We start from the raw sequence: 288,358 nt of genomic DNA, 5'->3' as shown, positions 1-288,358 counted from the left end.
CACATATCGGATGAAATTGACGCAAAAAGCTCTGATTTTTCATGTATGGTGGTAGACGTATGTACGCTTACAATGTCAGTATGTTTATTTTAAAGTTATAGCATGTGTTAGATCAGAGGCCCTCATTATTCATTCCCCTGTTGACTTAAGGTAGGGATTAGGAGTGGTAGAGGCCATTGGTTAGTTGGTGGCTTTCTGGTCTTACATTTTTCTTTGTTCTCTAGTTTGCTTTACGGACACACTGAATAAACAGCAATGTCAATGGCTGAAAACATTCAATTTAAGCTAAGAACTTTGGAATGTTTAACCGTGAAATGGTACATGCATGCTACATATCAAGTCACTATGCATCATACAAATATCTACCCCCCAAAAACATAAACAGCTGTGCTTGTTTATAACAAAGCATTGATTTGTACCTCACAGCAATTAAATTGGCCTTTGTCTTCCTCTTATCTCTCTGTTGCAATGTTTTATCTTGAGTAAACAAGAATCAGGAGACGTGTTATAAGGTTTTATACAGGACTGCATTCGCACCCTCCAAGAAAGAAGTAAAAGCTACCACAGAAGAGAAATTATTTTTTGGGGGGGAACTTGCATAAATGTATCACAGAAACAAGAATTGTTCATCATCCAATCTAGTCTGCCTATTGTAGCAAACATGAGCAAAATTAAGAAAAAAAAATTATAAACACGTTTCCATGTTCTCTGCTCAATGTAGTCAAATTCAAATACAGTCATTCTATTTGCCTTGGGTTACAACTAGTATCTTGCAAGCTAAGCTCTCATAGTCAACCCATCCCACATTCCTGACACACCAAGGTAAAAATATAGAGCTTTAAGAATCATATTAAAAATCTAAAGGATTCCATGATCCAGCTATCCAATACATTTGTACTGGTGTCACAAAATGGCCTTTCATGCAGACTGTATGATCATAATCTAACTTTAAACTCTTTTTCCTTATCATCTGGCCCCACTCTGATCTGCAATACGTTTTGAAGCATCCCATCCATATGAAACACACTTCAACATATTACGAAGCTTCATCCCCTACTGACATTTCTTTAAAAATGCTCTAAAAACTATACTTGTGCAAAAAGACAATTAACATCCAACTGTTTCCTGCCCTTTCTGTTGGGAGGAAATTCAGAGGGCCTTTTTCTATTTGGAAATTAAATTAATCACCCTTATTTACTCTTATGCTTTCTCACACTCTCATTCAATATCTCCTATCTTCTCTGCCAACCGCTTCCATGTCCCCATCTCCAGCTCCACTCCTTCCCTTGCCTCTTCATGTTTTTCCGTCATCTTTCTTTGGCCGTTTCTCCCCATGTCTTCTTTCTTTGTGCGCTTCTCTGTGAATCTTGCCTCTCAGTAAACATCTGCAAAGGGGCAGAGCCTCTGGACACATTCATCCCGCGTTTCTCCAATCGGGGTGAAGGTGTGCCAGGAGGATTTTTGTGAAAAAGGAGAACCTCTTTCTAAATGAATCTATCTGCATGTTCCTGGCCTCCTGGCGCACTTCTGTAAGACAGTAGAGAAGACAGGGAGGCATTGAGAGTATAAGAAAGAGCTTGAGTGAGTGTGAACGAGAGTGGAAAACATTTTTGTTGGAGGTCCCTCCATGTTTTCAGACATTCATGTGAATTGGTAAATTTTATTAACATTTAAATTCGCACAAATTCCAATGCACAAGTCTACTAAAAACTCACTTCCTCAACATAAATGTACAATGCATTTAAACATGAACTATAAATCCAAGGCATTATCATTCTTTAGCTTTTAAGCTGTCCTTTACATCCTATAGACTGTAAACTTGTGAGTAAGGCCCTATTTAACTTGACTTTATATTCTTGGCACCTTCCTAAAGCCAGCCTTACATATTCTTGTTTTTTAAATCAAACCATACATATAAAGGTCTATTGCATAATGGAAGATTGTGTTAGAAAACAAAAAGCCTTCTGTACCAATTAAAGTATAAAACGGCACATGCTTCTTTTGAAGGGCAACTCAACTGCAAAGTTTTAAAAGTGGTCTCGTTCTCCCTCAACTTCTAATATATTGTAAGCTCATAAGAGCAGGGCCTTCTTATCCTTCCGTACCAGTACGGCTTAGGTGTGGTATTCTTCGTTATTTTAATAGTATGGTGGACTTTGTCTGCACTTATAAATAAAATGTTATGCTAATAATGATAGTAACGAAGGAACACAGATCAAAACACACACATAATCTTCCATGTAAATTATAAAACAATTTTTTTTTGGCCAGAAAATTCTTGTACCTTGTGACATTAGTTTGCTCATGGTGTGCAACTGATGTTTATGGAATTAATGTGGTTCCTGTTTTGGAAAATGTATTGGCTTTCATTTGGTGCATTATGCGTCAAAAATAATAGAGAAAAAAAGGATATCAAAATCTGACTCAACTACAAATCCTTGATTATTACAATAATATTAAGATTTAAAAATATAAAAGTAGTGTGTTAAGCTTCTGTACTTTGTTTATGTTAGTGATAATGTAAAGGGGAATGAAATTCTACGTTTTACACCAAATAAACCTAATGATGTTTACATAATAGTATATATGTTACTGTATCTAGTCCCTCACACGCTGATTATGCTGCTGAAGTGTTACTGTATCCAGTCCCTCACACACACGGACTGTGCTGTTGGAGTGTTACTGTTTCCAGTCCCTCACACACACGGACTGTGCTGTTGAAGTGTTACTGTATCCAGTCCCTCACACACTGACCGTGCTGCTGAAGTGTTACTGTATCCAGTCCCTCACACACTGACTGTGCTGCTGAAGTGTTACTGTATTGAGTCCCTCACACACTGACCGTGCTGCTGAAGTGTTACTGTATCCAGTCCCTCACACACTGACTGTGCTGGTTCATCGTACCGCCCTTACCTGTGCATTAAGGGAGTGGCCGCTCTCTATGCTAAGAAAGCGGAAGGAACAGTAAGACAATACGCTCCCATAGTCATTGGAAAGCAGAGTGTTGAGAGAGGGAGAGAGATGTCAGTGTGAGACTAGACTGCAGCAGTTAGCAGATCCCCTAGAAGGCCCCTCAATCTCCAGCTCACCAGAGAAGCTGGACTGTTACCTTAAAAGTACAGGGCATGGACAAGCCCCTTCTGTGAACTTTATTTACCCTGCACGCTGTGGAAAAGCACGAAACTGCCTTCTAGATGGGGTCGGGCAGCAAGCCTCTGTGGCTGATCTGGTTCGCAGCTGAAGGTAAGATGGTGATCTTACCTCATCCCACCTGCTCTCTACTGGAAACCTTTTAAAAACGGGAGATCCCAGCCCGGAGCTTCCATGTCAGCGGTAATCAGGGGCACTAGAGATCACAGCACTAAATATAGCTGTGGGAGCAGACATATCCGGAAGTGTGCAGGCTGCCTCCAATGCGGGAGTGATGGGATCGGACAGGGCTCTGTGGATCCCCACATTGTACCTGTCACTTTATGGGGGAAGGGTGATCACTAATGTCTGGGGGTATAGCAGGGAAGAGGCACGTGTGATTCTATTAAATGTTCGTATTTCATAGGATACACATGTTAATAGAAGGTTTTCTTGTTATCTGTGAGGTTGGCGTTCATACAAAAACTTTCCCATTTCTTTTGATTTTCTAAGACTGTAACATTTCATAAGACTTCCCCACATTTAACCCCCTTGTCTGAGTAAATTAGGAGGTATTACTATTCCTGACACTGGTTATTATGTGGGATTTATTAAGTCATAATAGTCATGGTAATGTTTTCGTTATTGCCTAAGCTGCTCTTTTATCCTGATGTATCCTCTTTTAAAATGTGCATTGCTTGTTTGATTCCTTAATTTATATCTGTGACCTTGTTGACGAATGAATCTCTCCCTGCAAATAATTCTTCATCTCCAGATTGCATCTACTCTATTGTTGTTCCATAGATGTTTGGAGCATTAAATGGTCAGCCAAAAGTTGCTTATCCATGTCCACTGAATTTAGAATAACCCACTTTAATTTGGGGCTTTAGAACACGATTCTGACTGTGTATAGTTTACAGAAAGGATTACCGAATATTCAGAGTTCTTAAAAAATATTTTATAAATAGTTAAAGTGTCTCTGCCACATCTGGATCTGCAGGATTTATGAGAATTTTTTGGTGGAGCAGTGTTTATCCCTTCTCTGTAACAGGAAGGGTATTAGTTATATGATGCTGACCAAACATCCAAGGCAATACCCAGATTTAGAAGTTAGAATGGGAAGGTTGGAAAAACAGGAAGTTTCCAATTGTAGCTTTTCCAAGTTTTCCAATTGTAGCTTCAAGTGCCATCTTAACTCGTAAAACAGCATTCCACTTAAAAATGAAACTACCTTAAAACAATTCTATTCATAAAATGTACAACTGTAACCAAGCTTTTGTGGAAAGTGTCAACAAGTGTCAAAAGCATTAGTCACATGTGAAAGTAACAGTCTCATTTTATCAATAGATTGCCCTCACTTTGTGTTAGGAATGGCGCTGTCACTCGACCACCATGTTTTTGGTGGTTTATGAGCATTAAAGAAGCGTTCGACCCGTAGTTTCATATTACATGTTATAAAATTAAATTATTTAATATTGGAGTCCTTTTGCATGGACCTCAGTACATTTTAGTACATTCAAACAGGTGCAGGTATTCTTTAGTTATTGGAGTTCTTTTGTCTCACTTAACAACTGTTCTTCCAGCTACCTCTACTGCTCAGTTTTGATAGTATATTCACATTTACCTTCTGCTTCTGGGAAAAGAAGGAAGGAAAAGGATCTTTTTGAACTCCATAATGGAACAATGCATGGTTCAATTTGCATGCAGTAAAATGCTAAATTGATTCCAGCATGCATTTTCCTTGAAAATAACATAGGATAAGGTGGTGGACATCTCGCTAAAATTGTGAGCTGCTCTCACTCTGTTCATTTTATAAAAACTTGATTATGGGATGGTATATTTTAACAAAAAGGTTGCTGACTGCTAACTTGTCAATGAGTGATCACTTGATCAACACATCCTTGTTCTTAAGTGGGCTCATGGGGGCTTGATGTCATGGTCTGTTTTTCTTAACCACTTACCAGAAGTCTTCGATGAAATGCAAACTATGTTAAAGTAGTTCTGGAGCACATGACCCACCATACAAACAATGTCATACCAAGGCCCCGAAACTGATTAATGCTACAGTTAAAAACTACTATATATATATATATATGCACGATTGTAAACTTGCAAGAGTACCTATTTTACTGGTTTGTTATTGTGTGTGATTTTAAAATAATCTGACTCTCTTGCAACAGCGCTATGGAATCTGCATTGACTTAACTCACTTACTGCAAGCCTTCCAACATCTGTGAGTTGATTTGCACACATTTTTATTTGTATGCTGTAAAATGAAGTATAACTTGTTGTAGGAAAAATCTATTTTTGTGTGTACGAGTACTATTCATTTCTATTTGTATATAAACATTTAAGATTTTAATTACGAAGATGAATACTTATGTATTTTTAAATAGAAATCCCAGCCAATAGGAAGCTAAAATTTGGAAAAAGCATGTTCTGGAGTTCTCCTAAATACTGCTTATCACTAATATTTGGAGCAGCTACTTTATTAAATATATAAAAAACTAAGATAGAAGCAATTCTCTTTTCCTACCTCAGCACCCTCCAGTACTGTGGGTTTTCTTAAGGATCATCTCATAGGAGCCTAAGTTGGTTTTTTATTTGAACAGGTGGCTTTATCACGGTAAGTAAGCCACAATTGGACCCTCCTTTTGTATACAAGGATTTATTGAAAATGTATGTGGTTGTGAAATCCTTGTGTTTCAATTTAAAAGTCACCAAGTTGCAGGGAGAAGATATCTTTCATTTCTGTCACCTGTCATGTGTACAAAAGCACATGGTTGCTAGAGCAGAAATGCCATGGATGATGTCAGCAGGCCTTCAAAGACCATAGGGGGCTGAGGACACACATTTTGGATGCCACGAGAAGATATTTAATCCAACCAAAAGCCTTTATATGGTGCTCCGTTGGTCCTGTAGCCATGGTTGTAGTTTCAGCAATTTCTTAGTGCCCTGTGGTAGCTCTCTACACCCTGTTCTGTTCCTTGGGTATAACCAGGATTTTCCCTCATTCTGTCGCTGTCTACTCTTCTTCTGGCTTTATGCCTCCTTGCTTCCCAATGTGACCCTTGGCCGGTTCTTGGCCCTTAGCTACTGATTTAGAATACCATACACCGTGATTCTTCATTTTGACCCTTGGCAAGTTACTCACCTGACCCCTGGCTGCTGATTTTTAAATGTATACAACACTCTGATTGTTTAGCTCTGACCCTTGGTTTGCATAATTTGCATGTTGCTGTAATTAATAGTACAGAGTACTACATCCCAGCTTCTAAGCTCCAATTCCAAACCTTGCACAACCCCTATGTGTAGAAAACCTTTGCAATATTATCCCTGGAACTCGTATAACATTATAAATATTTGTTTTTTTTCTCATTGTTCATCATTGTAATCTTAATGCAAAATGGAAAATTAATTTACAGTTCTATTGTTAAAATAACTTTATGGAAGCGATTCTTTCTCATGCAAATTTTGCACACCCATGTGTAGTCCTGTTCTGTGCTGGTAGTGGATCAGTCATCAATCAGTCAGTCCAATTCTTTGTAGGGATTATTGTACTACCTTTACAGTTTTGCAACAGAATTGCTGTTTGTACAAAGCCATGATTTGTGTTGATGAATCAACTGACATAACTGTGTTTTTACTTTACCAAGAGGGTGGTAGATAAAGGGAACATCCTTCCATCAGAAGTCATAGAGGCTAACAGGCATGGGGTAAACATAAAGCTACCATGAATCTAAAGCAGAATCAACTTTGATGAGCTAACTTGATGGGCCGAAGGGTTTTTGCTCTGCCATTAGATTTTATGTTTCCATATATCTGTGTGACCCCTCTCAATAGGACCTTCATCCAATTTCATGTTTATGTCTTGCAGCATCTTTAGCAATTTTACTTGGGGAGGTGGACGAACAAATAGTGATACCTTGCTATGCTCTGGCGCCTAACTCAACAAGAACCGTGTGGGTTAAAGACACCCTCACACAACCACTACTTACCTGTAATAGTGACAGTTCATCAGAAGGACGGTTTAAGAGAATAAACGGGACTTCCCTTGAAATATCAAATCTACAGATCCAGGATGAAGGAAACTACACGTGTATTGAATGTTTGCACGATACAGATGAAAAACATCACACAAAGCTACGTATATCAAGTAAGTTATTTTTCGAACACAAACAGCATACCTCCCAACAATTCAAAATGTGAAAGAGGGACACTTTATTTATTTATTTAATTTTTAAATCTCGCGGCACTCCACAATACAAGCAATTGCACTTTAAAATGTTGCGCTTGCATCGCCACTTAAAACGCGCTTCATTTTTGTCCACACAGTCATGCATGTTAAAAATAACCAACACGTTGAATTGAATTCCCATAAGGCTCAGCCAGGCATACTACTTCCATGATGCTGGCTGAGCATCATGGGAAGTGCAGCAACAGTAAAGCTGCAGATGCTAGCTGTGAACTTCCTATGATTCCCTAGGTAAAACATAATTTTGCCGCCCCTGACTCCACCCCCACAAGCCACTACCCCTTTGTCACACTTATACCCCACCTTTTTTTAATGCTTGTTACCTCAGCACTTTTTATGCATAAATTAACAGATGTTTTTGTCACAAATTTAGGCGGGTGCCTACTTTGCCTATAGGTGGCGCCTGCCCTGTTCACTCCCACTCCTCCCCATAGTGACTGCGAGCCGCAGCCACGCTTACTGAAAGACCGCGGCCGGTGGCTCGCGGCTGCCTGCCTCCCATCAAGTGACCGCGAGCCGCGGCCGCGCTTCTAATGAATAACCGCGCCCGGCGGTTCACGGCTGCAGGCCGGACTGGGACTGAAAAGTAGCCCTGGAAACATTTGGAGACCAGCCCCATATAGTTTATCTCGCGGTCGAGCTCTTGTACCCACACGTACCCCTTATACATACCCAGTCACACTATTTGCCATACAAATAACATTCTTTTTATCACATTATTTGTATTAAAATGCCAGAAAGCAAAAGTGTTAAAAGGCCCTAATAAATTAAATACATTAGACATAATGGAATCAAAACATTTGCTACTGCAAACGTTTTTAGATGAAAAAGTTCCATTTTATTCAGTGAAACAAAACAGTGATCACATTATTCTTCACGATATTCTTGCAAGAAACTTTAATTTCTTTATTAATTCATGTAAACTCTTTTTTTCATATTTAATAAAAGCTATGGGGCCTCCAGAGGCAGAGTGGCATATAGGGGTTAAACGGCATATTATGGGGCACTCTGCCTTCAGAAAAGCCTTATGCCCCCCATATAACGCCCACCCCGACTTACAATGGTTTCTGACTCCCTGGTGTCTGGTGGGGCAGCGGGTGGAGGCTGGTGTTCATGAAATAGCTGTGCCTCAGCTCTTCGTCCCAGCCCTTTTAAGACGTAGGACAAAGTGCTGATGCACGGCCATTGGGCGGTGTGGTTCGTGCACGCCAGCCCATTTAATTTAATTAGGTGCCGGCGGCCGGAGGAGGCTTTCAATCCCGCTCGCAGCCGCTCAGCGGCTGTTTTGAATGTTGGTCTGCCGGCCCACCGGGAAATTTCCCGGTATCCCGGTGGGCCAGTCCAGTCCTGGCCTCACCCTTCCTCTGCCCCTGCAAAGCGGGACAGAGGAAGGGATAGACGGGACAGAGACCCAAAATCGGGACTGTGACACCTAAATCGGGGCAGTTGGGGGGCATGAAACAGCAGTGTATACTGTTTTAAACGTAACATGATAAGAAAAAAGGCATCATAGGCCTTTGTCTATGTGAACTTTGCAGAATGTTGGGAGACTGCATGGAAACAGAGGCGTATATAGGGTATGGCACGTGCCATGGGCGCCATCTCAAGGGGGCGCCGGTGAGCGGCTTTTAAATGCCGCTCACCGGCATTTTTTTTTTTTTTTTGATGCGGAGGAGAGAGAGGGGCGCCTAGCAACCGCTCGGCGCCCCTCATTATCCTCCACGAGCCCTCTACCCCCGTCCCGGGTACATAATAGTGTGCAAAGACTTTGGGATATAAAATCTAGAAATAGATTGAAAATGTTAAAGCGTAAGAGGAAATCTTTTTTTCTAGAGTACCTGCACCAGACTTACCTTTTGAAGCTGGTAAGGTATGTACTGCCTAACCAAAAGGATGGTTCATCCATTAATTGACCACCCATGAGATTCAAAGTGTCTGAACAGCTTTAAACCACTCTCAAAATGTCTTCTCATGAGATCATGGGCTAACTTATTTTTCCAAGCAGCTCTTATCTGCTGTCATTAGCCAGGTTTCTATGATCACAGGTCAAGGCTTTCTTTATCAACAGACTGAAGTATCATTTAAAGTGAGACAGCAACAGGCACAGGGGCGTAACTAGAAGCCTCAGGGCCCCGGCGCGAGAATCTGTTAAGGGCCCCCCCCAACCCAATCTACCCTCCTCTCACACCATCTACCCCTTCTCCCCCCTTCTCCCATCACTCTGCGGCCATCAGATTGCTGGGAATGTAATCTAAACGGCCGATGCCTGCTGATGCCGCCGGCCGGAGCTACTTTAACACTTTTTTTTATGTAATATGGCAAGCTGGATCGGCTTGCCATATAAAGTAAAAAAAAAAAAGTATTAAAGCAGAACCGGCCAGCGCCATCAGCACGCATCGGCCGTTTAGATTACATTCCCAGCAATCTGATGGCCGCATAGTGATGGGAGCAGCGTGAGGGGTGAAAGGTCCGTGCAAGGGGGCGGAGCTTTCACCCTTCACGCTGCTCCCATCACTAGGCGGCCATCGCACACGGCTGCTGGGTGCTGATGCCGCCGGCCGGCGCTGCTTTAATACAAATTTAAAATTTAATATGGCAAGCCGGACCAGCTTGCCATATTAAATTAAAAAAACAAGTATTATAGTAGCGCCGGCCGGCCGCATCAGCACCCAGCGGCCGCTTAGATTAGATTTCGGGTAGCCTGGGGGGCAATTGTCCCCCTGCCCAGCCCGCCCCTGGCGCCGGAGGCGGCTTCCAATCCCGCTCCGCTGGCCGAATCTGCGGGCCCACCGGGAAATTTCCCGGTATCCCGGTGGGCCAGTCCGGCCCTGCTTGGGCCCCCTTAAGTGGGAGAACTCCAGGGCCCGGTCGCAGTCGCGACCCCTGCGACCCCGGTAGTTCCGCCACTGAACAGGCATACATGAATAAAACACCAGCACCTTTTAATTTGTCACTTTTTATATTGGTCTTTTACTTTTATATTTTTGATTATATCTCACAATATTTGTTAGGATAGGTATTCTTTGGGGAGAAACATTAAAGCTGTATAATAGCAACAATTTATTATCAAAATGTATTGTACCTGCTTGATTACTGTAAGTACCTATTGATCTACTTTTTCCAGGTGGCCCACACAATTTGTCTGCCAACATATATCCAACACAGACATTACCAAATGGCACTCTTTATACTTCCCACGGTTCTGACTTGATTTTCAACTGCTCTTGTCAATCCCACCCTGAACCAATAATGGATTGGACTTTTAGCACATATTTTGGGAATCCTGAATTGTTCCATGAAGGAGATGGATTCCTTCTGAACTTCACTTTGCTCCAGGTGGCTTCTAATTACATGGGTAACTTCTCCTGCTCAGCAAAAAACTCACTTAGTGGAAGGAAAGAGTCTACCACTTTGGAACTTCTGGTTTATCGTAAGTAGGATATTATGGATAACATTTCTCAATATTATATCCATGAGTCATGTTCATTTTTGTTTGTTTTTTGTAACAAATTTCATTTTTTGTCAATGGTTATCGTTAGAACTAGGCAAGGGCATGTAAGTTAAGTCCAATGGCAAGCTTGTCGGCATGTCAGCATGACTAAAACTGACATATGCTGGGAAATATGCTTCATTTAGCATTGTCAAATAACTACAAAAGATATTGAAAACAATAGAGAAAATGTTACATATGGTTATTTTTTTCTTTTCTTATAGATCCACCTGCTTATCCTATGGCATGCTATGCAAATAACTCAGATGATCTATCTCAGTTACTGCTTCATTGCTATTGGCCAGGAGGTTACCCATTTCCATCACTGCAGTGGAAACAAGATGATGAAGCCTTATCCAACCTGACTTCTGCTAGCAATGACTCAGACAGCTTGGTGATATCGTTAAATTCTTCCCAGCTGGTTGTCGGTCAAAAGTTTCAATGCTATGGGAGGCATCTGATTAAAGAAGAACGCATTTGTCATGTTAAAATAGGTAAGTGAGAGTTTTCCTTCTTTATTTAATTCTACAATGCAACTTAGAAAGCTGGCTATGTTTCTTAATCAGCTAACAAATAAGACATGCCACAGAAAGCTTATGTTGTGCAAATTATGTTTGTGTTTAGAAAAATAACATACACAGAAAGCTTGTGCAAATATAAATCCGAAATTGTTTCAAGACAATTTTTGGCACAGCCTCTTGTAGCCAATAAAACTGCATTGCCATGTTTCAATATGATAAAAATATAAACGCAATCTGTGAAGTAACATATCTAGTTAAGATTTTATTCAATACTTTGACGTTTGAATTACAAGGTTGTTGTTCGTTAAAATAAAACATCAAGGAAAGTTTCCCCAATGTCCATCAATTTGTGTAAATATTTAAGTGTAATGCATTAGTGTGTGAGTGTACAGTAAATGTATGGTGTTAGAGTGGCTGCATGCATTGATGGTTATGTTTAAAAGGGACTCACACAAAATGTTGCAAACTTATTGCTTTAGCAGCCAATGGATAGTCCAGTCAGAAGGGACATTCAATGGTAATTAGACTACTTTTAAACTTGATTAACATTGGATTTCTCAGTATATTTACCCACTTTAAGATGCAGCAGGGTACTTTACCTGGTGCTTTTTGAATGTAATATCCTGTAATATCCTTGTTAGATATATATATTTTCCTTTTTCTTATTATAAGTAAAAACATGAGTAGGATTGCTGTCATAAAAATAAATGTTTCCAAAACCTTACTATCAGGATCCAAAATTGGCTTCCAAGACCACCCTGTCTTTTTAAACCAAAAAAGCCATGCCAAACAAACAAATCAAAAAAATCCTTTGAGTAATGGAGAATCAACTTGTCAATATTCTTAGAGATCCTTAAGGAGTTAAGCTTAAATAATGTGTTAAAAGTAGGCCTGTCCCTCATGAAGACCTCTACAGACTATAGCCTTTGAGATACTGTGCAGTACATTCTCAGCTGTATGATTCTAGATCAGTGGGGCACAGTTTCTCTGAAAGTTATTTGTAATTAACCTGAGTCCCTCAAATGACATGTTATGTCTTGTACAATGGGTCCTGTGTGATATTTACACTGCATGTATCAAGTGGGCTGATAACAGTAATAGCTAAGCCCTGCTGTTCTAGCTTCAGTGGGTGGTAGACATTCACTGTAAATCTCTTATCACTAAAGAAACTGCAGCATTCTTTAAATCCAAGGCCCTTAATGGAATGTACATGCGAGAAAGACCCAAGATAATAACAAGCATCTTTTCCTTAGCAGGTCTACGAATTAGGTAAATACAACAACACGTGGCATATTACACAGTACCATGGTTTTCAGCAACTATAAAGCCAAAATGGAGAAGCCATGTGTGAAAAAAACTTACGTCCTTACTGCTTCTATAGTAATTACGTAGTAGACAGGCTGTTTGAGGGCAATGATGGCACTGATGAGCTTCTTCGGGCAAAAGGTATTCACAAGCTGTTTAGGCCAAATGTGGCAGTGTGGGTCATTTTGCTTGGTGAAGTTAGGGAGGCCCTGGGGCAATTTTCGCACCAGGGCCCTGTGGTTTCTAGTTACTGTCAAAGATGGTGGTGGAGGGGGGATAATTTGGGCTTGTTTTGAAGGAACCGGGCCTGGGAACCCTGCAGTCATTGAGTAGACCATGAGCACATCTGTATACCACATAATTCTAGAGTCAGATGTGAGGCCATGAGACCGGACAATGATCCCAAGCACACCAACAAATCTGCTACAGAATGGCTGTAAAAGAAAAGAACCAAGATGTTCCAATGGCCCAGTCAGAGTCCAGACTTCAACCCGATTGAAATGCTGTGATGAATTTTTGGCCCACTCTTCTTTACAATGATGTGAGAGACTGATAAAGTCATACGGAAAAATTAGTTCCAGTTATTACATCTAAAAGTGGTTCTACAAGCTATTAAATCATAAGGTGTACTTCCACACATGGCTTCTCCATTTTGGCTTTATTTTTGCTGAATAAATATGAGAATGTGTAATATGTAATATGATGTTGTTCATTTGAGGTTGTATTAATCTAGACCTGCTAAAGAAAGAATACATGATTGTTGTTATGTCCTGACATGTAAAACCATAATATTTAGTGAGGGGTGTACTATTTTTTTCCCACATGATTGTGTATATAGAAGCCTTGTATAGGTCCAACATTGGGAAATTTCACTGAATGCTTTATAGATGGACAGGTTTTTTATTAAAAATACAGCCAAAGGTTTCTAGAAAAAAAAAAAAAAACATTGAGTATTTGCTCCGGCATTATTTATTTTGATCATCAATCATACCTCTGTTGAACCAGAACACAATGTCATGAGCTGTGCTATCAGAACCAATATAAACAAAATTTACACAATGCAAGATTAGCATAGGCAAATAGCTAATTTTGTCTGGACTCTGTTCTCATGGCTCTAGGATAAAAAGTTATGCGTCAATAAGTAAAACATTATTCTCTATGGAAAACCAGCCTGCCTGTCTGAGTCTCACACATTCCCCCTTTGAGAACAGGTTTTAAGCCAACATGTCACAGCTCATTCCAGTTTTGCTTTTATCATTAGTAATTTACCTATCTAAGTATTTATGTGACAGAGTAAGACTTCTATAAGAAGAAATTGTTTACATAATTTAGTTTGTAAATGTTTTCTTATAAACAATATTGTAACTTTTAGGGTTATGGAACACCATGATAAACTCTTAACTGGCACATATTCTTACCTCATATGAAAGCGGGACACATGTATTTGAATCCCGAAGAGGGAATGCCCCTCCCAGATTTTGGGGAGTAATTTTCTGCTAACAACCTATGATCTGCATATACAAACGTGTTAGTAACCTGGCAAGATAATAAACTTCCCTCTTATCCCAATATGCAGTGTCTTTGGAATCTCATTCATTTATGTTAGAAGGTATCTATGTATGGACACCATTAGTTAACTGTGTTCTTTCTTCCAGACCTTCCTGACTTGAAATCACAGCCCATTCGGACCTGTTTGGTGGGAGCGAATGTAACCCTGTCCTGTACTGTGTCAGGTGCCAATCCCAGTGCAGCAATTACATGGCTGCGTAATTTAAGTAACCCAGAGGTGGAAATCCAACCAGGGAAAAAATATTCCATCTACCAGAGCGGCTTAACCTCCTACCTCACTATCAACAACTGCACTGATGATGATGATGGATACTATGTCTGCAAAGCAGCGAATGTCCTAGGAATAAAAGAGATCAACATATGGCTGACAGTCAGTAGTAAGTGGTGTATACACGGATGATCTTCTCAGTTCAGGAAGTAATTATTTATGTCCACGTTAAAAGGTTGCTGGTTGGGTTATTCCAAACCTATATAAAGCATATGTTTCCCAATCTGATCATTGTATTTAACTTGTATGTATGCTCCTGCAGTGTTATTTCTGCAACTTCACTTCAGGACCTACCTCAGGAACCCCACTTGTGTCATGTGTCCTCTGAGCACTGGGACTTGATGTTATATTTGGCCACTATACAAATCAAATAGATAAGTGGCACTTCTGTCCTCAAATAGTCAGGTCAATTAATGCCAGAAAGGCAGTAAAAATCTTATTTATTCATGTACTGTATAAACATACAAATCTTAGAGCTGGCCACGCTTAACGCGTTCCCCACATGCTTAATCACAGCGAACATTTCTAAGATAAGTATAGAAAAACATCAAAATATATATGTTTCAGTTTACCAGCGTGTAAAAGTATATTAGTCTGTAACTCGTAGACGAGTGTGCTTTTGTTTTGCATCTTAACCCTGTATGCTTAAGGCTTCCACATATTTTTGTGCACCAGAAAGACATGAAAAGTTTTTTTACTTGATAAGCATAAGATAAGGTTATGAACAGTAAAATTAATTTATTTTACACAGGGGAGTGGGTGGGAAACTAAAAATACAATCTGTGATACCAATTATTATTGATATAGTTCTTTGTCGTTACCTTTTAGAGCCGCACAATATTGTTGGACTGATGGCAACAGTCCTTATCCTCTTTCTGTTGGCAGTGGCCATAATCACAGGCACCATTTTCTACTGTGATCCTCAAGTCTATCTGAAAGGTATGGGGCATACCAATATGTGGGCAGGAATCTGTGGCTTTATTGGCTATATGTAGTTTAGCAAAATATAAATGCGTGTGTGTATATTACATAAATATACCTTTTATAGTATGTTCATATGCAGGGGCGTAATTAGAAACCATTGGGCCCTGGTGCAAAAAAATTGCCCTGGGCCCTCCAACAGCTAGTCTGTGCCATCATTGCCCCACACATATTTAAACACACTTACACAAATGACACACATTTACTCATACTCAATAACACACACTCCATCTCACCCCATTTACACAAGTACACATGCATGCTCACACACAAGTACACATGCATGCTCGAACACACGTACACATGCATGCTCGAACACACGTACACATGCATGCTCGAACACAATTACACATGCATGCTCTCACTCACACACACAGAGACACAAGTACACATGGATGCTCACACACAAACAGACTCAAGTACACATGCATGCTCACACACACACAGACACAAGTACATATGCATGCTCACACACGTACGCATGCATGCTCACACACACACACACACTGTCATGAACCGGGGGAGCAGGTCTGATAGGAGCCCAGGTGCAGGGGATACGAGGGGCTCTGTCTGTACCCAACGATGCATGATGGCTTGGGGTTGGTACAGACAGGCGCAGGAAATAACTCAAAGACAGAAGATGCGGATTAAGAGTTGTATTGCATATGATGGTACTACAATAAATATACAAAGAAAGTCACTTGGCAGGAAGCCCTCTGGTTGGGGCACACACGGCAGGAAGCCCTCTGGTTGGGGCACACACGGCAGGAAGCCCTCTGGTTGGGGCACACACGGCAGGAAGCCCTCTGGTTGGGGCACACACGGCAGGAAGCCCACTTGCAGGGCACACGGCAGGTTGCCCACTTGCAGGGCACTCGACTTGGGAGTCCACTTAGTGGGGCGCTGGCCGCAACTCAGGAACAAATCAGGAACCAAAGCAGGAACAGATCAGGAACCAAAGCAGGTAGTCCTCAAACGTTAATATCAAGGCCCAGACTGCAGGGCTGGGCAGGTTTATAAAGGCTGTCTTGATCATGAAATCAACTGCAGCTGGACCTGATAAACAGTCAGAGTGGTTCTGAGTGGCAAGGGCGGCCACTAGTGGCTGGAAACATAAAATGAATAGCGCCAAGTTTCAACAAGTCCATACAGCGAAGGGTGAACGTTATGCTCACACACACACACACAAGTACACATGCATGCTCACACACAAGTGCACATGCACGTTCACACACAAACACACACAAGTACACATGCATGCTCACACACACATGCATGCTCACACACATATGCATGCTCACACACACAAGTACACATGCATATATATATATATATATATATATATATATATATATATATATATATATATATATATATATACATATATATATATATGTATACATATATATGTATATCGCACTTCCCGCCCCTGCTTACATCTCACCGCTCCTGCAGCAATCTGCATCACGTGCCCCCTATACATTCCTGTCTCTGCGTGCCAGTTCAATATAGTTTCGAAAGGGCCCTTCTGACCTGGATTGGTTCGGTCCAGGTCGAAAGGGCCCTTTCTACACAATTTTTAACTGGTACAAGGAGACATGAAGAAGAGGTCGCACCGGGCCCCCTAGAGGTACGGGCCCAGTCCCAGCTGCGACAACATAGTACCACCAGTGTTCACATGTATATTGGTATGTCAAAGTCATATTTTGTATGCTCACTGGCAGTAAAATTTGGCTTTATTCAGTAGCTTGCAGTAGTTCAAACATAATACATTACCTTTCTAAAATACACCATTTTATAATACTGTATCCTATAATTATTTAGATTATTTTTTGTATAACGTAGCATAAGTAAACATGTTTAAGTGAGAAATATGCAACTTTTCCCTAACTCACTACAATTTCTTATTTTTCTGCTTCCTGATTGTCATTGGACTATGGCAGCACATTTTTTACGGTGAGTAGTAGAATGCATTTTTAAAGTGTCTCCTTCCGTTTCTCGTACCTTTGACTCAATAGTGACATCAGCAATTAGTTTGACCCATACCTTCAACTTGCTAGATTTCACCTGGAGTCTCCAGGTGAAGCACTGCTTCTGCAGGGCTCCAGGTTAGTGTCTTCAATCTCTGAGCAGTGGAGCAGGATTCGGTCACTCCCACTCCCAGGTCTTGCCCACTTCTCCATAGTTTGACTATGGCTAACCTCACTCCCTTACCATAGCCACAGCACAAGGAAGGGGGAGCTCCTGGCAGCAGTTTATCACTGTTTGGAAGTAACATCTGAAGCCAACGCAATAAGAAAATCTTGTCACAACAGAATCCACAATAGCAGACTGTATAATATTTGAACACTTTCTCAGGCTTAGCAAATATTTGTTTATGTTTACTACTAGTAGTCTCATAATGAAAGCCAATCAGTCTCCACAGTCCATCCTGAAATATTTTTTTTCCGGTCCCTGATTTTCCATATTTCAGAGTATTTTCCTACTCAGCATTCAAGTGCTGGCTATTCTAGTGATTGGGGCTCCTGTTAGCAGTGTGTGTATCCTGCATTCTTGCTCTGATTAAATTAGTTGATTTTCATCAGGCTCACCCTTGTGAAAAGCTGGCTCCCTAAGTGCCACCTGGGGGTTACAGTTGAAGAACCTTATTGTCTTTTCCTGTAACATAGCAGAAGTTTCATACTGGGAACTTTAGAAAATATATTACCATAGTAATGTTTTCTTGACAAATTAAATTACGTAACAATTATTATTTCATGTAATTTATAATCTGTGTCAAGCTAAATGACAGGGACTGCAGTGTTGGTGACTTTATTCAAGGATGGTGGCATGATGCACCTTTCTTATTCCACTGATCACTGCAGGTCACGAGGTACTGAAGTCATGGTCTTGGTTGATGAGGAGGAAGAGGAAGAGATGGAAGAAGTCATACAATCTACTGAGAGTACCAGTCCAATTGGCACAGCCATCTCTGATCATTACGTAGTGAATGGGAACATAAGCAAACATCAAGTCTTGTTCCATCAACCTCCTGATAGTAAGTTGTGCTCAATAAGACAGCATGCATGCACAAAACATGTTTATATATTGCTGTTATGCTCATGAAGCAATAGCAAAATGACCATAACAGTTATGAGGAACTATCATATTTCTGTGGTGTCTACGTTAATCCAAGCAATGCTTTTCCATCTAACCTTCCTAGTCCTTAGAGAGATTGGTGGACATCATTATCCAAACATTATCCGATCCAAAGCAGCTTCACAAGTCCACATCATAGCTATTAAAAAGTTGTTGTAGCTACACTGTGAAGAACGTTTTATTTCTGTATTCATTTAATTTTCGCATTAACTGTTGTGATCAGTCCCTCTGATTAGGTTGTATTACAGAGCACCCACACACTTAAGGTTGTGGCCTAATGACATGGGTAAAACGTGGATATTCAACACATTGATTTTTTTTTTACATTCATTTAGAGCATATGTCTTCTTATTTTTCATTGCAGACATCAATCCTGCACTCATTACTGAAGTCTCAGAAGACAAAGAAGATTTGTGATGACTATTGATATTTAACTTCACCTGTTCTTCTCCTCTTTGTGCCAGGGGACAGTTAGCACAATTCCATTGCTGGTTCCTTGTCTGAAGGTTTACTCCTCTGGGGCTGGTGTTGTTTCATTGTAGAAACACTGATGCTTTAGCAACATTTTTATTAGTTCTAATCCCCCTTTAATTGCTTTGTGCTTTTGTTCCTGTCATTGCTAAGGTTTGCTCTTTATTTCCTCCTAAGGAGGACTTTTTCCCTGTGATCTAAAGGGCTGCATCTCGGAATGTTATTGAATGTGTGGACTTGGTGCTCCGTTATGTGCACTTATAATGGGACAAATAAACCCAATTGTGCTCAAAATATGAGCCACTGGTATGTACACTTTGTAATACAAAATATGTTTTGGGGCTCCCCTGTGCTGCTGGGGCTGCAGGGGCCTGTGTTATGTCTCTACAACAAAACCATATAAATAGTATGTGCTTTATTCACTACAGAGGGAATTGACAAGAGAGTTGTTGTTTCAACTCCCTGGCTTCACTACACATGATAAACACCTATGCCCAATAAGCTTCTGTCACAGGAAGAGCCCTATATAATGTACAGTAAAATCAATGAGATTTCTTCAGTTTCCTCACACATATTAAATTCTGCATTACGCAGGGTTGGCTAGAAACATACCAGTGTTGGCCCTTCATAATGTATTATGAAGTGTGGAAATTTAAGGGAAATGTTTTGTCCGCACTGAGAAGAGAAATAGTTTTTGGATTTGTTTGTTACTCTTGTATGATTGTGAATGCTGTTAAGGTCTCTCTGTCTCCATCACTGAGTTCCAAGCCTTTGCTGAGATGTTCCTAATTTGTTACATGTTGGAAATCAAAGACTGCTTCACGCTGATACCTTTTGAATTGTTCAAAATAGAAAAAGGTGTCACATAAGCCGGCAGGGCCTCAGAGGTCTCTTCTTCCACCTGAATGAGAATGATTAAGCTTAATGGTTACTGAATGTAGAATTGATAGTGATAGTCAGTGGACATACATCCCAGGAGAAAATAACTGAGAGGAGCACACTGTCTGTGATTGACTTGGTAACTCTGATCTTTGTACTACCACCTTGTCATTCTACTTGCAAAGTTCTGCTGCTTAAATGTTTGACTCACTGTAACACTGTTAGTAAAAAATACAAAAGGATGTTAGAAAATGGATGAAACTTGAACAGGGTTATCAGAAACCCTCCTCCCATTGAGGGAAGTGGGGACCTACGCCAACCAATAATTGTAAGAAATACACTGGTTTCAAAAACTAAGAAACTGACTGTGAAATTAGAAGAACGGACAGAACTGTTGGTATATTCTATAGGTCCCTTGGCTAGCATATTAGTTGACTCCAATGGAACCGTGTCAGACCAGCCAGTTACAATTGTGGCAACTCGTTTCTATCTATTCAGTGCAGAAAAGGAAGTGGCAACTATTACAATAAGACTGATTGATAGATAGTCCATAAGAGGCGGCCAAGCGAATACCATCTTGCAATGGTATTAGATTCACCAGAACATTTAGCCAATGTGTTGGAAGCCCTCAGCATATTGTTGGGAGCGGGTGAGACTTATTGACCTAATATCCTAGAATTTACCCCTCATTCTGTCTCCTTTCCCTTCAAGCTCACAATGACAGGACCCCTTTGTTATGTCTTAATGTGTAAATGTTATTGTCAATTTTCAGCTTTAATGATTTTTTTAAGTACTTTTTGTAACAGAGCTACAGAATCTGCTGGCGCTCTATAAACACAATTAATAATTAGTAATTTGCACTACTAAAACAATAACGCTCAAAGCAAAAGCCATGTCTGCTTGGTGGGAAATCCTGTCTACATAGGAAAGTGGTGTTTTATTTTAAAGGTGCTCTTCCACCTTCTCAGCATTAGAAAAGTAGTTCTTAGTACCGCTGAATGCCCATATCCTTCCCAGATAATAAATAATTATTTAATCACTTAAAACTTACCTTATTTGTAATTTGTAAAATGTAATTGTCATATGACACAAAAGCAGACACTGATACGTTCTTGCTGTATAAGCTGGAAAACTTTCAAAAACATGTTTTGTTTTGTGTTTCTGTTTTGTGTTTATTGAATCGCCATTTTGGAGAAAAAAGTAAAATGACAGATCTGGTAAGGATTATTTGCTTGGCACACTAGTACAATTAATGCTTTGTGGAACAGCACATTTAACACAACGATAATGTTATTGCATTTTAATTTTGTGTTTTGATTACAAACTTATGTCTGGAATTGCAGTATGAATAATTACAATCTGTTTGCTAAATTCTCCAATGTTGTTAGTGATAGAATAGCTTAACCCATATTGTTATAATCAAGTGTTATCATTACCATGTATAACTGTGAAATATTTTTTATTATAATTATTTAATTTGAGGAATTTGTTGTAGTGATTGGTTATTACTTACTAGAGTAAAAAGTGAGCTTTTGAGGTTTATTCTTGAATATTGGGTATTCGTGGCAAAGCTTCCACACCTTTCTGTCTGAAGGAGGAATTTATAATAGCATACATGGGAACTTCCCAGAGTTGGCTGCCTGAAGGTCCACCTCTCCTGTCCCAGCAATGGGCAGTATATAACATCACATCAACAGAAACAAAATAGATATGCTTACAATAACATGAAACAACGACATGTAATTTCACATACATATTGATGCACAGTTAGACTTAAAATAAAAGAAATAATCCGAGAATAAGCAGGATTGGTTTTGGCCAAATGCTGCTCCCCTGCTTGGATGCTGAAAATACCAGACTTGTACACATGGGCCAGAAATGATTCACGCGTTTGTTAGCCTGTTTTGGAATAACAAATTTAGTTTTCTGACCTTCTTTGTTGGGATGAAATTGAGAGGGCTTTTTTGAGTCAGAAACGAAATTAGCTGTCACTCACTCACATTCACAATCTCTCAATGTCTCCGTACCTTATCCTACCCTGCACCTCCTTTTCTTGTTCTGTTCTTACTCTCCTTCCACTCCTGCCTTTTACTTGCATTAACCTGGCATCTTCCGTGTACTTCCACAACACGGCAGGGCCTCAGCTCACACTCTGTGGTACGCGCGGAGGCTCTGTCCTGTTGTAGAAGAACACCAAGAGGCCAGAATAATGCAGATGGATTCTCGGAGAAAAAGAAGTACAGAAAATGTACAGAAAAGTTCGTATGAATCTGAATGCACATGTCTAGAAAATACTAACTTGCTCAAAACCTGGCAAGTTCCTAGGTACGCTAACAATGAAAAACATCCACAAAAGCTGGTCAGTTTTTTAGGAATTGGGCACATATGATTTATAGATCTGAATGAACTTGTATAGCATAGAACACATTACTTAAAATGTGAATTTAGCTTTGTATTTACTTTCTTAGCTTGTGTTAATTCTGTCAATTCAATTTACATTCCTTATTTTTATATCACATGGTACATTAGCTCACTGTTGTTTGAGCAATATCATATGTTTACTAAACAATTTATTTTTTAGTTTATCCAATCAGGACACTATATAATCAAACATAAATGCTGATTTTCATGTTTTTAAGGCATTATCATCAGCATCATCCATCTCTACAAAAAAAAAACAAGTGGAATCCAGAAGGAGTTGCTATAAAATTACATGAAAAAAGTCTCATTAATAGTTTTGTAAATAAGAGGGAAATTAGTATATGCAGTGCACAGGTATGTTATGCAGTGCATTTTTTTCATCATAAATATACATACTGATATTTCTCACCTCAAAAAAGCGATTTGATTTTCTTAGTGAGGGAAAAAGGAGCCGCGCCCAATAATTCTGCTAAATTAATACAGTGCAGGTTTATAGCAACCTGAAGGAGTTTGCAGGTATTTTCTTAAGATCTTAATTAGTATAATCTCCTCAGATGAACCCCTAGGTATATTATTACAATCAAACATATTTATATAGATCCAAGGCAAAATAACATTTTGCATTGTACTAACAGAAACCACTTTTTAACCAATACGGCAGAGATGATTTTTCCCAGCAACACCAAACACAAATGAGTTTTCTAATACAGCAATTCAATTAATTTTAGAAAATGTGAAACCGGTAAGGAACCCAAAAAACTAAACAGCACTACATAAGTTTGTTCATCTTAAATAAAATTATCATGTATATTGATTACCTACCTGTGACTCTCTGGCAGCCAGATCTCCAAAGACTATCTGGGAATCATGAAACCTATAGCTTGGCAACATCTATGAGGTCAATTGTAGGCTACGTAGCTATAGTTTCTACCTGCCAATATTCAATTGAATTGTTACAGTTGGATAGTATATGCTAGTATACTGCTAACCATACATGCAGCCACTCAGCTACAGTTAGACTATATACACAATCATTCTTAGTCATACAATAATTAAAGTATTATAGGATTTTACATGGTATTTTCTTTTATTAGCCAATGAACTTAGAGTAAAAAGATTAAGCACTGTATGAGTGTTTTGTTTAAGACACTTGATTTTTGAAATGAGCGCCTAACAGGGTACATTCACTTTTTAGTTATCTTTCTGTTTTAACACATTATATCAGAATCCGACACGCGATCACTACAGGTTAAAAGCTTTAATCCATTCTTCTGGTACCAGTTTTATGGCATCTTGTTGAATTAGTGTATAAAATTGTGAATGTGGATTTTTTTTCTATGTACCATGTGTCTAATTGTGTCTTTGTTATTGCTTTGTAATAAATGTTTACAAGAAAATATTCCTTTAAATTTTTGTATTTTGTTTAAATCCGTTTCACATTGTATTTTCATGTTGTATATACATAGATCAGGCATAACATTAGGACCATCTGCCTAATATTGTGTAGGTCGCCCTATTTCCTCCATGACAGCTGTGACCTGTCGAGTCATGGACTCCACTAGACCTCTGAATGTGTGGGGGGTATCCACATATGGTAAATTGATTCCTTCTGCTATCATCATCATCATTTTAGTCCTCTAGTATAAATGAATATGTGCAGTAAATCTTAAACTGTCAGCAAAGTTTTTCATCCTAACACTAAGAAAGATGTCATATGCCTTGTAGCTCAGTATTTTGGAATGGAGTGAACAGACAACTGTTGTCAAAGGAACAACATTTTTTTGTAACTTCAACATATTGTTGAAAATAACAGGTCGCACACCCCAAAGGCCGGCCCTGGATCTGAGTTGTAGATTTTTGCTACCACAAGTTTTACAAAGCTAGTTGTGTTTAAATCACATACACCACTTTATGTTTTGTAGAAGTCATGGTGCTGTGGGACACTTGGTGAAATGTTTGCTACATATCCAGTTGCTGTATATAACATTTTTATATGAGTCCTAAAATTAGCGCTATATCTTCACAAAAAAATTCACATGGAAGGGTTAAAATATTTGCATTTTAAATGCCCATGGGGTGCCTAGTTTTTTTAAAAATGTATGATTTGATGGGGTGAATCAAATTGGCTGGCTTCAAAGATGTCCCAAAAATAGGACATGGGCACAGACTGACCAGATGTCCAAAATATCTCAAAGGTGGCCTTTTACTTCCCAAATAACCCAACAAACCCACGGATGGGGTATCACTGTGACCAGGAGATGTTACAGAATACATATTAGGGTGTTGTTTGACAGTGGAATATACCAGGAGTGGTAAATTCATACCTGAGGTAAAATGTGTGTGAAACCCCCCTAAAAATAACTACCGTATTTGCTCGATTATAAGACGAGGTTTTTTTCAGAGCAAATGCTCTGAAAAATACCCCTCGTCTTATAATCGGGGTCGTCTTCTAATCAGACCTCAAATAGAGGTCTGATTAGGAGACTAAGATCCAGATCCCCCGCACCGCTGCAGGGGACCTGGATCCTCCTATCGTCGCCCCCCCCCCGCACGCACGCACGCACGCACGCACTTACCGGTGCTTCCGGAGGTGAAGTTGGCAGCGGGGGTTTGTATGCGTCCGTCGCAAATACCTTCCCCGACTGTCAGAGATCAGAGTTCCAGAGTTCCTGATCGCTGACAGCCGGGGAAGGTATTTGCGACGGACGCATACAAACCCCCGCTGCCAACTCCACCTCCTCCCGGCTGCCGCGGAATGAGACGTCAACCCGCTGCCCCGGCAATACAGCAGGAAATTGGAAGCACCGGTAAGTAAGTGTGTGTGTGTGTGTGTGTGTGTGTGTGTAGGGCATTTCTGGAATGCCTTACACCCCTATATGCCACTCTGGCACTTAGGGGGTTAAAAGGCATATTATGGGGCAGAGTGGCATATAGGGAGGTATAAGGCATTTCAGGAGGCAGAGTGGCGTTAAGGGGGCATTTAATAGAGCACTCTGCCTCCTGAAATGCCTTATACCTCCCTATATGCCACTCTGCCCCATAATATGCCTTTTAACCCCCTAAATGCCAGAGTGGCATATAGGGGTATAAGGCATTTCTGGAGGCAGAGTGCTCTATATAATGCCTTTTAACTCCCTTAATGCCACTCTGCCTCCTGGAATGCCTTATACCTCCCTATATGCCACTCTGCCCCATAATATGCATTTTAACCCCCTAAATGCCAGAATGGGATATAGGGGTATAAGGCATTTCTGGAGGCAGAGTGGCACATAGGGGGTCAAAAGGCATACCATGGGGCACAGTGGCATATAGAGGGTTAAAAGGCATATCATGGGCCACAGTGCCATATTGGTGTGGCAAGCCTGGGGGCAGATGTGCGTAACTGGGGGCAGGTTGGAAAATACAAGGAAATAAAAACAAAAAAAATATTTTTCTCAATCATAGCTTTTATTAAAAAAAATAGTTTACATGAATTAACATTTACTGGTAAAACTTTTTTCCTTTAGGGTCGTCTTATATTCAGGCTTTTTCTTTTTTTCCTAAGTTAATATTCAGATTTTGGGGGGTCGTCTTATAATCAGGGTCGTCTTATAATCGAGCAAATACGGTATAATCCATTTTGACAGGGTCTTGTGGTAGAATTAGTGCATGGAAAGAGTTGAAATACCCTGGGACTCAAACATATATGGTTTGATGGGGTAAATTGAAGTGGCCGGCTTCACCAATCTCCCAAATAGGAAATGGGCATGCAAAAAAACTTAAAAAAACATTGGGTATTTCTAAACACAGGATAAATGTTAGAATCTGTTTAGCAGTTTCATTAGCTTTTGCAGATGAGTAAAAGATTTTTCAAATGAAAGTGAGAGTACTTTGAAAAAATATCAAATATGGTGGGTTTTTTAAAATCATAAATTCGATATGATAAAAAATAATGGTATCTAAAGAACGTCCTGGGAAAAACAATATATAATGTGTGTGGGTGCACTAAATGAGAAGAAAATTACAGCTAAACACCAACACTGTAAAATGTTAAAACAGCCTTTGTCCCAACGTGTAAAAAACGTCTTGTCATTAAGGGGTTAAATGTAAACTTGGATTAGTGAACAGGATAAAATCAGCCTTTTTGAGCTGCAATTGCTAGAGAAAGAGAGACATTATAATCTTTGTATTGTTTATAACGTAATTACATTGTATTTGAGAAAAAACCCTTTTATTTGTCTTGCATGTTGTTATATGCAACGCACTTGCTAGTCTGACAGGCGTGAATAAAATCAGTTATAACAATGTAGATTGTGTGCAAGCAAATCTTTGATTAGCACAATGTAAAGAAAGAAATATTTAAAGTTTATAGACATGAGCAGACATGATCCTATACAAGAAACGGACATAATGAGCATGCGCTGCTCTGTGACTGCCCATTAACAAAGGAAAACAAGTATGGAATGTCGACTCTGACCGCACTACCCACAAACAAACACTAGATGCCGCTCGTATAGCGATCCGTTCTCTACCATGAATCTGGTAATACCTGCTGGTCATATGACCGGAAGCAGCTGCGATCATCGGTTTTCACGTCTCCCTGTACCTTTCCCATGGGAACTGTGAGTTCACTATGTGCCACGAACCCTCCCCAATTAATGGGATCCTGCTATCGGTGAGCTGAGGCGACCGTGAAGAACGCTCTGTGTGGAGATTCGCGTACAGCAGCCTTTACCGTATGAGCTGTTCCCCTAGCACGTCCATCACACACACACACACCCACTCACTGCAATATGAGTCACCCGTCTCAGCGCAGGGACCTCACACCCCACATTTCAATTGCAACATTCAGTCTGACCCCAGCCTACCTTCCAGCCATGGGGGATATAAGTGCACCTTATATATTGTAACCCCCCTGACAATCACACCGACCTAAGCCCAGCTCTCACATCCCCTGGATCTTCTTTGCAGGCTGCACCTTCTATTGCTTTGTCTGTATTCCTGGGTGAGTAATTGGACATGGAAAACATTCTCATTTGGGTTTTTCATAAATCCAGTTGCTGATCTGTTGTGTTTTATGTATTTTGCAGATCTGACCTACAGGACACCATGGAAGGTGAGAATGTCAAATATTACAAATAACCCTTGTCTGAGCTGTCTGTATTTAAAAGTCTACGCTATCACTTTTTTGTAAATAAATGCAGCTTTTGGTACATATTGACTTTTCCCCAAAATTGTTTATAAATTGCATTTTTGTGGTTTATTGGATACACTTATTTTTAATGAGACACAGAAGCGGCCACTGATAGGTTGTTGCCATAGAAACCTATAAAACATCTTAATGGTGTCTGATTTTTTTTATGTGATTATAGATCTAAGGCTTGTTTGATTAGCATACTAGAGAGTGCAATTATTATTTTGTAAGTGGAACATCACCTTAAACCAAGATACAAGAGCGCTGACATGGATGTATATGATTTTACTCATTATGCCATTTGAATGCAATTCTTGTTCGTTTTAACAAACCTTTGTAGAAAGAAAAAAAGTATAACATACACGTTTTAGCTGATCATACTGTTTAAAAAATATAAAAGTTTGGTATATTGTTTTACATGTTAAACTGAAAGATGCTTTTCTCACTAATATATTATTATTATTATTATTATTACTAATATAGAAATATTTAGAAGAGACAGGGCTCAGGATCACGATCCAGTGGTCTCATATTATTTGCTGGAATGATGTTCCAACGATGCTTCTGCTGAACCCAATAAATTGCCAGAACCTTGTAATGTAATCTTAGAACGTTGTATATTTTCTACTGTGGTTTGCGGGCTGGCACGTAAATCATTTAAATGCAGTGCCTACGACGTGACTTTTATTATATTTTTGTAGGTGAGGAACATTTCACATAATATTACCAGAAAATAAAAATTGAACCGCTAATTAAAGGTGTAGTCTTTCCATTTTCTAATACCACTCCTTACATTTTAGAAGTGGTGAAGGGAAATGATTGACACTTTCCTATTTCGCCTTTTGCCATATATGTCTTACGTCCAACTTCTGACAGATTGACGGATTGGTTATGTTTGAGCTTCATTAGCAGGTTAACTAAACATACCGGTTGTGGCACGGATTGTACACCATTCTGAACTTGTCATCTTGCAGTAATTATATGCAGCGCCTGATACTCCAGGAGAGGTTATTGTTGGGTACATCTGTAGAGGAATAGGGGCTCTCTTAGGGAAATGGGGGCTCTTTTAGGCAATGTCTGGGACAGCTATTCCTTTCACTTCTAAATAAAAAATATGTCCGACATAAGTCTGTTCTTCTGTCAAATATTGGACAAATATGTAACAAAATACTAGTAAAATAGCGAGCATTGTTATCCTAGATGGACCCCGGGTGTTTATGGGATCATGACTTATGCGCACTGCGTGCTTCTTAGATGTGTAAGGTTGGTGTTGTAGTTGTATCTGCCGTCGGTCTATAAACTGCAAAGATTCATGTGCCTTTCAATGGGATTTATTGGTGATCAGCTACTTGCTTGATACATTTCAATGTGATCTGGTGAGCAAAGAGATTTTTTCAGCTTCCTCTCTAAATTATAATATACTTTCAAACTGTCCTTAGTTCTCGGAGACAGTCCCTGATAAGAAAAATGGATGTAGACTTATTAGACCAAGAGAAAACTGAATCCTTAGTCAAAGTTGATACATCTTTTTCTATTCTGGCCCACTAAAAAGGTAACATTACATAAGCTTCCAGTACCTCAGAGGTTTCTTTCTCAGTCCTATTACAATTTTTGACCTATGTTTTAACCCTATATAATGCTTTAGAGTTTTTGCAGGCAGTAGTTCTGAGGCTGCTGCTTGGGGTGCACTACACACAATCCTCTACTGCCCCCAAGTGTGAGTGGGGCATCATACTAGCATATTGCAGGTGCTACTCAATGAATGGATACAGACAAGTAACCATCATGTCTCTTTTTATATGGATTTCACACTCTTGTAGGTGGAAAACAACACTTCAGTATACATACAAATACAAATGTATATACACTATGTGACCAAAAGTATGTGGCCACTGGCCAGCCCTCCTAATTATTGGGTTTGTGTTTCGACACATTCATTGCTATAAAATCTAGCACATAGGCAGCCATCTCCATAGATAAACATTGGCAGTAGAATAGAATGTACCAAAGAACTCAGTGACATTAACCCCTTAATGACAAGCCTGTTTCTTGTAGTACACTTTGGAACAAAGGCTCTTTTAACATTTTTCAGTGTTGCTAAATAGATTCAACTATTTGTCCTGAGTTTAGAAATACCCAAAGTTTTTGTGTTTCGGCTTTTTTGCCTTTTTTCTGCGAGTTATTGGGCAATAATTACAAGTAGCGTTTTGCTAATTCAGAACCATTTCCCCCCCCAAATCTGGTCATTCTGCCTCATGTGGTATTTGAAACATCTTTGGAGCTGGGCAATGCAATTTACCATATATTTTTGACACCCCAGGGTATTTCAAATGCTAGTATTTTAACCCTTTCCATGCACTTATTCTTCCATCAGCCTTTGTCAAATTTTATGGTAGTAATTTTTTTCTTGTATTTTTTTCACACACATTGTATTTAAGGTATTAATTTACCGCTCCTGGTATATGTCACTGTCACACAACATGTACAGGCTTTGTCATGAATGCATTGCATCGTGAGCCTGTATATGTACGCGCTTTGTCGTGAAAGGGGTTAAACATGGCACAGTCTTAGGATGCAACCCTTTGCTACAAGTGAGTTTGTGAAATTCCTGCCCTGCTAGATCTGCCCCACTCCACTGTAAGTGATATTATTGTGAAGTTGAAGCATCTAGGAGTAACAACATGAAGCTGTAGACCAAGAGTGAAATGTGTAAAAATTACACTACATAGTTTCAAACTGCCTCTGGAAGCAACATCAGCACAAGCCGAAGATCACTATGACCAATGCCAAAATGTTCGAATCCTTTAAGTTACATTTCTGTCCCGCCAAGTTTACTGACTTTGAGCTAGTTGGCTGTATTGACATAGACTGCAAATTGATTGTAGTGCAAGTGTTTTTCTAATTCTTCTGCCTTCTTCTATTTCTTCTTGAAAAGGCTTTCTGGCTAGGATTTCTGTAATTGGAATAAATGAGAAAATCAAACCTTTCCTTTCAAAAGGTTATATGTCTTCTTTTTTATTATTCAATGTGGATATATTTTGAAGAGGAGCCGCTGATGTTCTGTGTTCTTTACATGGGCTACTGCCAGCAGAGTGTTTATCTTTAATTTGCTGATCACCGATGATTGTAAAACAGATGATACACTATAAAAGTAGCAGTGTGGGTAGTTTTTATAGGTTTTGCATGGGAGTGGGCTGATGCTATCAGTCGTCAGAAGAAAGTGACCTGGCTGTGGGGTGAGCTCTCTTGTCCTTCATTGATATGGTGAGAACGTTTTATCGGATTTCCTTCCTCCAGAGGACGGGAGAAATTCTGTCTCTGGGTTTCACTTTCATTAAGCGAGTTGGCAGCACTTTCCTCTTTGAGGGGGTGAGAGGAATGTACTGTTTAAATCTTCTCCTGTGAACTGTGATATTACATATATAATACAGTCACATGTCTGGAATGTCCTTACTCAACCCACGCATTTCAGATGATTTCAGGTTTGGCTCATGAACAAAGCAAATATGCTTCTTGGGCAGCTTATAGCTGCATGTATTGCTGTCTTGTGGGCAAAGAACTTTAACAGTAGTTCCAACAGCTGTACAGGTTGCTGTGTTTACGATAGGATCAATGCACAAATACTGTTAGCTTTTTGATGGACAAAAAAAAAAAGGTAGCTTTAAATAATCTTTTTATTTATGTTAAATGCTGTGGCAGCAACAGTTTCGCTTCAAAGTATGGTCTAGTTTTCTCATATGTGGTGGCACATCAGAGTCCCTTGTAGCATGAACACCCTTTCTGTGGTTTAGTGGAGGCTGCAGAACATGTGCTGAGCCAACCAGCCATCATGTTACCTGCTCCAGGCAGAAGACTTCCATGTTTAACCGTACGCACAAGACTGTAGATCAGTCATAGACTGGTCAACAATTTCTTTAGGCATAAAAAAAACAACAAAAAAAGTTCTGATTACTACTATCTACTACACATCTAACTATGTTTTGAGACTCAACTCATTGTTATGTGTGCCTTAACAGCATATTGTGTCTGGTCACCTACACAGGCTGCATGTGCAATCTAAATGTATGCGCAACCACATCTATCGGACACATTTATTAAGAAGATTAAGGAGTTTTTTTTAGCACCATTATATCGTGATGGAATGCGCAGTTTGAATAGTCTGACTTTTTCCTGGGGATAAGATGTCAGAAAGTGGGCCTCTTGTCCTGGTATCCTCTGTCCTATAGCCTGTGGTGTTCATGTGCCCTGTTTAGTACCGTATTGGCTCGAATATAGGCCGCACTTTTTTCCCCCACTTTAAAGTGGTGGTGCGGCCTGTATTCGGGGTCTAGCGCCCGACGCCCGGGACATGCAGTCCCGGGCGCCGGGCAGGCAGCGGGGTTAGGATACAGATCCCCCGCAGCGGTGCAGGGGACCTGTATCCTACTGTCTGATACGCTCAGACAGCCTCCCCTGCCGGCACTTTCCACGGGGGGGGGGGGGGGTGCCGGCACGGGAGGTTGTCTAAGCGCATCGTGCGGATGCGTTTTACCTCTGCACCCCCCCCAGACTTACCGGAGCAGACTCCCGGGTGTCTTGCGGGGTCGGCGGGGGACGTCTACGCAATACAACTTGTTGCGGCCTATATACGGGGGCGGCCTATATCCGAGCCAATACGGTATATAGTTGCATATTTGTCTAAATTATTAGAAACATATGAATTGAGATCTTAGCACCTTAGAATAAACAGTTTGTAGTGCTTGCATTTAGCAGACATGTGGTACTGAAATGATTATCTGTCGTTTTCTCCCCATTATATTCTCCAGGTGTCACTGTACTGTTGGCAGAGTTACGTCCTGGTAGGGAACAGCCATATGACTGGAAGTCTAGTTGCGAGACATGGAGCGTTGCATTTTCTCGAGACGGTGCTTGGTTTGCCTGGTCTCAAGGACATGGCATCGTCAAGCTTATTCCATGGCCACTGGAAGAGGACCAACTGTATGTATTTCCAATAAGCAGATTTTATACCGTGGGTAGCATGCAATTAATCTGTTTTACTGCTTCCTTTGAGGAAACATTAATCTTTTTTATGTATATTTTGCATTAAAGTATATGAACTACTTTATATACATTAATAGAGTAGAAATAGTGTCTGGGTGATGCAAAAAGTCCTGATGTTGAGGAATTAATAGGGGGTTTTAGGGGAAGGTTCCAGTTCTTCGTTATATTCGGTAGTGAAGTGAAAAAACAAGTAAATGTGACAAAGTTCAGTCTTATGACATCATTGCTGGTGTCACTTGCAGTCTGTCCCAGACTCTACCATATCTGTGTTGTACTGTTAAAACTTTGCTGTCATTGTTAGATAGGTGTCTGCAGCACCTTTTTTTCTCATCTCAGACGACCACAAGCCTTCAGACCAAAGAATCAGTGCTACAAAGAGCTCAGAGGACAAGGCAGCTCAAAGGAAAAGACTTTAAACTGTGGTCAGATAGTTTGGAGCTTGGCTTTTGGCTGTTCACCTGCGCCTGCGGGCTGGAGGTTGTGGCCACGCACTGTGAACCAAGAAGTGGGACCCCGTGAGACGTTGGTGCTTTTGGCAGCAGGTCTTAGTGATGGTCATGTCAAAGTCTGGAATGTACATACAGGTAAGCCTAAACTAAACTTAACTGCTGATGTGCTATTTTAAAGCAGTGCCTGATAAGGTTGTGCAGGATATAGGAGTCCGGCATCTTTAATGTAGGAGCCGGGGAATACTCAATATTAGGTTTTGGTAGTAACAGTTTTAGAAGCCATGGTGCATTAGATCATAGGATTTCTCAATTGCACTTTTCAGCCTAAGGTATCTTACATTCTATCAAGAAAGTGTTTCATATTATATGTTAAACAAAGTTAAATTAAAAACAGTACACATCCATACATAGAAGTTGTTCAAAATAGGAAAATTTTGATTAATATATACTGAAATAAAACGTTGGTATAATTGAAATTTTTTATAAATGTTGCTCTAGGGTTAAATATCTGAGATGGAGTACAAAATGAATCATAAGGATATATAGGGTCTTTCTAGCAGATCTGCTTCTTGAAGTGTTTAATTTGGTTTCAGATTCGTTATGAGAAGGTCTCAGTGGGAGAGGTACGTTATCACTAGTTCTTGTTGAACTTTTAATTTTGACACAGGCCGTCTTCTCTTCAGTCTCTCTGGTCACCAAGATGTTGTGAGAGATTTGAGCTTCTGCACTAATGGCAGCCTGACACTGGTCACCGCATCTCGGGACAAGACCCTACGTGTATGGGATTTGAAAAAAGATGGTAAGACCTCCAGCATTGCTTACGTTTTCCTTTGGAAGTGTACATTAATGTAGAATATCTTATGGAAACAGAAACCTATGCATTTCATTATATAGTAGTATAGGAACGCAATGTAATAACCGGCATTCAAACATCAATATCTTGAGAAACATACTGATACTTAAAAATAAATAAATAAATAAAACGTACCCTAGATACATATATGGTAAGTTAAAATTTGCCACCTCAGTCTGAGAATGAGAGCCTTATCAAGATTTCAATCAAGACATTGCTCTGAAAAGGGATGTGTTTGATGTTTGACCTATGTGTAATGAATACAAATTCCAAAGGAAGGCTTGGCGCTTGCTTTCATTTTTATAAATTGACTCTACTGTCCTAGTCGCATACTGATTTTGCCCTGGCAGTGCTTGTGGATGAGCATTGTTTTGCAATGGTTAATTGTATGGATCATTGCATTTGACTATGATTTGATGTCTACTAATCCAATAAAAAGTGCTCACATTGCTTGGTGTTTTAACTCCTGCCAGGTTCTTTTTATCTACCACTGGTGCTAAATCAGTGGGGTTTATCGTCTAAAGGGAGATTTGTGTGTCCAACTACCTTACTACACTACATAGTATGATGGTTCCTCTGGCTGAGCTGGCCCTGTATAATGCATAATTCAGTGGGAGAGGAGACTTCAAAGAAATCTAACCGATTGAACTGTATATTATCGGGGCCAGACAAACTCTTCTTATCCCAAATGCTCACTGAAGTCGAAGTCAAAGAGCTGAAACCCTACTCTCCATTAAGTGAATATATTCTCGCATGGTACCCGACAGGCCTCTCTGTAGTCTACAGCCATATGGAAACCGTGAAACAGGCTAAGCTCTGCCACATTCGAAGTGGAGCAATATAAGGTCTCTGCATGGTGTTTCTTTAAACAACTGCATGGATAAATGTAAGGCTTCAATTACAGTATCAATAAAATCTAACATGAGTTCATTTAGGGCAGCATAAAGTAAATGTTTTAACTGTGGCTTGTAAATAATTCCAGGAAGGGATGTGTCTATAAACACACCTAACAGACACATGGACTATTTTAGATCAGAAGTCACATAGTAATTGTTTGCCGTTCAGGGTGTAGTTAGCATGAATGACTCAAATAGTTCTGAATTCTGCAGCCATGTTTTAAGAAAGTCCACTCCCTGTTGTCATGTAGACGATAAGCTGCACTTAAGGTATCTTAAACATACAGGAACGCTTCTTGAAGCTCCATTATTTTTACTAAAGCAGTACAATAGCTCTGTGATTCATTAGCTGCCCTCGGAAGCAAATGCATTGAGTAATGTGATGTGGCTGCAAATGCTTCCTTCGCCTTCAAACATGTTAAGAGAACCTGTCATTTTAGCAAAAAACAAATAATTCCTGTTTGTTAATGAAAAACATAATCAATAGGGTAAAATATCAGAGAATCAATTCCTGATGCATGCCAAAAGAGTGCAGTAACCGTAAGTTTGCAGTTAAGGCTTAGTTCAGAGACTTCACTCTGTATTATTAAAGAGCGAACCCCAGGGAGCTTTGAGCTGGCCCTGTATAATGCATAGTTAAATCAGGGAGATGGTTCTTAAGAAATTGCTTGATGTTCCAGCTCAGTCCTTCATGCTGGCCATTTATAATCTACAGCAAAGCCAAGGAGTTAAAATGATCAACTAATCTAATAAATACATTCCAAAGTTAATCAAGATAAAATGCCTCAGGTAATTCCATGTTTTATTTTTAGTTTTTTATTGATGGGCTATGTTAAACAAAAAATCCTCAAACCTTTTTAAAATTGTCCTACTCAAGTCCTATAAAATTAAGTTAAGTAGTTAAGGACTAGGGAACCTGTCTCCTCGTGCCCATTGATGCCTTTAGTACATTGTTGGAACAGCCACAAAGAAGAGTTCCACTTTAACACTTTATTGCAACATTTGTTTACTTTTGTTGACAATTTACAGTTTTAACCAGGTTGTTAAAGTCGGGTATCGCTGCTAATACACATTGGAGTGAAGCGGTATAGTAGTTGTATATTATAATGACACCTCAGTTCCTATGGATCAGTCATTATATTACATTGTCTTGTAGAATATTACTGCATTGCACAGCAGAACACGGTAAATGGATTATTGATCATCCGTTTGCAGTCTGAATTGAATGCCTTGTTTTTATTCATAAAGCATAAAACAGGCATTTGCCAGTAGCCAGTGAAAGGTTTAATGTAAGCATTTGATATTTATTTGTATGAGTGCCATTTTTTATTTAGTACTTTGGACTTTGCACATTGTATTTTTTTTAATGCAAATAATGTGTACTGCCTGCTTACTCTGTATCCTATAGGTAAAGTGATCCAGGTTCTTACTGGGCATAACCAGTGGGTGTACTGCTGTTCCATCTCCCCAGACTGCAGCATGTTGTGTTCTGCTGCAGGAGAGACCTCGGTAAGACACTAAACCGGGATCTTCATATGTTACATGCTGCAGTTCCCAATCCTCCAAACAGCCCCCACCTGGCTGCATTTTCCAACAGCCTTAAATCATCAGAGTTTATATATGGCATCATGTATAACATTGTTTGGTTATTCTTTTGAAAACTGGAATCAATTGAAACTACCTTTCAAAACCAAATAACAAGGCTCTTTGAGCTGTTCACATTCCTAGCTAATGTTTCTTCTCCTCTTGCTAACGTCTAGGTCCTGCTATGGAGCATGCGTTCTTACACTTTAATTCGGAAGTTAGAGGGTCACCAAAACAGTGTAGTATCGTGTGACTTCTCTCCGGATTCTGCACTTCTAGTCACAGCCTCCTATGACACTACATTGATTATGTGGGACCCCTATACTGGAGAGAAGCTGAGAGAGTTCCTGTAAGTAATTGGTTGTGATTTTGAAGTATGCCTTATATCGATGTATTTAGTTTAAATGACGTCAAATACCGTTCAAAGTTGAGGTGCAAATCTTGGTTTTCTTCTTTAGGCATGTTTCTCTACAACCTGATCTGGATTATGGTACCACAGAGCCACAGCTTAGTTCTCTGAGATCTGTCTGCTTTTCCCCAGAAGGGTTATACTTGGCTAGCTTGGCAGATGACAGGTAAGAAGTAGCTCTGCTGTGAAGCTTATATTTCACTAAGCAATTGTTTAGGTTGTTACTGCATTAGCCACATGTATACTTCGAGTAATATTATGTTGGTTGTTTTATATTTTGTATGTATAAACTCATTTTATATAAGAACATAATAAATCCTATTATATGCATTAAGGTTTCTGCGAATATGGTCTCTAGAATTACCAGATCCAGTGTCTGTTGCGCCAGTTACAAATGGACTGTGCTGTGCCTTTTTCCCACATGGGGGGATCCTTGCTACAGGGTAAGTACATCAAAATCTAGGGCTGCAAAAGATTCTGCTATACAGCAAAAGAGCAGATGATCAGTCCATAGTGTATGTAGGCAGGCACTTGGTGGAGACTTTTGTCTATAGCGCAGCATCCTTTAGACAAAGGATGGATTATTGTTGCAAAATTTAATGGGAAAGTGCTGCCCCTTCAGCTTTTAGTCTTTTTGTTTGTCAATTATGATTGTTTCGGTGTTTCGTTCTAAATTTCTCTGCATGGCAGCCCGTGACACAGTGAATAGTATCTAACCAGTTTTCTGTTTCTTTAAGATGGTGTTTTTCATTGTATATTTATAAGGTTATTTTTTAATGTGTAAATGATGCTTACATTTATCTGTAAACAACATCACATGGGTTTATTTAGCATCCGTTAACAAAAAAAAGTAGTACGTATCATATGTCTGTTCTTGTGATTTTTTTTGTTAATACTTTTTCTGCCTTCCAGTAACAGAGATGGTCATGTACAGTTCTGGACATCGCCTCGAGTCCTTTCCTCGCTCCGCCACTTATGTCGCAAAACGCTCCGCTGCTTTCTCACCACTTATCAGGTCCTTGCACTGCCCATTCCTGGAAAAATGAAGGATTTTCTTACCTACAGGACTCATTTTTAGCTCTTTGGTGTAGGAATGAGTATAGGAGCTGAAAATTAGTTTACCCCGTTCTATCACCAAGAGCTGAAGAATACACTACTAATAAACCTGATTTGTCACTAGAAATTGCTATTGCTTTTGCGAGGATAAAAGCAATTCTCATCCATCGGGTTTTGGAGTTGCAATGAAAGACATTTTACATGAATATTTGAAACACATTTGATCAACGGAAGGAGAAAGGGGACACATTTGCTATCTGTGCCACAGCTTGTTTTGCACATTTAGCATAACAGACATAACAATAATGAACAGTGCATATAAATGGTTAGTTTGATCATTTAAAAAAAAAAAAGTAAACTTATGATCATCATTCAGGCATACATTGTTTAACCCAGACAAATCCATTACGTATCTCTGTTATATCTCTATGGGAAATTGCCATATCCTTTTTGCACACCATTTATTAGTACCCACGTGAGCTGCCTGTCTTAACGATTGACATTGGTAATAGATAAAGGGCAGCTAAGTTGACTATTTCTAAGGAGGTAGTACAGTGCACACAATGATTTTCATCCAAAGCAAGTACAAGCAGCTGTAAAGTGACTGCACCATGAAAAGTACATCAAACCAGCATCTCCACAACCGGCTGAAGCAGGGATATCCTACCCCAGTATAAATGTTTAGCATGGGCCAAACAATATACATTTCACAGCTGAAGACTAGAAATCCAGCCCGTTTGGATTTTCTTGCATGAAATGCTAACTCCACCCTGTGTAAAACCTAGTTAAATATGGTGCAGGAAATAGTCAACTCGCTTATTCAGCAGAGGAATGCGATCTTATCAGGTTTAAAGTTGTGTGGAAGTGGATTCATTTCCCAGCAGGACAATGATCATAAACACACGTTGAATAGGTTAAAGGAAAAGCAAGGCATGCAAAGTTGTACAACTTTCCCATTCCAATCACCAGACCTCAGCCCCATTGAACATCTTTAAGAAAGGTGTTGCAAAGGAAAGATGAACACCAACTCTCTGATATAGCTATGCGTTATGAAAGACCAATCCTAGTAAGCGTCTATTGCAAGATGTGCTGGGCTGGTCCAGCATTAATGCAGGTCTCATTAAGTATGCAGCATTGCATTGTCAATAAATAACGCAGTTATATGAGGACTCTGAATTGGTGACCTCTCCTATACACACGCCTGCGTTTGTGAATACACTCGTGTGATCTTTTATTGAAAATCAAGTTTAAGAAAGCATGTTCTCGGTCTCCTACAAGGCAAGGGTCTGATAGGATGCTGGCATGTGCTACTTAACTATTAAATATACAAAGTCACTCAGTCACCCTTTTAGTGCAAACTAATAATTTTCTCATCTCTAAACTCAAACTAGTGTTGCAGTTTTACAAAAGGGGGACCATAAAGCTTGCCACTAAAAGTGAACCAGTCAGGAAGCTATTCCTACACTGCTAAATTCTGGTAAGTTATACATTGACATATTTTAAACCAGTTTGCTAATGAATATAGCATTTACAAAGCTGTAGGTAACTTCATCCATTTCATTGTGTGCAATACATAGAGCAAACATTATGAAGGAGACTGAGCAGTTCTTTGCTGCAGGGTTTTTTCCCCCCTAAGCTGACACGATTTAAGATGGTGGCGTTTTTGAAAGTGACTACATTCCCCAGGATGGCACAATGGGAAATAATCAGCATATGAGTTATTTAAGGAAATGTGCGACAAACTACAGTCCCGTTCCAAAAGGTTCCACTTTCTGTCTCAAGACATGACTGTCGGTAGTAAAACAAACAATATTGTAATAAAAAAAATATTTAAAGACCTTGCTTATTAAAGTCAACTTCTGTATGTATTTATTTACAACAACAAAAAAAACACAAATCCAGCTGTCCATAATTGTGATTTGGAGTAAGCACCCTTCAATTGTAACTCCTTTTGCTTGCACTATTTTTTTTCTTTGTAGTATATAAAGTATATATACTTTTCTGAAAGCTGCATAGTAATGTTTATGCTTCAGCAACAATCATGTCTCGAGTGACTTGGAAAGCAGCTATCAGGGAGCTAAGCTGAATCTTCTCGCTAGTTCCCAAAGCCAATCTGTATCTGTGATTAAAAAAAAAAAGAACAGTGTGGTGAGATCAGAAAATTTCCCCCCAAAAAAAGGACTGTGTTAGATAAAAAGACATGTACAATATGTATCAATTCAGTAGATTAATTGCAGTTATTTTTTAGCTAAACAAATATAAATCACAAGGTGCGAACACCAATAATGCATTATCTGTATTTGGTAACAGGATAATGTATTTGTAGATCACTATTATAGCTTAGTTTTGCGTACATTTTATTTTTACCCTTCACACAGGGCAGACAATGCTTTTTGCTTTAACAGCTTTATAGCCTCTGTCAAGGGTGTTTTTATTTAGTGCAAAGTATCCCTAGCATTAATTTTGACGCACCTACTGGGATTCTGGTATATTAGATAATCGGCATTTGTTAATTAACACACTGCTTACTGAATTAAAATTACAAGAGCAGGAATGAGCCTAAACTTGTGCATGAATCCAACGCATTCTCCCCTAGCAGCCAGTTTTGGATTTGATCTGGCCAGGATGATGGCACTCCAATCTTAATGGGCCATCAAGCAGAAAAGGCCACAGTTTAGGCTCCCTGTCGTGTTTCATTCACAGGGGATAACTAGATTACAAAATAAATGTGGTCATTGCGTGTGTGTGTGTGTGTGGGGGGGGGGGTGTCCTTAATTTAAGATTTAGTTGGGCTCACACACACACAATAGATTCTACAGCAAATATATATTACCATTAACCTGCATTTAAGTTACTTACTCTATATCAGCCATCTTAACTAACAAGTGCATTCGAATGGAGGATGGAAAGTCCACTGCAGGAAGAAAATAGCATAGTTATACATAGCCCTTTTTCAACCCATGCTGGTTCAAATAAGTGTTTTCAGCCTTCACTATATACATACAATTAAAGCAATTCACAAACATGTTTTCTGCGTTGTTATACTCTTTTTCACTCTTTATGCCCTGCTTGCCTCCTGGCATGAAACTGACTATTTCTGGATGGTCCATACTTAAGAGTATCAGTCCGTGCCTTCACTGCAGCACACCTCTAAACACAGTTATTCCACCAGAACACAGAGTTGCTGCATGTCATAGTGTATCCTTGTGTTCAGCTATATATTTCAGTGCTTCACAGCAGCCCATGCCAGAGAAGGCACATACATCGCTAAACACATTCTGCAGGTGAGTATGCGGTATGAAGAGCCAACACCTGCAAACCTTTGCGGTACAGATTCAGGGAATATATGTTAAAGGCAACTTGCAGTGGGCCAATGCTGACAGAGAAATATGAATAATCACAAGCTTAGAACCTCAGGAGGTCCCTTCAGATGTTGACAGAACATTATTGGCACTTGCACCAATGCTTTCTTAATAAGGGAAGATTTCACTACAGTCATGTCAGTGATCAAAACTAGACATGAGAAATCCCTTCAACTGTTTTCAAAATACATTAAGTTACTTATTCCTAAAAAAAAAAGTTTGTAATTTGTACAAATCTAATGCTTAAGATACTTAAGGCTGGTCATCCGCAAAAAAAAGTATACCATGCAAGTGAGTGAGCTCCCCCTGCTGGTCAAACAGTATGTGCAGGCAGATAATTAACTTCATGTAGTTGCTGTGGGAACCATGCAGTGAGATGGGAAGAATCACCAAAGAAACCTGCCACAAACAGATGGTACTTGGCTCAGGACAAGGTTCCCACTGCGTATTCCCACTCCTCAAAACAGCACAACAAGGATATCAGGTATGCTTTTTTACACCAGCTGGAGTCGGGAGAGACTGCACAGACGTCAATCCCTGGCTCAAGGGAACAGGAGGGGGGAGAAGGAAAAAAGAAAAAAACACATCTAAAAAGGAAATCCTCCAAGAGAAAGTTACATGACAATAGGCACATACGCCAAAATGCCAGCAATTTGGTATATCCTGTGACCATGTTAAACTAACAAAACACTGGAATAGGTTCACTAACCAGGGCTAATCTATGTATCGCCCTCAATGCAAACGTTTTTGTATGCCCAATTCACACACCAGGCATGCAAAAGTTGGGACATTTCTGGCAACAATTGAGTCATAGGTCAGTTTAGGACGGTTGGTATGTAATCATGAAAATATTGTATTTTTTGTTGTACTAAAAAAGCAGCAGGTGAGGAAAAAGTGAAATACACATTAATTTACCTCTATGTACGTAAAGATGAACTTCTGTCAGAATATCATGGAGTGCTAGCCCCTTCAAGGTTTTCAGTTCCATTATGTCTACAAGTAATATCTTAAGGAACATTAATATTCAATGGAAAATAAAAATCATATTTCTTTGAGAAGTGAAAACAGACAAACACTGGACTTCAACACTGTGTGTGTGATACTAATTGTATCAAAGGTAGAAACGAGATGTCAAGCTACGTAGCTGAAGTGAAACGATTATCTGCTGTGTTCTTCCTGTGTTAAAAGGCTAGTGTGGCATTTAAGTGAAATGCGTAGCAGAATCAGACATCTCTCTGGAGCTCCACACCACAAGTGTAGCTAAATTACATCATCAAATACCATTTACTAACAATAGAAACCCATAAAGGGACAAAGGATACTCTTATAGGCAGTACTGAAGTCCTTATTGAACATCCAGTCAAGAATATTGGCTATATCAGACCTCAGTGGGTGTCCAGTACAAGTGTACACGGTATCCTCGGTCACAGTTCCATAAGCCATGTTTGTACTCTGCAAGGCAATTTTCAGACGTTTATTTTCCCCCCGTGTTATAAGAATGTCTTTTGTATTTGATTAAATACGTTTGGGAAATATTGGCTGGGTGGATTTCATTTTTACCCAACATTAAATACATTCATTTGGCACAATGGTTCATTTAAAAGTAGACATACAGTCACTATAAAACCAATCAATTGCCAGATTAAAGGAATCCAGTGTAATTCATCATTAAAATGTTGAATTGCCCGTTATCAAAATCAGCAAACCATAACACTTTTATATTTTGTCTCATGTGTGAATCATCACCTGTAGTATATTGAGTGCTCTACGCATGTCTCCATTGGACAGCGTCACCAAGGCCTTCATGCCATCTGGGCTAATGTCCACACTGGGTTAAAAAAACACAAGCAGACAGAAATTATAAACTTGGTCATCGCAGGCGATTCATCACAAGCCGTATTCAAAATACCGCAAAGGTACCATTGCTTTTTCTAGGCTTATTGTTAAACGCAGACTCCAAACGTTGCCAACATTTCAAACAGTTGAGACAGAGTGCGCCATTGTTGATTTACCTTTGCTATTGAAAGTTAGCAAGCTTGAACTTAACTGGCATCCTGAAAATCAGAATCGTGGCTTAGCCCCTACTCCAGTAATATCTGTTCTCGGTAAATACTAGAAAAAAGGAGGACTGACTTATCTATGTCCTTGATTAAAAAAAATCCTTACAGGAAGGGTCTATGAATGGAAATACAGGTTGAGTATCCCTTTTCCTAAATGCTTGGGACCAGAAGTATTTCGGATCCTCTTCTCACCTGTGTTTACTCCGGTCCGAAAAAAGGAGCGAAAGCCTGAACAATGGACCCAAAGCACTCTGGGACTGCAGGGAGTAGCCTGAAACGTCATGACTTTAAACGGGTGTAGAAAGCGATCTACGAGATCGGCATCAGGGGCTATGTCAGGCCCCTCCCCGGGCCGTTGATGTCCACCATACATTGATGCCCGTTTTAAAAGAGCTTAGGAGGCTTAGGACCGCTCTGCAAGATGGCAGCGTCCTTTAAAAAAAATAAACGTTTCCAAGAGGGTCTCTCTTGAGCCTCCTGAGAAATCTGGCTCCCCTTGCAGGTTGAATACAGGTATTGCATTCATCCATGCAAGTCAATGGAGCCCAGCTTTCTAATCACACCGTGATTAGTAAAATAAATTTAAAAAAAGGGGGGGGGATGGTAGCATGCAAAAATAATTCTCCACTGATTTTACAAAAAAAAAAAATGTACAAAAAAAATAAATGTACATGTCCAAATTGTGGCCTTTTAGCCCCCAAACAGCCCAACAAACCCATGCATAGGAGGTATCACTGTACACACATTACCACAAAGTTTGACAAAGACTGGTAGTAGAATTTCTGCATGGGAAGATTTAAAATACTAGCATTTGAAATACCCAGGGGTGTCTACTCTTCAAAAATATATGGTTTTATTAGGCACATTGAATTGGCCAAGCTCAAAGATATACCAAATAGTGCACGGGCACAGGATCACCAAATGTCAAAGTTCAACATTGAAAACTGTGCATGCCCCAAATAGCGAGGCAAACCCATGAATGGATGGTATCACTGTACTCGGGAGATGTTGCTGAACACATATTGGGGTGTTGTGTGACAGTGGCATATACCAGGAGCTGTAAAGTTCACACCTGACGTAAAATGTGTGTGGGGGGAAAAAAGGCAAAAAAAATTACTACCACAAAGTCTGACAAAGACTGGTAGAATTAGTGCATGGAAAGAGTTAAAATACTAGCATTTGAAATACCCTAGGGTGTCTAGTCTTCAAAAACATATGGTATGATGGGGTTAATTGCACTGGCCGGCTTCAAAAATGTTCCAAATAGCACACGCAGAACAGCAGAATTACCAGATTTGGAAAAAACGGTTTTGAAAGAGCAAAACATTACTTGTACTTATTACCTTCATAACGTGCAGAAAAAAAGCATTGGGTGTTTCTAAACTCAGGACAAATAGTAGAATTTATTAAGCTGGTTTTCATTTGCTTTTATAGATGAGTAAAAGATTTTTCAAGTAAAAGTCAGAAAAAGACCTTTTTTCTCAATTTTTCACCATATTTTATACTAAATGATATGATACAATCAAAATAATGACATCTAAAGCCTTTCTTGTCCTGAAAAAAACAATATATTGTATTTGCTCGATTATAAGACGACCCCCCAAAATCTGAAATAAATTTAGGAAAAAAGAAAAAGCCTGACTATAAAACGACCCTATAGGAATTTTTTTTTTACTAGTAAATGTTAATGTAAACTACTTTTTTCAATAAAAGCTATGATTGAGAAAAATATTTGTTTTTATTTCCTTTTATTTTCCAACCTGCCCCCCAGTTATGCACATCGGCCCCAGAAATGCCTTATACCCTATATGCCACTGTGCCCCATGATATGCCTTTTGACCACCTATGTGTCATTCTTCCTCCAGAAATGCCTTATACCCCTATATGCCACTCTGGCATTTAGGGGGTTAAAAGGCATATCATGGGGCACAGTGGCGTATAGAGGGTTATAGAGGGTTTCTGGAGGCAGAGTGGCATAAAGGGGGTTAAACCGCATATCTGGAGGCAGAGTGGCATTAAGGGGGTTAAAAGGCATATCATAGAGCACTCTGCCTACAGAAATGCCTTATGCCCCCATTTAACACCCCCCCCAACTCACCGGTGCTTCTGACTCCCTGGCGTGTAGTCGGGGCAGCGGGTAGACGTCCAGAAGGAGGTGCCGTTAGCAGCGAGGGTTGTCTGCGTCCATTGCGCATACACCCTCCGGCTCTAAGAGAGAATTCCCTGCACCACTGCTGGGAATTCTCTCTGACAGCCGGGGAAGGCCTGCGAGATGGACGCAGACCTCGCCTTATAATGAAGCAAATACGGTAATCAGGCAAAAACTTGTGTGCATTCAGTAAATGGGAAAGAAAAAAGGGACAGCTAAACACGAGCACCACAAAAAGGTTAAAACAGCCATTGTCATGAAGGGTACAAAAATGAAGTCACGAAGGGGCTAAAGGAATAATTTCAGTTTAAAATGTTATTATTATAGTGCCAGACAAGTTGAATGTACAACTAAAAATAAGGAATGCTCCTTTGTTTATATTCAGTCCAACATAAAATGTTTAAATATTGTATCTATAGTCACCTTTCCTGTTCCACTACATGTTCCAGCCTGGGAACCATCATTTCTGAACTCAGTGGGCCAAAGCGGAACCTTGTACATCTTGACTGCAGAGCCGGGATTATTTTCGACAGGTAGTTGCAGATGAGGCAGAAACGTGTATTTTCTGTGAACTTTTCAATCACTACAGTGAAAACCCAAACAATATTGTTATGATCTCTAGAGTGGTAGCAATTAGCTACCATCATCCACAAGATGCAACCATAAGGAGCACTCCTTTTTAGGATACTGGCTGAGGATAATAGGGGACCCATGATCCCAAATGTTTTACACCACCAATGTAATAATCAAAGCTGGTAAAACAAAGGATGCGTTCCATATAATATATTTAGCAAGGACAGAGTGATGGAGTAAATTGCAATGCAGTTCAGGTCATCATTTTCCAGAAACATAAATGCAATAAATTAATATGATCATTGCTAAATTAAGGAAGCACTTTGACATGTTGCTTAGAAATAAAAAGATAAACAACTGACATGTGGAAGGTGATGACCTAAAATGCTCTAATCCATAGATACTGTCCCTTCCACAGCACTGTTGAAGAAACAAATAAGAAGCAGCGCATTTCATGAAATACAACAAACTCCAGGTGTATGAATATTTAAAGGATTATGGAGTCAATATTTATTAGATCCACCAGTTCACGGTACGACAAAGAGGTTTGCTGACTTCATGAATATAGTTTAGCAGCAAAAAGAAACGGCAGATTGTTACGTCTATCTCAGGATTTTAGACGAAGACCTGACAACTTTCGTAGGTTTTGCAGCCATATGGTACAGAATCTGTAAGCAAATTTACCTCGTCTCAAAGCGTTCTGAGCATCCTGAGTCATTGCATCTGCTTCATCTAAGATCACAAGCTTGAAGCCTTTTCTGTTAGGACAAAATAGACACATCAGATGGACGCAAACTAGTAATTTTCAAAATATGAGAGGTAACGTTAATGCGTTGCAATCAAAAGGTCTTAACATTTTGACATTGTGTCACTGTACATTATAAATCAACAACCCAAGCGAGTATCTTATGTATAGTATATAGTAAAACAATTGAGATGGCACTCAAGAAGCGTCATACATTTAATGACGTTTGAGCAGGGTTAACCTAACAAGCTGAAATGTTTCAGCACTCCTAAGTCTGTGTTCCCCGCCATTGCTAAATGGACATGTAAGGATTTAGCAATGTGGGCTACATGAAAGGAACACAGGTTCATTAAATTAAATCAAGCACTTATTGAAATGCCATACGTATATAAAAAACAAAGATGCATTGGTAAAAATCATTAGTTGGTTAATGGTGTTGAGGCACTCAGCAAATGGCCAGCCATAACACGTTCCATGATTACAAACGTCCTCCTCTGATTTTTAGCGTATATAAAAACGGTATGCCATTTGACAGTTTCCATATATACAACTTACTTGAAAATGGTTCTTGTGCTGGCAAAACTTAATATAGGTCCTCTGACAATATCTATCCCCCTGTCATCTGAAGCATTCAACTACAATACATTAAGAAACAAAACAAGCCTTAGAGCAGATTTAAGACATGTAGATAAATGCAGAGTTGGGCTGAATATGCAGTGAATCCTGTCTAACCCCCTCCCTCAACCATGTGTAGCACCAATGAGTTATTGACTCATTCACTGATGGATGTCTCAATGTTTTGAGATGCACAAGTACACTTTTTAGCAGTTATTAATGCAAAATTGTATTACAAACCCTCAGATTGCTGTGTAAGAGAATTATCAGAATGAATACCTCTAAAACCATGGAATTGAACTCTCTGTCTTTGTACAGCTGTTTTGCACAGGCTAGAATTGTGGAGGTTTTCCCAGTCCCAGGGGGTCCATACAGTAAAAGATGAGGCAGCTTGTCTTCACTGATAAACTTATGAACTAAAAGGTGGATAAAGCAAAGTTTGCGAAATTGGTATTCATCTGAAAAACATGCCTAACGCGTGATACGCCATAACTGAGTGTATCAACAAAACAAAAACTATCATAAAATATATTTTCCCAATTGGCAAAACCATTTTTGTACCTCGGATGTGCCATGATTATGTGGATTACATCTTAAATTTACATTTGTGAAATTACCCAATAACCATGTAGGCATCCTAAAAACACAGCCAAACCATTTTCTCCGAGAATAAACATCAATGTGCTTTTTAGATTATAACAAGCGTAATATATACTATAGAGAACCTTCCAAAGGTGAATTCTATCAAAATGTGAAACTGTAAAATGACATAACTTGTCATACAAAAACCTAAAAGTTGAAATAGACATTTAACCTTAAAATGAATTGGCAGGAAAAATAGTGGACGCTACTTACTTGTGCTTAAGATGTCTTGGTGGGAAATCAGATCATCCAGTGTCTGGGGTCGATATTTTTCCACCCTGTAAGGAATCAGCAGGACTACAAGTTGTTTTCTCTTAATCTACAGTTGATATCAGGTTGAATCAAATTAAAGGTGGAGATCATGTAAGGAGCTAGAGTTTCTTCTGACCTTGCAGAAGAGGCCAACATCATATAGTTCGATAATACATACAGAATTCTTGAGACTTCTTTAGCGCATAAACCCCTCAGATTTTATCTATTCCGTTCACGCTTTTTCAGAAGGCTGCGCTCATACCATAAGGGTTCTAGTTTCAGAACGATGGAGAACATGCCTACCTATAGCAGTTCTAAATTCTAAGCAGTTTACAATCACACCCTTTTAGGTCGTCACATACAACATCAGCTCTAACAAGGGTCTTAACATTAGGACATTAGGGCATTAGGGGCAGCTGCAGGAAGCTGGGGGCCAATTGCTTGAGCTGTCAGACCCCTGACTGTGCCCCACGCACCAAGAGTCCTAGTTATGACATTGCTTATTATTTATTATCAGACATGCTGAAGATGTTTGTGACCATATCACCATTTTATTGCTATGCAACTTGCACACAAGCATCGCACAATGACATTTGGAGAGACAATTGAGAGCCACAGTAGGGTTCATACATGGGGATAGAGCCTCTCATCACACCTTGTTAGAGCATCACCACCATTTGTATTCCAAAAAACGCTATATGTTGGTCTATCATCCTACTCACACTTGTTGCTGTTTCTACCAAAGCAACGTAATGAAATGCAAACAGCAGCAACAGCAAACAAGGGGGAAAGCCTTTGGGTCAGCAACACAACCGTAATAGTAATTACGGTAACTACCGTAACCTGAAACGTAAACAACATTCATAACAACATGCGTTTGGCAGCGAGTACCAGGAAAAGTGCCGGGCACACCCTGTACACGCACACATATCTCATACCATGGCAAGTTCCTGCTTTGCCCGGGCTGCCCCTTTGTCTCTGATACCATAATGGACGTGCCGCTAATGATAACACCGAACACAAGAGTAACGCCGTGTACAACTCAAACAACACACCGTCTTCAGCGCGCGATGTCATAAGGCGGAGCTCAGAATTGGCGCCACCCGCCCCGTCTCGCGAGAATCCCCTGACGGGACTTTCTGCTGCTCAGTAGTTTTCAGACGGTGGCGCTCGTTTGTAAGCATAGTGTGTTCCGGTCTATAAAGCAATGAACACGGGATATCATGCGATTTCACCGGTTAAGGGTCATTTTCGGTTGGGCGACCCAGGCAGGCCGTCATGTATTGTGCTTGCCGCCTAGAAACAGATCGCGTCGTGTATTTTTGCTTGATAGGGACCAAATGAGGGGGTTCTCACTTAGACCTTGTGTTAGAAAGGCATGGCTCTTATAAAGGAACATGTGGTCTAGCTGTGCGATCTATGTTTTTCATAAATACCTTCCAACATTACGAATGGCAATAGGGCACTTTTGTTTAGGAGGGGAGGGGTTTCCTGAGACCTGTTATGTGGTTTTGTGAGCTGTTTGGTTATTACGGAAGTACAGTAAGGAGCATATTCAATTTTTAGAGCTTGACATTTATGTAGAAAACAATGAAGAAAAAAAACCATTTCAAAATAGTTTGATGAAAAAGTTAATAGCCCTGAATGAAGATTGGGGTTAACGCGTTACCAAACTGCTACCAAAGTGGGTTCCACTGCTATCAAATCTAGCCCGGGATCTGTCGGAGACCTAGCAGTGCCTTTGGCACCAACTACTTACAGGGAAAGAAAGCTGCCACAAATAAAGTGCCTCCACAATTGATGGCCCGGGCATGTAATGCAAAAACATTGAGTTAACAATTGATGTGCCAGGACCATCATGGCTTTAAACGGGTGTAGAAAGCAATCTACATTACCTTTCTTCACCGAAACCCTCATTCAGCAACACCGAGATCGGCATCAGGGGATATGTCTGGCGGACGCCCATTTTAAAAGTTTAGGAAGGCGATCAACAAAAAAAATATATACATATTAAAAATATATAATTTTATGAGCAAGTCCTAAAATTAGAGATATGTATATTGTGACAGGGAACCCGGCATGGTGGTGGTTGGCATATATATTTCTCATAAAATACTGCAGCGCAATGTGTTATCTGATAACCCAAGGGAGAATGTTTTGTTACCGACAAAATAATGGAAGTTCCGTAGTTAAGTTTGGGTCCCTGGGGTGGAGAATTTGGAGAGAAGGGAGGGCCAGTGCTCCACTCCGCAGTTTACTTGCTGTAGGGAATGAACCCAAATAGTCACCTGTTAGGAATGAGCAGAAGGGGGCTGCTACAAAAATTTCCCTGTGAGGGATTCAGGTGAGAAAGACACAAGCAGTTAGACTGCATTTCTCTCCAAAAGAGTCTGCTGAATGATTCCTAAAGAAGGAAAAAGGTCTGTGCTAAATAATGTTTTTGTTGGCAGCGGGTAAGCCGTCCAACAATAGTTGCAATTGTTAGTCAGTGCTCAGACAGCAAGGCTTTTCTTTTTGTTTGTTTTATATTTATGTTTGTGTGGTATTCTAAACCTTAAGACTGTGTGGTTACATGATCCCAGCTCACATATGGTGGATAAAGTGGGCCCCGAATACACAAAATAATGATCTGGGCTTGAGCAGGTAAGGGTCATGCCTGACCTATGGTAGGGAGCTAGGGAATTAGGCGGCATTATAAGGAAGGCTAGGTGTCATGGCCTTCCTTTAGACTTAAAAGACCAGTGAAGCATTCCAAAAAAAAAAAAAAAAAGTCTGTTTTTCGCTTACCTGCTTGCCATGGAGGATCTGATGTCTCGTGTGCGGGATTCAGCCCTTCAATCTGGGACGGCTTGGTTGGAGGAGCAGCTGGCAGGGGAATCAACCCACCAGACAGCAGAGGGCTCCCAGGGCGCGGACGACTTGTCCACCAGAGTGGTGGAGCTCTGAGATGTCGGCAGGTCCGGGCAGACGGAGGAGAACCCGTTCATCTGCGTTGAACACGAGTGGTGCGCTGCTTTCCCATCCAGCGTGCAGTACTGCTGCAGAGTTGCAGTCAGAGGGATGGCGCGGTGTCAGTGAATCGGAGGGGAAGAGGGACGGGCAGAGACGGCGTCTGTCTACATCGCCGGCGGCAGGATCCAGCAGGAGCAGGCCGCAAGAGTCGGCGTCTGAGAGCAGGAGAGGGAGTGTCCAGCATCGGGGAGATATGTGACGGCGGTCTCCATCCCCATCGGCTACTCCAGCTATTTTTGCCCCACCTGCTGTGGGAGATGTGAGGGAGTCTGGGACAGTCGGGTATAGATCATAGGGCCCGCGTGGTGAGTCTTCAGGGGATACTGGTCCCGCAGGGATGTCTCGGGCTGCTTCTTTTCCTAATATTGCTGGGCTGGCTGGCCAGGGCTCTTTTGTTCCGCATGGGTATTGGGAAATACCCTGATACAGCAAAAGGGAAAGTATATGTTTGTTTTCAGGGTCCATTAGGGGCCCGTTTGAAACAAGATGTAAAGGAAAAAATTTGGAAGGGGGAGTATGTTGACATCTTCACCCTGCTTCCCTTGGAACGTTTTAATTTGGATAAGAAAACGGAGGATGAGGAATGGCGGAGGTTCCGGTTGATTCCTAGAACCTTTCGGAACTGGCTCCAGGCGTTTGCCATTTTGGTAAGTGTTATTGGAGAGAAGGCGTCGGATCAATGCTCGCAGCTGTTTTGCTACATGGACAGTATCGGTGAGGCGCATAGCATATATGGCGGTCTTGCTTGGCTTCAGTATGACGAGCAGTTCTGTCAGCGCAAAGCTGTGCGCTCGTCTGTTCGCTGGGACCACAAGGACATTACCTTGTGGCTCAAGGTGACGGCTCCAGTACGTCAGCCCTTTCAGGGCCTGCCAGCGGACCCAGTAGCTTGCCGTCGACAGGTCGCAAAAAGGGCTATTGTTGACAATTTAACGAGTGGCAGTATAAGTGGGTGTCTATTTGCAGATTTAAACACGAATGTTCGGGATGTACTGGTTCCTACCCACTGTCCAGGTGTTTTAAAAAGGCCAAGGAGGGTAGAGGATTTGGTTCTGGGTTTAAAGGGGTCGACTCCAGTGAAAATAGATGAGATGGCTCCGTGGCTAACACGGTACCCTGATAGGCCGGCTGCTCAGTTCATTCTGATGGGTTCTACATACCTTTTCAGGAAGTGGAGGTCGTGGATGCTAATAAGAACTTAAACTCAGCTTTGTTGTTTCCGGAGGTAGTGGGGTACAAGTTAGCCAGAGAGGTTGCTTTGGGGCGGATAGCAGGGAATTTTAGCGACCCCAGTTTTGACAACTTGGTTTCCCCTTTGGGCATGGTGCCCAAAAAGGAACCTGGTAAATATCACTTGATCCATCACCTTTCCTTTCCAAAGGGGGATTGGTTAATGATGGCATTGTTAAAGAGTTGTGCAGAGTTTCTTATGCCTTCTTTGACTCTGCTTTATATTGCATTCGGCACTATGGGCAGGGTGCCCTGTTGGCAAAAACCGATGTTGATGCGGACTTTCGGCTGTTGCCGGTTCACCCAAATTGTTTCCACCTTTTGGGATGTGGTGGGAGGGGGGATTCTTTGTGGTGGTCAGGGAAGAATCCGGGGTTTCATCAGTCATACGTTACTTGGACAATTTTTTTGTGCATCTGTTGGCTATGGCATCTGAGGGTGTGCGATCGGCGCATCATTTTATTTGGATTAAAACGGCTTTGCGGGAGGATCTCTCAGTTTGGGATGTTTCGAGCGAGTATAGTGGGAAGGCTGTTTGAATGGACAAGGCAGTGGCTAGCGCCGATATGGAGTTCTGCATGGACACTGCCTGGTAGTGAGGGTTACGGGGTTTTCTTGCAGGTTCAGTGGAGTGGGGCTTGTTGGCCGGTTGCATGGCAGAATTGGGGGCTCTGCAAGAATTTAGTTTTTCTGGAACTCTTCCCGGTGGTGATGGCACTTGAACTGTGGGGGGAGTTGCTACGCAACAAGAGGGTTAGGTTGCATTGTGTCAACATGGGTGTGGTATTGGCTATTAATAATGTCTTGTCCTCCCTGGCCTCGGTTTTGCGATTATTGCGACATCTCGTGTTGTGTTGTTTGCGGTTGAATATGTTCCTGACGGCAGCACATATCCCAGGTGTGGATAATGCCATAGCGAATGCTCTATCTCGACAGCACTGGTCACGATTCCGGCAGCTGGCTACAGGAGCATGGCAGGCGGGTCTGTCTTGTCCACCATGGCTTTGAACCATGGGGGACGAAGCGCGTTAACATTGCTATGGCGGTCCTTGGCTCCCTGTACTTGGACGGCCTACCAGAGGGCATGGACGGTTTGGGATGTGTTCCTGGTGCTGGCTATGCTACGGTACTTGGGTGAGGCTTTTGAAAACGGTGTGTCGGTGTCAAAAGTTAACCAACTTATGGCTGCAGTGGCATTCAGGTGTAAGTTGGGGGGTAAGGTGGATTTTAGTAAAGAATTCCTTGTTGAGCAAGCTCTGAAAGGCTTCCGAAAAGGTTTTCAGACTAAGGATTCGTGTAGGCCGGTGACCTTTGTTATCAGCTGTTGTTGGTCTGTATGGATCCCTACGAAAGTGTCCTTTTCCGTGCGGCTTTTGTTGTGGCTTTTTTTCAGAGCTATGTGAATTAGTGAACTGGTCAGCCCGTCTCTGGTGCTGAATGGGGGTTTACACCTTGAGGTTAGAATAGTTATCAGAAGGTCTAAGACAGATCAGTCTGGTAGGGGTTTTACTATGGTCTTGCATAGTTTGGCCAGTTCTAATCTTTGCCCGATCGAGTGTGTGTCCCGTTTCTCGCAGTTTTGTTCACGGCTTCCGGGGCAGTTTCTTGTTCATGCGGATGACTCGGCTTGGGACTGGCGCCCGGGGAATTTGCTTCGCATTCCTTTCGGATTGGGGCTGCTACGGAGACTGCTAGGTGGGGTCTCGTTCCTATGATCGGCCTTCTCTGGTTTAGTTTTGTTTTTTGTTTTCTCAATTTTCGCTTGCAAATTCTGAGTGCTGTTGGGTCTTGATTTTTGGGCACTCCTTTGTCTACTGGGCCGAAAGGAGGGCAGCGCTGAGGGCTCTCAGCTTGGTCTCTCGGTCGGTGAGGCACCGGTTAGATGGTTTGGGTTTAGGGGTAAATCTTGGGTTGAGGTCCTATCTGAATTTTACGATCAGATTGGTGTTACACAGTGAGGGTAATGATCTTTGTGTAGTTCCTTTATGGGTTTTGGTTAGGAATATTAAGTGTGATTTGCTTCGTTTGTAGAGTAGTTTCCCTGGTTTATTGGTGGTGTGGTCGCATATCATGCCTCGGCTATTTTGGAGGGGAGCTAAGTCTTTTCAGGGGGTTAATAGGGCCAGGGTGAAAGTTAAAGCAGTTTCTCACTTTGTGTCACATTTTGGGGGCATTGTGGTGCCTCACTTGGACCTTGAGGGCGACACTGCGGGTTTGTTTTGGAAGGATGGGTTGCATCTGACCGAGATTGGATCTGATATTTGGTTGCTGGATGTTCGGCAAGGTGTAGAAAAGGCAGTGGCTGTGTGGCGGAGCCAAGGCATTCAAGTGGGGTCAAATGCTTTGGCAGGGAACTGAGGTTCCGGTTTGGTGTTTTATGAAAATGTATTCCTGGTACTTGAATGAAGTTTTGGTCGTTTTTCATCTGAGGTATGAAAACCAAGGTTGTGTGGGTTTTCTCCCACGGGCGCGGTCCCAAGGGAGCGATGAGGTCGTCGTACCCATGCCACCTGCTAGTGCAGATTACAGCTCGCGGTAGGGGTACGCGGCTAAATGCTTGGTTCAGTTCCCGGAGGGAGATGGAACTGTTGGTGAATAAGTTGTTGTAAAAGGGTGTGGTTGTAACCTCCATGGGATGAAGTATGGTAATCAGGGTAGAGGGACCCTAAGTCATGGAGGTTACAGAGGTTCACTTTTATATGTGTGATGTTTAATAAAGATTTTGCATGTCACACTGCGTTGTTCTTAAATAAAGCTGTGGCCTTTTACAAATCCAGTCAGTTATCTGTGTTTTATTTATATATATAGCTAATGCAGGACCCACAAGCTGTCAAGTGCTTGGATCATGCGGGGTATCACATTGATAGTCTGGTAAAGGAAACAATACCACAAAAAATAAACATGGAGGATGTTGTTAAGGCTTTACTACAGGCAGCAGCCACACAGCAACAAGCTACAACTGCCCAGCAAATAGCTACAACTGTCCAGGAAGAAAACAGTCCTGCAGCAACTGGTGCTTGCACAGGAAGAGGAGCAACAAAATGTTACTCGTGCCATGCAGCAGGAGATCCAGGGCCTATCTGAGAGGCTGGCCAGGTATACTGCAGAAGTGCCACATAGTTCTAAGACTCTGAGAGTGAGTAACTATTTGCAAAAGATGGTGGCTACAGATGATGTAGAGGCTTACCTGATGGTTTTTGAAAGGACAGCTGAAAGAGAATGTTGAATGGGCAAGCCTTTTAGCACCGTTCCTGAGTGGAGAGCCTAAAAAGGCATATTGTGGTTTGGAGCCTGCATAAGCCTGTGACTACGGTAAACTGAAAGCAGAACCACGTGGTTCGGGCCCAGAGATTTCACTCCTGGACTTATAGTCAAGACAAAGCGGTATAGTCACAAATGTTTGATTTAATACATCTGGCCAGGAAATGGTTACAGCCAGAGGGTAACTCATCTAGCCACATCGTGGAACAGCTTTTGATGAACCGGTTCCTGAGAGGATTGCCTGTTTCTCTAATGCGGTGGGTCAGCCAAAGCGATCCTAAAACTGCTGATGAACTAGTTGCCTTGGTGGAACGGTATGTGACAACTGGAGAATTTTGCAACTCCCTAACCAGGAGAGACTTAGGACCCCGAAGATCCAGAGTCCCAGTAAATTGGTTAAAACTGATCCAGGAAAAAGGGTGTCTCGGGAGGAGCAGATTGGTTTTTACAACCCAATGGACACTACAGCAAAAGGTAGGAATTTTGTGAGGCTGGAAGAGACCACATCATCCTCAAGAATAATGCCTAATTATACAGTTAAGTGTTTTCAATGCAAGGAATATGGACATATTGCAAAAGACTGTCCTGAGAATGTTGTTGCAATGGAATGTAATGGTGATCAGTGGGGGTACTTTTTCTCTTGCTCCGTATGTTCGGTTACACAAAATGAGTGTCTGAAGGGCCATCCCTGGTGTACACTCCAATAGATGACTCCCAGAATCTAGAGGTTGCCTGTATACATGGGGACATACATCAGTACCGCACTGCTGAGGTGATTATTGAAACGCAAAGAGTTGGTCTAGTGAACAAATTAGTCCATGAAATGATAGTTGGCAGGAATTTTCCCTATTTTCTTTACTTTATGGACTGCTGAATGGGTTAACTCTGTACCATTAGAGGGTGCTGTTAGTGACTTTCCCTTTTCAGATTTATTGGGGGATGACTTGGACAGAGAAGCTGCTGCTAAGAACAAACAGGCAGGTCCTTTTAATATCACGGAGCCTGATGTAGAATTGACTGACCTAGAAGGTAACCCGAGTAACTTCAGAGCTGCACAGTGGGAGGACCCCACTTTATCTGGGGCTAGAAACCAGATCGCTATGAGAAAAAAACCCTTACTTACTTATACTCCATATTTTGAGGTGGAAAATGGTTTACTGCATAATACTGACAGACCAGGGAACTCCATTCATGCCCCGAGTTACAAAAGAATGATGTAATCTCCATTGATAAAGATGGGAAAACTGGGATTGCCTTTTGCCTTATTTAATGTTTGCTATTAGAGAAGTCCCTCAAGCCTCTACTGGGTTTTCTCAGTTTGAACTCTTGTATGGTAGACACGCTAGAGGATTGCTAGATATAGCCAAAGAGACTTGGGAACATGAGTGTACACCACACAAGAGCATCATAGAGCATGTAAATCAGATGCAGGAAGGGATGACAGCTCTTATGCCCATTGTTAGAGAACACATGGCGAATGCTCAACAACGTCGGCAGAATGGCTACAATAAAAATGCCAGGGTCTGCACGTCTAAACCAGGAGATGGAGTGCTAGTTTTGGTTCCTACTGTAGAGAACAAATTCCTAGCAACGTGGCATGGACCTTATGAAGTAATTGAGAAAGTGGGAGTAGTGAATTATAAAGTAAGACAGCCTGGAAGACGTAAGGAGGTACAAATGTATCACGTGAATCTACTTAAGCCATGGAAAGAAAGAGAAGTGCTTGTGACCATAGAAGCATCAAACCTCCCTCCAAAGGATAATGACCCCGTTGTCATTATATATCGGAAACCCTGACTGTCAATCAGAAGAGGGAGGTAAAAGACTTTATTAGATTAAATAAAGATGTTTTCTCCACAGTTCCAGGGAGAACTGCTGTAATAAAGCATGATGTTGTCACTGAGCCGGGGAAAGTGATCCATTTTAAGCCGTATAGAATACCAGAAGCTCGTAGAGAAGCAATCAAAGCAGAGGTCAAGAAAATGTTAAACCTTGGGGTAACTGAAGAATCCCAGAGTGACTGGTGTAGCCCAATTGTGCTTGTTCCAAAGCCTGATGGTACCATCAGATTTTGCAATGACTACCGGAAACTTAATACAATATCCAAATTTGATGCATATCTCATGCCGAGGGTTGACGAACTTGTGGAAACACTTGGGAAATCGCTGGATCTAACCAAAGGCTATTGGCAAGTGTCCCTCACAGACCGGGCAAAGGAAAATAACTGCTTTTTCTACTCCAGATGGACTTTTTCAATACAAAGTATTACCCTTTGGTTTACATGGGGCTCCAGCAACATTTTAAAGAATGATGGACCGAATCCTAAAACCATATACCCTTTACACAGCGGCTTACTTAGATGATGTGGTTATACACAGTGAAGATTGGGAGTCTCGCTTACCAAAAGTGGAGGCCGTCCTTAATTCCATATGAAATGCTGGCCTGACAGCAAACCCTAGTAAGTGTACTATTGGCCTAGAGGAAGCTCTAAGTATCTAGGGTATTCCATTGGGAGAGGGTTAGGCAAGCCGCAACTTGCTAAATTTGAAGCCATGCGGAATTGGCCATGACCATTGACTAAGAAACAGGTGAGAACATTCCTTGGTCTTATTGGCTATTACAGGAGATTTATTTCCAACTTTGCTACTATAGCTGGTCCCTTAACTGATCTCACAAAGGCCCCTGTCATGGTGAAGTGGTCCCCCGAAGCTGAACAAGCATTTCAAAGTCTCAAGGAAGCTATTTGCATTCAACCTGTACTGGTCACACCGAATTTCTCGAAGGAATTCATCCTACAAACTAATGCATCTGATGTAGGATTGGGAGCAGTACTTTTACAGGTAACTCCAGATGAAGAGCACCCAATCTTATACCTAAGTAGGAAACTTCAACCTAGAGAAAATAATTATTTAATAGTGGATAAGGAATCTTTAGCTATTAAATGGGCTGTTGAAACTCTGAAATACTATTTGTTGGGCAGAAGGTTTAAGCTAGTGACCAATCACGCACCACTAACTTGGATGAGGGGATAAATAGCAGAGTTACATGCTGGTTTCTTAGTTTACAACCCTATCATTTCTCATTAGAGCACAGGGCAGACACTAAACAGGGGTAATGCTGATGGTCTTTCACGTAAACATTCACTTATGACCGTGGTCACTCACCCCACTAGGTTTGAGCTGGGGGGGGAGGATGTGTGACAGGGAACCGGGCATTGTGGCAGATTACATATATATTTCTCAGAAAATACTGCAGTGCAGTGTGTTATCCGATAACCCCAGGGAGAATGTTTTGTTACCGACAAAATAATGAAAGTTCTGTAGTTAAGTTTGGGTCCCTGGGGGTGGAGCATTTGGAGAGAAGGGAGGGTCAGTGTTCCACTCCGCTTGCAACAGGTGATGAAGCCAGTCCAGGAGTTCTGGATCACCTGTTAGCAATAAGCAGAAGGGGGCTGCTACAAAATTGCCCTGTGAGGGATTCAGGTGAGAAAGACACAAGCAGTGAGTGAGACTGCATTTCTCTCCAAAAGAGTCTGAACGATTCCTAAAGCAGGAAGGTCTGTGCTAAATGTTTTTGTTGGCAGTGGGTAAGCCGTCCAACGATAGTTGCAATTGTTAGTCAGTGCTCAGAGAGCAAGGCTTTTCTTTTTGTTTGTTTTATATTTATGTTTGTTTACCAGACCTAAAGTAAAAGGACTATAAGTTTTCAAAGGAATTCAACCTTGTGTGGTATTCTAAACCTTAAGAGTGTGTGGTTACATGATCCCAGCTCACAATATTCAAACAAGTTAAAATAATGGCATGTTAAGTGCCCACGGGCTGTCTGCTTTTTAACAATCTATGATTTGATGGGGTAAATTGAATTGGCCGGGTTCAACAATGTCCTAATCAACACAGGGGGCAGGATAAATAAATTTCCAATTTGAAAAATGCACACGTCCCAAATGTGGCCTTTTAGCATACAAACAACCCGGCAAGAGCTGCAAATTCATACCTAAAGTATGTGTGTGGGAAAAATACACATGAAAAAATACAACTGCAAACTGACAAAAGCTGGTGGTAAAATGTGTGAATGGAAAGAGTTTAAATAACATTTGAAATACCCTGGGGTGTCTAGTTTTCAAAAATATATGGTTTTATTGGGCACATTGAATTGGCCAGGCTCAAAGATGTACCAAATAGGGCATGGGCACAGGATCACCAATTGTCAAAGTCTCAACATTGAAAAATGTGTGTGCCCCAAATGTGGCCCTTTTTGCCCCCAAACAGCCAGGCAAACCCATGCATGGGTGGTATTACTGTACTCAGGAGATGCTACTCCACATGTATTGGGGTTTTGTGTGACGGTGACACATACCAGGACCTGTTATACCTGAAGTAAAGTGTGTGGGAGAAAAAAAACAAATGACTACCACAAAGTTTGACAAAGACTGGTAGTAGAATTAGTGTACGGAAAGAGTTAAAATACAAGCATTTGAAATACTCTCGGATGTCTAGCCTTCAAAAATATATGGTTTGATGGGGTAAATTACATTGGCCGACATCAAAGATACCCAAAATAGCACATGGGGGCAGAATTACCAGATTTGGAAAAAACAGATTTGAAATAGCAAAACGCTACTTGTACTTCTTGCTAAATAACGTGCAGTAAAAAGCATAAAAACATTGGGTATTTCTAAACTCAGGACGAATAGTAGCAGGTTTTTTCTTGTAAATATAATTTTTATTAGTTTTTGAGTAACAATAGAAAAACAGGGAAAAAGGGAGAGGGCAAAAAGGGAAACAGGAAGGAGAAGCACTGGTGGATAGGAGGGACGGGAGGAAGGCACCAGGAGAAAAAACTGGACACAAATACCCGACGCAGCGGGCAAAGGCAATACAAAAACAAATGTAACACCAGCACCTGGACAGCCATGTTGACACAGCGGTCCGTACAGAGTGGGAATAACCGACAATCGTATCAGACATGAGCAAATAAGAAACGGTGGCAAAGGCAGCACATAATCAAAGGTAACACCGGCCCCTGGGCAGCCACAGAGACACAGCGGTCCTTACAGAGTGAGAATAACAAGCAGGCTTAACAGAACAAGAGCAAACAAGAAACGGCGGCGTCCAAGTAAATAAAGGCGGTGTAAGAAGGCCCAGTACACATAACACGTAGACCTCCCCACCATCCACCCGGGAGGGAAAAAGGAATCAAGGGAAGGAACCAGAGGGAACAGCAAAAGGGAAAAAAGGAGACAAACACACAAACCAGACACAAGGGAGAGAGAAAGAGAGGGGAGAGAAAAAAAAAAAAAAAACACACAGAGGGACGGAGGTCCCACCCGGCACCCATCAGCTCGCGACACACAGCAGCGGAATCACCGCAGCAGGAGAGATTTAGTAAGAGGGTCCGCCAAAAAAGAGAGCCAGTGAAACCACGTCCGGAGATATTGCGCATGACGATCCTCTGATTGCAGCACCAGCTCCTCAAACACCCTGATTGACTCGACCCGTTCGATCCATTCACGAAAGGAGGGCGGAGAAGCGTCCTTCCAGTGGAGCGGGATAAGCGACCGTGCAGCAGATAGTAAATGACGGGTCACAGACTTTTTGAAACCAGCAATGGACTGAGCAGTATGACTGAGCAAGTAAAAACTGGGGAGGAACGGTGGAGGGTCGTCTGAAAGGCGTCGAACCGTCTCATGAACACTCGTCCAGAACGGAGCAATCTTAGTACAGTCCCACCAGATATGGAGGAAAGTACCAGGAGCAACACCACAGCGCCAGCACTCGTCAGAGGAGTCGGGAAAAGCTCTATGGAGCGCCACAGGCGTCATGTACCAGTGGGTAAAGAGTTTGTAGGAAGTCTCCTGCGCCTTTGTTTGTCTGGAGCACTTGTGGGTCAGAAGAAAGATCTTGTCCCAATCCGACTGGTCCAGCGTAATGCACAACATCTGTTCCCAAAGACTTTGAAAACGTAAAGGCTCGGCTCTCGGGTGCTGAAGTATGAGTTGGTAAAGTAGGGAAACACCATGTGCCGGGAGTTCAGATCTGGTGCACAGTGATTCAAAACGAGTAGGAGCCCTAGCGGGTGAGCCGGACCCCAGGAGGGACGAGAAATAACTGGAGAGTTGACAGTACTGAAAGCGTTCCAGGAGGGAAGGCTCCGAGTCGCCGCATATGTCCGTCAGGGAGCGCAGACGATGTCCAGCAAGGAACCTAGAGAGCGGGACGTAATCCGACAAGGCCGTCCGCAAGTAAGGGCCTGGGGCCTGTCCCGGGGGAAAATCAGGGTTGTTCCGCAGTGGCAGCAGCGGTGATGGGTAGGACGTCAGACTCAAAGTAACATGAAGAGAATGCAGGACTCGTAACGACGCGGATATCAAGGGGTGAGCCCGAGCAAGGTCCCGGGAGTGATGCCGCTGCAGCCACGGGAGGTGACCAACAGGGATGCCCAGGAGCGACGACTCCATAGCTATCCACAATTTGTGCACGGGACCATGTGCCCACTCCAGGACCCTCAAAAGATGGCAGGCGTGATAGTAAGTCCGGGGACACGGCAGGCCCATCCCCCCACAGGACTTGGGGAGGATTAACGTAGAGAATCTATTCCTGGGCCTCCTGTTAGCCCACACAAAGCGAAGGAACATGGTCTTGAGAGAAGCAAAAAATGACGGGGGTAGCTGAATGGGGATTGTCTGAAGCAGGTAAAGAATCCTAGGCATCACATTCATCTTCAGGGCACCAATCCGCCCGAACCAGGACAAATACTGCGGGGACCAGCGGGACAGATCACGTTGCAGGGTAGCCAATAGTGGAGGAAAATTGCTGGCATACATACGAGACAAGTCACTTGTGAGCCAGATGCCCAAATACTTCAGTTGACCGGCAGCCCACTTGAAGGGAAAGGTAGACATCAACCCGTCGACCTCAGACTGTGGCAGGGAAACATTGAGTATCTCCGACTTGGTAGAATTAATCTTAAAGTTCGAGAGCACCCCATAGAGCCGAAACTCCTTAATGATGTTAGGAAGGGAAACCCTCGGAGCAGTCACGGCAAAAAGCAAGTCGTCTGCATAGCCAAGCACCTTATGGTGCGTTCCCCCCAGCAACAGACCCCTGATATCCGGATTCTGTCTAATGGCCTCTAAAAATGGTTCAAGGGACAAGATAAACAGGAGAGGGGAGAGGGGGCAACCCTGCCTAGTACCATTAGTGATAGGGAAAGGATCCGTCAGGGCCCCATTAACCCTAATCCTAGCCGAGGGAGCAGTATAGAGGGAGAGAACCCACCGACGCATGTGAGGACCAAAATTTAAGTGCTGCAAAACAGCGGCCAGGAAAGACCAATCCAGCCTGTCGAACGCCTTTTCGGCATCCGTCGACAGGAGCAGGAGAGGGGACCGAAGGTGCCCAGCTGCATGTATGATAGTTATAGCACGCATCGTATTGTCCCGGGATTCCCGCCCCCCAACAAACCCGGATTGGTCAGGGTGGACCAGTCGTGGAACCAAGGGTTGCAACCTGGTGGCTAAGATCTTGGAAAATAACTTAATATCCGCATTGAGCAGAGAAATGGGCCGATAACTACTACAAAGTTCGGGATCTTTCCCATCCTTCGGGATCAAAGAGATGTTGGCCATCAGGGTAGAGGGGTGAAAATCTAAGCCATCGACAAGGGCATTAAAGGACTTCACTAACTGAGGGCCCAGGATATCTATCAATTTTTTATAATAAAGTAGTGGGAGGCCATCTGGACCAGGGCATTTACCGGACTTGGAATGTTTCATCGCCGTCACAAGCTCCGGCAGGGTGATGGGGGCCTCCAGCTGGTCAGAAACGTCAGAAGTGAGACGCCGTCGCAGGAACTTTTGGAGGTAAGCCTTGATTTGCTCCAATTTGCGGAGCTTGGCATCCGGGGAGAGGACCGGAGACAAGTTGTAAAGTCCCGTGTAGTACAACACAAATTCTTTCATAATGTCCTGAGGGAGACGATAATGCGTGCCCAGGGAGGACTTGATGCGAGGAATATAAGAGAGCTTGCGTCTCTGACGTAATGCTCGTGCCAGGTACTTTCCAGGCTTATCACCATGTTCGTAAAACAGGGCTTTCATATGCAGAAACGACTTACGGGCACGAGCGTTGAGGATGGAAGAGAGTTCTCTCCGGCATTGCAACAACAACTGGTAGTCCTCAGCAGAAGCGTCGGCCATGTGGCGCCGCTCGAGTTCAGCAATCCTCTCATAGAGGGAACGAAGCACAAGCGAGTTGGCCTTCTTCCGTTCCGCACCCATAGCAATGAAGTGGCCACGGATCACGCATTTGTGCGTCTCCCAAACAGTCAATGGCGACATCCCAGGGGTCAGATTATCTTGAAAAAAGTCAGTCAAAGTCCCTTTAATTTTGGAGAAGTTCACAGCATCGGTCAAAAGCGACTCGTTGAGCCTCCACGTCGTAAAAGCCGGGCGAGTCAAGGAGGAAGAGACGGACACAACCAGAGGAGCATGGTCCGACAATGTAATCGAGCCATATCGAGCGCCAGTCAGACGAGAAAGATGATAATAGGGCAAAAAAATATAATCAATTCGCGTGTATAATTGCCGGGGAGAGGAGTAGAAACTGTAATCCCTGTCAGACGGATGAAGGGCCCTCCAGCAGTCCACCAACTGAAAGTCCCTGAGAAGCAACTTTATCCTATTCAGAACAGACGGAGCAGCACTGGAACGGCCCACGGAAACGTCCAACCTGGGGTCCACAGCAACGTTGAAGTCCCCACCCAGGATCAGGACACCTTCCTGGAAAGGGCGCAAGGAGCGGAGGATCTTGGAAAGGCATTTATGTTGCAGTCTGTTAGGTAAGTATATATTAGCGAACGTGTAGAGCACCTCTCCAATAGTGCCTTTGACAAAGATGTAACGCCCCTCCTGGTCGGAAAGCTGAGCCGTCGGCACAAAAGGCGTGAACTTGTCAAACAATATAGCAGTACCCTTGGATTTCGCTGCAGGGTTATGACTAAAAAAACCCAACGGGTAATCGGGAGTGAGCAGGTTAGGAGCAGAACTCGACCGGAAGTGGGTCTCTTGTACAAAGGCCACAGAGACCTTGTTAAACTTTAATTCACGCATAAGATTAGACCGCTTTTCCGGAATGTTAAGACCCTTCACATTGTATGACATAATTATAAGATCCCGCCGAAGAAGCGAGTGTGAGGGAGCAGAGTGGGACATCACGAAAAGAAAATAAAAGAAAGAAAGAGAAAAAAAAAAAAAAAAAGGAAACAAGGGGAAAAGAACACAGACAAAGACACACCAGACACAACACAAATAGGGAAAACCTTAACAGCCTCTAGGGCAACACTTGGACGTCCAGCCAGACAACCCGTAATAGGCGCCGTAGACCACGCCAAGGCAAAAATATGCCCAAGGCAAGGGGTCGGCGGTAGCCACCGAGAAGAACAAAAACCACCCCACTAAAACACAAATAGGGTGAAACAATAAAAAAGAAAACCAAAAACCCTGCGGGAGAGACAGCCGCCCCCCCCCCCCCGACAGATACATGGAACAAATAGCGCCTAAAAAAAAAAAAAAAAAATTAATAAGAATAAATAAATGAGAAGTGTGGCATAGCCGCCAGCAGCGAGCATCACGGGAAGCTCGTAGCGGCGCCAACGACCCCGCCAAAAAGGGCAACAGTGCCACAGTGGCGTGAACATGTGGTGTGAGTGCAGTCGGCAGGTGTAAAAAAAAAAAAAAAACATGAAACCAATAAGTGTGTACACCGAGCCATATAGCTCCAGTGGCAGAGCCCGAGGAAAGCGTGGTATGTGGGCAACAAGGCCACAGTGGCGTGAGCGTGTGGTGGGAGTGCGGTGCGAGTGCAGTCGGCAGCGGCAAAAGGGAAAGGAAAATAAATGAAAACAATAAGTGTGTACAGCGAGCCATACAGCTCCAGTAGCACAGCCCACGGCAATGTGTGATACAACCCTGCATAAGTGTGTTAAAAAAAAAAAAAAAAAAAAGGAGGGGTCAACAGCACCTGAAGGGACACGCGGTGCAAGAGGGCATGTGGAGAGGCGACGCAGGAGACGCCAGGGCCACAGCGTAGAGGCGACAGGGGCCACAGAGAAGTAAGAGCTACCACAAGCCCAAACAGATAGCATGGGGCGAGAGAGCATATACCGTAATGCATTCATTAAACACATTCACATAGCCATATAGAGAGACCCAAATACAGAACCAGGGCCCGGCAAATGCGGCAGACGGAGCACCACAGTCTCAACCGAACCGCACGGAGATCGCCAGCGAAGGGAGGAGGTCCACCAGAGCCCAAATCCCCCACCCAAACAACCGGAACCCCCCCAAGTCGCCAATGGCCGGTAGGTGAGACAGGCATCCCGGGAAATTCCAGCAGCGAGGGACAGAGGGACACAGACCAAGTGATGATGAAAGAGTACCAGGCCCAACCATCCAGCGCCCCCACCCAAGCAACAGGAGCCCCCCCTCAAAATAAATAAATAAATAAATAATAATTAAAAAAAAAAAAAAAAAACGCACACCAGGGTCAACGAAGACCGCCCGGACCCGGAGAGGGGCCACCTTAAACGGAGACAGCAATGCGACGGCCTGAGGGGAGGGCCAGCCAAGAACCGCGAAGAACCCCGCGTAGCCGCTACTCCTCACTCTCCCTCTCCCTCACCCGAACAGCCGGACCGGCCCTGTCAGGATGCACGGAAGCAGGATCAGGCCGCCGAAGACGAGAGGTGCGTGGGGGGCCTCGAGCCCTCTGGCGCAGGGGACCTCCGGACGGGCCATCCTCAGCATGCAGAGCAGGTAAGGTCCAATCCACTATGTCGAGCTCGGGCAGGCGTAGGTCCTCCAAAAAGGCAGGCAATTCGTGCGGAAAGCGAAGCACCTTGACGGCGTTATCAACACGTACCTTGAGGCAAAAGGGGAAACCCCAACTGTAGCGGAGGCCTCGGCGTCGAAGTTCAGCCGTTAAAGGCCGCAGGCAACGTCTCGTCTGGAGGGTGATGTCCGAGAGGTCCGGAAAGAAGGAGATCTCACGGCCGCGGTAGCTCCAGGTACCCACTTCCCTGGCCTTGCGCAGGATGTCCTCTTTAAGTTGGAAGGGCACTATCCGGCAGATGATATCCCTCGGAGGAGCAGAAGCCGGGCCCCGCGGCCGCAAAGCCCTGTGAGCCCTATCCATCTCTATCGGAGATCCGTCAGGCCGATTCAGCAGGCCATTGAAAATGCAGGTGAGCATGGCAAACACGTCTTCAGGCTCCGATGAGGGGGACTCCGGGACACCTCTGATCCTCACGTTGTGCCTACGGCCCCGATTATCGAGGTCCTCTAGGCGTCGCCTGTAATCAGCCAAAAGTTCCGTGTGGTGAGCAGAGACTTGGGTCACCCGGGAAATACGCGTGGTCTGCTGGGCAAGGTCTCGTTCCTGCTGAGCAACACGTTGGTCAAGGCCCGCCAAATCCGCGCGCAGCGTGGCAACCTCCTCCTTCACAGCCTGTCGCAGCTCCACAATCAGCTGGCCAAAGTCAGCCCTCCACGGTGCAGAGGAAAAAAGCTGCCGGACCGCGTCGCTCTCCACGGGAGTAGCAGGTGGGTCATGCGGGGAGGGCACATCTCGGGCCCGATCTCCAACCTCCACAGAACTCGAGGGAGAGGAGGCCCCAGAGGCCTCAGGATCCTGCGAGGCCAGGTCCCTCGGCGTCTGGAAATAATCCCTCAGGGACGAGGATGCTCCCCTCCCTCGATCCCCCGGGGTCTTAGGGTCGCGTTCCGCCTTCTTATTCCTACCCATGGCACAGGATGGACTCGGATCGTGCAAATAATGTCGGGGGGAAGACGGAGCTCAGCTCTCACACAGCCATCTTCCCTGGTGGTCAGCCACGCCCCCCTATCACCATCAGTAGCAGGTTTTTTCATTAGTTTTTATAGATGACTAAAATATTTTTCAAGTAAAAGTCTGAAAAAGTCTTCTGAATTTTTCACTATAGTTCATACTTTTTTGATAGTAAATGATATGATACAATCAGAATAATAACATCTAAAGAAAGCCCCACTTGTCCTGAAAAAAACCCAACAATATATAACTTGTGTGGGTTCAGTAAATGGGAAAGAAGAAAATTACAGCTAAACACGTCCACCACAGAAATGTTAAAATCAGCCATTGTCACCATTGTACAGATCTAGAAACATAAAGAACAAACTACATCCCTATAACAAAAAAATACAGAAAATGCCAGAGGAGGCAACTGCTCTTCATTGGTTGATGCCAGAGAAGGCCCCTGGTCCGCTCGTGCGGACCTTTAAGTCTTGGAGCCAGGAGACCAATGGTCTCCCCAGGCCAAGTTGCTCCGTGGTGTACCTTGCCCTGCCCTTTGTCATGGAGAATAAAATCCCCATTCCTCTCAAGCCAAGTTGCTCAGAACAGTTGTCTGAGTCTTAGACAAACGCTCTGAACAACTTGACCATGGAGGAACAGGGACTTTAGTCCCCCTGATAAAGCGTGGGGCAAGGTACAGCTCGGAGCAACTTGGCCTGGGTAGACCAATGGCTTTGGCGTCATGAGTTAAAGGTCTGTAGGAGCGGACCAGGGGGCTCATCTGGCATCAACCAATGAAGAGCAGCTGTCCTTCATTAGTTGATGGCAGAAGAGCCCCTGCCACTGACCAATAGAGTCGCTCTTACGGACTTTTAAAATACTTGTGCCAAAGCTGCTGCGTATTATCGTGTCAGCCCCATATTAACCCCTGCAACAAACAAAGAAAAAAAACGAACACGTAGAACGTACATGAATATTCGCCTGAAAAAGAACATGAGAACAGTCGAATATTTGTGGAATATGAAGGTTTTTTTTTTTTTTTTTTTACAAACATGAAGACTTGGCCTCAGTCTATTCAAGCACTGCATTACCTACAACAGGTTCAGCATGAAAATATTCAAATCTACAGTAGAGATCTTTCATAGAGTAACTTCATGGTTTCTATAGCTTCCCTTCGGCGTTTTCTCTACTCCTTGCCTATTTACAAAGGTGATTGTTGTGGTCGAGGCCTGTTTTATGCAAAATGATTTTTTGCATATTTTGGCAAAACGCATCTAACAATACATTTATTTGATTCAAGAATACAGTTAAATGATGTAAAGACTAATACCAAGAGACATTATGATATATAATGATATACTTTATTAATACCTCTGGTGGTAAAAATAATATATCGAAAAGGTTACCATAGCAAAATTACAGATAGACAACAATTATATTCTAATAACATGGTATTAACATGTGTACTTAACTTCAGAGAGGATCAGCATACCAAATGGCTCCTTTGATATCCAGGTTGATATAGAAAACTTTAAAGGAATCTTTCAGTAGTTGTTTTCTAATTTACAATACTAGGTACTAAACTAATCCTAGCTTCTTAGCACTTAACTAGCCCAAGATCCAGGAAAGGAACTATAAATTATTAACAAACTGGTACAGAACCTCATCGCCTGCACCTCATGAATTGATCCATACCAGACTGCTATTGGAGGTGCCAAACACCCAAAGTGGACATCCTCCTTGTCTTGTCCAAGTATCCAACCGGATCAATGGGACCAGATCTATCTCCAACTCCCTTAAAAAAATAGAAAACTTGTCTTAGGTCCCACCTTCTCAATTCAGCTAACACACTTGTGCCTTTGTTTTGGAGGCAGACAATAGTCCCTTCCATTCGGGGCTGCTGCACCCATGTTATACATAGAAGATGGAAGAACTCATCCTTAAAGCCCAACAAAGACCTCACAAATACAGAGCAACATGGGGTCTGTGGTTGTAGATTGTGGAGTCTCTGTCCTTCCTAGAGCTTGCCCTTCATGACTCATAAATACATTAACATTTATGTACAGTAACATAGAGTGCCCTCCCCTAATATTTTCATCCTATGAGCAAGCGTGCTGTGAAAAAATCTATTGTTTTATCTTGTGATCATTTCTTCAAAAAGTACACAAATACTCTGCCGTTATGGATATCAAACAATTGTAAACACAACACAGGTTTATAAAAAAAATGAAATATACGTGTGGTACAATTATTGTCACCCCTATGAATTAATATAAGAAAAAAATATTTGAAGTATATTTTATATATATATTCTATCATATATTCAAATAATGATGACTTCCTGTTTCACAGGGGTATAAATATTAGGTAACACAAAATCCCCTTTCATTCATCACAATGAGTAAGACCAAGGAATATAGCTGAACAGAATAGAATGAGTGGTCACTTTGGACCTGTGCTTTTTTGGGTGTTTTGTTATTATAAAAAGCATCATTATCTGTTTAGTAAATGTTATGTGTCTAAATGCATTTATTATATACATTTTTAATTTTAATGTTAAAACTTAATTTGCCAAGTGAGATAGTGTAAAGGAGAACATAAGGGATTCTAGAACTGAGCCAGTAGGATTATCATAGAGTAACAACCCTTGGATTTAGCAGTAAGTTGGTCTTTTGTGTGGTTGAACTAAATGAGAGGCAAGGCAAAAGTGTAAAAAAACCAAAACCCTAAGTTGTTAAGTGTAAAAATAGAAGTCTTACGTTTTTAAAGCACAAAAATACAACCACATTATGTTAGGCTCAATCCAGGCTGCGGAGCTGTATGTCTTTTGTTTCCCTGTCTTGCTGTGGTCCATTTATGGATTTCCGTATGTTCTGTCCTGAACCTCTGATTCATGGATTCCAGTCTTGCTCTTTGCTTCAGCTCCAGCTCTTATGTTTGTCTCAGTCTGCAGTCTAAAGGTATGTCCTTCTCGCTTCTGTGTTTAGTTTATTAGTAATTCAGTAAGCAGGGTTTAGCGTTAGGACCCACCGTCATTGGAGTACTTTGGCGTAGTGGTGGGCTAAGCATACTATGGCCATAAGATGTGACGGAATCGCTAATAGTTATCATACAGTCCTAGGCTAGTTCCTGTCTTTATGTGTGTCAGTCTGTGATGTAGCCTGTATCCCCGGTAGAGGGGTGTCCTGTCCTGAATCCCTGGTAGAGGGGTGTCCTGAATCCCCGGTAGGGGGGTGTCCTGTCCTGAAATCCCGGTGGAGACATTTGTAAGGGAATTTCAGGGAAACATGATGTCAAAAATATGGTAAAGCAGTAAGTAAAAGTTTTACATATATGTTAGCAGCAAGAGGTATGGCCCTGAAACGCTGCCCACCAGTGATGAGCCAGGGAATTAAGGTGGCTTTGCAGTAAAGATTCTATAAAACACTGTTTTTGAGTTTTTAGCGTGAACATTTCTAGCAGAGACACAGAAATGCTCATCCAGTTTACAGTTTACAGATACTGGAGAGAGGAACTGTGTCAATGTGAGGTTGAAAGAAAACGTTTTTAAATGCACTAGGAAGCCTAAACAAAGGAAGAAAGTTGGCTTGCTTGGAGAACCTGTGATAAGGCTCATGGTATTCTGAAAAGAAGAATGAGGTCAACAATAAAGTCCATTGGGCAATTAAGTACTAGTAAGAGATGAAGAAGTCCATGTGGTCTTGAATATGGTCTCATACATACTCTTTTGCAGAAGTAACTGGGACAAAGCATTCACCTTGGTATTTTAGAACCAGGTCTGTAAGTAGATCTGGAACCACCAATAACCGAGACAGAAAAAGTCTACTTAGGCTGGCAAGACTTTAGATGTTTTGCCCCTCAAAGATTTTTATGGCCAATGAGAATTACGTGGGGAGTCTCACTATCCCTCCAACAAATGTGATCAGTTTTGATGGCTAATAGTTAGTGGTTGCCATTGTCATAATTCTTTAGAAAAATAACAGCAAATCTAGTAAATCTAATAAAGTGCGAATCTTCTTGGACATCTCTTTGAGAAAAGATGGTACCAGCCGCAAGTACAGAAATGTTGACCTCAATGGACAGACAGGGTCAGGATCAGCAACGGTGGTGCAGAATGGAAAGACTTTTGCAGATATTCAATGGCTGCTAAAGCTTCAGCAGATTGACTCATTTGCTGCAATTTTGGAGAAGTCCTTTCATAACAGCTTTCAAGTCTTGCGGTATCAGTAAGCACAATAACTTTCTTCAGGACCATACTCAGACTTATAAAGCAATTTTTCAGGCAATGACAGAAAGTAGCTATGACCTCCACTGGGTAATTTTCCAGAAAGCAATTTGAAATCAGAAAAAAATAAATTGTAGAAATTAAAATATAGAGCAGAGAAGGAATAGAGTGGTGCACCACTATTGTAGTGCCTGTAAAGAGGGTTAAAACTAGAGTTGCTAGTAGCCTTAATGTACCAGGGAGTATGATGAAATAACAACAGGATGAAAAGTTGGGAGCGTATTTGTTGTCATGTGGGACACATACTCATGGGTTCAATATAGATATAAACATATATACATATAGGCACAATATATAGTTTGTGTGGGAGAGGGATGCTCTAAATGAGTGGGTAATCACAGTTGAATAAAGACATAGCAAAAACACAAAAACTGCTCCGGTCCCATAGCATAAATGCCCCTAATCATTAAGGGGTTAATCATGACGTGCTACACTTTTTTTTAGGACGGCAAGGAACGTCATGAAGTTTTTAAAGGGTTAAATAAAATCCTTACCTACTTACCCCTTGTTCGGGTTGGGTAAAGGTTGGTATTCTAACCTACATTAACACTAATTAACATTAAAAATAAGTAACAAGTAGTAATCCACTCAAACCTCTATTAAATTATCTTATTTTACATTTGTTCTTCTTGCATAATTTCTTGTTCCTGTCCTCAAAAAAAGAAACCAATCTTTCTACAAAGCTCAATAATTATCAGGACTCTGTTACAGATAGATGCATTTGAAGTGCATGGAATATTTGCTGAGTAAGTTAGATTTTGTGTCTATTTAGAACTTAGAAACAGAGAGGTCACATACTTATTACAGGGAGTGTGAGAACCGGTAGTAGAGACACAGGTAGTTTTGGCTCACCACTGGGTGCCAGTGAAGAATGTACAAAATGCTGCTAAGTATATTGGAAGCCTGTGGTGTTTGTAGCACAGACAATATTATTGAAACGTTTTACAAACAGCTCGGTAATGTTAAAATGTGCCATTGTTATTGAGACCCAATAAGCAGTGTGCAGAGAGCTTGCCAAAAGCAGTTAACAAGGGTAACCGGATAGAGTCTGAAATATGGCACAAAATATTGGCACCTTCATGTCAGCTGTGTTGAGGGACCCCTCCCCATGTACGTAACCTGTATTTGATGTATATATCTCAGAACATTAGAGCAAATACGTGTATTTGGTACTCGCTGCTTTGATGATAAATTATTTGTCTGATAGCAAATATTTACAGAAGCTGTTAGGAGCAGATGTTATTAGTGCAAGCTTGAACAAGCCTACTTGTGCACAAGGACTTTGGGGCTTCATAAGAGTTTATAATATTTAGAAGCACTCTTTATGTAACTGCATGAGACATTTGTATCGTGGGTGGAGATTCTACTTTCCAGCAAAATTCGCTGTGCTACTATGTCAGAACACAGAATCAGAAGGAGGCATACCGACAGGTAGGACTGTATCTTGACCTACGCCGACTAGGACATAAAAAGCCTGAAGAAGAATTGAACCCTCACGCTTAATCATTTTCATAGCGTACGTTGCCCACAGAGATTATTGAGTGGCTCCGCCCATGAAAATTATTGAGCAAATCGACTCAATTCATAATCGGGTGGTACGGGTGTCCCGCCCAAAGAAGACTTGAGTTTGCCCACTCAATAGTTTTTGTGACTGGTGCTGCCCACAAAGATTATTGAGTGGCACCCATACCGCCGTATTGTGGACGGGCTGAATTTTATTTCGGGAGGGTACAAGCACTGCAAAACCAGTAACCACCAGCGAGGTAAGTTGGCAAGCTGGGGACAAAGTGGGCCCTGGGAAACTGTTTTGGACACGTTAGCACTGGGAGGGTGTTTTGGGACAAAGTTGGCACCAGAAAGCGGTTTGTAGACAAAGGTAGCACTGTTAAGCAGTTTGGGGACAAAATGGCACTGTTAAGCTGTTTGGGGACAAATATGGCAGAGCCAAGCTATTTGGGGACTTATATGGTACTGTCAAGCTCTTTGGGGACAAATGTGGAACTAGGAAGCTGTTTGCGGATAAACATGGCAGATACAAGCTTTGTGAGGACAAAGATGGCACTGTTAAACTGTTTGGGAACAAGGATGCCACTGATAAGCTGTTTGTTGATAAAGATGGCATTGACACCTATTCACAATGCTATGTACATTCTGGATTAAGATATGTATGTTTGCATACATTTCCTAAATCGGCAAGAATTAAGGTCCAGACACCTGTTACCTGTAATGGGGAGCTGCAGCTCAATCTTGTCAGGAAGTTAATGTCAAGTGATTCTGCCCTTTTTTGGCACTCCTCCTGCGGACGTATCATGGCCTGTGACAATGACCAGTATTTTTCTTGAAGAAAAGGTGACAAGCCTAATGGCTAACTTTGCCATTCCAGTTACTATGGACTACAGTTCCCATTATCCTCAGCAAGTCATTTAGTATAAAAGATTGGCTATGTTGATATGTACAGTGGCACTCTCTTGTATGTATGGCACAAATGATGTGTGAATATACATGTCACGGAAGCCTCCGTGCCATGGGCTCCTGGAGGGGACTGAGTGCCAGCCTCCTTCCTACAGACTATGGGCCCTGGTAAGGAGTGCCACGTTATCCAAATCATAAGAGACTCTAAAGACTGTGGAGCTCGGAAACAGATTTGGGGTTCCTGTATTTTGGGACTGTGACGGTTCCTAGAGTCACCCTACCCCTCAGTTAATGTTATCCAGTGACATGAAGCCCTTTTGTGTGTTATTAATAAAAATGTATTTTATTATTGCCTCATTTCCTAACCGTTTACATATAGCACACTAAAGACTGGGAGATAATTTAATCAAGACAATCTTAGTTGTGTCTGTGTCCTTTTGTATTGTTAATCCCTTTACTGCCCCTGTTGTCTCTGGGATGCAGATTAAGGGGGCGGTTTGTATCCCAGTATCTTGATTTATGTTAATGTGTGTTTTGCTGGATATATCCAGCCCTGTGTGTCTAAAATAAATCAGTCTTTGTTTTGGTTTTACCCTACACTGAGTCTCGGCTAGTGACTGGGGAACCGTGTGTGTCCCAGGCTAAGGGAGCACAAGTCAGCGGAGGTAGTCGGTTGGACTAGCCAGATCCTTGACATTGGTGGTAGCTGTGGGATTGCTTCTTAGTCTGAGGGACACTTCCTTTCTACTGGAATTGACCGACAGGACGACAGACTTCGGTCGCCTTGACGAGGACATGGATGTGACATCAGAGTTCCAGGGGCTGCTGCGGGTCATCCTCTCCTGCTACACCACTGTTCTGCCTACAGAACAATACCAGAATCTGAGGCAACTGGTTCGAAGGTCACTATGGCAGAGAGCCCTCCAGGAGGCTGTTATACGCCAGGGTCAGTGTCTTCCAAGCTCTGAACAAAGGATTAGAGACCAGCGGGAACTACGGATGTCATTCCTGGGACAGCAACCCCAGGAGCAATGGATATACGAATTGGACAAGCTGGTCCAACAGGAGGTAGAGCTGGAAAATCGGTATCGGGCTCTGCAGTGGTATGCAGAGCAAGCATATTGGGGAACTGCGAAAGAATGTTCTCCAGAAGGCTATTACTTTGGTGGGCCGGGATTATTATGGGATAGTCTTCAGGAGGATCCGGACCTCTGCAGTACAGCGGAGTGGCTCAGATCGCCAACCCTGGATTGAAGGGGCCCCTGTCACCCTGTTGTCTCCCCAGAGGCTGAGAAGACTCCAGAGAGAAGGTGCAGTTGGCATTTCTCTCCATTTTTCGGGAGAGGGAGAGGTCAGGCGGGTGAGTACTGCTCTTGGAAGGGGAGCTTGTTTGGGGCACCAGTTTTTAGAGGGCATTGATGGGCCAAAACGAACTGACTGACTATGGAGTCAACCCGTTTGGGGTCTCCTCCTGGGTCAGTCCCATTCAGAAGGGGCATAAATGTGACGGAAATCTCCATCACTGGGGCCACTGGAGAGGCCTGACTGCCAGCCTCCTCCCTATTGACTATGGGCCCTGACATTGTAAAGACTTCTGTGGCTACCCCCAGCAGTATTATCCCATCACTGGTTGAGGGGATTATCTCCGGCAGACAGCCAGGATCTGCAAGCAGGGAGTGACCGCCATTGCTTTAGTTTAATATCAGACCCCTTTGTTTTGGTTTTACCCTACACTGAGTCTCGGCTAGTAACTGGGGAACCAGGGAAGGTGTGTGTGTCCCAGGCTAAGGGAGCACAAGTCAGCGCAGGTAGTCGTCGGACTAGCCAGATCCGTGACATATGTATATGTATATATGTTTTTTCATAAAACTGGACTGCTCAGTCTTAAATGCCCGGGCCTATGTTTTGTCCCAGTCCGGGCCTGTGTCTGAGTGTGTGTGTGTTAGTGCGTGTCTGAGTTTTTTTATTATTTAAACTTTTTTACTCAAATTTCCTTGTTAAAATGAGGGTGCGTGTCCAGGGCCGGCCCAAGACATAGTGTCGCCTGGGACGAAGTTTGAAATGGCGCCTGCCCCCTGCCGACGCCACTGCTCATTATCTACCCTTCCTCTCCCTACCTTCTCATTATCTGCCCTCCTCCCTCCCTATTATCTACCCTATCTCCCCCCCTTTGTACTTCACTTACCTTCTGGCAGTCCTGCGGCGAGTCTCCCTGCTCTGCCGCGGTGCGCGCTGCTTCACTGCTGAGCGCCAGAAATGACGTCATATTCTGGCGCTCAGCATTACAAGCTGGCACCGAGACCAAGCTAGAGAGCTCGCAGAGGAGAAAGAGGGGCGCCGAGCAGGTACTGACAACTTGATAAGCGAAAACCACTCGGCGTCCCTCTCTCTCCTCCGCTTAAAGAAAAAAATAAAAAAGGCACTTGGGGTGTCCAAGCTGCCTCTTCAAAAGTGCCACCTGGGGCAATTGCCCCACTCTGCTCCATGGCAGGGCCGGCCCTGTGCGTGTTATACGCCGATAAATACGGTACATTCAAAATATGTTCCAATTTTAAATGGGCTACATTGCTGTTTTCCATTCTGAGTTATACAGAAAAGAACCTCTGCCGTCCAAGCACGGTCCAAAGTGGAGAGTCTTTGAACCAAGTGGTAAAACTTTTGAACCACGTGAGTACATAGCACAGAGGGGGTTGAAATGCTTTACTTCTTTTACGCTATGTATTATTTTTATTTTCATATGGATTCATGCAAAATCCGTTTTTTTCATTGTTACAAGTATATATGAATTAATTGTTATTTACGAGTCTTTTTATAATCTATTGCACAAACACATTTAGTTTTGTTTGGTCACTTTTAGTAGGTTGGGGAAATTTATTTTTTGTGTTGCTGCATCATTAGGTTTTTTTTATGCATGTTTGTATGTTTTGCATTTTGTTTGTGCCTTTTTTCAATATCACCACTGTTTTGCTAATTATACTATGAACAATGTATTTTACTTACACAATTTAATTTAAAACACACTTTTGTACTTGTAGAATTTGTGTGATAGACTTATACCCAATAAACACACCGAGCTCCTAAAAAACAGGGGCATAAGTGAACTGAGGGGCACTTGGTAAAAGGAGTTTATATAAAGTTGTGCTTGTAACAATTAATGGAAGAAAAGTCACTATCCTTATAGTATCCCAAAGGATTTCATTAAAAGTGCCCAAGAAGTTCATTAGTCATTCTTGATTTAACACTTTTGATGGTTTCCACAGAGTTAACTCTAGTCAAGTGGCCCATTGCGCCACCAAAAGCGGCTGTGAGCGACATTGAATGCAGCCGCCGTGCGGCAGTCACTCTGTCGGCGCTTAATGAAATTGAAGTGGCCGGCGTGCACGCACCACACCGCCCAATGACCGTGCCTCAGCTCTTCGTCCCACCTCTTTTAAGACGTGGGATGAACAGCTGAGGCACGGCCATTGGGCCTGACTGCTGCACGACGCAGGGGCGTACCTAGAGTATTTGGCACCTGTGGTGGATCCTGTATGTGGCACTCCCCCACACACACACTTTAAAACTGCATAGTTTCTACTAGGCAAACATTGACAGGGGTGCAGCATAACTGTTATCATTACATACTGAGGCAGACATTGACGGTGGTACAGCATAACACCTATCACTATATACTGAGGCAGACATTGACGGTGGTACAGCATAACACCTATCACCATATACTGAGGCAGACATAGATGGTGGTACAGCATAACATCTATCATTATAAACTGAGGCAAACATTGACATAGTATAGGAAAACTGTTATCATGATATACTGAGGGGGTACAGCATAACTGTTATCACCGGGGGAAACCCCCCCAAAAAAACTTTAAAATACTTTATTAAAAGTAACACACCAAAATTAGACAAAACAAATCAATATTAATATATATATAGATATATATATATATATAATTTGCTAACAGCAATCACACTCCCATCATGCCCAGGTTCTAGCATGTACTGGTTGCCTGGGCATGATAGGAGTGTGATTGCTGTTAGCAATCTTATATATATGTTAATACTGTTATTGAATTTTTCTGTCCAATTTTGGTGTGTTACTTTTAATAAAGTATTTTAAAGTTTTTTGGGGTTTTTTTTTCCCCCCGGTGATAAGTTATTGCTGTACCCCCTCAGTATATCATGATAACAGTTTTTCTATAACACACCAAAATTGGACAAAAAAAATATAATTGATAACAGCAACCACACTCCTATCTTGCCCAGGCAGCCAGTACATGCTAGAACCTGGGCGTGATAGGAATGTGATTACAGCCTCCCTATGCCATGCTACCACCCCACATTTGCACATACATGCTATCTCAAACCCTCATTTACAAACATTCAGCATAAATGACAGAATAATTTTCCTACCTATCCTCTGTCACTTTTCCTCCTCCTCTTCGTTCTTCTTCTTCTGCCCAGCCCGCCCCTGATCTCTCCTATTTCTCTTTATCTCTGCACCTTTTCTTTTATCCCCTTTTCGTTATCCCTCACTCTTTCTTTATATCTCTGTTTCTCTCTCCCATTTCTTTTTATCTCTCCCCTTTTCTCACCTCCTAGCGACGGCCTGCTGATACCAGGGCAAAACAAAGCTCTTTCATCCCATTGCCCTAGCACCACATGTAAAAATTATAACCCTACCCTTCACTACCCTCAAACCCCTTAAACCAGAAGTTTTAAAATTACTACCCTAGTAACAGTTGCAATAAAAAGTAAGTGAACCGTTTTAAATTACTAGCAGTAATGGAAGTAAAGCAGGCCATTACAAGGCTGAAAAACAAAACAAACTTATCAGAGAGATAGCAGAAACATTAGGGCTAGCTAAATCAACAATTTGGTATATTCTAAAAAAAAAGAAGGAACACACTGATGAGCTTATCCACCCCGAAAGGCATCCACGGAAGACAACTAGTGTATGATCACATAATTACCGTATTTATCTGCGTATACCACGCACTTTTTTAACTAAAATATGAAGCTGAAACCCTACCTGCGTGTTATACGCCGATAAATCCTAGAGCCAGTGGCGGAACTACCTGGGTCGCAGGGGTCGCAACTGCGACCGGGCCCTGGAGTTCTGCCAGTCAGGGGGGCCCAAGGGGTGCCGAGCGGTTGCTGAAGACGACCACTCGGCAACTCTCGGGCCCCCCTGACTGACAGAAATCCAGGACTCCTCTGCTGGCGGCGGCCGCCGCCTGCCTCAGCGCTTCAACTCCTGTGTTGGAAGCGTGAGGCGTTTGTCTCGGGTGCCGGCGCTTCACGCTGGGCGCCGGCATATGACGTCAGACGCTGGCGCTCAGCAGTGAAGCGCCGGCACCCGAGACAAACCCCTTCATGCCCACGCCCTCCACACAGTCACGGCTTGGCAAGTAGTCCTGACCATGACAGAGGGGAGATCCTGAGAAGGGGGGTTAGGGAGTGTGTGTCTGAGTGTGTTTGTGTGTGTCTCTGAGTCTGTTTGTGTCTGTGTCTAAGTGTGTGTCTTAGTGTGTGTCTTAGTGTGTGTGTGTCAGTGTGTGTGTGTCTTACTGTGTGTGTCTTACTGTGTGTGTCTTAGTGTGTGTGTCTTAGTGTGTGTGTCTTACTGTGTGTGTCTTACTGTGTATGTCTTAGTGTGTGTGTCTGTGTGAGTGTGTCTTACTGTGTGTGTGTTACTGTGTGTGTCTTACTGTGTGTGTCTGAGTGTGTGTGTCTTAGCGTGTGTGTCTGAGTGTGAGTGTGTCTTACTGTGTGTGTCTTACTATGTGTGTGTGTGTGTGTGTGTGGTTTCCCAGATAGCAGTGATTCTGATGAAGTTTTTTTTGTTCAGTTTTTTTGTTCAAAGAGGTGCTTTTTCTTTCATATTTGCCTTATAAGTGGTATAAATGTTATAATAAATGTTATAATGTAATACATATTATTCCAACATTAAGTTCATAGCTTCCAAGTTAAAATTATTTTTTCTTACTCAAATTTCCTTGTTAAAATGGGGGTGCGTGTTATACACCAGTGCGTGTTATACGCCGATAAATACGGTATTTCCCTGCAGAAGAAGAACCTCTTCACAACATATAGCCATATCAAGAACACTCTCCAGGAGGTAATTGTATCGTTCTCAAAATCTACAATCAAGAGAAGACTTCATGGGTAGCTTCAACAATAGGAAGGCCAGATTAGAATAAAAATGCTTGCCCAGTTCTGGAGCAATATTTTTTGACACTTGAAACACTTTGACACTTTGAAACTAAGTTGAACCTATACCAGAATGACCCAAAGAGAAAAGTATGGAGAAGATAAGGAATGGCTCCTGATCTAAAGCATACCACATCAGCTGTGAAACATGGCAGAGGCAGTGTTATAGCATGGGCATGCATGGCAGCCAGTGGGTCACTAGTGTTTATTCATGATATGTCTGCTGACAGATGCAGCACAATGAATTCTGAAGTATATAGGGCTATACAATCAGCCCTGATTCAGCCATATTCTGCAGTACAGATGGACAATCTCCCAAAACATACTGTGAAAGCAGAAAAGATCCCATGCTCCCATGACAGGATGAAGGATGAGAAAGGTAAGAGATGGGGAGAAAGATGTGTAAAGGCAGTGTATATATGTGTGCGTATTTGTGTATAGACAGGTATGTGTAAGAGCAGTATAGGTATTTGTAAGCTGGTGTATGTGCAGTGTCAGGGCAGTGTATGTGTATATGTGTGTGTAAGGGCAGTGCATGTGTATATGTTTCTTTTTGGGCAGATGTGTCTGTGGGCAGTCATGTGTCAGGGCAGTGTGTGCGTATATGTGTATTTATGGCCAGATGTGTGTAAAGGCAGTGCGTAAGGGTCCTCTGAGGGAAGCTAACATTAGATTTTTTTTTAAATTAAAAATAAAATCTCTGCTGCTATAGACTACTCTTCCAGTGATGCTCAGCCAGCATCTGCAGCTTTATCTACTGTTAACTGCACTTCCCATGATGCTCAGCCAGCATCACGGAAGTAGCAAGTCTGGCTGAGTCTCATGGGAATTAAATTCAATGTGCTGGTTATTTGTAATATGCATGACTGCTGACACAAATGAAGCGTGTTTTAAGCGGTGATGCAAGTGCGATATTGTGAAGTGCAATAGCTTGCATTGGTGAATTGCACAAGAGAGATTGAAAAGAAAAAGGTGTCCCTCTTTCACATTTTGAAATGTTGGGATGCATAACTTTATGTTCATATGGGGGACATGCACACCCATTGTATTAGTCAGTAATAATATTCACCTGTTTTTACTTCCAATTAATAGAAGCCCTAGGTTTAATGAGAGCATATCCAGTATATTTCAGAGCATGGAGGTAGGTATTTGTAAATCCATATGTAACAAGGACAACACCTGAGACTGCAATTAATATGCCATATAAAGCCAAGTGCCCTTTTTACCTCTAAAACAATCAATAACACAATAAAAAATATTCTGTCAATACACAAGTATAATCCAAATTCAAAGATAAGTAATTTGCCAGGTCCTGTCTTAAACAACTTTCGCCAAGGCAACCGTAACCATTTACACATACATACATAAAATGGTACGGCTAATAAAAAGAGTCAGCCTAGTATGAGAAACAGCCGGACAAGTCTATGTTGCCTAGAGAAACTTTTAGTAGCCAGCTTCAATTTTTTCAGTTAGGGAGTGATGCATCCAAGATCAATGTATGAAGTAGAAGTACTGTTAGAGTGGTGACGATATCAATGAACAAAAATGAACTTACTGATGACAGACTCTAGAATACATTAATATACAGAAATACACCTTATTAGGTATGCAATAAAGACATACATCAGTCATGAAACAAACACTGACTCCACCACAAGCCTTTCATAGGAGGCTTCATGATAGAGAGCTGCCCACTAGGGCCCTAACTGGGAGTTATCAGCCCTGCCGCCCCCTCTCCTCCCATGCACAGCTCTCTACGGTCCTCCAGGCAGGTGCGCGCTCCAGCTCTCACCTCCTCCCCCTGCAGCCCCGCCCCCTCCTCTCAGCAGCTTCCAGGGCCGCGCTTGATTGACACTCAAGATGTCGGTACAGAGAGAGGCAGGAGGGGATGCAGCTTCGGCATTACAGGCATCGGCAGCAGCAGCGGGCACCGGCTACAACACATCCGCTCACCAAGCACCGGCAGCAATCCGCGCATCTTACTGAGCGTCAACACGCGCACAATTAATAAGCCCTTAATAAATACATTAAAGAAGCGAGCACCTTGTCAAGTGCAACTGGAAGCACCGAGATGCTGCGCGGCTCGTTCTGAGGAGATGGACACCTACTGACATTCTTATTTGTTCCTGTTTGGAGTCTTTGCAGACACAGCCTGTGCGTGCACATTATCCATATATTTATTTATTTCGTGCTGGCAGCATCAGCACCGCTGCCTGGTGCTCGTGTGATACAGCATCTCGGCGGGAGGCACCGGGGAGCCCTTTAATGGAGGCAGCCTGAAGAGTGAGCCAGTGCACAGGGTGTCGATTTAATGCAGCCTCATTGTACACGGGGTGCCCCCATCCACGCACCTGTGATGAAGATTGAGGTGGTGGGCAAACGTTAAAGGGGGCGGCTGGGGTGTAATAGAGCTAGAGTTGTGGGGTGGGGGGTTATTTTTTTCCTCCCCTCTGTTATCTTTTTTTGTGGGGAGGGGGGTGAGAGAAGAAAAGGGGGTGACTGCAGAGAAAAAAAAACGGGGGAGGGGGGAAAGAAATGGATGAAGATAATGTGTCCAGCGGTGATAAGCAGCCCCTGAGTGCGCAGAAAGCCCTGCAGCAGTGCGAAATGGTCCAGAACATGATAGACATCAGCATCTCTAACCTGGAGGGTCTCAGGACCAAATGTGCGACCTCCAACGACTTGACACAGAAGGAGATCAGGACACTAGAGGTAGGAGATTAGCTGGGGGCATCCACGGGTTATGGCTGTTGGGTGACTTAATAATATCACTGTCCTTTTTGTTAGCATTAACCCTTCGGGGTGCTCGAATGAGCAGCAGTCTTTTCTGAGTGGCCCCTCAACCTTCCCTCAGTGCTCCAACCTGAGTCCCCGAGCACTGCTCCCAGGTCCTGTGTTTGTGTCCCATCCCCATCCTGGCAGTGGGTTTGTTTATATTTGGTGTGCAGTGCCATAAATTAAGCAGCTGCAGTGAGATGGAGTGAGCCTGCGCATTCTGCAGGTGGTCGCAAAGGTGCTTCTCTGTAACAGACTGTGCAGTGCACCCCCCATCCTCCTTCATCTTCATCAGCCCACTCCTTCCATAGATCCATGGTTGGCTCGTTGCATATAGATACTCTTTTGTTTTTTTTATGCTTTCTTTAAAGAGAGCTTGATTATTTTGCATTTATTATTTGTCTGTGGGGCCAATCATTCAAGAGTAAATGGGGAGGGGAGGGGGGGTTGCAGCAAACGCATCATAGAGAAGGGAGAGCAGCGTAGGGGAACCTGAACAGATTGGTTTCCTTAAATACTTAGCACTTATAGTGCCAGGAATGTCTTCTGCACACCCCAACAGATAGTAGCAGGGAGATGAAATAACTAGGCCCTTCATTCTACAATGTTCCTAGCTGTCACTATTGCACTCCCAAGATTCTTAATGCAGGTTGTTCATTTAGACAGTGGAAAAATACCCGTGGAAACAGCTATGTTCATTTTTATCATCATTAGTTCAAATAGGACATTAAAAAAGTACATTAAAAATTCCTCTCTGGAGATGGGAGTTATGGGGTATGGTTTAGGCTTTCTAAATTCTTCTATGCCGATGTTGTACTTATGGTAAGGAAAATTGTGAAATAATTTAGGTATTCCGAGAGTTGGAGTCATGATTTGTTTTTTTATTTAGTCATGATTTAGTTTTGTTGCTGTAATTGTAATAATCCAGGTAAAAAATATGTATCAGTCCCCAAAAATATCTCCAAATTAATCACCCTGCTTAGACTCCCCAATACTTGTCTAATAGGGGAGGTTGAGCCTTGTATTCAAAAAAGGAAACCCAACTCGATTTCATATAGTCCTATCATCAGGTGGCATTAAATAGGTCTCTGGTGACTCAAAATACATAGACTTTGTTAAGAGAACATTACAGGCGAATTAATGAAGCTGTTCCCTGCACACAGAACGAAAGATGAAGTCTACAGTTGACCTAATGTTACATCAAAGCTTATTTTGATTAGCTGCTGGAATCCAAGCACCTGACAAAGCTGACCATTGTGGCAGAGAATGGGGTCAGTGTAGGTATCTCTCTTTAGCTTACAGTCCCACTCTTCAGTATTTCTGACCTTGACCTTTCAATTAGTAGTCACATGTAAATGGCAAGTCAGGCAGGAACTTAACAATGCAGATGGCTTATTATTAGTGTTTGGTGTGCTTATTCAAAAGAAACATTATGAGTTCCTTACAACCTTCGATGGGCGATCATAATCTAGGTTTCATAGGAAAAATACAAAACCTTTAACATTATCGATGATCCATCAGAAGTGTTTAATAAATAATAATTAGTAACCACCACCTTGTCCATTGAGTTCTTTATTTTATCTCCAAGAGACCATAAACATTAAAAGAACTCAGCAACTGAAATCAAGTTGCTTTTCCGAAATTAAACTATGCCCTGGAGAGATTGACTTTCTCCTATGCCATACAGAGTCATACTTTAGTATATCTGTTTGTGACAGGGACACCTTTAAGTCAGCCAGCTTGGGATCTTCAGGTACTAGGGAGGTCTCAGTTCAGGTCCTAGTTGAATAGTTGACCAGTGAAAACTTTTCAGCCATCTCTCTCCCCTTTTCAAAGAATATTTGATTGTGATTCCTTGTGTGGCAAGATAAATGTCATTGATAAATTTGTAATTTCCCCATACCAGTATCTTTTTGCGTCCACCTTGTTTTGTAGCTGGGAGAGCCAGTGTTTTGGAGATAAATATATGGGTATTTTAAATCGTGCACAGTTCAGTTCATAAGTCTTGAGGGGAGGCCACAAGCAGACCACTGAATGTAAAATAGTTACATCTATCTTTAGATCTGTACCTAAAACATGAAGTCACTGTCAAGTTTATTTTTAAAATAAAAATGAAATAGTAATTACAAAAGTAAGTGCAACGTCAATGTCACACATCTGTATCTTTGCTTCCTATTATTCCTACCGTTGGTTTAAGTGGTAAACAGCATTCACATGACATAACAAAAAAAAAAAGATTTTGTATTTCCAATTGAATAATTTTGATCAGTTTGTAAGTCCTGTTGTAAGACTATAATTTTGCTTTCCCAAACTATTAGGGAAGAACTATTTATTTTATTTATATGACTTGTAGTGATGATGGGACTTGTTTAGAGACTCGAGTGTAAGTATGGGGGAAAATACAAACAAACATATGGCACAGTACTGTTTTTTTATGTAAAAAATTTAATAATTTATTCAAATAAAATGGCACTGAGACGAAGCTCAAGTGCAGCAGAGCAAATAAACTGCCTCTGGGCATGCTAGAAACTCCAACAGCCATAGCCTCTCATTTATGGTATACAGGAACGCATAGAATAGCCTTCTGGAGGAACCTGAAAATAAAGTGCCGTAAAATTAGAGTCTCCACTACCTACGCGTTTCATCATGCACAGCTGACTTCATCAAGATTCCGAGTATAAGAGTGCCATGTAACATATACCCAGCCCTTATAGTTCAATCCCCATCAAGTCTAATTAATACATTTCAGCAATTGCCAAGTAATTCAACACATACAATATGATCTGTAATGATCAGGTCCTTAGGTCATAATTTTCACTCTGTGGTGATAGAACCTGTATAGTCCCTATATCCTGCATGATATTGCAAGCTTATATCATGTTTGTATTATCTCAATGAGAAACTGGGGCTCCAGAGAAGAACAGATACAATTTTAATGGAAAATCTTGCTCCAACGTGTGAGAAATGATTCTGTGGTATAACGTAGTGTTGTTTTTAGTAAGCATTTCATAGTTACACAGTGATAGTTCTCCTCAGCATCACAAATCTGTCCATAATTCTGAAAGTTGAAAAGTTTAATTGAAATCATCTACTGATCATTACACATTAAACATAAAGACATTTGTTCTCTTCTACCTACTGCTATGGTAATACCATATTACATAGTAATTTAATATTCCTTATCACTATGGAGATATTAGAAATTCTAATTGCAAAGGGGCATTTGGTGATGACATTAAGGCAATGGGGGTGTGTTAATTAAGTTTGGAGAGCTCTATAGGTTGTGACTTACAGCTAATAATGTATTTCATGATTCTTATTTTTTTTGTCTATTTAACACATTTGAAAAGCCCTGAAAATGCACAGACTTAAGGTCCCCTCTATTAGTCATCAGTGTTTCTAATGTCCTTTGTGTTGCCTTTTTCCTTCTTCCCGTGTCCAGGGCTCTTCAGAGTCTCCTGATATAATTCCTGTATACTAGAATCTGCGCCTCCTTTGCCTTTTGACTAATATTTCACTTTTGACATTTACTTTTGCATAGATTTTAGGTCTTTCTTGGTTTCGACATTAAGACCATTGTTCAGTGTGGTTCTAGATCTGCCATTAATCTTTTCTAGGGTTTGAACCAGTAATATAGTCGCCCAATGTAGATAGAGTCTGTACTCAAAATAAGTTTGAATTCTGAACTAGGTGAACAGCTTATAGTGCTTCAGTATATATCTGTATATATAGTGTTGCTGTATGGGAAAAAATATCCCTCTACAAACTGCTAGTCATTATCTTAAGTAGGTTTTCCAGAAAGGTTGTTAAAACTTGGTTTTGGATAGCCTGATTATTGTGGGGAATTTACAAAGTATCAATGTTTACAGATTTCAAAAAAGCGATTTTTACATATTAGACAACAATGTGACATTCATTGGGGACTTTACGTCCTACTCTTAGATTTGCATGCTTGCTCTTCTAGTAGAAGCTGATGGGTAAGGGAGAGAATATTAGAATAGAAAATGCTTGTTTTGCCACCAGCTGCTATTGAACGCTGCCATTATTTCCAAAGCAGATACTTAACAATAAAAAGTTAATCTTTAAGTCCATGCAGAAGCTGCTCCTTGTTGCAAAGGGCTTCAATTTCCATCAAACTCAGCTACATTGAAAGCAAAGGCATTAAACTCAGCCGAACTCTACAGTGTTTATATTCATCGAAGCAGATAATAAACCCATGTGCTTAAGGTATTGGGAAGTAGGTGTCATAGTACCTTGGTAAGTTAGCTAATGTAGCTTATAGTAAATATTAAATAATCACAAAAGGTAGCTTTCTCTAAAACTGGCATGGATATTATAATTTTGCTTAAAGGGACACTTCAGGCATCATACGTGCTTTAATGAGTGGTCCTTCTAGAATCCCTCCCTGTGCTCTTGCTTCATTCCTGCCCCAGCTCCTAAGCTTGCAGGAGATGTGTTGGGCGTATTTTTATGTTGCTTCAACTAGTTAACAGTGGTGCTAAAAACACGACTACAGAGGGGGGCTGTACACCTCAGCTCTGGAGCTGTAGTCCTTCCTAAAGGTAAGTGATTGATTGTATTATTATCATTACTTTCAATTTAAAGAATGCATAGTAACTATGATGTCAAACTACATTAAAAAAGTCCTTTGTATCAAGTTTTCCAGATGCAGAAATGGCTGGGGATAACACAACTTGTAATTTTTAAGCTTACATTGGATAGACATAAGGCTGTCCTTAACATTAGACATGACAAAGGACCAAGTAAGGTTTCAGTTCCTACAGCACCAGTTCAAAAGAAAGATGTGATTAATTTGGTAAGCGTGCAAAGAAAAGCTGTGAATTTAATTAAGGGAATCGAGGATTGTAGCTATAAGGAACTTGTAGCTAAACTGGATTTATTTACTCTAGAGTAGAGGTTACTTAAGGGTGACCTTATCACATCTACAAATACATTTAAGATCCATATGGGGCCCTTGCTAGGAAAACCTTCACTCCTAGGATAGAGCAGGCAACAAGAGGCCAGTGATTAAGATTAGAGGATCCACAGTTCCTTCTTAAAGACAGTGAGGGACATAAAGCCCTGGAATGGGCTACCTATGGAGGTGATTACAAGTACAATGGGGGGTTTTAAGAATAAAGTTGAAATTGGCATGCACTTTTTTGCCTTCACCTTGAGAGTAACTCAGGTATTTTGGAAAGCCAGAACTGGATGAACGTGTAATTTTCCAACCTTACCAACTATATAAGGTATAAAGGTGGGGAGATTAAATCCTATCATATCTGCTGCTATTTTCTGTGTTTCTCTAAACTAAGATAGTTTACTCTTACATGTACTAAATTAGTCATATAGACCTCAAATATATTTGTCTTCAGTGGGCAGAAAATCCCCTATTAAAGTGGATAAGTCCTTCATTTAGGCACATAATCATGTAGAGGTCAAAATAAGCATCATTATATGATGTAAACACTATGGGAGCAACAATCTTAACTTCCTGTTTACAGTATTTGCATTATTAATCCTCCACATCAAGGTATCTTGTATTTTCACTCTTGAGTCAAGACAATCTTGTAAGGATGGGATGGAAGAATGGTTGATATCATTGGCATAGAAAAATAATTGATACTTCAGTCTTCTTTCCAAAACAGTTACCGCACTTGCTCGATTATAAGACGACCCCCCCAAATCTGAATATTAATTTAGGAAAAAAAGAAAAAGCCTGAATATAAGACGACCCTATAGGAAAAAAGTTTTACCAGTAAATGTTAATTCATGTAAACAATTTTTTTTTAATAAAAGCTATGATTGAGAAAAATATTTTGGTTTTATTTCCTTCTATTTTCTAACCTGCCCCCCCAGTTATGCACATCTGCCCCAGAAATGCCTTATACCCCCTATATGCCACTGTGCCCCATGATATGCCTTTTAACCCTCTAAATGCCACTGTGCGCCATGATATGCCTTTTAACCCTATATGCCACTGTGCCCCATGATATGCCTTTTGACCCCCTATGTGCCACTCTGCCTCCAGAAATGCATTATACCCCTATATGCCACTCTGGCATTTAGGGGGTTAAAAGGCATATTATGGGGCAGAGTGGCATATAGGGAGGTTTAAGGCATTTCAGGAGGCAGAGTGGCGTATAGAGGGTTAAAAGGCATTTCTGGAGGCAGAGTGGCATTAAGGGGGCAGCCAGAAGGAGGCGTGGCTAGCAGCGGGCGTTGTCTGCGTCCATCGCGCAGACCTTCCCCGACTGTCAGAGAGAATTCCCCGCACCGGTGCGGGGAACTCTGATCTCTGACAGCCGGGGAAGTGAGGGTGAGTGACAATGAATTTAATTTCCAAATGTAGAATGCCAAAAATAAAACAAAAATAGGACAAAAACTAAATTAAAAATGCGTCCGAATCGGTTTTATGCAATAAGGAAAATTTCAGCGTTGACCTTAACATTTGTAAAAGGTGGTATTTGTTTTTAACACACTCTGCTCATTCTACCTTGGACTCCAACTCTCATAATGTTGTCTTAGTATAATGGGAGGTGTTATCTGGGGCCCCAGAGACAAGAATTTGCTGTATTAGTTACTAGTGGCAGTCCTCTGAGAAAATGGCAAACAGTTGGTGTCTTTACTTCCAATTCTTTCAATGTGCTGATGAAGTAACTATGAACCTGTAATTATGACTTGAGTAGAAGGAATACCTTATGGGGTCCCTAGGCACAATTTGTAAAGTACACTGGGAAAACAAATGCCCCTACTGAGGTATTATATGCACAATTAAAATACCTTACATCATGTCTACGCCACCCCCTGTAAGTTTGGTTATTAACTCTTATCTTGCAAGTTAACCTCCTCGTGTTCTGATAAATGGATCCTAGCAGGTTGTTTTGCAGCCTCTTGATGCTGCTTTGTATGTGCATCCTTCCTCACTTTGCATAACTGCAAAATCTTTTGTTGGGATACTCATGTTAGCTTTAGTTTAAAATGTGTCTAAAATATTAAAGCAACTTTGGCTTCATTTGATAAAGCTTAAGTTATTTTAGTGGCCCCTTTGATTTGTAGAAAGTGGTCATATTTTAAAGCTAGAAGCTGCCCTATCTGGGATACCGGCAGCTGTCTGTTATTTAGATGGCTACAGACATTGATCTGGATGGCTAAACTTTCACTCCAGGTTGAATGAGAACATCTTAATTAGATCCCTTCTACCTGTCTGGACCTAGATGATTGACGGGTGCACAGTGACAGCATAAAGGAGAGCGTCCAGCTGACTAGCTGAGGTGTAGCAGGCAGAGAAAGCGGTGTTTCCTAGAAATGTTGCTGAACCTGAAAATAGCTTTGGCTTCGTCTAGTTGTTTTAAACGTTTTATGGCATTTTAAAAATCAATTGAATGCAAATGCAAGCCTCTCAGAGGCTGTTTACATGTAAATTAAAATAATTAATCGTATGAATAATTAAACATAATTCAAGCAATACTTTTGGAGACTACCAAGCAGCACAGTGTAAATTCATAGTGCCAAGGTGAAATGGCTCATCTGGCAAGCTTACTGTGGTACCAAGACACAGTAGTGGCGATACGTGTTTTTCTCTTGAGAGGTTTAAGGACACAGCTTTATCACTGAGAACTAGAAGGTCACTGTAGCTTAATTTATAGCTCCGTAACTTAACTTTTAAGAGAAAATTAATCCTAGTACTTTTACAAGCACTTTGGTTCTGAAATGGACTCCATAGCAAGAAAGTATGAAATGCCATTCAACAACTTTGTTAATAAATTTTTTTTTAGCAAAAAGTAACTCAGTAGAAGAGCAGACTGAGTGTGAGAACAATTTTCCAACTTCTGATCCCTCTCCTGTTTTTATACATGTAAGGGATAGCCATATGGATATCCTAAATATAAGACAAGCAGGATTGCTGTCAAATTATATGTTTCTTCCTTTTTTCATTTGCGTTATCTCTCTTTCTTTATGTCTCTTACACTCTTTTTGTTGTTTCTCTCCTTTAACCTTCCTACTATATGTTTTTTTTAATTAGATGTTTTACCAAAAAATATCTTTTTTGTCTTGGTGCAGTATTTATTTCATGCCCGCCTCTTAACTAAAACACATGCACAATCTAACGTGCAATCTTGTTTTAGGACCCACTCACTCTAACATCATACGCTTACATACAAACAACATGCAACATGCAACATGCAACTCTACCACCATGAAGCAACACACTCATACTAACACCAACTATTTACACAAACATGCTGCCATGACTGCAGGTTCCGAGTCTCTGTGCACGGACAGGTTCGGGATCAGAACCCTGGATGGGGGAGGCGTAGATGCACCAGGATGTGCCATCTACAAGAACAGGACTGACAGACTGGGGAGACTGGCAGGCGGCAGCAGACGGACTGGGGAAACGTGCAGATGGAAGTGGAGTCTGGGGACACATGCTGATGGCAGCAGAGTCTAGGAACACTGGCAGTGGAGTCTGAGGTGACTGACAGACAGCAGCAGAGTCAGGAGAGACTGTCAGAAGGCAGCAGAGTTAGGGAAGCGGTGAACTGGCGACAGGGTCATGGGTGGCCAAGGCTCATTGATGGACGTTTTGGGCAAAGGCAGGCCCGTGTTGTCATCTTCCAACAGACAAGCTACTGTAGCTCAAATTGCTGAAAAAGTTAATGTTGATTCTGATAGAAATGTGTCTACTGACACGTATGGTGTCTACTCTCACCCTGTGATTTAGCTGGACTGTAAGCTGCACTTACACATTAATGCTCAAACACACACACATGTACACATCCATGCCCACATCTATACATATATATATATATATGCAAACACATATACGTTTATCCCACCTCCCGTCCCCGCTCCTGCAGCTTTCTTTTTTGCTGCTGGCGCACACTGTACGAGCAGCCTCGGTTTCACCGCTGGGTCACGTGAACCCGATACATTCCTGTCTCCTTGTGCCGGTTCAAAATAGTTAGAAAGGGTCCTCCTGACCTGGATCGGTGTGGTCCAGGTTGGAAGGGCCCTTTCTAAGCAATTTTGAACTGGTACAAGGACACAGGAAGAAGGGGTCTTAGTTGTAGTTACGCCAGTGTGTACGGCTAATCTTGAGACTGGTTGGCTGCTTGAAGTAGCCAATCAGTGGCAGGAAAGTGCTCCAGTTGAAATCAATAAGAGTGCTGTCCATGGGCACAAAGCTTCAGACCTCTATTGCAGTTTGTATGAAGCCATTGTGAGCTGGTTATTTAGGAAATGCTGGTGGGCGTCCCGCACCCTCCAACACTCCTCCAACAGCCTCCTCCCACACACAGGTGTCCAAAACTGTTGCGGGCTATGTCACTGTGAAGATTTTTTTTTTGTGGTGTGACCGAACCGGTTCTCTCCCCTGTTACAATTACATTTACAACTTGATAGACTTGTAATGATGTTCATTGATTGAAATAAAAGTTTTAGGCAGAAAAAATTCTGTAGTTTAAAAATTATTTAAAAATTAAAATGTTAATAGTTTACTTTCATCATATAGCATCAAATCTTCTATGTATACCTTCACACAGATTTTTAAGGAGCTCGACAGGTAGGTTGTGCCAAACATCTTGGAGAATTAACTCGATTAGAGGATTGGGGAGAGGGCGTCACCAGACACGCTGCCATATTGCCCAGTGATGTTCTTTCCCCTTACTGGATGATTGGGGAGAGCACATCACCGCAGGTACTGCCATTTTAGCAGAAGTCCCTGCCAGGTTAGTGAAGGAGAGTGTGAGAGTGAATGTGGGCACCAGGGTAACGAATTTTGTTCCCAAATGAAAAATGCCCCCACATTTTCGGCCTGAACCGATATGCAGGGAACTAAATTAATTGCTGAAAAACAAATAGGTCACATATTAACCGAAAAATTAATCTGAAGCTTTTTTGGCCCATTTGCAAATTTCTATTGTATACATATGTGCAGGGCCAATATAAGGAGCTCTCCAGTGACCCGTTCATTAACAGAAATGTACATAGAACAAGGGGACATCTTCTGAGACTGGAAGAGTGAAGATTTTATAGACAACAAAGGAAGGAATTATTTACAGTTAGGACAATAAAGGTATGTAATTCACTGGCAAGAGAGGTGGTGCTATCAAATACAATAGATGCCTTCAAAAAGGGTCTGGATATTTTTTTTTTTGAAAAGCAGACCATCAAGGGCAATAAATAATATAATAAACATTAATATTTTAGAGCTTCTTGATCCAAGAAAAAATTTGCGTTTTGGAAGGAGGGGTAGAAGGGTTGAACTTGATGGACTTACGTTACTATGTTATTGTACTTTTTGTTACTTTTTGTTACTTGTGCAATGTACTCATCGTCTTATGTATTGCAAAGATTTAGAAACAAGGATGACCATTTTTAATCCTAGTTTTTTTTTATTACTTCCTTTTAGATATTTGTAGTGAAATGTTTTCTCCTGTTGTGGTGCCGTATGTGAACTGTTATGGGCCTTAAATAATTAGCAAAATTTGAACTGGCAACCCATGGGTACCTTGAAACATGATAAATAATCTTCTATATATAAGAAAATATTACTCAACATATATAAACAAATCCACAACTCAATACTGTCACAAGCTATTTATAAGAAAGATTCTTAAAAATACAGTGATGATATCCCCCTCCCCCATTTTGATCTGCATCTCATAAATATGTGTCGGTTACCAGCCATGAACCTTGTGTGATGCCGGTATTGTAATATTAGCTACAAAGACATCTGCTTTGTGTCTGGAAAACAAGCAAACACTGTATTCACATTGATAATTCAGCTCTTTCACTAGCCTACAGGGACTTGTTGTCATGTCTCGACAATGTGGTTAACATCAATTTCTAATGAATTAACAATTTAGATAAGGTTTAGCAGCACCCCAATCAGAAGTGATCAATTAGTAATTACCATTCTTTTTCTAAAAATACAGAAATGTAAGAATTGGAGTGGGAAAGTAGAATTCAGAGCTCCCCAGCACAAAAGGACACAGATAACATAAGCTAGAGAGGCTACCTTGTGATCCACTCTTTATAACATGAGTTTTCTTTATGTCATATCGTCATATTTGAATTTATGCCTGGTGGAAATGCATTGACCCTGTTTAATTCAATATCTCCACCTCCTGTACATGGAATGAGGGACAAAAAAGTCTTTATTAGAGACAACCCCCTGTCTTTTCGATAAGAAAGACTGTAAGAGAGAAGATCAGCAATAGACGGGAGGAATACTTTTTAGAATGACGAAGAAATGGGGCAAGGAGCAGATAGAATCAAACAGAATGTTGGTAAGCTCAGTATCAGCCCCTTGGGGTTCAAAGCACAGTCACTAATGCCAAAAACCAGATGTCGCACTTGGATGCAAATCTCTAGCTCTCAGGAATCTCTGTTTAGAAGGGTCATCCCTTTATTGGATCCAAATCATTCCTCCCTTATTTTCGCTCCTGATATTCCTCTTTTCTAAGAGCTCAGAATGCGTGTTGGACACTATGATATATCCATACCCAGCAAACATTTGGGTCTGCTAGAAAAGAGGGATTTGGGGGCAGAGGGATTTAGGTGTCAAAGAGGGACTCTGTCCCAAATAGGGTCAATTGGCAGGTTTGAAGTTCTGTACAACAGTATGAGTTTATAAGCTGTTCAGATTTTGATGGCAAGGGAATAACCATCCAAACACAATATTGTTTGATTTTTTGTTACGCAGACAGCAGAGAATTCAGCAGCTTCAAAGACAGCCAGACAGATAACAAAATATTGTTTCTAGCCTGCAACCTTAAACAGAAGAGAAGGTTAAAAGTTTAGTCTATACATACAGATAATACTTAGACTTGCAGAATGATTCTGTGCGGTCTGGGTGACATGTCATGGGGGAATTCCCTTTACTAGCTACAGAAATTCCCACGCCTACCAAGGTCTCAAGTGAAAAAGTAGACTGTTTTACTACTTATAAAGTAAAACGCTGCTACACAAAAAAACCCACCATGCAATAGTTGATTATGTAATGGAGCTTGTGTTTATTTCATATTGCTTGCTGTTCTTTGTCGCTTTTTTGCCCATTGAAATCATTGGTAAGATGCCTTTTGTCAGACTGACCTGCATGGGCACGAGCCGTTGAAACAGCTGACTGTAGTTGTAACACAGTGCAGTATACCTCTCAACAGTCTTGATTTTAGCAGGCCATGATTTTGGGCACTGTCCAACTTTACTGAGTAGCTGCCCCATTGCCCCGCCTTTTCGGTCATTGAGGAGCGTGGACCGGGCTGGGAGATCTTCCGACCTTTCCGTGGCAGGCCCAGGGAAATGAAAAAGCAATGGAGGATTGTGCTGTTGCTATATACAGGCCTTGTTTGCGGCTCTCAAATTCCCCCCTTATGATATAAGTGTCACATTAAATAAGATGGGAAGGTGGGCAGATGGGTTAAAAATATAAAGCCATATGCGTTCCTCCCATACATTTCAAATTGCCACAGAGGGAAGTTTTGATTTAAGTGGTGAGGTTAGAGCTTTGTACAGGTTGGGTGGAAAAATGTACTCCCAAAACAGGGAGTGTCGCTCCTAAAGATAAGATGCGAACCATTTGTTTTTTAGTTTTAGTTTTGCAGCATTTACTGGGTGATTTTACTTTTTATTATTGGACACTTCATTTGTACATATAATCATCAATTCCAGGTATTACCATTCTTTTCCAAATGTGCCATGGTTTTTAGGCAACATTGTATACTAGGAATTTGCTTTTTTGGCCAACTTAACTGATCAAATAAAAAATGCCAAATGACAGTATTGTGTTTTTATTTTTGAAAATATTTAGATACACTAGACTTTTAAAAGCAAAACTTTTAGCTATTCTATCTATTTATCGGACCTTTGAAAATTCATTACCACTGTAAGTGGTTAGAGCAGACTAGTGATTTAAAGACTGCTGGGACAAAGATTTTAATCTACTGCATTGCTTTGCTTACCTAATACTTATCACCTGGTAACTAAGTTATCGTATGTGTTACTGTCCAACTGATTGAGTTCTTTCATCTAGCTAACAGATTTCTTACAAGAGTGCTAACTCTTCTTTTGTTTGACCTCCTGTATTTGGAAATCTGAAACAAGAAATGAGTTCTGCCTGTACTTGCAAATTCAGCTTTGTCAAACATGTGCTAAGTGTTGGACTTACATAATGCTAAGTGTCATGCCGTGTTGTCACCCTGTAGAAGGTCAAAGCGGATTGCCTGCTGTGTTTTCCTTACATAATGTATGTTTGTGATCTTTCATCAATATGGTATTGGCAGAATTTACTGCAGAACTACTTGTTTGACTTATTAAACAGAGAATGTGGAGAAGGAATAATTAGAGCTTTGATGTGACGCTCACATATTCTGGCAACTGAAAAATTGAGCCTGACGTTGGATTACATTTTTCACAAATTGTGGGTTTTTGATATTGATGAGGCAAAGACTACCTAACTGAAGTTTTTTTTAATTCTTTTTAATCATTTTAGGTAAAAAAAAACAGTCCAGAAAAAAATTGTAGTGAGTTTATGGAAATATATAACTTTTTTTTAGTTTCAGGACTGTCAGTACAAACAAAATGCAAAAGTCAATGATCGTTTCAAGAAGTCGTGGTAGGTGGCACACGATCCAAACCATTAACTAGCCTATGGTCGTAGCGCAGGAGACAGATCGAGTAGTCCAGCCAGTGATCAAAAGCTGGGAGGTCACACAAGGTCCTGGGGGTTTTTGGGGTAACCAGAAAATAAGCCCAAGGTCAAGAAAGTCAAGATAATTATTCCAATGAATTTATAAGCTAAGCAGTCTTAGAAAAAGCTGAGGATTTAACTAGTTGACGTTCCTTTGGATGTACAATTGCATCCTAAAAGAAGTAGCCAAAACAACCATCTGGACATAACTGTATTATTTTGAATAAGCAAGGTCATCTCCCTGCTGATACATAGGGAATCAGGCTGGTGATAACAGGAGATTGAGACATTCGTTTTCAGACAACAAATTTCATTTCCTCCTTTTTTTGCACAGAAGAAATTAGGAGGGCTGTTTTTTTTCAGAAACGAAATTCGTTGCCATTCACTCACTCCTGGTCACACTCTTTCTCATTCTCTTGCACACTCTCTCAGTGTCTCCCTAACTTCTTCATGTTGCCACAGCTCCCATTCTCCTCATTTTCTTCCATTTCTCTGTTTATTCTTAGGTGATCTGCTGCATTAACCTGGCCTCTTGGAGCACTTCCACATCAAGGCAGGGCCTCTGTGTGCACCACAGGGACAACCTCTCTACTAATTGGAGTTTGTGGTGTGCTCCAAGGCTCCGCTCTGTTGCAGAAGTGCTCCAGGAGGACTGAGTAATGCTGCGGATCACCGGGAGAAGTGGATTACTGGAAAAGAAAGAATAATGAACATGTGGCAAACAGGAAGAAAAAAGAAGCAGAGCTTTGGAAAAGGAGACAGATAAGGTACAGAGACATTGAGAGAAAGTGGGAGAAGGTGACAGAGAACGACTGTGAAAAACAAAATTTATACTGAAATTTGGAGCTTTCAGCTTCGTTTTTGTTTGTTTTCCTAGTGACTCCTCCTCGTTTTTGGACATTCGTACCAATTAATGATATTGGCAAATTTAGTTTAGCTTAATTGCAACATTTCTAGCACATTAATAATTATTTCAGGTAATGGTTTTAAAACCACTTTAACTGGGGTGATGCAGAATTCTAGGTGTTGTATACCAGATTGTTTGTGAACTGATTCTGGTACATTTACTTTTCATGTTTACCAGGTCAGGTAATGCTTTTCAATGTCTCTCTACTTTATGTGGTCTACAGCCTATGCTCTGCGCCATTACTGCCAGCTCGCTGTGACTGAAAGAATGACAATTTCCTGCAGACTTTTTTTCAGAACTTCACAGATTCTTAGAGTTTTTTTTCTCACAGCTTGTGATATGCTTTCTGTATGTAACACTGGCAAAAATATTCTTATTTTTATTGATATAGCCGGTGATCTAATCTGTGTCTCATTTTGCTTTGAATGAAATGCCACTATTAGCTACTTGGCTTGAGCAACAGCTATGAGTCAACAATATTTTCTTTATTGTTATGTTATGCATATGGCTGGCCATTTTCTAGACCAGTTATAATCACTGCCATACCTGGGAACTCTTCAGGAAGCCCTGCTTACCCAAGTAAGTTTCTTACCAAGAATGTGACCATGTCTACTACCTGCCCATGATCCACCTACTCCTTACACATTTTCCTCTGTTCCCCACCTAGTTCTCGCCTGGGACTAGCCACACCCTGCACACATGTGCAAATTGTCCCACCTCTACACAAAGCCATTCCTTACATGAAAGCTCTTGGTAGCCTATGCTGGGATGTTCCCATTTATTCATGTGCCCGGTGAAGTGGTGAGACAGTCAGATACAACATAACTGAGGTCCAACGTATCACATATGTCTATCGCTGCTCTTAAAGGTACAATAATGACAATAACTTTTTTATGCATCAGTTAGACAGGCAATGAAGCATCACTTAAGCTTTTCATTGAGCTATAAAGGCAGTGTTTCAATTAAAATCACTGATCGTTCACTTTCCCAGGTTTCTGCTGTCTGCTTCCTTGGTGTACTGCGCATGTGTTCATGTGCTCCCGGTGCTTTCATCCATAGCATCAGGGTTTAGGATTGAACCAGTATGAAAATGGTGAAGCCAACTTGCCTTCAAAGTGTTTCACACAACTCTCTGCAGAGTTTAGTGTGTTGTTGTTAGATAACAATGTTTATCATGTTTGTGCAGCCTGGAATGGGTTACTTGCATTTCATTCTACAGTCCAATGTAATTACCAATTAAAAGGGGTCCACCTGCTATCATTGGAATTAATCAATATACAATTAACAATTATACCAAGTGTAAGACTAAAGTGATGGCTGCTTATGTTTTATAACACTTTTAAGCAATTAGATTTACAAGATCTACGCCTGTGAGTTTGGCCCACACAAGGCTCAATATCCAGTGTACTATTCAGTAAATAGGGAGTTTGGAGGCAAGTTCTGGATTTCAAGTCTCTTATATCACCCTGGGGACCCTGTCCAGTGCATACTTTATGAGTGTACAGCTCTCACATTGAAGGAAAGTGGATTTATTTTTAAGCAAAACATAAGAGTCTTATTTTTTTCGTTTGCTTTCTTCTGAATCAACACAATCAACAAGTTATTGAGAAGGTTGGTCTTGATGGATTGTGCAGTCCATATACAGTATGCAGGGCCAATAAGGTCAGTGTTCCCCTATTGACATAGTTGTGTCCCATGGCTGTATATGACAGAACATGCTCAGTAGAGGTGAATGAGAGTAGCAAAAGCTAGTCATGTGTATGCCAAACAATGATATTTCCTAACATACATAAAGTTGACAGCCATTTATGTGACGTAAATAGGAGTGCTACTAACATTGCCCAAAAGATTTATATCCTAAAAGTTCCTGGCTTTAGATTTAAATCAGCCAGAAGTCTCATTCTCTAACTCCTATAACTAAACAATGTATGCTAGTTAACATACAGTAAAATTAATTAGCATCCATGCCAAATGGATCCCATCATGAATTAAAAAATAAAAATACATTTTTTGGAGCCCTGACTGTTCTTCTAAAAACTTGTAGCTGTAGTGTTGAAGAATGATAGATCTGAATTTGGCATTCTGAATAGGGTCATGAATAATCTAAATCTTTGGGTGCATGAAACACAAATATGCTTGACGAGACCTGGAGGTTCACCTGTTATACCATATAGTCTTGCTTTTTTTAAGTCCTCACAGCTCTAGCTGAATGATCAGAGCACCAAGCTTATTAGCACATGGAATCAGTCGTTACGTTCCCCTGTGTGTGCTGCTTTGTAAAATGATATAGTACTGTAATCATTTGGAAGTGGGAAGAACAAAAGTAAAGGGCCACTAGGGGATTGCGGGATGTTGTGTGGCTTTCAGAGGCAGGAGATTATTACATGTACTTAAATGTTTCTTACCATTTTAAAGGGCAGTGACCAACCAGTTTGTCAAGCATCTTGTACAGTGTTGAGAAGTGGGACATGTAGTTTTCAGTGCAAATGTCTTCTTCACAGCATTGAATCTGAGAGAGTGTATAAACACTTCCATAAAGAGGTCACATGGAATAATATGAGCTTGATATTGCTCATTAGGACATTTTCACTGTTCTGCTCATACCCTTCAGCCAGGGTGGCCATGTGTCCTGGGTTGCCCACACTAGTCCCACATTCTGGGGATCTGCCCCGCATTCAAGGCAAGCCAATTCCAAGACAATGAGATGATTGTATGAGAAGCGTGAGAGAGAGTGGGGTATTATGGAGTGAGTATGTTTTAGTGTAAGTGTGTGAAAGGGAGTGTTTATGTTACAGTAAGCGGGCTAGTGTAAGTGTGTGCATGTGTGATAGTGTGTGTACATTTTGCGCTAGTGTGCAAGTTAGTTACGGGGGGTTGGGGTTATGAGGCTCTCTTAGCTGTAGGCCAGAATGTGCCAGCCCTCTTTTGAGCAAAACACACAGAACACAAAGATTTTAAGATACCTAATGTATGCGATCATACATACATCAGGCGTAGTGTTGTAATAGTTAATGAGCTTCACAAGGGACTCTACTACATCATGTTACATAGTTTACTTTTGTTTATTAGGAAGAGCTGGATAGATGTGCTTTATAAATATGTGTGTATACTTCTCTTGTCTGTATTAAAGATATTGTATTTGTGTATGTCTCTGTTGTCTCCACAAGACTCTAGTATTTTTGCCTGTACTATAGGAATTAGGCCATTTTGCATCTATTCCAAAAGGCCCCCACCCCTGCCATATGTGGATGAGCAGCTTGTTTAGGTTGAAACAAGAAACACAAGTCCCTCAAGTTCAACCTTGATGTTGATCCTGAAAAGTCAAGAGAACAAGACATTGGAATGATTTCAAAATTGCCACAAAAAAGGGAAAAAATGGCTTTGTGCCGCTGGCTGTAAAGACCTCCATCTTATTTGTACTGTTGTTCTTAAGGAACCCAAGTGGAATCTTGCCATGGGTCCCTAAGGTAATCCAGGTCCCAGGGCAGCTGTCCCATTTGCCCCACATTAAAGATAGCCCTGATTATAATATATATTTTAAGAAAAATATTCCTAAAATTTGTAGTGTGTTTTCCATAGTGATGTAGGTGCACAGTATTTAAGAATAAGAAAACCTGTGCATAACCTGAACTCTGATATGCACCTTGTTATGCAAAACCATGGTCCATGGAGTCTAAATTGGGACAACTGTGTTTGAGCCGTGTGGCTATAGGAGTGAGGCTAGAGGCAGAAGCGAGTGGGGCCAGCAGCGTGACTACCGGTCTACCTTACCCAACATGCATCTTAGCAGTACTCAGCTGCAAAGCCTCCCAAAGTTGGCTCCCATGGCTGATCCAGGGAAATCAGAAGATCAACTCATGATCCCCACTTCCTTCAAAAGTGGGACTATGCTTGAAAGTCCGGACTGTCCCGTGAATACTGGAGATATGAAATAATGATGTCCGTATCATTAACATGAATCCATTTTCTCTGACGATGTGCTAAGCTTACCAATGTGTATAGCTTCCCAAGCATGTACACAGGAAGGCCTCTGCCTCTTATTAGTTTTATCATCTATTTTTGGGGCGATTTTGTTTGTATAAAACACATTCATCCTTTAGGTGCCCTAAAATAGCAGTTGTAAGTTTTCTTTGGAAGGCTTTACAAAAAATACAATTATTATTATTATATAATTATTCAGTACTACTGGTGATAAAGGCCTGATAGAACATGTAAATGTTAGCTTCAGCAGAATGCTGGGTAATATATAATTCAAAATCCAGAAAATTCCGCTCACACCTATCAAAAAAATTACGCATAGGTAGCCAATAAGGGTCCTCAGCTAAGCATAAATATGCAGAGCATACCAATTAGTTTGCTTTTACAAATTGCTCCCATTGGCATTAAAACTGAAGTCAGTATTAAGAAAAGACAATAATCAATGGAGCATTTTTGTGTGCCTTTGTTGTTTCATTGATCTGCATAACTAAACGTTGCATTTCAAATATTTGGTCCTCTTCAGGTATTGCGATCCTGGCGAGACGTATGTTGTAGGTGTTACGAAATTTAGTAATTTATTTATATAAAATTACATGATGGCCACAAATCTTTATTTGAGTCTACTGTATATCTGGTTGAAAGTGCCACTGGCAAGTGAAAGATCTAATTAGGAACAGATCCACTGACTAGACCATTATTAACTTGCAGTTACATCGAATAAGCAAATTCTGAAAGTATAGAGAACCTTGCTGGAACCAAATTAAACACTTTTCATTTTCACATTAGGATCAGTTGTGTTTAGAGAAATTTGCATGTAAGGCAATATTAATATTTAAGACGGAACCTTTATTTATCTATTAATTACCTGTCTGGTGATCAAACAGTTAACCACAAGTTGTTGGCCATGAAACAAGTTCTGTTTTCAGCTTTTGTGTTTACACAGTGTTTAGCGACTGCGTCAAACCTCTCATATTGGAAAAATCAGCAACATGGGTACTTTAACGGCTCATATATTCTCCGATAAACTATCACTGACCTTTGGCCGGCAAATCAATCTTGGTGTTTTTCAAGTTTGTAGAAGCAAAATTAGGCTAGATGGCGGAACCACACGTTTAACCTCTAGACTGCTAGGGATGCGGATAATTTGGCAAATAGAATCGTCAAAAGGAAAAAAAAAAGGTTAACCGTAACACAAAAAAACATGGAATAATAAAAACAAAATCCAATAGGGATCCTCGCAAACACATCACACTGGGGATTTGAGGCTGACGTACATTTCAGGTGAGCATTGTCATATTGCTGTCTCTTATGGGAATGACAATTACGAAGTGAGTAAGTAAGGTAAAAATATAAAATAAAGTAAAAATATTAGGGATATATTTTAATTTATGGAGACAAAGTGTAACCTTTGGATCCTGTCAACTTGGAAATATATAACATGTCCAATATCATCTGCCTTTGTGTGAAAGCAGAGAAAAGATTTACATTTTCACACTGTGTGTCCAATGAGCTAATCAGCCATCGTCGCTCATAGTTTTGATAATGGTATGGATCTAATAAGTGTGAAAAAAGGCTGCAACAGGAAAACTACAATTTCATTTCATTGAATCTATTAACTCGAAAATGACACAAAAGCATTGATTTAGAACGGCGCTGCAAACAAAAATGTACAGGACTGTGATTGTATAAATTATTTGTTAGGCAAATATTTTTCCTGGATGCCAATGCCGAAAGTAGATCTGTAAAAATGTATTATTAATATTATTTATTTATACCGCGCCAACAATTAATGCAGCACTTCTTACAGTGCATGCATTCAATGGGTATGACAAAACTAAAATTGACAGACTAAGACAGACAGATAAATCAGGTAAACAGGGCCCTGCTCATAAGCTTACACTTTTCATCATGAGAAGCATTTTGTATTAATATTTGTCTGGCTTTCAAACAATAAAACTTGATAAATCCAAAGTAGCCACATCGCATTGAGGACAAAAATACATAGAAAGCTTGGTTGATCTATTTATACGAATCATTATTTATGGCCATACATTGTAACTTCCCAGCGAAGGGTATCCAGAGGTTATCCTCTTGTGGGAGAGTGGCCTTATGAAGTGGCAGGGATAACCAGAACCTAGGGGCAGGATTAGTTGCAAGAGTCCCAGAAAGTCTTTAGTGGGCATGGGGTAGCCAAAAAGAAACTAACCCAGAGAAGCAGGGCTTTTGGAGTTTTTTTCACGCAAGGTACATTTCAACTCCCTGATATCTCTATGCATTATCAAGGGCAAACCTTAATGAGTTTATTCTGCAAGAAGTGGTGTGTCGGCCCTTTATAATGCACAGCTAAATCGCGGAGCAGCGTTTTAAAAAACCTCCCACATTATCTATGCATTATGCAAATATTCAACTCTTCTGCAAACTCCCTCTCTAGTGAATAGACCCCAGAATCCCTCAATAAGTGTACAGACCTGGGTGATACATTGTAATACATTTCTTGAGGAGTGAGGACACTAGGTAAACTGGTTCAAATGCTCCTCCTCTGGTAAGTCTGGCTTGGGTTTTGGTTCACCGAACGGTATGTATTCACACTGAGGTCACAGAGGTTATTTCTCTGAACCACCACCGTGTGACTGAAGAAATGCTTTCCTGCATTACATTCTTTAATCTCATTTCAGACTGGCCTAGCATTTATCGTACTTTCAGTTACTCTTCCTCCATGTGTTTAGTTTAACCTCTTCATGTATTTGAAAGTCCACCATCACTTCAACAAGCTACACCTGTTGAGATCTATTAGCGTTCCATGATCGTTTATCTTCTGTAAGCCATACACCATTTTAGTAGCCATTGTTTGGAGTTTGGCTTCATCGGACAACCCTGTGGTTTTACTCTCTTAGTTAATGTGCGCCAGTGTGTTGGTGTACGGGTACCATAGCTAAGATTATTTTCATGTCAGTGGAAAATGGTTTGTCTTAAATACATTGTTAGAAGTGTAACACTTTTATGGCAGAATAAATTGTTTAATATGAAGGATGAGCCACACAAAAAGCAAAACTGGGAAAACTCACAGGCTTAAGAATACCCTACAGGCTCCACAGAGAAGTCTGGCAGCAGAAAAGTAGTACGATGCCCCTTTGATATAAAAGAACAATACAGATGTTTCAGCTGGAAAATCAGCATTTTCATTCTTGTTCTAGACAATACATAAAAGAGTGAACATTCTTACTAAATAAAATATAACAAAAAACCTAAAAGTACCTTTTTATAAAACAGACTATTTCAGTTATGTTTGATCGACTGTAGTTTTCTAACGGTTGAGAGAACAATCATTTAAGGGGCGTTTTTAAGTAGATCTGTTACCCATTTGTCTCCTACAGTTGCTTTCAAAAACTTCCAAAATTGATTTAGATTTTGTTTCCAAATACATGACTTGGGCACAGTATATCCCATGCAGCTCGACAAATATAATACATCTTAAGAAAAACACTGGAAAGCGTAAGGCCACAGTGCTTTATTACTGTGACAAATTAGAATAAAACAAAATTATTACTTATGCATATAACATGTTCTTAAAAAACAAACCTGCCAAAATCTTGAAAAGTAAATGACAGCCAGATAACACGGGATAGGGTATACTAGCATACATCTAAACCGTAGCAAACATATAAATGGAACAACATTCTCCAGGGATATCCCGCCAAATACCAACAGTATCAGTTGGGTCAGAACAACCTACCCATATCAAAACCCCTGCGGAGTAAAACCAGAGCTTAATCTTGGTGTAACAACCAAGTAAAACTTTGTATCTCCATAAAACGTCTGCTGGTAACGAATGTAACAAGGGAGGAAGGGCGGAGAGCTCTATTAAACTCTGTTGGTGAAGGTTGCTTCTGGCCCAAATGGTGGGAAAACTAGCCTATAAATAGCTTCCCATGACCCCTGCCAATAAGGCCCTTTATACATTAACCTTATCCTGCTTATTGCCAATACCGGCCCAGTCATGCAGCCCGTTCCCTTAATGTTCAGGGCTTACTTGTAGTTTTAGACATAATAAAGCAATGAATTGTAAGGTTTGCCCTAAGCCATTGTTTGGCAAATTATGCATAATTATTCAGTTTCTTGTCCTGACCTCACTCATCTTTTTGAACCAGCCATCAACTTTCTTTAAGGGGTTTACAATGCTTGGGAAATTGACACATCCGCTTAAATTGTCTGCTCCACAATCAATTCATACATATGGCCCACTATGTTTAATAACATTAGGTGACAGTAACTGCATGGATTCTGCATTGTTTAAGCACACTCCCTATGAATCGTGTTGTGGCAGCTTATATAAGGAATCTTCTTTTCTAAACTCAACACTAGACGGAATTATACAAGATAACTAGAACATGAGAAAAAAGGCAAGTAGACACAAAGTCTCAGTGCTGCCATCTGCTGATCGGATTGTGGATAGGATGGTAGCTGCTAGCAAAAACACTGTTAAATTTCATCTAAATGCTGCATGGATGTGTGAGGAAAGTAATTCAACTGCTTTTAGGGTACAATACAAAAAATGTAAAAATATAATAGATTAGGCACCGTGCTTTTTGTTTCAGCCATGTTATAGCATAACAAGTGCCAGCATATGCACAGTACAAATGTTTTAGTAAAAAGCGTAAAATTCTTCTAAACACAACATACAGAAAATTATTTTTCATTCTCTTAAGCTGAATGAATGTTTTAGGCAAAGGGTCGCTTTTAATTAGTTGCCATTTTTCATGGTTCACCAGCACCACCTTGTGTACAAAGTAAAAATATACATTTTTGAGCTGTTCTTGCGTTCTTTTCTGTTCCAAATACCGTATTTGCTCAATTATAAGACGAGGTTTTTTCCAGAGCTAATGCTCTGAAAAATACCCCTCGTTTTATAATCCTCAACTAGGTATGACTATGAGACTAAGATCCAGATCTCCCGCAGCGATGCAGGGGACCTGGATCCTCCTGCCCCCCGCCTCCACTTACCGGTACTTCTGAGTCCCCGGTGCTTAGTCCGGACAGCGTGTAGAGCTCTACGCGATTTGTGTAGAGCTCTATGCGATTTGCGTGCACAACTTCCGCTGCAGCCGGGAGGAGGTGTGCTTAGCAGCGGGGGTTGTCTGTGTCAGAGATCAGAGTTCCCCATGACTACGCACCGGAGACTCAGAAACTCCGGTAAGTTTGGAGGAGGGAGGGGGAGGGAGTGTTAAATGGGGGGCATAAGGCATTTCTGGAGGCAGAGTGCTCTGTGAAATGCCTTTTAACCCCCTTAATGCCACTCTGCCTCCAGAAATGCCTTTTAACCCTCTATACACCACTCTGCCTCCTGAAATGCCTTATACCTCCCTATATGCCACTCTGCCCCATAATATGCCTTTTAACTCCCTAAATGCCCGAGTAGCATATAGGGGTATAAGGCAATTCTGGAGCAGAGTGGCACATAGGGGGTCAAAAAGGCATATCATGGGGCACAGTGGCATTTAGGGGGTATAAGGCATTTCTGGAGCAGAGTGGCAAGCCAGGGGGCAGATGTGCATAACGGGGGGGGGGCAGGTTGGGAAAAAAAGGAAATAAAAACAAAATATTTTTCTCAATCATAGCTTTTATTAAAAAAAATTGTTCACATAGTTTACATGAATTAACATTTACTGGTAAAACTTTTTTCCTATAGGGTCATCTTATATTCAGGCTTTTTCTTTTTTTCATAAATTAATATTCAGATTTTGGGGGGTCGTCTTAAAATCGAGCAAATACGGAAATGCTTTATGTCTATGCTTTGTAACTCTGTGCAGAAAGTTTAAAAAGTTATGTTAAACACATATTATGTGGAACACAGTTACCTTTGGTAGAATCTGGTTTATTTAGCTTTGATTGTCCAATCACAGACCTTCAAATCAGAGTCAGATATCATGATCCATGAGTGACAGACCCTTTTTGCTTGATATTCATTACAAATGACTGTGTCTGTATAGTTACTGGTGCCATTAATACAATGTTACAGAGGAAAGTGTCTGCGTATGGATTACAGAACATGAAATTTACAGTTCTGTATGTTTCCCAAGCCATTGATTGTTTTCTTTTTCCTTCCAGAGCAAGTTGGTGAAATACTTCAGCCGCCAGCTGTCTTGCAAGAGGAAGGTGGCTTTGCAGGAACGTAATGCTGAACTGGAAGGATTTCCACAGCTTATGCATTGGTTTAGGATCGTCAGCATCCGCAAGGAAGTGACAGAGGTAAAGAAAAGATGTCTGATCTAACTAAACATATAGAGGGAATTAAACAAGATAAGCAGTTGTACTGACATAGCAGAAGGTTCAAGCATTAAGAGTGACAAGGTCCAATTCTGAATCTATAGCTCCTCAATGAAAAGATCCAGAACTTATAACTAACACATTTAATTTAGGAAATAAAATGTGTATATATATATATATATATATATATATATATTTAGGAAACAAAGTGTATATATATATATATATTAAATGTGTTAGTTATATATTTATATATACACTTAATTTCATAAATTAAATGTGTTAGATATAAGTTCTGGATATCTTTTCATTGAGGGGCTATAATATATATATATACCATATTGGCTCGGATATAGGCCGCACCCGAATATAGGCCGCACCCTAAAAGTTAGGTGCTTTTCTAAGGAAAAATGTTTCTTAGTAAAAAAAAAAAAGTAGAATAGATCTGCTGCCACTCTGCACTCCCCCCACCCCCGAGATATGCTGCCACTCTGCCCCCCCCGAGTTATGCTGCCACTCTGCCCTCCACCCGATATATATACTGCCACTCTGCACTCCAACCGATATATACTGCCACTCTGCCCCCCCCCAAGATACGCTGCCACTCTGCCCCCAAGATGTGCCCCCCCACAACTTACCAAAGAAGACTCCCGTGTGTCTTGCAGGGCCGACAGGGTACACCTACGCAATACGCGTAGACAACTTCCGGTGCCGGCACTTCCGCCGGCACGGGAGATTGTCTCAGCGCATCGTGTAGACGTTCACCGGCTGTGGCGATGCGCGTAAACACGACCTCCGCTGCCGGCACGTCTGCACGATGTGCTTTAACAATCTCCCTAGCCGGGACTCCCACCCCCGTGGGAATTCCTGGCAAGGGAGATTGTTAAAGCACATCGTGCAGACGTGCCGGCAGCGGAGGTCGTTCACGCTCATCGCTGCTGCCGGTGAACATCTGCCTAGACTCCCCCTGTGGAAAGTGCCGACAGGGGAGGCTGTCAGAGCGCATCGGAGAGTAGGATGCAGGTCCCCTGCACCGCTGCGGGGGATCTGTATCCTAACCCTGCTGCCTGCCCGGCTCCCAGAACTGCATGTCTCGGGCGTCGGGCGCTAGACCCCGAATATAGGCTGCACCCCCACTTTAAAGATTTAAAGTGGGGGTGGGAAGTGCGGCCTATATTCGGGCCAATACGGTATATGTGTATATATATATATATATATATATATAAAGTCCAAAAATAGTTACCGGCACTCCAGGGACTTTGCTGATGAAAGTCTGTAATAAACAAGACTGAAACGTTGACTTGAAAACCGAAGTTGTTTGTGTGGTCATTTGCAAACTCCCTGGAGTGCCGGTAACTATTTTTGGACTTTATATTATTTACTGCTGCGGTTATTTGGCACCGGGCAGAAATCTGGCATTTGGAGTGCAATTGTTAATTTTGGACTTATATATATATATATATCAGTATATATACAGGTTTGCACCCCAGAAAATGCTGCGTAATGGAAACATTTTATGTATAGGTAATATATAGTCACTTAAGTAAACACGCCACTAGTATATAGAAGAAACCTATGAACACCTTGCAAAGTACAGGATGAATATAACACAAAGCAGAGCTCTCTCAGGGATCCTGCTCCAGTATATCTGGGCAACAACATCTTTTTCAAGGGGTTTGATCCAGATGTGCTTGTTTGGTATGTACCTGTGTGACAAGCATTTTTGTGTGCAGAGTTTATACTTGACTTTAGATTGGATGTGGAAGTTGTTTGTCTTCATGTCTTCAGATTTTACTCATTATATGATGATCTTGTTTATGTGCCCCCTATGTAACATGTATTCACTAAGGAAAATAACACATGCTTATTTCTTTGTTTTACATTAAAAGTTATGCATCATTATATTACAGGAAATCTTTGTCACACTCAACTTAGGTAATGCCTTAAATGCCTTTTTGTTACTGTATTAGAAAGACATACCTCTTGCATGCATTTATTTGGTTCCTGACATACGTCACAAGTCAGCAACCAAATAAAAATTGCTGACCAGAATTTTCGAGTAATTTTTTTTGTTACTGATATGTTATTGTTTTTATTTTTTGTACAAAGGCAGAATAAAGTTCAAAAAAGATAAATTCAGGACATAACTTAAAGAAATAACAGAATAACAGAAATAACAGGATAAATACAAAATAAATGTAAAAATAAAATAATTACATTGGTAGATAACCAATGGGAAAACACATGAGTAGATCACAACTCACCCTCCATCGCTGACCATCACTATGTATTAGGATCTGTATAGGCACAAGCATGAAATGGCGGGTGGGTTTATTCGATCAGACTGCTGTGATGTCATACATAGAGGAGGGATTTGGAGGAATGACAGGACTCTGTTTCTAGGCAACTGTAGTATTATAATACACTTTTAAACACAGTTCTTAAATGACATTGAGCATTAAGGAGAACAACAAAATGACAGGTTTCTTTTACTTCTGTCTGCAAAATGCAGCACTTATCTGGGGGGTATTGTAAGAGGCCACCTGGGTGGAACAGCACCCTTTAATCCCAAGCTTCACCCTACAGAAGAAACTTAAAATATTTTTATCTGAACACCCCTCACCCCCCAAATAACAAGATGTTAAGGTGATTTAAGTCATCCAGCACCCAAAAGGAATTTCTCATCTCTTTAACCTCTGTCTCTTCTTCAGTTTGTACTTCCATTCTTTCCCCTTTAAACCACCCCTCTCATATTTTGACTTTACCTCCTTTTTTTCTAAATCCCCACCTTTATATGACTATAATGACACATTTGCCAGGGAAATCTCAGCAATTGGACTGATATCTTGACTTCTGGTATCTCTGTGTTGTCTCTGCCCGAATTGTGCGAACAATAATAATATTAACAGCAAAAGATATCATTTTAACCTTCATTGATATCGCACACATAGCTTGATGACACTCAATGCTGTCTGTATATACCGTATATAGAATTTAACATCCTTCTTTAGCAAACTAACCCTCTTTCTGTTTAACCCCCTCCTTGCTCTCACACTTTTATACACATTCCCCCTTTTAACCAATCTTTCCTTCACCCATACCTCCCAACTGTTTTCAGCTAGACATAAAATTGATGGATGTCTGCACTGTTGTACAGACCTCTATTACAACTCCCATGAGTTCTGCAAGGGGGCTTTTCATCCCTCCTGTCTACAGACCACCTGCTCCAGCCTCCGTCCACACCCTGCATCAAACCTGTCCTGTTTAGTTAGTGTTCTGTTCTTTATATGATCCCTTCCTGCCAAAAGCAAATCCCCTCCTGCAGAGAAAACCTACTTGTGCCTCCTCCTGGGTTCCAGGCTGGGTCAGCCTATCGCTTCCACCTATCTGTAGGGCTCTCTATTGTGTTCCAAATATTTGGTCAGACTCGCTACCATAGGTCTGACCTAAACTACAGAGGTAAAGACCTACGAGCTTCTCGTCCTTTGCCTGTCACATGTCATCTAATTCTAGCACTCTGTTATTCCACTATTACCGTATATTCCGGCGTATAAGACGACTTTTTAACCCCAAAAAATCTTCTTAAAAGTTGGGGGTCGTCTTATACGCCCAGTCGTCTTATACGCCGGAATATACGGTATTTGGAATAACTACCATGGAGGTCTGCAGGTTCCTGGTAAAGTTGCAGAGGAACTCCTGCCCTAGACCTAGGCGGCTTATGTCAGAAAATGCCACTGAATGTTCTTGTGCACTCTATGCTTACTATGGCGTCATTATTACTGATTAAGAGAGCTTCTACCTTCTGTTACTGTAAAATCTCATGATGGTCCTGTTTTAGGACATTTAGAGGATGCATTTTATAAACACAAAATAATACAACCTATATATAAGGTAAAGGTTTTCCTCTAAATGAAACATGGCTAATATACATAATGTACATATGTACAGTATAAGCCAAATGTCATGTATTTACTTAAAGATAAACCGTATACAATATAGCTAATAGGTTAATGCCTTTAACCAAAGTATCATAAAATCCTATCTGAATAGAAAGAACATATATTGCTTTAAGGTATAACCCTATTTTGTGAAACCCTCGCTGCATATCACATATGCACACAACAGAGGATATTTTGCAAACAATTCATAGAGGCACATGTTGCTCCAAGCAAGGCGGTAAACAGACGAGATGTGGCAGCCGGATATTTCATGAGTGTATATACTTATCAACACACACCCACGCTGCATACACGCTGTACATTCACTTGCATAGTCATATGCCTGCTTGTGAGAAACAAAATTGGAATGAGAAGGACATGCTCACCTGTCAGGGCATTCGGTTTGCTTTGTATCTCAGCTGAAACAAATCTTTGCCTAAACTTTTTTTATTCACTTGACCCACATGAATGTTTATCAGTATGTGTCACACTTACTAGTGTCACCCAGTTTATAGCCTGATTCAGAATAATTAAAAGGAAACTGTGGCATATGATATAAAGTGCAAATTAATCTACCACTGAAAGCTGCGAATCTCTAATGCTCAATGGCGTATTCTGATTTAGGTCTGCAGGTCCAAGAGTATTCGCTGCATAACTGGGGCAGATCAGGCTTTCTGGTGTGCTGCTCCACAGCCTGGGGACAGAGATCTTCCTTGTATCCTACCTTACCTACCGCCAGGCGCCATTAAGAGTTCTTGGCACTTAGCGTAGAAAGCCGTGACACAGGTGTCATTTACTTAGAAGCAGCTGGTGAGCTATCTTGGGTCAGGCCATTTAGCCACAATACACCACTGATTGTATTGTTATTATTTTTTATTTTTTAACCCATTTGCGTCGATGGACATACAAGTATGTCACAGAATTCTAGCAGCTGGGGGTGGAGGAGGTACCAGTACAAACTGTCGCTTATATCATCGACAGGTATTTAGCACAGAAGAGCAGGCTGTCAGCTGACAGTGTGGTCTCCCCTCTTCCAGCTAGGGCCAAAGTTTATGTCCCCAAGCTCAGCGAGTTAATGTAAAGGCTCTTGGAATGAGTGCTTTTACATTATGAGGATTTAAATGCCCGAACTTCCATTCAGGCATTCCCCTTCCAATGACAACGTCGGTGATGTCACTAGGGGACTCTCATGGACACCGGAAGGGGTTTGTAGAGACCAAGACTCCAAGCAGGTTTCCCTAATTCTGATCACAAAGATCCGACTGTTTCGTACAGTGATCTAGAGAGATCACTGCAGGAGTATGAGAAGGAGAAACATCTGTTCCTACATATATACAGTGAAGAAAAAAATATTTGATTCCCTGCTGATTTTGTATGTTTGCCCACTGACTGTCAGGTTCCGCCCTACTCAGCCTGGAGTATTCAAAAACTTGCAATGCTCAGGTCGTTCTAGAACCACTAGTGGCCGCCCTTCTCTCTCTGGAGGACCCAGACCTCATGATTGCAAGCAGCTGTACCTTGTTACCTGGATTAACCCTGCCTATATAAACCTGCTCTGCCCTTCAGTCAGGACCTTTGCATTAATGTGTTTGGACCACTCTGGCCCTGTACATGTCCTCGAATTGTTCCTGCCGTGTGTCCCGCCAGTGGGCTTCCTGCCGTACTTGTTTGTCCTGCCGGTTTCCTCCAATACAGACTTTATCCTAGTATTCTGCCTGAAGTGTCTTTCTTTACGCCTGTCTGTATCATCCCTCAGCTATGAGGCATCGTGGGGTACAGATAGAACCCCTAGTATCCCCTGCACCTGGACTCCTACTCGACCTGCTTGCCCGGTTCCTGACACTGACAAAGACATGATCAGTCTATAATTTTAATGGTAGGTTTATTTGAACAGTGAGAGACAGAATAACAACAAAAAAATCCAGAATAACACATTTCAAATAAATTAGATATTGATTTGCATTTTACTCAGTGAACTAAGTATTTGACCCCTTTGCAAAACATACTTAGTACTTGGTGGCAAAACCCTTTTTGGCAATGTTTCTTGTAGTTGGCCACCAGGTTTGCACACATCTGAGGAGGGATTTTGTCCCACTCCTCTTTGCAGATCCACACAAGTCGTTTCAAGGCTGATATTTGGCAACTCGAACTTTCAGCTCCCTCCACAGATTTTTTAATGGGATTAAGGTGTGGAGACTGACTAGGCAACTCCAGGACCTTAATGTGCTTCTTCTTGAGCCACTCCTTAGTTGCCTTGGCCGTGTGTTTTGGGTCATTGTCATGCTGGAATACCCATCCACCACTGAGGGAGGGAGGTTCTCACCCAAGATTTCATGGTACATGACCCCATCCATCGTCCATTTGATGCAGGGAGGTTGTCCTGTCCCCAAAGCATAATATTTCCACCTCCATGTTTGACGGTGGGGATGGTGTTCTTGGGGTCATAGGCAGCATTCCTCCTCCTCCAAACATGGCGAGTTGAGTTGATGACAAATAGCTCGCTTTTGGTCTCATCTGACCACAACACTTTAACCCAGTTCTCCTGTGAATCATTCAGATGTTCATTGACAAACTTCAGACAGGCCTGTACATGTGCTTTCTTGAGGAGGGGGATCTTGCAGGAGCTACAGGATTTCAGTCCTTCACGGCGTAGTGTGTTGCCATTTGTTTTCTTGGTGACTATGGTCCCAGCTGCCTTGAGATCATTGACAAGATCCTCCCATGTAGTTCTGGGCTGATTCCTCAGCGTTCTCACGATCACTGAAACTCCACGAGGTGAGATCTTGCATGGAGCTCCAGACCGAGGGAGATTGACAGTTATTTTGTGTTTCTTGTATTTGCGAATAATCGCACCAACTGTTGTCACCTTCTCACCAAGCTGCTTGGTGATGGCCTTGTAACCCATTCCAGCCTTGTGTAGGTCTACAATCTTGTCCCTGACATCCTTTGACAGCTCTCTGGTCTTGGCCATGGTGGAGAGTTTGGAAACTGATTGATTGCTTCTGTGGACAGGTTCCACTAGGGAGTGCTCCTAATCTCAGCTTGTTTCCTGTATAAAGACACCTGTCCACAGAAGCAATCAATCAATCAGATTCCAAACTCACCACCATGGCCATCTCCGCTCATTACCTGTATAAAAGACACCTGGGAGCCAGACATCTTGCTGATTGATAGGGGATCAAATACTTATTTTACTGAGTAAAATGCAAATCAATTTATAATTTATTTGAAATGCATTATTCTGATTTTTTTTGTTGTTATTCTGTCTCTCATTATTCAAATAAACCTACCATTAAAAATACTGATCATTCGTTTGTCCGTGAGCTAATGTCTAAAATCAGCAGGGGATTTTTTCCTTCACCGTGTATATATATATATATATAGTACTATTATACTATTACTAGATAATAAAGCCTGTGGTGCAGGGGACACAGTGGACAGGATGATAATTCTTACATCAGCAGTCTGTTTGTAAACAACATTCGGGGTATAAACTGTTTTATTTGAGGGTACCAACCAACCCTGCGTAAGAGTATAACGAATTTTCTCCTTGACCTTTCAGCTGTATCTGTGCATGAAACCCACTGCTTAGTGCAGCAGAAAAAAAGTAACAGTCAGTGTTAACTGGCAACTTTTCTTGGCTCCTGTAATTATCCTTTGTGATATAACAGGCACCCCCCACACACCAACAGGGCACATTGGGCATGCCAAGCAAATGCCCAGTGGGCCAGCACCTAAAAGCACCTTTAATTTACTGGTTAACCTGCCCACAAGGTGGATTTTTTTAATGCCTGTGATTTATGGGACACTGGGCTGAATCAAATCCATTGATGAACTACTACACCTGGGGAATAGACAGGATAAGGCAGATCATGAGTGGGGCTCATTTGCCATTCTGATGGGGCATGACATCATAACAATTATATGGGATTGGCTCTGCCGACATTGTTGATCATCATGGTTTTAGTTGTGGTAGCCTCACCTGTTCATTACACAGACATGCTTGTCTATTTTACTTATTATTCATACTAGCCTTGTGCGGGGATCCAGCACTGCTCTGCATTGATCTCCTAGAGAGGAACATGTCCTGCAATACAGTGCATCTGCACAGTAATGTCACATCGTGTGATATCCAGGCGCACACTGCGGCTCCTCTCTGCTGACGACATTCTGCCGGTGCAACACATGCAGCAAGGTGGGCTGAGCTCACCCTGCATAATACATAATTCAACAGGTAAAGAAATCTTACTATAACATATACATTATACAGGACCAGCCAAGTTCTTCCTGTAGCAAAAGCTTCCTGGGGTTAGACCTTTGTAATGAATAAAGAAAACAAGAAGCTGGAATCACATAATTTCCACAAACTGTTTTGCCAACTTCACCTCAAAGAGTTGTTCATCATGTAGTGAGGTTTATGTGCAGGAGAGTTGGAGAGGCCCCTGACCCACTGAATTATTCATTATAGAGGACTACTTGGAGGAACCTGCCAGTGTTGCGCAATCATAATGATCAGTGAAAAGGTGGAGTTGAAGTTACAATTGCTGCCAACTCTACCCTTAGTAAGTAAACACCAGTGTGTTCATTGCAGGAGGGCATGCAAACAAATCAAAACAAAACAAATGCAATGAAATAATTTATGGGTAACCACTACCAAATATGTCATGTAGGATATTATATTTTGCCTAAGAATGGGATGTTTGTGGGCATCCTGATAATGTTAACGTGGACCTTAAAAGTGCTAGGAAGGTTATGTATGTTTCCAATACTTTGAATATTGGAAAACTAGAAAGAATAATTCTGTTCCCAATGAAATTCCAATTTGCAGTAAATTGGTTGGGAAATGCTTCAGGTTCCACAATTATTTAGTTATGTTATCAGTTCCAGAATAATTTAGTAGTGCATCAAATCCTGGAGTGGTTTAAGAATGCTTTCAGTCCCAGAATAGTTTAGGTATGCATCCAGCTGTAGAATAGTTTAGGTATGGATCCAATTGTAGAATGATTTAGGTATGCACCCAGTTCCAGAATGGCTTAAGTGTGCTTCCAATTACAGATTTGTTTAGGTATGCATCCAATACCAGAACAGTTTTCAAATTACAAGATGTTGCAGTATCCTTGCAACACACATAGCTGTCCTTGGTACACACAATATAACAGTGGCACCATTTGTATATTTAGTGCAGTAGAGAGTTGAGAAAGGTGATATTTTACATCTGTATCTTGCAATAATGATTTTGAAAGACAATAATGTTTTAATGAAAAAATGCTAATGTTGATGTTAGTGATGGTACACATTTCTCCCTGTGTTAATCCTAATGTTCCACTAGATGGCAGTGTAGTCACACTTAAAAAACCTGTTTTATACGATAGGGTCCTGACTAAAATGTGAAACAAAGTTTAAAAAGTGGTCTTAGCAAGATAGCAACCAATGAATCGGCAGGAATATTCATTTGGTTCCCATGTTGATAAAAACAGTCTTTTTTTAACTTTGTAACACATATATAATCTTTCCTGAAATATAACTTACATGTAAGAATGATGCCATCTTGTATCTGTAGGGGCCAGAAGTCCCAGGAAGGCATTCATAGCTAGTCTAGTCCTAGTGCTCCCTCTTGGTGGGAGGTAAATTAAGTCTTATCCCAAGGGCACACACTTTTAAAAGTCAAATAGAACATGTCTGCATCAACACAGATGTTTGGTGAAATACAGTGCCAAAAATCTGTGTAGATTTCCACCAAGAAGCTCAAATAATGTGTGCTTAGCACAGGAGATTTATTAATTAACACATGTTCAAAAATAAGATGTTAGGAGTCAGAGGCGTCATTAACATTAACCTGTTGACTGTCACCATACATATTTATATTCACTTCCTTATTACTTTATTTTTTAAATATTCACCTTTTTTAAAGCTATAATTATTTTGCTGTTAAAGTAATTAGTTAAAATGTTATTTGTTTTGGTATATTTTTTAATGGTCTGATGTGAGATAGTATTAGTTCCAAAGATACACTCATTAATGCATAGGCGTCTGCCAGGTTTGTTAATTAATGCGCATGGGGCATCTTAATTGTGTTGCGTAAATGAGATTGTTTCTGATGTGTATAATCCCAGATTTTAGTTAATCTGCCCCTAAGGGTTTCATGAATTGCATGCACCTGTTTTTCAAAAACATGAGTAAACATTTTAAAATATGTATTTTAATGGTCAATTTGTATTACCAATAATAACAGAAACATTTATGAAAAAATAACATTTATAAATGAAGAGAAGAAAACACAGGCGTAATGAAACCCAGACAGGTATTTGAAGGTCAGTGTTGGCATCTGGATTAGTTCTTGCTGCAATCCCCTATACATACAAAGAGTTTTTGGATTTCATAATTTCCTTAAAGCCCCAGATCTAGGTAAATGCTGTTTGATTTGGTTCTTGTATTGTAAATGTACTGATGTGTGAAAAAGTACTTTTTCTGCATTGATAACAAAGAAACTGGATATAGATAATGTTGATAGCTATGTAATTTATTTATTAAAGGGACAATGCAGCAATATGATTGCTGAGTGGTCTCTGTAAATGGTCATGTGGTTCCCTTAACAAATGGGATGCAGAATCCCTCCATATGCATTTGCCACTTTCCCTGCCCCGTCCTCTCCATTCATGCTGACTCGTTTTACGTGTTGCTTCTGATGCGAAATTAAATGTTAGTGATCTATATACCAGAGTAAAGATCATACTCTTAAATTATTATTATTATCTTTTATTTATATAGCGCCAACAGTTTACGCAGCGCTTAATACAATACATATATTCAAGGGGTATGACAAGACAAGAATTGACAGACTAAGACAAACCGATACATTTGGTGGAGAGAGCCCTGCTCGCAAGCTTAAATAAATAGGACATTGAGTGGCCTCTCAGTTTTTTTCCATTTCAATTTTATTTTCTACCGCTGATCGCATTTGCTGCATCTTCTTTTCCAGTAACTCATCCTCGCTTCCATATCACTTTTCATTGTGTCCTTGGGCAGTTTAGTTTTCAGATATACCTGTCTTCCACTCTCAGTCCTCTTCCCTTTAAATGTCTCACTAAGTGCCTCTCATCAAATGTCTAACTGGATGTCTGCATGATTTCTAAAACTCAATAAAATCTCTCTAAAAACAAACTTCTTATATATGCGTTGCCTTTATGTGACCATTGATTCCAAACTCTTAATCACTCCCATTTATTCTGCTCCATAACCTGCCGCTTTGCAGCCTTTTTGGTAGCTCATGGTTTCCTTCTGGGACATCTGTCACCATTTTCATTGCACGCAACATCATTGTTGCAGTTTTCTTAATTTCAGGAAGCTTCCAGGTCATGAGGCCAGAAATACTAGCAGGTATTACTACTGTCGGAGGTAATTACATATGTTAAACTTAAAAGTAAGTAAGTTGAATAAAATATTTAGAAAATGTAAACATAGTGCATTAGGTATGTATTACTCAATGCACTGTGTTACATATTTAATGCTTTATTTGGAAGGTTGGAGTTCACCCTTAAAATATTGTTCATATTCCCCCTTTCCTAACTCAAGATGCAACTGAAGTTCTTGTTCATTAACTTGTTATCTCCTGTCTTGACAACTCCAACTCAGTCTTAGCTGGTCTCCCGCAAACTCATGACCAGTGTTGCCATTCTTATCTTCTTTACTCATCACTCTGCTACACTTTCTCAATCTGTTTTATGCAGCAAGATTACATTTATCCCGACTCATACTGTCCCTTCATAGTAGTTCCTCTACTCCTCACTAGTCTCCAAACCTAGTTCTTTCCTCAACTGATGATCTAGACTGTATTCTTCTCCTATATCTACTTGTCATGACCATATACCAGACTTCACAAAAGCTATACTTATTCTTTCTGATGTTCTACCCCACCTAATCAGATTCTCTCCTTGTCTCCGTTCCTTTAAAAAAGAGCCACTTCTTGAGTAAAGCCTAACATCTCACTGCCTCTCCTTTCTTTGACACACTCCTGCTGTGAGGTATCTCCCACCATATCCTCTTACTCGTCAATCAACATGTACAGTCTATAGTAATATTATTAATTTAAACAATGTTTACATTAAGATACACTTTTTTGATTAGTCCTCCTCAAATATTTTCACCTGTAATATATCTCCACCTTGTTCAAGATCGTTAGCTCCTTTGAACAGGGCCCTCCTCAACTCTTGTTTCTGTTAGTCTTAGTTGTTTAATCTTTGTAAAAAATTGTAATATGATGGTACTTTATAAATCAATAAAAATAATAATAAAAATGTCAGGGAACCACACCTCCTGACACTGTCTGAGGGTAGGGCATATCTAAACCTGAGAAACCGGAGCTAGAAGAGTTGTCTCAGATCCTCGAAATGCTTGACCAATACTACTTCTCTGTTGACCAATGGCATAAGATATTGATACTCACAAAAAAATGTTCTATTTCCAGTAAGTGTAGGAGACTTTGTATAAGTGCCTTATGAGATGGTATAGAACCCCTGCTGATCATGGTAGGTTTTCCCCACTTGTTCCGGAACATTGCTGGAAGTGCTTTATCACCCCATTTTGCCACAATGGGGTGATACAGCTTACGTTAGTGTTGTTAATTTATATTTAAAAAAAAAAAGGAATGACGTCTGCTTGTGGGACGACAAAAGTGTTTCAAAAGAGTGCTATTTTGTTCCTCCTTTTTAGGAGATACATGTTCATGAAACACAGTGTGGTATTTGATGTTGTGACAATCAATAAATAATAATAAGGTTCTACCTGCGTTCACATGTAACTTGTATATGTCCTCAGCCAAACACATCTCCTGCAAGTCAAGGGGCTGGGTGGTCGAGGTATAAAGAAGGGATTATAATGAATACCTCCATGCATTTGAACTGGAAATAAAAGTTAATTTAAAGCTGACACATTAAAGTGTATAATTTGATGGCTGGAGTGTCCATTTAAGAGGGGGAACTGAACACTAAAATCCAAAGTAAGTAAATGTTGCCATTGACTATACAACTAATCACAAAATTATCATGCATTTTCTAAACAATGTGATTTTTTTTCTCTTTACTTTTAGAAGCCCAGTACAATATGATTATCTAGGAAGAAATATTTTATGAATGTTAAAAATTAGATGCATATTATGGACTTTCCATTAAATGCTGTTAGGATTACTATTTGAATGCATTCTCATTTTGCAGGCACGCTATATTTTATCCTGTATGCAGAACATAAATGCCAAGTAAATGATTTTATATAATAAGCAGACCACCAGTCAATAGAAGAGGTGTTTTTAAGCGTTAAAGAACTGTGGAACCTTTGTGGTCACAAACCAGGTGTTTTTAGCAAACCATTAACCTGAACACGCTTTTTTTGCATGGTTAGACATGAAAGGTCTGAATTTTTATGAAGCAGAAGGGGGTTAGCTATACAATGCGATTTGCAATCAGGCAGTATATGTTGGTCATGAAGGTGTTAAGCGTCAGCAGGAGAAACTGATTTCTAATGAATTCCCCTGAATGTAGGCGTAAGGCAAGGAAACGTTCTATAGTCCGAATCATTTCTATATCTCTGAAGTTTTAATAAGTGTGAATGTGTGTAGGTAGATAGAGATTGCACAGGTCAAACTGATGTGTAGGCAGCATTCTAGTTACTAAACACTTTGTAGGCGAGGAAAAACATATTTTTTATGTGTAGGGGCAAATGAAGCCTTGTTGATGGAAATCTCTATTTGTGGAAAATGCGTCCTTAAAGGTTTGCATCTGTTGATGGTTTTTTGTCATCCTTGATCTGATGGATGACTGGTGGGAAATGGTCTTTCTAAAAAACCTTAGACAAGAATATAGGTAACAAAACAGCTTTGAAAAAAAGCCCTATTTTAAAATTACTGTCCGTGATAGGTTCTGTTGTGTATCTACCTTGAATTATTAATAGATGCAATGATGTTGGAATACTGGGTTAGGAAATACAAGCTATATGACTGAGTATCTTTAGAAAACGAAACCTTAAAAGAAGAAACTAAGATATAACTTTTAATAAATTACTGACATAAAACATATGGACGTGGCAAAAATCACATGCCATAAATCACATATTTAAAAAATAATTAAAAACCACAGAAAGCTCAGACTCCACTGTGTGTGTAATATTCATTTTTAAATAGGCAAGAATTTACAACTCCAAATTTGAGTACTCAAATGCAAACATTTCAATAGTGTAGGATATTATTGGAAGAGAGGGTATCGTAAGGAATAATTAAATAGGAGGGTGATTAATGGCTAAGCACCAAGGTGTACTGACTCGACTCTACTACACAACACTTCACGTTGACCTGTGCATAAGTGAGTGCTAGGTTGTGAACGGCAAACAAAGTTGCTGCCACAGCTAGAAGTACCTATTCAACCTACACTACTTTATCCAGTAATCAAATAATCTAAATGAAATAAACATAAGGAGTGGGAGCTGAAATGCTTTGCCAACCATAAGGCCGTTCACAATCATGTGCTGATGCGCTGGCCGATGTTCTTGTAAGGTAGTAGCATTTAGTCAGTACACCTTAGCGTTTGGCCCTTGTTTATGCTCCTACAAAATTATACCTTATGATTTTGGAGTGTTTCTGTGGGAATCATCCAGTAGAGCATTTGTGAGGTTACACACTGATATTGAATGAGAAGGCCTGGCTTACCATCTCTGTTCCAGTCCATTCCAAAGGTGTTTGATGGGGTTGAGGTCAGGGCTTTGTGCGGGCCCTTCAAGTTCTTCTACACAAAACTCATCCAACCCTGTCTTTATGGACCTTGCTTTGTACACTGGGGCACAGTCATGCTGGAATAGAAAAAGGCCTTCCCCAAACTGTTCCCACAAAGTTGGAAGCATAGCATTGTCCAAAATGTCTTGACATGCTGAAGCATTAAGATTTCCCTTCACCCAACACCTGAAAAACTGCTCCATACCATTATCCCTCCAATGCCAAATTTTACATTTGCACAATGCAGTCAGGCTGGTAATGTTCTGTTGGCATCTGCCAAACCCAGACTCGCTCCACCAAACTGAAAACAGAGATTTGTCACTGCATAGAACACTGCTCCAGAGTCCAGAGGCAATGTGCTTGTTGATTTTATACACCTGTGGCAATGAGTCTGATGGAAACACCTGAATTTAATTAAGAGGAGAGCATGTAAGATGTAAGGGTCTTGTTTTACATGATAAAAATGGGATTGGGTTCCAGACCTAAGGTACTACACCCAGTTTTCTAATAGAGATCGCCTGGCAAGTAAGTCTAAAGGATATGTGAGTGCGTGGAACAGTATAGAATAACATTTTCTAAAGTGTACTGCTTAACGTATGAGAGTTAAACGGATAAGACCTTCTATTTTACAGAGAAAGTGCATAATATGGTACATGATATAATTGCACAGACTGCACATTAAAAATATAGACTGTAAATATGAAACTCAAGTTCCTATAGTCTCTGTGCATAGCATCCATACAATTACCTCTGTGCCCTACTCACATGGTCCAAATTAGGCTTGTACATTCGTATTTGGGCGAACATGAAAACGAACACGAAGGGTGATTTTTCGTTGTTCAGCCCGAATACCGAAGAAACGAACATGGCGGCGACAAAACGCATAAGAAGACACACAACACAAAGAGTCTTCACGTTCGTCTTTGTCTACTAATCTCCCTGGTCCCTTCCTCATCTAGCCTACCTCCTCTACGCAGCATTGCAAGGGATAATGGAAGCGTAAATCCGTGTGAGTGAGCCTATTGGTCGCCTATTGGTCGCCTGCACGAGCCTCCTCTGGCATCAACCAACTGGTTGATGCCAGAGGAGGCCCCTGCAGGTAACCAATAGAGTTGTTCGCACAGGCCCTTTAACTCCTGACGGTGCAACTTGGCCTGGGAAGATCATGGTCTCCCCGTTCCAAGAGTTAAAGTTCCGTACAAGCGACTTTATTGGTCGTTCGTACGGACCTTTAACTCTTGGAGCGGGGAGACCAGTGGTCTCTCCCGGCCAGGTTGCGGCACCAAGTCTGTACGAGCCACTCTATTGGTCGAGAGCAGGGGGCTCGTCTGCCATCAACCAATGAAGTACAGGTGTACATCATTGGTTGATGGCAGAGGAGGCCCCCAATACCCAGCATCATAGCTAATACACTTGACTATCATTGTATCAGAATATTCTTAAATATAGACATATAAATGTGTGTTGTGTAAGCGCTACACGTTTTTTAATTTTTATTTAAACACTCCATTAAATCAGTGAGTCAGGCATTAAGTTCTTGACTAATTTTTCCTTTCAACGCAAAAAAAGAAGCTGACTTACACAAAAAACAAATTGATGCAAAGTCCTTCATATGTAAACACATAAAATAGACAAAAAAAAATGCCATTCGAGCACATCTTGGTGTAAAACGACATTAGTATTCCGAAGCTATTGTTCCTTGAACTTTGAAAGTATCTCTGGCATTGAACACGTTTAAAACAATCTTATTGCCTTAATCTCCCGGGATTGTTTATCTGCAATATGTTATGGAAAAAGCTTCCTCGCCAAGACTCGAGTACTTACAGAAGAACGCAGTGTTTATGTGTCCCTCTGGAGCAGTTAATTACGCACGTGTTAATTATTCACTAGTATGTTGCCACAGTATAGTACACATGGGACGTGTATCTAAATCGCCTCCTTATCTAGTTTTTTAAATACGCTTTTGCACCTTTAAGTATTAACATCAATATATATCATATTGTTCATTTTCCCATCTAAAAAGTGATCTTCATATTTAATTTGTAATTTGTGTTTTATTATTATGCTATTGAGTCAGAGTCAATAAACATTATATAAATATTGTCAGCCTAATTTCCCACACAAAATTGTATATGAGATTTTAAAGTGTCTACTGGCTTTAGTTTGCTTTAACTGCTGAAGAACAATGCCCATGGATTACTGCTTTTAATTCCTTACTATATCAAATAGTGTTTATTATTATTATTAAAATTATATTACAACTACTACTACTGTTAGTGATCCAACATAGTAAAACATAGTTATGTGATCCAACATAAATAAACCCATTACACCGAAAAAAAGCTAAATTGCGGCTATATTGTGATTACGTTTTTTAGGGTTCTGGTATTTTGTGTCTTTCTATTCTCTTATCTTTCTGATGTGTCAGATGAACTTTGCTTCTATTCCAGTTTTAAAACATTAATGCCCAGGGTCTGGCCTAAATGCTAACCATCTGGCATCGGTTCCACCTCGTTTTGGGCCCCGACCCATACCTTCACGTAACCAAGAGGCACATGGACACTAATCTTCCCATCTATGATACCTAAAGACACATTTACTTTTGGAAATTATTGTCCCCTGTTAATTAAATACGTTTTTTTTTCTTCAGGAAATTGACCCGGGGCAACTGTCCTTGGAAGAGCTGATGGACATGAGTGATAAGCAGGTGTGTGAGACCCTGGAGAAGTTTGGTGCCAACAGTGAGGAATGTGACCGTTTAAATGCTTCCCTCTCCTGTCTGCGCAGTGTTTACAAATCAGGTAAGATGAGGTTACTTTACCTAAACGAAAGCAGGAAGCAAATACACATTTTCCCATACATGAAAGTATATATTTTATGACACTATCTTTAAACTATTCATTGAGACATACTTATGTTTCTTAAAGATTGACAAGAGCTAACAGTACATTTTAGTCTATGGATATGGATCTTGACCATGTCATACTAGTGTCAACACATTTTTATGATTTAAAGTCCCACTTTATGCTTTTAAATACAAACAATAACTTTGTGAAGGTTACATTTTTTTAGATGTGGTACTTACACATTTTCCAGGTGATCAGGAAATAACAGTGTATATGGAAATAGCCATTTAGTTTCCCAGGAGATCAGGCTACAAACATTGTGCTCAAATCACAGAGGCCACTTAGCCATGGCTCCTAAAATCATTCTTTTGCTGCAGTTTTTGTGCGATTTTATAATTAGAATTAATACTTTTCTTTCTAGCTTTTAAAATGAACAAGCTGGCAGCAAAAATGGTCTGGTTAATTAATCCATTCATTCAGCCATTCATCATTTAGGTGTGGCACGTGGCACAAAGTGAGAAATCACTTCAAGGAGCAGGGTTTGAGCCCCTACAACACACCCATAGCTATGTAATTGGGTGATTGGTATCATGCTAGACAAATGACAAAAATGAGTCAAAGAAAGCAACTGGTCGCGTGATATACAGTATTAACTAGGTCATCAGAAAGAAAGACGATTCATTTGTATACAGTATGGATTTATATGGTCTTAAGTTGGTCATTTATGGGATGGCCCAACTTTAATTTACCAGCCGTAATCTACCAGTCACTTTGGGGTCTACATAAAAAGCAGATTAAGAGCCCAAGGATGGGTTAATGCAGTAATTTATGACATGATTCTTTTACCTGACCATTCTTTTAATTAAAAGTCCCTTCTGCGTTATTGTGCTCTGTCAAGTGTTTTTACATGTAACGTAAAATGGAACAAAGAAAGACAGGCATTGCAGCCCCTTTAATTAATCTGTAACCTATTGCTTATCACTAGGAAATAAAAACCGTATGTAATACAGAAGCAACTTCCTAGAATTCATATATGAAAAGCAGCTGCTGAACTAATTCTGTAAAAATAGTATTGTCAAACATTATTTTTTTTATTTATGATATAGTTATGATGTAATTTGAGAAACAGATTCTGATAACTTTAAGTTTCTTTGAAAATGTCAACATTCTCAAACACCCATCACAATCTTAAACCTCTCATTCTTTCAATGAAATCCATTCCTGCGTGTTTGATGATTTTCTGCAGGAAGACAGCCGGTGTTGCAAAAATACACTTACAATTTCAATTTTAGTAACACCCACACAAAACACATTCCCTTTCATTACTTTACATCTTGCCCAGACATTGATGTCCTTGTCTCTGCTTGCATTAGTATAACAATAACTAGAACACATGTATATGATATCTTAGCAGGCAAACAAGCTTTTTGTTATGTTCACCTTATATGTTTTGCAGAACAGGTTGCTGTCAGGTTACTCGATCTTGGCAAAATAAGCCACTTTATTTACATCTATAGTAAGACATTCTTACAGCTCGAGATGGCTAGTAGATGAAGGTTTCATGGTCTGTCTGGGCTATGAAATCTGCTGGCGCTCTATAAATAAAAAAGAAAGGTAAAATGTAATGTTTGTTTTACGAAGGCTCCAGTGCAGTTAATGAATTACAAAAAGTTAGGCAGTATGGTGAATATCCAGTCTTCTGTAAATAACAATGAATATATGGATTAAAGTTTTTTTTTGTCTTTAATCAACAGCATAATAGCAAAATACCACAAAAATATTAACATTTATGAACATTTAAATTTTGATAGTTATTTTAAAAAAATCCAGATCAAATGGCATTTTGTATATAAAGGCACACGATGAATACTTTATATGTAAGGAAAGCGAGCATTTGTTCTGCTATTGATAAAGCTAAATAATGTACTCAAAATAAAATAGAAATGCACTAAATAATGTCCCTGGGTGGGACATTTTTTCTTACTGTAGGAAAGCCAGTTTTACCAAGCTGGAGTTAAACCATTCAGAAACCATTCAGAAACATGATGAAATTATGTAGCCATTTTGGTTTATTAAATAAGGTAAATCTAATTTTATGACAACTATTAATCTCATTTACCGTTATTGCTATATAAGTGATAAATGAGGCCTGGTTTGGTTATGCCTGTTTGCCTCTCTATTTACTTGTTCCTAGAGTACTTTTAATATTGTTTCCAGAACTCCCAAGTATGATGGGCTATGTTTTGTTCCCTTTCCCAAACATATGCAGTGTTTTTCCTCTAGAGGGCACTGGCACTCCACACCAGTAAAAAAAAGAAACCCCTAGTTCTATTGAGTGCCTCCTTTTTTTATACGTTCCACAAGGTTTGCTTATTTATAATCTGTTTCTGATTTCACTTGCAGAACTAGTTATATATCATCACATTTATTTACATTGTACTTTTAAATAATAGTTGTTCCATGTCTTAGCTAATTATTTTTTTATCTTAAGTGTCCACGGTGTAGAAGAATAATTTTGAATTGGAGTAATGATGATTGGATATGAGGTGGAGGTTCCACAAGCAAACCTATAATCAAACTTTTATATGAAAAAAAAGCAGTAAAATAGAATATAAAGGTACAAAGTAAAGATGGCACCTAGAGACATTATGCAAAGTGAGATGGACAATGAGGGTAACTGGTGGTTAGGAGGAGGTAGGTTTTGGAGAACTGTTACCGAGGTTCTGAGTGCCACTTTAGATGTTGGCTTCTAGACTCATGTTAGTTACTGAATTTAATGGTAGAAACTGTAGAAAAAGTAAATTTCAAACAAAAGCTTATTTGAGAGTTATTTATCACAAACGATTAGTCAGTGTGTGTCAGGACCCTGGTAAGCAGGTCGGGTAGGAGCCCAGTAGCAGGGGATACAAGGGGTTCTGTTTGCACCCCACGATGCATGGCGGTAAGTGATGTGGTACGGACAGGCGAAATAACACACAGCACAACAGAATGCGAGGAAAGGTACTGTATTGATATAGGATATCACCAGGAAGTAAAGGCAGTAGTCTCTATGCAGGATGCCCACTGGCAGGGCTGACGGGTACGGAGGCCCACTGGGTGAGCTGATGGCAGGAAGCCCACTGGCAGGGCTGACGGGTACAAAGGCCCACTGGGCGAGCTGACGGCAGGAAGCCCACTGGGTGAGCTGACGGCAGGAAGCCCACTGGGTGAGCTGACGGCAGGGCAGGCGGTTATCTCAGGTACAGGCAGGTAGCTCAGGAACAAGACACGGGTAGCTCACGGTACAGGGCCAAAGCAGAGCAGTCCATGCACTTCAATGCAAAGGCCCTGACTACAGGGCAGGGCAGGTTAATAAAGGCAGGTTCCACTCAGGTGATCAGACCCAGCTGACCTGGTAATCTGATCCTGAGCACTGCAGAGAGAGGGAGAGGGTGGCCACTAGTGGTAGCAGCCGGACATAACGGCAAAAATAATCATACATGGTCCGGGCTAGCAGGGTGGAATCCTGACAGTGTGAGATGATGGCAAATAGATATATGTAGAAACTTATCTATCCAGTAAGTCACCTAAAGTCAACTTGATTTGACTCCTGAACTTCAGCCCTGGGAAATGAGCCATACAAAATTAAAAGGAAAGATGCCTGACACACACAAAAAACATGACTATTTGTTTTGCACAAAAGTCATTTAATATGCATTCGTTATGCATTACACCGTCTCTTTTGATGACAATGGAAAAACGGAGGGACATCATTTGTTAATGAACAAGAGAGATTATAATGGTGTAAACATTAGGGAGATTTGTGCCTCATCCCTCCCATGTCTTCTGAGAGGAGCATGTAAACCAATGGGGGCCTTAAGCCGCTGCCTAATCTGCTTACGTGGTAGCACCATCCCCTGACAGTAATTAAGATGGACTTGCTTCTTGCGGAATATTTATATTGGTTGGGATAAGTGTAGTAAGTTCTGTGTCAATAACCTATCCATTAACCCCTTAAAACACTTAGGGGCCTAGTATTAAGTACCTCAAATTACATGCAATTTAAGATGTGATAGGAAAAAAATCTAAAGAGCATGGATCAGACTTAAAATTTGGTAACCTTAAATCATCACATTATTTTTTCAAAGCATTCATGATGGGCCTGGATGCCATGGGGAGGGGCTTGGGGAGACAAAGTCTCCAGTGTTTTTTTTTTTTTTTTTTTTAAATAGTGGACAACTTATTAGAGGGGGACTGGAGGAAGAACCCTTAATAGGATGAAGCAGGTGTCAGTCAATCAGGAGAGACTTGTCAACTTGTCAACTTGTCAACTGGCTGAGAGTTCAGAAGCCTCTCTTGACTGGCCCTCTATACAGAGCTCGATGTAAGCTGCATTCAGCACCATGTAAGAAACCCACTGTGTTTGTGTGATATATGTGTTATGTTACTGTGTTTGTCTGTTTGTGTGACTGTGTGTGTAATGTCTGATAATAGAGGGGGTTAATTATCTGAAACTGCTCACTTTGATGATGCTTTCTCCCTAAACAGCTTGTCAGTGCCCCATAAGGCTTGTCTGCACACCCAACAGCTTGCCTGTGCCATCTTTGCCACCTTGTGGTTTGGAGGGAGGGCCATCTGGAAAGGTGGGCCTAGACCATTTGTTCTGTAAGGGGTGCCAAAACATCCGATGGTGCCCCTGGATTCCTGCACCTTGCAGAGCTGAACATCTTAAGAGAGATAGTTTTCACCAGTCCAGCCCTGTCATAGCTGTGCATTTTTCACACTTGAATCCTTGCTTGTGTAACCAATACCAGCTTTGAGAAATAAATTGGATATTTTGGCAGATCATGATAAGAAGAACTGATGTGATAATCTGTTACTTTTAATCAATAAAATGTGTTTAATCTTCTGCATTCTATATTGAAATATTGGAAAAAGGTGACAATAAAAAAGTGTGATGGTGTCTTGAGATATGCAATACTAATTATATTTTGGCTTCTCAATATTCTTATCTATTATTATTCCAAATACCCTTGTAAACAACCTATACTAAAACTAACCAACTGTTTCCTCTATTGATATGAGCTGCCATGAACTCTCAGATGGAACATTGACATAATACAAGTTTTGGGACAAATAAGCCCAACTAGGGTAGTCCTCTGTTATTAATATGATCCAGCTACATGTATTTATAGGTTGATGTGGTCATTTAGAGACGTACACTTTGCTTAATCCGCTACCAATTATCAGAAAGTTATTGTATGATTGAAAAGACACCGTTTTCATGGGTTTAGAGGAACCATAACAAAAACACGGATATCCTGTATGTTGCAAGGGGAAAGGCTTTTGGATCTATACAGTGGAACGTTATTGTAGATAGATCACAAACATTTTGGGGTTCATTCACTAAAAGGAGAGTTTGGGAGAGCTGTGGTTTTAACGCCCTCTCTTCACTCTGTATAGTGAAGTCAAAGGGGTGCAACCACAACTCTGCAGCAAAGGTTCCTGTCAGCGCTCCTTTTTAAGTGAATAGACCCCCAACCAGTTTCTTCTCAAGATGGCTGTTGTACTTTCATATTGTTTAGTTAAACCAGCTATAGTTATGTGCACGTTTGACTTAATTAATTACTGGCCCCCAAATATTCTTAGGGCCTCCATTGGTCTAAGGGGCCCTTTATCAAAACCCCAAATCCTATAGTTAGTGTATATTGTTTATTTTGCATTCGGAGGGCAGGTGCCCGTATTGTCTACTTCAGAGACACTTCAGATGCTGGTTTTGGGCAATGGATTCCTACTAAGCTCCTGATTAGTCAAAGCTCTTTATTCTCCATGCACCTGAAAAGCCTTGCTCTCTTATTAGCCTTCTGTAGGTAGAGACAGCCCTGGAGTGAGTAGGTTAAGTAGATCTATTATGCAGTATTATCGGTAATAATATGACTTGTGCAGTATGTGCTATCGGCAAAACACAGCAGGATCATTGTGTACATTGTTAAGCACTATAATATACATAAAAACTGTAGCATTGTAATAGCTTTGGGTTAACTGGTAAGGGGGTAGAGTTTGTAGGTTTGGGTCAAGGTATTAAGGTCAGTGTTAGTAGCTGGGTGATAGTTAAGGGACAGATTTGAAAGTTGCTATGAAGCAACTCAAGTGAATATTATTCTTTACTAATTGATATTGCAGATATTTGCTACTTAATTTCTTCTGAAACTAACACCTTTATATGACAAACACTAATGTAATGTGTGAAGTATAGGAACATTTTGTATTATTAAAAATGTATTTAAAGATATTTTAATTATGGAATGCATACTGTGCCACACATCACTTAATGTTTTGGTATTTGTTAGGAAAGAGGGAATGAAAATTGGTACTTTTTTCAGTGATGTGAACAGAGGAAAATCTTGGTATTTTAAGTTTTTCAGCAAACTGGAAACATGGTTAATAACTTAATTGGAAGCTCTATTAATCAAACAACTAGAAAGATTCTGATGGAATATTATTCTGCTCTATCTGTACTGTGTGTCGTCGTGTCCAAATGAATCATTTTCTCATTTACCATCAGCTTGCAATCTATGGGTAAGTTTTGTTATTTCACATGTCTGTGAATAGTTGTGCTGTGAGCTAGCATTGACAACCTCTGACTGCAGAATATCCTTGAAATGCATCAAAGTCAATAGACACTCTGTATTTATGTTTGGTCTTAGGAGGCTACATGGGGAACATTAATTAAATGACAGGCAAATTCTCATATAAGGTACAAGTTTAAATAAAAATGGCCAAAATGTGACCATAAAGCTGTATACTATGGACAAAATAAGAAATTCTCAAGAAATCGAGCATATTTAGATTCTTGTACAGTATACAGAACAAGCATGTGTGATAACTATTACATTTAAGTAATGTTATACAATAAGCTCTCTTATTCTATACCTATTTACACATTTACATTACACATTTACATTTGGATTGGCAGATTGTAGATGCGTAAGATAAAGAACCTCCCAGTAGGGGGAGCTGTACAGCCATGTCTTTGTCAAGGAGGTACACATCCAAAAAATTAGATGTTTTCATGCGATATTACCCACTGTCCAGTGATGTATGAAACACTTTTTTTAATAAGTAGCTGCATTTTTTTTGTGGGGGTGCATAAAGATCCACCTCATGTTGCATTATTAAGACCTTTTGTCTTTAGGTTTTAATGATTCTCTGTAGAAGCCTCTTGTACACCGGAAAAAGGGAATGCATTTCAAATGAGTAGGCGTAGAAATGAATGATTGGGAACCACTTCTGCCAGATCAAGAGGGCTTCTTTAAGTCTCATAAAAGCTATATAATGTTCAAAAGTGAGGAAGGATTGTTGCCCTATTTGAATACTGTGCATATATATTATACACATGATATAAACGTGATGTACTTTCAAAGTTTTTAATATGTGGGCTTAAAAAAAATAGTCTTGCATTTACCGTATTTTCTCGATTATAAGATGAGGTTTTTTCAGAGCAAATGCTCTGAAAAATACCCCTCGTCTTATAATCGGGGTCGTCTTATAATCAAACCTCAACATCTGACTATGAGACGACTAAGATCCAGATCCCCCGCAGCTGCAGGGGATCTGGATCCTCCTGTCTCAACCCCCCACCCCACTTACCGGTACTTCAGAGTCCCTGGTGTGCAGCTGTCATGTAGCTGTCAAAGATCAGAGTTCCCCGCACCGCTGCGGCATCGGCACCGGCGCGGGGAACTCTGATCTCTGACAGCCGGGGAATGTCTGCGCGATGCACGCAGACAACCCTCGCTGCTAGCCACGCCTCCTTCCGGCTGCAGCGTGAGTCTACACGCTGCCCCAGCTACATGACAGGAGACTCAGAAGTACCGGTAAGTGGGGTGGGAGTGTTAAATGGTGGGCATAAGGCATTTCTGGAGGCAGGGTGCTCTGTGAAATGCCTTTTAACTCCCTTAATGCCACTCTGCCTCCAGAAATGCCTTTTTAAACCTCTATACGCCACTCTGCCTCCTGAAATGCCTTAAACCTCCCTATATGCCACTCTTCCCCATAATATGCCTTTTAACCCTCTAAGTGCCAGAGTGGCATATAGGGTTAAAAGGCACATCATGGGGCACAGTGGCATATAGGGTTAAAAGGCATATCATGGGGCACAGTGGCATTTAGAGGGTTAAAAGGCATAACTGGGGGGCAGTTTGGAAAATAGAAGGAAATGAAACCAAAATATTTTTCTCAATCATAGCTTTTATTAAAAAAATAGTTTAAATGAATTAACATTTACTGGTAAAACTTTTTTCCTATAGGGTGGTCTTATATTCAGGCTTTTTCTTTTTTTCCTAAATTAATATTAAGATTTGGGGGGTCGTCTTATAATTGAGCAAATACGGTATTACTTGGAAAATGTAACAACTTAAAAATTACTTCTCTCCCAGCATTGTTGCAGAAATAATTAAAAAAAAAAAACTTTCTACCTTTCTGCCATTTGAGGTGTAAGAAAAAATGAAAAGTTGTTTTATTTATGGTTTTAATCAATCTCAGAAGTAGGGGGAGGGGAAGGAGCTAAATTAAATCTCTGCTGCTGTTCTGATGCATCCTCCCTCTTATGCGTTTTGCATACCATTAAACATGATATACCACATATGCATATTACCTTAGCTGTTGATGCATCTTCCCTTGTGCTTCTTTGATACTTGTTTCAATGCTTTAAAGGCAATGTAAAACGAGAATGCTTTAAAGGCAATGTAATTTCTCTAGAAGTACTATGCAACAATCAGCAACCAAAATGAGTTTGAGTAACTATTATAAAAGCTTTCTTGATTGAAGAAACAGGACTCATTTTTGCAATCATCTAACTGGTTGATAGTAGACGTATATGAATGTTCCTCCCCATTAAGTTATTTCTCCATTTCGTTAAGATACTGCTTCGTTTTGGGGGGTTTGTTTCATCCTTTGTACGTTGGTGAGGAGCAATTAGCTTTTTCAAAGGAGAAGACAGAAAACTAGATGGTCAATGTAAGGTAATCCATGCAGAGGCAAGCCGAAGCATACCTCCCAATAGGCCAGGTTTCTCAGGAAAGTTCCACTTTCGCAGACAATGGGGATCAAAGGCTAGTTGGGTTGATTCTGTGAATTTGCTAAACCAGTAAATAATATTACTATGCTAGAAATTCTGACTGTTGAACATCCTGCTGTAATAACTGAATCTTACAGAACTTAGTGCCATATGGGCAAACAGGCCACTGTGTAGAAGCATATTGATGAACCCCTGGCTCTCAATAGGTATCTTGTTGTTGTTGCTTTTTTTATGTATATGTATATACATCCAGAGGCAGAATACACAGACATTAAGAAAGAGGCACATAAAAATATCCAAAGGGCACGCACTGTATGAGTGTCTTTTAAAACGGTATATTCATTAGCAAATGCACCTGGGGAGCATTTGAATTTCTCTAAGGGACAGTAATAAAACAGAATGTTTCCGTATGGTGCCACATACCAGCTGTCACTAAGACTCTTATTCAACCTCAGTGTATGGTCTTTATTTTAACTGCTCTTACACTGTATTGTAGAAAAAAAAACCTTGTTGGGAAATATTAAGATTTGGGCTGAAAATCCTAAGAATGGTGGCTGTTATGATTATTATCTTTCTATATGACCTTGTCTTAATGCTAATGAGTAGTCTCCACACAGTAATAGTAACGGGTTAACCAACAGAGCTGTAGTCACTCCTAGAGATCACCCAGATGTATCCGCCTGTTGTCCCCGGAATAACTTCCAGCACCAGTCAGCATGCACACCTTGGAACCCTGCTATGTGTACCCAATAAGTAGACACAACTACCTTGAATTGAGTACAGCAGGAATGAACAGTTTATTATTGTAAAACATGGACTCGTATATCCACAGAACTGCATTAACATAGATACATGTATACAGCCCAACCTTTAATTCTCCTGGCAGCAATCCTATTAATGGGATTAGTTAAACAATGGAGTTCCTACCTGTGCTGTCTTTGTTTGGCAGCCAGGCTGGAGCCATCTTTGGGTACCTTGGGGGCCCTTCATGACGGGTCATTCTGTCACAGTAATCTTATTGATTCTTTTTTAGAATGTAACAGTGATGGTCCTGCTGGAATCAGTTAACAGACCATGGGGGTGTATCCAATAGCGGTTGTGGTTTTAACTCACTTCACTATTTATTCAGAAGGTCCAACAATGGCAAGTTCAACTTAGCTACACACTATACAGTACCAGCTAACTTCTTCCTGCAACAGTAGCACACTAGAGTTGGCGCTATAAGTGAAGTCAAAGAGCTGAAAATATTTCCTTGTGTTACCTTCAGCATTTAAGTAGACACTATAACAAAGTAATAACGAATGTTTGCCAATTATCCCAGTTCCATGTCTCTGATAGTAAATAGGGTTTAAACGTTTCTGTATCTGGAGGTACCCTGGCGTCTTTTCCTTTACTCCCGTAACCTGGTGATGTTTATTTTGTATGCTCTGAATAGTTTTTACTTTGATAAATGTGTGTAAAAGACTAAATGTGCATTTTAAGAACTTTGCGTTATGCAGAATTCTGTAAATGTTTCCATGTGAAATATTTCAGAGTATCTGAATTGCATGGCTGGGCAGGATTTTATGACAATGATAAAGATAAAGAATAATTACTGCAGGTAAATGAAATATTTCATGTCACTTTTGGTTAAGATGGGCAACGAAGGAATAAAAAAGGAGGTGATCCGAGTTAATCTCTGTTGCAATTAACAGTTTCTGCCTCGCTCCATGTGGGCACGTTCACTTCTACGATGCAACGCTTGACAGTCCTTTCAAACCCTGGTTCATATTCTATTCTGTTTTGACTTCAGTGGCTTTGCTTGAGAGATTTGAAAGGCTAGGTATAATCTTTGGGTGTCCACATACATACATTAATAGCGGTACACTTCTAATGCTACCTAAGTATAGTGAAGGTAGAACATTTGACTGGGCAACTCTATTTGGGATATGATTCTACAAAGACTGTCTATAATACAATAGCTAACACAAAGTAATGATCACTGTGTATTAATGTTTTCATACATAAAAATATAAAATGATAAATAACTTCCACATTTACAGAGTTATCTCCTTCCCATCCAAGACCAATGGTGTCCTTAAGCAATGTTTGTTTGGTGGCAATACGGTTATCGTGTGTATATGTCATGTGCTGGTGTCCTATACTCTTATTAAATCAGTAATTATAATGGGGCCAGATGTAGGCTTCTTTTTTTTAAAATACTGAACCAACCTTAAATGTTTATTGGCCGCTATTGTATTGCCTCATTGATTTAGGGTATGGTCCAAGGAACCAAAAAAAAAAAAGGTTTTTTAAAAATCTGGTGGGAGGGAGTGCAAATTTGTATTCATTTTGGTCCTGACGGTCTGCATATTGGTGGTCCTGGTGTACACTATAGCCCATTTTGCACTTTTACTACTGAACTACTTTAAAAGCAGCTGTGATGTATGTCTCCTTGCCAGTTTTGGAGATGATGCTGTATGTGGGGACCTCTGTGTATACTTGCAGGGTTACCATTATATTTGGGATGTTGAGGATATTAATGGAATAGGAATGGTAACTTTGAGTAAAGACGTACTTGTATCAGAGATAGCGGTGATGGAAGTGTTGGCAATAGGAGTATTAGTATCCGCAATGGGGATAATGTGGATATTATGGCATTAGGTAGTGGGCAAAGTGCATTAAAATACATGGTAAGTGCAATGACAGTGGGAGCAGTAGTGAAGAAATATATTTTACTTAGAGCTTATGCATGAAAGAATACCTTCCAATGTCCTTTTCATGAGTATTAAATAAAACATGTATACATTCAATGTAAAAGGGTTCATATAAGCTTTAGTGTACTGTGTACTTTGTGATCCATTTAAAATTACTGGTTAATATTAATTATCCATTAATTTTACATGTCATGATCAGTGTTTGTTTTATGTTTTCTCGTTAACCCCATTGATAGTAATTCAGCTATATTTATATTATGCTAATGCTGTAGAGCTACATGGAGCTGGTTAGAGAGAAAATTGTTTCCCAAGGAATCAAACATTTATTGAGTTCCTGGTGGAAAAAGAAGAAATTAAATGAACACGACTCTTAAGTAAATATGTAAAAATATGACCTAAAAAAGCTATTGGAGAAATATATTATGTGTATCTGCAAACAATATACAAATATACAAACATTAAACAGCCTCAAATCAGGATCGAGGTTTAGTGAAAAGAATCAGAATTTCATGTTTAATTAATTTCTAATTTAACTTATAAGTAGGAAGTCACGATTGTTATGGTAATGTGATTAATATAAATTTATTTTACGACCAATGCATTTCAGAAAGCAAAACACAAGCGTTTCAGGAACGTGACAAAGAAACGGAAACAGTGTCACAAGGTGCTTTTGTCCTTGAATGTAAATCATGCTTCACAGGATTAAAAAAAAAAAACTAACAACTAGTATGGAGAAGACGACATATTGAAATCATGATTAAAGAAAATAGTGTATGAGAACAGAAAAAAAACACACACATACTATATATACAGTATATACAATCCAGAGTAACGCTACACACAGTCTTGGGAGAGTAAATTCCTACCTGGGTGCATCTTCAAACCAAGTTCCATATACAGGAAAGTAAAAGAGCACACCAAGGATTTTTTGCTGAAGGCCAGAAGAATTTATTCACTTTTAGTAGGTAACATAACAGAAACTTGATGTTTTAGCCCCTAATACAAACATGCTCATATCTAAACTCTCCTTTATCATTTTCTGTATCATGGAAACAGTTATTGGTAAAGGAGAAAGTGTACATTTGCAACTGGGGCAACTGTGGATAAATGCCATTAAACCAGTTGTAGGCAGTGCTATAAACCACACACCTCAAAACGAACCAATATGTATAACATCAAGGCACGTGCAGGTGAAAAACCTCTTAAATCAATTTAATGGGGCCAAAAGAAAAACACGGAAGCATATGGCACGCATGAACCTAGTTCCAGACAGGTGTCACTGTGTGTTTAACCAGAATGAGGAATCTGCACACTCCAAAAGAACCCAGGTGCTTAACTGTGCCAGGAAGGGCCAGTTCCCCAATAAATCCAATATATAAATAAAGGCTCCAGGCACTCAAGAGTTCCAACGTCAGGCAGATTTATTGAGACAAAGAACAACTTTTCAACCTCGCAATGAGGTCTTTTTCAAGTTCAACACTGTGTGTTTAAGGCCATTGCGGTTACAAGCGTGTGCACTGAATACGAGACAGGCTTAAGAGGCATTACAGTATAATAGCAGTGCAACGGCAAGAGATCAGAAATGAGGGAGGACACTGATGAAGTGATGAAGGAGATGGAATGATTGATGAAGGGGTGAGAAAAATTATACATCATGTATAATCTCTGCATTATTTTTTTCTTCTTTCTGACATTCTCCGCAAAGTGAAAGCCAAGTATGCGGGTTGAGTTAAATTGGCAAAATGTGGTATAATTAATAATATTTTGTGACAACTGCAACAAAGTGACTGTACAAAAAGACAGTACGTGATTACCAGCAGGAGCAAGGCACGTTAACAAATAATTTAGAATTTAAAAATGTAAAATGGGAGTAGTCGAAAAAAATATATTTGGCATTGCAATGCCGTAACATTATATTTATGATAAAAGATATTTTAAAAAAACATGCTCCATGGTGACCTTACTCTGTGTCTAACATGCATCATACTGTGATATGATGTCATATCCTGGCGCTCTGTGTGGTAGAGGTAAGAGGCTGTGAATGACTCAGGGCAACGTTCAACTGGTTATGTCTCTTTAGAGATCTCTGGCTAGACCTCACCTAGACTGTAGTGTACGGTTGTGGAGACCCCATCTCCAGAATATATATAAATGACCTGGAGGGAGTTCAGAGAAGGGCTAGAAATGTTTTTCAGGGTAAAAGGTGTCAGGAAATATGAAGGGATCTCAATACGCATAGCTTGGAGGATAGACTAGAGAGATAAGATACAAAAAAGCATTTAACAAACTACGGGGGGGTTCAAAAAAGGAAAATTTGGGACAAGACGACTACAATGTTGTCAGAAGCTTACATGCATGCCCATTGTAATGTGACAAAGGAAGACATATTGAAAGGGTGAGCTTTATTGAATATACTTCCTACCTGCGCAGTTAAGAAAATACAGGAATGTATGTACTTGCTATCGTCCGCCAATAAAATATATTATCTTTTAAATTGTGTATTCAAATTAGCATGTTAGTATATGTTTTTATTTTATTGAATTTAATTCTCAATATATTTGTGAAGTCTGCCTGAAAGAGATTTACTATTTTACTAAGTGATGATAACAACTCAGTACATTACATTGAAAGTACATTTCATTTATGCCTCTATAAAAAAAAATCTTACGGCACTGCTCTCTTTATGTTTCATCACCATTAAATTGATGGAATTATATGAAATCTCCATTTTTCAATAGAGAGTAATTTTACATTTAAGATTTCATAACTGTTATAAAATATTATACTGAGTAGATATTTTGTAAATGATATAATTTAAGATATAAACAGAACACACAAATGGAATTATAAAAGGCTATATAATTGCATCATAAGTGACTTTAACTCAGAGCCCTCTTTTATCTATTAAAATCTTCAGAAATTTAGTAAACTAATATATCACAGTTATTAAATACTAAATACTGTTGTGGTACAGGGGCTTCTCCGGGATTTTTTTCCACAGTGGGCAAAATATCCTATAATGTACATTTCCATCATGTTCATCTGGCAATAGCAGACTGGCTTGGAGGCATGGGAAATTGTGGTCTAAGCAGTGGGGGTACTAACTAATCCTTGCAATACATGTTTGAAATAAACAACCTGGTGTCTTCGCCCAGGTGAGGACTCTGTGCCTGTGAAGGAGCAGCTGCCAGGTTGAAGGGGATGAACCAACTCTGACAGCAGGGGGTATAAAAGCTTTTTTTGCTGCACTCCCCTCACTACCAGGTGTTTTTTTCTGCTCTCTATGTCTAGTTAACCTACTCTAAACAGCCTACTGTTTCTGCCTCCCTTGCTGCTGCTTAAGTGGGCCACCCATGTTATGGTATCATCTCTTTGTAAGTATTTATATAAATGTAGATTAAGTGAATGCACAGAGTATAGTACATTAAAAAGAACCTAGAGATAAAAAGTACCATGAGATCTCTATTGGTATCAAACAGAGTGTATACTACCCCAATTGCTTCAAAAATGTAATATGTGTAATGTGTGAATATGTTAGTTTATCACTCACTTTTACTAGACATATAATGCAAGAAACTGCCTTACAGGGTTCCATCTGTATGTATTTATGGTAATCCACTTAAAAAGTTATCAATGCTTCATATGCATACCTGGGGACCTGGAGATTGCCGGGTGAAGCACCACATCTCCTGTTCTCTGGGTCAAGACCCGAATCCTCCGGGTCGCGGGAGCAGGGTCTTGACACACCCTGATCTCTGCCCATTTTCCCTTTAAAAGGGGGTGTTTCTTGCTGATGTCGGCGGGAACTCCCACTGACGTCGGCCGGGCCTCCCACTGACGTCAGGGGGAACTCCCATTGACATCAGGGGGAACTCCCACCAACGTCACGGGACCGCCCGTGGACGTCTGTGGGCAGTCCTGGCCGCGTCCCACAAGGGAAGGCTCCGGGTAGCTGGAGCCCAGAAGTTCCCAGGTATGTTCATATGTTCTATATTAGCCAAAACCTTCTAAATTAAGAGGTTTTTGGAGATGGTTGAGGAAACATATTGCAGTTTATAAAATCAAGTGATGGTTTACAAGTGACTTTGCAAAAGAGGTGTCATTTCAACTCATTGGCATAGTTATTCATTGTGAAGGGCCAGCCCGGCTGTCTGCAAGAAAACGTGGTGTGCCTGCATAATGTATACTTTAGGTGACTTCTGACAAAAATCTCATTGACTCACTATGCTTTATGCAGAGCCAGCTCAGCCCTTCTTGCAGGAAATATTCACTAGGACTGGCCCTTTATTAAAGTGAACTTGGTAAGCTGAACTGTCCTGCAGACTTCCACTTTTTTGTTCTCGAGACAGCCTTATCATTCTGCTAGCACATTTTATACACATTAATGCAATTGTTATAGAATTTTCCTGAGGATAAGAAATATGCGCCAGTATGTGGTTAATGGCATTTAATGAAAAGCATTCACATATAATAAGCGTAGAGTACAATAAAATATTAGTTAAGACTATGAGTTCTGTAAAACGATGAAAGTACTTCAAGAAAAAAAAATGTAATTTAGCAGTGAGTGGGGAGAAGGAGCGCTGAAATTAATTTACTAAAAGTGACATCAAATTATTTTTAATTAGTAAAGCTCAATTTATATTCCTGAATATTGTATCTGCCTTTCAAGTTTTTTTTTTCCCACCTCCCTGTCTTGCAAATGTTAGGGCTGCTCCATAGAGAATCAGAGATTTATCCTAATAAGCTAGTCTTAGGTACAATGTTAACCTTTTTAATTCATCTCTATTTATTGAAGCATTAATTGCCTTTGCTTAATTTCCCCTGCTATTTCTCTGCTGCGGTGGTTTGGAGAGAAGGAGGTAGAAGAAGTGAAAAGACATCTTATCAGCTGTAATATTCCTTATACTGTAATTAAGCTGCAGCAACCTGATTTCGATGTATGGATGCTATCAGACTGTGATGGAGATTAAAGAGGCAATAGCTAATGTTTTCCGAGTGCTGTGATTCCCCATCCTCTGGCTAATTCAGTTTGAAATTAGATCCCCCACATTATAGTTACAGACATAGCTCTTTCAGTTTGACTTTAGTTATGTTAGATATAGGCAGCAGATTTGAGAATTTGAAGAAAATAAGGAGAAAAATTGAACCAAATTGGGAAGCGTGTATTGGGGGATAATTGGGACAGGGGAATATCAGATATATGTGTTGATATAGTGCTAAAACCATTGATCTAAATGGTAGGGTATATTAATATGGGAATAACAACGAAAAAAGTACAATGCTTAACACCCATCTTTTTATAGCTTAAAAAAGGACATATATGGGACTTTATTCACTAAAATGGGAGTCTCTAGTATCTTAAATGTTTGATCATATGTACTGTTAGAGAAGCGCAACAATTATTCGGCTATGTAGCCCTAGCATAACTGACTGTGATGTACAAGAGGCTGACATAACAAACAGATTCTGATATTGAATAAGACAGATGAGAAAAACTGCCTAAACAAGATGGAAATGTGAAAGTAGTAAAGGTATCATTACACAATTGGTAAAACTACAATATGTTGAGGTTGTCCGGTTCTTCTGGCTTACATGGTAGGGAAGGTAGTTAGGTGCCCTGTTGGCATACATCTAAAAGTATGATTGATGCATACATTATACAAATAAACAAAAAAAAGAACGGATGTCATGTAATTGAAGGATTGTGCAGCAGGGAATGATATGGAGAAACTGCATCGTGCGTACGAGGAACACTTCAGGGATATTATATGAAGGGCATAGTGTAGGGCAGTGTGGTCAAATGTGGATACAAGCAAAAGTGAGAAGAGAAAGACTGCTGCCTTAAGGCGTTATCCCTTAATAATAGAATTATTAAAAACTCCCAAAATACATGTAGTATTTATGTATGGTATAAATTAAAAGTAAAAAGCAAAGAGCACTAAGAAAGCAAGTGCCATTATTTCTGGGAAGGATCCTTCATGTTAATAAAATACATACTCATTATTATTTATTCATTTATGGCACCATTTTGTTGGGAGAAATGAACTATTGGAATATATAACCTTCCTTCTGTTTAGTGTTTCTTGCTCATGTCTGTTACCATCATTCTTAAAACTATTCTATTGAATTACCCCCTCACCACACCACTGCTGGTATTATTTCTTACAACCTACCCCTACTTACCCATATTTCATCGTATATATATCCTTTTGTTCTAACCATCAGACGATCTGCCTTCTGCATCCACTAACCCAGCAAATCCAGGATTCAGAAAAACAATAAGCAATCACTTTTAACTTCACGCAGGATTAATGTGAACTGGTCTCTCAGAAGTGCAGCCAGTGACTTGGGAGCTAATGGTCTGTGACTAGGGAACGATGAGTAATTAGCCATTTCAAGTCAAGAGAAAATACAGTCTGCCGTTACAGATTTGTCAGTGGAGTATTTAAGCCAGCCACAATTTCTGAATGCACAAAAGAAAGCAAGAAGGATGATGTGTCTGGATTAAAAAAGTCTAATTTGGTTGTGGGCTGTAGCGTTAGAGGTTATGATTTAGAGTTCATATTTTCTCCTCTTCTTTTAACCCTTAGAATGTCAGAGGTCTGGCACTGCAATGGGTCACTCATCAGTCTGCTTCTCGAAGGAATTTGTTTGCATCATTACTTTTCACCTTTTCCATTAAATGTAATCCTTTTGTGAGGTGCCAGCAGAAGAGAATTTTCAACTGAAATTCCTCTGGCATGAATACAAAGGATACAGCAGTTCTTCACTTTCAATGCTGCCCGGTCAGGGAAGTTCGTAATATAAATAATCTCACACATAGTCACATTACCTTGATTTTTTTTCCAGCCATCTTCTTAGATTGTCAAATTTCTTTTACTTACTACAGGAAACATTTTATTTATGTCATTTCAAAAGTCTCCTTTTGTTACCCATCAAAACTTTTTCCTTACCAAAAAGACATTGAAAGAATGTCCAATGGCTAGCCAGATTCCTTCTCTGATGAAATTAACAATGTTCGGTTAACCCCTTAATGACAAAGCCCGTACATGTACGGGCTCAAAATGCATTGTTTTCAATGGGTTTAGGGACTGCCCATTGTCCTTAAGAGGTTAAAAAAATAGTGTTACACTGGATCTGTAACTTTTCCCAAATACTACATTTTACATTTCCATAAGGTAAAGACATATACGCTATATGGAAAGAAGTATTGGGACACCAGACCATTACACCAACAGACTTTTAAGATATGGTTGGATGAGTTTGGTGTGGAAGAACTTGACCGGCCCTGACCTCAACCCTATTGAACACCTTTAGGATTGTGAGCTGGGCCTTCTTATCCAACATCAGTGCCTAACCTAACAAATGCTGTGCTGGATGAATGGGCAAAAAAATCCCACTCCAAAAACCTTTTGAGAAGAGTGAAGGCTTTTATAGCTGCAGAAGGGGTACCAATTTTATATTAATATCTATGTATTTAGAATGCAATGTCATAAAAGTCCCTGTTGGTGTAATGGTCAATACTTTTGTCCATATAGTTTATGTAATGGTGTTTACTGATTAGTATCTATGTATACCACAGGAAATGCATCTTAACACCCCTTCTCTTAGAATCTACTAGATTGTAAGCTTTTGAGCAGGGCCCTCTTTACCTAATATAACGGTTAGTTTTAGTCAATTCTAGTTTTGTCATGCCCTTGGAATATACACTATATAACCAAAAGTACTTGAACACCTGACCATCACACCTGTATGAGTTTGTTGGACATCACACTCAAAGACTATGGGCATTAGTATGGAGTTGCCCACCACCCCCATCCTCTTTGCAGCTATAACCGCCTCCACTCTTCTTGGAAAGCTTTCCACACGAGTTTGGAGTGTTTCCTTGGGAATTTGTGCCCATTCAGCCAAAAGAGAATTTGTGAGGTCAGGTTGATAAAGTTTTTTTTTTTTATTTTTTTTTTTTTTTACTGAAAATGCCTAGGTATCCAAATTATTTAGTAAGACAAGGGTAGCACTAATTTTTTCAGACCTAACTTATTTTTTGCAGAGCTAATATCTTGTCCAAATAGAAGCAAATCAAAATGTACATTGAGAGATGTGGAAATTCTGCTGTATGTTTATACATGCACTGCCCTTCTGAGCCTGTAAATATATGAATGTGCATACGTTTTTGGTTCATTGTCTCAGTCAAAGTTGGGTAGCAGAGAGGCAGAGATGGCTAGTTAGATGTCAACTATATCCTGTCGAAGAAGTCATTTGGAATGGCATATTTAGAGACCTGGGTCGGAGGTGAGGATATGTGGCAGACAAGCTGTCAGTCGGTGCACAGTGACCGTAATTTCTCATTTTCCTCCCCAAAACGAATGCTCATATTCTGAGGTTGACAAAAATGAGTGAAGGTGTACAGCAGTCCATGTACAAAGGTTTCTTGTGGTAATAATATTAGAATATTGTAATAGAAATATTAACAACAGATATAATCAAATAAAGTATTTGGCAAAGTAGCCATACAAGCCATAGATATGATTCTTAAGAAAACCCGAAAAGAGTGTTGCTTCAGGTTATTTTAACTGTTTCAGTACCACAGCAGTGAGTAAAGAGTGGCCATGTTGAATTTCTGGGAATCAAATGATTACACATGCGGGACCCATTTCGTGTTTGTGTACAATCAGCAACTTAACAACAGGGCAGAAATACATTTATTTTGCTTATTTTAATATGTACACATATATAGTTTATTGTTTACACAGGTTTATTTGATGTATAGAACTGTGAAATGTAAGGTTTGGTAAAAGTAACATTCTTCAACTGACAAACCTACAAAGGTCTAATACCTCCTAAGGTGGTTTTTCTGCCGAAAGCTTTGACCATGTTATCAATCACTCCCAACAGGATAAAATTGCATCCATACTAATATTTTGAAAGGGCAGTAAGAAATATGTAATAAATGAATGCATGTAAAAATCTATCCAAAGTAGGTAAATAAAGCAGATTTTTAAATTCCAGAGTAAAGGTGAATATTAGCTTCAACAGCCAAACTGCAGAATTAATGCTTTATATCATATTGACATTCACATTATTCATCAACAGGCTGGTATACTTCTATTTTTGTTAGGACTCATTTATAATAACCATATAAGCAACACTTTTTTTTCTTGCTCTACATTTGTTTGGCATGTCCTGGAGATTAATTCACTCTAATGTCAGTCCTGATGAAGGTCACCTGTTTCCCCCGCTTCTTCATTTCGTGCCCATTACTAATGGTCTATTGCAGCAATATTTTGTTTACATATTTTATACTAACTATGGAATCATTCACTATAAATCTTTAGGTGCTCTTCATATTATTATACATCTCTCCTGATGCTCAGATCAGCCTATTTATAGCTATCTTCGTTAGCTAAAAAAAGGAGGAAACTATGATGTATTAGATTGAATATGTAATTCGCTATAATGAACCATGGGTTATTATGACGGTACTGGTTGCGATGGATGAACTGCACCCACATACGCAGTGTTAACGTAACAAAATCTAGTGTTATAAGATTATATACTTTGTATTATCCTTATACTAAAGTCCAACCTTATTCTAACCTGTACCTCATGGAAATAAACTGTCTTTTGGTTTCTAACAAGTCTCCTTTATCATAGTTTTCAAAGCCTGCTTTTTAATTGAATCCTTGTTAACAAAAAAGATTGTAATTCTATATAGAGAACCTTGTTTTGTCATTTGTCTTTATACTTCTTTTGCTATGATTTTGTACAGAACACCTGTACTAATACTTGAAATGAAGTTGCACTAAAAGGTTAAGAGTCTTTCTTGCAAAATAATGTAAATAAAACTAGCTGTAATCCTCTGTCGGGTACAAATTACTTTGCTATTGCTACTTTCACAGTTCTTTCAATTAACTTTTTTCCCATTTAGGAACTCAATAATAAGCCATTTTTTCATAGAATAAGGAGAAGCTTCTTCTCCACCCACAAAAGAGGGGAAGTAAGATTGAGAAGATTGACTCTTATTAACCAAAATAAAAAGGGAAGAAAATGATTAAATAGAAGGAAAAAACAAGTTTTCCTTTTTAAAACCCCATTACAAGATTTACATGTCTATTCGGCTTCAGTATAATTAAAGGAGATGATCAAAAGAAGAGGAAATTATATCTTTTATACCGTCCAGCAGTTGGCCGTTTCTAAAGGTTTCTGACTGCAGTAAGGAGGATCGTGCCTGCAGGAGGCACTTCTAGTCTAATTATTGTGGTTCCTTTTGATAACTGCAACTCCCAGAGGGATTACAGAGGAGAACATCTAGAAAATGTTATCTTCTCATGTGACACAGTACAGGAAATCTATCTTTTCTTCATATCCACTTCTCGATCATAAACCTACAAATGCATAGAATTATGAACTTGCCGTGTATACATTGAGTTGCGCATAAGAAAAACGTACATAGAATATTATTTTGTTTATGATTGCTTTCTTCCACAGGAAAATCAAATGCAGTCTTATAAAAAATAGTCTTTAAACTTCATAGTATAATTATTGGATATTTTAGCATACAACTGTTAGTTTCAATCTAACAAAGTATCAAATGGAATAGCCAGACATAGAATGGAATAGTAAAGAGTATAATATGCCCTTGCACAATGGGGACGATTATGTACTTGAAGAAGTGAATTTTCATTTCAAAGCCTTCATAAATAAGCATGATCTCTGAAAAGAGTATTAGCTAAGAAGGTTATTCTTAGAAGTATATTTTCTGCTGTTGAAAATATAGTAGTGCAGTAGGGTACGGCACTCTCATGGATTTACCAAGCTGCTATTGTGTATATGACCAGTACTTTTGGAACCTTTCCACAGATGTAGTTGCATGTGTCTGCAGTAAATTGAGGTCACTGATAATTGACTATGTGGGGGCAAACAATAAGTTACATTGATAAAAAAAAAGTGCACCAGCAGGAACCATCAGCATATTCATTCAAGATGACACTTGCAGGAACTTGGATAAGGGTTGTAGATCCATTGATTACTTAATATGATCAAACAATTACATTGGGAATGCTACAGTAAGAGAACATTCTAGTTTAACCATGTCCCTGCTTGATACTCACGGGTTAGATGTGACTGAATATATCTTAATCAGTAGGGCCATTGACTCTGAACTGCCTGAAATTGCTTCTGGGGATGCAGGACCTATTACCGAAGTACCTTTTGTTGGATGGACTGCAGATCCAGCATATGTTGCATTTTCAGATTTATGGAGACCCGTTCTATACATTCTAATAGATCATTGTCAAATTATTTAACTTTCATGGGCCAGATTTGGTGTCAGAGGCAAAACATCATTAAACACCATCATAAAGTTGAATTGTTTTATAACACCCATTACTTTTATGAAATGTGAACCAACAAGCTGCGGAACTGCAATGCCACAGATCCTCAGCTGTCAACTATCTGAGCAGATTCTATCTAGAGATCTTGAAAGCTTTTATTAAACAACAGTTGGAAAGTTACAATCTCTTCTATAGACTAATCATTGGAGTACTCAATATCTGCTTTTATACTAGCACGAGATCATCAGTCCTGCCTATATATGTAGTAGTCATAACATAAAGGTAGTCAGAACTTTAAAAGTGTCTTTCATTTTGCATCTCGGGTTACCTGGCTGACTTCAGCGTTCCTTATATCTAACTCTAATCTGTATAAGCCTAGAAGGAAGTCTCTAACTGCCACATATTGAAAACATTCCAATGTCACAGTTATTTCCGTTTTACCCTTAAATTTATATTAGAGCTCATAATCTTTCTAAGCTATCTATTAAATGATGGCTTATTGGAATCGAATACTTTTATGACAGTAAATTTAGTGTCATATTATTAGTACTATGCATATATGACCACAAATATATATATATATATATACTGCATAGTTATAATTTTATTATACCCCAAAATGAACACCAATTTGATATTTAAATGTCTCCCACATCTAAGAGACAGATGTGTGCCATAATTTTCTCTGCACCGAACTGTATCAAATATCACAATCAAATACATTATATCTCCAAAGTGCTAATTAAAAATCCCTTTGGAATGTATTCTGCCAAATAGGGCCATATAACAGCGTGAAGCAATTGATAAATGTTAGCTCATAAAACGTACCATTAAATTAAATATGTTAAGGTAGGGACCTCATCCAGTTGTGCTGGATGATCAGGTTGTGGATGTATATTTTTTGGACTTTAGTTTTTGTTTCTGGTGCAAATACACTGCAACAAAACTTAAAATGTATTTAATGTAAGAAAAAAAGTGTTCTTTTTGATAATTTTGCAATTATTGCCTAATATTTACCACATAAAACATTACTATATTTCCTAAGTTACTTTCATACAAAACAATTGCCAAAATAGGTGCTATATTTGGAAAATATACAGATTTCTTTAAAAAAACAGTTAATATCGAGTTTTTGCCCAAGAATTTTAACAAATACGTCCGTATCAACCATGGTTATCAAGGAAAACTGTTTAAATTATGGGACAAAGTGATATATTTAGGGCACTGGGCAAAAATCACAACTAGCTGACTGCCAGAGGATGGTGAGACAGGTATAGTGGGGCACCAGTTTAAGAGGGTCCAAGTCAGACTTGGCTTTAACTTGGCTCTACCTCATGCTATTCCATACTGACAAGACCAGCAAAGTCTAGGCACGGCTTTATAAATCTGGGTTTATCTGGTGCTTTCGGGGATTAGTCTCAGCACAATTTATAAAATGTTATTGAATGCTGCATATCTGGAGCAAACTAATCTTCTTCTTAAAAGGCAATAATAGAGCATGGGTGGATCAATATGTTGCTCCTTGCCCAACACCCATCATTCACCAGGATTACATTTATAGATTTAAATGGCATCACTATTTGCAGCATGGAATAAGTAAAGTGTGCATTAGTTTCCTAAGTTTAGCAAGTGAACGGGGGTTGTAGCAGACTTTGACCATTGCTCTGAACCTGATAATTAGAAAATTATATGCGTAGATTATCCTTATGTATAAAATTTGTGTCATTATGGTTTTTTAGACATTCTCTTTCAGTCAGATTCCTTCTATGAAGAGATTCCAAACTCTGTTCTGTTTTGTCCACAGGAAGCAGTCTTTCTAAAGAAGACTGGGCTATTCCATGGCCTGCCACAGAGACAGGGAAAGAAAATAACCCCATCACCCAGCAAGAGACTGCCCAGTGGATCCGAACACATCTTTCACAGAGCCCCAAAGTCCAGTCAAAATGTATTCAGCACTACTGCCATTTGCCGGTGGCTCATGGATCCATGTACAGTAATGTAGATAGATTGGCTGTTGAATCGTACCCAGGAATGTGCCAACCTTCAGAGACTGGGCACCGTTCACTGCCGCCATCCCCACGTCAACGGCACACGGTGCACAGCAACCCACCACCACGAACTCCTAACATAGTCACCACCATGACCCCTCCTGGCACACCTCCTGTAAGACGAAAAAACAAGCTGAAGCCACCAGGCACCCCACCCCCTTCATCCAGGAAACTCATTCACCTAATTCCAGGATTTACCTCCCTGCATCGGAGCAAGTCACACGAATTCCAAGTGGGTCATCGTGTGGATGAGTCCCACACTCCCAAGTAAGTTTTTATCAATGATGACGAGATTATGTGAAATTATTTTCAGTTACGAAGTGAAAAATATTACCTAAACTGATGCTATGAAAACATAGTGATAAGAAGTGCAATGATAACATGTGTTTCACTCTCTATTCCAATCCTTTCTACAGCTCACCCCTTTTCAGGTAATATTTCACTCTATACAAAACTAAGCAAGCGCTTCCACATCTCACTGCATTTACAATAAAGTGTGTGTGTGTGTATATATATATATATATATATATATATATATATATATATATATATACAAACCATGATTGGAAATTTAAACCATGTGATATGCAGAGGAAAGACTAAATTATAATGTTTTTCAGCAGAGGTATGACTGTTTCAAGGAATAAAATAAATGTACACATGCACATGATGTCATTACCTACGGAGGTATCCGACCATGTGTCAGCTTATGGATATTTGGCATTGTATGTTTAGCAATGCCATGGACAGTCAGAGAACAGTACTTTACTAGAAGATTTTAAATAATCCTTGCATGCAAACTGGAAACCCAAGATGGGCTGTACAATAAAGAACTAATTAAAGGGGGAAAAAAAAGCAATATCGTGATGAGCGGAGATGGGTGCGGGAAGCAGGACCCCTTACTTTGCAGTATAATGTAAAAACTGCTTCCTGGATCTGCTTTCATCCACTAATTGGCAGCTGTTAGGACCAGAGACTTCTCATTCCCTTCATTAACCCCTTAACCACATCTGAATGTTGAAATCTACTTTAACCACCTCACAGCCCTTGTTAAATGGCAAGCGGTAGGTTATTACAAAAAAAATTGTACTGTGTAATTCACTCATTCTGTAACGCTGTATTCATGTGATGTGCTATGTGTAAAAAAATGCTGTGAATTTCTAAGTCCTAATTCAAATGCACAGTATACTCACAACTGGGCAAACTTCTCTTGTTGTGCCCCATACAATCCTTGCTGCATTTTTTCATATGTCAGAGCACTCCATGAATACATGCCAATGAAAATGCTGATACATGCGCTACATACATTCATGTATAAATATCCAGTTTGTATACAGATTTTTCCATAAATATATGTATACATAGTATATTTCTAATCTGAAGAAAATCAAAGTATCACAAGGTTACTTGCTACTGTGCCCCTAAATTCTGTCACAGTTACTACAGAACAAGTGAGATCAGTTTCTCCATGGGACTCGTCATGCATTCTGATCAGTTTCACACTATGTGCTGACCTGCCATGGTGAGTCTTAAACAAGGTTAATTGCGGAAAGCAAGGAGCTGTGGAGGAGAAAGACCTATTCTATTCAAGGTTAACCTCTCTTACCCACCAAATACCATAACGTATTATGTAAGGGTATGAAGGAATGGTTTCTTTCTGAGAGAAAGTCAGACTAGCATGATCGTTTGGCCCTGAAATATGCTAGCACTTGACCTCCTGTGACCAAGTTCCCTTGCCAGTTGATCACATTACCAAGACTCTCCATCCTGGCCACTGGACGATGCGTCATTGAATGCCATGTACTTATTTTTGACCATGAAAATTCCATTGTGCAAATTGAAAGAGATTAAAATGAGCTCCAGGGAACATTTTCAGAAAATGGCATTGTTGAAAGTGTCAAATAGCAGGGGTGAATGAGGTGGAAATAAAAGAATTAGCAGCAATTCCAGCTGTGAGCTCCTACTATAAGAGCGTTATGGAAACTGCTTTGATTATGATGGTTTAATTGTCCATTTTCTGAATGGGGGAAGCCGCCATTTGTGTAATAATATCAAGCTTGTAAAGTGGCTAATATTACGGTACAGTATTATTTCTGATCAAGATACAAGAGCCTTGAGATACTTTCCATCTTTAAAGCATGTGAAAATGTAACATTTTACTAACATGTAAGAATAAATAAAGATAATAGAATTTTTTAAACCGTACGTATTAAAAGTCCCATATAACGCTAAAGATTTTGTTCATAATACTGAAGGCCTTGAGGGCTACGGATATACTTGAGGATTTTAAAGAAGGGAAACTGCCACCTTCACAGCTTTAATGATAACTAATTTCATTTATTGGCCCTACTTACAGCTTGCACTTTTTACTTTTCCATCAGTGTAACAGCTTTGGAGATATTTAGTTATTTTAAGAAAAATACATAGTTGGCAGCACCTGAAAATAATTCCAGGCACACTTTGCAGCACAGCTATGAAATACGTACTTGAAAATGTACCACACCCACTGCCTTAAAGCTCCACCCATACAATGTGCATAATTTAGCCCCGCCTACTTATTATAGTGCAGATTATATCACAAACTTCCCACAAACACTACCATACATCCTTGGTATGGTTTAGATACATATGCAGCACAGCTTCTCCAAGGACACTATATATTTTTATATATTTAAAACAACGGTAAATAGTGCCCCTGGGTTAAAGGTGTGTTTGAGTCAGTCATTAGTCCCTTTGCCCCCAAACAGTACTAGTATGGATAGACTGTCAAAATACACACATATACACATATACTGCCCTTATCAATGTCTGCTTATACACATATGCATATACATGCACACACAACAGCCACAACTACAGATTTCCAAGGACATGTTGCTGGGACACTGAAAGTACAGGGACAAGCTTTCAAATTGTGGGACTGTCCCAGGAAAAACAGGACAGTTGGCAACTATGATGATATAATACATGTAATATTTTATATTCAACTCTATAGGTAGTGAATTCCATATCTTTACATTTCCACTGTAGGGTTTAAATTTTTTTATTCTTATTGTTTGACCTGTATTTCTTAAGAATTTTATATGCCCTTTATCCACCTCTTTCCTAGTATAAATAAACCCATCTTCTCCAGCCTTTAGTCCATTCTCCTTATTAGGTTTTTCCTTTTCGGGTTTCCTAATGACATTTTGTTGACGACATATGGCCCAAATTGCCCTACGTATTCAAGATGAGATCTGTTCAGAAGGAATTTAATATTCTTTTTTTACGTAAGTTAAAAGTGCTTTATATGTACAAAAGTACATCTTGTGTACAACACGGCTGCTTTCAAATAATTTCCTAATTCAAAAAGCTAATTTCAGTATGATATTAAAATTGCTAGTCTGGTTCTCCAGGCTGGACTGAACTGTGCACAGGGACAGTGCTACCGTAAAGTATAAGGGACCAAAAATCCATTTCATCTGTGCCTCTGGAATTCTTGGTATCACTGCGGTTCAGATAGTTCACTGTGTACTGAGCCACAGTAATATCCCAATTGGCTCAGAGTAAGAGTTATCTATAAATAATGATTCTCATACAAAGTTTGAACATTGTTCAATGCAATAATTCAGTAAGCAGGGACATGCTTTGGTTCCTATGTTGATAAGCACAGATTGCAAACGACGGTCACATTTTATAAATAACTTCCATTTTGTCTACGCCACTAGGGTAGCAAACACCCAATGATAATTACTAAATGTATTTATGATGTATAATGTGTAACACATATTACTTCCAGGAAATATGTGTTATGATACGTGTATGAGGAGCATCACCCCATGGATATTTAAAATGAGGAATCTCTTGTACACATAAATAATGGCTTATGAGAAGACAGAAATGCATTCACCTACTTAATTATTATAGAATTACACACCGATGAGCCATAACATTATGACCACTAACAGGTGAAGTTAATAACATCCATGCTGAACCCTGTACACCGCTGAAAGCACCTACAGTAGGCTCGTGAGAATAAGAACTGGACCGCGGAGCAATGGAAGAAGGTGGCCTGGGCTGATGAAACCAGGATGCATCCATCGAGGCCCCACCTTGCAACTTGCAGGGCTTAAAGGATCTGCTGCCAACGTCTGATACCACAGCACACCTTCACAGGTCAGGGCTGTTTTGGTGGCAAAAGAAGGACCTACACAATATTAGGCAGGTGGTCATGATGTTATGGCTGATCGGTGTATGTAATATTATAAAATATATACAATACTGTGCAAATGTTTCAGCCAGATGTGAAAAAATGGTGTAAAGTAAGAATGCTTTCAAAATAAACAGGTTAACAAAAATCAAAGTGAGTGAACAGAAGAAATACCTAAGTTAAATCAATGTTTGGTGTGACCACCCTTTGCCTTCAGGCACACTCATGGACTTTTTCCAGAGTGGGGGCCAAATTATCCTCCTCACCTTTTTCCCTTCTCCCACTTCCATACCCCCTTACCTGCTCCCGACTCAGTTCCTACACTATATGACTACAAACAAAATCCTTGACTTACCTAAAAGAATTTAAGAATTGATGCTGTTTTGAAGAAAGGGTTGTCACGTCAAATAGTGATGTGATTTTTTTCTGTTTACCCACTTAGCATTTTGTTACAAAGTCCAATAGTAATTCTGTCCTGATGAAAGTCATTAAAGACTCAATGATGGAGCATCATTGCATTATTTAAAAAGAAGACCTGAGTGCTGTTAATAAGTACTTGTGTGGATATATATATATATATATATATATATATATATATATATATATATATATATATATATATATATTAGTACTGTATATTGCCAAGAGCTTGAAAATGAAATGTCAGGTTGAAGCAAACAACAGAATAATCATTCATACCCCACAGAGAACTGCTGTTGTTAAATGCAGATTACAATCATCAGTCATTAAATGGTTTTTAGAGAGTTAACATTTTCTTGGCTAATGAGCTCACTGTGAAAAGCAAGATTCATAAGTTTCTCGTGAAAATAAAGTTTGACATTTGAAATGCTAAAACAAAATGACGAACCCATTGCCCAGCCCTCAGGTACTCAGACAGATGTATTATCCATACAAAAGCCATGAATAATTACAGGATGGACATGGCATTGCATTCTGACCAGTGCTGGAACACTTAGAAAAGGGACAAAGTTTTGTAAACATTTTTTTTTGTAAATTGGATTTTAATGGGCGTGTTTTAATTCACTTAGGCTTGTTTTGATAGCGTAATGCATAAAACATTTGAGATGATTGCTGGATACAGACGCATACAGGGAAATACGGAAGCCCCAAACATTATTAAGAAGTTGTTTTTCTGTGAATCTAAGAGTCCATTAATCAATATCAATAGGAAACTAAAATACATGACATTAATTTACAAACTGCGTCTGTGGCTAGCAGGAATACACTCGCAGCACTTCCTAGAAATATAAACATAGCTCAAGTGATTTGTAAGATGCCACAATAGATATTTCCTTATAATCCCTTTATTGACCCAGGAATAGAATTAGTGCACTGTTTTTGTGGGTTTTTTTTTTAAATGCTCTTATTATTAGTTGGTCATCCTAACTCTTGTGGTAAGTAACTCCCATCACACAGTACCAAATTCAATGCTTAGATTTGAGGTTATATACCTAAAATAAATTTTTTAAAAAAAGAAGCGTTTGCAACATTTATTCCTCATTGCTTCTGTTGTGCACTGGAGTTTAGCTTTCAAATGTTCACTAATATGTTCATTGATTTATAAAAGACAGAATAAATGAATAAGAGATTCATAGGGCAAATAAGATGAATACTCCTAACGAGGCAAGCATTGTAGACCCCTGTAAAATGTATGACGAGATATGTGCACACATATTTGGGATAGAGATAGGGCTAGATTTTATGAACTGATTTGCTATCATCTAATGAATATTTAGGAGGTATTTTACAGTTTTTACATATAATCAAAACACATAGTATACACGTATAGATTGCGTGAAAACTTAAATAAAGCTAAAAAATACCATATCGAAAATCCCTTGAGGTTTGGTACCGCAGGTCTTATCAGCACATCTCCATCTAGTTGCAGTTGAAGCGTATGATGCTACGAGCCTCTCTGTGACGACATCCTCATTCTGGGAAACGTGAAAAAGCTTGGGTCTTTCACTGTCACAAAGATTCTTGATGATTAGATAGACAGATGTTTGAACAAAGTGAGGTTTCATAGTACACAGTTCAGTAGCAACCTGTAGCCTCCCATAGCAAAAAGGTTATATTTGGCCCATTAGCTTCTAGCTAAAGTTCTAAAACACTGTTCCTGGATTGCCACAGACTGGCCATCTCTTTCCCATAAATTTCGCTGATCTCTAGATCAATTTACAGTCAAAATGACACTTCTTGTACTTGTAGTCAAATTTCTTTGTTCTTTGCATTTTGTTTTTCCAGCCATTATTTTATCCCTTAATGGTTTTAATCCATGGATTTACCCCTATGTCTTCCTCTAGATACCATCGTCAATGGGGTATTTTTTTATGTAGAGATGCATCAATTTATTCTGATAATATAATTATTATATATAACGGTACTTCAAGTAAAATGCCGTACCTCTGCTTATGATATAACCAGTAACAAGTACCATTCATTCTTTTAGATTCAGGCTGAATAAGCACAGTGATGCTAAGCAAGCCATTTATTCGATATTATCTCATTGCATTTCCTTCTATTCAATCACTTAGTATCTTGTATTCCAAGGGAAAAAATTGCATACGTAGAAGAGAGCTGTAGTTTCAGAGTCATGGGGTGCCACTGTAGCCCTGTCATGTTTGTGTGCCTAAGGCAGTCCCTGGGCATTTTTCACTCACCCTGCATTTATTATTTATGATAATTGATGTCACCATACCATCTGTTTTATGTAGAGAAAACGTATTTCCATTAATGAAACAATATTGCTGTCTGCAGAGCATATCACAAAATGTGACAGTGCCCTATTGTCTCAGGAGGGAGTTTGTATCATTCAGTGGGATGCCCTCTGTTATGATGACTTTGCATTTATTGCCCAGCGCTGGCATCTGGTTGCCATTAAAATTGTTCTTACTGATAAACACCATTAAAATTTTAGTTTAGCGGCAAATGGAGAATAGTGTAGGGGAAAGGAACCAAGGTTTCAACATTCTTCCAAAAATGAGATACCTGGACTTCTTTGTTTAATGAGACTTTGGAAGAACCTGCATGAGTTTTGTTTTTTTTTTTTCAAGAAAAAAGGAGAAAACATGTTGGTGAATTTAAATGGGCATTTAGTTAGGTAACAAGGGCAGAGATAAGGGGAATTTAATTACCATGGAGTAATTTATGGTGCAGAAAGAAATCAAAAGGTGAAGCCTGGATTCATTTGGGAGAGAACAGTCAGTAAGAGGAAGAACTTTGTAATGAGGGAGAAATTAAAATGCTACATAATCTCAATTATGGAATCATTAAAACAGGGTTTTCATATAACGCTTGCAGCAGGCAGTTAAACCTCAATGAAGATTAGATGTATACATGAATTAAGATAACTGGCTCTTGACTTTGCACAGGGTCTTTAAAATACAAATTACATTTTTTACATCCATATTGGTCCACGGTGAGTTTTGCTTTCTTTTTGGGGGGGGGGGGGGTTTAAGGGATGTATTCACTAAAGAGGGAGTTTTTAGGTTAGATTAAATATTTGATCTTTTTCACTAAATATGTTTTATGAAGAGTGAACCCCATGTTCTCCTAGAGAAACCACAGTCCCCCAGATCTCACTCACAGGCATACTCTGCCCAGACTTCTATGCTAAATCCTGATACCACCACCTAAAGAAAAGATGGATTCCTGCTTAGCAGTACTGTTCATTTCCCAACACTTTGATTGGACACTGATAATATTGTTTAACATGATTGAGACTGATCAGCTAATGGTATGCTGTTAAATGAGGCAAAAACTACTCTTTCTAATTCATGTTTCATAGAATTTGGATTTTGTTTGGATGTTTCAAAATGGTGGAGCAAACTTTTAGAACCTTAAAAAACATGCATGCAACTTCACAACTGGTCTAACCAAGACAGGTCTAGATCTGAATTATAATAACCATATGCCCCTTTCTAAACTACACGATTGGATTTGGGGCATTACATCACCTACAGGAACTTGGAGCAGAATAGGATATTTGCTATAAATACCTAAGTTGAATAGATGTGCTCTCAAATTTCTTGTGTTCAGTTGTGTTTAGGGCAAGTACTTTTTGCCATTTAGAAAAAAGTGGCTATATAGTGGTGAGCAAAAACATTTAATGGTAGGTAAATATAACCCACCATTCAATGCCATTGAAAGTAGAGGTAGAAGAAAGTTAAAGAGATAGTAAAGAGGCATTATGATACTCAACACAGAGCAGGACAACATTCCATACTAATCGTGCTGAAGGTACAGTAAAAGTGATAAATAGTGAATGTAAGAAAACTTGCATTTATTTATTTATTCATCACTAAGACAGCACATGATAAATACATATTAAACAGCAAATCATCAAAGCTAACATGCCAATAATGACTCTTAATATGCCTGCCGGTGGAACCATTTGTGACCTCCCTCCCTAGTAGTTATAATAAGAAAGGGAGAAGTCCAGGCTTCATTCTATTGTCTTACCTTACGCATGCATTTAATTATAGGTCCAGATGGCAGAATAATGAAAAGGTCTGGCTCCATGGAAACTGGAACAAGAAAACATTCTTAGTTATGGACTGTGATTTTATTTTTAAATCTGCTAATACTGTTTAACCGAGAGGTTTAAACATGGTTTAAAAAATAGCAATGTTTTGCCTGGTAAGTATAAGTGTAAGCAGTTTAGAATGGAAAACTATTGCATTTGGAGCTCTTGTAGAGCCAGTGAACGCAATTCTTGGCATTTTTTAATGCCTGTGTTGGATCTGGCAACGGATATCAAAATGCCTCCCATTCCGCTATATAGGTGTCAAAATCTAGAGACAATATTGGTACACAGTGATACTTTCTTATGGTACTTCTATGTGTGCTAAAGCCTCAAAAACGTTGTCTAGGGGTTACAAACGTATTGTGTGTTATGCTAAAAACACAAAGTACATTTCAGATTACAAGTTTAGTGTGTATTAGTTATAATGTTCCTTAGGTTTGTTTTGTTCAGAATGTGCATTAAACTCATTCATGAGAGACTTACTTAATTATTGGTATATTTTTAATGTTACTGCATTTACCAAGTCAACTGAAAGATTTTACCCCTTCAAACAGAAGCATGGCAGAACTTTAATAAATAACCCTCTGTTAATACCATGTTTGCAGTGTATAAGACTTTAAAAGAAATAAGATTATGACAGTACTACCAGTCGTTATTCTCACAGATTTTTCTTATTAGAAATAATGATCACATTATGATCACACTTTGTTATTAGGCAACCAGAATCACACAAAGTGTTAGTTAATGCTAAAAAATACAAGAAAAAGATAAAATCTTTGTTTGATTTTTGGCTGTTTACAGTAATAAGGGAGACATGAAAATGTCTGCAATAATTTGTCACCACCCTGCGGATATTGAAACCCGCAGCATAAGAACAAGCGGGAACTTCATAAATGTGTTTTCTTAGATGCACTGCCCTAAAAAATGATTGTCATTGGTTTACACCGTTTATATGGATTTATTAAAGTAGAAGAAATGAAAGACTAAATGTATCATTTCACCCGCTCCGCGTTTGAAGATTTTTAACAGTTGACAGTATCATTTTTATTCACTGTTGGAAAGCTATACTTTCTTGTGATCAGAATATGTACATAACAAGGTGTGTGTATATATGTATATGTGACAATATAATAACATTAAATAAGGGCTCAGCATCATTTATACAGTACAAAGAGGCCAAACAGAGATAAAAAGGCCTAAATTGGAAAGTGAGAAACTGATAGCTAAGGAGAGTAAAACGAATCACAATTTTTTTTAACTATGTTGCGCAAAGTATTCGTATATCTGGCAATACAATATGGCTGAAAATATCATACGTGCCACACAGTGTTCCCGAATAACCATTAACAAACTTTGTATCTTAGGGTTTCTCTGTAATGCTTAATAGATTGATGAATTACCTGAATATCTTAGGAATCGTGCAGCAGCATGTAAAAAAACCTCAGCAGAAGCCCCACTCGATAGAATTTGAAAAGGTTCAATGAACAGTGAAAGGATCAGGCAATTTTAGCCAAAGTAGAGCCAATTTACTTGAGGTGCAGCTGTCTCTCCAAAAATGTTATGAGCCCACCTGCAGTCCTAAAGCCTGTGAATTGGTGAATAAACCTCTATGTCTTCATCACTGTAAATGCTGTAGCTATAAGACCATTAATCATACTCTGATTTAATAGCATTCCATTTATGCCTGGCCACTAGCGTTAGGCTAGATTTCCACTTGGTTTTTTTTTGCTAAAAACGCCCATAAAAACGCCAATAGCGCCACCTGGCGTTTTTTTAGTGAAAAAACGCTGCAGCCAGATGTTAGCTGTTCTTCAATAGAAAATCGCAAAATGCCATATCCACTTGGCGTTTTTCTGTTTGGCGTTTTTTCAGTCCTCTTTGGCGTTTTTCTGCTTTTTTGGGCTCTGTGGCAGTTTTTCAAAATCGCAGCATGTTGACACTCTGGCGTTTTTTGCAAGAAATCTTGGCCTTACAAACCACAGAAAAGAGACAAAAGGGTCTACCAAGGAAATGACATCAGGAGAGGGCAGATACTTGCCATTTATCCCAATCCCTTTTAGCTGGGTGAAACTTCTAACTTGTAAAGGCTGGAAAAACTGCCTAAGGTCAAAAAAAGCAATTTCCACAGAAAGGCTAAAACGCCAGAAAAAACTCCAGAAAAAACGCCAAAACGCAGGTAAATGCAGTGGCAGTTTTCTTGGCGTTTTTCATCAAGAAAAAAACGCAGGACAAAAACCCAAGTGGAAACCTAGCCTTAAGCATGGTTTATACACTATATGGACAAAAGTATTGGGACACTGACCATTACACCAACAGGGGCTTTTATGACATAGTATTCTAGTTACAAAGTCATCATTATGTAGTTGGTCCTCCCGAGAGTGGCGGGTCTCGGTGGCAGAAGTGAGTGCAAATCCTGACACACAAGCAATTATACAGTAACACACATTGACACACAAACTCATGCTAACACCATTCACTAACACAAAACACTAAAATCATACAGTAACACACACATTTAACACCATATACTCACACACATGCTAATATCATACACGAACGTATACCCAAGCCTCGCATCTCTGGAGGTGTATGAATGGGGGCTGAAGGAGGAAGTATTGACAGCTCCAGAGACTCGAAGCTGAAGTATACTTCAGTCTCAGAGACATTGTTGAGGAATTACACCCAAAACACTCAGCCCTTAGCCCACCCCTAGTGATGATGATCTCCATCATCAATGCAGCATCTGCTTTTAGACCGTAGAAATTATGCAGGGGAAGCTTAATGACTGGGTTTTTGTGGGGAGAGGGATGCATTGCCAGTACGTAATGTGACTTGGAGAGTAAAGATAATAAATATAATAAATAAATGCAAAAAGATATACATAATAAAAAGTAATGATATTGGTAGTAGTGGCGCATGAGAGCACAGAAAGAATCCAGTCACTACAGCCATTGTGTATATTCTAGTGTACAATAATACATGTAGAATTGCTAGCAAAACACACACAGAACCACGCTTTTAAGACTTTTAAATTAGATCTGCCAAGGGGCCCTCAGCTTTATTTTATTATTTTCTTTTTTTTCTGCAAACTTGGAAGAGAGAGGATGACACATACCTCCTGTTATTCCCCTCATCTTCATGTCCATTATTTTATGTTTTTTACTTTTTGTGTTCAACTAAGCATCCCCAACTACAGGTGATTATCCAGAGGACCTTGAGGTGTATTCTGCATTCTATTAAAATAAACTGATCAATTCAGACACCAAGATTTGATGTTAAAATAGCGTTACAATTACCTAACCATTAACAAAAGTCTTATGCTAATGTACATCTTCAAGTCATTAGGACAGGTCAGTGAAATATCATAAAGATGACATATAATGTATAACAGTAAAGCATAACACTTAACCCCTCTTGCACTGAAGAGAGGGCTAAGCAAGTTGGTAAAGCAGAATTAATCATTTTCCCGGTGGCACTCAAAGGGGTTAAAAAAAAAACAAAAAAAACGAAAAAGTGCTTCTTTCTTCCATGTCCCTCAGGCAGATTTTACTGTTCTCTTCTCACTAATATATTTAGGATGTTCCTCTGAGGACTAGTTAGATGGCTGTGCAGTCAGTCGCCACGTGTGAGATAGAGAAGAATAGTCTTGTGAGTATAATAATGTGGTAGTGATGGATGGCACGTTGTATTTGGCTGCTTGGAATAGGAAATCCAGAGACATTGAATAAAATGTTTCTATTTCTTCCATACAGTGGCTGTATTTCAGACACGATGGCCATGTATCTATCCCTTCTAGGCTTTTATTTTTAGTATCTTTTTTAGAAACTCATTAATATAATCATCCTAAAGAATCATCCCGATCTGGATCAGAATCTAAAACATTAACTTGCTGCAGTAGAGTGGTTTAATGGTGAGATAATGTGAGGAATGACCTTGTAGGAATGGCAGGCAGGTTATGATATAGATATGTAAGAAGAAATCCATGTTCATAACCTAAGAGGGAAGGTAGAGGGCTGTAGCGTGTGTGTGAGTGTGCGTGCTGTTAACGTGTGTCTGTGTTATAGAAGGTATGTATGGAGTATTTGCTGTTGGCATGCGTATGGGCAGGTGTAAGTATGTGATGTTAACCTGAGTGTGCATGTTTGTCAGCACATGTTGTCAAGGGTAAGCCAATGGTTAGTGGTGTGAGGGAGAAGATAGCTATAGTATGTGTATATGTGTAAATGTATGGTGTTAACATGAGTTGGTGTTCGAGTAAGTTTATGTGTTATCATGTGCTTGTGTATTAGTTATGGGGTGGGGGCACAAAAGAAATATTACACCCAGACACCACTAGCCCTAGGCTCAACATTAGATGCACTTATCTACAGCAATGGTGACGATGATGTCCTCCCCTCCCTAAAAACAGTAGTAGCAATAAGCATTTTCTAACATCTGATTCACTGAAAAAAGTTTACCATAGCACCTTTTAGGATGTTCATGCTACATTACAATATCAGCCTTGTATAAAGACGATCTGTATTCACCACAGCTGGTGACTCTGATGTGTGATAATCTGTCTACATTAAGATTCTATCTGCACATAGTCAACTGGTAAAACGTACTACCCTATATTTATTATCAGTCAAGATAATGCCTCCCCAGAGACCTGAACATTCTATATGTAATAAAAGAGATAACCTTGGTTGCCCCTCGTATTTACACTATACAGGGTTTATGATGTGGGCTGTTTCTGCTTAAAATCTGTCATCTAAATTATAGGAACTTGAGAATCAATTTAATTTAGAACAATAATGCAAAGTGATGATTACAGCTGCACTGGCGCACTCAACCATGTTAGATTTTCACACATTTTTTTTTTTTAATATGCCTCATGATTTGAAATATTTTTAATAGGTTAACAGCTGCACAAAGCTTATAATTCATCTAGAGTATTGTTATAAATATTCCAAGGGTAATATACTTGCCCTAATATCAACAGTCATAAAAATGTTTTGAAAAAATATCTTTTTCTACCGTACAGTTTTTTTTGTACATTATTTGTACCATATATTTTTTTTAAATATTAGTAATGCTATTATTAGAGAGCTATGTGGACTATATGACCTAAAATGAAAATCCTTAATTTAAAGAAACAGTCATCTTTTTTTTTACACATCCATTCATTCAATATATTTCTGCTGTTTGGTCACCAGCAGTGCCACCATCAGACATTTTGGAGCCCAATAAAAAACAGGGCATGTACCGCTCTGTGATCCCAATGGGCCCCAAAGTTCAAGAAGGGGTCATCTGGGCCCCAAAGCCTGCAAAGGCCCAGTCCTAAAAAATGGGTCATGAGGGCCTGTGAAGTGGCAGATTAGGGCTGCCAGGCTTCCCTCATTGCCTGGGTCCAAAACAGAGGTACTGGTTGTGGCCATATCTGTGAACTCTCCAGCTAGAAGCTTCTCCAGTTCTCTGGGTCAACACCCGAATGGGGGTGTTTCCCCTGATGTCAGTGGGCGTTCCCAACAACATCATTGGGCAGTCCTGGCCGCGTCCTGCAAGGGTTGGCTTCAGTTATCCAGGGCCCCCTGGTGGTGGCCCTGGTCACCAGTGTGCATGTAAGCAACATTCATCTTCATATATTAGCAAAGTATAACATTGCTTATTTACAAAATTTCTCATAAACAAGGTCTGCTGTGCAGTCCATAGATAAGACTGAAAATAGTATTACAATATAAAATGTATGACAGTTACTAATTCCTTTTCCGTAAAACTTACATTAAGTGGCCTTAATGTAGCCTTACAGTGAAATATATATTAATGTGATATTTGATATGTATGTTTGCAACCTCCTGGTTTAATGAATGTAAGGGTATCTACAAACGTGATAGCTAAAAAGCTATGCTTTTTTCCCCTCTGATTTCGTTTAGTGTTGTAGATTTAATGGGAATTGATATATTTTACTGTATTTGACAACAATCCACACATTATTTCTTACTTTGCATTTACCAGCATGTTAAGCTTGGAAGGTTCCTATGTAACCGTGCCTTGGGGTATGTAGACGGTAAATAAAGATCCGTAATGATTTTAATTAGTGGGGGAAATATTTGCAATACAGTTTTGCAGGTTATAACCTGAATGGACAGGTGGATTTCGAGTTCTCTGAAACCTGCTGTGATTTACAGGTAAGTGACGTCATATGGTTCAAAGCTAAGGCAAGAAAGATATTAAAACAGAATAACTGATAATGGGGTAAGTATTGCCATGAGCTCTTAAAATCTAGTGGCTCATTTATACATTTCCTGCACTAATTCATTCCACATCATTTTATTTTTGCAATAAAATTATTATTATTGCAATTATTTTATTTTCTTAAAAAAAAATGAAAGAAATAAAGTATCTGTCCAGAATCAGCCACCGTTTTAAATAATGAATGTTGTCATTAACCCTGTTTGAGTAGGAAATTGTCATTTTGTGTAAATATTTTTGGTCTTTAACTTGATTTATGGGTGCAGAGAAAAGCGATTAGGGAATATGATCTGAGTCCTGCAGGAAACAGGCAGTGTGTGCAAATGTGCTAGGGTCGGAAGACCAGGGTAGCTTCTTATAGAAATTTGGAATCAGTTCAAGTATCGGTTTATTGCTCTTCTCTTTTGATCTATCACAGTGTTACTAACAGATAGGCCTATTTTCAATGTGATATATAACACGATATAGCACACTGATGGACAACTTAATCTGTTCCTGAAAAACCTTTGTCAAGATTACCTAGAAGGGCAACCTCTTCAATAATTTGTGATAGAATGCTTATTGTTTAAACGTTACAGGAGCAATAGAAACCTATTTCCTATTATAGGCCACAGAGCATGCTGGGAATTAAAGTGCCACTCAAACAGACAGTTGCTTGTCAAAAGGTACAGCTCTCAGCTGCCATGTCAGGTTAAATATTGTTGTGCCAACAGGGCATGGCTACCTGACACGTGCCTACAACAAAATCCTGAAACATTACAGTGTTAAAAGGAAACTAACATGTTTAATTAAAACATGAAACCTGTGGTTTTTTTTAAATACATGCATATATTTCCCATATATGTCAGTATGACTTCATGTTCTCAATGACTCAGAAGAGTGACATAATATAGTTTCCATCATTAAAATAGTATAATAGACTTGGTCATTCTAGATCTGGTTAGCTTGGACATTATATGCATAGTGGGGACTGTTACAGGAAGAAAAACCCAGGTGAGCGTATCAGCAAGTGTCGTCTTCACATTTTCATTATACCCGTGGTGTAAAATGTCTGTTGTATTCATCTAGAGGTTGGTTTCTTCAGTAGGTTCCTTCAGTGTGTTTCTAATAAATCAGCAAAAGCGAATACAGTACTTGTGACTTCATAAAGCTTAAACGCTTCATTCTGGATTTTAAACCATAAACACCTGAATTTGATTTCAACCTAAAAAAAAAAAAAAAAAAAGACCAGGGTGGCTTTCATATGTATGTGTCAAATATAATATTAAATGTTGTTACTAAATATATTGTATACAAATGTATACATTTGTATAAAATGACCTATATTATGTTTTTGTTACATTATTGAGTGAGTGATCAATGAAGTCACCTCCCTACTTCTGTTGACACGTTACAAACGCCAGCTGTAAAGCAAAGTTTCACCCCAATGGTTATCCACTTTTAAACTTGCTGTGTTTGTGTTGACTGATAAAATTAAATATAAATGCACATAAAAGCCAGCTCTACTGGGGAGGAATCCATTTACTAAGGAAGTTTTAATTATACAGAAATTAATTATGAGGTTACTGCCTAAATTCAGCAAGAGGTGCAGGGTTTTAAGAGGTCCCCAAGGCCATCACTCTGTTACACAGGGTTAGACAAACAACCAGACAGTGGGCAACATTGGTTCTGGCAATTAAGTATAATGAGCATCTGGTCAGAGGCAGATGAAGACTATTAAAAGTTTTGCAATTTGCAACTTTAATGTTCGCATAATGATATACTAAAAAATGGATACTTCAAAGTTTCATATTTCCATACTTAAGAATATAGAAAATGTTAGCTCATATGCAGTAGGTACCCTTCCTCACTAGCCCAGTAAGGGTTCTTAATGGTACAGGGGGCTGCAAGGCTTTCAGTGGTGGTCCTAAATGGGGCTCTTTTACCAATTACTTTGTTGATGATTCACTTTGGCCAAATGGTTTGTAGCGTTTATTTATACTCAGTTCCTACAAAGCCGACCTTATTTCCAAGAATTCACCCGAAAGATGTTTAAAGTGCCACTTAACTCAGTATTCTGTATTGTTACACAATAGCTCTGTGTCACTTTGTTTCTTTTATGTGGTTTCTAGTCATTCCCTTTCACAAATGTTATGTCCATACATAGAAATACTGCAATAACTTCAGGTGGAGTAATACATTGTTGAAACCCATGCAATTATAGGAGGATCTGTAACTAGGGTACTGGGAGCCACATATTAATAAACTAGATACTAAAGCCTGCGGTACCGGGAAGACAGTTGATAATTCTTACAGATCAAAAAATCTTTGGGGTATAAACTGTTTTATTTGAGGGTACCAAACAAGTGAGAGTTTGAAAAATGTTCAGCTTGACTGCCTTTTCATCTGACATCTAATCATGTGACCATGCTGCTTTCTCACCAATGTTCCATCTAATTTTTCTTAGTTGGCGTGCGCAGAAAATTTCTCTTGTGCAAAAAGTTTCACAGAGCAAAAATTTTGTGCGCACAATATCCGCGCCACATAAAGTTTCCAAAAAAATATAATTTTTTTCTTTTTTTGGGAAAAACTGTTGTGCGCTTTGGACATGTGCGCTCTCTAAAAAAGCTATGTGCGCGCGCACAAGCGCACGGCTTAGAGGGAACACTGTTTCTCACCCCTATGAATTAAGAATTTTAGACTGACCAAGGGGGCAATATTGGCCTTCTCCCCCGCCTCCTCGAGCCAGCCCACACCCGACTTACATTTGATTAAATACCCCACATTATCTTGGACTAGTTTGGTTATATCATTTTCTTAAATTTCATTGTATTCTTTTCTCCAAAGGTTCACTTACAAAAGAACATAGAGACTTCTAATAACCGTTTTACTTTCTATGGCAAGAACCTATCAGTGCCTGCTTTTGTGCCAAGTAACAATTCTTTTCCCCAGTATAAAATGAAAATGATGCAAAATTTTACCTGATCTGATAGTTATATCTAGGGAGAGTATGGGCATTTAACAGTACTGGAAATGTTTTTTGTAATACTGTATTTAGTGTTAAATTCAGTGGTTTGAACAGAACCCTCAATGACATATATTATTATATAACCTGTTTGAATAATCTGAAAAAAGAACATCCTATTGCAGTAAATGTTGCATTTAATTTGTGGCAGTCCTTTATCGAAATATCATTCCTAAGCCCACATAAAGTTTCACAAGGTTCAGATGTTAACTTTTTATTTTTCACAGAATTATTGCTTTGGCAGATACTTTGCTTTTTTTTTTTTTTTTTACTTTTATTTGCGTATTAATGAAGAAAGGTCAGACTTAACTTTACTTCAAATTGTTTCCTGCTGATCTGAGTTCTATTGAGCAACTGGAAAAGTCTGTGTTTCTTTGTGCACCCCTGCCAAGGTATCATCAGATATGGATACTCTAAAGTCCAATAGCTGGGCTGCTTTGACGGTTGGATGGGGAAGCAATGGCTTCAACAAGCTGGCACCAGGGGTTGGTGTAAATATTGCAAGCTAGTAATAGGTTATCTGCACACTGTCTCAATCCTACCTCTTTTGTCACTAATTTTGGCATTTTTTTCTCTCCTTTTCACCATAACTTCATCAGACCTTTCTCCAACAACTTATACTTATTCTTTTTTTATTTTCTAACAGAACAAAGAAAAAGAACAAGCCTCTCAACCTCAAGATTCACAACAGTGTGGGCAGCTGTGAGAATATTCCATCGCAAAGATCCCCGCTTCTTTCTGAACGTTCCTTACGTTCATTCTTTGTGGGCTACCCATCTTTTCTTCCATCCACTCCTCCTGTGCATACTGAACCCTCTTCTGCTAGTAAGTCTGACTTCGGGGAATTGAAAAAGAGATAAGGAACTCTATGGGGTTTATTTACTGAAGGGAAAGATTGCAGGAGAGTGATTTTAACCTTTTCATTCATTATGAAAGGCCAACACTAGCAGGTTGGAAGAGTGAAGGGCTGCTCTGGCTCTGTAAAATGCATAACTTAATGTATAAGGAGACTTAGAAGAAATCTCACTGATTTAACCATATGTTATATAAAGGACCAGCCATGCTCTTCCTGTAGCAGAAGCTAACTAGAGTTGGCTGTTCATAATGTTATGAAGTCAAGGAGCTGAAAAACAACTCTCCTGAAAACTTTCTTGTTAGTGAAAACTCTCAAAGTGCGTAGAAATGCGTAGTTTAATATCACTTTAGCCACCTATTAGTTAGCATTGACCACCAGCTGTAATATAATGGCATGCTACAAAGAAGCATGTCATTTGTGTTAACTAATTCACTCTCTGGAGTAACCGATCATGCTTAGTATTAGTTTTTAAATTTGTTGCTTAGTTTATTGGTGCCGTTCTGCTCCCTCCAGCTTCCAACCAACGTAGTAAATTACATAAATGTAACACTTTTGTAAGTAAATATAGCATTAGAAACAGCATCCCTTGCAGAAATATTTTCCCAACTGAGTAAAATTTAGCTTCATTCATATTTTGTGCTGGGAACAATGTATTGCCATATAACAAAAAAACAGGCCCCGATTGTTGCCGTAATATTTAATTTGAGCCAAAAAACATGGGGCAACACTGAAAAACATGAAAAGTTTTATAAGCTTTCAAAACCTCGTATAGCTCTTCTTTATATGGGAAGCCAAACAAGGGTCTGACCATTGAGTTTCCTACTTGGTCATCCAGTGCTCACAACTGCATTATCTATGATGCCTGGTGCGCCTACGTCATTATGGTACTGTAAGTCTATTTCTGCTTATTCTCCATCCATTCCATCCCCATATAAGCCTATTAAATGTTTGAACGCTGTCTTAATTATGTGCCAAAGAAGCCTGTGTTTTGTATAGCCTGGAATGCTAATCTGTGCTTTTAAATGTCCCTCTTTCATGTCAGATCCAATAAGGCGCATTCGGTTAAATGTTTGTTTAAGAAGTTTTATTAAGGGTCACAATTGCATTACCACTCAGTGTTGACATTGGCTTAGTGACGTTGAGGTGGGAGATGAACAAATGTGTTATTAAGGAAGGGATACCTTTTCCGAATACAAAATCCGAATGCTATTCTGAATATGTTACAGACTCACGTAACACACTTGTTATTTTTCCATGCAAAAATGTTAGTCATGTTTCTCTAGAGAAGCAAAAAAGACAATAAATGGAAAAGACTAGAAAAGTCAAAACAAACCCCAGAACATTTTGGCTTAACTATATAGATGTTTCTTCTCTGTGTAATTAGTGAAATGTTTGTAAGAATGCTCCTTTGTTCTGGCTACACCTGCTCTTTTTATCTTTTCAAGATTCACCATATTATTTTCTGTGCAACAGACCAACAGGGTGTGAAGGTGATTTTTAGACGTTTGTGTAGTTAAGAGACTGTTACAATATATATATGGGTTATATTTAGGATGATTATATAATGCAGCAGATTTACTTGCTTTCCCAGCTTCATCAATCCAGATCTGCATAGTTGTCATAGGTTTTATTAACCTCCACCCAGTTAATACATTTAGTGTATGTTAGTATTTGTTAATAGACTAGGATTGCCACATGTCCACAGTCTCAGAATAAAGATGTAAGTCACAGGTCCTAGATTTACCTTCTTCTATGTCCCATGAAACACTTAGTTGGTGGCCATGTCTGCATTCTACCAGTGAGACTATGAAGCCTTTCTCTCTTCTCTCCCTTTCTTCTTTTCTCACTTCTGTCTCTTCTTTCTCTTGTCTTTCCTTTCTGTATCCTATCCTTTCTCTCATCTCTCTTCTATTTCCTCTCCTTTCTCTCTTTTCTCTCCCCTCTCATCACTCTCTGGTCTCTCCTGTCCTTTCTCTCATTGTAGGTGCTATCTATAAAACCATGCCCATAGCCACACCCTCAGATACTCTTAAAGAGTGTTCAGGAGAAAGCACGGCAAAAGGTGGCAGCACACTGTGATGTCTCTGCAGTTTGTTGGAACAATAATACACAGGGCCGGCCCTATAATGGGGCAGACTGGGGCAATTGCCCCAGGCGGCACTTTAGAAGGGGCGGCACTTTGCCGCCCCAAGCGCTTTTTTTTTTTTTTTTTTTTTTTAAGCGGAGGTGAGAGAGAGGGGCACCGAGTGGTTTTCGCTTACCCGCTCGGCGCCCCTCTCTCTCTCTCCTCTGCGGCGAGTCTCCCTGTTCGGTCCCGGTGCCGGCTTGTAATGCAGAGCGCCGGAAGTGACGTCAATTTCCGGCGCTCAGCATTACAAGCCGGCACCGTGGCAGAGCAGGGAGACTCGCCGCAGGACTGTTTAAAGGTAAGTACCGGGGGGGCTAGATAATGGCGTCGGCGAAGTTTAAAATGCCGCCCCCCCGGCGTCGGCGGGGGGGGGGGGCGGCATTTTAAACTTCGCCCCAGGCGGCGTTAAGTCTTCGGCCGGCCCTGATAATACATCCATGGCTACACAAGACAAATGTAATTTTTTACAACAATATATCAAATATACTATGGTTATACTATATACTGAAAATGTGAATATCCAAGTGTTCTGAGTATGGTAAGATCAGAACTCCGGAGTAGTGAATCTTTGGGATGAACATATTGGGAGGTGTTTTATTAGTAAAAAGAGGATTTCATCATTCTATCAGTACATCGTTATTAGTTTAGCTATGTATTGCCATTCAGATAAGATAGTGTTAGTAGTAGTAAGGCACACAAATGGGAACACATCCAGTAGAGATAGGATGTTGTGGCCTTTTGTCCTTATAACTCTTATTCTCTTCAGTCAATGATTATCTGAGGGGAGAAGAATTCCACAAAAGCAGTTAGGGTTGTATTTGTAAATAGTTGTGTGTATATCGCTTGGAAGATAGACTAGCGAAGGGAGATGTGATAGAAACATTTAAATACTTAGTGATTTAACAAAGTAAAGGAGGAACGTCTTAGTTCAAAGGAGGAGAAATGTTAGAAGAAGAAGTCAGAAATGGTCAGAGGTTTAGATTTAAGGAAGCGTGGTAGATGGAACAGACTCATAAGAAGTGATAGTAAGTAATATATTGAGAGAATGTATGCATTCCCGGCATACAGCTATCCTTAATCTAAGACTGATTAAGAGTCTTCACATCAGGGAAAATGGGCAGACTAGATAGGCTAATTGGTTGTTATCTGCTGTGAAATTCAATGTTTTTTATGTTTTTTATGTTTCTTATTTAGGACTGTAGCTAGGATGGTTTGGCCATGGAGTTTTTGCCATGTATGCTACAACTTAAATTTTTTAGTAGCACAGGTTACCATGGTAGTAAGAAGTCAACTTACACAGGATCTTTAGGCAGAGATCGGATTTGGTACAGTGGGACACTTGCATCCGGGTTGCAGTTCACACTTGTAGCTTATAAATGAATGGATCTGCAAACTGCCTGCTTTTTTGAATTAACTCGACTCTCTTTCATTCAAGTATATGCAATTTGTGTGTGATTTCTTTTTGCAAATTTGAGTTGGTTGTAGTGAATTTGTGAGTTCAACATGCAAGTTTACTGCTGCAAACTTGTATTTTCAGCCAAGTCCCATACACTAGTGAATAGGCCACACTGCCAATTAGAAAAACATGCTAAATCTTTATCTTGAATATTTAAATTCCTCTATTTAATGTTTTTATACTTTTTTTATAACAATGTAAACCAATTTAATTCAAACATTGGTAGATTTTCTCCACAGAGAAGTCTACCTAACATAGTCTACAAATGGAAACCCATTTAATGCATGTAGTAACAAAAGTGATATAATTCTGGAAAGCACTTCAATAATGACCTTATATATAAAGTTTTCAATTTGTCTATTGATTTTGCACCTGCACAATGTCTGAAAGGAGCCCTCTGGGATATTTTAAATAAGGTGATTGTGGGAAGTTTGGAGAATTAAATACCTATTACATCTGCCAGTGGAAGACTTTCATGTGCTGCCATTTTCATAGTGAGGTTGGAATGTTGGCACCACACAACTACGTGTTTTGACTACCTAGGTTGTTAAGTGCAGCCTCAACTCCCATCTTACAAACAACCTACAAAGTGATCAGATAAATGGTAAAGTATTAGCCGTACGTTTTAGATATAATGTCAGGACTCGGGTGATCAGGTCGGGTAGGAGCCCATGTGCAGGGGATACTTAGGGGGTCGGTGCATGATTATGCAAACAAAGACACCACAAGCAGAAATCCAGGTAATACAGTGTATTTTATGTATATAACAGGACCAGCAAATAAGGGTAATACAGTCTAAGCAAGAAACCGGACGTATGGCAAAATAAAATACCCGTAATAAGTCTTTTGGCAGGGAGCCCGCTTGGAAGGGCATGAAAGATAGAGAGTCCGCATGGAAGGGCACAAAAGGCAGAGAGCCCGCTGTGAAGGGCACAAAAGGGAGAGAGCCCGCTTGGAAGGGCACAAAAGGCAGAGAGCCCGCTTGGAAGGGCACGAAAGGCAGAGAGCCCGCTTGGAAGGGCGCGAAAGGCAGAGACCCCGCTTGGAAGGGCACGAAAGGCACACAGCCCGCTTGGAAGGGCACGAAAGGCACACAGCCCGCTTGGAAGGGCGCGAAAGGCAGAGACCCCGCTTGGAAGGGCTGGAAAGGCACACAGCCCGCTTGGAAGGACACAAAGCAGGGAATCCACTTGGAAGGACACAAAGCAAGGAATCCGCTTGGAAGGACACAAAGCAAGGAATCCGCTTGGAAGGACACAAAGCAAGGAATCCGCTTGGAAGGACACAAAGCAAGGAATCCGCTTGGAAGGACACAAAGCAGGGAATCCACTTGGAAGGACACAAAGCAAGGAATCCACTTGGAAGGACACAAAGCAGGGAACCAGGAACAGTACAGGTGCAGAGCCACAGCAGAAAGGTCTATAGACTTCAATACAAAGGCCCTGACTGAAGGGCAGGGCAGGTTCATAAAGCCAGGGTACTCCAGGTAAGAAGGCCCAGCTGCATGTATTGACTAGGGCTCAACCCAGGTAACAAGGCACACCTTGTAATTGAGTTCTGAGTGCTCCAGAGGGCGGAGGGTGGCCACTAGTGGTAGCAGATTTCTATATCACAGGTATGAAAAAGCCATGGTTCAGGCAGCGAAAAAGTGGTTCCTGACATATAATTTAAATGAATGGCTTCCAAAAAACAACTGAATTATTATTCATTAAGCTATATTCAGGCATGTTTGAAGAAATCCATGGTTGTTGTGATCCAAAGTTGAGGTTTAGTCCAGAGTTGAAATTTAGAATGTTCTTTAAATGATAAAATTAAGTTCAAAATTATTGTTGCTTAGAGGGCTGATTTTCTGGCACACATTTGACAATATGACTCTAATATGACTTTGATTGCTCCTGAACACGTGTAAATATGTCCAAGATTGGGAAATAGTGAAGATTGGTTACATTCCAATTCTTATTACTAGAAAGTAGAAGCATTAACCTTTACACATCTGAATACATTTGAATACCTTAAATAGTCAGGGTCTCACTATACTGCTCAGGAGAATTACTGAAGTACTGAAACATCCACGAGGAGTAGTACAACTGAGCACTAGTATGTGGGTGATATGGCTGTGTATATATATATATATATATATATATATATATATATATATATATATATATATATATATACATACATATATATATATACATACATATATATATATATGATATATATGATATATATATATATATGATATATATATATATCATATATATATATATATATGATATATATATATATATATATATATATATAATCACACATATTACAGTATTTGAGTAACATAGAAAATGTTTTCCTTGCTTAACAGATTGCAATCTTGGTGTTCACCCATGTTCGTAGCTGGTAATTAGCTTGCTATGGTGATGGATGGACATATATTTACATGTACACATAGCTGCAGAAAGGATCAGTCCCAGACCCTGTGGCACTGCCAGACCAAATATCCATCAGCAATTTAATATAATCAGCATCACTGTCGTCACTTATGTCACAAGGGGGATCTTTTTGCAGCTGCTCATGTTGGGGGGGAGGTCAGCATGTTCTGTTTAGGGAATGAGTAATACAAGCCAAATAAAATACAGGAAAATACAGAATAATTACAGGAAACATCTCCATATTTAAACATGTATCTAACTCCTCTGGACTCCTCTGCCAGAGGGAACTGGGTGAGATTATTATGTAGTATTAGTTACAACTGGTTTAGCACATGCTATAGTAAATCATGTATTCCCTCAATTTAAATCAAAGTTAACAAAGGCTTTGATGCTTCTTTTTCAGTAATGAGTTGGCTTGAGATTTTTAATTTCTCGGTTTTCACCAACCTTTTCAGAAACCATACTTTAAAGCGATCGCATAACTCCAGTGCAAATTGTATTTGAATTATTGCTCAACTCAACTCAAGCCCGAGCTTTGCTTCAGTGGAAAATCAGCTGTGCTATACCAACATATTCTCGTGGCCACTAATAAAACTAAAATTTTGAGTTTACTGAATCGATTTAAATATGAATCGTTGCCATGACAATTTAATTAACCTTTGATTTGTTATCTTATAAAAAAATGTATAAGTAATAAAATGCCATGCACCACAGAGCAGTCTTTTGGTGTCATCCTGATCACCTTCTGTGTTTGCAGCCCCTCAAGGTCCTATTCATTCTGTGTATCAGGGCTCCTTTCCACATCATGTATGGCATGCTATGCAAACAGTAGCCACAGTTCATGGTCACCATAGTACCTCACAGGGTCCAGAGTAAAGCATTTTTTTGGCTACAGTGCTGAGACGCTTGTCTACAAAGCAATTAAGTAAACATAAGTAGACATTAATATGGATGTGTTCACGTCATAGACAGGGGACTGTAACCTCTTTGTTCATTATCAGTTTACAAATGGAAATATTTGAAAATTCTAATTTTCTAAATATGTTTTAGTTTTTCTGTTAAAAGAATGGAGCCACGCCATACATTTCCCTATACTTTGCTCTGTCCCAAATTAAAACCTCAGACAAGGAACTGTCAGTGTTCAAGTCAATGAGAGTGTATCTGCTTTACAAACGCAAAGCCTATTATGTGAGGATTTATAATTTGATGAATCTAAACTGAGCTCAGCTGAAGTTATTTATATATATTAATTTCTAATATTGACAGGAATTACAATTTGAATTCACTTTTGAAGTTCTCTGCCGTGTTAATTGTTCCAAATTCAGTAAACCGATGGGGATCTGTAGAGAAATCAACAGTTCTGGAATAAATACTGAATTTTAAAGGTTAGATTTGCAAAGTTTTAATGGAAATAGGTGAATTTGTCTGGGTAGTTACATGGTTTGTACCCAAGCGCAAAATCAGCCCAGTGCTCTAGAAAGCCAAAACCCTCCTTCCTATACCATGACTTTAGCCACGCATTTACCTCCCTGATCTCCCGCTGCCTTTTTACTGTTGCGTGTGGCACAGGTAAAATTTCTGAAAATACTACCTTGGAGTTCCTTTTCTTTAGTTTATTTCCTAATTCTCTCAAATCATTCATCAACCCCACTCATACTAGAGGGGCTGTTCCCTCGGCTGTTAGAAGGAACAGCTTCCTCCAGTATAGCTACTCCTGAGCTGATGCACCCAACATCTTCACTCAAGCGGGCAAATCTGTTAGGCTGCACAAGGTCAGGACTAGCTAAACCTTTCCTCTTTCCTCCCCCTCTACCACCACGTGTAACTGTGACCCAGCTACATGCCTGTTCCCCAGCCGACTTATCTCCTCCCTCTTCACTACCTGCACCCACTAAACTCTGCTCAGTGAGCAGCAGACTCCTTTCAAGATCGTCTCTCTCTCTCAAAGTTGCAATTTGCTTCTCCAGATCTCTCATATGAGCTTCCAGAGAAACCACTTGCTCACACCTGCCACAGATGTATGGACCCTGGACAGATTCATCCAGGCATGCATACATGAAGCAAGATGTGCATTGAGTCAGATCATCAATCTTGCTAACTCCCATAACCATACTCACAATCAAGTATAAGAAAAAAAAATGAGAATCTACAAAATAACAGTTAAACAAGAACACCCGTCAAAAAAAAACAGTTAAAAGTACAGAACTATAGTTGCTAGTATTTTACTTGTAGTGGTGGGGGGTAATATGTGTTGCCCAATAATGGTACTTATAAAGTTACTATGATATAAATTCAATTGACCATTGCAAGGTTCTTAAATAAAATTTCATTAAATTTCATAAATTTCCTTAAAATAACATAAGCCCCAAGTACAACTGCCCAAAACATGTGGCAAGATTATGATTTGTTTTAGAGCAGTAAGGATACATCTTGCAAAACCTGTTTGTTACAAAAATACACAAAACATTTTTTTTCGCTTACCCGCAACTACACTTATACATTAAAATCGTAATCAGTTATACATAATATTGGAGAATAACACTGAGCTAGTCTGTGAAAAAGTAATATAGTAAAAATGCCTGTATTCTAACTGTTAAACTAATTGTGGTCTTTATGCGGGACCCTGTGGAAGACAAAGGGTTAGCCATATTTTACAGGAAAATTGTCCAAGCATCTGGTGTATTTTTTTTTTTTTGTAAAATGAAATCACCAAATAGACCGGAACCCAGGCATTGTTTACTTGTGTCTCCCTGAATTAGATGGCTTCTGCTTGTTACATCACAGAGGACTGAAATAACCACATATAACACATAAAACTCTGAGCTTTGATACAATGAGGGATGATAGAAAACAATGCAGCTGTCAAAGTTGATCTACGTGACTCTGTTGCATACCTTTCAAGAAGCTGATCTGCTTAGATTAGCCCATTCAGTTTTACCGTATACCATGTTTTCACTTCCTTTGATATAAACTCAGTTATCATTATTCATACAAATAGCTGTCACTGTGTGGTTTGGATGCCAAAAAAATATTAACCCGTCATCTGCCAGAGGAAAATCACTGATTGTAATGTTGAGCATTACAAGCAGAATCAAAGTGAGCCATTGGTACATTAAAAAGTTAACCTTGGGTAAGACCTGCTTAACCTAGAAGCTAGTTCACATCTTGATGTTGCTGAATTAAAATAATTTCATATATGAGGAACCGAGACAATTGCCCCAGGTTGCAACAAGGAAAATGTTAAAACTCCAGTATTTTCTTTTAGTCGAAATTAATGAATTTGTGCTGAATATCCTAAGAATCTCCCTGCGTTCGATTAGGTCTATGGATAATCCATATGCTGTAACTTGAGGGAAACATATGCATTTCAGCTCATCGCCCCTGATGACAGGCCCTGTATACATACCTTATAAGAGATAAGCAAATGTCAAAATATGTTAAGCAGGCTATTTCCTTTTACCATTGCTATTATGGCCATGTCCAAAAACCAGCTTGCTCTGAATATAAAACAGTAAACATTTTCAAATGCACTCTAAGATTTCTAGGCAGTGACATGCAAATACAAGCTATGTCTCTTTTATGACTCTTGTCCTACTGTTACATGGTACTTAATACATACTTTTGAACAAAGCACAGATATGAGATTGCATGATCCCAAGTATTCCACCTACATACAGCTGTTTCAGTCATGTTAAAACTCGTTATGTAATATATCTCAAAACACTGAGAATTCCCATAACATGTTACTTATCTAACCATGCTCAGGATGTCAACCCAATCCCGAAACACATATTCCATGACAGGCTTCCTAATGTGTAGCACAATCTGCCTATGTGCCTAATCCAATTGCACCAGTGCCATAGTGTATTGCAGAATCTTTAGTCACTTGGGCCTAGATGTTAATATTTAAGATTATTCCTACCCAGTTTCATTATAAAAAAAAAAGAAAATACAGTTGACCCCTGGTCTATAAGCTTATATTTTTACAGTCAACATTAAGTACCTTAGTTATATACCCTACATTAACTAATCACACACAAATCTCTTTGTGTTCTCTCTGTTGGTCTTCACCAAGTTCACGATCTGTTTTGCTTTCAAAGGCACTCAACATTAGGTTGAAATTTCCTTCAGTTGTTCTTTAGAAGGGTTCTTAAACAAGCCATTATGCACTCTAGAATGATTCCTTTGATCTAAATATATTAGCTGGAGTATTAGAATTGTTTATAATCAAAGACGCGGACCAAGTTATCATTTATTCCTTGACAGACTTATATTAATTTGACTTAATAGACAGATGTATTCTCTAATATTTAGTCTAATGTTTCGAAAGATAACCTATGAAAAGACTCTGTCCCGTTTGATATATTGTAAATTAATCCTGTTAATTTTGAGCACAATTATGTTAATGATGAAAGAGAATAATATAATCTTTACTCCTTTCCACTAAAATACGTATCTAACCTGGATATTCTAGTTTAACATGGCATTGTCGAATATCTCCAAATATAGCAGCCTTAGACACAACTAGCAGAGAACATGTCTAATTTCTGTCCAGTAAACATTGCTCAAAAGAGACTTGTTACCCTAGATGCCCAGATGCCAAAAAAATAATTTAAAATAAAACATAAAGACATTCAAAAATGTTTTAGATATTGATCCAAAATCTCCAAAACAAAAACAAATGTAGAGGTTCATTTGCCTACATGCGCCTGTTACCAGCCCTTTCCTAGAGGAAAGGTGTATCAAAGTAGAATCTTCTTGCCAATGCCAAGAATGCTCTTCTTAGAAGCACATGGTAAAGCTTAATATGTTTTAACTAAATGTTGCATTGCATTTATACTTTAACTGTGGAATTACTTGCTTGGAGTCCAAATATTTTTATTTTTCTGCATTTTTTCTCACTGTACAGTAAGCACTAGAGCTATATGGATTTATTTGTCACGTTCTGTTTGGAGCATTATTGGAGTTATGTCACTGGCCAGTCTAGAATTTTTAGCACTGGTTTTATCTAGTATAAGTTCTAATTACTTATGCCACTGATTTTTTTATGTATTTTGCTTTCACACAATATATAGAAAACTGGATTAATTTAATAATTGTAATATCTGTGATTTTAACTGTCCCCCTTTAAAAGGTATTTAGGGCTGAAATACACAGGGCCGGCCCAACAATGGAGCCGATTGGGGCAACCACTCCAGGCGGCACTTTTGAAGGGACGCACTTTGCCGCTCCAAGCCCTTTTTTTTTTTTTTAAAGCCGAGAAGAGAGAGAGGGCGCCAAGTGGTTTTCGCTTACCAAATTGTCAGTACCCGCTCGGCGCCCCTCTCTCCTCTGCGAGCCCTCTAGCTCGGCCTCGGTGCCGGCTTGTAATGTTGAGCGCCGGAAGATGACGTCATTTCTGGCACTCAGCATTACAAGCCGGCACCGAGACCGAGCAGGGAGACTCACCGCAGGACTGCTGAAAGGCAAGTAAGGGGGGGGGGTAGATAATGGGGGGGCGTCATTTTAAACTTCGCCCCAGGCGGCATTTTGTCTTGGGCCGGCCCTGCAAATACAAGCAGTAATGAATAAGATGTTAATGCTTAACTTATTATGATTGTATCACACAGTCATAACCTACCACAAGGAAGATTAATATGTTATAGATTCGAACAGTATTAAATTAGCACTTCCATTTCTAATGTAGTTTGTGGAAATAAAGTTAAAGATAAAGTGAAACCCTCCATCGTTCCTTTGAGCTTGTGATTTGTGTAAATACTAAGTATCTGTAATGACAATCTGTTTCTGTATTATTGTTGAATAATAGAAGTTGAAATATCTTGTATCTTGTATAGTCCTGGATGAAGGTCAAATATGAAATATTTGTGGTTGGAAGAGGAATGGAGACACCTTATGTAAGAGCATCATGTTTCTTTTGTGTGATCTTTTGTGGAAATCTCTTCATTATTTCGTTGCTCATTAGGACTAGGTATCTGTAAAGTCAACTGAAAGGCAGGTTGTTTCTTTTCAGCGGTATAAAGGCACAATGTTTTTGTAATGATAACACCGGCTTGTTCCTTTACTATTCTGATATGTTGCAAGGCACAGCCTAGCCTGCCCTCGTACCTACAATAGCTTTTCCTTCCCTCTGGCAAATGAAGAAACATTCCCCAATATATTTGCTCCTCACAAGAAAAAGGGTCAGTTTCAGCAAATCTACGTTGGCTTTATTAAATAATAGTGTCTGTGAAAATTGAGAATGTATTAACTCTTTATTCACTAGCATACTTGTAGACATTTGGTACATTAAATGACCTAGAATAATGTCATGTTCTCAATTTCCTTACAAAATAAGTTAGCTTTGGTAAAATGAAGCTAATAAACATTTCCAATTAAAAAAGGCTAATCGAACACATAAAAATGGATAGAACAATAATCTCTCAGGTAATAAACACTAAATATATGTAAATGACGGCAATAAAATAATTGTTGCAGCATTATTAGTCCTGTAATTAAACACAAAATGATGCTGCTGGGTAAGATAACGCATAAATCTTTTCATGTATTGAGATGGGTTCATACCACTGCATAGGGATCTAGCTTGTGTTTGGTAATTGTTTATGTCAACATCAAGAATAGTGGAGGCAAGTTGTATATTCATTTTTCAACAGAATTGGTAAAATGGAACCCTGGACACTGGCGTTCTAAAAATTTTCTAAATTCTGAAAATATTCCTGGTAGGCTGCCTACTCTGGAGCAATTCTGGAAGTTTCCTCCACACGGCTGGCTGCCACAGATATCTGTAGCTGGTCATGGGATGACATAACATAATGAGTCGCAGTATTCTGAAAGAGAGAGTGCAGACAGGGTTTTGTATATGGAGAGATAAGTGTGTGTTTGTGTGTGTGCGCGTCTGTAATTACTGAACCTCTTTAAAGCTGTAGTGCAAAACTAACTTACTGCTAGAGTGATAAGCATGTTGAACAGAAGTGAATGCAAGAGGGTGGAAAGATGATGGGGTATTTATTAACAGGACTAACATTTGCAAAGATAAGGCAATATTCAGAATTTTATTTTCATTCCCTCACCGGAAAAGTCAGTAATGAGTAAAATGTTCATGTGATATATTTGATAACAAATCAAGAGAAACTTCAGAGCCTGGGAACCTCTCCTCGAAAGCACAGATCCAGATTACATTTTCCTAAGGTTATATTTTTAGTGTTGGCATCTTTAAACAGTTTATCAATGGAATACTTGGCAATGTGTCATTGTCACCCATCACTACAGTGATGGACAGCTCGGTGTCATGTCTCTAGGGTATTTTCTTCTCTATACCTACATTTTATTTTTGCATAATGCTGATCCCCTTTGCCCTGGGCTGATAACCATAACAAGAAGATTGGGCTGATGGGTGACGCTGTCTCTCAGGTTTCACCTCCCTTTGCGTAGAAGGTAAATGTGGACGTGTCACCTGTCATAGAGAGGTCTTACTTAGCTGTCACCCTTGATAATGGGACTGTCAACTCAATTCTTTTATGTGCTGCATTTATAATCAAATAAGAATAACACACAGCATGGCAAGGCAGCCTAATGTGTCCCTAAATGCACACCTAGCATGCAACATGCTGTTCAATTTAAATTTCAAGTAAGAGGAATTGTTAATTGCTATGGTCAGCATTCAGCCCCGTATGAACTGTGATGGATCTCCATCAGTCAATGCGCTATAATGCAAGATGGTTAAAACCAGAATAATTTATGGCAACAGGATTATGCAGTTTATATAATTCATTATACCCCCTTTTTAAAAATTCAGTGCTAATTAAACCTTTGTGAATATAAGTTTTCAATGTATTTAAACTGCTTTATGCCAGAAAATATTGAATGCTTAAAATCACATGAATTATAAACCATATTGCTTTGGCCTGACAAAAGCCATACATAGTCAAATGTATACATAACACAATAAAAATGGGGCTCTATTCATATTGGAGTATGCTTGGTATTTCTTTTTGTCTTATAATAACTTTTGTGATAGGGATTCCTGAACAGTTTTGGTGTTTAACAGGAAAAAAATAAATAACAGAAATGGCTCATTGATTTTATAGCCACACTATTTTTTCTCAGTTTGGGGGAACACATTTATTTTATAATTTTTGCCCTCACTGTAAACTTTCATAGTCAAAATAACCAGAAGAGATTAGATATCATAAACCGTATACTCTGTTCAGAATGAAGCAAGCACTTTTTTTCATATGAATGCTTTTGCACCTTGTACTCCTCTGAATGTATGTGCTAACTGTAACCCTGCCACTGATATGGTATGCTCAATATTAAGGCTTTTATACCTGCCCTGCTTTTCTTAGCTAGATGTAAATCATACAAGATGATGAGTACCAAGGAGAAGCATTGTATCCCAGAAAGCTGTCAATTACTGCTGCCCCATTGCTTTTTACTAATCCATAATTAATCATTACTGATGTGCAGGTGACAAATTGATTTTCCTATCCAAGAAATTGAAGTTTTAATATATAATTGATGCCACCGTTCATGGCAGAAGTGGTCCACTACACAAAATATACATTACATTTATATATATAACCTACTCTCTATAACCATCTCATCTCAATCCCTGTGTACAAATTGTGCAAATTTTACTTGATCTGAGCATTCCTATTCAAATATTCCCTTCTTCAAGTCTGTGTCATTACTAAGCTACACACATACTCATACAGTACAAATGCAAGTAGGATACAGTAGAGTCCTAAATTCACTCTAGCACTTGATAGTTCATTCACTACAGATGTATGATGTGGACTTTCCAGCACACAGGCACATGATGGATATTAAAAAAAGGAGAAGCAAGGAGAAGCTGTCTTTGAAAAACTAAAACTAATGATCACATGCAGACTCATCTGTTACTGAAGCAGAGATCTCCAAATCTGAAGACAATGTCATCACCACAACCAGGGAGAACAGATGTCCTGTTTGTTTCCAGTAATGCAAAAAATCACAGTGGGCTAGTTACAAAAAATGCATTAATTTAACCAAAATGTGTGAGCTTTAGCAGTTAAATATTAAATTAAAGATATGCAATGCATCATGGCATAATAAAAAGAATAACAATGAAATCTAACTGGTTGCACCCACTTTTTCACACATCTTGTAATTATGATTCAAGTCCCTTATCATATTTTTTAGGTGTCTGAAATACAGATACAAATTATGCCCAGGTCTACATGAGGAAAACTTGAGTGTTCCTAAATGAAATATTTGTTTTTAAGGTGGATGACTGAACATGATGCCTGATTTGTTGGTTAACTTCATCCTGAGTATATAAATATGTTGCAAACTGGTCATTTGAACCTTTCATATTAGTAATACAGAGATACCTGAAACAATACTGGCTGCCTATGTGCCTCAGGATTCATTTCAAAATCCTGACTCTTACTTTTAAAGCCCATCATAGTGGTTCCCCTACTTACACTCCTAATCGGTCTCTGGACTCATCCAAAATTTCCTTCTGTCCTCTCCTCTGATTTCTATCTCTCATGTGCGCTTACAAGATTTCTCAAGGGCATCCACTTTCCTCTGGAATATCCTTTCTCCCGGCCTATCCGTCTTTCCCCCTGCCTTCGGTGTTTCACAAAATCCCTCAAGACCCACTTCTTTAAGAATGCTTATAATATTATACATTAACACCCTTCCTCTCACATTCATTTAACTCGCCTTTCCTAGTCCCTCTCCTGCAATACTTATACTAGAACTCCTGGTCTATCACTAACATTGGCGCTTTTACCTCTTGTGTAATACACCCTAACCCCCTCTGGATTGTAAGCTCAATTGAGCAGGGCCCCCTCACCTTTTGTTTCAATAAGTCAAACTGTTATGTTATATAGTACATACCACATAGACTGTAGGACATTACTTTGTTTTCCTGCCACTCAGCTACAGAATGGATCAGACCATTAGTGACATTACTGTACAATTAAAAATTAGCTGTAACATAGCTTTAAAACCACTGATGATTAAAACAAGGCAGCTTGTTTACATGGCTACATGTAAACTGTATGATGTTTGTGTACATTGGAAGATAAAATATGTCCTTGATGAGACTGTAGAACTTTTAGAATGTTATATGTCTGACGTTCTTTTCTCACTATAATTTGTCTTTTCAGACACACTGTCAGTGCCTCGCTGGTCCCCTCAGATTCCACGCAGAGATCTGGGAAACTCCATCAAGCACAGGTAACTGCCGTCATGGGTAATAACTGGGCACAAGAAACTACAATGTAGGATACGAATCTGAGTGGTGGTGGCTTTTTGAGATTTCACCCGTATTGTGGGTGCATTCTTGGCAGGGCATGGAAAGCCTCAGTACTATTTTCCTGATGGGATTTTGCAATAACACATTTACTTAACTATATGAATTAATTACAGATGCGTTTATTTGTGATTCCATAGCCTCTGTGTAACTCCTTCACCAGCAGTATCTAATGCATAGCCAAAACAGTATCCTAAAAACAATACAAAAGAGATAAAATGTAAAGCTTATTATTGGGGTGATAATCCTGATAGTTATAGGATTTCACTAATTATAATGTTATATAATAATAATAATACAAATATTAATAATACACAGTGTTTATGCCCCTGACAGGGGGAATAAAACTCATCATTTAGAAAATACTGGCATTTGTTTTTTTATGAAACAGCTTAATAATAGTAATAAATAGAGTACAATATAGTTTAACATACAGATACATTTTAATTCTATAGTATGAGATGCTAAGTTTTATCCTTCTAAAATGTTCATTTGGAGAGAGATAATGAAAAATAATATATAAACTATATATAAACTCTGCTGGCCTATGGTCCTGCTCAGGGGTTTCCAGTGCCTTAGGCTGTACATCATACAGGTACAGACGATATTATTTATGCATGAGATGTACCGCTTTTTACTTTTTTATTTTATGTCTTTCATGAATTAAATTTTTGTTGTGAAGGCCACGGTCTGGGAAATTGTGTTGCAAATTTAATTATACAATGTTATTTTTGCAAATGTAAATTTTTTTTTTATCCTGTTTTTGTGCTGGTGGCGTCTTTATAAATCCACATTTACATCTCTAGCAAGTTCCCAGGTATTTTGCTTGTTAACATAGAAAGAATCTCACGGCAGCACCCCCTACTAGCAGCAGTAGCCTACTTTGCCTACATGGAAGAGCCAGCCTTGCTACTAGCTAATGAAAAGCTTTCTTGACATAAATGTGAGAAATAAAGCAATGAAAACATTTCATCCATTTGAGAGTCAGTTAATAGTTCCGTGGCTAATTTAGCAATTATCACTAGCTCTTCTTTGGACAATTTAAAAAAAATATATATATTTTTTATTTTATGTTACTCATTTTTGGTTTGAATGCTTAATTGATCAAAAGGCTATTCCTACAGCATAGCCCCTTAAATGTTTTAATATAATTTAATGCATACATGGTAATTTTATTGTAATAAGTAAATACATATTAAGTTGAGAGCTTATATTATGCATAATTGACACTTTTTAACACTACTGTTAACGCTACAATATCGCAATGAATGTTACTATTAATATGGCTGTTTCACAGTGATTCTGTAATGGTGGAAAACAGTTTAACCATAATTAATTAAATACAGCGGGCATTATTACCTTTATTAAGCTCTTAATTAATACTTGCTTTAGGCTATTGTTTTTGTAAGTGTGATGACACAATGCATGAATCATTCATTCTGACTGAGGATGTACGTCATATCGAAGATGTAAGAAAAATTAACTGGAATTTCTTCTGACATATTATTTTAGCCCAGAGACACTGTCTTACCAACACCCAATGCGCAGGTCCCTTGCTATAGAAGTGCATGTGTATGTATGTGTTCCTTTAAATCATATTAAATCATATAATTAATATTCAAGTGCCACGCTTTCTGGATTCTTCATTAGACATACATGGTGCCTTTTGTTTTTCTGCCTTAAAGCACTTAAAGAGTTTCTCGGGTCAACAAAATAACTCTATCGGGGTCCAGCAAAGCATTAAATGTTTCTAATGAAGATGGATGAAAGACTTCATTTACACATCTAAATTAGCTAATTAAAATGTTTCCCTTGTCCGAACCGCTATTTGTGTCTCCATTTAAAGGCGCTGTTGTACTCTGCTCTGCTGAATTTACTACTTTTAGAACTAAATGCAGTATTGGAATAATCATTTCTAGTACAGCTGAATATCTAGACCCATGTAAAATGTTGCTTCATTAATTTTTGCCAGGGACACTTAATTATTTGACCAAGGGCAAGCTCTTATTTGTTGTCACAGGAAAAAATGTTTTTTTTTTTTAATAGATTATGTTGTTTTTTGCAAAGGTTATTGGAAACAATCAAATTAGAGATCTTCTAAGGTTTATTTAAGTAACATACTAAATAATGTAATACCGTGTAACTGGAACAACACCTTTAAATATGTTCTCCCTCTTTGCCAAAGTTAATGTCCCTTACTTAAAACTTGTAGTCAGCCAAAATAGTTCACCATTTAGAATAAGAGGAGTCAAAGTAAAGTTTGTTTCCCGGGGTTAGCTAAAGATTGATTTCCCTAGCTCCTCAGAATAAAGACTGACCTGTCCATACCCTAAGAAGACGAAATCTCATCAATTGCTCTTTACTCGCCTTTTGAGTTCTCACCTATAAGTATCTGGACTGTGTTTGAATTCCATTTCAGTTTCTGAACCATTTAGATGAGATAAAACTCTCAGCTTTAGACTGATAAAAAAAAAAATCAAATTAACTGTGAACTTGGGAGCCCAGCAATAAATTTAAGGTGGCAAAACATGAAGAATTTTATAACTACATTTCAGATACAAGCTCAATCAATCTGCTCAGTCTTGCATCGATAAGGAGTTTTGTAGAATTAATATTGGACTAGGTTAATATTGTGTGCAAAAAAAGTGAAATGACAAAGAGGAACAGCTCAGGATATCCTATAAAAATATTATGCTTCATATCTTATATGTCGGGGAGGATTGGATGAGGACCAATGTGGAGTTACATACTGATTTTAGTTTTTTTAATACACTGGCATTGGTTATGTATAAAACATGACACAGAGTATATTTATCTTCTGTTACTTTTTACAAAAATTGTAAGAGAAATCACATAGCAAAATAACAATGGCTGTCATTTTATGGTTAATAGATTGTAAGCTCTGAAGAACAGGGCCCTCTTCTCATTCTCTGCATGATGATCGTAATATTGACGAATGTTGGTTCTACGTTTCTACCCAACAATTTATAATGAATAGTTAATGTAGCGGAGCTTGCATCAATTTAATAAATTCGGCCATTGGCTTTCATTAAGTGGCTTTCTGTTTTTTCCCCAACAGGTTCTCCACCAAGTACTGGATGTCTCAGACCTGCACTGTTTGTGGAAAGGGGATGCTGTTTGGACTGAAATGTAAAAACTGCAAGTATGTTCTACTTTTCAAACTCTTAGCATCATGAAGTATTAAGCTTTTTATGGTATTATAAAACTAAATGGGAAAAAAAGAATTTGTACAAAGAAAGGTGAAATATTAAGGGGGAACATGTGACATTGATTCTGTTAGAGGGCCTATAATAATTAATATTTACTTATATCCATACATGGAAACTTCATAAGGTTGGCCACCGAGCTCTCCCTCTTCTGCTGCTTGTAAGAGTTAAGGAAGCAGGGCCACACATAGGGGCATGACCAAACCCCAGGAGACTTAAATGGTGCGGGGAGTGGGTAGGATGGAGACAGGGAGTGTTTGGCATCCAACATTGCTACCCCCAAAAAACTGAAAGGAGCAGGGACTTGGCAGGATTTCATTAGTGGCTGGAACTCGGATATGACCAAATGCTGCTCTCCTGCCTTGAGATTAAATACAAGTTGTTCTTATAACCATGGCACCCAACGGAATTGTAAGGTCAGCAGGAACATTCCATTGGTTGCTGTGGGAATAACCTGTAAACTGTAAACACTTTTCATATAAGTTTTAAGTTTTAGATTAGCAAGGCTTAACTAATTCCCTTGCGTGTGTTACTGGCCATCTGGCCTATTATTGTTTCCCTTGCAGCTTCTGTTCTCACCTTCACGTATTTGATTCAATATATAAATCTGATGGCCGCGAACAGTCAGCATCACACCACTAAATAACAGGTCTTGCTCAGCAGGAATGCAGAGACATCATTCTTATGCTTTACTGTGGTTTGTATTTTGAAATAACCTTCACAAACCTCTTGGCAGCTGCAGATATAATGGACAAAACTCAATTACTATTAAAAAAAACAACAATAAATAGGAAAATAGTCAATCACATAGTGATGGGTATTTGTTCACACAGACTGTCCAAGGTTTGCTGCTCACCAAAATGACACAATACAAATCATATTAATACACAATATCATAATTTCCACAGACCTCCATGTCAGTGCTGTTGCTGATTAAATTTAGAAACGCTGATCCGGAACATCAGTGTGTTGATTTAGATACAATTCCTATATTGTAGGCCGTTGGATGGCTTTTGATACATTATCAGTAGAGGAAATATTTAAGCCAGAATGTATTTGCCATGCATGCTTACTGACGACAACAGCTACCAATACTTAGCCAAAAGTATTACAGATAAAATAAAACAGCTTTCAATGGAATACCTATTGTTTAATAATTGCTCCAGGTAGAGGTTTTCAAACATCTATACCATAAAAGGGTTTGTGTGTGATGAATATCTTATTATGCTCTGTTTACTTTATGGGTACGTATTTATCATTGGTAAATGCTTTTAAAATTACTGCTAGAAGACATCGTAGAACTTACTGTTCTATCAGCGTAGAGGTATCAGCGAAGAGCAGCAAACAAAACCCAAGAACATTTGACACAAAAAAAAGTAAAAAGAAAAAATACTCAGTGACCAAAAAAGAAAAGAAAAGTAATATTCAAGTAGACTATATGACAAAAAGTATGTGCACACCTGCAGGGGAGGGCTGGCAGCCTAAGGCCTGGGGGGCAAGTCTAGTCAAGTGGCCCGTTGCGCCACCGAATCAGCACACCATCCATGCCCATCTTTTCCTGATTTTAATACATACAACAGCTAATCTTTGTAACAAAATACAATTTAAATATGGAAAAAATGGACCCTAGGCATTTCCTTGGGCCCCTGCCTGTAATCATCCCCAGAGTCCCTTTGTCCCTCATTCACTAAGCCACACCTCTGTTTTACTTACTCCATGTAGTTAAGGTATAGATCAAATAAACAACACATGTAAACTGCACATGCATGTATAGATCAACTGAATAAGAAATACACACCCTGTATTTGCAGGTATACAAATAATGTATGGAAACATAGCATAGCAGATACAGATCAACAGAATAACACACAAACCCAGCTTTGCAGGTACAGATCAACTGGAAATCACATAACAACTAAGCATTAAAGGTATAGATAAAACCCCCTAAATTACAGGCATAGATCACAGGATGCACAGTCCAGAGTGAGCAACTTTGTCCCCAAACAGCCCAGCGTGAGCCAATTTTGTCCCCAAACAGCCCGCCCTGACACCAGTACAAGCTCTGCAACACCCAAACACACACACCAATACAAGCTCTGCAACACCGACACCCAAACACACACACACCAGGACAGGCTCTGCCACACCGACACCCAGACACACACACCAGGACAGGCTCTGCCACACTAACACCCAAACACACACACACACCATGACAGGCCCTGCCACACAGACTGCTAAACACACTGACACCAGGACAGGCTCTGCCACATCAACACCCAAACACACACCAGGACAGGCTCTGCCATACCAACACACACACACCAGGACAGGCTCTGCCACACAGACAGCCAAACACACAGACACCAGGACAGGCTCTGCCACATTGATATCCAAACACACACACACCAGGACAGGCTCTGCGACACAGACACCCACATCCAAAATGCTTTCCACACTGGTTTGCTGTTTGTTTGTTTTTCCCCCTTGTGTATTGATGCCATAGCCAGCCCCCCCCTTTAGTTTTAATGTATTTCCCCCCACACCCTTGTGTACTGCCCCATGTGAATTTGTGCCCCCAGCCAGCCCCCTTTGTACATTATGCCCCTTGTGTATTGCCCCATGTGGATTTGTGCCCCCAGCCAGCCCCTTTGTACATTATACCCCAACACCCTTGTGTATTGATTTATGTGATGTCCCCGGCCAGCCCCCCTCCCTTGTGTATTGATGCCCCCCTTTGCATTGTCAATGACCCATGTATATTGAACCCAGCCACCCACCCCCACCTTTGTGTATTGATTTATGTGGTGCCCCAACCACCCTGTTGTGTAATTATACTCCCTAGCCACCCTCATTTTGCATTTAATTGTTGTCCCAATGCAGCCCCCCCCTTTTAATATGGCTCCCCTTCCGCCTATTACCCCAACTATTTTTTTTTTAAATACTTACGTTTTTGCTGCCATCCTTCACTGCTGCTGTCCTCCAGCGTGCTCTTCTACCTGTCACAAGGAGCTGTTCCGTGTGACTCCGCCCCCTTGAGCGCCCCATCACATTGACAATGTGACGTGCCGCTCAAGGGGGCGGAGTCACACGGAACAGGACACTGGGCGGCACTGTGAAGGCACGCTGGCCGCTTAATGATTTTAAAGCAGCCAGCGTGTCTTACGGCCACATCGGTTGCAATTGGCCGGCCCACCGCAGATGCTGCGGGAATTAAAGACGGCCCTGGCATGGCCGAATCGGCCATTTAAATGGGCGGCCTCGCGGGCGTGTAATGTAGATTCAGGGCGGCCTGGGGGACAATTGCCCCCCGGCCCAGCCCGCCCCTGGACACCTGACCATCACATCTATATGAGCTTGTTGGACAGTCCATTCCAATATTGAGTTGCTCCACCTTCTCTTCGAGGCTGTATCAGTTGCCAATCTTCTGGGAAGGCTTTTCACAAGATTCTGAAGTGTGTGTCTGGGATTTTTTGCCCATTCAACCTTTAATCTAAAATGTCTTTATATGCTGTATCGTAATGCATTCCGGTAGGTAGAAATCTCCTGGCACTAATAACATGATAAAAAGAAAACTGAATTTGACAACAGGCATGATCTAGGCTGCTTATTTTGTCTTGCTGTAGAAACAACAAACCTTATTCAGTCTTTGCTCTTGTCTTATGTTCAGGATATACTTGCCAAATCTGCTAATATGTTGTGCTAACATTTTAACACACTATATATCAATTGGATACATGTTGTGACTTTGGGAGCTCATCTGAATAATTTAGAAATGTGTAAAATCGTTAGGTACCCGTAACCTCCTCTTTCTGTGTGGTTCTGTCACCTGTACACGTTACCTTGCTCAATATACCATTTTGTAACTAAGTATAACATTAAAAACAATCCATAGTACCGACGAATTCCCAAAACTTTACTTATCTCAAATTTTTTTTATTTTTTTTTTACTGATAATACCCAATTTTACCTAGTAGTCTTGTGTTTTGGTACCAGGACTGGAAGGTATACTGGTATACTGTTTTGGTACCAGGACTGGAAGTCGTACAACAGCTAGGTTTCCCAGCTTTGTTTTACGATTATCAGTAGTCCCACCGAGGAGAAATATCTCTTAAACAGTATAAACAAACATAGCAAAGCCTTTATATTTTAATAACAAAAATTCTATTATATGCTGCTCACATTTGCAGACTCTCCTTCTGCACCAATAAAAATGAATTAAAATGTACCTGCTTGATAAAGCATAGTAATTAGCTGGAGCAGGTGTGCTGTGGTCCCTTGCAGCTGAGTGTTGAGTTTGATCTGTGGGCCATAAGATAAGAGATTCCCTTGGTCTAGGCTGTGATTGCTAATGGTGCCATAATCTAACCATGCTCTAATTCTTTCTGGTTTCCCACTAGGCTAAAGTGCCACAACAAATGCACCAAAGAGGCCCCTCCGTGCCACTTACTGATCATCCACCGAGGAGGTAAGTGACAGGATAGCTCTCTACTCCTGCCTGAGGCCAGACTCCGGTAGTATGATGAACAGTTACATTCACATTGCAGATTGAGCCTATTTAACAAGGTTTCTTGTCTTTCTGACACTGTGAATGGACTTACTTCATAGGAACATTTCAAGTATGCAGTGACTCATTTCTAATCTAAAACCTAAATTCTTCATTGTAGGGACAGGAACCACCTTTGATTCTCCAATCATGTTCATTGTATTAATATTATTAGTTCATTAGGTATAAAGTATATATATGTTTATACATTAATTGTTGTGTTAGTAACTGATAAAAATACCCTCAATATAAAAAATAATGAATCTGTGAGCTGTGGGCCATCTGTGATTTTTTTTTTACCTTATTTTTTTCTCCTATTGTAGCACGATTAGTCCGGACAGAGTCTGTGCCGTGTGATATTAATAATCCTTTGCGGAAACCTCCACGTTATTCGGATCTCCATATTAGCCAGACCCTGCCTAAAACCAACAAAATTAACAAGGTAAACACCTCAAAGACAAATGTCATTATTATGTAGTGCCCCTGACTGCACATACCTCCCTAATTGCCTTTGCCGCTTAATCACCTTGTGTTGGACACTATGATCAAGAAAGTTCTTGAAGTAATTTGACTGGGCGCTGTGGTGTTTGTAGTGATAAATATTAGCATCTTCGTATTGTGAGATAATTCTTTAGACTCATAGAACTGCCATGTTGCACATATATTTTTCCTAAGACGCACATTATAAGATGTCAGTAAGGACAACTGCATTTCAAGCACTATATTATTACAATGTTTATAACATTGCATAGGGAGTAGGAAACGATTGAGTCTGTCTTGTAGCTCTTCAATAATATAAGATACAGACATGTGTCTGTACTTAGCCTTGAAATTACAGGCCTGGCATGGATGTTAATGCAGTCTTGCAGATGGATAGAGTCATGGAGGAACGTGGAAGACGCGCACGTCCACCTCGGTCAGCAGATAACAGGAAGCAGTGGCCTGATTGCATTACAATGATTTGTCCTGTGTCCTTCATGACAATAACCAAATGACCTTCCCAGTTATAATTTAAGATACGTTTAAGGCTTGTGTCACATTTGGATTCCTTGGGATTTCAGTCCCATTCAGAAGGTAACTCTTTAATTGAGCCAAACAATGTATTTATTATGATACTGAATGTTTGTGTCCCCTGGGTGACTTACCCATCTCAATTATATCTACAGTTGGTATGAGAGTCAGCACCATCACTTCACTGTTTTTTATGAAGGGCCAACACTTGCGGGCATCTCCAGCAAAAAACTGGCCCTGCACAAAGCTAATTGCAATAAGTGAGGAGACATTGAAAACAAATCTCCCTTAACAGTATATTATACAGGGCCAGCCAAGATCTTTTTGCAGCAGAAGCTCCTGGGGTTTGGACCTGCGTAACATACAGTATTGTGAAGTTCGTAAGTCGAAACAACAATTGACCTGCAAATTCCTGTGAACTCTCCCTTAAGAATGAAACCCATTGATATTTGACTTATTTAGAAATTGTGCCCTTGAAGTATTTCCCTGTCTTTCCTTTTCCCTCAAAATCATGGTTCTACCTCTGCAGCTACCTTCCTCTGGTATCACTTATGATACCAAATCTCTGTTTCAGATACAGATCCATGTTAGGTAATGTACTACACTGTCCCAGCTTCAAATGAAAGGTCTGTTAGAGCCCTGTTTCATGTTGAATCAATTTTTGGAGTACATTTTGCATTGACTCAAATGCACTTTATTTCATATGGATTGGTATGTATATGTATATATATATATATATATATATATATATATATATATATATATATATATTGTCTCGTTTAACTTCTTACCCCGGCTGCCTCTACCAAAACCAATATGTATTTTTAAGTATTCATTTTGCACATGCTAGGTAGCCATTCTGTTAAAGTAAGTGGGAATAGTAGCTGCCAATCACATGTATGCTAAGTGAACATTGATGGCTGCTGGTACTTCCATTTCAAAGTGCTTCATAGCAGTCTCCTCACTCATCTCCAAATACACTCCCACTTGGTTTCTCTACTCATGCGATGATCTCCATCTGTCCTGTGCTCTTATTTCTGGTTCTCATGCACATTTGCAAGAATTCTCAAGGGCTGCCCCTATCCTCTGGAATGCCCTCACCTGGCTCCGATCCTCCAAAAATCCCACCTCATTAGGGAAGCCTTCAAACATGTTAACAACCTTCCTCTCATCTTCTTTAACTTACCTTTTCTAGTTCCTCTCCTTCCTTCAGACAATACTTATACAAGTGTGGTTGGTCCATCCCTAACAGTGGCACTTTTACCTCTTGTATAATCCAACTTGACTCCCTCTAGATTGTAAACTCCCTTGAGCAGGGCCCTCCTTACCTGTTGTTTCTGTCAAACTGTTATGTTATATACTACTTGTTATGTCCTGGTTACCCATTGTACAGCTCTGTGGAATATGATGGTGCTATATAAAACAATAAGTAGTAATAACAATTTTGTGTGACCGCCCTTTGGCTTCAAAACAGCATCAGTTCTTCTGGGTACACATTGCAAAAAGTCAGCGATTTTGTAGATTAGGTGTATGATTAAACAATTATAGTGTACCGAGAAGAATTGATGCTGCAAAGGGTGGTCAGACCAAATATTGATTTGATCTAGATCTTTCTACTGTTCACTTACTTTGCATTTTGTTAAATGATAAATGTCTATTTTTGAAAGCATTTTTACTTTACACCATTTTTCACACCTGTCTTTATTCCCCTGCATTGTAACATCCTATATGGTCGGGTAAATCATAACCCGCAAGTGCCATTCTTCAATTATTTTGTTTTTGGGGGGCAATATCCAGAAATGTGTAAAAGTTCTGGATATTGCCCCCCCAAACAAAATTGCGGGTTATGATTTACCCTACCATATAGGATGTTACGATGCAGGGAAATAAAGATAATAGGTTAATGAATCAAGGACTGAGATCAGTGCTTCCTGTTGCTCATGGATCCTGTAACATGGGAAGTAAATAAGATTAACAAAACATATAAATCTAATCAACCAAATCCAAAAGTAATCAGTAAAATTAGATTTCATACTTACAGCAGCAGTCATCGGGATCTCAACAAAGCATCTTATCACGGGATGTTTGTGGGAGTTTTTTCTGTGATTGTTGATAATTTTAGTTTCAAAGTAACCTATTTATATGCCGGACCTGGATTTTTTTTTTTACTAACACTGTGGGGGCTTTCCTACCAATACCAAAGCATACATCTGATTGGAAATCATTACCTGTGTTATAGAGGTCAAAGAGAACCACTGCTGGAGTCCATCTCTGTTGGAATGGTTTGCAGACTTTAAGGCAGAGACCCAACCAAGTAACGAAGCTGCTTCATTCAAACATAATTAATCTCCATTTTTTTATGTTTTTTTTTATTGTTGTAGAATTTTGCACATTTAAAAGTCAGTGATCTGATTAATTTTATCTAATCTGTACACAGAGAAATCACCTCTAACTAGCAATCTTATTTTATTGTTGCTTGAGAGATAGTTGGCCTCCGTCACTTGCTTAAACACAAGCATTTAATCGTGATTTCTTTATATTGTTATAGACAGTAAATATACAGACTATACACTTGCGCAGTGGTGTCTGCTTTTTCACGATGACGTATGAAGCAAAGGAATTGGTAGGTTGTAGGCAGAGGGTTGCTGCTCAGGGCAGAATGGCCAGTTGTTCCTTAGGCGAAGATGCCTACTTGGCTGTTGAGCCATCTGCTGAAAGCTTCTTCCCAGATGGCACAAAGAGTTTTAAGCCACTGTTGTATCTATGCATATAAATAAACCAAGACAAAACAAAGTGCAAACATACACTGGAGAAGGAGGAGGAATATAAACTGAGGCAGCCGGCAATTGAAAATAAAATCAATGCATTAGTTAACAGAAATTTGTAACCACGTACAGATTATGGCAAAAAATATGGACACTGTCTTTGAAGTAAATTATTTAGAACAATACAATATATCATTAGCACACTGGGTATAGAAAGGAAGTGAACAAATATATTTGAAGTGTAGTTTTCAGGTGTAAGCCACTAATGTAAGTAGACAGATAACAAGAAACAGAACCCTTAGTAAGAGGGGAATGTTTGAGTACTATATCATCTCTGTGTAGACGTGAACCGTTATGATTATTAAACTGGGCAGTTTCTATCATAAAGGTTATATTCCCTTTAAGGTGACTTTCTTTTCTTTTAAAATTCATATTTTCACAAGAAGGAGAAAGCAATACTTAATGTTTTCACGTAGTCAGTGTCTTCTTTTAACATCTATTCAACAAGACATATTTTTCAAAACACAGGACAGGTATTGCAGACAGGTGCTTCATTTCAGTTCTTCGTTCTGCTGCTCTACTGCCTGGCAATGTTACAGCGTACTGTACCCTAAGTCAAATGGTTCTGAAGCTTCAGGGCACAGAATGATATGTGGTCATTCTAATACCTGCTGTATTAGTAGTAGTTACAATTTCTTCAGGCGGGTTAAACCAGTAACTGGATCTTGTTTTGTCCAATGTGTTGTAGTTTGTCTGCTCTCCTCTTATTTGCTTCCCAATGTGTTTTCTTTTGTCTTCCCAGGACCACATACCAGTGCCCTACCAGCCAGATTCCAGCAGCAACCCTTCCTCTACAACATCCTCCACACCGTCCTCACCAGCTCCCCCGCTTCCTCCCAGCGCCACCCCACCCTCTCCTCTCCACCCATCCCCACAATGCTCTCGCCAGCAGAAGTCGTTGAACATGCCAGGTACCAATATTAACCTGGAATGGCCAAAGGATTATCTCCTTCTTTTGTTCCGTACACAGTAGGTTACCTATGTTAGCACAGGATATTAATGGGTTCTTGGAACAAAAGCTATGCTTTTTTGGAAAAACATGATTTATTAAATTAAAATTTGGAATAATAGTCAAATATGTTCACTTCTTTTGTGACCAGAAATAAACTTTCCAGTGCTCTGGAAGAAGCAGTATTATAACGGTCCATAGCTTCTGATTTCAGTTAGTTGAATGCTAGGGACCCTCTTTAACTGCATGAGTTCCTCCTACGCATCCACCATGATCAATAGGGAGCAGCAGAAAAAGTGCCGAAAAATCTCAGGATAGGCTACTGTAAAGCCACTTCTTCCAGAGCCAAGAGTAGCACTGTCTTCATCATATGGCAAAGCTAATTAAATTGTAATTTCTTTTTATGTATATATGTTAAATAAATGTCTTAATAGTACTGTTCTGGTCACCGTTATTTTGTGAAGAGGTAATGGTGTTAGTTCATATTTGTAGGTATTTTTCATTCTTGCACTTTTAGATATAACCATGCACCTTTTTATGCTGAAAACATGGACACCAAGTGGTATATATAATTGTCTAATAGGTAATTACTTTATTTTATTCTGATGGCGATTTGGTGTGTGAATATGACATTGTTTATATACATGATATGATGTTTTGTTTTTTTTAGAGCATGTATTCTATTTTATCGCTCTAGGATAAAAAAATATACAAATAGAGAATGTGTCTGTACCAACCAAAGAATGATCATCCATTGGTACATGGGTTGAGAGCTGAATGGATGAGCTTTGTGGCTGGAATAACATCATTCACACTCAATTGAGTGCTTAGTGTGACTACCCTTTTTAATGTGTAGATTTCATCATACTATACTAAGCAAAGATGTTATTTTTATGTAAACTACACCAAAGTATACACAAATAAAACCAGTAATTATATCTCTCTCCAACTGTGCTGTAGTGTAAACCATTAAAATCAGCAGTAGAATATTCATTACATTTGCTTGTTTCCTTTAAGCAAGGTTAGACATACATTTCAAGTGTCTGTACATATAAATAATTAATAATAATAATAATAATAATAATAATAAGGAAATGGTTTTCCTGCCCTATCATCTCCCATTTTGTTTAGTGCATTTTAGTATAGCAGAACGTGGGCAAAAATACATAGAGTGTGTAACTTTGTACAGAATTTGTGTTTCAGCGTTTAACAATTAAAGCCTTAATAGTTTTTCTGTAGCTATTTTTGTTTTAATAATAAAATAATTAAAATTCTGCTTTTTGATTACTATTTCCATGCATTGGTATAAGCTAGCATCTACCAATTTCTTAAGTGGGGTTAAGTTTATTAAATATTCCGCATGTGCATTGTATAAATAGATAACATTGTCATTAAAATGGAATGATAGACCTTGGTGCAATTAGGATGGTGAAAACCTGTAAGATGTTCATGATAAAGGGGAACCAGCTATCCCGGTGGCCCTTTCTTAAGACCTCATGCAGATTCAATGTTATAAATGTAAACCTAGAGGTAATCTATATCTGTAATGGCCATTGCTACATTAATATCAACAGTTTTCTCTACACATATGCCCCAAGTTTGGTTTTCATTATGTTCAAACCATAAGTCAGTTTTCAGAAATTATTATTATTATTTTATTTATTAACACAACGCTTCTTACAATAAATATATTCAAAAAGTATGACTAAACAAGAAATAACTAAGACAAACTGATACATAAGGTATAGAAGACCCTGCTCTTACAATCTAGAGATCCTACATTTTTCAGTTCTATGCTTAATAAAACTGTGTTTTACAGATTAAAATAAGCTATAAATTTGTATTAAAGACCCAATTACCATGGGAAAGATTTCTTAACCTTCCTTTTTTCAGGATCTGCATGATTATTCCTCCTATTATGTCATAACTTCCCTGTTTTTATGTTGCTAATTGCTGTTGATTCAGGCTGCCTTCACAAGAGTGGTGGTGGGGAGGGGGTGAGCCGCAAAGTATTTATGTTATATTAGGTTACATATAAACCTAGGATTTTACGTGGTCATTTAGGGCATGTGCCCAAACACAAATGTGCCAATATCTATCCAAAAATGCTATGCCTTGGCCTATATATCAGGCAACTTAGCAGTAGTTAAAAAAATTGTCTTATTTATGTATTTGCCAGAAGTCTGACCATTAGATATTTTTTATCTAATGTCATTTAAGAGTATATGAATACTTAAGAATGTGGGATGTGGGCACATTTTAAGTAAAAGCATTACTGTATATTAAAATGAGCATACTTATATAACAAAAGTTTATTCACTAAACACAAACAGGTCACAGTGGGTGCTTTAAAATATGAATTGAACAAAATTGGCTTTTCATATTATATTAAAAACAAAGAAAACATAATATTTCACTTTTTGCCATGCATTTCTCATCTTGTCGTTTGCTATACGTAAGAAATATATATATACATTTTAAATATATATGAAATAAAATAGGAATTAATAGTAATTTATCGATTTCATGGTTTATTGAAATCATATAATTGTAATACTTTTTTATGTTAAGAAATCCTCTTTATTAATCTATGGTATTTTTTCTTCCAGGGTCCAATAGCACCTCACATCCATGTACCTCAAATATTTTACAAGGTCCACATCATTACAAATACAAACAGCAGTTTATATTTCCAGGTAAAACTTTGGTAATTTGATTATACACATCTCTAATAATTCAATGATAAAAAAAATAACTTGACATTATCAACATCACTAGGTACAAAGTACCATTATATTTATGTTTGTTTTATAGAGGCATGAGACACTCGTAATTCGGTCCTGGAGAGTGCAGGAATAGAATGTGTCATGTGGTTAATGTCCTTTGATGTCCTTCTTCTCTTTGATTAATATTTGAATAGCATGCCATGCATGGTAGATAATCAACCATGTTTGATATGATAGAAAAAATGTTATAATGAATAACTGTGTTCATGATCCATGTTTATTTTGATTTCTATTTATCTAGCACATGCCACAAATGTTGTCATGAAAATATAGTACTAGTAAAAGCTGTGGTAACATCAGTACTTAATGAGAATAGAAATAGAAAAAGAACCTGCTTTCTCCTATTTGTTACATTTTGTAGTAACATCATATGCAAATTAATTTCATTAAATTAACGTTAACTTCTACTGGTGCTACCTAAGTTAAGGCCAAGGGTACATACACTTGACTGCTTGCAGTCTCCTTATTGTTGAGTTGACGTTTAGTCAGAACTGAAATTTGTGTTCATGTGGAAAACAATTGTTGGATTATATAACTTGTGAACATAAACAGTTTATTAAATCACTAGCAGACTTAGAAAGTATTGTCTGTCTCTACTGACAAGATGGTGGTTCTTCTGCAACAATGAAACCCATTTGATATTCAGGCTTACCGCAGTCTCTTCCATCCAGTGTGGCCAAGCTCACACACAAGAACCGTAAGATGTTAACTCCATTGGTCTGGTAGAATACATAATGTGGACTCCTCTGAAAGAATAGGTTATTTGAAATTGTTTTGCCTGAAAACAGGTGGAAGAACATACTTGTCATTTTAAGTAAGATCATGTCAATGCCATTTTCTTTTTAAATGGATCTTTCTGCCAATGATTTCAACCTTCCAGAATTTGTAAACATTTAAGGAAAATGTTAAAATAATGTTATTGCGTCAAAATAAGGTTATACTGCAGTTCTTAGCATACCAAAGGCCCTAGGGTTTATAGCTTCCTAAATTAACCATGTCTCTGGTTCCATTTTCCCGTCTGCCTTCTCTTGTAATATTTGTTTTGTTGCCACTAACATTTAACATGTTTCTCCTCATTTTGTTGCTCCTCTACTCTTTTGTGATTTTTTTGAGTTACAGATGTTGTGCCTGAAATCCCTACTCGTGCTCCTCAAGTAATCCTTCATCCAGTAAACTCCAACCCAGTGTAAGTGCACAGTTATAGGCATTCCAACTTCTTCCTTTTTGTTTACCTCGAACCTTGTAAATGAACATTTCATTAAATGACCATTTTATATTTAAAAAAATATTGCAACTATTCTGATACCCAAATTCTAATCTAATTCCGATTAGGTTTCAATTTACATAAAATTCGTAATTTAAATATATTATAGAACAAATTGTAAAATATCAGTGGTAGGTGAATACATCTGCAGTGTGTTTGGGGATTGTGTAATTTAAAGGGATATTGATGAAAGATATTGAAAATGAGAGCAAATTAATTAAATTAAAATGTCAAGTATTGTGCTTGTGTAACCACCTCTTTGGTACATATATGGTTAAAATAATCACGCCAATAATCACATACACTGTTACTGGATCAGAATACATGTAAAATGCCTGCAGTGTTTTATTATGCAACATTTAAAAACATAACAGACTTTGTTACTGATCTAGTAACTAAAATTATTTAATTTTATGTTGCTGTGTACTTCTTCTCACAATTTTTCTCACATTTTTTTAAACATAACAAAATAACCCTCTAGTTTCTCTCCTATATTTCTCAGATAGTAATCTATATAGCAGTTTTAGAAGCTGTGGATTATTGCTACACATGCAGATAATCGCTCAAGTTCTTCCTAAGGTATTCATGACTTGGAGCTGCCTGTATGGTACATATTCCTAGAATAAGCTTAAGTACATTTACATACCTAAGTTTTGTTAATCATAATTGTAAATCATCTAGCTTGAAACCATGAAAACATTGAAACTTAAACAAACTGATGTATGTGTTTAATCATGGGTTTAAGCCTTTTTACATTATATGGTCAAAGTGGCTTAAGTTTTCTTAGTAGTAATAGTTTATGAATGTGTGTATTCATGTAGTGAAGGGCTTTAACTATTGAATAACATACCATGACTTAAGACTGTTGGTAACTCCAGTAATCAACAGTGACAGTTCTTAATTCACCATTCACCGAGCTTATTTATCAGCTATCAAAGTTGGAGTGAACTTATTGAAATACTTAAAGGCCCCCAAAAGTAATTGTGATATTTTGGTCTTTATTTTTTTCACAATATTATCTATTTGTCTTGCATTCATCTATACTGATAGGATAACATTATAGCATAATATTTGTTCAACAGACCTCATTCCAGTGATAATAAAGACATAGGTTTTGTTAGGTCTTTAGTTGCATGTCTGCCTTTACGGTAAATGAAAGAATAACTTGAGAGTTAAACTAAATGTTAGAGATTAATGAAGCCTCCGGCAGAGTGCAGTATGGACAGCTGCACAAATGAAGCAGATCAGAGTTTGTAGTAGCTGCCGCTCTGAGCTCTCGACAATATTTAATACTTCACATACAAACGTGGGAATGAACAGTTGCTAACAAATTTCCCAATTTTTTCCAGGCTAGATAGGGTTACTACCTGGCAGAGCTGGTAATCAAGTCTTTGAAGCCGACGTCGGCATAAGTAAAATATCGGCAATGCAAAACTGTTGGGGAGGGGGGCAGCAAGGACCAGGCAAAATGTGCAAATGCATATATGGAAGCAGATCCGCACCTAGGCGGATTCACAGGGTTCACCTCAGCCGGGCACTCTGAATAGCAGGCGCTTGAAGCACAAGCGGTGAACTAAACCTCCCTCTTTTCTCTGCTGACCACTTCCATGTCCCTGTCTCCTTTCCTGCAGCACAGTACCAAGGAGCCTGAAGCTCAATATAGTAGGGTCATGCAACATTGAGTGACTCCGCCCCTTTTGTGGCTCCTCCATCGCGGATCCACAACTTTGGCCTTTTTAATTTTTAATTTTTTTTTAAATTGCCAACCTTTGCATTAGTTTCGAATTGTGTTTTTACTGGGCTACATGAGCATACGATTTTGGTGCAAAGCAGCCAGGTTGTCCTTAAGGGGTATGTAATTCCTATAATTTAAAATATACCAGCTCAGCTCACTAATTCAGGTGATTGGTACATTTTGGGGAACGGGGCATTGGGACATACATTTTTTGGCTCGGAATATAAATGACATGCTCTCAGTCCAGGGCACCAGGTGAACAATGAATCACAGAGAAGCAGACTTTGATCATGACTTTGTATAGCATCTTGCCACAATTTCTATTATTTTTAAAATGCTCCAGGGCCCAGATTTTCATTCCAGTTTCAGGGTAACCATTTATTAAATTATTTGCCACATCCCAACTGAGGGCTCTATGTGCCTGTGGCAAGGGTTGAGCAAAGCTCTGAAACTCTAAATCAGCAAAACATAAAACATCAGATATACTTTTTAGTACACTAGTTAGCTATGTAGTCTGATCTTAGCCTTTCCATCTTCATTATTTGTGTTTTGTATTTCTATATAAGAAAGTAGTGAGGATGACCTTGAGGGTCTCCAGGCCAGTTCATTCTTTCTCATGGCAGTGGAATGGTGTGTGGCTACTCCTATTTCCGACCACTCCTTGCAAACTTTCCCCCTCCACCCGCCCAGTTCTTTCCCACTAATGGCTCTTTGGGGCCACTCCGCCATGAGAGGAAGCACTTAATGGATGTCCACGAGTGATATCCAATGCTCAGGAACACAGTCCCAAGTATTGCAAAGAAACAGAAGTATGGTATATTTATATTACATCATTTATATTACAATGTATGTCCAATTTTCCTCATTATAAATCTATTTTGTTTTTGTTAACCTCTTTTTTAACCACGCAGTACACCAACCACTACCTACCTTTTATAGATATGGGATACACCTCACCTCTACAGAACTGAATAGGAGTCACCGCAAAACCTATATGACTAGAAATAAATTGAAAAATTAATATATTTTTCTGAGATAACTTGTCTGAACAAAGAATACACATTTAGATTAAGGTTTATATTGTGAATTTGCAGCCCCACATCTTTATATAATGGAAGCACACTCAATAATTTGCATGTTAATCCATCATCCAAACATGTCGGGCTTGTATGCAGTTAATGTGTCCCTGCTGCGGTTTAATTTATGGCTCATATTACATATATCTAGTAGCTTACATGTGCATCAAATCCATGTTATACATGCAGAATAAGCAGATAGCTTTAAGAGTCATGCTAATCTATGTTTCCCCATGGGGCATAACAAAGGGAGTACTGATGTGTTTGTGAACTGCATCTATAAAACCAAATTTGCTATGACCCTACAGTAATAAATGGATGGTAGTTAATTGATGAGATCTCATGAGAACGGCTAGATTTCGGTAAATGTGTTTTTTTTATTTTTGAATTCCAGTAATGAAGGAAATCCTGTACTTCAAATTGAAGTGGAACCAACCTCTGAGGTAAAGATGGTCGAAAATTCAACAAATGTTGAAAGTTGTTTTCCATTTTTATTAATAATAATATGTATCACATATAATACAATATGTACCTCATATCCTGTTACTACATATGGCTGGTAAAATAACGTTGTGATATTGAATAGGTACCAGTGATTTTTTAGGTGGATTCTGCTCAATATAAGCTTTACCCCTTGCTTATAAACATACAGTGAAGCAGTTTTGTATATATCATCATTAAACCAGCAAGAGTTCTTAAAAGCCAACTTTTCAATAGCATTGTCCATTATGCAGTGACAGTCTAGCCGTTCTTTCAGGGGAAAAAAAAAACACTCCCAACCCCCTACAACGCATTTAAATGCACAATTGCTAAATTAAATTTGTATTAGGCATTGAAATAAATATTATTCTATGGGAAAATATTTATTCTCACCTTCACTTCACCAGAATGAAGATGGCAATGAACGAGCAGAGGAGTCAGAGGACGACTTTGAGGAAATGAATCATTTGCTGCTATCAGCTAGAAACTTCCCTCGCAAAGCCAGTCAAACCAGCATATTCCTGCAAGAGTGGAATATCCCATACGAGCAGTTGGAGATCGGGGAAATGATTGGCAAAGGACGATTTGGTCTGGTGTACCATGGGCGTTGGCATGGAGAAGTGGCTATTAGGCTCATTGATATTGAAAGGGACAACGAAGACCAACTGAAAGCCTTTAAGCGAGAAGTCATGGCTTACCGGCAGACACGGCATGAAAATGTGGTTCTGTTCATGGGAGCCTGTATGAATCCCCCACACCTAGCAATTATCACCAGGTAATCTCAGTCTCTCATATGCAATTATCAAAGAACTCCCTTGTGTGTAATGCACTGATATTACACAGAACATCATTTTACACGCACATACTCAAGGGTATTCATGAAAAATAAATTCTGGTGCATTTTGTGGAAAGAAGTGTAAATTATGAAATGTAGCCTGTTTTTCAGGATTTAATGCCAGCTGCAGGCAGAAGTTAAGGTGTTTTTTCCGTGAAGACCCTTGAGTTCCATTCTTCCTCTTGCTGTATTTTTTTCTTGTGTTGCTCATAGGCACTTTATTTAACTGATTATAAGACTTGTGCTTTCAAATTTGAACAAATTAACATTTTCATTCGTATGAATTACCAAAAAGAGGAGGGACCCTCAACAACACAAACAAAAAGAAAGCAAAGAGTTACAAATTTTTGTTTGAATTTTATTGTTTTTTTCACTCACCCTCATTCACTCTCTCATGCTCTTTCACACTCTCTCACTCATTCAGTCTCTCACAATCTCTCTGAACGTCTCCTTACCTTCTCTGCTGATAGCCTTCGTGTCCCTGTCTCTTTACCATGCAGCTCCACTTCTTCTCTTGTATCTTCTGTCTTCTTTCTTTTTTCTTCATCTGTTGTTCAAAAATGTGTTTTTTCTTTGTCTGCTACTCTGTTGAGAACTGGTTATGGCCTCATGGTGAACGTCTCCAAAAAGGGCTGAGGCCCCAGGCACACCATCTCCCCTGCTCCTCTATTCGTGGGAGAAAACATGCACGGAAGTTTTGCCCTTTTGCAAAAGTTCTGTCTGCTGTATTGTGTGATGTTTAAGTATAATTACTTTAATGCTCTTATAAATTATCTCATAATTTAAACCAAAGGCTCTGGAGCCGTTTGGTGCTGCAGTACACTGTGTGATGATGTGATGCAGTCCGGCCTGATATGCTGTACATGATAATAGCATATAAAAATCACCAGAGACATTATAACATTTTCAACAGCATCAGTCAGCAGTTGATTTGTTAACTTTGTTATTATATGCACTATATCCATTTATTGTATGAACATTTTACATTGGAAAGTAATTTAACTGAGAGGTTTGTGGAATGGACAATAAAGCCAACTGGGCTTTCATGCTATGTTTCCAATTACAATAATTACAGGAAGAATAGCTACTAAATCTGCCATTGGTTTAAGGTACTTGTTGATCTGTCTATGATCTTTTTTAGGCAGCTGATTAATTTGCTTAAATTGTAGTACAACATATGGTGTCTGTTTCATGAGTATTCTTTCTTTTAACATTTATCAAAGAGAATTTTTGCATATATATATATATATATATATATATATATATATAAAGTATATATATATTCTACTTGGGGAGCTACAGCACCCTAGATAATACCATTAACATTATGCCATATATTTTGACAAACCGTTGTCATGTTTGTTGCTGTTTTCATTCCTTGACAAATTTTTCAAAGTGAGAAATACCTGAAAAGTTATCCCGGCAGGTAACACCTGAAAAGAAGGGACCTGATCAAAGTAATAGATCAAGGTTTTGTTGTTGAACACCGAGATGCATTCCCAAGGCAGTCATTCTTCTTACTGTGCTTACCGATCCAGGAGACAGGCAGCTGACTGACAGCTGCCCATGGGGAAGTCAAGTCTTTTATGTCATGGAAGAGTGAAACACATATGATCACTGTTTGAGAATTATATATTACCTGTCCTCCTTGCTCTTACAATGATATTTTTTCCAGTTTCTCCTACCCTGTTGTGCTTGTCATTGAACAATAAAATACATAGCATATTTCGAAGGAATTGCTGTTAAGAGGCAGGCTTTGGCTTATGTTACTAGTTTTAGATATTTGTTTGCTTTGATTTATATCATAATTATTAAACATGTGAATTATATTAACCATACAACAATTTTTTTAAGGCTGCTCAATTTTTCCACTGCCATTTCAATAAAGTATTTTTTCATATTACAAATACATCTGATCTAGGAGCTGTCCTTCCAGGTTACAGCTATGAGGTCTTGTCCAGGCATTTTTGCTTCTCTGAAATACACTTCCCTTTTATGTTATTGAATCCTTTAATGAATTTAAATGGATAAATGTGCAATTGTAACTGTAGAAATATGTTCCACCAAAACATGCTATTGTATGCACACGCTAGACCTTGCTATCAAACTTTATATTTTATTATTTTGATGATTATGGTACTTAAACTACTTTGACCTCTTGTTGGATTTTTATGAATTTAATGTCCTGTTTAATGGCTGCTATAGTTTCTTAAAATTAGGGAAAATGTTTAGCAGTAACAATCTAAAATAATCTCTCAGCAGCTTCCCTGTGGGGTAAAGTCACCCATAAAATTTCCTTAGGTCAGCTTAATAAAGACCTACTAATGTCAAGATGTGCAGCATCTCTGATATTACCTACATACTTCTCCTTCGCCTTTACAGTTTGAATCGGGTAATGAGACTATAATGAAACAAACACAAGTTGAATAGCTCTTCTGGATTTTTAAGTCATACAAATGGTATTTTCAGAGAATTTTACGTTTTTAACTGGTGGAATTTTCTAGTGTATGATTTTGGCAATGTTATCCCATATAAACCTTCAAAATTGGCCATCAAAATACATGACAAAAATTTAGACAATAGCACTCTTGGAATTCCAGTAACAACAAGGCCATTGGAAGTGGTGGGAGTGCAATAAGAAGTAGTGGCATGAAGACAAATGTATATCTGGCATTGTCTGCTTGTGATCTCTTGGAGTGTTTTAAATTTCTGGATTAGACATCTAACTTGTTTCCTCTCTAAACCAGTGCTTATCAAGAAGCATTAGACCTTAGCAAGGCTCTAGCTGGTTTGAACTATGACATCTGCAAGTATGCAGTGAATTTAAGTTTATGCCACCGTGAGTGATGGCCTGAAGAACCTGGTACTATTTATTTTAGAAAATTACCAATCCAGATAGCACAGCTCAATTAGGTGAGAAAATATGGTTGTGTTAATTTCCCAGATAGGCATCTGGAAGAAGAATCTCAAATGTTTTCTAGCAATCCCTAGATGCTTACTGATAATTTCCTAGCGCGATCATTGGCTCTTGCGATCCCGCTCGAAGTATGTATAGCGTTCCTGCCAGTGACAGCTGATACTCAAATTGACTTACCATACTGTGTATTATTAGCAAATATGGAGAGCCATGAAAGGCTTAATTTTTCCTGTGCATTTATACATACAATTAAATATATATGCAGAATGAGACAAACGTCACCTCTATGAATAAATTCAATTGCATTAACTAATAGTTTTGCCCCTAATGAGTTCTAGATGGTTTACATTAATCTCAATGAAAAAATCAGTGACAAGTAAGCGTGTAATAAACCTAAAACCCCATAAGCTTTCTGCCATGAAGACTGTTAGCATATCACCTATGAGCGCATTAAAGTAATAGGCAAAATTATGGTACACACGGGAAATGCAGTGATTTAATGTTAAATTGCTAAAGGAAGGTGGCAGTGATGAGATAATAATATATTTGCATGGCTGGTGTTATAGGACATCTTATAAAATTAAATAGATTGTATTCACATCTGGAAATACTATTCAAAGTTAATTACAATTAACTCTTGCTTTTTTATTAATTCATTGACTACATATCAACTGGGTGGATAATGGTACAGGTCACAAGCGTAGGAAGAAAAATCAGGGTGGAGGGGAGCATTCAGAGCTAGATGTGTGGGAGAAATTCACTTGCACCCAGCACACCCCGGGACCTTTGCTATGAACACTAGAGAAGATGAGGTGCATTATGCATGGGGAGGGAGGGAGAAGATGGTGGAAGGGCATGGAGGGAGAGAGGAGGTGGTGGAAGGGCATGGAGGGAGAGAGGAGGTGGTGGATGGGGATGGAGGGAGAGAGAAGGTGGTGGATGAGGATGGAGGGAGAGAGAAGATGGTGGATAGGGAGGTGGGGGGAGAAAAGATAGAGCATGGGGAGGGAGGGGGTAGAGAGTAAGAGGGGGGCTATATTGTTTAATAACTGTCCATATAAGATGCAATAGTCCACATGGCAAATTGTATCTGTGCAATATAAGCTATAACCATCCAGAAGCAGTAATTATAAATTATAATTAACCAAATTAATATAACTTATAAAAATAGCTTGTGGATGGTTTTAACTTATATTGTAATCATAACAATCTGGACTAATAATTTTGTATTGCATCTTATATGTACTACATAATTTTTATAATTTAGCCTGCTTACCGGCTGGCTTTTGTTCTTAGATACACGACGGTTGAGGCATGGAGCGGCTTTAGGAGTGGCAGGTCAGAATCCCAGCTCTCCTCTGCGCATTTCCAGGACCTGTGCCGGCCTGCACCCAGAATTGAAATAGATATAACGATAGGGAAACCTGGCAAATTATATGCCAGGCATCTGTAAAGACCTTGCGATGGAGTGCTTCGGACTGTGTGACCCTGAGAATCTGCTCCTTCACCCTGAGACCCTAAAATTGGGGAAAAAATCCTGAGGCTCAGGGTCAAACCCTCAGAGTTCCCAAGGATAGTCATTTAGTGGCCAACTCACTGCATTTACATTTGTACATTAGGCTTAGGACCAAAGATTACTTATTTATACAACAAACTTTAAATGCATCCAATGCTTTTCCAAACCTAACATTTTTTTACAGTTCTGTGTACTTAAGAAACCATTTAATGATATTTACAGATTTGAATAACCATTTTTATGTACTTTAAATGCCATTTACCAGCAGCAGTCTTGACTGTGAGAGGAACCATTTTGAGTTATTGTCAAATGATTACTCCTCACCACTGAATCGTTCCTCCGTCTTAGTGGGAGTTAATTAATGTTTGAATCAATGGAGAAAGAAGAAGGAAGGTGAGATCAGGGAGAGAAGGTAATTGTTATGTAGACTTTGCCCCACATCACTAGATTCTGCTACAGTAAAGTAGTCCTTAACTTTTTAACCAAATATATCTAAAAAGAAAGAAAAAGAAAACTACACTGGATTAAAAAAATATCACAGAATGTAGTTCTTTATAAATCAACTTAATTATGCTAGAACACCTGGAGCTTATGTATAACAGTATTTACAATATTTCTTAAAACAAAATACAATTTATTTTTTTTAAGTATTTTTACCTTTTTGAAAAAATGCCAGCTACTTTTCTTGAAACAAATGCTTGCCTTTTAAGTCATCTTTCATCATATTAATGGGAAATGATGGCATTTTTAAATGGTATTGCTTTACCTTTTTTTGCAGAAATATATGAAAATCCATTTCACATCTCATACTCCTCTTCTTAAATAACAACTGCTAGATCTTCCGTCTTTTTTATAGACTATTTCTTCCTTTTATCAGTGGTTATCTCTTAGCAGTATTTATTGTAATGAAGGTCATTAATCTGAAGTTAAAGACATATTGGCGACCAGTCAAGGTAAATAGTAAGACAGATTGATAAGGAGAGAATAATCTATCCCTCGATCAATAAGAGGTTATAGGAGTAAATCAGCCTTGGTAATGAATCAAAACAAGCCAACGCTAAGTCTTTATATGCATTTATGCAATATGGCAATTATTATCGAAACCCTTTTCTTTAGCATCAATCAGAATATGTAAATCTAACATTAAAGATGAATGTGTTTTTTAAAACATTATTCTTGGTGTATAGAACCAGATCTTATATCACCTTCAAAGAAACTAAAATGGGACTTGAGTTAAACTTGAATAACAGAATATATTGACTACCAATCATGCTAACATTAAACAAGCTATACAAACAATAAAAGCTGGGATATTGATGTGTAGCATAGTGTATGATATACTGAAACAGCAGTTTTAAGGATTTTCACCATTATTTCAATGATGAAGAGTTTTGTCATCTTCGGTAATACAAATCCATTGCCCTTTTAAAGGTGTGGCCATCGGTTTGTGAATAAACAATCTTTGTGTCATATTAATTGTTTGGAAACGCTACAGGGTGACAGTAGTCATGTTTTATCACCCATTGCTTTAGGTGTTTGCCATGCACTCTGATTTTAACACTTATCATAATTTCTATGGTATCGGTCTTAATATCAAGTATTTTGTCAATTCCTCATCAGTGACTATATGTGTAGTGTGTGAATAGTACCAGACCCTATTTGCTGTTTATTTTGATTAATTAAAATGCTATACAAAGGTACGAATAGGCAAGTTAACATGGCTCTGCTGGACAAGCCAAGTGTTACAATCCATGTAATCGCGTTCCCCTGGGATGTCTTTCCAGCCATGAGACTGAGAAAGCAATATAAAAAGGCACAAACTGAGAATAGGTTCAAAACAGAATACAAACTATTTGGTGTCCCATCTCAGAGTGGTTTTAACTGTGTTCCTTACTACAGCAACAATCCTAAACTCACTCCTCCACTTGCCTCATGGCTGGTTTAACATATAGGCCCCATATATCTCATACATATGTGTTACTGAATTGAAAGCCAAACTAGCCGTGTTCTCAAATTTATCATTCTGCTCTGTAAGAGTAATGAGCTGATCCAGGGATAAGCTGTTTAGGGATTTTCAGTTTGTAGCTGTTAAAAGCTTTTGCTGCAGTGAGAATGTGTATCGAAAGTTGCCTGCGATTTCTCATTTCTCATTTTCCTTGCCCCCCCTGCCTGGTTCTACTCAAATGTGGTCTCCAGTGCATTTTCCTTTATGCAGATCAGTGCATATATTCTAACACAGGAATTGATCTGCCTTGTAAATCAGCCACAAGTAGATGTTTTAAGCTTCTCTTAAAAAAGTGCTCATGTGCCAAACATGCACCGGCAGTAACATCGTATATTGGAGAGAAGCTAAAGTCTTTAAAGTTCCATCAAAGTGGTACTTAGTATGGACTTACCAACCCTACACATTCAGCTACCTTATAGTTAATATAAACAGTTACCAGTGTCGGAGGTAATGTTCAGTAAATGTGGTTTAACGTAAAAGTGTGGCATGCGACCACTGAAACAAGTGACGCGCTTTTATATCCTGCAAAGTATATCACCAGCCACTTCAGACATTCAGATTTTTGTTTTCCTTTTTATTTTCCACATTACTTCTGTGTTTGGTCCGATGACTTTCTAGAAATCTCACTGATTCACTTATTCATTGTACGGACACAGTCAGTTTCTCCAGGCGGGAAAAAATATATGAAGGTATATTTGTATGAGCACTACCAGATTTAGTTTACAGTATAATAAAAGTATAATATATATAATATATACTGTAGACATATAATTTCACAAGTAGTCTACAGACATAATCTGGGTACTTTTGGTATGAATACATTAGGAATGGAGGTCCCTGTAGAGCGTAAAGCATTCCCTGATGGGATTAAAACCCAGAGGGACCTTCCCCAGCCGTATTCTATACCGGTTTTAATCTACTGCTCTTTACATTCACAGAATGATAAACATACTTGATTTTGTGTTCTAAATACTGTGTAGTCTTGAGTCTAAATTTTTTTACTTAAATTTAATTTTAGGTGGCAGCTTTTAGAAGTAAATATTTGTCAACCAATGGTCAGTTTGCCAGCCAACCAGAAAAGAATCCATGTGATATATTGGCCAAAAGGCTTCTCTGGTACCAGTAGAGATACATCATGGAAAGGAGACACACATAAAGTCACGTTCAAGATGTGTGGCTTGAAAACCTTTAAACTATTATGTGGTATTTTCATTCCCTTTCTTTTCTGATGTGTGCTTCAGAAATCATGAGATATATTATCAATGTGATATTCTGCAGTGCATTACCTTTATGCCTTACCGTTATCTTGAGAGTTTTGGACCACAACATTCAGTAACTCTGTTGATCCTTATGTTGACACTTTGCTATGGAACATACAGCAGAGGTAACACATATATATATAGTTTCTTTAGTCATTTTGGCCCACTCTAGTTTCTGTTCTTTTCGACCCTTTGGTTTCTTGATGATTTCTATTACCTTGGCAGGGCGGAAGTGGTCGTTAATCTTTATTATGACACCAGTCTGTACTTGGTTGTCATGTTGGCAAAACTAATGGATGAGATGAAATGGCGAAGAAACTCATTATATGAATGACAGCACATTAGATTCCGTGGTAAACATTTCCTCCTCTCCCCAACTGTCTGCACCTCTCCCTCCTTCCCTCTCACGCTTCATTCTGCGTATACATTTTTCCTCCATGCACAGCATTGATTAATTTGTAGAAATGTTGTTGCTCTACCTATTGTTCCTTTTCTTCATTTCCTTCTTTAGTTATCCCGATGACATGACACAGTGCTTCACATTTGTTTGTGTTTATTCACTTGTCTAAATGTGAATGCTACTCGCTTGTTGGTTATAATGACAAATGTTGTATAGGTGACTTTGTCAGTTTTCAGGGTTTTTTTTTTTTTATCAATACAGTGAATTTCAATAAAGAGAAATGTCCTTGATAGGAAACCATAATCTCCATGTATTGTTTACTTACCATAAAATAGTATATGCATATATGTATGCCTATGTCTCTCTCTTTTTGCATATATATATATATATATATATATATATATATCGTTCATAGTTTGTCAAACTCCCTCTCAATGTCTCCCTAACTTCTCTGCTGACAGCTTCCGTGTCCCTGTCTCCTTTCCTGCAGCTTTGCTTCTTCTCTTGCATCTTCTTGTTCTTCTGCTTTCTTCTGTCTTCGTCGACTTCTTCGTGACCATGCCTGCGCACCTCCACAAAAGGGTGGGGCCTCCGGGCCTCCTGCAATTTGAGGAATAGAGGAGAGGCTGTCATTGTGACTCTGCTATCTTGCAGAAGTACTGCCAGAATAATGCAGACAGATATGTGGAGAAAGAGAAGTGTTTCTGCACTTCTCATTCTCTGGAGTACTTCTGCAGCAGAGTCACGGGGAAAAGGCTCTTCCCGTTCCTTCAATCGGGAGAGAGGGCGTGTCTAGAGGCCCCGTTGTTTTGCGGAAACCCTCTGGGAGGCCTAGTTCACAGAGAAGAGGGCCAAGACAGAAGACATGGGGAAAAGTGAATGAAGACAGGAGGCATAAGAAAGAAGAGGGAAGAACAAGAAGACACAAAAAAGTTGAACTGCAGTAAAGGAGACAGGGACACAGAAGCAGTCGACGGAGAAGGTAGGGAGACTTTGAGAATATCTAAACCCAGATTATGGGCCGCACCTATTTAGTGGAATAAAGTGTGGCCTATAATCTGCACAAACGGTTACAGTGCCATAGGTTATAGAGCATTATGGCTCCATTCACTGGAAGGACACAGGTAACATGATCACAGATGTCGGTACATACCAGCATATTATCAGAACGTATGTTAAGTAGCCCATTAGTGACATTTGAATGATCAGGTCACCATGATTCATGAAATCCTCTGAAAGCATTTTTTAAGTAAAATCTAAATGATAGAGCAGTTGTCTTCCTTTGTCGAGAAATAAAGTGAATATAAAATTGACAATCCAGAAAGCTGCCAAAGAAGTAGGCATTTCCTACTGTGGGTGAATTTAGACCCACTGAAATGACACACCCACATTTTGCACACTTCATGCACATTGAAATGAAAATCTTGTTTTAATATCGGAAAAGCAGTTGAAACACTGAATATTTAAATTATTTAGTTTGTACATTTAATGTGGTGATTAGTTTATCAAACGTTTATGAAATAAACATGAAAAAAGGAAAATAATTTAAAAAAAAAAAAAGACGATGCTGTGGAGAGTGCCTAGGAAGGGAGTAGAGACCCTACACAAATGGACAGGATGAGCAGATCTGCAGAAATTCAAGTGGTATACGATGTTTTTCTATAGTTGGTTAGAAATCCTCGGCAGACTCTCCATTTTTGAAAGTAAGCAGACTAGATCACACGTTAATGGGTGTGCCTGGCCTCACAAATGCTCTACTGGATGAATGGGCAAAAATTCTCACAGAAACACTCCAAAATCTTGTAGAAAGTCTTCCCAGAAGAGTGGAAGCTGTTTTAGCAGCAAAAGGTGACCAACTACATATTAATGTCTATGTATCTAGAATGTAATGTCATAAAAGTCCCTGTTGGTGTAATGGTAAAGTGTCCTAATTCTCTTGTCTATATATAGTGTTTGTATACACCTATGTTTCTCTCCCCATGGTTCTAAATATATACTCCTAACTGCGCCGCTCTTGAAAGCTCATTATTCTTTCATAAATGCAGAGATGTCAGATATCCTTTGGTTATCATTGCTTACTTAAAGCCAGAAACTTCCCTTCATGAGCTCTACAATTAAATGTTTCGGATGACTATACTTGAGTATGTTGCCACTTAAATAAATGTTCATGCTAAAAGTGATAACAGTTCTCTTCTTCTTTTGACTTCTCCCCAGTAGAAATAATATTTCTACTTATTTTTACACATTTTGTTATTTTGTTTGGGTTGATTTATGTCTTTATTATTATAAAGAAAGTAAGAATAAAGAAATAAAAAAAAATACACACGTCTATAAATGAGATAGAACTGTTTTGTTTTAGTTTTTGTAAAAACTAATCTGTCAACAGAAGTTTTTACCAGACTATTGAGTGCTGTTTGGGGAGAGACACAAAGCTCTTTACTGTCCACAAAATGACATTTATAGGCCATGGTTTTATAAGTCCTCCTTGTACCGTTTTACTTGTACCTTGTTTTCTTTTCTCAGACTAATAAAAGTAGCATACTTTATTGTTTTACTGTAGCTTGATATGCGTATAGATGTGTGTCCATAACAGTTTTTTATGTGTTATGTATTGTATTGAGACTATATTCCGTAGAATCATTCAAATTATACAATTGGCCTCTGCCCCCACAACCACAATTGTATGACCTCTGGTGTTCTCTGTATACTGTATCCAGTAAAATAAATTGGTTTACGTAGGAATATAAAGCTTTACTTTACTAGATTCTGAAGTCTTGTGAATTTTTATGTTCTTATTTGTGGTGTGTTTTTTTGTGTTAAGACATAATTTGTACAGCCCTTTGCTGAAAAAAAATAGAAATATAAGAGAATTTGGCACTATAGGACTACAGCTTCCATCATGCTGAGACAAGTAAGCATTTAGGAAGTTGGGATAAGTAGGATAAGGTGACCAGATGGCCACTTTAACCGGATAAATACTGAAAATGCATCTTGCAGGATTGAATTCAAATCATACCGCCCATGCTTTTACTTTTTATTTTTTTATGTTTCTTTGATTAAAGGGGCCATTTGGTCACCATTTTAAGGCTGGAGTAGGATAGGTAACTTCCAAGGGTTGTAGGTCACAGCACAGAGGCAAATCAAGATTTCACTGGACACTTGTACTTTTACAGAATGCGTAGAATACCCATAGTGAGTGTGCTAGGTCCCATAATACAAGGCGAGGCTGTTCCCCTACAAGACCAGGAGCCATAGAAAGTATGCTGGTTTTCTCTGTGGTTAAATAATGCAACGTTTTTTTTATCTTACCTGTGCAACATAAATTTACTTCTAGTCTGTCCCAAGTATCAAGATAGGAGCTAACGTTGTCCATTACGCTCTTGGGGAACCTCAATAATGGGTGATTAATCAATTTATATGTTGGGAGAAAATTGTAATGCCTCTCTAGTCCCTCTCGCCCACCATAACTAGAGTGATATGGGTTATTTACCTCTGCTTACATTGTGATGACCATTGCCTCCTCACAAGTGGAAAATGAGGCACTTTGATTTGTGGAGAGTGGCCTTCTAACACAGCTTCATTAACATGACTTTTTCCTAAATATAAAATAATGTATTGTGACAGATGAAATGTTTCATAAAAGATATATATTTTTTAAATATCTTTAGCTGTAGTTGATTCTTAAGCTTTTGTTTGCATACAATAAGAACCTGTTCTATATTTAAATGCTCAGATTGTTTTAAGCTTGTGATGTAAAAAACCGAGACATACACCTTGTTTAGTGAAATTATTCCATGGTAAAAAAAAAAGAAAGATTCTTTGTGAGGATCAAAAAATTCCTGGGATTATCTGGCTCATTAGAGCAATTTGTGCAGATTAGTCCTATAGATCAACTTGTAGTGAATACCTAATTGAAACTTCAATACTGCCTGAAACATTAGTGTTAAACATAGTCTTTTTGTACAGGCAAAGCTGGCGAAATTCTGGGTTAAAGTTTTAAAATGTGGAGCAGCGACAGTTGATACTGATTACTAATAATGTAATGTAGGTTTATTTAAATAAATATGTCCCAGTTCCACTGCATCATTTTAGGGTCAATATAGGCAGGGTTACAATATTGATAATTTCAAAGTGGAATCCCATCCCAGTGGAACTACACTCTCTACTGGTAGATCTTTGGCAAATACAGGCCAGTAGTATTTAACTTTAAATACTGGATTACATTAATAGGATACGGTATGAATTATGCATAGTGCATTTCTCACCCTATTGAGAGGAGTTTTTTTTTTTGGTATCTAGCCATATGTTTGTATAACCATAATTTTCATTTTTAGAGTAGCCACAAAAAATATTATATATATTTTGCCATATTACATAAGATTTATTTTATAGACTACTACTTCCTGCCACTACTGAAAACAAAAATGTATGCAATTTTCCCAAGGACAGAAATACCCTTCCTTTTGTATGCCCTCAAGGGTCAAAATATTCTGTCAAATGTTGCACTGCTTTATTATTAAAAAAAAAAAAAAAACATTTATTCACAAATGTTAAATCTTGAAATTTCTAAAAACATGTTATTGTATTTTAAATCTCTAGAGGGATGGGTATGACATTGTACAGGCAACTTTATTTATTTATTTATTTTTACTGGGGATCCCATTAGGGTCTTTATAGATCTTACGGATCTCACTTGTCGCCAGTTCGGACCAATTATGATGGACCATAGGGTTGACCAGGACATCTCTGCCTGACAGGCACGTAACTTGGTTCTTGCCAACGATCTGAGACAGCGATATACTGAACATCTTCCTATGGTCTGCTTGCAGCTCCTGCAAGTAAAACATTCTGCGCTGTTGTGTTTGTTTTGTGCAGCCTCCATATCTCCTCGCTCATTTATGTGTGTTGATATATTACAGGCTGTGCAACCTCTCTAATTAGAGGTGTAAGAAACAAGTGTAGCTGTTGGCAGTGAGAAGTGGAAAGGTCTCTCTAGTTTATTGTTGGTTGATAACTGGTCTGCTATGTATCAGATTTCTGTAATGAGGACATCTGTAGTTCCAGGAGTAAGTTTTCAGCTGAAAACGTTTCTCAGATGTTCTGCCAAGACTAACTATTTCTCTGTCACTTTGAATGAGTTAATGAGCGCAGTGAATGGAAGGAAATCGACTAGGCTTGCTGTGGAAGGACAGTGGGATTTTATAATGTAGCGTGCCGTTTACCTGAAACTTGAAAGGTTGATTTATTTTAAAGCTCTCTGTTGCAGTCCTGCAGATCATATATTAAAGCAGCAGTCCCTGTGAATAGAGGTAGCTCTAGTTTTCTAAGTGAAATGATGTAGGGGGCAGCAAATTAAGATAATACTTGAAATCACAGGTTTGTTATTGAACAACATACATAGTAGTAATGCATATGTAGAGTAATCTGTGCCTTACCAACCCTCCCATGCCCGCATCCTCAGAAGTATACAGTCTGTGTGAATACAGGAGCGCATATTACATAGTTACGTAGTTACATAGTTATATAGGCTGAAAAAAGACATGCGTCCATCAAGTTCAGCCTTTCCTATATCTGTTAATTTGTTGCTGTTGATCAACTCAACTCACAGGTTTACAAGTTGAACTCCCATTTGAACATTTGATTTCTTCTACTCAATTGTGCCTTAATAAACATTATAAAACTTTCCTGTATACTTCATAGCTGTATATAATAGTGAAAGTTATTGTCTTTTTATCTTAATGCTAGCTAATATCTTTAATCAATACATATACATCTTATTGCTTGTGCTGAAAAAAGGTAAGTGATATATGCCAGGATTAAAAACTCTTACATACTAGGTTTCCAGGCAAATTTGAAATCATTTTTAAATAAAGTAGCGATTGTCAGAAGGAGGGGGTTAAGCTAAGCCAAGTGCCCCCCCAGTCATTACTTGGGGCACAAAAACTACAGAAGTAACACTTACTATACTATAGGACTTACTATAGGACTCATATTAACTTTAGAATGTGCAATTTCTTTAAAAAAACAATACAGTAAATACATGTTATGGGGATTTGACAAGTATTTTTTATTTGTATTCTAGCCTGTGCAAGGGAAGGACACTATATTCTGTAGTCCGAGATGCAAAAACAGTCTTAGATGTCAACAAAACCAGACAGATAGCCCAAGAGATTGTGAAGGTAAGTGAACACGGAATAATTGCAAAATTGTTTCACAAGCCCATCTGTATGAACAGGATGTTATAAGTTGCACATTAAAGACAATATACACTATAGGGTTCGGTATTTACTAATAAAATGCCATTGGGCCTTTAAAATGTATCATGAATGTATTTACTTACCAAAACAGGTATGTGCTGTGGCAGGCGGCATATACCGTATTTGCTCGATTATAAGACGACTCTGATTATAAGACGGCCCCCCAAATCTGAATATTAATTAAGGAAAAAAGAAAAATCCTGAATATAAGACGACCCTATAGGAAAAAAGGTTTACCAGTAAATGTTAATTCATATAAACTATTTTTTTAATAAAAGCTATGATTGAGAAAAATATTTTGGTTTTATTTCCTTCTGCCCCAGAAATGCCTTATACCCCCTATATGCGACTGTGCCCCATGATATGCCTTTTAACCCTCTAAATGCCACAGTGCCTCATGATATGCCTTTTAACCCTATATGCCACTGTGCCCCATGATATGCCTTTTGACCCCCTATGTGCCACTCTGCCTCCAGAAATGACTTATACCCCTATATGCCACTGGAATTTAGAGGGTTAAAAGGCATATTATGGGGTAGAGTGGCATATAGGGAGGTTTAAGGCATTTCAGGAGGCAGAGTGGCGTATAGAGGGTTAAAAAGGCATTTCTGGAGGCAGAGCAGCATTAAGGGGGGTTAAAAGGCATTTCTCAGAGCACCATTTAACACTCCCTTCCCCCGCCCCAAACTTACCGGAACTTCTGAGTCCCCTGTCATGTAGCCGGGGCAGCATGTAGAGCAGCCGGAAGGAGGTGCGGCTAGCAGCGGGGGTTGTCTGCGTCCATCACGCAGACCTTCCCCGACTGTCAGAGAGAATTCACCGCACCGGTCCGGGGAACTCTGATCTCTGACAGCCAGGGAAGGTCTGCGCGATGGACGCAGGCACCCCCCGCTGCTAGCCGCACCTCCTCCTGGCTGCAGCGGAAGTTGTGTACGCAAATCGCGTAGAGCTCTACACGCTGCCCGGTGGTTAGTCAGGGCAGCGTGTAGAGCTCTACGCGAATAACGTAGATACACCGGGGACTGAGAAGCACCGGTAAGTGGGGCGGAGGGGGGGAGACAGGAGGATCCAGCAGCTCTGTGGAGGATCTGGATCTTAGTCGTCTCATAGTCATACCTATTTGAGGTCTGATTATAAGATGACACCGATTATAAGACGAGGGGTATTTTTCAGAGCATTTGCTCTGAAAAAATCCTTGTCTTATAATCGAGGAAATACGGTAGTTATAATACCAGGAGATATTTGAAAGCAAAAAAAAGGATGGTCTTCTCAAACGGTTACAATGAAAGCCCTGACACTGATGGATCTAGGTTGTTTTGCGGCAAAATACTATTCAATATGCATCAGAAACAGAGCAAATTACAGCACCTACAGTAATGATCCGCTTCTCTGAGTTTACGGAGTTCAAAGGTCACAGTATGTTCCTGTTGTGGACACTATATACGTAATTAATGTCAAAATTTGGTTTTCTCTAATGTACGATCATTCATAATTTCTGGCCAAAGTGTCAAATAAAACTACCTCCATCAAATAAACAGTTAGGCTTCTAAAGATTTTTTTAAATAATGCTTTTTCAGCCAACTATAAAAATCTAGCATTTAATATGAAACTGATTCACTACTCCTTCATTCTGTTTGTATTGTGCACATCTCTAAATAATGTCATTGGCCTAATTGGTCCAACTCCCTTGCTGTACATCTGTTTACATTGCCAGTCCATTCTGTATCCTGTGGCTTGCAGCACCTCTGTTTTCCCCCAGTTATCTGCTCACTGATCTATAAACTCATCCTATTCTGTATGGTCTGGTAAAAATACAAGATGTCAGGCAAGATGTTTGAGTTATGATCGTCTGTGCTCACAAACAAGAAAATGAGACAGCAAACTCCAAGTTTATCACTTGAGTCAAAGAAAGCTGCAAAGGGATCGTAATGTGTTTCAATGACTGCACCCTTGAAATAAATGAAATAAATAGAGTGATGAAGTATTCCATCTCTTTCTCATTAAAAAACACTTATAGATGAAAACATGGTGTTCAAAGTCTGACATCTTTACAACAACTATCCAGACCAATATCTCATTGTATTGACATTTGGGAACTTTGTAAGCGATCTGGTCAAGACACATGAAAATATTTATTAAACAGACACTCCCCAAGGAAAATCTAACATGCCTTAAATATACACACCATAGAGCTATCTGCAATTACTAGGGGTATTCTTTATGATATCATAACTTAAGGAGAGCATCAGTAGGTGGCAGGGGGTAAGCAGTGATGGTTCTGCAGCTCCTGCGATGCTTCAATATGCATATTGCACATACTGTATACAACCTTGAAGGTGAACTTGCCTACCCCTGAGGAATCAAGTTGATTTTGGCAATTTAAAAAAAAACCCTAATCACCAACTTGACTCAAATTTCAGTGAATAGAGAAGTTATTACGCTTTTGATAGCAACTTCCTACAAGCTGGCAATTCCGTCAACTAGAGTTAAATTGTCAAGATGACGTTAGTGAATGGCGTGATGAGTTATTTATTTTCAGTAATCTCAGGTTTGTCCTGAAAGTTCTAACCTTATGTTCAACTTTATAGAAAACCTATTTTATATCACACAATGTTGATTGTTTCATATATCTTTCTGTTGCCTTACAGGGAATGGGGTACCTGCATGCCAAGGGGATTCTACACAAAGACCTCAAATCAAAAAATGTTTTCTATGACAATGGGAAGGTGGTGATCACAGACTTTGGCCTCTTCAGTATATCCGGTGTGTTGCAGGCAGGCAGGTACTGTGTCAAAAACTGATCTTTAATATCAATGTGTACATAGTATTGGATTTCTGTGAAAATCATTACATATTAAGATGAGACTGGATTTATAAGCCAGGCGTCACTAAACACAAATACTACAGCTGGTCCTCCACGCCCAAAGTACACACAGGGGAAATATATATTGTCTTTATGTATCTGTTATGTGGGATTATTTGCACTCTGATCACTGCTTTGATAATAATTATATATATTTAATAAAAATAATACCGTGTTCTAGAATAAAAATCAAGATATACTATTTGCACACTTTGAATTTGCACAACTTTTGTGTGCCCATGAAATGTTATTTTTTTTTTTACTGAAACTTGCAAATGATTATTACAGTTGTTTATCATGGTCAGTGTGTATCAACTGTTGGAAGCAATGACGCTCCAAATTTTGCACTTTGCCACAATGTGTTTTGAATGTTGAATTATAAATATATAGAGATACTATTTAATAATGTTCACCTGGAAAAAAAGATTTTAGTTTTATTTCTTTACATTCAAGTCCGTTGTTAAATAGAAATGTATGGTGGGTCGAAGAGTATTCAAGCAAATACAGTATAAATATTTTCCATGTTATACCAGTATAATTAAACATACAGTTCCAAAGAGAAAATAAGATTTCTCTTTTTTGTTTTAAGGACATATAAATGCCTCATTACCTACCTTTACAATTTATGCCATGCAAACCTGTGGCCATCCAACTAGGAGGGAAATAATAACAATCTGACAATATACTACTTATTATTTTACTATCTCTGGGTGTCATAGAGATAGTTGCTTAGCAACAATTCCAAGCCAATTTAATTTCTCCACCTCAGTAAATTTTTTGTACTGTATTCTGATCTAGGCATAATTTGTATATTGTCAAGGGGTTACAAGGGGTTGTCATTGGGGCATCTGCTTCCATATGTAAAAATAACACGACATACTTATATATTTAAAGACAGGGAAAGGCATGGTTCATGGCAGACATTTTGACAGTTGCTGGACTCGTAGGACAATATATATTTTTTTTTATTTAAAACAATACTAAATAGCGCCCCCCCCCCAGTTAAAGTGTATTAGAGTGAATCATTCTATAGCTTTTAGGTCCAAAACAGAAATGGAAACATTGTCAAAATATATATATATATATATATATATATATATATATATATATACACAATTCCCTTACAAATGCCTGCTCATACACACACACCTGCCCATACACACTTACATACACTTAAGGGGTGCATATAGAAATACTATAAACAACTTAAATGATATCAGCAATATTGTGACCTGTTCACATGTTATACAGTTGGAGATAGAGATACATAATAAGCTTTGCAGTGTTTTGGAATGATGGATTATGGGTAGTGATATAAAAAACCCTGCTTTTGTCTTTTACTTTTTATGTTTTTCTCACCACATTAATGTGGATTCCTTTTTGCTCCTGTCTGCTATAATGCTCTTCATTTATAGCCCCAATAAAGGGAGGAATTGCATGACTGTTAAGCTTGCTGATGATTGCCTGAAGATGTGTTACTGGCGACTATTAACTTTAATGGCGTGGCTTACCCAACTCCCACTGGCAACAAATTCTTCCCCTCACTCACAACGAACTGTCAGTAGAAAGATGGAAACCATCAATATGCATATTCTGCTCATCAGTTCTAATATATATGTAGTACACTGTATATACTGTATATACACAGACTGGGCAAATTATATTTGCGTGAAGATTTTTCAGCTGGGTCTTAGTACTATCATTATTCCCAGCTCTGCTTTGAAACCCCCACATTTCATAATTACTATATCTGTCTTGGATTTGTGTTATGTGATTTTATAGTTATGGTTCATCACAGTAAATAAAAAGACTAAGTGCTAATGATGAAATGTTTTATTGTCTGCTAATTAATCTGTAAAGCTCTAGGTGACATCTATAGATAATTATAAAAAATGCAATATAAATTATGATATGGGCCATATTTGGGTCAGTTCTTTAACATTTTTTTAATGTGGGGCAACTATCCGTTTAATAATATTAGAGGTAAACCAAATGTTTACCTAAATGGCAGCAGCCCATCTTACCCAGTATAATTTATTACTCTTTTAAATCAGTTTAATCAATATGTACTGAAATAGCCCTAAAACACTTTGTATTTGATGAACGACGGCTTTTAGGATCTAACGGCCATTATGCTAATGGTTGTGAGTTAAACTAAATAGGGCATCAGAGCTGCTACAAGACCAAAATTAGGAATGGGCTCCAGCAGAGAACACCTGGAGATTCTGGTTTTGCTTCAATTACTGTTCTTTGTACTGGTTTTGCCCACAATATGCAGCTGGGTAAATAAATAACCCCATTTAATTGTAGTGTTGTAGACATAAATGTATCTTTGTTTACATTTAATCTCTATGTATGGAGAGAAGACATCAATCACATAACAATGTAAAGATATGGTATGGCTCTCTGCCGTCATTTTTATGCCTCTAAATGTGACCTGCCGTGGCTTACACAACAATTTTCTGTTTGGGGAGATGTCTTTTTTTTGTAATAGCTATATCCCATTGCAAAACAACAGTGTTTGTATTTAATTGGAATTAAATAGTATTACATAAGCTTTCATAACCTCGGTGGTATAGAAAATGTCAAGAAAAAGTGATATTGCTGTATTAGCCAAGAGAAAATGGGTAGGAGATGCATAGGTTATGCAGAACTTAAAAGCTTAATGTCATCTAGTACTTTGTTTTAATGCTGGATGCAGGATGAGGAGCCATGAATCACGTAGGAATAAAGAGATCCACACCTTCTCTGACAATAACAATATTTCAGCCATCCTGTATAATAATAATAATAATAATAATGAGGAGAAAGCTAAAATAAAATGTCATTATCCATTGCACTAAAACATTCAAACATGCAAAACCACTGGTAATGAAGCTCTATCATCCAGGAAAGGTATGCAGACAGTTTGGGGTTTAGAGATCGGTAAAAGGGGGCGAAAAATCAAATGATAATGAGAAGGCTAAAATAATGGTTTAGAGTCTACAAGGGGAAATTCACACAACCTTGTGCAAGGTATGCAGCGAGTACTATGAATAATTTGAGGTGAGTGCTGTGAATTCTGTGAGGTAATAACCTGGATTGGGCCCACCTTTATTAACAAGGTTAGATTTTTTTGCTATTATCTCCACCTTCTTTATACCCTGTCCATTAACATCTCCCCTTTTCATTTCCGCCCCCTTATATCTTACACCTTTTCCTTTAATTAACCCCTTCATCTTTATATCATTATCTTCTCATCTCTTTTGCGCTTAGAAAAAAATGGATTATGGCACAAGCCAGGAAGACCGAGGTGTTCTTTCATTTGACTGATATGTGAATGATATCCATCCTACCAAAAAAACAGGGCCTCAAGCCCCCTCTGCAGCTACCTCATTGAGAGATTTGAAACTCTGTCAAATGCAGAGAGGAAAGGCAAAGCAATCCAGCTGTTGGTTTTAGACATACCACCATGTTTTATTTTAATTCCCTGGTGATCCTAAAGATCCTGGTGGATGAAGGAAAAAATCATGATTAGTGGAGAGATTGATCTTCCATAGAGGAAAGGGGTAACTTTGTGCTCCTTAAAAATTGATTGTATAAGTAAAGTAAGAGGGTAGACTGATAAAAATAAACTCCCAAATAATTCATACTTAAATAATTACCCAACTAAAAACCCAACAATTTCCAATGTTAATAGTAATGTTTATATCAATATATTGGGTTTCACAAATCAATCAATTACTCACTTGCCTAAAAGAAAGCTTCTTTCATAAGAGGCTTGTGAAATGTGGACATTTTAAAGGACTTCTGTTTCCATGGGATGTAAAAACACATCAGCACGAAAATCATATTGTATCATCAATCACCTTGGCTAAAGTCAGGGAACATCTGGACAATGCCGAGACACATTCATCTTAAAACGTTTTGAGTTACATGGTGGATTTAAGAGAAAAAGAAAACATGAAAAAAGTAAAAGTCAATCATTTTGTACAGTAGTGTCCATCACTAAAATGTTCAAGTCAATTCTGTGGTTTGCCTCCTTATCCAGAAAGAGAAAGATGATCATTTCTGACAAAAGTGTTTCTAAAGGCAAAAACATCAAATACCGTATTTGCTCGATTATAAGACGAGGTTTTTTTCAGAGCAAATGCTCTGAAAAATATCCCTCGTCTTCTAATCGGGGTCGTCTTCTAATCAGACCTCAAATAGAGGTCTGATTAGGAGACTAAGATCCAGATCCCCCGCACCGCTGCAGGGGACCTGGATCCTCCTGCCTCACCCCCTCCCCACATCATACACACACTTACCGGTGCTTCCTGCTGTGTTGCCGGGGCAGCGGGTTGACGTCTACGCGATCCGCGTAGACAACGTCCGCTGCAGCCGGAAGGAGGTGTGGCTAGCAGCGGGGGTTGTCTGCGTCTGTCGCGTAGACCTTCCCCGACTGTCAGAGATCAGAGCTCCCCGCACCGGAACTCTGATCTCTGACAGCCGGGGAAAGTATACGCGACGGACGCATACAAACCCCCGCTGCCAACTCCACCTCCTTCCGGCTGCAGCAGAAGGCGACGTCAACCCGCTGCACCGTTAAGAGAGGGCTGAGAGTGTAAGAGAGGGCTGAGAGGGGGAGAGAGGGGTGAGAGAGAGAGAGTGTGTGTTAGTTAAATGGGGGTATAGGGTGTGTGTGTGTTAAATGGGGGCATAGGGCATTTCTGGAGTGGCATCAAGGGGGCATTTAATAGAGCACTCTGCCTTCTGAAATGCCTTATACCTCCCTATATGGCACTCTGCCCCATAATATGCCTTTTAACCCCCTAAATGCCAGAGTGGCATATAGGGGTATAAGGCATTTCTGGAGGCAGAGTGCTCTATACAATGCCTTTTAACTCCCTTAATGCCACTCTGCCTCCTGAAATGCCTTATACCTCCCTATATGCCACTCTGCCCCATAATATGCATTTTAACCCCCTAAATGCCAGAATGGGATATAGGGGTATAAGGCATACCATGGGGCACAGTGGCATATAGAGGGTTAAAAGGCATATCATGGGCCACAGTGCCATATTGGAGTGGCAAGCCTGGGGGCAGATGTGCGTAACTGGGGGACAGGTTGGAAAATACAAGTAATAAAAACAAAAAAAATATTTTTCTCAATCATAGCTTTTATTAAAAAAAATAGTTTACATGAATTAACATTTACTGGTAAAACTTTTTTCCTTTGGGGTCGTCTTATATTCAGGCTTTTTCTTTTTTTCCTAAGTTAATATTCAGATTTTGGGGGGTCGTCTTATAATCAGGGTCGTCTTATAATCGAGCAAATATGGTATTTGGTTTGACTTGGCCTGCTTGAATCTTTTTTGGATAGGTAAATCTATTCATGAAACAGTGTGAGTGCTTGCAAAATCCACAGAAGATATCAGTTTGCATGAGTTCAACTTGCAAATGTACTATTGCTAGCCTACATTTTCACATGAAGATATTCATATACGACGTGCATACACTTGATTACAGGAGTGCCCTGCCATTAAATGAAGAAGCGTAAAGAGTAAAGAACCAAAAAATATAAAAATAACAATACAGTTAATGGAAATGTATAAAATATTGAAGGCAAAAATGCAATTTGTTAAAATAATGGATTTTAGAAAATAATACAGGTTGATGTAGCGAGAGGTCTGATCATGACAAAGTTGATGATACAAGGAATGATTGGTTGGCACAGACTTATGGCGGTGTTTTTTCTCTACTAGTCACAGTGTAGAAACTCTGCCCTTTGGAGAGCTTGGTGTTAATAATCTGTATTCCAATTTAACCAAGGAAATAAAAATATATTGCACAGTCAATGTTTTCAGCTGTGAAGTCTGCTGTGCATTCATGATCAATAGAATGTTAGGCAAAGAAGGCACTTGGCAATCAATATCTAAGAGGGGAACCAGGCTGTTAGTCAGCATGCTAAAAGTTTAAGAAATTCTGTGTGCCGACGATCTGAATAGACAAATAGTACTGTTGTCTGCTAGCAAAAATGAACTACTAAGGTTTAGTTAGTTATATTATACATACACTCTTTGACCAAAAGAATGTGTACATCCCTCCCCTAATTATTGACTTTAGTTGCTTTACCCACACCCATTGCTAACAGATGTATAAAATCAAGTGCATAGGCAGCCATCTCCATAGACAAACATTGGCAGAATGGGTTGTACTCAAGAGCTCAGTGCAAGACAGACCCTAGACAGTGTCTAGACAGACCCTGTTTCATCTCTCCTGTCCTCCAGTGACCTTCCAGCAGGAGTCAGTCAGAAGGGAATGCCAGTGGTGTCATCGGGCATTGCTAGTATAACAGCATACCGGTGCTCACATCGAGCACTGTTACACAGGATCATTTGGCAGGATGCCACTGCAAAAAAAAGCATGACTTCCAGATACGTCTTAAGGAGCATCTTGCCTCACCTTTCATCGACATACCTCTACTTTTATTGGGGTGTTCTGGGTTAATAACTGGTGTAACAGTATATGTGCCCTTCATTAAAATGATATGCCACCAAAGTTTCTCTCTCTGTCCACTCCTGGCCAGCTTACCATCTAATAATTGACAACTTTGTTAGTATGCAATCCCAGAAATGTCTCTGTTATTGATAAGGCAGCATGTGAGCCTTGCTTTTTTATGTTTTCAGCTATGTGTACAAAAAAACACAATGAAGCTCATATTACACATGGTGAGAAATACAAGCTACGTGTAAAGTTGCAATGTAGAAAAAAAGAATATCTTTTTGTTTCTCCCCAGTTCACTGAACTCACATGAAAATGTTTAACGTTTTGCTGCCTCAGTATTTAATAGTAGCAGAATTTTTGTCTTGATCAGCAAGATCAGCGTCACTGTCAGAGTGTAAAATAATCATTTCAAATTGGAGCGTTTTACATGACTCCAGATAAACAATCCCTGATCATAGATATTTTTTCTATGTTCTCTCTAAACAATTAAATTGCACCCTATCAATGCTGTCCATCTAGATATCAGGCATAGCAAGGTCTGCTTTTTTTCTGTTTATACTGATAATGTATGCACACAACATTACCTGGCAACTTTCTTAATGAGCTAACCCTGAAATCTTTAAATTTTAACCCTTTAATAGTCAATCAAGATTCTATGTAGTGGCTTTGACATTATTTAAAGATACACTTAATTGAGCCACCAGCATTCAAGCAGTGATATCAACCATTACATACTGGTAGCAAAAGCACCAGTTGGAAGTCTTATCACAGTAGTGTAGAATAGGAAGGAGTCAGCTCCAGACATATTGTGCAGTTTTGCATGATTATTGCTTCCCATACTGTTTTATTGCTGATTGGTGTTGAGGCAGCCTTCGTTAGGGTAAAGTAAGAGGAGGTTAATATCTGCAAGACAGAAACTGATTGCATAATGCTAGTTTAGTCATCTTCTGCCACAGATTTCAGCTTTGCAGAGGTAAATTAGTAAAGTAGCTTGAAACAATTACACTCATTAACAAACACAGAATACAAGCGATGTGTTTCAATAAATTAGTTACAGTAAAGTTGTGAAAATGGTAGATTCTCTGTAATTAAAATAAATAATAATGGGCAAACATGTATACTGCCCCCCTGGTGTTGACCTGTCACACATTATGACTTTGTAGGGACATGCCTACTATGGATGCTGTTAAAGAGGCTACCAGCCTCTCTAGCCTTCAGTGCCCCCAGACCAAGAAACAATAAAACCGGGTGTTAAAGATAACCTTGAAGCATGTAATTAGAAGTTGTTTTTGTTGTTGTTATTGCTGGAACTAATGTTTATTGCATCCCAAGCCTTTCAACAGCGGGCAAGCTTACAGTTTACTGCACCAGGTGTCCGCATATCCTGACTACGCAGCTCGTTCTGACAGATCATAAGAAAAATAATTGCTCAACATCAATTTTGTCTTTGCTGTATTTTTTAATTGCAAGTTAAGTTACAATGAAAGATGCTCATAAAAGACACAGAAGAAAGGATCTCCCACATAATAATGTACAAAGTTTACAGCTGCTATCCGCAATATACATATTTCCTTACAAGCTTTCCAGTGCCCCCTCCCTTGTGTCAATACAGAGGCTACTGAACCGACAATTATTCATTACTGGGTGCATGCGCAGCATCTTATGGGAATTCATAGTCTGTTTAGGCTACTTTGTACTGGATATTTCTTTGATTTTAATTTGATAATTAGCAAAACACATAAGTAAGGTTTATTTATTAAAGCTAGGGTTTGCAGGAAAATTTACAGGACAATTGTGGTCCCAACTCCCTGTATTCACTATGTTTTATATATTATTTATCTGCCACACTGAGCTGGCCATGTATTATGAATAGTTCACTAGATAAGGTGATTAAATCACGGATTTAACCCCTTAAGGACAGAGCTGTTTTTTGCTTGTGTTTAGCTGTAATTTTCTCATTTAGTGTATCCCACACAGGACAAGAATAGCTTTCTTTAGATATCGGTATTTTGATCATATCATCTAATTTACTGTTAAAAAAAAAAAAATGATGGTAAAAAATTTGAAGAAAGCGATTTTTCTGAGTTTTAATTAAAAACATATTTTAATCATCTACAAAAGATTAAATAAAAAAACCTGCTAAATAGATTATAATATTTGCCTTGAGTTTAGAAATACCCGATGTTATATTTTTTGTTATGTGTATTATGTGTAATTTGGGACAAAGGTCACATTTGGGACATGTGCAATTTAGGTTTTCAACTTGCAATTTTGACATGTGGTCATTCTTCCCTCATGTCCTATTTGGGACATCTTTGAAGCTGGTCAATTAAATTTACCCCATCAAATAATATACGTTTGAAAAGTGGACACTGCAGGGTGTTTCAATGCTTGTATTTAAACTCTTTCCATGCACTAATTCTACTACCAGCCATTGTCAAAGTTTGTGGTGGTATATTTTTCCACACAGATTCTACTTCAGATATGAATTCACAGCTCCTGGTATTTCTCAATGCCAAACACCCCAATATGTGTTCAGCACCATCTACCGAGTACAGTGATACCCCCATGCATAGGTTTGTTTGGTTGTTCAAGGGCTAAAAGGTCACATTTGGGAGGCACTTTTTAAAATTTTGACATCTGGTCAATAGCCGCCCATGTCCTATTTGGGACATCTTTGAAACCGGCCAGTTCAATTTACCAAATCATATAGTTTTGAAACAAGACACGCCAGTGGTATTCTGTGCCAGGATTTTTTGGAAGATACAGCACCAATTTTATGACTTGCTCATAAAACTAGGAAGGCAGCATGTCTCTAACAGGTGGCATTTTGAAAAGCTCCTATGAGTGATAAAGCGAGGCCCCTGACTTTTCTTGTGTTGCTAAAAGCCTCAACATCAAGTCATATAGCATTTCAATATGGTGAATGTGATCGCTCCTTGAAGCGGTTGTACAGGGCCCCTACATTTTTGTCTGGTATTGCTGAATGTCTTGATGTTGAGGCATTGCATTAACACCAGCTGAGATTGCTTTCTACGCTCACTTAACCCCATGATGTGCCAGGCATGTCAGTTGTTAAAAGGGAAGTATTTCCGTGACATGTCTGGCACGTCAATTATCCTTAAGGGGTTAAGCATACTTTATACAGAGCCAAGCTATAAGAAACATAAAATTTGAGAGCAGATAAGAACCATTCAGTCCATCTAGCCTGCCCCTTTTTCCACTTGTAAAGATGCAAACCTTAATCAGGCTTAGTCTTAGGTTCAACATAGCTTCATCCCTGAATTCTTGGAGATTGAGCTCACTCGGGTTGGTCCTTCGCAATGTCAGTGAGATAAAACTGCAACTCACTTGAAAGCTCTCCTGCCATAGACGTAATGCTTAAGCATGTGTTTTAACACTAAAAATAATACATAATAATAAACAGTTCTGTTTTATAAATTAGAAACATTCCATTAACTGGTTAAAAACATGACTTGAAGAAAGCAACGCGATGCAAGTTTCAGTCAGTCATGATGTAAAAGAAGGAATACAGCAAGAGTAAATACCTTTAAGTCAAGTAATTACACTGCAAAGTGTCCCAGCTTTACTCCACAATAATTTACTATGGTCAATGCATTAGTATAAGTTCCCAAAATCAAATATGTTTCAAAGGAACATTTTAGGGATTGAGGATGTATTTTAACAATTGTATTTATTGTTTTATATTTTTGGATTGTTTTTGTTTTTAATGTTGGTTGTGCTGGAACAGATACATATTTACATATATTATGTACTCTCCTGTACACATCCAATGTGCCTGTCCTTAAAAGGAGCTCAACAAGGGGAGGGCAATCAGAAGCTAGAATGTGACCTTCGGATACCATGTGCTTAAATGAAACTATTAGATAAGGTGGTCAGACCATGATCTAATATAGAATAATGTATAATGATCCTGAAGTATGCCCAGCAGTGCAACCTTTCAGAATCTCTTTAGAATAACCTAAGCAAATCTGTATGTCGTTTTCAGACATGCCAAGCCCCTGTTAGCCTAATTGGGGAAAGAGAAAACTTGATGTTGTAGGTATGTGAAAATCAAATATGACACTGATTCTGGAGTACAAAACTGTTCTATAGAAGTACCCACATATTTCAGTGTGAATCCCAGCAAATGAACACAGGTGCATCCTTCGAAGGATGGAAGCTGACCTGTATTTACTTATGAAGAGATCACGAAAACAAGCACTGTAATAATGAGATCCAAGCTCATCCTTACTCAGGCTCTTCAAGCTCGATGAGGTGCTTTTTTTGTGAAGAGACAGGAATGATTTCATTAAAGTGGAATCCTATGAAATACCCTCCTATACAAAGACCACCTGCTCGTATCTGCCTGTTTACAGTACTTTGCTAAGAGCCGAGAAGGAATTGTCTCTTCTTGTATTGCTATTTTTATTCATAGCAATTTACGTTGCCAGTTACTTTCTGTAACCCCCTGCTGTCACTGCAGAGATTTTTTATTTCTGAGACAGATCCTGCACTTCTTATCAAGCTTGTATTTCTCTGGCTTCTGCATCATGCAGAGAATTGAGTTTGCTGCTTGAACAGCTCCAAGTGCTTGGCTATTGAGGGAAAGTTTCAGTTTGGCACCCTGACCACTGTAAAAGTTTAAATCATTTCCATGGAAGGTTCCATGACAACCCATGAAAAAAAACCTAATTATATATTCACCCAGCATAATAGGTTGTCCAACAATATATTTTTTTGACCTGTTACCTAAATTAGCTTATCTCTATGTCAAAGTTATTGCTAGTTGAACGTTACGAGCTGCGGTGGATGAACGTCATGAAACTTGTAGCTTACAGACAGTTGAAGGATTGTCTCTTAATGTTAAGATTTAACCACTTGTCCTGTAAAGGTAAAAGGGTGTCTTTATCTCCTATTTACATGTGCTGAGAAATTCCCCAGAAATTTGTCTTACTTACTCTTTAGGAGCAGATACTATTATGCACTACTATCATGGGATCTTGAAGCTGAAATGATCTTTCTTTTTTATTATTATTATTAATTTTCTTTTCGATATCATTATTTTTTATAGGTGAAATTTCCATTATATTATTTTGCACTATACTTTTAATTAAAGAGTTTAAATTTGTAAAGGCTATGTTATATTTCTAAATATTAACCAGATTGTATAAAAGTGACCCATAATTAGTAATTAGACCCTTTTATTATTTTTGTAGACTTTTAGTTCTAGTAGATATTTCTTGGGGGGTTGGTGTGCAAAATCTGAATGCATAAACAGTATACAAGCAAAATAATTCTGTCTTGAATCAAGACTTTTCTAAAATTGTGTGCAATTATTGAGTAACATAATAGCAAGGATTCCTATTTCTATATTCATATAATTTTATTTGCAGTGCTGAAACCAATATTCGGTTTATGGTCGAGATGCACAATTTAATCAGGTAGCCAGAATGTAGAAATCCTGGTCTGAGATTGTCATTTTGCAACCTATTCTGTCTTGGAAAACATGACAAATGAAGGTGTTTTCTTCCATCCTAAAACTATCCACCTCTATTAACTACAACGAAAGAAAAAAAAAATCTAATTTACCGCTTTTTCTCGGAATGATTAAGTAAAAATATGCACATGTGGAAGTGGGTAGCGTGGTTTCCCAATAAACATAAAATAAATTCCTAGAGAAGCAACCAAATTGTTAAGCTTTATGATATGAAAGGTGATCAGTTATTTAGTGACTTTCTAAGTAAATGACGGCTAAATGTTTGCCTGTATTAATTGTCAGTTTATCTTCGTATAAACCAGTCTGTCTATTTAATTGATTAAACATCACTTTATCTCCTTTAAACTGTTAGATATGTTGAAGCTACAGAGAATTGCTTGCGTTCTAATTAGTACCTGCTAATGTCCAAAGCAGGGACATGCATTGAATTCTGTAATGATAAGAGAGGGTTGGAAATCTTACCTTCATTTCCACGTGATTTCCTTTTTTTCTGGTCTCCATGCTCTTGGCATCTCTTCACACCTATGTTTTTGTATATTTTTTTAAAGAAGAAAGACTAACGTTACTTTACTTACTCTTACTCCATAAATATAAACAGCATCTAGCACTTGGGGCAATATATCTCTTTTAGTTGTCCAGTGTGGTGATGTGGGTGCCCAGTTTTAACAAGATCAATTCTAGAAGATGTTATGAAAATCATTTCCTTTGTGTTCCTGTTCTAGTTACTAAAACAAGAGGTCATGTAGCGGTCAGATGGCTGACAGCACCAGGGGAGTTTTGATTCTCTACAGCTGGCGGTTAGACCATTCTGGAAATGGTAGTCTACAGTTTACACTTATTCTAGGAATTTCACAAGAAGTGCCATTTTAGATTCTCTTTAATACAAATAGCTATTAGTATCTTGTTTGAAGCAGTGATCAGTAGCTTGTGATTGCATTTTATGAGCAATGCATGCTATTGCTTTATACCTTGCATTTATGGTATATTGAGCCATTATTAAAATAGACTTTCCATACATCAGAGGGATTGGCATACTCATGTGCTGACCAGTTATAATTATGTTCTATCATTTCTTAGCACTGGGAACGGACAACCCGTGTGACAACGTATGACAATGTAATTGTGTTGTATAAAAAAAACATTCTTATATTGGTGAAGACCATGGCGTAGACTAATTAGGTAATTTTGTCTTTGTCAGGCGGGAGGAGAAGCTAAGGATTCTTAATGGTTGGCTGTGCCATTTGGCTCCAGAAATAATTCGCCAATTGTCTCCTGATACAGAGGAAGATAAACTACCGTTCTCCAAGCATTCGGATGTATTTGCATTTGGGTAGGTAATGCCTCTGGTATTGTTTTCCACTCCCTACTTCTAAGTTCCCTGTGTTGTGTCTGAAACTATTGTTGACTTACCTAATTAGGGTAGAGGTACTGGGGAGGAATTAGCCCGCTTCCTATAGTTATAGAGTTATAGTTATAAAGTTATAGAAACCTAAAATGCCTAAATACATAATAACTCAGTGGAGAAAGCTCACTTACCTTACTGCACCTCACAGCAGAGATGGGGATTATACTCATTGAAAAACATGTAGCCTGTCTGCAAATCTGCCATGATTTACAATGCATTGTTTATACTAAAAGCATCAGCTGGAGGATCTTCTTCTCGCAAGGAGTTTATGTGATATCAGCATGAGAAAAAAAAAAGAAAAAAAAGAAAGTGCATCTGTTTTTCTATGCTTGAGTTCTATGACACCGTAATGATTGCACCTTTACATTTCATTTGTTAGACTGTTGAGTAATGCAGACTATATCACTCAGAAGCCTTTACTATAACAACAATGATCATTTTGTGAATCAACCAAATCACGTCTGTAAAATGCATGCTGCCTTCATTTGTTCTCCATGTAAACAGAACCATATGGTTTGAGCTGCATGCCCGAGAATGGCCATTCAAGAGCCAACCAGCAGAGGCAATTATATGGCAAATAGGCACTGGGATGAAGCCAAACCTCAGCCAGATTGGAATGGGAAAAGAAATATCGGTGAGTGTGCATTCTTAGATGCAATTATTTTGTTTCCGTGCAATATCTGATGCCAATACAGCTGTAAGTATCTCATGTGAGAATTTACTTAAGTTGTACACTTAAAGCTGATGTTTTGGTTCATGTTCTATATATTTCTTTAGTATGGTATATTAAAGAAAAAAAACATTTTTATATTGTTTTAAGCCTCCAGCCCACGCACTTACTGCCAAGCATAATATTTCTATGAGAAACATAAAAATCTGTTGGTTGGGGTTCCCCACCCTGTTTGCGAGTCCCTGCCACCCAGGTTGTCCAGTAGACATCAGCGCTGATTGCCACTGGCTTTAGAGCAGATACAAGCTGTTAGGGGCACGATTTCTTATTGCTGGGTGTCCAGAGAGAAAGGCACAGCGCAGAAAACATTAGTGGACTTAATATATCTTTATCTTAAATAATGAAATTGGACAGAAAGATATGTATAGCGTGAAAAGTTTCTTATAGAATTAGAGGATGCAAAATAGACAAGTTTGCATACAATATAGGCATGTAGGCGGTGTGGATTAGTTCTTCATTTGGTATACAAAAAGAATGTACAGAATTCATTTGCTTGAATTAATAAATAAATAGCCCTAGGGTTAGTGTGTTTGCTGTCATGCAGGGACCTGGTACTTTGCCTCCTTAGTGACTCTCATGTCACACTAATGGAACTGCCTTAGCAAGAGCTATTCTAGAGACAGCAATATTGCTCATTTAAAAAGTGTTGCTTTCCCGTAAAGCTAGTTTAAAGGCATATGCCTTTCCATCTTTTTTATAGGATATTCTGCTGTTCTGCTGGGCCTATGATCAAGAAGAAAGGCCAACTTTCACCAAACTGATGGAGATGCTGGAAAAATTGCCAAAGCGGAACAGGCGCCTCTCTCATCCAGGCCACTTTTGGAAATCAGCAGAGTAAGTGACTTCTCGTTATCTACTATAGCCAGGGATTATGGCAAGGATAACATTTTAGGGCAAATATATTGCCATAATAATGTGTGCTGTTTTAAAACATCCTTGAAACTTCTTTGCATAGTCAAGATAGAAAGAAGGCTACGTCAACATGAAGTTTCTTGATTGCCCTGAAAACAAAATATGTAATGCTCTCCAACTTTTCATTGCAAAAAGCTCCCTCATCACATTTCTTATATTGTATTGGGTTCCAACTAGAAAATCAATTTATTGCTTTAGGCGTTCATATCCTTACCTTAAACCCTAAAAAAGTGTTATGCGTTTCTGTATTACTAAACATCACAACCTGAATAAATACAGTGCCTGTTATTATAAAATGGGCTTTACTGAACACCCACCAGTGACATTGCATTGGGGTAGGGTTGACAGCCGGAATAAAAAAAGGCATGTCCAGGTTATGGATTTACCTCATTATGTGCCTTGGGAAATGTTGGGCCATTGGACTCGGGGGGGGGGGCACAATGAGCCTATGGCTAGGGGGAGAGTTGTTGGATCGTGTGAACTTGCGCTGATTAATCTACAATGTTGATGTGCGCATGTGCCAGAGATTTTTATAGAGTAGGAAAGACCTACAGTTTTGTCAGTGCATCTTTTGTGGTAGGAAGATGGTGACTGACACCTTTGAGCAGGCTTTTCTTTGTTTTTAAGATATAATAAGTAAAGGTGATTCCCCTCTCTCTTCTATTGCTCATTCCTCCCCTTTCACTTGTATATTTTCTCTTCCCTTCTTTCTCTCATCTACTCTGTCCCTTCTCTTTTTCTCCCTTTTCACTTTTTATTTTCTCTCTCCTCGTGTTTCTCTCTCGACTCACTTCTTTTCTCTCCTCTCATTTTTCTCGTTTCATTATTGTGCCATTTTTCTGTCTTTTCTTTCTTGTTTCTCCTCATTCTTGTCTCCCAAACTAAACTTTTTAGCTAACACCGTTAATCCACATCTTATCAAAGAGCGTTCAGATGACAGCTCAGTAAAAGGTGGCAACCCTAGCTGGGGGTCCGCTTATGACTGAAGTCCTGTTTAAACTCCCAAATCCCTCAGTTGCCTCTTTTGCCTCTTTTCTCTCCTAATGTCCCTCTTTTCTAGCAATGGGTGTATCACAGTGTTATACAGCTTTAAAAGTTACAATAATGTATATAGAAACTACAGAAAGTTGGTTTGTATATTATATTTTATAAACAAAGTATTATATACATAAAAATGCCTTACTCCGATGCACAAATTGCTTAAAACGGGTATCCACATCCCTTAGAACACCTATCACTCTTTGGCCTTTTAAACTGTTATGGGGTACATTGCAATATGCAGAGCATTGGACGTTTGTGCAGCAGCAAGTGTCGAGGGACATGGGTGCTGTACAGATTCTAGTCTTTGTCATTACAAAGTGTCATTTTTTGGAAAGACCAATTTCACATTGCTGATCTTCAATACTAAATGTGTTCACGTTTTACTCTAGTAACAGCCTTTAAAGGCACTCTGCCTCCATCCACTCTAAATATGAGCTTTAAACATGGAGGTGGGGGGCTTGCTAAAACAGCATGTTTTATTTAACTCTTGGCGTTAATGACAGTGCCAGTGGCAGAATAGCCATGGCAACAGTTACCAGTTTCTCCCACGCCTTGTAAATGTGACAGGTATTCTCTGGGCTCTCTTAAGAGATATGCAGTGCAAAAGAGCAGGGAACGTCTAGGGAATGGCAGGTAATAGACCGCACTGCGGTCACCCCCATATTCATCTTATCTCTCAGTGAAGATACAAGTTTATTCACCTATGTTGTGTTGCCACGTGTATACCTGAGACGGTTTACTAGAGTCCAGCAAAGAGATGGTGTTCTGGCTTAAACAAAAAGAGCAAGCCTAGGATGCCAAAGTAGTTTTATAGGACAACTCTTATCACTGTTAGCCAGATACAGGAGACAAAAGTTGTAGCCAAAGCATTGTTGTCCTGTTAGTAAATGAAAGGAAATCGCATGCCGGGAACATGGAATATGTTTACCTGTGTCATTGCATCAAAGTATGCTGATGGCTGAGAGATAATGATCAGCTCAGCATCCAAGCAATGTAGGGAATGCAATTTCAGATCATGTTTATTGTATCACCGCAGTTCTACTTCAGTTCCTTTGTCGAATGAAGCACTGAATGCAGTGAATATGATTTGTATCTGAATGTGCTGTGTACTGTGCATGTTGAGTTGTGAGTTAAAACAATGAAGAGTTTAAATGAAACTTTTAATTAAAAACTGAAATTAGGCACAATTTTGTGTGTGCTTACAATAGCATTTTGATCCAGATCCCTGCAGTCTTTATTACATACCAATAAATCTTGTTTTTTGTTTATGTGTGGCTCCGCAGGCTGTGACAAAGATATCTAGCAAGGTGCCTTGGCATCGAAAAGTACCCTATTCTACATCTGCCTTCTCCCTCTCCCCAAACACTACTCCTCTTTTCCTCATGCTGTGGAACATCTAAGGGTGGAACGCGGGACCGGGAGTCAAGATCACTGATCAAGACCAGGTGGAGCTGAGAATACACTCCACACCAACCAACAGGTGGATGGAAACCTTTCAAGGAGGTGTTACAATCTCTACATGGACCTGAGTGCTGAAAAGAGAGCGGGTCATCTTCTGTTGGCCAGTGCTAGTTCTGTTAATGAGACACGGTTACTATATGCGCTGTAATGCTTTGTAAGGGCCAGTTTTGCACATACCTCTCAACTGACCCTTGTTATGCACCTGCAAACCAGCTAAAAAAAAACTGCAGAACGATGTGACGGCATTCGTTCTGTGGTCCTCTATACTTATAAAGGTGTATGAGTAAATATCTAGATCTTAGCTAGAAACAGAAATTGAATCTCATGTTTGTCCTCTGCAGTCAACGGGAAACGAGTTTTAGAGATTCAGAAAAAAAGAAACATTTTATTTATATCACTTTTCTTAAAATAATGTGTCGATGAAGAAACTGGAAGGAAATGTGGAAAATCCACCTCAGTTTCAAGCACACAAGTTTCATCTTCTGATTGATGTGAGTTTGTCCCTTGGTGATCTGTGAGTTGGTTGCAAGCTGCCTTGAATTATTGTTACCTGTATTTCTTTGTGTGTGTACTTTAGGTTAATAGACAAGCCACTGGCATCGTGTTCCATCGCTCCAACAACACCGAAGAATTATAGAGAAATGTTGGTTTTTTTTTTTACATTTTCATAATCCTTTTTAATGCCAGGTAGAAACACTGAATGCACTAAATTGCTCCAACTACACAGAGGAATTCTAGAGATTACATTTTATGAACCCTTTAAATGCAAGGTAGCTGAGCCCTTTTGGTATTTAAAGGTCAAATTGGAGTTTGGCTTATAACATAAAAAAGAAATGGCTATAAAGTTCCTTACTCCATATTAAAAACACATCATAATCATAATTAATATTGGAACTTTCATGATATCTATAGGTTATATTTTTTTCTATCCCTTTGTCCCCTACCCTTCTGTGCAACCTGCTGAACAGCAGCGTTAAAGATGAGATCAGGTGAGCTAAAGAATACCATTTAGAACTCATTAGTTCTCAATTGTTTAGATGGAAAATATAGGGGCCTATCATTTAAGAATAGTCTTTGGGACCGTCCCATTGAAGTAATGACATCATGACTCATTAATTAATAGAAAAGTATAGCTACCCCCTCTCCTAACAATACTTGCATGTGAATTTGGTGAAGTAGGGTATAAATCCAACATGTTGCAGTCTAGTGTTACATGTGCTGCAGTCTGAGAAGGTAAATGAAAAGTAAGAATGTACCTTCAATCAACACCACGAATATGTGTTTTCTCTTCACAGCAGAGATCCTAAGACCTTTTCAAACTGCAGGCATTTTCTGTTTAGCGACCTCCCCAAAAACTGTAAATATGATTACTCTAAAATACATATAAATATGTAATTTTTTTCCTCGAGCCTTTTGCATGTGCAGGCACTTATTCTAATTACATGAAGAAACAGGGTGCTGATGAACAGAAATTGGGAACCTTTCATGCCAATTTAATTCTCAGGGATTGAGCCTCAAAACGTCAAAGTCCGCGGTCTGACATATAAAATAAAATTAAATTGAACAGGGAGGCCCAATACATTTAACGGGATGTTAATGTTTCACATTTTGCAATCTCATTTCTTGCATTCATTCGTTGGAGATGGGTAAACAAATCATGAAACATATTACAAGCTCATCTCAAAGATACTATGTAACTGCTGTACAGCCATAGTAACCAAAAGGTCTAACATTAATCTTCGATACATACAGATCTTCCTTCATAAAAGCAGTAAACAAACTGGGAGGCTGAAGTATAACCCATTGTGTATGAAGGTGTATGAGAACCAAGTGAAAGACTCAGGGAGAACCCTAGAAAGTTCCCACAATATATCACAATAGTCCTTTCCACATATCTGGGGGTAACACTTTACATACCACAGAAACCACTAGCTGTCAGAGATCTGAAATTTACAAAGTTTTATCTGGATTTAAGTGCTTAATAACTGAAAGTATAATCATGTTAACATATTTTTGCTTTTGTTTTATGTTAGCATTTGGGAATTATGATCTACGGTTGGCTGAATTGTGCTGCTGCTTGGTTTCTATTACATTTTGCATAGTGTTCTTTGTGTTGGTATGTTCATTGAGCACACGGTGCACTGGCATGCTGTGGTGGTGGTGGTGACTTCCATCCTGAATCATTTGCCCACACTGCCATCACTGATCGCCCTCTCCTGCATAACATGTTGCCGTTGAGGGAGTTCAGGGACGTATTACTGCTGTTTAGTCTTAAATAGTAAACCTTTGACAAAGGAAGCACATATCTCTATTCTCCTGCTGACATTTGGGGTTCTAGCGCACGTTTAAGTACATGCATGACAATAGCAGAATCCCAAACTCCTTCACAGTATACCACTAAATACTTCAGAGCATTCACAAACCAGTGTTCCCAAGTATCATTATTGTAATTTTTAGCGTCCTGCCATTAAAAACCCTAGGTGCTAGTCTCCATGTTTTTAAGCAAAAGAACAAGGTGCAACAGGAGGGAGCTGTGGGATATATATATATATATATATATATATATATATACACACACACACATATATATACACAGTATACAAATATATATGTATTCAAAATATTTGCCACTTGTGCATTTTTAAAAAGTTAAATCAAATAATACCGTATACAACACTCATTATTACTGTCTTTTTAACTATTACATTTAATTGTTTGTAGACTAATGTACCCTGTAGAAATGTGGGTTGTGGAAAGAATAAACTTTGGGAACATTACCCTAAAAACACAACTAAACATACGGTTGAGAAATTCTTAACACTGGGACAGGTTTACTAAACAAAGCTGTGTAAAATATTCTATTCATTTTATTATGTTGTGGGAACCCAAGATGGTCCCTCTTCCTTTAAAGAATGTACAGATGCTGTGGATAGATTTAATACTTTTATTAAAGTCAGCCATGGATGAAAATTTTCTGAGGTGGGGATCGTAGATTACCACTGCACGGAGACACTGAGAAGAGAAAACGTCATATATAACCGTTAGATTTTATTGGAACAATAACACTTGTTTGCCCGAACACCAATGAAACATTATTATATGTAAACCAAATTCAGACCAAGCCTAACCAACTCAAAAACGTTGGTTGGTATGGGCGTATAGCCTGTATCCCTGCTGGAGTTGGTGGCGTCCCCATCCGCAGCAGCCACACAACCACCCGAAGGACACTTGCCCAAGGAGGGTCCTGTACTTAAGCCACAGGCTTAACTCATATATGACATTTACTCCTGCACCATACCAACATCACAAATATAATCACCAGCCACATCCCCCCCTCCCCTCCCTGTCGGGTCACCATGCGCCAGCCAGTGTCCAACCCCCTCTTTAGCATGTCCATTACGTTATTATAATAGGAGATGGGGGTACCTGTCCTCACCTCTGTCATGGGGCCCCATCGCCCCAATTTCTTTACTTCTGGTGCTGTTTTGGGAAAACATAGCACATTTGTGTCAAAATTTAGTTTTTCCTGACCTATAAGAACCATGTATGATTTGCTGTGGTACAAGGTGTAATTCCATAAAACATTTTTCACAACAAATTTCAAAGTATCAATAGCCCCCTATTATCATGATGCCTATATATATAACATCGTGCATTACTAAGAATGCTTAATTACATTAAAGTACACTGTCACATACATTACTAGGCATTTTATTTACTCTATGTGCCATATAATATGTCATCAAAGCATCATTATATAATTATATATAAACAATGTATCATGATGTACCTTTATTCATTTGGAAAGCTCTATAAATAACAATTTTGCACAGAAACTTCCAATATTCATGTGCCTTGTATTGACGCATGTAATGTCTCCATTTGCTGTTTGATAGCATTGGAAAAATTGAGAATCTAAACTATTTGCAAGGAGATGAAAGAAAAGTCAGTCTCACGCCTTTATAAATTGAACCGTTTTGTGTCACAATATTTGAAATTTGTCTGCTGTGTTACTGGACATGTCTGGGAGATCTCTAGATGTATACCAACCATTTCACTAACACATATATATAGGACCATATAGTTCCAACGTAGTCCTATACCTTCTGCATTGCTTTGGGAACTGTAAATTCCCAGTATGTTCCCAATATGTCTAAATGTGATGCAATGCTAACAGGACACGTTTCTTACACATAACCTGACAGTTCACAACTATACCAAGTATGTTTTGTGTACTTTTCACTCTCCAGTTCATGGATTTTAAGGTTAACTGTCAAGTGTTGTTGCCTTCTGACAGGGGGTTGTTAGACAAAACATTAATTATGCTCTATAGCCTATAAATCAAATAAACCATAACCACATAAAACCCTGGCTATGTTAATGTAAACTGCACCTGTTTTCCTAAGGTTTGTCTTAGGTTAAATAATTTTACCTCTACATTGTCTTGGCGTATTTGCCAGCACATGTATAGATGAAGCAGTGTGCTATTTGAAAGTTTTTTGGCTATTAAGTCTTTCCGCATTGTCCCAGAACATGTATATCATTCTGGCACCAATTGCCAGTGCGCAGGGCCGACCAAGACCAGACCATGTAGGTATCATATATGACATTTTTGTAGCACAATGTATATATAAACTGTCTTGCTTATGTTGTGATCCATATGTTTGTTCATGATAGGATCACTTTTATCAAGAGGCTGTTATTGAGCATTTTGACTAAGAAGGTTTATATCATACCTAGGTTGATTTTGTAAAACAAAAGGTATTAGGTCTGCTGGTTTTGAACCATTTCCAAAGATTGTATAGGTTTAGGTTTCTGGCCCGCTGAAGGTTGTCTAATGGGAACTAAGATCTAAGACATGATGAGCACACATGGTGTCTTTCAACTTCAATCTCTGCCATGTGTTCCCTGGACAAAGGGTTGCAGATAGGCTCTAGATAGGTTTGCCGTTTATACTACTCTGAACTTTTATATTTGATTCAAACCTTCATATCCACATATGATAGCTGAGAGTAACCTTTAAATTCACTTTTTTGCTGCATATGGGGATGCATCAGAATCCCCTCTATGCATTTGCTCTTTTTTAACTCCCTTTAACACCTTTTGCCTTGCAGTAGGTGTGTTCCATCAAACACCAAAACTACTTAGCTCAGGAGCTGCAACATCTTACATGCATTCATTGTTGGTGGTGAACTAAACTGACTCTTTAAATCACTACCATTTTTAGCAGGGTGAGTGTATGGAATATTGCAGCTTCACTATAGACCTTTATCAGGTCAGATGTTTGTTCATAAACACACACTCTGATCCTGTGCCCAAGCAAAGGCTTTTCTATACCTGGATACTTTAGGGTTTTCTTAATCATGCTAAAAAGGACCATGTTAACAGATGGGAAATATACATTTTAATCTTTTAAGAATTCACTCTTAATTGCATGCTGCTCTTGTTGTAGGTTTACGTGTACTGTACTCAGCTGTAATAATGTGCCATATGTAACCAATGTGGAGGCCTTCACAAGTAAAGCACACGTGCCAAATGAATTAACTGAGGTGAAATGGCAGTTAGTAATTACTTAATTGGTGATAGAATCGACAACTGGTTTGGAATATTATGAATTGGAAAATACCATTACATAAGTTATGGTGGGTAAAAGGTGATGGAAACCCTTCCACTTAAATTTAAGGGGTAGTAGATCCATGTCTAAAGTGGATATTGAGGCAAAGGTGATAATTGTTAACCTTATTTGCATGCGCCTACCCAGAATCACTTGTGGTTGTGGAAGCACTATGAGATTTCTGAGGGAAAAACAAGTCTTCTGGCTTGTCTGGTGTCTGTCGATGAGTGTTTAATTATACTTCTACTACCCTTTGAATTGGAAAATAAAACAAGAGTCGATAGATATCAAAAAAACATCATCAGACACTCATTTGGTAGAAAGAACAGAAATGTGGACACAGCAGCATATTGTGGCCTAGGCCAATTTGGCCTATTAGGTACCCTAGTGTTCCACTTAATAAATAGGTTGTTTGATGAGATCAGAGATCTTCCTTGTAAGAGGCCCATTTTCTCTACTGAGGTATGTTCCTAGCTGACGTAGTCTTTGTTGAACTGTTCGCCTCAGAGATAGGGTGCTGGGACGTAGCAACACGGCATCAGTCCCTACTAAAGGTAGGTCCTAAGGGAAGGCTAGGGGAGCTGCATGGTCCAAGCCAATGCCACAGGATGATCAATCACTATCTCTTGAGAAAATGGATGAGACTAAATTTGTTCATTTCAAAAGAGGAAACAATTAAGAATTGAGAAACTTTAGCGCACAGCTGGGCAATCTTTTCGTGGGTGGTATTTAGCGTATCACAGTACTCAGTTACTCTGGAATCTAAAACAAATAAGCATAAACAAGTTCTGCTAAGGTACAATTGTATCTTTGCAGACCACCTTATTTCATAATACATGGAGTTTCTATGCATAGTGTCTCATATTTAGTATGGAACAATGGATCGGTCACAGAGATAAGGTATCCCTTTAGCACAGTTATATCACCTAGCTCAATAAATGTCTGTTCATTACAGTGGAAGTTTGCAGGAGAGTTGATCATTTTAGTTTATATGCACTATTATGGTCAAACGCCCCTAAGCTTCTCCTGCAAGAAGGTCTATGTATGCTGCATAGTTAATCTGGGAGAATTCTTCAAACTTGTGTCAATGATTTATCCTTGCATTTTAAAGAGCCAGGGCAGTACTTCTTGCGGGAGAATCGTTCTGGTGTTTGACATTGAGTGGATTAACCCATCTTGGTTCTGGTAACTACTGACATATCTAAGTAAACAGAACAGTAATGGATATTTTCTTTCTGTTACATGTGTTAAGTAGCTTGTCTAGGTAGAAAGCCTCACAATTAATACAGAGGCCACTATCGTTTAATAAGTCACCTCAACTCTCCTGGAGCCCAAACCATTGATGTAAAATAAAACAAAAAGGTTTGGCAGCCATAAAGCATGTAGTAAAAAACTGTAGATTAGCTGGGCCAAATATGTGAAATTTCCATGTACAATCAGTACAATCAATGTGTCATGTTCTTGAGGACTGCCTTACCTGCTTTCTATTCAAGATTACTAATATGAGAGCTAATTAACTGTTAAGCTATGCCTAGTGAGCAAGTATGCCCTTTGATCATGGTTCTGGTATACACATTATGTATGCAAGCCATGCTCCTATATTTCTTCATGGAGTGAAGATCAGAATTTGTGAATATATTATGTTTTTCTTCTTTTTTTTTTTATTGTAACCACTTTTTCTGCCTGTGTTGGAATTCCTTTTAGGTCTCAGCTGGTAATCAGTCCAGTAAGTTAATTTACTCCTCCAGCTAGAAAGAGGAAGACATTACTTATCAGTGGTACATTTACCCTACATAAAAATAAACTACACAAAAACAGATGTGTTCATGATTGATAGGCATTCCCTTAACCACAAATACAAATATTTATTCCAAATTTTAAAAGTGCTTCACATGGAATGTTGTATTTGCAGCTATTTGATTTCTATGTCTGACTGTTGCAGAATGGATACATTTGTAATTGTATTTATTTGTACATGACTAATAATAATGTGGTGAAGATGGTGATAAGGGACTATGGGATTGACTGTGACAAAGAATTACTATACCGGGGAGGGCAAGATGGGTACGGGAGGGTCTAACGCTGTAAATTTTGTACAGAAAACATTTCTAACATTTTCTACACTTTCAGAAAGTATTTATAATTTTCCGCTGAATGTCAAACTGCAGAAATACTCTCTGCACACGAGAGCTGGCTAAATATAGCAAAACAGTCAGCGCCCAATGCAGCTCCAACATGCAATAGAACTGCTTTGAGCTATGACAGGATATTGATCATGAAATATTTGTTTCTGATTTTTTTTTTCTCTACCCTACCTGTGTTTTCTCATGCAGTGTTTCGTAAAAGTGCCGCTGTCTCATTACTTATGCCAATAAAGAATTTGAAAAGGATTGCATCAGATCCCAAACGGTTTTGAGTGTTTATTTTGATGCCACTTAATTTTGATTGTGTATGTCAATGTTCAAAAGGCATTGTATGACCAGGTATGCTAACTATGACATCGCCGCACATAAGCAGAGGTGAAGAAAGTTTCGGGTCAAGGACAACAGTTTCGGGTCAAGATTTGCAGATGTTGTTCGCTTCTATGGGGCATTTAGTGAAATGTCCACCACAACACCTATTGCTGCCTGCCCCCAAAATAAGTAGGATAGCATAATTATAGAGGATTTACAAGAAGTGTAAGAAGAATACAATGCCAAGGCAGTATATAGACAAATTCGGGACAGAGGCAAGCTTTTTATCCAACCTTTAACATGGAGGGCCATATACCATTAGAAAATGCTTGTCTTCCAGACACTAGTAAATTAAGTATATATTCCCAATTGCATTGAATCTTTAAAGGTACTGCTGAATTTCACACTTTTATACCTACATGCAGGATTAGAAACACTATTCCATTAACTATAGGAATAACTGTAGGAATAATTCTTTAACCATGTAAAATGTGCCATTATTCAGAACTGTAGTTAGGAACACTTATTTGCCACGTGGTACAACAGCAAGTACTGTCTGTTGCCATAGAATTCTAAAGACTGTAAAAGTTATTGTGTTGGTTTTATCTGAATAAAGCTGAATAAAGAGGAAATTTCTATAGTTCATTTGCTTTGTCTAGTAGGGGACAGAATTTATGTTGAGTGAAATAGCAATTTGAAATACATTGAAATAAGATGGAAGAGATTAGAGAGGGGATAAGGGCAAGGAGTTAACATATGACAGTGGAGATGGAACAGTATATCTGAAGCACAGTGCGATGAAACATGGCAGGGTAACAGAGAGATAATATTTTGCAACGGTATTTTTCCTAGTATTATTTGTTGTCCTCAAACAGTTACGGGGGTAGTTACTTCTTTACACTAGAAACCATGACTGCCCAAAAGTAAGGAGCCCAACCCCTGAAAAACAGCCTGTACCATTATCCCTCCTCCACCAAACCTTATTGTTGGCACAATGCAGGTAATGTTCCCATGGCGTCCACCAAACCCAGACTCGCCAATCAGACTGCCAAGCAGAGAGGCATGATTCATCACTCCACAGAACATGTTGCCACTGCTCCAGGGTCCAGAGGCGGCGTGCTTTACACCACTCGATCCGATGCTTGGCATTGTACTTACCACGTTACCATGAGTGTGTAAATATATTAGAGTGAGTCCATATGTGTTAGCGTGAGTGCATTTGTGGTAGCGTGTGTATAAGTGTATGTGTTTCTAATAGCATGGGTGTGCATGTGTAAATGTGTGCGTTAGTGTGTACCTGTATGAGTGTATTAGTATGAGAGTGTAAATGCGTATGCAGGTTGCTTGGTTTCACTCATATATTTTAGATTGGGACATTTCCGACATTGTAAGAGTTATACTGAGCCAAGAGGGGGTGGAATCTATTTTCTTCAGTTTTATCTAACTTTTCCTGCAGCTTTTCTGCTTCTAATCACAACCTTAAATAAAAGCATCAGCCAGACCATTAAATGACAATCAGTGCAGAAAGGGGCAGCTGTGCGTGGTTCCCTGAGGATGTTTGGGCCGTGGACATCTTTGTAAAGATAGCCTTGTTTGTGAATTTTGCATTTATTTGCTCTATAATATAATAACCTCGCATAAAAGGGTAATGAATACACACATGTGATGATATGAATACAGACATTTCGATCAGAAACGCATAGGTAAATGGGATGAGGAACACTCAACACAACTTGCTGTTTGTGTTAATATATTATTTATATATATATGGAATATAAGCGTACTGACTGTAAAACTGCAAAGATTTACCTTTTAAAAACTACGATTTTAAAAAAAACTCTTTTTGGGGTTGCTTTCAGATTATAAAAAACAAAATCTATATGCTTCCCAAGTTCTTTTCGTTGAACGGGTTAATTAGACCTTCACTAATACATGTCGAAGTACAAATGTCGGACTCCACTGGGAAGAGGTTTATGCAGTTTCTTTGCTCATCTCGCACCTGTGGGAATTTAAAGGACTCTCAACCCGGTTCCCTTCATCAGTGCTCACAACTATGACTGATTTCAATGGCTAAGTTTAACAACTGAAAGCTCAAAAAAAAGAAAAAAAAATCATAAAAAGGATTGTTTGAATGCCTTAAATCAGAGAAGGTGACAAGGAAAACATACTAATTTTTCAAGAAGACTGGAAAAGAGAGGAGGTCACCTTATATCAAAGTAAATGCTGCAGTGTATGTATGGCAGCACATAACCCACTGCAAGAGATTATTCTGCTTTATCTCCTGTATGCAACTCCGACCAAAACTCGAAAGTATACACTATAAATTAAGATGCTTCCAAAGATGATGGATTTATGTCAATACATGCTGCATAAAACCATGGAATGCACAGCTGGTCAGTAATGTGACCTTGGCTAATTTGTAGCCAGACCAGAACTAGGTGGTAATCAACAGTCATGGGGCAGTTGTACAGCATCCCATCAGAAATGGTAGAGGCTAAACCTCCACATGCCATAAAGCTATCCCCAATCTAAGACAAGACTAAGGGCTGATTAAGGTCTGAGTCTCCACAGCAAGAAAAACGGGCAAAAAATATGAGCTGCCTTCAAATTCTGTTTCAGTCCAATCTATAAAGCGTGGCCCAAAGCAGGATCACAAAATCAGAACCAAGAGAATGCAGTGACAATACATGACTGCCAAGACTTGCATCGGAGGGTAATGTCTGCTGTGTTGGGTTTTGTTATACATACATATATACCAAAGTAAAATATCTCCAGTTAAAGTAGAGTAAAAATAAACATGTATTAGATGACATATTGAGAATTCAAATTGATCTCTACAGGGTCTCATTTATACCAAAAAAATCCACATAACAGCATACATTGTTGCGAATTTTTATGTTCTTTCAACGTAATTATAAACGCAATCAGATCTTGATCAATAAGGCAATATTGTGTCAATACAGCCACCTGCAAAGCAAGTGTTAATAATTAGAGAGTAAAACAGTTAATTCAGGTTCCAAAGAATTCCATCCTGCAAAATGCAGTAACAAACTTGCTAGTCCACAGCATCCAAGGCCAAGTTACTTGAAATTTGAAGGAATTGTTTTACGCTGGGGTTATTAACGCTTGCTTGGCAGGTGACTATATTGATACTGATTGGATATTTTCATCATAGACAAGTCATTAAAAGCACACGATAATGAGAAAAAACTTGGAAACTATTGTCAATACAGACATCATGGAGGTAGGGGTTCGGTGAAGTAAAGGTAATAGACAAACAATGAGTTAAAGCACTTGGACTTGCATCTTGTCAATTTGTAGAATGAATTAAGTGTATTGAATTTGATGACACAGTGATAGCACTTGAAGGGATGAAAAAAATACATGATTCTCACACCATAGTCATAGCCAGGAAAAGGGCAGATGATGAGAGATCAGGGAATGATTTTTATGAAGGGAGAGAACAGATCTGAGTAAGTATTACATGAATGGTTTGAAAGAGGACCTTGAACAGTTTCATTTTTTTCTGGCTTGTTGACTAGCTACTTTATAACTTTTTTTTTTGTTGTACAGGCGTCCGCATAACATTTATTAGGATAAGCAGCTCTGTTAAATTAATTAGATCATTTTATAGTCAGTGGTATTTACCAGATTTGAAGGCATACAAAAATCCCAAAATGTTACATTTCTGTCTGTATCCAAATATTTAAAAGATTACATTTATGTCAATTATGTCCTATTTTCCACCTCTGTCTTGTGCAAAGATAAAAATGCGCAGTGTGAGCAATAAGCATTTCCTTTGTAATCTGATTCTATAGCGTGTGTGTATGAGCCAGATTTTACATCACATATGAGTGTGTATGTTAGTCTTATAATATCTACAGCTTTCAGGACTTCCAACTGTGTTGGTTACAGCATCTTTTTAGATGTGTCAATCAGTGACTCAAAGCTTTTGATAGATCCACCTGTGCTGTGAGTCACCTGTGCTCATGTGATACCTTTCTGAAAACATGCAGCTGCACTTCACCAATGCAGAACACCCACTCATGATTCCTGCCTGTTTTGGCTTTGTGCTTATTGAAATTAATTGGAGTGCCAAATGTACATGCACATGGGAAGTCTTATTAGACTCACTGGAAATCTCCACTGAGACAGCACTGGAGCTGGCTCTGGACGCTTATTCATATATGCACATTGATGAGTAGGAGATGCTTTCAGCCAAAAATCCCCTGTAAGCATGGCAGGGCAGACACCTTCTGGCCCCTTGCCCCCCCAACTCACAAACAGACTGTCACACATATTTACACACACCCAAACATTTGTATAAACTTACATACTCACGCTATCATGCATACATACTGTCAGGAACCATAAACCAAAAGGATATGAGAAGTGCAGTGTAATCACATCTTCATCTGCCAGACGCTAAAGCAGGTAGTCAGACGAGCTGGAGTCGGGAAACCAGAGTAGTTAGGAACGAAACCAGGATCCGGAACTGGAGAGGGAAGTCAGCCAGAGTCACACACAACGATACAGGATACGTGGGAACACACTTGGAGGTCAGAAACCACGCAGGGGCAGAGAGGTACTGAACCTTTGTCGCTAAATAGCCCGAACAAATGTATGAAGAGGATTCTCGTGAATCCCTCTATTCACAAAAATTATGAAAGGTAAAATGTAAGGTGATACTAGAGCTAGAGATGGCTGGTGTTTTTTTTCATGTAACATTTTCTAAAGTAGTAGTTCCCCTCTGAACAATGTTAGGATAATTTAGAAATTACAAATTAGAAAATAACAAACTAGAACAGAATGACTCTTTGACTACACATGTTCCTCCAGTTACCCCCCCCCCCACATCACTTAGAACATCCAAAATCATTCTTCTACAAGAAATGCATATTTACAGAAATAAATTTAAATATATTACAAAGTTTAGCAACCAAACACCTTAGTTCCCATAATTATGGATTATAAACTACTTATAAGTAGATTCAGTAGAGTCATTCTTTCTCATTTTCATCAATGTTTCGTGGGTCGTACGCAGATTTCTGCTTGTCTTAAAAATAGTTATACACAATATTTTGCTGTAACTATTTTATGTTTCTTTTTTCTTTTGTTTACTCTTTATTTGTAAAAAATTTAAAAATCATTCAATAAAAATAGGAGATAATTAAAAAAAAAATCTTCAGTGTGCAATTTTACACAAATGATTATTGCCAGGCCTCTAGGTAAATCATTAAAGTGTGTTTGAATCCGCAAAGTCCCTCTAATTAGCAATTAGGGAGCAATTAGCAAGTCATTGTGAGAAACGTTAGAGTGCTTAGCATGGGTTATTTCAACTAATCAACATGTAGGTTCTTGATGGGTGTAAAAGAAAGGCTAGGTTCACAACCCAGGAGGCATTACAGGATCTGTAATAAGCATCCAACCTCAAAATGAAAGGAAAAATCTTAGGGTGGGGCATGGGCAATATTAGGAATAGGCTTAAATGTCCCCTTACCCACTTGCCCCTGTGATGCCTTTAAAATATGCTGCTGGTATAAATTGTATCTTTCTGGATTCTTATTTAATCTCCTCTTTTATTATACTGCAAACTGTAAAGCTCTCAGTACACCTAATATACACACAATGTATACATGTCAAACACTCAATGGAGTTGAAGTGGGGTATATGAAATCATTACAAACTCAAGTCTTGCTAGGCTTAATTAGTAACTTAAAAACATATGTATGTTTTCATATTTGTATTTATTAAGTCTACCATGTTATGCAGTTTACAGTGTAATAAAAAGGGAGGTACAATAAGTGAAGTCATATAATAATAGAAAATACAGTAGCCTACAGACATTTTGATCAGGATAGCGTAGATGTGAATACATTACTAAAAAGTAGCAGAAGGATGTCTGCTATGGATGGGACATCGAAGAAATGTAAGTATATGGCCAGATATTAGAGATGACATATAGGATGGGGACAATTGCTGAAAAGCCTTGAAGGTAATATGCTGTTGTATAGGAAACCAATGCATCAGCTTTAGTGTGGGAGTAAGTAATATGGAGGAAAGAAAGAGTATTTTGATGGATGAGTTAAGAACATCATGTAGAGGAGGGATTTTTGAAGCCAGAAGATCAGTGAGCAAGGAGTTGCAGTAGACTAGACAGGAAATGATTAGTACATGCATATATGTTTTGATTGTAGAATGAAAGATAAATTATTTATAAATTATATTCCAAAGAAAGATGCTACCAGTTTCAGCTATAACCTCAATCTTGGTAGTAAACGAGAAAAATGCCCCAGGGTACATAGTGGATAGTGGATATGTAAAAATAAGTAGCTCAGTCTTTGACATATTGTTGGTGAGCCATCCAAGAAGAGCCTGTTCTTTATCCTTATGTTGAATTTCCAGTGAAAGTAAGGGTATTCATAAATAGATTTAGGTGACATCCGCATTGAGGTAGTAGTTGAAGCCAAAGTATTTTATAATAAGTTGCCACATGGAAAGAGTATACAGAAAAAAGAGTCCTTTGGTACCTCCTTCTGAAAAGTGAAATGCCCTTGATGTTGAATTAACACAACAAAAGATCATTATGAAATATATGGCAGAAACCATTTGCAAATGCTAACCTTGGAGAGTGTGTTCATTGATATCAAATGTGGCAGGATGAAAGGAGAGAAATGCTTTCTGGATTTTGCTGTAAAAAGATTTTTAATGCTACTTTAATGCAATTTAATAATTTCATTTTAGTTATATTATAACTTATAACACATTATATTTATGTATAACCAAAAAAAACAAGCCAGCTCTTATAAGTAAATGAGACTGAGCCTCACCTTGGAGACATAAGCTGAGTGGTACCCATTCGTCCTCAAAAGGTTCCTCTGTCACAGATTTTTTTAGCTTTTTTTTCCCCCTTCCTTCCTGAAGATCCAGGGAGTTCATCTTCCTCAGTTTTTAAAACGTTTTAAATGATACATTTTCCCTTACTTACCTTTTATTCTTACTCACCCTTCACAGTAACTTTCAAGGCTTAGAAACTTCTCAAAATAACTTATACAGCCCCAATTGTACACAGGTAAATAATGAAAAGCTGGTATTATTATGTTAAATTTTTCAGTTATGTTTTGTTCCCCCGGGCCACTTAGTTATAACTTTTGCCTTATGGCAAGGTGCTCCATCATGCTGGGAATGACATTGTTCGTCACCAAACTGTTCTTGGATGGTTTGGTTGAGAAGCAACTCCACACATGAATGCTCTACTGTTGGCATGACACTGATGTCTTCTCCGGATAAGCTTTTTTCCGGATGCCCCAAACAATCAGAAAGGAGATTCATCAGAGAAAATGACTTTACCCAGTCCTCAGCAGTCCAATCATTGTACCTTTTTGCAGAATATCAGTCTGTCCCTGATGTTTTTCCTGGAGAGAAATGGCTTCTTTGCTGCCTTTCTTGACACTAGGCCATCCTCCAAAAGTCTTCACCTCACTGTGCTTGCAGATGCACTCACACCTGCCTGCTGCCATTCCTGAGCAAGCTCTGCGCTAGTGGCGCCACGAGCCGGCAGCTGAATCAACTTTAGGAGATGGTCATGGCGCTTGCTCGACTTTCTTGGGTGTCCTCAGGGCCGGCCTTTGGGGTGTGCGACCTGTGCGACCGCACAGGGCGCCACACTCCAGGGGGCGCCGCCGCGGGGTCCGACGCCACCGTAGCGTACCGCTGCCGCCAGCAGCGTACCTAGCGGGGGCGGTCCTCCTGATGAGCGGCACCCGGCACCCCTCCAGAGACGGACAGTAATGTCCGCCGCTGGAGGAGCAGGCTCGCAAGGGAGCGGTATCGGAGGTCTTTAACAGATCTCCCTTGAACCCGGCTTAAAATCACTCAAGGGAGCCGGAGGTCTGTTAAAGACCTCCGATACCGCTCCCTTGTGATCCGCGCGGCAACAGCTGCTGTGCGCCGGGGTTTGTTGTCAGATCCCGGCGCACAACACTGAAGCCGCGCCCACCGCTGTCCGTGCCCTCTGAACCCCGTGCCCTCGGAAGAAGACAGAAGAACTGAAGAAGAGGAGCGAAGAGAAGGAAAAGTAGCTGTAAGGAGAAAAGAGGAAAGGTAGGAAAGCATACAGTGAGAGTGAGAGTGGATTGGTGTATGTGTGGATTGGTGTATGTGTGGATTAGTGTATGTGTGGATTAGTGTATGTGTGGATTGGTATATGTGTGGATTGGTATGTGTGGATTGGTATATGTGTGGATTGGTATATGTGTGGATTGGTATGTGTGTGGATTGGTATGTGTGTGGATTGGTATGTGTGTGGATTGGTATGTGTGTGGATTGGTATATATGTGTGGATTGGTATATATGTGTGGATTAGTGTATATGTGTGGATTGGTAAATGTGGATTGGTATATATGTGTGGATTAGTGTATATGTGTGGATTGGTATATATGTGTGGATTAGTGTATACGTGTGGATTGGTATGCGTGTGGATTGGTATGCGTGTGGATTGGTATGCGTGTGGATTGGTATGCGTGTGGATTGGTAAGTGAGTGAGAGTGATGGGTGTTATGCTGTACCATTTCCAATGTCTTTTTCATGATCTAATTATGCTCTAAAAGTACATCATAACTCCCATCATTCTATACTGTTCCATACAGTGGCAGAGCCTTGCACCCCCACCGCAAGATTCCTGAAAGGTAAGTGAACTTCAAAGAGGGAAAGGGTAGATAGTTAGGAGGGGGTAGATAGGGAGAAGGGAGTGAGACAGGGGAAAGGGGGTAGATAGGGAGAAGGAGTGAGAAGGGGTAGATAGGGCAATCATACTCCTATCATGCCAAGTCTGTGAGTACATCCTGGAACCTGGGTATGCCTGGGCATGATAGGAATGTGATTGCTGTTAATCATATATATATGATTTAATTGTTTTGTCCTATTTTGGTGTGTTACTTACTTTAAATAAAAGTGTTAGATTTTTCTGGTGTGGGGGGGGTCATATTCGGTTTTGGCCACGTAAATGCTGCACTTTCGGTTTCAGTCCAGAATTCATTTCGGTGCATCCCTACTACTAAGCCAGACAATGAAGTGGTAGGCCTACACCACATCAATGTTTGGCGTAGTATATAGTGATTGGGGTTTTGTTACAAGTTTTGTTACAAGTTTTTATTCCTTTCTTTTTTTGGGATGGGGGGGCGCCAGAGGAGTAGTCCGCACAGGGCGCCAAAACACCTAAGGCCGGCTCTGGGTGTCCTGATGCATTCTTCACAACAATAGAACCTCTCTCCTTGAAGTTCTTGTTGATAAATGGTTCATTTAGCTGCAATCTTACTAGCAGTAGTATCCTTGCCTGTGAAGCCCTTTTTGTGCAAAGCAATGATGACAGCACATGTTTCCTTGCAGGTAACCATGGTTAACAGACGAAGAACAATGATGTCAAGCCTTGTCCACATCAACACTCTGTGTTGACGAGAGAATCACTGACATGATGTTTCATCTGATCACTCTTCATAACATGATGGAGTATATGCAAATTGCCATAATCTAAACTGAGGCAGACTTTGTAAAAAATAATATTTGTGTCATTCTCAAAACGTTTGGCCACGACTGTACATGTGTATGAAATAAAGTCTGCAAGAAGATCGAAGAAAAATGCCCACACATCACACCTGGTACAAAAAAGTGCACTGAGAGGGTGCACATACGCTAGTTAATGTAACTCATACTGGGCCAATTGAATTGGAGCCGATGCTGAGTTTGGAGACATAATCCCAATGTAACTGATCTCCCGGATCATATTTATATCAGGTTTTTGTTTTCTAATTAATCTCAGTTTTCTAAAATCAGCCTTTGCTCCGACGTACCCTACTGTATGAAATCCTCACATTTATTCACCCTCACACTCGGTATAAATGAGAACTTTGTTTTTGTCACTGGTGTTGCTTAATGGATAAGAGATCTCGCAGAAATTAAAGTGTTACAAAAGGGTTCCTGGAAATGCAACCAGAGTCTCCTGTGGGGGAATTCTTAAATCTCTTCAATTTAGCTGATGCTTCCTTTATTTTGTGAGAAGGAGGGGACTGCATGGGTGCTAGCTTTGCACAGAAAGGGAAGGTTAATCCTACGAGCAATACAAGTCACACTAGCAGAACAGCAGCAACACCAGGCTCCCACTGTGTAATTAGCACTTAGAAACTTCAGATATGAAAGGCCCTGCGAGAGGTGGAGTTTAAAGGAAAATGAATGTAATGAAGGAGGAGAGAGAACAGAAGAAATGGCTGGATGGAGTGCATACTTAAAAGAACCATTAAAGTAAGGTATTTACTATGTGTTACTCATACGGCTTTCTGTTTGAGATCTTACAGAACAGGGCTAAACTAACCTATGTCTTTGAAGGTCAGTGTTTCCGACCCCTTTAATCCTTGTTACTGCTGCACCTGCATGAACACTTCTGGATTTATCAATATGCCGAGCCGTTAATTGACCTTCGTGAGCTCACACAGGGGTATCCTAAGACCCCACACATAGGTGTACGCTGGCAGATCAGGAGGCACCGCTGCCTGTTTCTTTTTATGGAAAATGCTGAAGGTTAATACTGGATGCTAGGATTTCACCTGTGTATGTTGCATTTTCCACCTATTATAGGATATAATTGATATGTGTTCTTGCGGTGCCTTTTTTTTTCAATGGGAACTAATTATTGTTTAGGTCAGGCAATTTTTTTTTTATCAATTTCACCTGAGGATTATTAAGTTATCATTCAATTTGGATAATGTGCAATATGTATCATTGTATCCTTCATGCGCTTACCAAGTTAAATAAGGCAACTCATTTTGGATGGCATGTTGAAGGTTAATGTCCTACAGTGTAATGTCGTAGTCGGATACTTCTACAATTAGCCAATTCTTCAAGTCCCAGTGAGGCTACCAAGATGTGCATCTGAGAGGTTTGCAAATTGTTGCATCTATGGCTGTCATCCCTTCCTACCGGTATTAAAGAATCGAACGATGATTTGTATTTGTAGGACCACAGTTATCATGGCAAAACAGGATCAGCTCTGGAGCAAATTGGTAACTGTGAACCATTCAGTGTAGGAATTAGTATATTGTTTCTGCTATTTGGTTGAAAATTAGCACTTTCACCTCAAAATTGCTCCAGTTTGCTATGTAAAGATTGCCCATATTTTGCTTTCTGATAATCCGCTGATAACTGACAGCATGTATTCAGTTGTGTGTTTTAGCATTGCCTTGTACCCGTTATGGAAACATTTCCTTATAAATTAATTTGTACCGTGAAAAAAATTGTATAACTGTGTTTGAAAACTCCCTAAGGTAATTGAGTAGCATTAATTAAAATCATTATTTGACATGAACGTACTGATTAGCAATCAGGATTTTTTAGCCATTCCTGAGCAACTTTTCATTTTGCTCAATTTTCTGCCTGTAGAATTGCTTATGGCGTTAGAAGGGTCATTAAAATATGGACAAGCATTGCACAAACCCTACAACTTTGCTAGGCCTAGAGGAAGTAAGGACCTTATAAAGCCCATTGGTTCAGTACTGTTCATTTTGATCAGCTCATACTGTACTATTTAAGACTTGACTTTCATAAAATGTTCCGTTGATATGGAAGAAAAATTCACAACATCTTGATGCTTTTACCTACCTGTAGGAAGTTCTCAAGTCTAACATGACCCTCGCTCTAGCGTACATATAGTCATACATGCCTACTCCCTCCCTTACCCTCTACCTCCTTACCTCAACTGCAGATTTCCCTCTGGCTGTGAGCAGCCTCACGTTTAATAGTGGAGTTATGTAACCTCATGTTACATGTCCCTACTATGTTATGTGAGGTCTGTCCCAGTTGCCAGGTGGTACTCTCCTGATGAGTGGCACCCACACCTCCTCCGCGTGTGCCACTGCTGCTGGTGCACTTCTGCAAAAGGCCGGAGCTTCTGGACGCACCCTTTTTCCCTGATTGGTAGAACAGGGGAAAGGCTATCCCAGTGGCCCTACCATTTTGCAGAAGTGTAAGAAAGAGAGGTGCAGAAATGCTTTTTTTTCTTTTCTTTATAAATCTATCCAAAAAGAACATATCTTGGGCAAATTTCCGCCCCCTGTCAAAGTGTCGCCTGGGTCCCGTGTAAGGGCTGGCTCCGGTGCTCCCCCTGTTGCTGGGGGACCCTGAACATCTACCCCCTTATTAATAAAGTCCTGGTCAGAGGTGATGAAAGCTGTGTTGTCCCAATAAAAGGTATGAACTTCAACTAAATACTGAACTATTGCTGGATATACAATTTGTTAATCATATTTACTATTGAAAACTGGAGTTGTAGTGTCCTAGAGCACTATTTTTATTAATGTTTTCCAGCCCTATCTGAGTTCTTGAGCTGTATAGATGATGATGATGAGATACATTTTGGATTGTTTCCCAGTCCATCATTACAATACCACGTGGTATGATGAACATTAATTTCCAGCATGACTGAAATTGTTCCTGTGTTTGAACTGCTAGCGTGGATAATGGGTTTCAAACCAATGAGGCAAATTGTTCATACATATCTGCTGCACCAGGATAGCACAAGCTATGTGTCCCAGCAAAAACAATGCTTGATTGTTGGCTGTTACATCGCTTCTGACACATCTTCTTCCATTTCACCGCTGTAATTGTCTTCTGTCTCTGCTGCTTTTGTAAGTCATTGTTCTCTGTCTATTCTGCTTGTTTATTCTTAGAATAAGCATGCAACAACACAGTTATGAGTCTGAACTAAGTTGAACTTTTCATCATTGAAGAGTCTTCAGTAAAGAGGCGTATGATTTATTTAACCCTTTTCACTTTTTGCCACATGTGCAAAAGTGCAGTTTTATTTTTGGCCATATTTGGCTTCACGTATGGGGCATCCAACCTCATGAAGTCCAAAGTCTGTCTGGGAAATGCGATGCATGACATGATTTACTGCAGGCTGTGCAAAGCAAAAATGGGAACTAAGGACACCCATGCCTAAATTAAGGTGTGCTTTCCTGCTCTTTTGCTTCAACTAATTACTCCCTACTAAGTACACTGCCAATGTGTATGCTGAAATATCTAGATAATCTGTCCTAAAGTTTGATACCCCTGATAAAGGTGTTTTGGAGTACAGGACAAAATCAAGGTATGATATGAATAATTTGTGGGCTCCTTGAAGATCTGAGGTTTAAGCGTTTTCTTGAATACTGGGATAGCCTCTTTTAGGCATCCCCACTTCCCATCCTATTTCCCTCCTACCCCTATTCATATTCAGCCCTTAGAGATGGTGAGCCCTACCCTTCAGTGGCTTGCCATGTCCATGTACATTGCTTTACTTGCAGGACTTTTGTATTTTGTGGTTGGTGTCCTTAAAATAAACATATACGTTCATCCAGAATTGTGAAGGTCTTCATTTTTTTATGTAATCATCCAGTTAGAAGACATATTACAAGGGTACCTAAGATGACGAGACAACTGTTCAGTCTTTGCACTAGAGTGATTTCTTATATAACCCAATGTGACAAGACACCACAGCAATGATGCACTGATCTGGGTGACCTGCTCTTGGTTTTGTGGAACAAGGACCCCCACCTCCTACCTCCCAGATCCGCTGCCCTAGGCCAGAATATGTTACTGTGTGTGCATGTAGAGCTATCAGAATGAAGCTGTGGCTGCATTGACCTGCTGTTATATAATCATCTTAAACTGTACATGGATTACATTCATTTCCCAACTACTGACTTAAAACGTACTGGTCTGTAGTTGACTGGAGTCTTCTCTCCTACATTTTTTGTGAAGTGGTATTCCAATTGCCTTCCAGTCTGACTTGGAATGACCCACTCGTGGAGACAGGAACTTGGCATAATAACATAATGCAATGTTACATGTCCCCCAGTGAAAGTGTGGCTGCTGGCACACTGTGTGCAGGTAACTAAAAAGAAGGCTCTGGGAAGGTAAAGGGATGAGGGGGAAGGAAGGAGTGAGAGAAAGGGTAAGGGTGTAGGGGAGGGAGTGAGAGAGGATAAGGGAGTTAGGTAGGGAGTAAGTATATAAGAGTGAGTGTGTTTTAGTACGAATGTGTGTGTTAACATGAGTGTGCATGAATATGTTGGTGTAAGTATGTGTGTGAAGCAGGTGTGTTCGTCTTAGTGTGTGGCAGTACGTATGTTAATTACCGTAGGGTTAAAACTAAACTGGAGATTTTCTTCTCCAGCTGTGTTTTGGCGCTGCTAATAATGCTTTTTGTCTTCTCAAGCTTAGATTTATATTTGCTCTCTGCTTCTCTTGTAATATTTGTGCCACATGTGTGGTGTGCCAATACTTGGACAATACTATGTAACATGAGCCTCGGATATTGATAAGAAAAAACATTATGTTTCTAAGGACATAGAATTGTGTATCATTGTTTCTTGTGAGGCCTAAAAAACAATTGAGTATATAACAGATTGCCATATTCACACTAAATAATGTGGGTGTTGTTAAAATAACATATTTGCAAACATCTATCAAAAAGCTTCTCAACACACTTAAAATTAGTCAGTTTTTTAGCACTACATTCTAAAGCCAGTGTTCATGGGTTTTTTTTCATTTTGACCCTCAAAGGAATTCTTTGCTGTATCTGAACATGTAGTAGCCAAGATCATTAACTCTTTTTCTGCCAAATACCAGCATCAATAATAATATTTGTCAAATTTGCCCTCATGTATGCTAAGCATAGTACAATTTTGATTCCAGCAAAGATTTGCAGATAGAAAGCCCACTTTACTCATTTTAAAAACAATAATTGTCACCAATCATTACAGCATCAAAAATTGCATTGAGTCATAATATATTTGTTGTCAGCATTTAATGTTTGACTAATCCTCAAAATGAAACGTTTTCATTTCAGCTGAAAATAAACGACTGTAAAGCACATTGTAATATGCAAAAGCACAATGATTCTTTTCGGTTTCAACATGATTGAAAGGACAAGGAAATGTGGAGCTGCTTATTTTTAGCTTTTACTAAGTTTCAGGATCTTCTTAAAATCCGCACCTACCAGAATATATATGAATGTCAGGTATACACCAATCACATCCGACACTTTCCACCGTGCGTCTTTAAAGCATCAGTAACCCCAAAAACATGATAATCTACAATTCTCCTGGGGTTACGGGGAGAAGCATGAGACACACTGAGCATGTGAATCCTGACTTTTCAGGTAAGCCATTTCATTAAGTATATTCACCAGATGATATTATGCTTTCGGTGGCCAAATGAATGAAGCTAAAAAAACAATTTTAAAAAAAAACCACAGTGATTTGTTCTAAATTATTTCTATCCACATTCATAGCATGTGTTACTTAAAGACAGGACAATAGGTGGACCTAGACGGGGCATCATCTAAATGCACTGATTATAGTAAAGGCATGTACATTACCCTAGCTATATTGCAGTTTAATGCTTATGGGATATCTGGGATAAGTATAAATAGCAGAGTAGCTGAGTATGATGTGTGTTAGAATTCAGTAACAGCTTGTGTTCCAAAGAAACATAGCAACATTAGCAACACACCTCATATATAGAAAATCACAAACATTATGGGGACTACACAACAACTTTGAAATTAATACATAAATACTGTAGCGGTTTTATTATATGCAACAAGATATAAAATAAGGAATGATAATTTGTTTTTGCTGGCTGTAGTAATCAGACGCTTGCAGATTTCATGCTGGATGAGGAGGAGGTAGATGGTGAATTCAGTCAGTTCAGTCACTTGGGCCAAAGTTATGCCCATCATGTCAATGTGCCGTGATGGCTGTAAAGTCCCTCTGTACCATAATTGGGCTAGGATGGATTTGGTTTAGGTAAAACTTATTCTCTGGATCTCTGTGTATTCCCTGTCCAGGTTCTAAGAGTCACAAGGCCAGGCATCTGGTGATGTTCCTGCTGCTGAGGTCCATAGCCTATTTGTGTACACCTACCACCTAGGGGATAACTCTGGTGTTCGTCTACAACTGGCCACAGGCCGCAGCATGTTTTACATCCATGGCTGCATCCAGACCTCACTTGAGCAGGGGGTGAGGGTTGTAGGCTTCAGGCATGATTTGTGGTGGGCACCCAAATAGGCTCTGATGGAGATCATCCAGTGTGGTCGGGGTTCTAGTCTGATGGCTCTTGGATGTGTATTGGAAGAGTAGGATGTACTGTAGGAATATTGTAGGATGTGTATTGGAAAAATGATTCAGGTATGGATTAAAATTTAGAAATATCAACAAGTAATCTGTTTTACATTTTAAAATAGCTAGGAATATTATTTACACAGTAAATCACAGTAAATCAGTCTGATTCTAAATATGGTATATGCTTAAGGCTTGTCTGTTTTTGTAAAGGTAATGTTATGCTAGTTCTCATAACATATTACATGGTATCAAATAAAAAACTGATATAAGCTTATTACAACAATTATTATTAGTATTATTATTAGTATTATTATGATTATTACCTGCATTGTAATCTTACAAATAAGGGTTGAGTTCAACCACCTAGGAATGCCACCATTGACTCCAAGTGTTAATATGGAGATCTAACGTGTACCCCCATGTGCCTTGCAACATTTACCATCTTCTGCCTGAAAGTCCCACCTGTGATGACTTCCTGTGCTCCCCTGCCTGAAGCCAAGCAGTTGCCATCACCTTGTTACCATGCCATCCGCTTTTGGACAGCGACCTTGCTCTAAATATAGTATAACTTTAAGCTGCATGATGTTCTTGACACTGACTACTTTCTCCTTTTGGCTAACTTGGGGCTCCTCAGCAAGTCATAAATATGTATTACTTCTCTTGTACTGGATGTGGAGCAGCTTAGTAGGTTGCTGTGCATACCTGAGGCAGACTCCTGCTGTGTGCCCCCCCAGCACAAATATACCGTCTCTTGAAGTGTCACTAGCCTCTATCATCCAACCTCTTGTGTTACACTTTCCAAAATAATTATTGGTTTTCTTGTGATCTTGCTTAAGTGAGTTTGTTCAGAAGTGTAGATCCAGTTTAGATATCTGATTTTACTCAAATAATATCAAGGGAAATGAACCACCTTTAGATTTGTCATACAAGCTCTGGAAAAGTCCTGATTTTTTTCTTATACAAAAACTGGAAACATGAAACATGAATGTAGGATTTCAATTTTACCTAACGCTTGCAAGACTCATAGCATATACCGGTATATTTTAATATAGAACCTCTATGGTTTTCCACCTCTTGTATCCATAAACAGCAATAAAAGTGCCACTCCCACCCCATTTAAAATAAATACATATTTTTTGGTGGGCAAATTCAGGATAGAAAACATAAAATGTATGTTTAGGAAGAAGAGGACATTTAAGAAAGTTCAGAACTGCATGTGTCTGCTCATGTTTCTTTCATACTTGTCTTATCTGTCACCTTTCATTGGTCCACTTAGCACCTAACAGTGAAAGGCTCTATATTTCTGGACAAGCACTCCTCGCACATAAACACAATTGTATACAACACCTTTATGTAGCTCATTACACTACTCTTCGGTGTGTGGATTCCTAATCTAGAATCCAATTTCCTGGTACAAGAAAAAGTTTTCTCCAGTAATGAAGCAAAGAACAAAATGTCATTAAAACCAGCAACGGCTTTCAATTGCTTTAATGAACTATTTCCATTTTGCCCTGCTATAAAGTGACATTTCTATTTAATGTACTATACAGTGTTTAACTTAGAAGTGTAGAGGAGAAGTCAGTGATTCATTGTACATGCCACATTAATGAAATACTATTTGTGTTAGCAATGTCTTAATTAAGGGCATCCACCGTCAAGGGAAGTGATTAGAATGGCTGATCCAAAATAAATACTACTTTTTCTCTAGAAATATTAACTTCTTCATTGTCTGTCATAATATTCTGAAAAATATAAAAAGTAATTCACTATAGATGATTAGAGGCCCATATACTGGACACTAGAAGGCAATTAACTCTCACATCATTCAAGAGTAGATACATTTTTGAGCTTACTTGGGGCATGGAGGACCTACTTTGTATCATAAATGGTCTAGGATAACAAAATATCTTAATATGGTTAAGCTGGACTCACCTTTTAGGCTCTGATATGCTAACATGGGAGATGCTACCAGAATTACCTCACACACTATCATGTTTGATATATATTTGGACCCCCACTCTCATTTCTGTAACTACACTATACGACCAAAAGTATATGGACACACCTCCTTATTTTTGAGTTTAAGTGTTTCAGCCACACCAGTTGCTAACCGATATATCAAATATAGCACATACAGTGGATATAGAAAGTCTACACACCCCTGCTAAAATGCCAGGTTATTGTGATGTTAAAGAATGAGACAATGATAAATCATGTCAGAACTTTTTCCACCTATAACGTGAACAATTCAATGGCAAAACAAGTTGGTTTTACTAAACTACAAGATGACATATATCCTCATCTCTCAAACTCCCCAAAGTACAAATACCTTCTCTTATTTTGTATATTTTATAATGTGTGTTATTTTTTTTCCATAATTAAGAAGTGTTGTGGAAAAAGTAATATATATCTACCACATGTGACCCTTTCATTACATGTCAAACACAATTCACACCATGGATGAAGAAAACTTAACATTAAGCCGCAAATATATACAGTGTGCAGTATAGTTAGCTTGGAATGTCTAAACAATGAATCCAAGGGATCATAATTCTGTATATTTATCCTAATCCCAACATGACCTGCATCATTAGTTTTGCAAGTCAACCATTGTACTTTTTAAGAACTGATATTCTTAGGCATGGTACAAAAATAAAATGACACATTCAGACTAAATATTACCAACAATTGATGAGAGTGGTGATATGTTTAGATGATTTAAGAAAAACAGGGGGACGGAAATGAAAAATAAATATTACTGATGATTTTGGTATTCAGTACATGCAGACCAAATGTGGATAAATAATATATCATTCATGTAGAGGTTGTATTTGAATCCTACTGTTTTTTTTATATAATTAAAATACTACTATAGTTGCTAAAATTTAGGGGTTTATTACCTTAATTTTGAATTTGTAAGTGAATTGCAGTTTCAGCCAACCCATTTTGTAAAGGGATAGCTCAGTCAAGGTACTGATGCAAGAAGTGCTGAGATGGCCCTACATAAAAGATAATTGAATTAACGATTTAGAAAAAAAAATATTGTCAGACATTACCAACATTTTACCCTTAAAATACGCTCATCAGATCAAAAGTGATCAAAAATTAAGAAGGCGTTTACAGTGCATAACTATAAGTGGTGTATAGTGCTCCCAAATAATAAAATACAAAGAAAATGTGTCTAGTCCCGGTGATTATGTGTCGTCATGACAACCAAGTAAATAGAGATGAAAAAAATACATTACTAAGACAACTAAATGACTGTCATTATCAGAGCATTTAATCCCATTAATGTGTGATGAAGGAAACATGAAATCTAGTATTTTAATGGAATTATGTGGATTTACACAGGCATACATACTGAATATCATTAAATGTAATCTATATTAAACAGTTAAACAAAACATACTAATTTACAAGCCTAATAATATATTAAAAGTATTAATAATAATTTGTAATAAAAAAATATTATAAATAGTAAGGCCAAATGGACACTGATAGGGGCTGCGTAGCTGCAGATCTGTCAGGGTCCCATGCTGACGTCTGTCAACTGCCGAAAGCGCCTACAAAGGTGAGCATAAGAACTGGGCCACGGAGCAATGGGAGAAGGTGGCCTGGTCCGATGAATCAAAGGTTTCTTTTATATCACGTGGATGGCCGGTGCGTGTGCATCGCTTACCTGGAGAACACATGGCACCAAGTTGCATCCATTGAGGCCCCACTTCACAATTTACAGGACTTAAAATATTCTGCTGCTAACTGGTGTAATGTTTACATATTAACATCATTCTAGCACAGATAAGAAATATGTTTTAGCGTCAGATAAACTTGAAGGTAAGGAAGAAAAACTATGCAAATGTACCATTCCCGTATCAAAGTTGTGGAACTCACAGAAACATTTAATGCATTTTAAAGCACCGGATGCTGAGGGACAGAACTAGGCTAGATTTTCCGGATATCTTAGTATGAGCACTTGTGTTCAAAGCAAAGATTAATCTGATTCTAGATTAAAACAATGTGGTATCATAAAGTCATACATATTATAATCATATTTGAAGGGTGATCTACCCAAGTACAAAAATATACAGTAAATTGTATATATTATACATCAGTGTGTATTACCCCACAGATTTCACAGTACTTATGTAGAAAAGGCTCAACAAACTAATAGATAATAAACTAATAGATATGTTGTATAGAAAACTCTCAGACTGCTGCAACTGCAAATAAACTATGCTATTTAATAGATGTTCTTTAACGGTTTAGATCTTTTTTTCTGTAATACTTAATATTTCATTAAGATTTAATTATATTGCCTAATAACATGATATGTAAATCTACCACAACCATTAACGCTTTTATTGTATACAGCAGTGGTTGAAATGTGTCTTCTAGCTCACTTTTTTAAGTACACTTAATCCTGGATATATGTTATGTAGCTGATCTCTTTTTTTTCTTTCTTCACAGGCTGGGCCTCCTGTGCACTGAAGAGTATCCATAGACTTTCAGGATGCCTGTGAGAGATACATTTGTTTCGATTCCTTTCATAGTCTGTCTATAGGACTATGCCTGTGGGAAAGACACTAAACAGGTATACTACTGTGTAACAAGTTCTGCACATGCCACCCACCTCCTATCAGCAGCAAATCTCCAGGGAAATATAACAACTGGTTTTACATATTAGATAATAAGCATCTCTTAGCCGTCAACACTGGTTTGCTGTTTTCTCTTAGTAGTGAGTAGAATTAAGTATAGTGCTGAAAACAATCTATTATTATTAATCTTATTCCTTCATTTCTGATTTTGTCAGATTTAGATTTTCCAGCTATTAGATCATCACTAGAGGCATAACTAGGGCATCTTTTGCAAACATCTCTTCATTACCTATAATGCCTCGGGTACGTTTCTGCTAGAAATCTACTATAAACCAAAGAAGGAACCAGAGGAAGTTTTTAACACCCTAGCATCTCCTCTGTAAAGTTATTCCCATGACTATCTGACCATAGAACAGCAATATAAATTATGATGTAAAAGCAGTTGTTACAAGCAACACAACAGAACAGTGAATTTGTTAATGATACATAAGCATACCTGGGAACTTCACATGGTAGGCTTTTTGGAGCTTTCCCTGTCCTGGGGGTAAGGTTTCACAAAGTGGTGTGGCTAGCTATATCTTAAAGGGGTTACCCCAGACTGCCTTTAGTTGGCGGGTAGTGCCTTGGGAGTAAGCAGGGAGTTGGCATGGCCGAATGATGCGCCCTTGTCTGGAGAAAGAAGAAAATGACCTAAAGGCCCAGAAAGGGCCAAAGAGTTTCCATGTATGTATATAAGTAAATAATAACATTTTGAAAAAGTAATTATGCATGTTGTAGATGGTTAAGAACTAATCTGGAACATGTCAAGCCCTCTATAAATACTAGAATTTTTAAAAAGGTTTGGCTGGGTTGATAACTAGGTAACTATCTCTAGTCTTTTTTTTTTTACATTTAAGAATGTCTACTTATCCATGAACTGCATTAGATCTGCTACCATGTAGAAATAAGACATTATGACATTACAGGTTCCCCGAACCCCATGACCCCCTATTAAAAAGACAAACAGAAAAATTGTATATTGTTATATATTTAATAAGGGATGCTGGGGCGTCACAGAGATGTAGGTTACCATTGGCAAAAACAGAGAGAATGCCATTGTTGCCAGTCAAATGACATTTAATGTGACTATCCCTGCTACATTCGATTACTAGAAAGTTGCCCCCCCCCCCTTTGCAGCTATAAGAGCTTCCACTCTTTCCACAAGATTTTGGAGAGTTTTTGTTAGAATTTTTGCCCAGGAGAGCATTTGTGAGGCCAGGCATTGATGTTGGACGAGAAAGCCATCTTCATTCCAGTTCATCTCAATGGTGTTTTATGGGTTTGAAGTCAGGGCTTGCTTTGTGCACAGGGGCACAGTCCTCCTGGAATAGAAACAGGCCTTCAGTCTATTCCCACAAAGTTGGAAGCATAGCATTGTCCAAAATGTCTTGGTATACTATAACCAATATATAAGATTTTTCTTCACTGGAAGTATGGGGTCTAGCCCAACCCCTGAAAAACAGCACCATACAATTATCCCTCATCCACCAAACTTTACAGTTGGCACAATGCAGTCAGGCAGGTAACGTTCTCTTGGCATCCGCCAAACCCAGACTTGCCCATCAGACTGCCAAACAGAGAAGTGTGATTATTCACTCCACAGAACATGTTTCCACTGCTCCAGAGTTCAATGGCGGTGTGCTTTTCATCACTCAATCTGACGCTTGAGATTGTAATTGGCGATATCTGGCTTGCATGCAGCTGCTCGGCCATGGAAACCGTGGAAGCAGGTGATCCTGCTATGGGAATTTATGCGGTCTTCCCTTTCGTCGCTGAGTTGATGCTATTCATAAAGGCTTCCTCTTTTCAATAAGAACACTTACAGTTGAGTTTGAGTTGGAAAAAAAATATGAACCTCTATGTCGGGGTCCACAGCCGAGTCCCCGACGAAGCAACTCACCAGAATACCCGGCACCCGCGAGTGCCAGACACTGCCAGAGCAGGACTGGAATCCAGGAATCAGAGGATCAGGACAGATCATACAAAAATGCAGGAACGGATAACAGCAAAACATGGGAACTGAGGCAACGCAAGGAAACTGAAGCAAGGCAAGGGAACCAGAGATGAGCAGCTCCACAGCCTGAATGGGGCCTGACTTAGAGCGGCCCTTACACCCTCACACTCTATGATAATCACTTCAACAAAAGCTAATTCGAGTCAGGAGTTAGCAAGCCTGCTATTGAGTTTGGGTGCCAAGCCAAGATGACTCCAAGGGCAAAACATTTCTGCATGCCTGAAGTCTGCCAAAGAACATGTTGTCACTCCGCAACACTAAGGTTGAACTGTTCAGGAAGAATACATTACTTGTGGCATAAAAGGGCACAAAATCCCAACAGTGAAGTCTAGTGGAGAAAGTGTCATGATTTATGGCTCCTTTGCTGCGTCTGAGCAACTTACCATCATCAATGGAATAATACATTCCAAAGTTTATCAAGGTATCACACAGGATGTCAGGATGGCTGTATGGCAGCTAAATCTCAGTAAAAGTCGGGCGATAAAGCAAGACAATGACCCTAAACATGGAAGTAAATCTACTTCAGAATGGCTTAAATAAAAGATAATTGGCCTTTTGGAGCGGCCAAGTCAGAGCACAGGCCTTAGCCCATAAGAGATAATGTGGAATGGCCTCAAGAGAGCCATTCACACCAGACATCCTAAGAATATGGGTGAGCTTAAGCATCTCTGTAAGGAAGAACAGTCTAAAATGCCTCCTGAAAATCTTATCTGCAGCTATCGGAAGTGCTTGTTTGAAGTTATTGCTGACAAATGAGGTTCGACCAGTTATTAAATCCAAGGGTTCACTTACTTTTTTCACCAGCACTGTGAACGTTTATTGGGTGTGTTCAATAAAGACATGAAAGATTTTCATTGCTTTTGTGTTTTTAGCTTAAGCACATAGTGCTTTGTGACTTAAATGAAGATCAGGTCACACTTTAGAAACAATTAGGAACAATTAATGCAGGGTTCACTTACTTTTTTCTTGCCACTAAATTTATCGAAAACGTCAACAAATATATTGAGTACATTTGCACTGAAAAAGAAATCCATAAATAAAGAAATCCATAAATGCATAAAAACACATACTCAGGATTTATAAGGTTTCTAAGGGTTACAAATAAATGACAGAACAGATGGTAAAAGCTTAGCTGGAAAAGATATGTACGTTTAAAATTGCCAGAGCCCAGCGAGAGATTTCCCCCGTATAAAGAACTGCAGTCCTCACAAGGATTTTGTGGTTTAGACTGCTAGGGATTCAGACAATGCCAACAAGCCTAAAAGGTAGCAATGCTGTAGGGAGCGAAGCCTTAACTCAGAAGAGAAGATTCTGCCACCTGTCTGTGTTCTCACGCTTCCCCCTCGCTTCCACTTGCTTTTCGTAAATGCTAGCCACTCCAAATTTGTGAGAGGAACCTCCCACAAGTAATGATACCTACATAGTCCTTTCTTGGCCTGTTTATATAGTTGGGATAATGTTCTTTCCTGCAGCCCCCACCGTGTTCCTACAACATAGATAAGAGGATTCATTATGTACAAAGAAAGGTAAGAAATTGTCAGTATGTGTGTTTTCGTCCTAGTTTATTCAGTTCCTATTTGTATAAACTACATATCAATTGTATTAATATTCTTGCTTTCACTGAAGTTCACAGTGTGTTTTTATTTTTTCATTAATCGGCTTGTGCTTTGAAAAATGAGATTAAAAATGATAACTGGCCTTCGTTCATTAACTGCGATAAAATGCATCACTGTTTTTTATCTCATTTTTTCAGGTGCAATCTATGCAATGATTTCTATTCAATTACTTGAGCTAGATTTATCACCCCCGTTGAAGTTTTCCTAACTGTTACAAAGTAATGCAAAGCTACATTCAGTATACGTGTTAGCTCTTCAGCCCAAGTGTACTAAAAGTTCTGTTGCTTTTACCTTGTTTGGTCTGTTTATTTTCTTATGGATACTATGACATATTCATGAAATGTTTTGTTGCAAATATGTTTGAAAAAAAGGACTGTGAATTAATGATGTTTATTGGGCTTCTAATTGTTTTATTTAACACATTACAAATTGAATCATGCAGTGCAGTTAATTGTATAAGTGTATTCTGGTAAGCTTCACACTTGTATGTATATATATATATATATATATCTATATATATATATCTATATATATATATATATATATATATATATATATATATATATATATATATATATCTTACAGCACATGATAGGCACTTTGGCTTTAACCTGGATCAAATTCAAATTCACGGGACATAGGCCAGTAAGATCTGGTTTCATGATCACAAGAGGAAAAGCCAGCGGTAATTATTAAATACGTTTACAGCTCATTGCTAAAATGTGTATAAATGCATCTGCTGTGCCATCGACATTCACAGGTTACTAGAAAATAATAAAGGTGTTTGGAAAAAGCCAGCAAGACGTAATCTAAATCCCAGACATTTATATTTAGACTCCCATGAGGTGTTGGAACACTTAATACTTTGTAATTTATGAATACATGACAGCGCCTTATTTAATATCTTGAAGGTCACTAGTAATCGAATAATTCATCTGGTTTTCACAAAAGAACACTTATGGCAACTACACTGTATACTTCAGTGGTAGATCCAAATCACGTGTCAAATCGAGAATGTATTTTTTATAAAGAGTCAAGGTTTACCCTTTAGGTGCCGGCAGGGAATGCAGTTCAATTGCAGAGGTATAGGCAAGCTATTAATGGACTGTTAGATACTTAAGGGGACACACTAAGGTTGGCACTTGCCAAATTTTACCACTTTGCTTCAGTTTTCCTCTTTATGAATAAACCCTTATTTAATTAACTCTTTAACTCATAGTGAAGGGGTTAAAATGCCACGTGGGCCTTTAGCTGTGAACATAAAACTGCACTTCCAGAACTAGTTACTGAACAAGCTGAGTAAGCTGTATTTTCATTTGGCTCTGTCACACTGTGTGACTTTAGATTTTGTAGGCATTTGATTACAGCACAGTGGGATAATAAGTAACCCGAGGCAGATGGAAGGTATTGCTGACAAACGCTGTAGTGAGAACTAGCACTTCTTCCTTACGGATGGAAAAAAACTTCTGTATGAAACAAAAACATGGAGGCAAAACAAAGCTATCTGGCTCTTCCCGCCTCGATGTTGTTATTTCAATTTTATAAACTTGAGTGGCATAGCAGGAAACAACCTGTTGGTTTTATACTTTTAGTAAAAAAATGTCCATTTCACAAGGTTTTAAAGTAATAATGAGCATATTAGGTAAAGATGGTACCTTTATTGGCTAACTGAATTATATAAGATTGCATCCTTTAAAGACAATTTACGTCCCATCTTCTGCTATTTTTTTAATGTATATATATATATATATATATATATATATATATATACACACACTCACATGCCACTTTATTAGGTACACCTGTTAACACAAATAGCTAATCAGCCAATCACATAGCAGCAACTCAATGCAGAGGAGAATGGGCAGACAGAAAGACAACAATAACTCAAATAACTATTCGTTACAACAAGGTATGTAGAATACCATTTCTGGACGCATAACACGTCGAACCTCGAAACAGATGGGCTACAGCAGTAAAAGACCACAGCAGGTGCCACTCCTGTCAGCTAAGAACAGGAAACTGAGGCTACAATTCACACAGACTCACCAAAATTGGACAATGAAAGACTGGAAGAATGTCTGATGAGTCTTGATACCACCTGCGACATTCAGAGACCAGGGTCAGACTTTGGTGTAAACAATCTCAAACTGGTTTCTTCAACATAACAATGAGTTCACTGTGGTCCAATAGCCTCCAGAGTCACCAGATCTCAATCCAATAGAGCACCTTTGGGATGTGGTAGAATGGGAGATTCGCATCATTGATGTGCAGCCGACAAATCTGCAGCAACTGCGTGATGCCATCATATCCATATGGACCAAAATCTCTGAGGAATGTTTCTGGCACCTTGTAGAAAGTATGCCATGAAGAATGAAGGCAAACTGGTCCAACCCGGTAATAGCAAGGTGTACCTAATAAAGTGGCCAGTGAGTATATATATATATATATATATATATATATATAAATAACATGACCTGATTAGTTGTACAACCAGGAATAGGCACGGCCATGGTTCATGGTGGATATTTTCACAGTATAAGGACACTAATTTTTTTTTATTTAAAACAATACTAAATAGCCACCTTGGGTTAAAAATAGACTTGTGCAACTGAAAAAACAAAACAAAACCACATTTTTGTTTTTTGGTCCATTTATTTTTGGACAACCAGTTTAGTTTCCCTTTTAGTTTGGAAAAAGTTCAATGGGGTTTTTGAATTCTGAAAATAAACTTGTCACTCACTCATGCTTTCTCACACACATACTTTCTCATACTCTCCTTCACTCTCTCACATGCTCTCCGCCGACCACTTCCATGTCCTTGTCCCCTTTCCCGCAACTACCCTTGCCTCTTGTTGTTCTTTTGTAGTTGCCCACTTCTCCCTGCTATCAGCTCCATTATCCAGGTACTTGTGCTCTGCGCACCCCCTTTCCCCCAACTGGGAATGGGGGAGAAGCTGTTCCCCGTGATGCACTCCGTGGCTCTATCATTTTGTGGAAGTACTCTAAGAAGCCAGAATATCGCAAAAGGATTCACAGAGAAAGAGAGTGCAGAAACGCTTCTCTTTCTCTTCTAATTTGTCTCCAATATGCTGGCCTTTTGGAATACTTTGTTGAAAGGGCGGAGACACAGAGCCCAACACAGGGAAAGCTCCTCTCCCGGTCCTCCAATCGGAGAAAAGGAGGTACACAGGGGCTCCGCCCTTTTGTGAAAGTCCTCTGGGAAGCCTGGTAAACCAATGTGATACCAAGGAAAAGTGGACAAAAAATGAAGACACATTTAGAAGGAGCACAGAAACAGTCAGCAGGGAATGTAGGAAATTGTTAAAAGAATGAGAGTATGAGAAAGTGTTAGAGAGAGATTGAGCGGGCGAGTGAAGCAACAAAACGCAACAAAAAAAATCTGAGATCTCTACTTTGTTTTCATTTGTTTTGTTGGGGGTTCCTCCTCATTTCCGGACATTCAAAATCTAGACTAGTTAAACATGAGTGAAAACTTTCTATTCCATTTAGGACCAAAACAGTAATAACAATGGATAGACTGTCAAAACACATAACACATGCCTGCCCATATACACACACATTCATGCTTTCCCTTACACAAGCATCCTTGCTTGTATGTTTTCCAGCGTTGGCCAGCCTTGAGACCCAGAGCAGAATGTCAAAGTTCTACAGTCAATCTGGCAGTACATACTAATGGGCAAACAACACAAGTTGTTCATCGGTGTCATATGGCTTGGCATTTGAGTGAAGGCACCTGAAATAACTTCATAAACTTATATATTTTTCTCTTCTATGGCAAGCCTTAACGTTTTCCCCAACACCTCCTTCACTAACGTCCCTTGTATTTGGCATGGCTGGACTGATTTGTCCTAGTGAGTGGGCTGACCCTATATTTTCAGAAATATGCATGCTTCCCACATATTACAGGGATTAAGGATTAATGTATTTTATTGTTATATCAGTAGTCTGTACCCTGGCGTACAGACGAAGAAAAAATAATTTGCTCAGAACTGGAAAAGTAATATTAATGTTCATTCTACTCCATATCAACTATAAAGAATTTATTACAGAATACTCTACAGTTTTCGCAACAATTATTTTAGGGAAGACCATTCGTTGTCAATGCTGAATTCTGAATAGACAATCAATTCTGTTACCTGTGTTTTCACTCTATGAAGCAGAGTGGCTAAAGAAGATTTATAAAGCATTCTACAGTCCACTGGAATTCAAATATTATAGTGTAAAATTAGACATTAGGGAAGGTTATGTGTTAAAATTTGCAGACATCTGTGTCTCTTGAATCTGGATCGGTTTCATCATCATTGGTAATACTTGTTCCACTCTGAGGCCTCCAGAAAATTTGACTGCATACGCATGAGGTTTACATCTGAAGAAACAGGGAACTATTAAAAGATACTATATAAACAATTAATTTGTCCTGCTGGAAGGGGTCACTTGGCTGCGTGACATAAAGAATAGTCTGCACGGCTTCTAGATGTATATCACCCATTCCCCATTAATAATGTGACTACCTAACTACACAGGAATGAAATGTATAAACTCAAACAGGCTTATCTGTCACCACATGGCCAGGAGCTGCCTGTCATTATTACTTTATCCTGAAATAGTTCTGTCAGTGCCCATTGAGTTAGAAAACAAGGCAAAAAACAGACATACACAGCATTCAATCATTTTCGGTTCATGAGCAATGATTCAATATTGTAATAATATTTTTTACGCTGTTCTGTATGTGCTTTGTTATTATCATTTGTATTATTACCATTATTTAAATACATCAATTTTTATACAGCTATTGATTCTACAAGATCTGGTGCCCACATTCAACATGGATCTCTAAACTTAAAGGAATCCACATAAACCACATAATTTGTACACATGCTTATATGAAAGCTGTTTAGGTGAATATATTAATGCAATAGTATAATACCGTATTTGCTCGATTATAAAACGACCCCCCAAAATCAAAATATTAATTTAGGAAAAAAACAAAAAGCCTGAATATAAGACTACCCTATAGGAAAAAAGTTTTACTAGTAAATATTAATTCATGTAAACTAATTTTCATATTTAATAAAAGCTATGATTGAGAAAAATATATTTTTTATTTCCTTTTATTTGCCAACCTGCCCCCCCAGTTATGCACATCTGGCCCCAGGCTTGCCACTCTGCCCCCAGAAATGCCTTATACCCCCCTATTTGCCACTCTGCCCCATGATGTGCCTTTTAACCCTCCATATGCCACTCTGCCTCCAGAAATGTCTTATATCCTCCTATATGCCACTGTGCCCCATGATATGCCTTTTAACCCCCTATATGCCCCTCTACCCCATGATATGCCTTATACCCCTATATGCCACTCTGGCATATAGGGGGTTAAAAGGCATATCATGGGGCGGAGGGGCATATAGGGGGTTAAAAGGCATATCAGAAATGTCTTATACCCTCCTATATGCTACTGTGCCCCATGATATTCCTTTTAACCCCCTATATGCCCCTCTGTCCCATGATATGCCTTATACCCCTATATGCCATATGCCACTCTGGCTCAAACCACCCACCCCCTTACCTGAACTGCAGATCTCCCACTCGCAGACTTCTGCAGGGGCCCGGCTGTGTGAGCAACTTCTCTGGCCCCGCCCCCAGAGGAAAGAGGGGGAGGTAGAGTTATGTGAGGACTGTGCTAGCTTCCTGTTTCCTGCTGCTAATAGCAGAGACGCTGCTCGCGATCAAAGCCCGCTAAGCAGCACTGCCGAAGCAGAATGAAGTCTGATTAGAAGACGACCTCAATTATAAGACGAGGGGTACTTTTCAGAGCATTTGCTGGAAAAAACCTCGTCTTATAATCGAGCAAATACGGTATATTAATGCACACCTCCCAACTGAGTATAAAATATAAAAAACGAAATCATACGTGAATAAACAAGTAAATATAAATTGTTACTTTCCCAAAGTTACGCAGCAGCCCAAAATCACTCCTCTGGATGTTTATAGTACCGATCAACAAACCTTGGGGCGCATGAAGAAAAAAAATATAACAATAATAGTGCAATATTGCAATTACACAGTACTTTAAAGAAAAAAAAATTGCACTCACAAACGTATGCGATTAAACAGGCCCATCAAAGGATTCAGTTAAGATTTATTTTAATAGCTTCTTTAAAATCAGTAAAATGAACAAACTCCAATAGTGCAATAGTGGAAATAAAAGTGCAACAAAGTGTGGCACAACCCAAAATGTTATGCACGATCGATTGATATTATATAGGTCCAAAAGGTCACGATAAAAAGTCCAGGCTTTTGGTCTCAACGCGTTTTGCCAAGTATTTGGCTTCCTCAAGAGACTTGTGATGTGTTCTCCAACGAATAGCAGGATAAATGAAAAATGCAGTGTATGTATCATCTGTTCTTGCATGATGTCTTGCCGGCTTTTATTGACTGGGTACTTCCTGGTTTGAAGGGATGACATGGAGCGTATGTTAGGAGGAGCCATACGGGATGTGATTGTGGTAATACATATCAGATGTTCTAAATTCTATGTAATGGCATAAATAAAAGGGCACAACTTTACAAGGACGCGTTCGGCAACATCCCCTGATTACAGACATACCCCAACCGCTCAATCCAGAGGGGGAACTTAATGGCAGGACTGATCATGACACGTGTCTATGGTCGGTATTCTTTTTAAGAAAATAGTTCCCATAATGGTTAGCAAGTCATTTAGTATAAAAGACTGGATGTGTTGATATGTACGCTGGCACTGCCAAGTGATGGGACAGAACGAGAAAGGAGTAAATCATAAGCAGGGAGAGTTGTGACCTCAATGGTACCTTCTAATGCAAGTCATTCAATGTGTTACAATTCATAACGTGTGTTCGCTGCCCCAGTTCACGGCTATATGTAGGTGAAACAGGCCAGACTCTAAGGCAGTGTATGATTTCACATAGACATAATGTGAACAGAAAAAGGAAAGACACACCAGTAGCAGGCTACTTCTGCCAAAATGGACACAGTATCAAACTATCCTCACATACAATGTTCTTTTACAATATAAAGAAAAGTAATCTGAGACTGCTTCTGCCAAATGCTACATTTCACACTAACACAATAAGAAGACACATTTGCATTTCCCTTTGACATCAGTAAACTAAGGTCATTTCGCTTCACATTGATTTCATCTTGCAGTGACGGCCTGCAAGTTGCTGTTATATTTACGAGCAAGTTCTGTTTCAGATGTACAGGATGCATTATACTTCACTTCGCCAATAAGGGTAAGGAGAGAGCCTGAAGGAAGATCCCTCAGTCAAGTGTGGCATTAAGTGCATGGACCTGCGTGCGCAGTCTGGGGGAGATTATCTCCAGAGCCTGGTTTAGCTGAGCCTGGCAGGGATTACGATTAAGAAATTTAGAATGGTCAGCCGGAGCAAGCAATCTATAGGCCGGAGGGCTCCAACTGAAAGATAGGCTAACTTATTTGTCCCAACTTTTTTGTAGTGGATGAGTGTGAGCCTCTCATACTCAATATGTGTTGCTGGAGTGCCTTTTTGCATCTTTTTTGGATTTGTGAAAAATGTTTATCTGTACAGTTAATAATCAGCTCATTAATTAATCGGGCTAATCAGTTACTGTATTTTACAGTTCTATATTCAGACACAGAATACAACAGATATAGAAATAATAGTATAGAGAGGTCTCTATAGTTTTCATCCTGGTACAAAAGGAAAACTATTTAGTTTATGTTTCTTGATTTTCTCTCTTAATATGTATTGTAGTGTAACTAACATTTGTAATCATCTTATTTGAATAGAGGTGGTGAGATGTTCAACAAGTCATTGATATCCCTACATGTTGTCAGTGCTTGTGGTGAACTGAATCTTCACATCTTATGCTGGGCTGTAGAGATGAAAGCAGATGGCATCAGCCGGGCACTAACGATTTTTTACCATTACTTATGTCACTCGGTTGGGCAGCTGCTGTTATTTTTAGCTTCAATATCCTTTCAGATAAAAAGCTTGCTTTTCGCTCATAGTTGTACTGACCTCTTTCCAACACATAACATTTTTTCAGTAACACTGCAAAAACAAGTATAACATGAACACTAATTAATATACACATTTTGTTACCTTTCGCCAAGATTATGGCTTCCCCAAGGTGGTAACTTACAATTAACTGGATAGATGAATTCTTGTAGCAAATGAGACAGATCTGGTTAGGAAACAGATGGAACACAGTAGAGATTCCTGGAAGATCTTCATACTGGCAAAGACAGTAGCAATATTCCATGGAGAATGAAGTAATATTACAGAACATGACCACACAATGACACATGTAGCTTAGGGCAAAGCAATGGTTGACAGTCACCTTGGGCTTTATACAATTTTGGGTGTCTTTTTTTTTTTTAATAAAGCTCTTTTCAATTATTAAGGTTATATATATTTTTCTATGTTTTTTATTATTAAGAATACAACCACTTTTCAAAAAGCAATAATCTAAGAGAGGGCTGAAGAGTTTGCCTCAGTTCTCCAAGATAACTTATTGTGTTCCAAAAAGCCATTGTTTTTCAGCAGGGTCACATCAGGTTGACAGCTTGGTTTCTTTTAGGGGCATCTTAGTGTGGGTTACAGTTTAAATTACATCTGTATCCATCCCATTAACCCAACTAGAGATATATGTGTTTTCCTCAGTATGTAAGAGAACTTTAGTGTGTATTAAACATCAGTAAGTAAATGGGAACTCTAATGCTCACAGAAAAAAATGAAAAGAAAATCTAGATACGAATGTAAAAGAAATATATTAAATGCAATGGTCTATAGAAATATGTCACAAGGTAAAATCCCACATCATCCTCATGATCATTGATCTGAAAGGTACACTGTAGGCTAGTTACACATAGGCCTGGTCTACTCTCCATCCCTATCCTGTATCTTTAAAGTCTGGCTGGAGATAGGCCCTGTACCCTTTCACAGTTAAAACCCCCGGATACAAGAATATTTGGATGGCCAACCTGGGAAGTTAAATTACCTGCTAAATGACTGCATATGTATTGTATTCTTTTAAATATTATACTATTTTACTATGATATTTTTATGAAATTTACCAATTTGTGCTTCATCCATGTTAAAATGCATAATATGTATAATGTTCAGCACTGAGGAATATGTTAGCACTTATTATCTCTCTTATATATCAATCAATATCAAAGCTTAGCCGTTCCTGTAAAGCTACTGGCATCATGTTTTCCTATTTTTTTTTCTTAACCTACCTCCATCTTGCATCATCTGAAATAAGATTTTGTTTAGAGGAATAACATAAAAGCAACAAATAACATTTACTCATGTGTAAAAACTAATAATAAAACCAAAGAAAGTGGGCATCATTTTTTATATTTCCAGAGCTCTAATTTTATAAAAGTCTCATTAATAGATAATAATGACCAAGATCATTTATGCTCATCAAAGGCGCATTAGATAAAGTCATTTTTATTCCAAATATCTATTTACAAGGATTCCCATCATTTACTATTGTTTAATTCAGTTAATTTACCAAGCACATTCTTTTCACAGAAGAATATCTAGACGTATCAATTCTATCCTGACATGGCTTGAACAAAATTCACAAAATGCCAGTGTACACAAACACAAACACACATATGAAAAATATTGGCTCCTGAGAAGCAAGATTACACATGATCGATAAATTATCGGACAATACACAGCTTTGCAATGAGGTCTAATGATTAAATTTGGAACAAGAATACATTTCCGCAGCACTGTATTTTGTACAGAACCAGAATACACATTTGGGTGACATTCCGAGTTTAGACCCATAGAAACATAATGCGAAAGTATACATGTATGTTTTGTGAAAAAAAAACACATCAATATTAAATAAGCGGAGGAACAGAAACCCTGTAGATACTATCTCAACTATGGAAGACATTATTTTACATTAAAAAGAAACAAACATGTTCATAAAGTGGGCACTATAAGTTGGAGATGAATTAAAACGTACCTTTTTGTGAACTTTATATTAAAGACTAAAGATTTTGTTTTCAGGACATTTGTTGTTTCAGCTCATCAACATCGCTATACATTATGAAGGGTAATCCCTGGAAAATTCCTCCTGCAAGAAGGATTAAGCTTTCCCAAAGTGCATAGTTCAAATTTCTTTTTAATCCCTATATTAACTATGCATTATGGAGGGCCAGCTCAGCCTTAATAGCACGAGAACCCCACTGGGGTCTGCCCTGGGGTCTGCCCTTGACATATTGAAATCAGGCAATCAAAACTATAACTCTCCTGCAAAATCACCTACTGACCCCTGCCTAAGTGAGTAAATCCCATCATGGGCATGGTATCTGTGACACTGGGACAGGCATATCAATTAAACTCAGACACATGAATTAACCCTCGCTGAAAAACCCACCTAGCGGTAGTGACTATTACTAATTCAGGGAAAGAAAATTCAGGTTAGTTTATTATGGAATCACTGTTTCTGATATATAATATTTATTAGTCTGATAATGTCTCATTGGACCTACATGCACTAGTTAGTATTTCTTACAAGCTGTACCTGATGTTCGGGGTGATCGAGCCATCTGTTTAAAGATATATGCACAAAATAATTAAAAAACATCATGTGTTTCTAACAAAGGCATGCTGGAAAATACATTTCCTCTGGTATATTTCAAGCAAGCCTATTTTAGAATATATTTTTTCTCATCTTGTTACATGCAAGTGTTGTGGCTTTAAACTACTCCATGGGAGTAGAATTGCTTCGTTTAATTGTATGAGTCGCTGGATTTTAGTAGTTACCCAACATATAAGAAATCCGTTTGCAGAAAACCATGTTTGTAAAGCAGCTTGGCCGTGATAATGTCATTATTACTTTTTTTTGCTGTTTTCTCGTGATCCCCAGAGCTGGAGTTGAGGTCTGTTGCAGTATTACACTGATAAGGCCTGCTCCTAACCCACTACAGCCTATATACTTTCATTGCACATTGATGCTTTATCATGCTTGCATTTAATTAGATTGAGCCGTTGCCCTGTTGTTATCGCAGACTCTCTTGCTGGTACATTTTAACATGTTATATATATATATATATATATATATATATATATATATATATATATAAAGTTGAATTGTAATGGGAATTCACAACTTGTATGTCTGTGTTAAGCAGGAGAGGGCTAGCATCTTCTGCCCCAAGTTGCATGTAAATCTAAGTGGCCCACCTGCCCCACCACACAGAAACTAGCACACAATCACTAACACACACACACACACTTACACACAAACACTCCCACTGTTCTGGGCATTTCTTCAGGGCAGGACACACATGTTACAAGCTGCTGCGCTACTACTGTAGGGTCACAATGTCATATAATGTGTACATGCTAATCAGAATTGGACATTGGCAAACAGGTGTGGGTCATTCCAGACTGCCCCTGGTTTGTGCAGACTGACTTCATACCTTGCCACTGGCCATGCAGTTAATCTATCGGCATAAAGGGCCAAGCAGTTGCTGTTTCAGGAAAATTACAGTATGATAGAGTTGGTCATTTGTGCCAATAATGGTGAAATATGAAGTGTCAGGACAGAGAGCAAGTACTAGAGACTGGCTGCTCGCTGAGGACGTTATTAAGTTCCTTCTGGGTTGCAGTAAAACATCAGGACAGAGAAAGGTATTTTTTTAAACTTTTTGATACTCAACTTTAACTAAACGGCTGCTGTAAGGTAAAGTTACATAATGCATCATTAGAGTATTGATTGATTTATATAGCACCATCATAAAATGGAGCACTGTACAATGCGTAAACAGAATATAAAAAGGGGGAGACAAGAGGGGAGGATGGACCTGCTTACAATCTCCAAGGATTTGTACAAAAGAAGAAAAGGATAAGTGAGGAGATCTAGGTATGAGAATTGCTATGAAGAGCTTTCCGGATTTTAAATTGAGTCCTGAAGTGTACAGGCAGTCGATGAGTAAGGAAGATATGTCTAGCAGCTTATCATAAGAAGTCTCTGAACTTCTGCATACTTCTGAAATGTGCTATATGTTTCAAAGAGGAGGATCTCTTTCAATATCAACATTTCTGTATATTTTACAACAAAAGACTTCTGAGATGTTGGATGTGGAAATGTTTGTTGAAAGAATATAGAAACATAGAAACATAGAAACATAGAAAGTGACAGCAGATAAGAGCCAGAAGGCCCATCCAGTCTGCCCAACCTCTGAGTACTCTCCTTTAGTACTTGCCCTTATCCTATATCTAGCTTGGCATTATGCCTATCCCATGCTTGCTTAAATGACTTTACTGTATTAACATCTACCACTTCCACTGGGAGGCTATTCCATGCGTCCACTACCCTTTCCGTAAAGTAATATTTTCTGATGTTACCATTAAACCTTTGCCCCTCTAGTTTATGCTTGTGTCCTCTTGTTGTGGTTTTATTTCTTCTTTTAAATAAACTTTCTTCCTTTACTTTGTTGATTCCCTTTAAGTATTTAAATGTTTCTATCATATCCCCCCTGTCCCGTCTTTTTTCCAGGCTATATAGGTTAAGATCCTTTAACCTGTCCTGGTAAGGTTTATTTTGTAATCCATAAACCATTTTAGTAGCCCTTCTCTGCACTTTCTCCAACATATCTATATCCTTCTGGAGATATGGTCTCCAGTACTGTACACAATACTCCAAGTGAGGTCTCACCAGTGATCTGTACAGCGGCATGAGCTCTTCCCTCTTTCTACTGCTAATACCTCTCGCTATACAACCAAGCATTCTGCTAGCATTACCTGCTGCTCTACTGCATTGTCTACCTACCTTTAAATCCTCAGAAATAATTACCCCTAAATCCCTTTCCTCACACGTTGAGGTTAGGACAGTACCAAATAGTCTATACTCTGCCCTTGGGTTTTTATGCCCCAGGTGCATTACTTTGCATTTATCCACGTTAAATGCCAATTGCCACAGCTCTGACCATTTTTCCAGCTTACCTAGATCGTTTGCCATTTGGCTTCTTCCTCCAGGAACATCAACCCTGTTGCAAATGTTTGTGTCGTCGGCAAATAAACATACCTTTCCATCAACACCATCTGCAATATCACTAATGAAAATATTAAAGAGAATGGGTCCAAGTACAGATCCCTGAGGTATCCCACTGGTAACAAGACCTTGTTCTGAATATACGCCATTGACTACAACCCTCTGTTTTCTGTCACTCAGCCACTCCTTAATCCATTCAACAACATTGGGATCTAAACCCAGAGATTGCAGTTTATTTATAAGTCTTCTATGTGGGACAGTGTCAAAGGCCTTACTGAAATCCAGATACGCAATGTCTACTGCACCACCTTGATCAATTACTTTAGTCACCCAATCAAAAAAATCAATAAGATTTGTTTGGCAAGATCTTCCTGAGGAAAACCCATGTTGTTTTTGATCTTGAAAGCCATGTGACTTCAGATGTTCAACAATCCTTTCCTTTAACATTGTTTCCATTAATTTTCCCACTACAGATGTAAGACTAACTGGCCTGTAGTTGCCCGACTCCTCCCTACTGCCTTTTTTGTGTATAGGCACAACATTCGCTACTTTCCAATCCCCAGGGACAACTCCCGTTACCAATGATTCGTTAAATATATCAGTTAACGGTTTTGCTAGTACACCCCCAAGCTCTTTTAATAACTTGGGGTGTATCCCATCAGGCCCCATCGACTTATTTGTCTTTACCTTAGACAACTGAAGTAAAACCTCCGCCTCGATAAACTCACATATTTCAAATGATTCAGTCTTTTTTCCCAACTGAGGTCCCATTCCATCATTCTCATCTGTAAAAACTGAACAGAAATATTCGTTGAGGCAGTCAGCTAAACCTTTATCCTCTTCTACATATATGCCTTTTGTTTTTAGTCTAACTAATCCTTGTTTAACTTTCCTTTTCTCATTTATATATCTAAAAAATGTTTTATCTCCATTTTTTACTGATAGGGCAATTCGCTCTTCTGCCTGTGATTTGGCAGTTTTTATAACTTTCTTTGCCTCTTTCTGCCTAATTTTATAGATCTGTCTATCTTCCTCGCTTTGGGTATTTTTGTATCTACTAAAGGCTAACTTCTTGTCTTTCACGATTTTGGCCACTTCTGCAGAGTACCACAGCGGTTTCCTTAATTTTTTACTCTTACTGACCAACCTAATACAATTTTCTGTTATCTTCGATAAAACAGCTTTTACAAAATCCCATTTCTCCTGAACACCATTTAAATTGTGCCAGTCTGATAATGACTCCTCTATACATTTTCTCATTTTAGAAAAGTCAGCTTTTCTAAAATCTAAAACTTTTGTTTTTGTGTGGTGTGACTCAGTCACTGTTCGTATATTAAACCACACAGACTGATGATCACTAGATCCCAAACTTTCACCTACAGA

The 288,358-nt window shown here is 39.2% G+C and overlaps 4 protein-coding genes across 5 annotated transcripts; 3 read left to right on the top strand and 1 right to left on the bottom strand.

Moving 5' to 3' along the window:
* The first annotated feature begins 3,020 nt into the window (after positions 1-3,020).
* Positions 3,021-19,411, top strand: VSIG10 (V-set and immunoglobulin domain containing 10). The gene is made up of 9 exons (XM_053473365.1): positions 3,021-3,243; positions 7,007-7,285; positions 10,509-10,814; positions 11,099-11,368; positions 14,356-14,646; positions 15,366-15,476; positions 17,462-17,474; positions 18,383-18,555; positions 19,021-19,411. The coding sequence occupies exons 1-9, from the start codon at positions 3,195-3,197 to the stop codon at positions 19,071-19,073; spliced, it is 1,545 nt and encodes a 514-aa protein (XP_053329340.1). The 5' UTR covers positions 3,021-3,194; the 3' UTR covers positions 19,074-19,411.
* A 7,543-nt stretch (positions 19,412-26,954) lies between these two features.
* Positions 26,955-38,014, top strand: WSB2 (WD repeat and SOCS box containing 2). The gene is made up of 10 exons (XM_053473377.1): positions 26,955-27,411; positions 27,497-27,522; positions 32,406-32,577; positions 32,977-33,224; positions 33,757-33,888; positions 36,247-36,347; positions 36,599-36,771; positions 36,881-36,997; positions 37,167-37,274; positions 37,744-38,014. Exons 2-10 carry the CDS (start codon positions 27,516-27,518, stop codon positions 37,907-37,909), a joined length of 1,224 nt encoding a protein of 407 aa, XP_053329352.1. The 5' UTR covers positions 26,955-27,411; positions 27,497-27,515; the 3' UTR covers positions 37,910-38,014.
* On the bottom strand, positions 37,728-49,334 carry RFC5 (replication factor C subunit 5). 2 transcript variants are annotated; one of them, XM_053473401.1, is made up of 12 exons: positions 49,224-49,334; positions 48,247-48,311; positions 47,671-47,807; positions 47,332-47,411; positions 46,716-46,789; positions 45,882-46,041; positions 42,996-43,077; positions 42,572-42,701; positions 42,165-42,242; positions 40,747-40,801; positions 39,885-40,006; positions 37,728-37,865 (listed from the first exon to the last, which is right to left on the bottom strand). In XM_053473401.1, exons 1-11 carry the CDS (start codon positions 49,271-49,273, stop codon positions 39,910-39,912), a joined length of 1,008 nt encoding a protein of 335 aa, XP_053329376.1. In that variant the 5' UTR covers positions 49,274-49,334; the 3' UTR covers positions 37,728-37,865; positions 39,885-39,909. The 2 variants fall into 2 exon arrangements, with proteins under 2 accessions (XP_053329376.1, XP_053329367.1); XM_053473392.1 differs by lacking the exon at positions 37,728-37,865 and having other exon boundaries at positions 39,715-40,006.
* A 33,072-nt stretch (positions 49,335-82,406) lies between these two features.
* KSR2 (kinase suppressor of ras 2) lies at positions 82,407-238,846 on the top strand. The gene is made up of 19 exons (XM_053473343.1): positions 82,407-83,235; positions 107,985-108,125; positions 125,488-125,638; positions 150,575-151,085; positions 169,435-169,613; positions 185,809-185,878; positions 189,034-189,117; positions 193,582-193,649; positions 194,051-194,169; positions 198,306-198,474; positions 201,122-201,208; positions 202,418-202,484; positions 205,768-205,816; positions 206,261-206,628; positions 220,868-220,964; positions 223,691-223,824; positions 237,072-237,203; positions 237,783-237,912; positions 238,709-238,846. The coding sequence occupies exons 1-19, from the start codon at positions 83,059-83,061 to the stop codon at positions 238,844-238,846; spliced, it is 2,871 nt and encodes a 956-aa protein (XP_053329318.1). The 5' UTR covers positions 82,407-83,058.
* Positions 238,847-288,358: the final 49,512 nt, after the last annotated feature.

Source organism: Spea bombifrons, chromosome 1 (assembly GCF_027358695.1).
Source record: "Spea bombifrons isolate aSpeBom1 chromosome 1, aSpeBom1.2.pri, whole genome shotgun sequence".
In the NCBI taxonomy this organism is placed as follows: Eukaryota; Metazoa; Chordata; class Amphibia; order Anura; family Pelobatidae; genus Spea; species Spea bombifrons.
This window is presented reverse-complemented; position numbering and strand designations above follow the sequence as displayed.

Coding starts and splice junctions, on each gene's coding strand:
- VSIG10 (XM_053473365.1), top strand. CDS start 3,195: ATGGGGTCGGGCAGCAAGCCTCTGTGGCTGATCTGGTTCGCAGCTGAA. Junction 3,244..7,006: donor GATCTGGTTCGCAGCTGAAG/GTAAGATGGTGA, acceptor TATGTCTTGCAG/CATCTTTAGCAATTTTACTT. Junction 14,647..15,365: donor CATATGGCTGACAGTCAGTA/GTAAGTGGTGTA, acceptor GTTACCTTTTAG/AGCCGCACAATATTGTTGGA.
- WSB2 (XM_053473377.1), top strand. Junction 33,225..33,756: donor AGTCTGGAATGTACATACAG/GTAAGCCTAAAC, acceptor ATTTTGACACAG/GCCGTCTTCTCTTCAGTCTC. Junction 36,348..36,598: donor CTGCTGCAGGAGAGACCTCG/GTAAGACACTAA, acceptor GCTAACGTCTAG/GTCCTGCTATGGAGCATGCG.
- RFC5 (XM_053473401.1), bottom strand. CDS start 49,273: ATGGTATCAGAGACAAAGGGGCAGCCCGGGCAAAGCAGGAACTTGCCA. Junction 47,808..48,246: donor CCAAGACATCTTAAGCACAA/GTAAGTAGCGTC, acceptor TCCACCTTTTAG/TTCATAAGTTTATCAGTGAA. Junction 46,790..47,331: donor AGCACAAGAACCATTTTCAA/GTAAGTTGTATA, acceptor TTGTCCTAACAG/AAAAGGCTTCAAGCTTGTGA.
- KSR2 (XM_053473343.1), top strand. CDS start 83,059: ATGGATGAAGATAATGTGTCCAGCGGTGATAAGCAGCCCCTGAGTGCG. Junction 108,126..125,487: donor TCCGCAAGGAAGTGACAGAG/GTAAAGAAAAGA, acceptor TTTTTTCTTCAG/GAAATTGACCCGGGGCAACT. Junction 125,639..150,574: donor GCGCAGTGTTTACAAATCAG/GTAAGATGAGGT, acceptor TTTTGTCCACAG/GAAGCAGTCTTTCTAAAGAA.